Here is a 288358-nt window from a genome sequence, read left to right as displayed (position 1 = left end):
GCACCACAGCAGGTAACCCTCCCCAGCTCACTTCGGCCTGAGCGTGAAGCCGCCGCCTGCCTCGCTGCCTCCCCAGTTTCCTGCCGAACAGCTGATTCGCGGGAAGCCGGGGGAGTGGGCGGAGAAGCAGAGTGGGGCATTGCATTCAGGGGAGGAGGAGCAGCAGAGGTGAGCTGGGGCCGGGTGTGGGGCGGGGAGCTGCCGGTGGGTGCTCCAGCCCCAGAGCACCCAGGGAGTTGGTGCCTAAGGCGCCGCTTTTGATGTGATCAGTGGGGGAGCGGCCGCTCCTCCTGCTCCCCCCCAGCTACGCTCCCCCACCCCTAGGAGCCAGAGGGACCTGCTGGATGCTTCCTGGGAGCTGCCCCAGCTAAGCACCTCCGGGACTCCCCACCTCGCCCCCCGGCAGGTGCCTCTGGCTCTTAGGGGTGGGGTGGGCACCCACTACAGTGGCCCACAAGACCCTCCTGCCCGGTTATGGGGGCAGTCAGGGGACAAGGTGGGGGGGGCATCAAGGAACGCAGGGGGGTTGGATGGGGCAGGAGTCCCGGGGGGCGGGGGTGGGCAACGACCCCCTCGTGGGGTGAGGAGGGAACCCGTTGTTAAGATTTTGGCAGCTCATCACTGATCCCACCCCCGTCCCGATTTTTCACACTTGCTATCTGGTCACAATATCTATAAATTAAGAAATGTTTCAGGAGACAACTTAAAACTAGACCTCTGCTACGTAAGACACACTAGCATTTCACATACCTATATACCCAAGATCCTTCACAGATTTACTTGCACTCAGTGGCTCAGAAAAAATGTGTGTGGAGTTTCTAGCCTTTGCTAAGGTTGAATAAACAATAGCCAAGGACAAGACAAACAATACTGAGTTATTAATGTTTATTTAAAATGTGTTTTATTAGTTTTGGGCATTAAATTCATCCTTTTGCAAAGGGCTATCCCAGGGCATATGCACCACTTAAGTCACAATTAATCCCTATTTTGAGAGGTTAAATGGTACTTAAAGGAAGCAAAGTATTTATGTTGGCCCTTTGCAGAGAGAAGAATTTTATCCAAAAGGTGCTGAGACTTAAATACATAAAAATATCTGGGAACAGCTCTCTAATCATGTAAAACCTTAATTACCCAAGTAGTCCTCACTCACAATAGCATTGAGACAGAACAATAAACTTACTTATGTGAGTAAAGGTTTGCAGTATCAGACTCCAGTTTAAAACTATCCAGTAAATTAGAATACAGAAACATTGAAGTTTTAGATATAAAATAGCATCCAAGTATATATATTTTTTCCTACAGCAAAAGTTCCTCTACAAAAAAACAGTTTAAGTGATTTTTTGAAACTCCAACAGTAAGTCAGTGCTTTTTATGATAGGCCAGAGAATTGTGTGTGAGGATTTTGCCATAGTTGTCATTGAAGAATTATATGGCAAATGCACAAAAAAGGGAGTTTTTCCAAAAGAAAAACAAATTATGCAATCTGATGAAATATTAATGACAAATTTGGCATGGATGCAACTGAATTGTGATCACTTTGGTGGAAAAAAACCCCCCTGCAAATATTTTCATTCTGTTTTTCTTCAAATGCTCGTGGCCAGAAGATATGTGTGCTACAGAAACTGGAAATATTCACCCACGAAAGCTTATGCTCCAATATGTCTGTTAGTCTATAAGGGGCCGCAGGACTCTTTGCCGCTTTTGGAAATATTCAGAATTTTTTCAACCACTTAATAATTTTATACACACAGTTTTAAACAAAAGACAGATTTTTCAGGAATGTAATGGCTATGCCAGACACACACACAAATGGGGGAAAAAAATCCACCCTGACCCAGACAACTTTGGAAGTGTGTTGAGAGTGTGTGAGGAAAAGCTAAAGAAAACTAACAGGTATCAATAGCTGGGTATACCCAACCTCAGTGGGTGCAAATGGGGCTTGATCTTACCTCACTGAAGTCAATAAATGTTTTGTCATTGACTTCAGTGGAAGCTGGAGCAGACCATGAATGCCCTAATTACAGCCAGAGTATCTGAAGAAGAATCTCTCAGCTATAGCAGTCATATTCTCAGAGGCAACACTGGGGTCACATACACTTGTGCAGGTTGGACAGTTTCTTCTATCCAATATTTATAGATTTCAAGGCCTGAAGAAACTATTGTGATCATCTAATCTAGTGTGACCTCTTGTATAACACAGGCCATAGAACTCCTCGAAAATAATTCCTAGAGCAGACCTTTTAGAAAAATATCCAATCCTGATTTAAAATTTGCCAGTAATGGAGAATCCACCACAACCCGCACTATATTATTCCAATAGCTAATTACCTCCACTGTTAAAAATGTATGCCTTTTTCCAATCTGAATTTGTCTAGCTTCAGCTACCAGCCATTGGATCGTATTATACTTTTCTTTCCTAAACTGAAGAGCCAATTATTAATCAACAAATATTTGTTCCCCTTGTAGGTACTTATAGACTGTAATCAAGTCACCCCTTAACCTTCTCTTCATTAAACTAAATAGACTCAGGGAACTCAGTCTATCACTATAAGGCATGTTCTCTAATCCTTTAATCGTTCTCATGGCTCTTCTCTGAACCCTCTCCAACTTATCAACATCTTCCTTGAATTATGGACACCAGAATTGGACACAGTATTCTAGCAACTGTTGCACCAGTGCCAAATACAGAGGTAAAATAACCTCTTTACACCCTTAACAAGGGTATGTTTCACCTTAATCAGCATCTCATTATACTCTAGAATGGCTATTGGTCTCTCACTTTTTCTGGAACTAACATTTAATCAAATTCACTTATGGCTATCCAAAATAAACAAACAAATACTGATCAGCATTTTGCAAGTTCACTACATAACTCATTGTCCCTATTCCATCTTCTAAGGTTCTCTTACTTGCCTGACAATAATAAAAATTAAATCCTAATTATCTAGATATCTCAGGGAACATTGGAAATGTGTGGTTACCCAGAATTTTTCATATAATACATGAATTTTATTTATGAATTTTGGATTCCAGGAACATAGCCAAAACATGGACAATTGAGGTTCGGATCACTGAGGCTGACCTGTACTAGCAGAATTTGGAAAAAAAAAATGTTACTTTAACTTAAACTGTGTGGCCTATTTAGCACCAACTGCACTAAGTGCCTGATCTTGAAAGAAGCAGAATGCCTTAGAATTCAGCACCTTACTGTTTGAGCACTGAAAGAGCAAAAGATTACATTTGTCACATATGGAAGATGTGTATTGTATGACTGATAGCTTATGGGGGGCTCTGCACTATTTTTAAAAGACTCCATGGCTAAGCAGATAAAATTTCCTTTTCTGTCTATAAGAAAGGTTATCTTGCAACATGTGAAATGTGTATAGGCTGATGTGAATATGAACACTTGTATGGGATTATTTATTTTATAATATTACAAACACCATTTTCTTTTATCATTACAGAGTGAGAGTCATATTTCAGAGCAATACAAACTCCTCACTATATGTAGTGGTTAGGAGCCTGGATGAGCAATAAAGTGCAAATAAAAGTTTCAGATGGTCTTAAACTGTATCAGAACCAATTTATCTGAGCATGAGCTTTCGTGAGCTACAGCTCACTTCATCGGATGCATACCGTGGAAACTGCAGAAGACATTATATACACACAGAGACCATGAAACAATACCTCCTCCCACCCCACTGTCCTGCTGGTAATAGCTTATCTAAAGTGATCATCAAGTTGGGCCATTTCCAGCACAAATCCAGGTTTTCTCACCCTCCGCCCCCCCGCCCCCACCACACAAACTCACTCTCCTGCTGGTAATAGCCCATCCAAAGTGACCACTTTCTTCACAATGTGTATGATAATCAAGGTGGGCTTCCTGAAAAAGCACAAGAACAAATCCTCACAGACAGACCCCTGGAACCCCGACCTGGGATATTCTATCTACTACCCAAGATCCATAAACCTGGAAATCCTGGGCGCCCCATCATCTCAGGCATTGGCACCCTGACAGCAGGATTGTCTGGCTATGTAGACTCCCTCCTCAGGCCCTACGCTACCAGCATTCCCAGCTACCTTCGAGACACCACTGACTTCCTGAGGAAACTTCAATCCATCAGTGATCTTCCTGATAACACCATCCTGGGCACTATGGATGTAAAAGCCCTCTACAACAACATTCCACACAAAGATGGACTACAAGCCATCAAGAACACTATCCCCGATAATGTCACGGCTAACCTGGTGGCTGAACTTTGTGCCTTTGTCCTTACCCATAACTATTTTACATTTGGGGACAATGTATACCGTCAGATCAGCGGCACTGCTATGGGTACCCGCATGGCCCCACAGTATGCCAACATTTTTATGGCTGATTTAGAACAACGCTTCCTCAGCTCTCGTCCCCTAAAGCCCCTACTCTACTTGCGCTATACTGATGACATCTTCATCATCTGGACCCATGGAAAAGAAGCCCTTGAGGAATTCCACCATGATTTCAACAATTTCCATCCCACCATCAACCTCAGCCTGGTCCAGTCCACACAACAGATCCACTTCCTGGACACTACAGTGCTAATAAACAATGGTCACATAAACACCACCCTATACCGGAAACCTACTGACTGCTATTCCTATCTACATGCCTCCAGCTTTCACCCTGACCACACCACACGATCCATCGTCTACAGCCAAGCTCTGCGATACAACCGCATTTGCTCCAACCCCTCAGACAGAGACAAACACCTACAAGATCTCTGTCAAGCTTTCCTACAGCTACAATACCCTCCTGCGGAAGTGAAGAAACAGATTGATAGAGCCAGAAGAGTTCCCAGAAGTCACCTACTAAAGGACAGGCCTAACAAAGAAAATAACAGAACGCCACTAGCCGTCACCTTCAGCCCCCAACTAAAACCCCTCCAACGCATTATTAAGGATCTACAACCTATCCTGAAGGATGACCCAACACTCTCACAAATCTTGGGAGACAGGCCAGTCCTTGCCTACAGACAGCCCCGCAACCTGAAGCAAATACTCACCAACAACCACATACCACACAACAGAACCACTAACCCAGGAACCTATCCTTGCAACAAAGCCCGTTGCCAACTGTGCCCACATATCTATTCAGGGGACACCATCACAGGGCCTAATAACATCAGCCACACTATCAGAGGCTCGTTCACCTGCAAATCCACCAATGTGATATATGCCATCATGTGCCAGCAATGCCCCTCTGCCATTTACATTGGTCAAACTGGACAGTCTCTACGTAAAAGAATAAATGGAACAAATCAGATGTCAAGAATTATAATATTCATAAACCAGTCGGAGAACACTTCAACCTCTCTGGTCACGCAATTACAGACATGAAGGTCGCTATCTTAAAACAAAAAAACTTCAAATCCAGACTCCAGCGAGAAACTGCTGAATTGGAATTCATTTGCAAATTGGATACTATTAATTTAGGCTTAAATAGAGACTGGGAGTGGCTAAGTCATTATGCAAGGTAGCCTATTTCCCCTTGTTTTTTCCTACCCCCCAACAAATTTATTTTGTCTGACCCAAGGGATAATATGCTCAGATCTAAGCTGTTCTGACAATTGTCTTGTCCTTTCTACCATATCTACTGCTATGCTATTTTATTTATTTATGCTAACATTAATATGAATATGTAAGTAGCAAAAGGATTTTAATAGCATAAAAAAAGTTTCCTGGAAAGGTGTTAAAGGTTTCTACAATGGCAAAGAAACCTGGTTTGACTTTCGCAATGGTAAACTGGGCCATTAGAACAGAGAATAAGAAATTGCAGACCCATTAAATGCCTCAATCCTTATAAAACACAAAAAGAGCGAGAAGAAAAAAAGATTTTACTTAGTTCTTATTATAGATATCATCAAGCTGGTTTCCTTTCTATTTATTTATTTGTCTTAAAATGTCCTGCGACTTGCACATCATTATCTGCAGTGAACATCATTAGTAAATAGGAAATTTAAGGATGTTTGTGTTGTTCTGGCTTGTTGCAGATGCTGACCTGATTGGATCACATGGTCCTTTGATCATTTAGAAGCAAAAACATTGTTACTGCAAAATGTGCTGGACTGATTTGCAAAACAAAGAAACAGAAATAAGTACTTGTTCTGTTTTTCTTTCTAATTCATCATAGTTTTAAAGCATCTTAAAAAGAGGAAAGTCCCAGCACAAAATGTGAATTGTCTTTGAATGTTCATAGTTTAATCACTTCCCTCATATAAAGAAATGACCTTGATTCTTCCTTATCATGAAAAACCTTCTGAAGTCCCTTTAAAAGGGAGGCTGGTGCTGGGAGCTGCCACATAGTACTGGAAAACATATGAGGCCTGATCTTGAGCCATTCAGCTCAATGGGAGCTTTGCCACTGGGAAAGGGTGAGGCCCTTAATATGACTAGGACATACAGACAAGATTGATGCTCTTGATTACATAGCAGTGCCATAATCACTGGAACAGTTTAATCTGATGGTTGGAGTTCATCAGGTGCAGGCAAGTGGAACTGCTTAAGATGCCAGACTAGAATAAAGTGTCTCACAGGGAAATTGTGATTATGCTTACTGAGGGTGTCTTTTAAAAAAAAAATTGTATAATATTTGAGATGTTCATGTTCTTTGATCATCTCAGAAGCGTACTCAATAGGTCATTTCTTCATAATGCTATTTAATTATTACCCAATGAATTCTTATCCCCTGGTTCACATTTTCAGAGACTCCTGTAATATATTCTCAAAGTTTTCTATGTACACCTCTTGCACATACAAACACCCTCATTTGCATATGCAAATAGACACTTGTACTTCTGCTTGTTCAAATGCCCATTCTGAATATAAATTTATTCTTTTCCAGGCATACAGTGGATACAACTCAAGTGAGCATACTCCTTGAAAACAAGATATAATATATCATTTAAGAGTCTCTTTGGCTATATATATGTATTCAACATGAATTAGATTAGGCCCTAAGAGATGTGCCCAAAGTCAGTAGAGCACATCAGTGGAAGAATGAGGAAGAGAATGTCAGTCTGTTGACTCTCACTTCCCCATAATAATGATAATCATCATCATTATTATTGTATTGCATTAGTAGATCTCAAATTGCTTCACAATCTTTAATATATTTAGCTTCACAACACACCTGTGTGGGAACAAAGTACTATTATCCCTATTTTACAGATGGGAAACTTAGGCACAGAGAGGCTAAGTGACTTGCCCATGGTCACAAAGGACATCTGTGGCAGACCAGGAAATTAAACCTATGTCTCTCAAGTACTAGTCTAGTTCCCTAACCCTTAGAACATCCTTCTTCTCCTTTCCTACTCCTACTCCTAGATCTATCTATTACACAGCCTTACAGATTGTATGTTTTATCCAATACAGAATGAAGTCATGTCTTATAAACTTACAATAACTTATTAAATGACATGTTACACTTCAAACTCAAGCTTTTAATGGAAATTATATTGCTATTACTTTAGCAAAACTCTTTAAAATCCAGATTAACTACTACTGCTTAAGAACTGGAGGACTAAGCAGTGCATGCAAACAATGTGCATGCAATTGCACCTCTGCATGTGTGCCACACAATTGTGGCAAGTCAGGTGATTGAGCTTGCATATAGCTACTCAGTAAAGCTATTTTTGAATACAGTCACCAAGTTTGCCCTAGCAATTGCAGTAACTGCACACACAAATTTAGGTTGAAAATTGCACATGTATATTTACACACAGAATCTGGGCCTCAGTTGTATTAATTTAGATGGAATAAATGGGCCAAAGGTATTAACATACCCCAGTCACTGTCCAACTTTAAACAGTGTTACACAAAGTCTGGGGCTTCGTATATAGAGACCTCTCTGCTTAGTACTATGGCAACACACCATTAAAATACTTTTTACTTTTTAATTAATGACATGGAGACGAAGGAGAAACAGTTAAGGCACTTGTAATGGAAAGTATTAAGCAAGGCTTTCATTTTAAGATCATTTCTTGTTCCCCAACCCTTTAGCTGAAGAGAGTTTTTAAAAGGAGCTCCCCCTTCCCCCAGCACATTTGTTTGACAGTCTCTTTGATGGTATCAAAGAGGATAATAACTGTCCTTTTGGAGAAAAGAGAAATGAGATGGGCTGGAGCTGTTGTTGCTGCTGCTGAAGTACGATCCCATCTCATCTCAGGTTGGGTTTGGGATTCAGCTGGAGCTGGTAGGGATGGCTTTGTCATTGGGATCTCTCTGGCCTGATTTGATCAGGATATTTCTCAGGATCAGGATGACGAAGGCCCTGGGTCCCAGGAAATGGTGGGAGTGGCAGCCATGATGGTGAAGCTCGTTCCAGTAGCTGGTGTCTGTTTCTATTTCTTCCCCTCCTCCCCATCTCCTTCTTTAAGGACACACAAAGGGAATGGCGGGTGGAATAGCCCATCCTCTTATTAATTTGTCCCCCAATTAGGTCTAATTTACGACACACTGATTTTGGTTCATTAATTTCAGTTTCCACATTTTCTGTTTTTACCAAGCATGATTTCAGCATAGTCCTTGAATTATAGCAAGGTGGCCTTTTTTTATTTGGACTAATTTAGTCTGTTTGGTTCTCTTGCACCTGTTTGTATTCATTATGATCAGCAACTTGACCTACTTTCCATCAGCTTTTGTTGTAATAGGTTATTGTAACATTTTATAAAATTTCATATACTTTTTACCATGGAGATTACAATTAGGGTAAATCTGTAGGCCAAATTATTACAACACTTCCCATTTTTAAATTTTGGACATTAATAAAAGTCAGTAAAAACTACAAGCTTTGGTGACTGTATTTTGTGCAGGATGGTATGCAACTTTTATTAATAATTAATTTTCACTTTCTGGGTCTGACTCTCCACTGCCTGTTGGTGTAATCTTTTACACCTGTGCAAAGCGGGGTTAAATAACATTATCACATCAGAATTGTATCACTTTACACCCACTTTTGTTCAGGTGTGAATGACTGCACAACATGCAAATATGGAGAATCAAGCCCACAGTAGGACATGTCTTTTATTAGAGGATATCAAGGAGTTTTTCAGCATTAATTAATTCTTATCACCTTGCTGTGAGTTGGGCAAAAAAGTAGTTATACCCATTTCATAGGTGGATAAAATAAGTCAGAGAGAGGTTAAATTATTTGTGCAAGGTCACGTAGCAAGCCAGTAGTAGAGTTAGGTACAGAAACCAGAAATCATAACTCTCAGTTCCCTGCTCTTATCATTAGCTCACATGCATCCCTTGCCATGTTATGCTTTCATAAATGAGACTTTTCTCAGAGCAGATCTGATTCTCCAACAATTTCATTAAACTTTTTAATTTATTTGTATATGTTTCTTCTTCTGCTGTCTTGTTATATTTATAATGTCCCAGTTGCACATGCCATAAAAGTCACTTCAGAATAAACTGTGCCTGTGTTTTCCTTGGCCAGGCATGGGAGTAAGGCCTGCATCCCCATCCCCTTGCATGGCACACCTGAATCTTAGGTCTGGGGTAGAGCCCCTGCTCTCCGGACATTCATGCTTATGAGCAGGAAGAGGTTGGGTGTGAATCGTTGGCTCTACACTCTCTACTCACATGCAAAGTGAGAGAGGGGGAAGTAAATTCCACCCTTTCAAGGACTGCAGTAACTTTTATGGCCTGATCCAGATCCCACTCAAGTCAACAGAAAGCCTCCTGCTGACTTCAGTGGGCCCTATATCAGACACTTACTTCCTTCCTGGAGGTAGAGGGAAAGAAGAGATGAACTGTGATTTTCCAAATTAGTTCCTCTGCAGGTGGCTCCTGGGGTGGAGCTTTTGCACACCATCACTCACTCAACCCTGAGCTTAATTTAGCCCGATGTGTTTTGAACATTTCCATGTGCAAGAGCCTAGGAATGAGCAAATCAACTGGATTAGTAAAGTGAAAATAATTTTCCTAGGACTACCTGAACTGTATCTTCTTTAAATCCATGAGTGACCATGAATGTCCAATGGAAATGAACCCTGCAGGATCTGCATCAAGTGGCTTTCAGAGTCTCTCAAATCCTGTAAGGAGTCAAGGAAACCTTCCATTCCTGTAACACGTTGTTTCCTTCAGTTTCCAGCATTGAGTTCCCTTAGGCTTCTGGAGAAAACATGGTGTTCTTTGGCTGTGCCTCCCCCCTCCCCCCCGCTGTATAATTCAGCAGCATTTGTACAGCTTTGGGATATAGGTTATACTACTTGTTGCTCCTGCTGGTCACAGAATAAAAAATGGGCCTCTGCTCAGTGACATGGCCCTGACTGGGCTGGCAATTGCGGGGTGGGGAAAGCGTGACATTCAAGGCAGTCATTTATGAAGAAGAGAGATTATTTTTGTCACTTTCAGATAAAGCTTATTGTTTCAGCCTTGAGGACACAGACATGATACAGATCCCTAATAACTCAGCAGTTTAAAGTAAAACAAAAGCTAGGGCAGTAAAAGCAGGAGGGTTTTTTTCTTCCATGTATGGTATTTAAAATTAATCACATATGGAGCTGGTTGACTTACCCATTGTAGATAATAGCCAAATTGTACCATTCAGTTATTAATCAGAATTCAGTTATGATTTTTGTAGTTATTATTTGTATGGGGGTAGCACCCAAAGGGCCCAAACAAGATGGAGAGAGAGAAGGACCCATTATGCGAGGCACTATGACAACACGTAGGAAGAAACGTGTGCTGCCCTGAAGAGTTTACAGTCAAAAAAGGCAAAGAGGCCTAAGAAAAGGCCTAAGAAATGGGCACCACAGACAGGCAAAGTGATTGGGGTCATATGTTATTAGTTCCATTTCTTTTCTTAAATTCATTTGTTGTTTTTTAATTTATTTATATTAATGGAGGCAGGAATAGGGGATGGGGGAATGGCAATAGGTGGTGAGTGAATAGGAACATCAAAGTGGGGGGGGGAGAGAGAAGGAGAAATGAGGAGTGGAAAAAGGTGGAAAGGAAAGGCCAGAGAATAGCATGGAGGAGAGAGAGAGAGGAAGTTGGTGCTGGAGGGATGGTAAGGGAAGTGGTTGGGAGCAGATTGGGGTAAACCACAAATCAGTAGGCAGTAAATACTATCCAGAGTTAAAAGTGTAAAAAGCAATGTACTGGCTTCCCAGGGCTGAGAAGGTCTTGGGAGGCCTCATAGTTGCTTTGTTGCTGTTTTTCCTCCTAACCACTGCTGGAGAAAATCTTGCTGCTCTCCGTGGTGGATTCCTCCAGCCCACATGGCTTGGAGAATTGGAGTTGGAGATAGGACCTGGTGCCCTGGAGTCCTTCTGCTTGAGTCCACGGCTGAGCAGGCAGAGGACCCTGGCTAGGATTCTTCCTGATCAACAGGAAGTTAGTGTTGCTCCTATGGGCTTGGCTCTACCTGTTCAACTTTTTCCAGCCCATTTGGCTGGGGCGGGGGTGAGGGGAAGGGTGACGACACCGTGCCCTGCAGCCCCTGGACCAGGGTACACTGGGAAAAGGGTCTCCTATGCTAGGTTCTATGGAGGGCACGAGGACACTAGTCTACATTGAGTTAATTGGGAATTGGGATGCCTTGCATGAGTAAGGCAAGCAGGATTTGATCCATTAACTAATCAAACCTAATTTTAGCTTGTGAAGCCTGTGTTTTAGGGACATTGGGAAACAGTGGTAACATTGTGAAGTGAACATCACTACTGATAATGTTGTTCTGTAACCTCATAACAACTGTGACTTTTATATTACACTCCTGTGGTACGAGGCAAAAGCACTGCCCAAAATTGTATGTTTTCATTATTTTTAATGCGCACAAATATATCCTATTGTTGAGATGATTTCATTTTGTTAAGCGGATTTGGTCAAAAATGTGAGGATTTTTTGAGGGGGTGGGTAGGACGGGTGATATACATTTAATATGCTGGTTTGAGACCTGCTGGATCTGAGATAAAGCACTACCATTACCTTCTCCTGGAGGCTGCAACCTTTGCATTACTAGCCATTACTGAATGACATGGTGCAGAAAGGCTGTTAGAGAAGGCTAATGCCTATATACAGCTGGTGTAATGAAGAAATGGGAGGTTTAGGCAGGGGAAACCACAGCTCCAACAGAAGAAGCTGAAAAGATATAGATAAGATTAGTGACATATGTAAAGGCACAGATACTGTGTGACAAAGTCTGCCCAGCTGAATAGGCTGAAGCCAGCAGTAATAGGAAGCCCATGTTCTCCCTAATCCTCCCAGATAAGCTGTTCCATCCAGAATTATCAGCCAACAATCTTCAGGGTATCAGGCTGAAAATGAAGTTTCAGACTGCTTTGATTCCTCATCCATAAATGAGAAAGTGCCTGAAGGATCTTTATTTATTCTCACTCCCACTGAAACACTCTTCAAAAAGTGTCAATATACTAGCAACAGATGCATAAAGCCTCCCTTACTTTGATTGACAGAACATGATATGAAGCAGCCCTCACTTGACATTTCAGTTTCATAAGACTCCTAGCAAGGGGAAGAAAAAAAAAAACCTTAAAAAAACTTCACAACGAAATAAAGGAGGATTTATGCAAACTCACAGTGAGTGTTTTCAGAATGGAATTCATCTGTTTTCTTCTTTCAGGTTCTCATTTGACCCCTTGTGCTATGATGCATAATTTCAATAATTATAAATTCAGCCATATGCTTATTAAATACTTATTGTGTCTTCTTCTTTTAAAAAGTATTTTTAAATGTTACTTTTTGACAATTGACTTGTGGGGGGGGTTAAGTGTTCAGTTACAAAATAATTGGTACATCTGGGGAAAATGTGTTTTAATTTGTGGTGGGGGGGAAGCATTTAAAAAAATTAGCCTTCAAAACAAGAATATGAATATGAGAAAACAATGTTCATTGTCCCCGTCATATGAATTATAATTGTCTGAAAACTGTAGAGTAGGAAGTTTGTAGGTTTTTCTGTTTCTGATCATGACAGTTCAAGCAAAATGGAAAGGGAATACAACCTTCTAGAAACAGATATAGTGTGACTATCTTTCTGATATGATAACTAATTTAGTACAGTTCTTTTCAGAGAAGTTAGACTGAAAAAAAATCATCTGAACATTGAGAATTTACACTAACATTTTCTCATTAACTCTTGTGTTGTAATGAATTTTCTGTTGTCACATGTGGTTGGCATTGCTCTGGGTGTCCAGAAGGTTATTACGTGCTATGGACATGATAATACTTAGAGCATCAGCGAAGCTTGGGGATGAGAGAATAATTTTTCCTTGATAGCCACAAAAATGAACTTCTATATTCAGAGTCTGTTCTTGTGTACTCAAAAGGGCAAAATTCCAAATAGGAACTGTAGCGTTTTAAATAGTCATCTCTCTGTGTGTGTGTGCGCACGCGTGGGCGGAGGGGCTGTACAAATTGTGACGAGTACCAGATGAGAGTCTGTTTTCATTATGAACTGAATCTACTTATCACCAACCCTTCCTGGTCCTTTCCACCCTCTAACAATGCTGCCAATGTTGAGCCAAACAGGTGTTTTCTTTTGTCATCTCATTTGTCAGCCTTTTGAGTGGAGAGGCAGAGAGACCCACATAATGTAAGAAAACAGGAAAGCAGAATGGTGACTTGACTCTTAACATCAGTGCTTGTGTAGGCAGGCAGGCATACTCTTCAACAGCAGTGGGAGCTGCATTGTGGATCTGCTTTACATGGAATGAAAGAAGATTGTTGTTGTGAATCTGCAGACCTCAGCTACCTATGATGGGATGCAGCTGTCCTCTCTGATGAAGAACACTTTTCACCACAGAAGTAAAAAAAAAAAAAGTGATCTAAGTTCCTTTAGGAGGAAAGAACAGAAGCATGATCAAAGGAAACAAGCAAAACACATTAGCAAAACTGCTGGGACGTCTGTGAATATTCCATGGATACTTTTTTACTTTTTATTTACAAATTAACAATGTTTTACACAGGCAACCAAGTTTTACCAAAATAGGGTGAATTGACACTTGACTTATTAATATAAGAATAATAGAAAAGGAAAAGCATGCCCCAATACGAATGATCTTCGTACATCATATTTAAAATAGTGGGGGAGGGTTAAGGTTAGGGGGAAAAAAACCCCAAAGATCCCAATTATATGAATACTTTAAAAAATCTACAGAAAAAAATCCATTTAATTGCCAATCCTAACTATAAATCAATTGCCACAGTATTATGGCTTCTTTTTGGTCATAAAGAGTTATATAAACATCATAACGATTATTTCAGATCACTAACGCACTGATTATACAATAAATAGCCAGTTTATCTAACACATTTCTAATGTTTGTATTTTGGGGAAGGGATTGGTTTTGGTTTTTTGCTAAGAATGTAATATGGAGCAGAGGAAGTCATTCCATTAAGTCTTAAGCCAATTTCCCAATTTAAACTGTAGTTTCAACCTGTCCTCTTCCCTGCACCTTGCATAAACAAACAAACAAAAACAAAAAAACCAATAACAATCCCCTGCTCCTCCAAAAAATGGTTTTCCTGAAATCTCATGTGTTGCATCTTATTCCAGGGTAGAGTTTTTCTGGAAAGTTTGGTAAACGTTGAAAAAAGTCAGTCATAGTGTTTTGAGAAGTTACTTGAAATTCACATTTGAAAATTTCTCTCTCTTTTTTCACTCATAATATCTGCAAAATGACGTGTCATAGAGAGTCCCAGACGCATTGTTCTGTTGTCCTTTTTGAAGGATACATGGAGGGAGGGTTTGCCTTTTTTGGAGGGGAAAGCCTTAAGGGCCAGAGCCATTAATGGTGAAATTTACAAAAATATATAATAAAAACAGCTTGCAATACCCCACACTAATCTGAGCACAGATGGGATGAACTAGGAGCTCTCTAAAGCAGGGTCATAAAAGGGAGCTGGTGGAATGCTGAGGGAGGGGCCCTGAGGGGGTGTGGGAGTGTTTGTGCAAACTGCCATGCTAAGGGAAAAGAAACCAAAGAAGGAACTGTGAGTATGTGCAACTTAAGAGAGACATAAGCTAAGGTCGGTACATAAAATAAGGATGTTGAGGTGAAGAAATACTCTATACATAACAGGTGTGTGTGTGTGTGTAACTTAGTGTTAGGATGTGCTATTTTGTTAGACTTGTGCTCAGAGGCCTATCACAACACTTTTGGGAAAGAGAATAAAAGGTAGTTTTATTTTGTTAGTGGCCCCTTCATACACTTATTGTGTCTGACTATTATTTGACCAAAAAATGTGGTACTAACCAAACAAGGAATGTACACTGTGGTGTTTGGCATCACTGAATTGAACAGATCTAAAAGAAGCAATAGCCAGTTAGTAGCCTACCCTATGTTTTTATTTATGGGTCAAATTCTGTCCTTGAGATAAGAATGCAACTCCCTCTGAAGTCAATGGGAGCTCTGCTCCTCATTTACCTGAACATACAGTTTGCTCCACTCTGCGTGTCTTTAGCATTCTGACCACCACATCTGATACTTGACCAGAGAATGATCCTTGTAATCCACAGGCGACAGCAGACGAAAGGGAAGCCAGTAGCCATTGTTCAAAAGTTTTCTCAGCTGGAAGCAGATCCTATGTGCATCTCATACACATAATTTTTCTTTGAGTAGATGCAACAGTGTATTCCACTTAGGTGTGTGCACATCCAGCCCCCTGGAGCTCGAGAATTTTGGCCTAGGAGTACCCATAGAGGAGCAAAGCTTGCTACCTGTGGCCATAGCTCCTCCCCTGGTTATATGAGGTGCTGCTGCCTCATATAACCTGTCTGTTCATTCTTTCCGCCCAGCCCATGACAAGAGTCGGAGTTCTGTGCCGTCTTAACCGCACAACCTCTAGCTATTTCCAGTGTCTTTTTTTCCTAGTTGTATATCGTTAGTAGTACCCTGAGTGTTAGTTAAATTGTTAGTTGTGCTTATTTAGTATTCCCCTATCATGGGGTGTACTTCCCACACTGGCTCTGCAAGAACTGAATTAGGCCAGGTGGGCCCAATCAGCTAATTAGGCTGCAAATGCGGGGGGGAGAGCTTTAGGCTGTAGGCAGCTAATTAGAGAGAAGCTCACCTGTGAGGGACAGGTGGGGCTTCTAAAAAAGGCAGGAGGGGGCAGCTGGGAAAGGCTACAGTCACTCTCTGGGAAAAGGGAGGAGTGTTTTGGAGGCTGCAGAGTCATGAAGCCTGCCGTTGGTCCCTGAGAGTGCTGAGGCTGGCAGACCCAGAGAAAGAAGGGAGAGCCAGATAGTTAGGAAAGGGCTTGGCAAAATGCAGCAAGGTACAGGTTGGAACAGGCCTTGACTGCTGGCTAGAGGGTCCCTGAGCTGGCACTCAGAGTAGAGGGTGGGCCTGGATTCACCAACCAGCTACGGGGGAATTGGCACCGGTGGAGCACTGAGTAGGAGGATTGCCTGAGCTTGTTTGGGAGAAGAGACTTTCCTACCCCAGAAGGGGAAACCGCGATAGTGACCTAGCCGGGGGGTTGAGCTATGAAGAGGATGCTGTGGTTCCTGGAGCGAGAGAGGGGCTGAAGAGGAGAAGCTGACAGGGTGTAACCACTGGAAGAAGCATTGGCCTGACTGAGCTGATCCCAGAACCTCCAGGAGGTGTCATCATCCACCGGTGAGTAGAGCAACCTGTCACGTGCCCTCACTGGTGTTTAAACATTGTGCCCTGTGGGGGAGTGATTCCCCACAATGATCCCCAAATGCAGAGCTTGCTGTGTTGTGTGAGGCCCACATCAAGGAAAAACATTCGATCTGTAGATCATTCATGCAACAGACTCAGGTGGATAGGGATCTTTGCCTAAAGCGGAACCTGCTCAACCAGGCCATGCGGCCTACTTCGGAACTGAGGCCCTCATTGTATTGGAGGTTGCCCTCATGTTCTGAGACTGCTACTGTTTCATGCTCTGGAGAATAAAAGAGAAAAAAAGTACGTCCTTGGCACTGGGAAACTCCCTGGTCCTGCCAATGTTACCGTGGCAGCTCTCACCATCCTCCACTTCGGCACCATCAGCTGCTTTGGTACTGCCACTGACTTCAGGGTTGACACTACTTCCAGCACCTCCAAAGAGATGGAGGAGCTGTTCCCCATTGAGTGTGCCAAGGAAAAGGTTGCATAAGACCAATCAAGACTACTCTGATTCTTGTAGGGACACTTCTGTCAAGTGGGGAGCAGCACGGGGTTAGTGCAGGTGCATGGGATGGCATGGGTGCCTCTAACCATTCCCCAGTACTAGCTAGGGAGTTTAGAGACCCTGTATCATCAACTCTGATTCTGGCCTCTGGGCATCCATTGAGTCCAGTACTGATGAGGGTGATGCCGGCACTGACTGTTTCCACATCAGCGGCGTACCAGGCAGCTACAGACTTTCTGTCCTGACCTCTCCTTTGGTCCAGAACTTTGCCAGGGCTTCATCATTTGTAGTCCTGTTAGCTGGACAGACAACTGAACCCTTGCACCACACCCCAATGTGCCCCTTCCACAGTCTGTGGAAGCAGGACCGGTACTGGGCTCAGTGCAAGGGACCTCCTTGGCACTGGGAAACTCCCTGGTCCTGCCAATGTTACTGTGGCAGCTCTCACCATCCTCCACCTCGGCACCGTCAGCTGCTTTGGTACTGCCACTGACTTCAGGGTTGACACTACTTCCAGCACTGGCACAGGTCCCTGCCCCATGCTGGGTGACAGGTGAGTCTGACTGGTTACTCGCTCCTTCAGGAGTGGCTCCATCTTTATCCCCAGGAACCCAACGCTCCTCTGCATCAAGGTCAGGATCTTCCTCCTCTGCTCTCCATCACCCAACCCACATCGGGGACTGTTCATGGAGCACTGCGGGCATCAAGATGGGCACTCATTTTGCAGTAGGGACAGGGGTCTCTGGCCTGGCACCTACTGGCCACCAGTGGAATCTGTGGGACAGTCCTCAGTCACAGAGGTCGCACTCCTCAGCTCGCTGTAAAGTGAGGTTGCCAGGCAGATCGGTGGCGGGAACTGTGGACTCATGGCAGGTTCAGGCATCAGTGAGCCTTCCCCATGTGGAGCCCATGGAGCTGCTCCTTCCAGCTCCAGCAGCCCAGGAATGGGAGCCAGTCTTGGCACAGTTAACTGCCTCCTCTTCATCCCTGGACTATTCAGCAGTGCCTGGCTCTTCCTCTTTTGCAATACCAGAGGATTTCAAGGACTATTAGGACGTTTTACGATGCATGGCTGCTTCCCTGGACATTCAGTCAGAGTTCCTGCAAGAGAACACCCATAACTTAGTAGATATCCTGCAGCCATCTGCCCCTGGGAGAGTAGCTCTTCCTATGAACAATGCATTCCTAGAGCCTGCAAAGGTTCTCTGGAGCATTCCAGCTTCAGTACCATCTACTGCAAAGCACATGGAGAAAAGTTATTCCATCCTGGTGCAGGGATTTGAGGGCTTTTACTCCCGTCTGGCCCCAGACTCCCTACTCATAACCACAGTGAATGATGGAGCCTGGCAGGACAAGTTTAAGTCCATTCCTAAGGACAAGGACACAAAAAGGATTGATTTAATGAGCAGGAAGATTTACACCTCCTCTTCCCTGCGAATGTGGATTATGAACCAGTAGGCATTGTTGTCCTGACTTTGTAATTTGGATAGCTATGTCTAAATTTATGGATTTACTGCCTGAAACCTCCAAAGAGGAATTTCGGGCTTTTAGCAACAAAGGCTGTTTAGTGGCCAAGATTTCATTATAGTATGCATTATATGTCGCGGACACTTCAGCCAGAGTTATTGCCACTACGGTGACCATGAGAAGGGTGTCCTGGCTGCAGAATTCAGGCATTGCTCCTGATGTGCAGCAGGCAATACAGGATTTGCCTTTCAATGGCTAGGTTTTGGTTTTGGACAAGACAGACAAGACCCTGCACTCCTTCAAGGATTCTAAAGCTACCTTATGTTCTTTGCAAGTGTATACACCAGCAGTGCAAAGGCATCACTTCCGTGGCCAACAGTAGCAACAGTACCATCCTCAATGCACCTTTGAGCAACATTTTCCTCCCTCAGGACAGCAGGATTACCCCAGAAAAAGGCATAGATCCCAGAGGAAGAGGCAATTGGGTCCAGGGTTCAACCAGTTGACATGCCCTCCCCTGGTACTCCACAAGTGCCCATTTTGACTCCTTGGTCTAGACTAGTGGTCCGGTCATTGCTTCCTTTACTCCTCCTCCATTTGGGGACAGGCTAGCTTGCTTTTACAATGTTTGGACTTGATTACATCTGTCAGCTGGATCCTAAGCACCATCAGATTGAGCTATGTCATCCAGTTCCTCTCCACTCCTCCCCCCAACCATCCCTCCCCGTCTCTCTTCAGGGACTCCTCTTATGAGATACTGATCCTCAAGCAGGTCCACTCTTTGCTGGCCTTGGGACTGGAAGACAAAGTTCCTCTGGAACACCAGCATCAAGGCTTCTATTCCCAGAACTTTCTGGTTTCCAAAGCCAAGGGAGGGATAAGACCTATTCTTGACCTCCGCACCCTCAACAAATGTATCAGATACATGCAGTTCCATATAGTCATCCTATCAACTCTCCTCCCCACATTGATTCAGAACAACTGGTTTGCTGCTCTGGACCTTCAACTCCATATGGTGCTGGGATGCAGATGAGTATTCCATGACCCACTTTCCATTCCCTCTGCATCAGAGGCTAGTCTCTGGGTGTTCAATGTGAAGGAACTGAGTGGGTTGGGGAGGCACCACCTCATATAGCCAGGAGAGGGGTTATGGGCAAAAGGCTCAAGCATTGCCCCACTGTGGCCACTGCTAGGTAAAATTCTCTGGCTCCAGGATGCTGGGAGTGCACACACCTAAGTGGAATACTCATCTGCATCACGTCTCGAAGAATCACAGTTACAGTAAGTAACCATTTCTTTATTGGGATGGAAAAAAGCCATCATGTGCTGTCCAACTTTTAAGTGCTGTGGTTCCTCACTCATGCTGGTTCTAAAATGTGTACTGTGCAGAGAACAGTTAAAATATGCTTCCCCAAAAGGCAAGAAATCATTCCCTTTGCTTTTGCTTGAGTTCTCCTGTATTTGGAGGGGGATCATGAGGGGGACAAGGAGGAGAGAGAAAAAAGTTGAAATAAGGTATGTTTTTCGTTCAGTTACGCATAACAGTTAATTATATTATTCTTGTACTTTCAAAAGTGCTAATTGATTTAGCTGATGCCTCCTGGACTGTGCAAGTTGGTCAGAAACACAACTCCAAGGACATCCTGAAGATAAAGTACATCACTTCCGAAGTGCTGATATTTTGGCTGAACCTATATTCCAAAAACACAGAGAAGCTGCAGCAAGGAATGGCAAGCGAAGGGTTAAAATCACTTGAGATGCCACACAAAGTGCTCCCACAGTTTAAAAATGTTAATCCGTTTTGAAAGTCTAAGTCATCCCCTGCTGATAAAGAAAATGAACACAGGAACAGAGGAAAAACTGAAATTTCTGAATTGAGAATCTGTGTGGCTTTTCATCAACACTTGGTAGGCAGTCCAAATGCTCGATCCTGTCATCCAGCACACTGGTGCGCAACACTGCCTCGCTTATAAAACCAGCCATTATGCTTACGTGTATTTGTTAAGTAGCCAGTTTTAGAAGATGCCATATGCCATGCACCTGCACACAGGGGAGAGGACTGGGACACCAAAAGGTATTCTTGAAAGTTTCTGAACCTACTGATTCCTTTCACTGCCAATTATAGAGATCCCAAGATAGTCCCCATGGAATGTAGCAATTAACTTCTATCACCTCCCCACCCCCAGCTCTGGCTGATTTAACAAAAGCAGAAGAAGAGGGGGAGGAAAAGCGACATTGCCACTGCTCTGTGTAGGAAGTAGCAAGGAGAAATCCCTGGCTCCTAGTCCTGCTGCAGCTGTTCCCAGTGGGGAGCGAAGATATGACCTTTCATATGACATCTTACTCAAGAGATGCCAGTTCCCCTTTAAATACTGAGGGTGATGAGAGTCTCTGGTATTGCTTTAAGAGTAGGAATTTTTGTTTTTTTGCCAGATATGCCTTCTCCTGTTTATAGTTACTCTGTTTACAGGGTTTAATGATGCAAAGTGCTGCTGGGCATCAGGGGGAATGGAGGGTGTTCAGTACCTCACAAGACTGATTCCTGTTTTGGAGGGAAATCCTGACTAGAGGATGATCCTACTATAGCTTTTTCGCTTTGTTAGCCACAATAATATTTTAACAAATCGCAGAAACTACAGTATGTTCTTCCTATTATTGCAGGTACAAAGGTGCTTTCACCACCTTGCAGATACTATAACAGACAATATATAAGAAGCAGTCTTTTTCCTTTCATTATTTTAAGCAGGCACTTGCCTTCTGTTTGTTTGTTTGTTTTTAAATATATTACATTTTATAAATTCAGAACTTGTAGGCTCAGAGTAGGATGCTTCCCATGGCCCAAAGCAAACATCTCTGATTTTAGCATCCTATTATGCATGGATGAAAAGTTAAGCTAATAACTAATTTTCATCCCCACAACACACATACCCCTGACAAGATTAAAAATGATTGTCTTTAACGGATGTTTAAGTGGACAAATGGGCAAGTGAGGAAAGAAAGTATGATCCTGCATTAGAACTAGATAATTTTGCCAGCGCACATATGAAAATACAAGCAAAAGAGAAAAAAGACATAGGCAGAGAACACGTCACGTTTGTGCCATACATAATCAACCGGGAGTGATTGGAGGCTCCGACTGGAAAAACATCATAAAAAATCCCATGTGTTTGTGGGCAGAGCAAGCACAGTCTTTCTGTATCTTTTATGCACAGGAGTTGTATTTGTACAGTAGTCATAAGATATGTAGTGAATAAGCATATAATATAGAATATACATTGTCTCTCTCTTAATCTAATAATGGGTTAATTTGATCCAATGCTCAGGAGCTCACTATTTGTATTAAAAAAAATATATAACTTCCATCCTTTTGCTTTAAGCAGGTATCAGTAGAAACTTGCATGCCTAAATGCTGCAAGAAGTCATATGAGTGATCCTGTAGAGTGCTCTTTTCTCTCTCTGAGTCCTTATTAAATTGTTTGTCTTTTGCCTCAGGCAAAATCAACACCTTAAACACTTGTGGTCATTAAAGAAATAACAGCACTTTTCATAAGAGTTGGAGTGTTAAACTCCAGTGACAAGGCTAAATTTCAACTCAGATAATGATACTTTGGCCTGTCTAAATGTCCCCATGCAGTTTCAATCTGATGCAATTTTCCTATTCACATCCTGTGCTCACCAATTGTTTAGTGCAGTTGTGTATTGCCTAACAGTTGTCACATTCTGTGTTCCACCAGAGGTGGCTGAACTTCTGTGGTAAATGAAATTATTACTAACATCCTTAGGTCTTTCTCAGAGGTGTTGTACACTTTTTGCAAAGCACTTCAAAATCCTGGGGTGAAAGGTTGCTATATCAATTCAACTTCTTATTTTTTATTATTGCCAATCGAAAGTTGCCACTTGCCCAGTAAGCAAGGCCAAAGCTCTGACTGAGAAGGAGGAAGAGTCCAAGAAAGCCCTAGAAGAGTTAGTGATGACTACAACTAAGAGTTAAGAGTAGAAATTTCACACATTGTAACTGACATTATAGGCATTACCATGCATTGTGCAAGCCACAATATGCATTCTGGTGGCTGCATGGATGATAAAATCAATTGCTTATTTCAAGCAAAGTGACAGGAATGGTCTTGATAAAATAAAAAGCTGGCACTTGATACACAGTACAATATCTGTGCTGAGTGGTATTGAGGGTCAGACGTGAACTCTATTGCCTCATGGGTTGAAAAGATGACTCTGAGTATGATATTTCTGGCCCCACTCCTGTAGTACATAACAGCTGAAGAGCCAACCTAATTGGCTGCCTCAGAATTCCCCTTTTGTCAGGGAATCCCTAGGTAGCATAAGGTGAATGTAGCTGATCCCCCAGGTATGAATGGTCCCTTAAGGCCCTGGGCAGCTGGGTAGAAAATAGAACAGTTCTCAGGCTACTCTGATTTATGCCAGGGATCAACCTGGTCCCTGGCCAGCCCCAGGGTCAGAGGGAGGTAAATATGGTTTAAAGTCAAATTTGTCCCCACCACCAATTCTGTACCAAGTGCAGTTTGATTGGAACAGAGATATGTCAATAATATGTATAGCTGCAGGCTGAGGTAACGATTACCTAGTAAAGGTAACTTTTTAAAATGTTTAGATATTAAATTTGCTTTATAATTGTTAAATGAGGTGGTTGAGTCTTACAACATTATACTTCAAAACGTAAGTGTCATAAAGCCTGGAAATAGTTAAGGTTCAACATTAGCCTTAAATCTGCCCCTTTTCCCTTGTTTGTTTTTTATTTTCCTGTTACAAATGGAAGAATCATTTCTCAAGGAATAAGATTAACTCATTTATAACACAGTATGTAATCAATTCAGTATGTTCCCTACCCGTCACAACAGCAAACTTCTGCTCGGAGCATTGAATGGGAATAGATTAAAAACATGATATGAGCCTTCAGAGGTTTTCAGTGATTACTTTTCTTGCACATTACAAAGGTACAGGCTTTTATTGTAGAGTGGCTTTTAAATATTAAGGATATAAAATAGTTACGCTTTCTATATATTAGGGCTTTAAACATAACTATAAACCCCCTCATCGCTTTTACCTAAAGGATTCTTTAATATGCCACAAACCTCAGGGACGTGCTGGCAGACGCTTCCCACAGCTCTCATTGGCCAGGAACGGCGAGCCCTGTGCCACTGGGAGCTGCATGGCCGTGCCTGTGGATGGTCAATGTAAACAACTGTCTCATGGCCTGCCAGCGGATTACCCTGATGGGCCACAGGTTGCCCACCACTGTATTATACATATTCCAGTGCCACATCCTAAAATCTAGAGGGTATTGCTATTTCTACCAAAATTCACGGGGGAGGGAGCAGGCGGGTTAGCTGTAATGTTGGACATTCTGGGCCTGATCTTGAGAGTTGCTAGGTACCTCAGATTCCATCATTTCAGTAGGAATTGCTGGAGCTTAGCATCTCTTCACATCAGGTTGATTCATGGCTATAACCTAAATTCCACATTCTGAGGGGTTTAACTCATCAACTCTGTTATATGTATAAAGAGTATTTATATAACACACGTACAATTAGTAAGCCTTATAAATTACTGGCATTAATGACTTTGTAATTTAAGTTAATGTAATATCCATAAAAGGATACTTAAAGACCTAAGACCTTGTCTGTCCAAGGGGCATGACCCAAAGCCCATTGAAGTCCATGGAAGGACTTGGGCTTTGGATTAGGCCCAAGGAAAATAAATACCCATTTTCCAATAACAATGCTGTAGACCCATTTTAGAGGTCAGGTCTCCATTAGTACTATGCATCTATCAAGGTGATAATAGATCTTTACACATGTAAAAATAACAGTGGTTGCTGTAGTGCACGTGAGGCCCCTGTCAGTACTACAAAAGCTCCCATACCTGTTCAGGTGACAGTTTGTGTAGACAAGGAATTTTTTTTTTCTTAAAGGGCTTTTGAAAACTCTTTGAAATTGGTGTTGTGCAGTGAGGAAGGCTTTTGTCTGTAGGACCCAACCTCCTTTGTCACAAGTGTGTGAATGAAAGATATGTAATGAATGAGGCAGAGGATTGCAGGAAGAGAATGGATTGTCTCATGGTTATGTCAGTTGAACACCATCTTGAAGAATTGGATTGTATGTCTGCCTCTGTCATGGGGTTTTTATGGGTAGGTCTTCACTGCATTAATAGCTGGAGCTAGTACACTCGTGGTAGCCTGACCTGTGCAACAGTGACCACACCCAAAAGGCTAGCTTGAGCCTTCCTTGAGTTATTGCAAGTTAAAGTAAAGGAGGGGCCTATATGATGTTTGGCAAGTCACTGAACTAGGTAGTCTACAGGTGGTCACTAATTGTGTGTTCCTCATTTTCTTGGTGACCAACTTGAGGCCTCATTTCCAGAAGTGTTGTGCATTCACAGCTGCAACTGAAGTCAAAGGTAGCTGTGCTTGCAACATATAAAGTGCTATATGGTGCTACATGCTCTGAAATCTCAGGCCCTAAACATCTTTAATTGGGCACCCAACCTTTTACCTTAATCTCTCTCTTTGACTCAATAATCCATTTGTAAAATGGGGTCATAATAGCATTGTACCTCACAGAGGTATTGTGCAAATAAATTAATTAATGTTTGTGAAGCACTCACATACAAAGGTGATGAGTGACATAGAAAAGCCCGTGAGAAACTAGTAGCTCTGTATTCAAAGCAGGATTTGAATAGTGTGTAGTAAATAAGGTATTGGGACACACTCTGAATGATGAGGATAAAAAGAAATATTGAATAGCTAACTACTCAATGAGCACCATCCATCATGTGCACTGAATAAAATAGGGATCCTGTGGAAAAAATAGTATGTGATCATCTAATTAAAGACTGAATCATAATGCATACACACAAGGGGGTTGAATTAAGGTTGCAGAGGCAATCTTAATTCTGTCATTACCTAACTTTTGAGTGCCAGCCTTATTGTTGTTTTAATGTAGGGTAGTTTGTTGTTTGCTTGTGTTTCATATAATATATTATCGGTCAGGTCAGACTATGCCTGTTACCATAATGAGAATAGACCGTACTAACTGCAGCTCATCAAACCCCCTGCCTTGTGGGTAGCCTGGGAGGGCATACGGCTAAGGGAGCAACCCCTGTCAGAAAAGCCCCACTGCCTTGTGGGTGAATTCGAGAGAATGTAAGGCTATGACAATAAACTCAGAAAATCCAGAGTGGAGCCCCTAAGGCAGTCAGGTACTAACATTTTAGTATCCTTCTGGCAACTCTTGCAGTAGATTGGGTACCAGATGTATTGGCTTTTCCTCTCCTCGGATTTTACTGGTGATGCTGAGAGGGGGGTCCTGATGCACGGGCAACTTAGGGCCTCCATATCATCTGCCCAGGCTTGCGCCCTGGAGAGGTATTCCAGCTTTTCCTCAAGTGTCGACGCAACCCAGGAGGCAGCAGTCACCAGTTCTAAGCTCTTACTCAATTGCTGTAGAATTGAGCGCCAGGGGCTGTCTCTGACTGTGGGAGAGATCATCGTATCTCACTGGACAACCACCGCACACCATAAAACTGGGCAGCCCCCAGACAAGAGGGTGTTGTCCGGCCACAGACTACCTGCTTCAATGGGTGCTTGGAGTTTAGAGTTTTGTAACTTGACAGGTGGACTGTATCTAGCGAATCAAGCAAAAGAAAGGAAACATCCTTAAAGATAGGGTGATATAACATTCACACAGTGACAACCAGATTATCTGAGGACCTTCAACAAATCAACAATGCACATAAAACTGCCATGATCAATGATGAACTGAAACAACTCAGTGTGGATATTGCATCCCTCCAAGAAACAAGGCTAGCATCAAGAAGATCTTTCAGGGAAAAAGATTACACATTTTTCTGGCAAGAGTAAAGCACTGAAGAAATGCCAAAGCATAGGGATTTGCCATTAAGAACTCACTTCTGGGGATGATTGAGCCACCTACAGAGAGAATTTTGGCACTATGCTTGCTCACATCTGAGGGCCCAGGCAAACTTGTGAGTGTATATGCCCCAACACTCTCCTCGTCTTCTGACAGCAAGGACCAATTCTACAACTTGAACACCACCATCAGTAGGATTCCGAAGCATGACTGTTTTCTGGATAGGGGACTTCAACGCAAGGATGGGAACTATTCATGAAGCATGGACCATCTGTCTTGGTCAACACAGAACTGGTAAGATGAATGGATATGGTCAGAGACTAGTAGAATTTTGTTCCTATTATGACCTCTGTGTAACAAATTAATCTTCCAGACAAAGCCACAACACAGTGTCTTGGAAACATCCCAGATCTGGCCACTGGCACCAACTGAGTCTTATCATCACAAGGCGTACCAACCTTAATAGCCTCCTCATTACCCACAGTTATCAAAGTGCTGATTGAGACACAGACCACTCTCTGGTATGCAGCAAGGTTAGATTTAAACCACAGAAAATACACAGATCTGAAGCAAAAGGACATCCTCGTATTAACATCAGTACCATAGCAGACCAAGAAAAGTCACAGCAGTATAAGAACATACTACAGCAAGCCCTCGACTCCAGTGATTGTGCCACAAGTGCCCAGCTGAAGAGCAACTGAAGAACACAATCTATGACACAGCTCTGTCAGTCTTTGGGAAGAAGGAAAACAAAGACTAACGACTGGTTTGAAGCATATTCCAGTGAGATGATACCAGTCATAGAGGCCAAACTCACAGCCCAAAACAACTACAAGAGAGACCCAAATGAAAAAACCTTACAAGTATTGAAAGCAGCAAGAACCAAAGTACAACAAACTGCTCGATATTGTGCCAGTGACTATGGGCTGTACTTATGTGAAAGCATCCAAGTAGCAGCCAAAACAGGCAACATCAGAAACATGTATGACAGGATCAAGAAAGCCTTGGGTCCAACTTCAAAGACAGCTCCGTTGAAGCCAACAACAGGGGAAACAATCAACGAGCACACCAAGCAAATGGATCGCTGGGTAGAACACTACTCTGAGCTTTACTCTAGTGAAAATATTGTTACAGACACAGCCATCAACCCCATCAAAAGACTGCCTGTTATGAACCAACTCTCGAATGAGTCTCTTCAGTCACAGCCATTGCTGCCATAAAACCAACTGAGTAAATTATTTACCTCTCAGGTAAATTCTTTACCTCACATACCCATGGTCTTTCAAGACTGGAGAATGCCTACTACTATTTATAGAACACTGACCAAAACATGTAAAGGAACAAATCCAAGTATTTTAAGAAAAACAGTTTCAGATTCTGAAGTCATTTTACATATCAAACTGTCTCTTACTTCAGTGAGAATTCTATGTGCAGAAAGACTAAAGGAAAATGTGGAATAAAACTTTAAAGTTTAGGCTCTGATCCCACAAATGCTAACACATGTCCTTAACTTTAATATTAAGAGTAGTCCCACTGAATGCAAGTGGACTACTCACAGAAGTAAAGGTAAGGATGGGCGTACATGTTTGCTGGGTTTGGGCTTTACTTTGTTTTTTGTTCACACACAACTAGTATTAAAAATACACTCAAACGATATATCTCAAGACTCTGGCGACACATACACATTACTTGAGCTTCATTTTCATAGATACTAAGGTCAGAAGGGACCATTATGATCATCTAGTCTGACCTCCTGCACAACGCAGGCCACAGAATCTCACCCACCAACTCCTGCGAAAAACCTCACCTATGTCTGAGCTATTGAAGTCCTCAAATTGTGGTTTTAAAGACTTCAAAGAGCAGAGAATCCTCCAGCAAGTGACCCGTGCCCCATGCTACAGAGGAAGGCGAAAAACCTCCAGGGCCTCTTCCAATCTGCCCTGGAGGAAAATTCCTTCCCAACCCCAAATATGGCAATCAGCTAAACCCTGAGCATATGGGCAAGATTCACCAGCCAGATACTACAGAAAATTCTTTCCTGGGTAACTCAGATCCCACCCCATCTAATATCCCATCGCAGGCCATTAGGCCTATTTATCATGAATAGTTAAAGATCAATTAATTACCAAAATCATGTTATCCCATCATACCATCTCCTCCATAAATTTATCGAGTTTAATCTTAAAGCCAGATAGATCTTTTGCCCCCACTGCTTCCCTTGGAAGGCTATTCCAAAACTTCACTCCTCTGATGGTTAGAAACCTTCATCTAATTTCAATTCTAAACTTCCTGGTGGCCAGGTTATATCCATTTGTTCTTGTGTCCACATTGGTACTGAGCTTAAATAATTCCTCTCCCTCTCCGGTATTTATCCCTCTGATATATTTATAGAGAGCAATCATATCTCCCCTCAACCTTCTTTTAGTTAGGCTAAACAAGCCAAGCTCCTTGAGTCTCCTTTCATAAGACAAGTTTTCCATTCCTCGTGTCATCCTAGTAGCTCTTCTCTGTACCTGTTCCCATTTGAATTCATCCTTCTTGAACATGGGAGACCAGAAATGCACACAGTATTCCAGGTGAGGTCTCACCAGTGCCTTGTATAATGGTACTAACACCTCCTTATCCCTGCTGGAAATACCTCTCCTGATGCATCCCAAGACCGCATTAGCTTTTTTCACAGCCATATCACATTGGCGGCTCATACTCATCCTATGATCAACCAGTACTCCAAGGTCCTTCTCCTCCTCCGTTACTTCTAATTGATGCGTCCCCAGCTTACAACTAAAATTCTTGTTATTAATCCCTAAATGCATAACCTTACACTTCTCACTATTAAATTTCATCCTGTCACTATTACTCCAGTTTACAAGGTCATCCAGATCCTCCTGTATGATATCCCGGTCCTTCTCTAAATTGGCAACACCTCCCAGCTTTGTATCATCCGCAAACTTTATTAGCACACTCCCACTTTTTGTGCCGAGGTCAGTAATAAAAAGATTAAATCAGATTGGTCCCAAAACTGATCCTTGAGGAACTCCACTGGTAACCTCCCTCCAGCCTGACAGTGCACCTTTCAGTAGGACCTGTTGTAGTCTCCCCTTTAACCAATTCCTTATCCACCTTTCAATTTTCATATTGATCCTCATCTTTTCCAATTTAACTAATAATTCCCCATGTGGCACGGTATCAAATGCCTTACAGAAATCTAGGTGAATTAGATCCACTGCGTTTCCTTTGTCTAAAAAATCTGTTACTTTCTCAAAGAAGGAGATCAGGTTGGTTTGGCACAATCTACCTTTTGTAAAACCATGTTGTATTTTGTCCCATTTACCATTGACTTCAATGTCCTTAACTACTTTCATGGTTTATATTTGTTGTCAGAATATCTCAATAGAAGTATAGCCATATGTTACACGTTAGTATCTTGTTTTTTCTTTGCCTATAGGCAGATAGACTAGAGATTTAGTTAGATAATTTAGACACACAGAGAGAAGAATTATTGTCATTTTACAGACTAACACTAAGGTGGGGCTTAGATGTCTCCAGTTTTTGTGAGAACTAGATATATTTTATAGACGTGGAAATATAATTTCTTTCTTCACACATGGATGGGTAACTTAATTAACACATGGGGTTTCATTCAATACATATTAATTGTTTTCTCCAAAAACAACGTTCTAGAAAACTCAGGGGAAAATGTTCAAAAATAGCTGCAGAATGTACACCCTCATATGTGTATATGGAGAGTGCATACAGGTAATGCAAAATGCACATTTACTCTTTGTGCATGTGTGCATCTGGTTTGCAGGTATAATTTCAGCACCTAATTTTTAAAAACTGGCGGATATAATAAATCTCTTTCTTATACCAATCATTTGTTTCTCAACTGCAAGCTTCAACTCTTTTATGTTTTGGGGTTCCAAAAACGCTACATTAGTTTAATTTCAGAATAAACTAATCAAAGGTCTGGAAGTCATAATAGCAGTGATTAAGTAGTTTTATTTTAAGTATGGAGAAAATAAGACAGACTGCTGTAAAATTGTAAAGTACAAATGTTCGTACAAGGACAATCCTGCTCTTATTGAAATCAATGACAAAATTTTAAATGACTTCAGGGCAGGATCAGCCCCACAGGATGAGGTCCGATCCCGTACAAAGTGCAGAGTCCCTTCATTATCCATTCAGGCATTGAGGGCACCCTCAAGTGCCATTGATTGCCCATTAATGATGCATAGCTGGCAGAATCATGCCCTTGTTTCCTTAGGAAGGTGGGGCTTGATCCTGAAAGGTACCAAACATAAGAGCCTCATGCCTGTTCTGACCCCTTTACGCCACATACAAGAGTCCTACAAGCCATGGTTGCAGTAAGGGAGAATTCCCCCAGTTCTGGGAGTCTGAGAGACAGCACTTAGACTGCCTCCCCAGCACCCCCTTGCAAACCCCAGCATAGAGGCTGTGCTGAGGGTGGGGCTCAGCATGCAGCATTGTAATGATTCCAGGCAGCACTGCAGCCAATGTGGCATTCTGGGGAGGACTCTAGGCTTGTCTACACTACATCAGGAGCCCCAGGATAGCTCAGGATTGGGAGGGCACAAAGGTGGTTCAAAGTCTGCCTATGCTACACCAGAGGCCCCACAGCAGCTCAGGATTAGGAATGTGTAAAGGGGGGCTAAAACCACCTTAGCCCTCTTCCCAGGGCTGTACATTCTGCGCTGCACCACTTAGAGTATGTCCACGCTTAGAGCTGGAGGTGTAATTTCCAGTTCCAGTAGATGTACACATGCTAGCTTTGACGGAGCGGACAGTGTAACCCCTGCTGTGCAGGTGGTGTGACAGACTAGCAACCCGGAATACAATCCCACATAGGACCCATTGTACTTAGTTGGGTGGCTAGCCCATCTCGCCACTTGCACCACCATAACTACATTTCTGTTTAAGCACCCTGGCTCAGTCAGAGCTAGTGCACGTATGTCTGCCAGAACTGGAAATTATATCTCCAGCTCCAAATGTAGACATACAATCAGGGGAGCAGTTTAGAATCTGAGTGCTTCCATCAAACTGCTGAGCACTCTCAGCTCCCATTGACTTCCCTGGGAACCTTGTGAGAATGGGCCCATTGACTTCAGTGAGAAGCTCAACTCACATAATCAGGTTCTTATTCAGTGTCTCAGAAATACTTTATTCCATATAGTTACTTGGTGTCCATTTATTTGTTGAGTAGACAAAAGAAGAACATCACCATGTCTAAATTGCTGTGGTGATGCAGTAATTTATCCACTCTGTTTAAAAATGCTTTTGGTGTAGATTTATTCAATGTGTTATCTAATTTTAAAAAATCTACTCTACATATTTGTGCATATAATTTTGGAATTAATGCAAAAAAGCAAAAATGCAGAAAGTAGTTCACAGTCAGAAATGAAAATCAAGTACTGTAGTAACACAATGATATTTTTAATTATACAAATTTGTTCTTTCTCATGTTGGCATAATGGCAGTTGATTGATAAAATGGACAACCAGCATGTGTGATTTAAAAAGAGTCAGTGCCAGAATCTATTTTGTAAAATATTAACACATTGTTTTCAGGAAAATTCAGTGCAAATTGGTATAAAAACATAAACTACCATGAAGATATGCTTTCAGCCATATGTTGTTTTATATTTCAGCAAATGTGGTCAACAGTTTTTTCTTTTGAGATGATCAAACAAACAGACAAACATATTCACTCAAATAAGGTATAAAAGAAATCTGTGCTTATATTTTTCTTTAGACTTCAGTCTTACTTGGTCTAGTCGCTAAACAAAAATAACTGAATGTTTGTGATTAAAATTTCTATCATTTAAAAATGAGCCATCTACTGTAGGAAAGCCAAAAGACTTTATAACCTTTAGTATAATGCACATCAATGGTAGAAGTCTGATTGCACTCCATAGAGGTGCATGTAGATATCACAGAGGCACTCAGATTCTGTATTACATTGATAAATGCAGGACAAATTCCTAGACAAGGATCTGGATTAGATTGAGGAAACTGCTTTTGGCTTGGTGAACTGAGCAAGGGACAGCCATTAAATAATTTCTGTATTCTAGTCCATAGAATGGAAAGCTGTACTCAAGTCAATGGCAGATATATGGTATGGCTTTCTAATTCCACAGAAGTTTGGCAATGCTTTATTCTGTCACCTTCCTTGTTCTATATCAGCATTGATTGTGTGACGAGTAAGTCTGAAGAAGCGGTTGTCAGTGGAGTTTAACTGAACACCATTGTGAGCTAGATTCAGTTCTGTTGGTGTATGTAGGTGTTATTGGAATATCGCTGCATCCAAGATGGTGGATTTTTTTTATTTTTTCATATGAACCCCAATAGGAGAAGCTGCCCTGAGAATGTGCATTTTCTGGCCATGCCCCTATTCTGTTCAGCACCATCCACATGTTGGGCTGTGCTGCCTGCCTACAAGTTGCTCAAAGAGAAAATGGTTGCACCTTTCCCATTGCAGCCTCCCACATGGAGGACTTTACGCTGGGAGGAGTTCAACTGGCTTGATCAATGTTTGGTGCAGTAAAGATATCTTCCATGGTGAGTATAGCCCATCCACCTTCAGAAGGAAGACAAAACTGCAGTCCTGACCACGTGTCTTCCTTTAAGCCTGTCTACAGTGGCACTGAAAATCTTTCAGTGGAGCTGTGTTTAAACGAGTATCCCAGTTTAAATACAAGATGAAAGACCACTGTAGACTAGGCATGCCTGTTTTTAAAACATTTATGTTTGGCCCACACTAGCAGGCAGCCTGTTTAATCTGAGAGCGAAAGATATCTTTAAAGCATTCTAAAACAATAGTACTGCCTGTGTAGACAAGGAATAAAATCCATCAGACATTTTTAATAAGAGGAGGCCAGTTTCCTGGCCATATTTCAGTAAGAATAATTGCATTGTGCCTCTCTAAATTCCCTGTACAATTTCAATTATTCTTCACTTCCTGCCCAAATCTGTTTGGGTGGATTTACTGTGCATTAGTAAACAACTGCTTCCCCAGTGATGGGTTAAGTCATTGATATGTGTGTCAGAGACTGGGATGCAGGCAGTCAGGCCTAGTGGTTGAAGCCAGAGTCAGTCAGCCAGGAATCGGAGCCAAGAGTCAGAGCTGGGATTACTTGACGTGAGGCAAGGCAGGGACAAAGCTGAGAACCAGCAGGAGCTATCACAACCATGGGCAAATGCTTTAACCAGCCACCAAACTTCTGCTTCTGGTGGACTTGAGAGCTGGCCTGCGATTCTTCCCACCAATTAGGCAGTGTAGCAAGTCAGGCAGTCTGCTACAGGTCAGCTGAACTCGTTAGGTTTCCCAGAGACTGCCTCTGACTCAGGCCCTGATTCCTGACTCAGAGTGTCTGTGTGTATGAGATACAAGGTGGGTGATGTATCGTTTATTGGACTAACTTCTGTTAGTTAGAGACACAAGCTTTCAAGCTTAACAGAGCTCCTCTTCCGGTCTGGGAAACATAATCAGAGTGTCACAGCTAAGTACAAGGTGGAACAGATTATTTAGCAGACCTAACTTATTAGGGTATTATGAGAATAAATAATTAAAAGACAGATTGTGACACCTTTGTTCAAGTTTAGTAGTTCGTTACTCCTCAGAGAGTTTCATTGAAATCAGTTGATCTGATCAAGGAGTCAGTTATTCAGTGTGATCTTTAATTTAAGATCTCTAAGATATTACTATTTTAAGATAAGACGTTGATCTTTGCATGAAAGATTCTATATATGTGAATTATTGTATATCCTATTCAGATCCCCTCTTATAACATACACGTATAGATATATACACTCTAAAGTTCAGCAACATGCATCTCTTCAAAAGGAAAGCTTGAGCAGTTTCTTCTGAATTTTACTCTGTCATTTGACTACACTTTTTTTTCTGATGCTCAATTTTCACAGAGCACATTATGGACTTCTCCAGGGAGCAGAAAATGTGTTTTTTAAGTAAACATAAAATGTTTTGATAAATCAAAACATTCAAATGAACTTGCTATTGGAAAAAAAAAATTATTCTGTTTTTAAGTGAAGTTCTGTGTTTAAGGATAATAGTAATAAAAACTGGTTTCCCAAAAGGCTAAAACAAATTCTTATTCCTTGCTGCCATAGTGAACATATTTTCTAACAAACTAAATTGTCATATAAAGTGTAAATACAACATTCCTCAGAGCTAATCCAAAAGATGTAAAAATTGCCTACAGCAAACTGAGCTATCAATATTTTAATGTGGTTATTTAAAGGTGTGGCATCTTTCAGATACATATACTTCTGTATAACAGATGTTCATTGCTCTGCCTTTCTTTTCCCATTCCACAAGACACAAGTAAAGCCAACCATATCATAAATATATCACATTATTTAGAATGTCAAACTTTCATAGTCAATTTCAGACCACTATCTGTGTACTCTGTGTGGAATGGTGCAGGATAAAACGTTAGATGAGTGTATATCACATAATTTTAGGTACTTAAAATACGGCGTCATTGCTACACATTATCCTAACCTGTTCTTAACTATACCTTAGGAATCTTATGAGTGTTCAAAGATTTTTTGATTACCTGTATGGAAACCCTGTTTTAATAACATAGCCCTTTTTTCAATCCTAAAGTACAGATTGAGCCTGACACTGCAAGATAATAGTGCCTTTTACCTAAAGTAGTAGTCTTGCAATTCATTTGACGTGGTTAATCTGAATCCTGTCTGCAACTGGGAGATGTGGTGATCTTGTATATTTCTATGTACACTTCTTATATAATATGTATGAACTAGGGCTGTTGATTAATTGCAGTTAACTCACAGGATTAACTCAAAAAATTTAATCGCTATTACAAGAATTAATCGCTATTAATTGCAGTCTTAATCACACTGCTAAACAATAGAATACCAATTGAAATTTATAAAATATTTTGGATGTTTTTCTACATTTTCATACATATTGTATTATGTGTTGTAATTGAAATCAAAGTGTATATTTTTGATTATAAATATTTGCACTGTAAAAATGATAAACAAATGCAACTTACAAATGCAGATAGTTTTTGTTACATAACTGAACTCAAAAACAAAATAATGTAAAACTTCAGACCCTACCAGTCCACTCAGTCCTACTTCTTTTTCAGCCAATCACTAAGAGAGTAACAAGTTTCTTTACATTTACAGGAGATAATGCTGCCCTCTTTTTATTTATAATGTCACTAGTAAGTGAGAACAGGCATTTCCTTGGCTCTTTTGTAGATGGCATTACAAGTTATTTATGTACCAGATATGCTAAACAGAAGTCTTCAAAAAGCAACACTCTGATGCGGAAACTACAGAATCCAAACCACCATCTGACTCAGATAATGAAAATGAACATGCATGGGTCTGTACTTCTTTGGATTGTTATCGAGCAGAACCCATCATCAGCATGGACCCATGTCCCCTGGAATGGTGTTTGAAGCATGAAGGAACATATGAATCTTTTGTGCATCTGGAACATAAATATCTTGCAATGCCGGCTAAAACAGTGCCATGTGAATGCCTGTTCTCACTTTCAGGTGACATTGTAAACAAAAAGCAGGCAGCATTATCTCCCTGCAAATGTAAACAAACTTGTTCATCTGAGTGATTGGCTGAACAAGAAGTAGGACTGAGAGGATTTGCAGCCTCTAAAATTTTACATTGTTTTATTTTTGAATGCAGTTTTTTGTACATAATTCTACATTTGTAAGTTCAACTTTCATGAAAAAGTGATTGCACTACAGTACTTGTATTAGGTGAATTGAAAAATACTATTTCTTTTGTTTTTTACAGTGTAAATACTTGTAATTAAAAATAAATATAAAGTGAGCACTGTGCACTTTGTATTCTGTGTTTTAATTGAAATCAATATATTTGAAAATGTAGAAAACATCCAAAAATATTTAAAACTCTGTATTCTATTAATTTTTAACAGTGCGATTAATCGTGATTAATTTTTTTAGTCACTTGACAGCCCTAATATGAACATTACAATTGCTGACTATTACATTAAAAGTGATTATAGATTATGGACCAGATGGTGTAAATCAGCATTGCTCCACTGAAGTCAATTGAACCATGACAATTTACACCAATTTAGGATTTGGCCCTCTATCTTTGGAAAAGTCAAATGTTAAATATGATCTCTAATAATCTGTATGGTACATGTAAGTATTTGGAATGTTTAGATAACAAAATAAAATAATATGTAAATATTCAGATATGTAATAGTCCAAATCCCACTTCCATTGAAATCTGTGAAATTAATGTCAATGACTTCAGTGGGAGCAAAAATTCCTAAATCAGCTGATGATGTAAACGGGATTAAGACATAAATACCAAAATCAAGGTTTTAAAAGACAGGCTTTGCAGGCCAGATTTGTGAGCAGGTCTGTTGAAGTCAATGGGACTACGCATGAGTAATTACTTTGCTGAATCAAGGCCTACTTTTTACAATTATTATACAATTATTAGGTTGGGACCTTCTAGCTTCACAGAGACTGCCAAACCTGGTCTTAGAGTGGTAGCTGTATGAGGATTTCAGCTTAAGGGAAATCTCAAGCAATTTTGTAAAAGCTATCAGGCTGACTAATCTAAGTTATTTGCAGCAATTCCTGGATTTGTATGTGCTAATCTTCTTTATAAGATGTAATAAATAATGATTAAATAATTATGATTAATAGTTTCAAATATTAATTCACAAAGTTAGGGGAGGTGTCAGAGTAACAGCCGCATTAGTCTGTATTTGCAAAAAGAAAAGGAGTACTTGTGGCACCTTAGAGACTAACCAATTTATTTGACCATAAACGTTTGTGAGCTACAGCTCACTTCATCGGATGCATACTGTGGAAAGTACAGAAGATCTTTTTATACACACAAAGCATGAAAAAATGGGTATTTACCACTACAAAAGGTTTTCTCTCCCCCCACCCCACTCTCCTGCTGGTAATAGCTTATATAAAGTGATCAATCTCCTTACAATGCGTATGATAATCAAATTGGGCCATTTCCAGCACAAATCCAGGTTTTCTCCCCACTCCACCCCCAACACACACAGAAACCCACTCTCTTGTTGGTAATAGCTTACCAATAGTTAGGAGAGTCTTCTTACACTTACCTATGGGGAAATTGAATAATATTAAGTGAATTGCCCAAGGTCAGACAGTGAGTCGGTAGCAGAGTTGTCAATATAGTTTGAATTTCCATTATCTACCTGCTTTAAATCTTAAACAACACTCAGTCTCTGATTAAATGTTTACACCAAATGCTTACATGGATCAATCCTATGGTTACCTGAGGCTGCAAGTTTAACATCTTCTCTGAAGCAGTCCTAGAGTGGTTTCAGAGTAGCAGCCGTGTTAGTCTGTATTTGCAAAAAGAAAAGGAGTACTTGTGGCACCTTAGAAACTAACCAATTTATATGAGCATAAGCTTTCGTGACCTACAGCTCACTTCATCGGATGCATTTAGCGGAGGATTTTAAAAGGCTAAGAATCTTTCTTGGAGAGGGGCTGGGGCTGTTACTGTAATTTTCACCTGATAACTAACTAAATTTGAAAAGGAGTACCTGTGGCTCCTTAGAGACTAACCAATTTATTTGAGCATAAGCTTTTGTGAGCTACAGCTCACTTCATCGGATGAAGTGCATCGGATGAAGTCGCTAAGGTGCCACAAGTCCTCCTTTTCTTTTTGCGAATACAGGCTAACACAGCTGCTACTCTGAAACCTAACTAAATTTGAATGAAACCTATCAAATTAAATAAGTATAACTACAGAATCACCACACATGTAAAACAATGGGTTAGAATACCACACACACAGCCTTACTCTTTCCAGATCTTGAATTAGTGAGTGGTGAAACACCACATGCAGCGGGACCCTGGATGTCTCTAGGCCACACAGAAGCCCCATAGCTCTCCCAGAACCCTCCCATTGCAAGAGCAGCATTTGTGCACCCACATTACTTTCAGTTCAGGATGTAGTGTTCATTCTGGGTCACTAGTGGTATGTAGGATTTTCTCTGCACACAGTAGTAAGACCTAATATTTAATACTATAAAATACAGTATAAAGACATTAAAGTCCCAACCACTTCTTTGTGGATTAATTAGCTGCACAGAATTTGCTTTCTTAACAAGAGTAGTCTGTAATTTGAGGGTTATCATTAGCAGCCCCTGTAAAATTGGTCAAAAAATTGTGAACAAGGTCCTCTAATTCAGATTAATATAGATCTCGCTTTGCTTTTTTAAAAAATCTAATTGAGCAAAGGAAAAGTATCACAAATTAAATAACAATCTTATAACTTGACAGGTTTATTGAATGGTTTTCAGTATGTTAGCTTCCACTTTGCTATTTGGTATCAAGGAAATATAGAATATTCCTCAAATCTTTAGTCAGTAAAGACATAAATGTAAGGCTGATGTCAAAGATCAGTATGATGAACTTTAACAAAATGCCATCTGAAATGTAGATGTCTTGGTAGGTAAAGAGCTTTTTAGAAACTGCTTTCTCAACTGGTTTACTGTATTAGGAGTCTTAAAGCTTTCTCTAGTTAAGGTTAATTTATTGTTTGTAATAGCTCATATGCCTTACCAACCTAAAGAGCTTTTCCCACAGATCAGTTAATAAGATGCAGAATAGAGAAAGGGCCAATGAATCTGTTTGTTACAGTCTACTTAGTGAAGCTATGGCTACAATACTCCAGTGCTGAAGTCAGTGAAAAGACACCAGCACAACACAATCCAAGGAAAATGCAAGCTGATACAGCACAAAGATTCTTTGTTTAAGAACAGCAGAAATTTCCAGCATCTATCTGGACAAAAATGCAAGATAGAAGGGAATGTAATTAAATAACAAAACAAACCCAAACTAAAAGAGAATCATTATAAACCAGCACAAGGACACTTTGTTTTTAAGTGCACACAATGAATATTAAAGATCTTTGTTCAAAAGGGAAATAAAGTATTATGGAGGAGTGACACATTTGATGGATGGGTGGGTCCTGAAAAACTAGATTATCAATTACTTTTTCCTTGTTTGGCTTCAGACCAGTAATTTTCAGTGGAAGAAGCCAAATGCTAGCCTGGTTTTGACTGCAGGAAGTGACTGTTGTTAAAGGATTCTATTTCATTGATGATCTTATGTTTTCCTCTAGCACTCCCCTTTCTGATAGGGACTCTGATAGGGTAGGCACTCTTTCAGTTGTTACCAGCAGAAGGAAGGTTTGTTTAGTAAACTACCCCTTGTTTTGTTTTCAGCCCTCTCACATCCAATCCAATCCCTTTGACAAGGGTTTTGAAAACAAACACTTAGGTTTCCTCAGGTTTATTTCCCAACTACCCAGACAGTTTGGGCCACATTCTGCTCTTTATTTACACTAGTATAATTCCAAAGTAACACTACTAAAGTCAGTGGAGTTACTTCAGATTTACACTGGGAGTAAATTGAGAGCAAAATCATCTTGGCTTCATGTAAACTTTGATTTCTTTTTTCTTAAATAAACCTTTCAGATACTTATGCAGTTATGTCACCAAAAGGATTAGTTATCAGTAGCAACACTACATTGTTTACCTTGGAGAAGGGTGTGTGTCAGAGAGAGCTGTTGATAAAAGTATGTAGACTAGGGATCATTGCACACTATGCAACCTAAGTGTCAAGGATCTTTTCAGATAACAATGTATTCCTCTTCTTCCCTCTCTTTAAATTTAGTTGTTTGTAAATTTCCATACTCCAATCCCACAGAAGTCAATAGTACAGCTTACCATTGATTTCTGTGGGATCAGGATTTATCCCTCTCTGTAAATCATATCTAGAATTTGGGCCCAATCCTCAGCCTTTCATGAGTCCCCTTTGCTCAGCTCTGGTGCAAAGGGAACTAAAAACGTCCTTTAGGCAGTACCTGAGAATTCACAGAATCTACAGATAGCATACTGCTGGCATAGTCTAAGGGCTTGGCTACACTTACATTTTATAGCGCTCTAACTTCTGGCCCCCTCTTCAGCACAAGGGCTATTCTGGAGTGAGAGTAAGAGAATGTGTCAGAAAAAGAAAGGGCAGTTTTGGAGCACAACATTCTAACTTGTGCCAAGGACTGGTTCAATCTTCATCAGCCTCCAGAATCATGGGAACAGGGAGGACAGAAAGGGGCATAAAGCCACCAGTGCCCCCACAATCTCCCCACATATGCCAGGCACTGCTTTGGCATAGCTGGGGATCTAGCACTATTTGTTACACTTCAGTGGAATATGTGTATACAACTGCTTCAAGTTTAACATTTTCTGAAGGTCTGATTGTCACCTACCATGGATATTTCTATGTAGGCAGAGTCACTAACTGTTGTACGTGGACCTATTTTACCACCTTCAGATGTACAGCAAGCTGTAGCGTAAGACATATTTTAATGAAATTTGGTAGTCCCCAAACAATGGTTAGTGTTCTAAGACTTTGGGGGGCTATTTAGTGTTAAAATATAATAATAACTAAAATCTGTCCTGAAGCTATAAAGACAGCAGAAAGTTAATAAGATAGCTGAGATATTTATCTAGAAAGCTTTCCTCCTGTTTTAATGTATTGATAAATAATAACTAGATAGTGATTATTCTTCCTATTGTAGGGGAATTAAAAGTGTGTTTACAGAATAAGATGTTTGGTTGTTCATCAGACAAAAACAATGTCAAAGAATTAGAATCCCCTCCTGCTTACTAGAGTAAATATGTATTCAACAATGAGTCTCTGCTTTGTATATAAACTCTTTTAAAGAATATATTTCTCTCCATAAAAAAGAGGCATGTATATTTTCTTGTTCATGATTCTCATTCGTAAGACAAGAATAAGTAAAATAAAACTATTCCACATTGCAACTATATACAGTATCTGAACTTCTTATTCCTCTAACTACTATATTTGCTGACTCTGCAGTACAATTATAGCATGCAGGTCAACTTTAATATGTAATTGAAGATTAAAGAAAATTGATGCCTTTACCTTTTAAGAGAAACCAGGACATTTTCAGCATGCACCGTGTGAAAGAGAAGTTCAAACTTTTATTCATGCTCCCAAAATGATTTCCATGTTTTTTAATTTGTTGTCCTAGATAATACTTGTTGTTTTTCCTCATTTTATCCACTGGTGCCAATGTAAAGAGCCAATATTAAACTGAGGAAGTATTGTATTTATATATATTTTTTTAATTTACACCTCTTACCTTTGGTGTAGCTTTCCTTCTGCACACTTAAAGTATCTTGAATTTATAAACTTCAGTGACCTCTCATATGACAACAGAAATGGTTTTAATTTAAATAATTTTGATGGTATGAATTATCTAAATCATATTTAACAAAAATCTGTTTAATCAATATTTTCTTTTATCTCAATATGGGTTATGAAATGCTTACAGCCAATCACACCATAGATTATCTGAACCTCTCCTTCACTGACTTTTTTTTTTTTATGTCCCCAAAACATTTAGGAAAATGGTGGGAACTGTCCACAGAATCTGTGTAAGCATGTGATTAAATCAAAATTTCATTCGCAAAGTATTATATTCCTAGTTACATCTGTTAGGTTGAGACAGTAACTGATCAATATCAAGGGCTAAATAATGATTGTTTTCTTATGGGTGCAGTGGGGCCTGGAAAGGCATTCATTGACTTCAGGGGGAGTTGGATTGGGCCTTATATAGCAAGAAGGCACAGACAGCTCTTTTCCTTTATCCTGGGATGCTACTGCAAGCACTCACTAGCATTGTCAATGGTATTGAACACCTAGAGATTGGGTAAGAAACAAAGCTGTGGCAAGTACCAGGATGCCAGCGCTGGGTAAGAGTCCAAGTTACATATTTTCTACATCATTTCTCTTAGATGCATTGTCCTTCCCCCTCTTACGCTCAGGCAGAATTCGTGGGAAGCAGGACCATGTGAATGGGGCATTTATTCCATCTCAGTGTGACTCTGGCTTTCAGAGCCTTAACTATGCCCTAAATCTAGTTCTTGTAAAACAGTCATATTCCTGTGTGATCAGTTTCTTAGACAATGAAAATAAATTTGTCTCCAGCACTTCAACTGAATTGATAGACATAAGCTACTGAAGTTGAATTGTTCCTTAATATGCTTACATCATGGTTGCAATACGTAGTGTAGATTGATCCTAACAATAGTTTAACTAGGCTAAAGCCTTTGGTCATGTCCTGCCTTGCCTGGTCATGTAATGGGGTCAAAGTCCCATTTACACTACAGATTGAAACCATTCTATAACCAAGTCAGCGAGCAACAGCATGATAACTGGGTCCCCAGTACAATTGTAATACTGTAGGTTTCAGAGTAGCAGCTGTGTTAGTCTGTATTAACCAATTTATTTAAGCATAAACTCATTTCATTCATTCACATTCATCCACTGAATGCATCCAATGAAGTGAGCTGTAGCTCACGAAAGCTTATGCTCAAATAAATTGGTTAGCCTCTAAGGTGCCACAAGTACTCCTTTTCTTTTTGTAATACTGTAGGAGGGACCTAACGGTGAGATTCCCCTCTTCATCCCCTGGCCCATGGAAGGCCATGGCAAGGCCTATGCATCTTTCATATCTTAAGCCCTGTTTTGAAGCCTCAAGTGGGATTTAAGTGATGCACAGGCCTTGTGCTTGCCCTCTGCAGAGGAGTAAATTTCATCCTAAGAGAGCTTTGCCCTCCAAAAATATACAGTAGCTGCAGCCTCACTGTAGTGCATACATCTGAAGTAAAGAAGACATCATGTTTGTGGGGAAAAAATCACTTTAATAATTTCAAATATTTGTCAAAGGTATTCAACAAAGTATGTTTTTGCAAAATCTGTCTGGTTATACTAATGCAAAATTGGCCCTATACAGGATTCCCTCTGCAAGCAAAATTCCCATTGACTTCAATGGGAGTTTTCCTACTTAAGTAGGGAAATTTCAAGACCATGCAAGCAAATGACTTGTAGATATACTTTAAATGCAGAAGTGTATTGTTTGCAAAGACTGAAGCTTTACATCATACAGAATGAAGTGCCAGTGCATCTGGAGAATTCAACAGAATAAGACAATTGATCTAAAATGTTTACACATATGGGAGGCTCGAACAAAAATAGGAATGTAGCACGGTTAAAACTAAAGGAGAGTTTGAAAACTTATTTAGAATGAGTTTTATAACATTTAGACTCCCTTGCAAAGATTTGTGTTTTCCGGACTAGTAATCCTATAAATCGTTAACACATGAATCATCACATTATTCACAACAATATCAAGTACTGTAAATTCATATCTTCACAACCACTGACAATTAATTTCATGCTATAGGCATGAAGCTTTTAAAACCTTGTTGACACAGGGTCATTTCATAGTACCTGTAAAAAAAACAAGAACTGGGGTGTCATGCTGCTAAATTCTATTAGGAAGAAAACCCCTCACTTACCATAATTTAAAGTTTTTAACACTGTAGACCTGGTGCCAATTCAATTGCAAACCTCATTGAATTTATTTTTTATAACATTGTTACATTGTGTATTTAAATGTGTAGACTAATACAAGATTTACCACAAGGCCTTTGGCACTAATTGATTTATCAAACAATTTAGCAAGTGTGTGTGTGTGTGTGTGTTTCTGAGCTACATAGCCAAGAAGCCATGTTAATCTGGTAACTTGATCCCAAAATAAATGGTATTAAAGCAGTATGGAACATGATGCCACAAGATCTGAGCTGCAGCTATTACTCACATGAAGTCCATGGGTTTACTTATAAAATAGCTTCAGGATTGGGCCCATACTTAAGGGTCCTTTGGCACTGATAAACACATATTGTTAAATTTATAACTCATCTAGAAAAGTTCAACAAAGGCTAAAACTAGGCTACAAAATCCTAGCCTGAAAGTGATTTTTCATTTTAGCTACGATTTAAAAAATATACAAATTGTTTTGTTCATTTTAAAACGTAAGTGTAAATAAAGGTTGACTAGTTCAGAACTCATAGGACTCTCCAGTGACTGAAATCAAACGATCAGTTCATAATATGATCCAACTACTCTTGGAATTTTAAACAAAACAATGCAACAACAAATTATTAAACAACAAATGCTGATTCATGCATGGCAATTCATAAGGATTTTGCACTGGCAATCAAAACTCCTGGTACATATAAAACTACCTAAATAGTTTTTGCAATCTTTTGAAAAATCTTTCTCTAGCAATATATATAATACATTTAAAAACTACCTTCTCTACTCTCTGGAAAATAATACAAGTTATACCACATACCATAAAAGATTTTTCATAAAAGAAGAAAAAAACAAGGAATTATAAATTTTAAAAAAATCTATATTTAAAGACCCATCAGGGTTGTCAGAATTGACAAAAGCTGTAAAATCAAAGAGACGCTGCCATTCTGATCATAATTTACATCATTTTAAAATGGCAAGTTATGATGCAGTATCAGCTTCGAGTTTCATAGATTTTTGTCAATGTGTTGAAAAATTAGGCCCTGATCCTGCAAAAACTTATGCACATGCTTTACTTTATACATTGTCAGTGGTCCCATTAAATTAAGCATGCACATGAGCTTTTGTAGAATCAGGGCCTAGTACAATTTAAACACAACAAACTAAATTCTGCCCTATTTCCATTCATACAACCCCAATGAAAACTAACGGTGAATAGGTTATGTGAGCAGAAGCTGGCCAATCATCATTATCATTTTTGGTGAACGACTCTGACAAAAAGATATAGTGGCCTGTTTCCATCACAGGGACCTGTGCATCTGCCCTTCTAAGGAGTTTAATGTTTCAAATCACAGCACTACACCTGACATCAAACTAAATGGAGGATTTTTTAAAAAACAAAGCAAAACTGGTGTTCTTTTCAGATTTTAATGTCTTCTATTTGGTGTTCACTTTATAACATTTGTCGTAGCCCCTCTCCAGATTTAGTGTCTAATCCTAGAAATTGGAGGATGAGGACACTCATCACCTACCAGGTTCAGAATTTTGCTCAGTCAGGCCCATAAATCTCTCTGTGGTCTGTCTTAGCAATACTTATGTGCATATGTAATGTCTCATGTGATTAAAGGTAAGCACTTGTGTAAGTTTTTGTGGGATTGACATCCATGTATCTTTGTTTTAGAGTATTTGATCCTGCTACATGAGGATTGCCTCCTAATTTAAATGGGAACTGAGGTGCTGAGCAACTAGCAGGAGGCACCCAGGGCCAGATTTCTGAGGGTATATAGGCACCTATTAGGATTTTTAAAAGCACCTAGGGACCATTAGGTGCTTATCGGCATCTTTGGACACTTAAATACCTTTACAAATCAGGCCTTCAGTAAGTTGTAATCCTGCTCCCATTTGACGACAATGTAAAAATTCCTGACAAATTATTGTTAATGGGTCCTTAAAGTAGGCAGTTTAACAATCTGAACCTGTACCCCTTACTCATGTGAGTAGCCCAAAATAACTTCCTTTCAATGGAACTATTTTTATGAATAAGGATTACTCACATCAGGAAGTCTTGCAGAAAGAAATCCTTAATAATGTTGCACATATACGAGACTAACATATATGTCTCAGCCTACTAAAGCCCAGTTATGGGACACCATATAATTAGGTTCAGAAGAAAAGTAAGTGTAGGAAACTTTAAATGATGCGGGATTGCCTTCTTTGACATAAATAAGTTTTATAACCTGTTTCAGTGGCAGAGCATTCCTGATGTAAATAATTTACAGCAATAAAAGTATAGGACAAGAGTGTAAAATGAGGCTTCTCAAAGAGAACTTTGAACAATTGACACATTACTTCAATACTAAAGAAAGAGTGAGCTAAACCAACCCATATAAAAATACAAATGTATGCCATTGTTATGGTGCAAAATGCTGTAATAGAACTTTCCTAAGATGTAGTGTTTTGGATTGTTTCTTTAGAATACTTGTAAAAAAAAAAAAATCAAACTCAAATGCATACGGTTATGGTTGCTAATGGAAAGAATCAGCTTCCCAGTGGACTCCTGGCACCCTATTATGAACATCTGGAATCTTCCATCATATGTTAGTCGTCTACATCCATGGGTCTCTCTGTACCATCACATCACTCTTCCGGTCAAATGCAACAGGCATTCTACAGTACTGAGCCAGAACAATGTCTGCATCTGTAAAAGCAACACCAAATAAACTTTAATTTTGAAAATAAAACATAGACGCAAATGAGGCCTCATAGAAGTAACACATGGTCAGAACACATGTGTATTTATTTTTCCCAGGATAAAAGATGTTGCAACAGTTTATTTTACAGCTTAGTACATTTTTGGTAGCAAGATCCTTCCAACAGCTGAAGAAAAGTGATTGATTTCCTTGTAATGAGAGCGTAAATCTATAACTATGAAGCTGTGGAGTGTACGACTGATGACGAATAGGGCCCCCCATGAGCTGTACAGTGTGTGTATGGCTAGTACTTATCTAGAGAGACAAGAAGGGTGAGGTAGTATCTTTTATTGGACCAACTTCTGGTGCTGGGAGCTGAAAAAGAGCTCTGTGTAGCTCAAAAGTTCCTCTCTCTTACTAACAGAAGTTGATCCAATAAAAGATATTATGTCACCTACCTGGTCTCTGTAATATCCTGGAACTCACACGGCTAGGAGGACAACACTGCACACATGATGCATCCAATGAAGTGAGCTGTAGCTCACGAAAGCTTATACTCAAATAAATTGGTTAGTCGCTAAGGTGCCACAAGTACTCCTTTTCTTTTTGCAAATACAGACTAACACGGCTGCTACTCTGAAACCTGTCACTGCACACATGGTATCTATCTATGCAGTTCCTGCCACCCTCCTATCTGATGAAGTGAGCTGTAGCTCACGAAAGCTCATGCTCAAATAAACTGGTTAGTCTCTAAGGTGCCACAAGTACTCCTTTTCTTTTTGCGAATACAGACTAACACGGCTGTTACTCTGAAACCTCCTATTATCCTCTCTGCTGCAATGTTGTGTTGCGTGAAGCTAGTGCCTACTTCAGTCTCCACCCCCTGGGCTGAACAGTGTTAGGTTATTGCGCTGGACAGAGGAGCAACAGAGAGGCACAGATGTAACTGGAATCCAGCTGTGAAGTACTGTAGAACTCTGTACAGCCGATGGGAGATGCTTCTTTTTTCACAGGGTGATAGTGGATTTGGAGGCCTATGCCATTTTTCCCACTGGATGAGTAATCACTGCAGGGTCAGTGTCCCTAATAGCGACGTGGACCGTAGCAGCTAAAGCTAAAAAAATCTGCTATCAACTCTCTCCTATTTCCTCTGCACAAAGAAACTTAAGAAAACCCGAATCGTTTTAACATTGCTTCTCTCCGATGGCCGAGGAAGGATCAAGTCCCCCCTCCACAGTCTATTTGCCAGCGGCATCATTTCAAACCAGCCTTCACGATAGCGGGGGCTGCCTATTCCAACCATTTAGACGCGAGTCATTCGGGGGAGGGAATCTTGCTCGATCCATCGGAAGGGGGGATACCCCCTGGAACCCTGACATTAACAGATCGCCTCGCTGTCCCCGCTCCCCGAGCGCTCGCCTCTCTCGCTCCGAACAGGGCAGCGAGTCAGTCCCGTTCACATGAAAATTACGCCAGCTCCAGTGGCGCGTAAAATTGATGTGAGCTGAAAGAAGTGGGCTCAGCGCGATCCTCCCTCTCTTGTCTCACCAGGGGTCCCTGCACGTTACACAAGGCCGAGCTTGTCTCTTTAAGGAGACACTGGCCCCTAATTAGTCCGCATTCCTCCTGGTGCGAGTGATATAGCAGCAGTGAGTGGCACGGAGGGGGGAGCACAGAGGGCGACCACATCCCTTTCCCCCTCCAAACCTTCTCTCCTGCCACCACCCAGCGCACAAGATACAGCAGCAGCAGCCCCAGCCACCCCACGTTACTTTGATTGACAGCTGAACAAATGTTTCCCCTGTTCGAACGCCGGCGCTAGGAAACGTCAGCGATCTCAAAGCTCCACCTCGGGCAGGGAGAAGGAGCGAGGAAATGGAGGTGTGGCCCATCGGATAAAGCAGCATGATTGGCTGTCACGCGGAGAGACGTCTGGTCCCCACGTGGGAACTCGGCCCTGAGCCGCACACCCTCCTCAGACCCGCTCGCCCATTTGTCAGCCGGGAAATGATGGGCACTAATACAGAACGGCGATTAATGTGTAGCCGCTGCTGATTGGTCGCCGGCGACGCCCTTCATGGGAGGAGCAAGAGGAGGGGGTAGCTCCGGGGAGGGGGCGGGGAAGGAGGGCTCGCTTTGCCTGATGGTCGTTGCAGTCTTTTTGACTGCACTTTGCAAGCTAGGCGGGGGGGAGGAAGCTCCCAGCTGAAACGACAACTCCCAGGATGCCTCGCGGCCCCCTTGTCTTCCGATGGTTGTGAATATGTATCAGAATGTTAATGATTTGCTGCTGCTAAATTTGGTCAAAGAAGTCACCTCGCCAGAGCGCGTTGTTAGAGCTGCTCGGAGCGGCGTTGGGGAGGCGGCGGTGGCTGCTGGCTTTGGCGATCCTGTTCTGGGGCTGCGACTTGCAGGAGTTTGCGGGGCGAGGAGGGAAACAGCAAAGACCAGCGAAGAAGAGCGCGTTTCTTCCCCCCGGCCGCGCTGGGAAAAGCGGGAGGGAGGGCGGCGAGCTGGTGAATGGGAAAGAGGAGAAACATCACAACAAAAGGTTCCTGCACTTGAACCTTTGAAAAGCAGCGACTCCGTGCAAGGCGCAGAAAAAGCCAGGCGCAAACCCGACAACAGTTTTTTCCAACCAGGAGTTTTTCTCTTCCGACAAAGGAAAGGAGGGTTTTTTTTTTTCCTTTTTTTGGACGGGATAACGATTGAGACCCATAAAAGTTTGCAGCCGGGAGACGCTGCGAGAGGGGTGTTTTGGGGGGCGGAATTCGGAAGCCGGGGCGAGTGGAGTTTGTCTTCTTCCGTTCCTCCCCGTCTAAGGGGGCTGGCTCGGCTCGCGGGGGAGGAGAAACCCCCTTGGAGCGGTGGGGCGCTAGGAGAGGGACCCGCCGAGCGCGGAGACCTTGGGAGAGGGACCTGCCGGACGCTGGGGTAGCGGGTGAGGAAGCTCCAGGACACGGGGCTCTGCCGACCGGACAGGGGCCGCCGGGGCTGCCGTTCCAGCCGCCACCATGCCTGCCCGCGAGTGACAGCCCCTGTGGAATGTGGCAGCGGTCCCCTTCGGCCGGGGACAGAGCCGCCGCCGCCGCCGCGCGTCCCTCCTCTTGTGTGTTCGCGCGAGTCCCGCGGGCGGGGGAGTTCGGGGGCAGCCGGAGACGCTCCTCAGAGCGCTAGCGCCGGGCAGCCCTTTCCTCCTCCTCCTCCTCCTCCTTTGCATTGTTGCCATTAAAACCAATGAACCAAGCTGCTCTGGCCAAAAGCACCAACTAAATCGGTTTGGATGATTCGCGATCTGAGCAAGATGTATCCTCAAACCAGACACCCGGTGAGTAGACACGAGGCGGGGGGTGACACTTGTATGTGGCTCCTGGTTTGTTTCCCCCCCTGCCCTGAGCCTTGGTCCCCAAAGGAGAGGGGGGAGGGCTGCAACTGGGAACAATCAGCACAATACACCACGCCAGCCTTTCTCCCGCTGCCCGCTTGCCTCCTGCTTGGAGAAAGCAAACGAAAAAAGGGGGAGAGGGGGGAGAAACAATTGAGTTGTAGCCATTTTCTTATTGTTGTCTTTGGCTTTTCAGGCTCTCCAGTGTAACGATTTTGCCGCTTGTAGTTACGATCACTCCGGTCTTTTACAGAGTCAAAGGCAAACTAAAGCGAGAAGGAGGGACTGAGGGTTCCAGCTCTTAATCTGATTCTTATTATCCCCAAAGTGTATTCCTTCTCCAGCAGCTCCCGCGGAGGGACCTGCGATTTCCTCTCCTCTGCCTCATCTCTTCGCCCTCCCTCCACATTCACCCCAGTTTAGCAGTAGGGTCACAGACCCCCGCACCCGCTCCACAAGCCTGACAGTTTGATTACAGGGTTGGTGGGTGGGGAGGGGGACAGATGATCCAGACATGACTGCCTCCCTCTATTAGAGGTCCGTAAAGGTGCGGGCAAGGCTGGAGCGGGCTTGTGTATGTGCGTAAAGGGCGAGGGACTTTTATGTTTCAAAGAGGAAACACTGGTGTGTGCGTGCGTATGTAAAGTCGGTGAGTTTTAATACCCTTCGTCCTTACTGCTGTGTGAGTGACCCAGCTCCCTTAAACGCACCGGGCTGGGCATGTGTGTGTGCGTCTCTGGGACTGGCTTAGATGAGGCATAATTAAAACCTTTCATAATGATCATTATTTTTAGGCACCGCACCAGCCTGCTCAACCCTTTAAATTCACAATTTCCGAATCCTGCGATCGGATTAAGGAGGAGTTTCAGTTTTTACAGGCTCAGTACCACAGGTAATGATGTTTACTTTCCCTGATCCTCGTGTTTGCTTAGCTCTTGTCACTTTTTTTTTTGTTTTGTTTGCAAAGGTGTGAACATGTGTGGATTGCTTTTGGTGTCTTGGGGGTTGTTTTTTGTTGTTTTTGTTTTTTTGCCTCCTCCCAAGCGGAAAGACAGGTTCCCAGCCCTGCTAGACCTGTGTCAGGAAGCCAACATTTCCCCCTCTCCAATAGTCTGGAGCTGTGACTGTTTAGATGAGGGGGATTTCAAAATGCTGTGACTGTGATTTCAAATGTCTCATTGAAACATGTTGTTAAAATAGTTTGTCAGAGACTCTTAAGAACTGATGAAGAATTAATCTAAAATGTGGGAGTCTCCCTCCAAGTGAATGAAACTTGTCCTGTTGGACGCCCAGACATAAATAAAAGATCTGCAGTTGGGAGGATGAAGCGACTAGGAAAATGCTTTGAAGCTGGAGACTTAGAAGAATCAAATGTCAAATATTGGAAATAGTGTGGTTTTCTTTCTTTCTTTTTTTTTTTTTCCCCTTTCTATTTTTGGGGTGGATCAAGCCAAGGGAAGCCATTTGGTTGCTTCTGGTATTCTTCTCTTGACCTAGCTCCTTCATGCCTTCCCCTGAAATGTTGAGTGCTGATAACCTGGAAGCATAGCTGGTGAGCTAGTCAATTAGCTTTAGGGTAGAAGAGCATTTTATTCTTCAAGTGAGGAATGACTTATCACAAAATTGTTTTGTGCACTTTTGAAAACAAAACAGCCAAAGACGGTTTTGATGTCAATGGGACGATGTGCAAAATTTTCTTTACAATTTCATCAACAGAAAAACAAACAGTGTTTTTCCCTTGAAAAGACATCATTCCCTACAAAAATGATGGTAGTCAAAGTAACTAAATTATGTGTGTGTTTGTAGGTGATTTTTTTTTACATTTTTAATATTATAGATACTGACCTTCATAAGAAGCATTTTTCTATGAACCAATCTACTTTTTTCAGAGTAAGATACATTTTTGATGTATACTGTACCATGTATACTGTACCATATACATTTGGCTCATGATAGGAGGATTTTGCACAATACTTGTTGAAAGGGGAAACTAACAGGACTCCACCCACAAACAATAGCTTGGACTTACATTTTTATTTATATTTTGCAGAAGATGACTCGAAAGGAAAGTAAATGTGTGTTCAAAAGGATGTAAAACTAGCATTATGTAGTACTGTACTCATGTATTTTATTTATTTTATTTTTTAATGTCTTGAACAGTTTAAAGCTAGAATGTGAGAAGCTGGCCAGTGAGAAGACAGAGATGCAGCGACATTATGTTATGGTAAGCAAGCTGCATAACAAATTCAAAATGTGTCTTAGTTTTGTGGACCAAAACAAAAATACATTCAGATAGATTATGATGATAGCACTGCTACAGATGAGTTTACATCAGTGTTTCCATTATAAGCCCTTACTTTCAGGGGGTTTTATAACCTGCTTTTAGAAATTCGTTTCTGCTTCAGATTTGCCTTTCAGTGTTTAAGTATATGGGAGTACTAACAGGAAACCTGTTAGTCTGTTAAAGACATACCCGAATTAATAGGCATAGCTTTTGCTGCTTTTTTTTTGTTTTGTTACTTCCCACTCCTGTCATTTGTCCATAATGTGATTTAGGTCAATCCTTTTTATTTATTTACTTTATTTATCTTTTTATGAAGGGACAGAACCAGGAATTTTAGAAGCCTTAGATCTTTGAAAAAATATTGCTTGTGAGCTGTTGGTTCATACTGTCAGTGGTCTGAGCTGTAAAAAAAGGATTTCCCCCATAGTTGTGGTTTGTATGGTAAATAACTTGCATATAAAGAAGGCTTTAAATACATAATTGCACAATGGATCATGACTACAGCAAAGGAGCTGTTTCTGACTGCCCTCTTGTAAGTCTGAGGGAATAGTTTGTTTTCCATGTGTACATGACCTATAACACAAATATTTACAACAAAGGTAAATAACCTTAAACCCTACATTTACCAAAAGCACAAGTATTTAGTTAAGTCTCACATTTTGTCCTTCCCATGCCTGATGTGCCTAGGTACTGGAGCACATACGTTACTGACATTACATGCTGAACTGAGCTCCCAGCGATATTGAGACACAACAGGAGATATTAAAAATTGAATGTCTGCTTTAACTCTGAATTTCCTTTTTATTTTATTTTTTTGCAACCCTTTTATTACATTTTAGCATTTTGTGTTTTTAATTTAAAATATTGAATAAACTGTCTGCATGATGTTGCTGATTTATGTACATGTCTGGTTCCTAGCACTTCGGGCATTTTTTTTTTTTTTTTTTTTGCATCTTTAATGTGTACTAGGGTGCAAAATTTAGAGCATTTCCCATATATTTTCACCATTTCTCATCTTTGACTCCAATTGTCAGGTGTTTTTAGTGTTGTGTTGTTTGTGTCTGTTACTTATAAATTTGACATGGAGCAATGCAGAGCTAAAAGCAGAGGGAAAAATAAGATGTTGGGAAATTCCCCTTCTAATTTTGGGAGGTTGCAAATATTGGTAATTTTTTTTTTGTATATAATATGCTGTTATAGCTGCCATTCAAACTGAATATTGGAAGCACTTGTATGATTACAGGGTCTAACAGAATCAATCTTTCCTTTTTTCTTAGTATTACGAGATGTCCTATGGGTTGAATATAGAGATGCATAAACAGGTATGCAAACATTTCACTGTGTGAGAAAGTTACATATCAGTCTAATTTTAAAGTAGGAATCTATGTTCTGTGACCTTGTTCAATTGCACATTTAAGTGGTTGAATATTTTTTTTTGTGCACTGTGGCGCTCTGGTACCTCACTGATGGGTTCAGTATAAGAACTTAAAGAGGTTATTGTGTCTGTACCTCATCGTGCATTATTTCCACATGAATAAGAAGCCTGATTCTGTTACACTTACTCACATAGTCTCATTGTAGTAAATGGGACTACTTTTGTGAGCTGGGATTATGTCCATGAGTAAGGATTTGTAAGTAAGGTTTGTAGGATCAGCGCTATCTAAATTCTGAGCTTTGATTTTAGGCAATTTATACTTTTTGGAGCCAAATTTACCTTCTGAAAATTAGGCATCAAGGCAAAAGGCAGTATACTCTGTGTATGGAAAAGGGACTGTTATCTTTAAACAGTGAAACTGGAACGGGAGGAAATTAAAAAGTTCGACACAAGAAATGGATGCAAAACCACGTACTGGTCCCTTGAGACTACTTACTTGGACCTTTATACAGAAATTGTGTCCATTAGTTCTCAAAACTCTACAGGGTAAATAAGCTTGCTATGAGGATGTTATAAGGGGTCAATTCTGTGCCTTGAAATCTAGCAACTAGGCCAGGATTAGGATCATGGTGTAAATCAGATTTTTAAAATTCATTTAATTTTGGGCTTCAATCATGTATGGAAGAGAATGAAACAAAGATATGACTTCCTTTTTGTAGAGTGAAAACTGCTTACTTGGTGTTTACTCAGAAGTTTTCTAAAATGAATTGCTGCTTTTAATTTGCAAGTGTTGCTGGATAATGTAAACAACAGAATTGAATGGATGGGAGAAGAAACAGAAATTTGTACAAACCAGTTTAAAAATGTTCAAAGTGTGGGATTTTAAACTTTATTTTGAGTTGTGGAAATTAATTTTTTTTATCTTGTTGAAAGCTGTCAAATACTGGTGAAGTAGTCAAATACTGTTTGTTTTTGTTTTTGTTTTACATTAGCATCCCGAGGCACCAGTTATGGTTAGGGCCACAACATAGTAACACCATAGTAGGCACTATACATCACAAACACAAAGAAAGAGAGAGTCCTTGACTCAAGGGGTTCTCAGTCCAAGACTTCAGTCCTTCAAAGACACGTGTGTGTATATAACGTTACACATGTGAGTAGTCCTGTTAAATTTGGTGGTACTAGTCAGTGAGTGACGTTAAGCACATGTGTAATTCTGCAGGATCAGGACCTACTTTAATTTAAGATTCAACAAGTGGGTGCAACAAACACTTGAAAGGAATAGGGGGGCATATGGACCACTAGGGTAACAGTGATAAGTTTATATGGGCCTTATCCAAAGTTCATTTGAATCAGTGGAAAGACTCCCATTGACTTCCTCAGGTTTTGGATCTGCTCCTCAATGCACAGCTAGGTGGTTTTGAGTAAAATTTTTAAAAAGTAAATTGTTAGATATAAAAACAATAAACACAATAGGTGACCTACAGAGATTTTTGGATTCCTATCTAGCACTTGGCCATAGGCATTCCAAGATAACCATTGCAGCCAAACGTTAAGAAATCAGTGAAGTATCTAGAAATACAAAGGATTTAAATGTGTGTGCACTTAAACCTATATACACTTAGCAAAAACAGCCAAGATCTAAAGTCAGTAATTATATTGCTTAGAATTAAAAACAAAAATTTGATTTTTTTTTTTTTTTAAGTATTCAGTTTCAGAAATGAGATACTGTTATAATGCTGGGAACTTTCACAGTATTCTGAAGAAATTACACATTTAACATGGGGCTTACTAAGGGCTAAATTTAATTAAAATACAGTTTTTCCATTGTTTTTATTCAGATTAGTAATGAAGGCCCAGATTCATAAAGGTATTTAGGCTCCTCCAAAGGAAGCTAGGAGCATAAATACGTCTATGGATCTGGGCTGTAAACGCTGCACCCAAAACACTTTAATACTTTATCAAATGCTGGTGACTCAAATGAATTACAGCTAAGAAACTTACTCGCTATCGCGCTGAAATCTTATCTCTGTGTCTTACATGGCTCCTGTTCTGTCGTTGTGCTGGCTTTTTTGTTGTGTGTCCTCCAACATGAAATCTTATAACTAATGTCACAGCGTTTCTCTCCTTTTCTCTTGCTGGTGTAGCAACCACAAAATATTTCCTGTCTGTCCCTATAACTGTAATAGTAAGACCCAATTTCTCATCGTAATCCCTGATAGTCTTTCCTATAGTGTGTGTGTGTGAGAGAGAGAGAGAGGTACTTTCAGGCTTCCACCTTAAATTTTCCTTTCGTTTCCTCCTCCCCCAATCTTCAAATTCTACATAGTTGAAATAGAGCAATTCCCCTCTATTCGCCCCCCCCCCTTTTTTTTTCTTCCTAAATTGAATCATATCAAAAATCCTGAGGGCAGTTTATCACATTATGAAATACAGACAGCTTTGCAAACCACCTACTTATTATATTCCCCCCCCAGCACAGAGGCATATCTGTCTTTATTTGTTTTCCTAGGCAGACAGCCTTGATTCCTCTTAGCTTCTTTTCCAGATGTACTCACTGGATGCCCTTGTAATGGAAAGCAGGCAATAATGCAGTGAAGTTGCCCTGCGGCGTAATTGGGCCTAGTTCTCCAGATCAGGTTAGGCTTATTCACTTATTAGATTTGCGTCTCAGAGGGTTCAAGAGTAGGACTCCCTGGAGTCCTTGGAAGTACCCTAGTAATTGGTGGCCCTGATATTTGAAACCTTTGTGTATTTTTCTGTTAAAGCTTCTGTTCTTCTTGGCTGCTCCCAGCCGCAGTGTATTTATTTTTAGAGAAATTTTTCATTTGAACAGAAAATGATGGCTGTGATGGAGTCATGACTCTGACTTAGCAAATTGATAGAAGGATAAACACACACAGCAGTGACAGTGTGGGTGCATGTGTGATGGGGAGGGGGGAGTGATAGATTCTCCTCCCGCCCCTCCTGTGATGCTCATCATCAGTCATCCTGTGTTGATTTTGATAGAAGACTATTAAAGTGAAACCTATGGGGAATTTGTCATTCTGAAAGGAAAGCTAATGTAATTAGTACCAATTAAAGTACATTTAGTAAATTGGATTTAATCTTAATTAAGCCTGCATAATGTTGCCAATTTTTAACAATTATGTTTGAGAACATAATTAATTTAAATTTTGGTAACTGAGTAAATAGCATTAGACTGGTAGAATTTCATATATATATATATATATATATATATTTTTTTTTTTTTAAGAGAAGTATGGGGTAGGTTACGACATGTGGCATTAAAGCTTAAAATAGTAGCCTAATTTCTGGAAATCTCTGCTAGGATCAATAGAGCTGAGCAGACAAATTTAGAAGAAATAGCAGAAAAGTTACACGCGGTTTTGGATTGTAATGTGAAACAATGCTTCCCTACACCCTTAAGGCCTAGTAATAAAGGGGGAAAATGGAGTATAACTTGAAAATGGCTGTTTCTTGCTAAACTGTCTTATCATGGATTCTTTAAAAAAGTTAAGGAGGTGGTTGTGGGTATCCATTGATGTGCTGTTCCTGACTCTTAATTTTGTGCTGGTTTTTGCTGGTCATCTAATATTTAGAATTAGGGGTTTTTAATCACATGGTCGAGTTCATTTAAATTTCTGTGATCAGACATGAATTCTGACAGATGTAATCCAATATTAGTGATTATCATTTAAAATAAGTATCGGTATTTAGCTATAGACAGCAAACGTTTTAGTGGGATTGGTGGGGAAAATTAACTAGGGTAAAAATATCTCATCTCATTTTGAGTATGTTTTTAGAGATAGTAAATGTAAAAGGCGGTGCCTTCTTTCAGTTACATTTCTGCTGTTTAAAAGGAATTCTCAGGGGAAAAAATTGTGATATCACTTTTTTTTAAAAGAAATTTCAGCTCTCAAGAAGCTGGATATTAAAATATAAATGAAATATTATTTTTTTAAAATCACCGTAAGTCATCTCCCCTGTCCTCCCCCGTACCCCCTGAGCCCCAATTTCACTCCAATCCATGTAAATTTTATTATAAGACTTGAGCAACAACTGTTTGAGTGCTGCTAAAATATTAATTGAATAGAAATGAAAGGGCTCTACTAGCTGATGGGATATCATAATCATAGCTGCAGTAGTCGATGGTAAATGATGATAAATGACATTAGGAACCTTTTAGCAAACTGTAATAACTACGAGAAGGGAAGCAGTATGGATTTGCATTATATCTGATACCCTCTAGTACCAAGTGGATTGCCAATACTGCTTGTTTAGCATTTTCTAAGGGCAATAGGATATTGATTTCTGACTTACAAGGAACAGCTCTATTTTCACCATTGAAAAGTATTGCAGGTTGTTAAGAAGAAATTGACTTGAAGAGGCCTGACTGCTGCCCATCATGGAGCAAATAAAGCAAAACTGCCGAAGCATGGTGGAGCAGCGAGATGGGGCCCTCAGCAATTTGTTGCTATTAATTTACCATGCTTGACAGCAAATCAATCGGCATCTACTTCATCTGCTGGAGAAAATGCTGTCCAGGGCAGATAAAAGGCCCTGTGTGGTACAGGGAATAGACTGGATTGGCCAAACGGAGGCTGCAGTTAATGTGTAAATAAGTGAAATCAAGGCCACTGTTGCAGAGGAAGCTGTTTTTAATTAGGTTGGGGCTTTATAGTGAGCTATTTAAGAAAGTTTTATAGAGCTTGGAGAGTAAGAGGAGATTTATTGCCAGCTGAGCTAATATATGGCTTGTATGACATCCTAGCCTTGAGTGTGCTTGCTTCTTGCACCTTTAGTAAATTGTTTTGGTAAAAGGGTAAAGATGGGAATCAATTTCTTTAATTTAGGGCTAAGTTGTGACTATTTTTCATCTTCATGGCCATAAAATGCATATATCACTGAAAATTGTTTTGTGTATATATGCTACATATATAACAGGAAAGCGTTTGGTTTTTAAGGCAGGGGATTGGACTCTTTATATTTTTTTATATATATATATATATATATATATATATATAATAAAATCTTAGGAAAAAGTTAGCCTGTGATTGAATGTATACTATCTTTCATTCGAAGAATAGCTGGAGAACCAACTAAAATTACACTGGCTAAATTTGCTCTCCATTGTAAACAGTAGGAAAGATTTAATAGAGATACAAGCAGTGGGTAGTCAGAATTGAGCTGGAAAGCTTCAAAATAAGAGAGATTTAGAAGTGAAATGTTGAAGATTGCAGCATTGTACAATGCTGTTAAGGGAGAATAGCCTACTTGTGACTTTTTTCCATTAAAGTTTCAAAATATAAAAAGTGGATTGACCAATCAGTTTGACAACCAAACTTTATCTGTCCTAGTTTAAGTTTATTCAGCCTACTCAGTGAAGCCAGTGTAGTTAAATAGCTCACCCATCTATTTGGATAAGAAATTTAGAAATATGTAATACCTTGGAATTAAAACAAAAAACATCTCTCACCCTGACTGCCAAGTCATGAGTTTGGTGGGCCCCATGTCCTTTGACCAAATAGATGTTACACTACCCTCCTCTGGTGCGAACCTAGCAAAAAGTTTGCCCCTTGCCACGCCAGAAGAATGTGTGTTTTAAGGCAAGCCCTTGTGTTTCATCATGGTCTTTTCATTGACGAGGAAAGAAAAAAAACAACAACAAAGTTTTAAGTATCTTGGCTGTTCAGACAGATGCTTAAGACACAGGAAACAGCATAAAACATTCTGAGCAAACTTTTAAATTAAGACATACGTTTTGTTTTTACTGTCAGCAAGGCATTACTCTGTAGCGCTGAAACATAAAAGCGTTCTTTTCTCTTGGAAAGATGCTGATTTGCTTTAACGCTGCCTCATTTTTTGTGTCTGTGTGGGGGGGGGGGGGAAGAGGGGAAAATTGGTAGTGAGTCCTATCATTAGGTTGTCCAGCACTTTTATAATAGAAAGATTCTTACAATCTTTCTTTGAGAAGCTCTAACACCTCCATTGTTTGCAGCCGGCACTAGGAACCTGTCAGGGAGAAGAGGCCCTGTTTTACGCAAGGGCTTTCTTTGCTATATGCAATTCCATTCAGCTTTATATGAGTTATAAACTGTTAAAGATTGCCCTTTCACTTGTATTGCTTGTATTCTCTGGGAAAATATTGGCATCCAAACTAAGAACTAAACATGAACATTCTAAACAGCCAGATCCATTTTACTGCTGCCACTGCAGGTTGAAAATCACTGCTCTACAGGGAACACCTGGGAGCTTCCAGAGCAGGTGTAATAGTGAAGATGAGTGTGAGCTGGGTTGGGACAGGCTGTTCACTTCCCATGGGGGCACCACTCTGGGCAAGAACGTCCCTCTTCAGATCCTCATTCAGTGCACAGAGTAGATAAAGGGGGCATAATTAAGGTTGCACCAGCAACTTTAAATTTGACATTTTAAAACTTGTTGTATACTTGAGCTAAACTTTTCTGGTATGTGATGCTTTGTGTTGTGTTTGTGTAGTTGTAAATAAAATTGGAGATTTTATATATATTGTAAGCCCCTCAGGGCAGGGATTTTTGTTTTCCTTTTTCTTTTGTATAAAGAGGAGCACGTGTTTATTGCTCAGTATATACATGTGCTAGTTGACTAGGTTAAGTAAAACAAACAAACAAGTGACTTTTCTTCACTCAAATACCAAAGCATATATAATGCTCTGTTTCTGGATACAGAGGACACAGACTTGATTTAGTTTTTATTTTATGTTTTAGGCATGTCACTTGCTGGCGGGATATACTTAAATATTGTGTAAAATAATTGAGAATCACATAGATCGCCATTCTGGGCCAGTTTGTGAATGATCTGATTGTGATCATTACAGAAATCACTTCTTTACTATCCACAGATTGAGCACATCTACTACTGTCATTGGGTCCCAGAAAGTCCTCTCATCCATGAGATGATGGATGTGAAGGGATTAGGAGAAAGATAACTGATACTTGTGTTAACTAGCATAATTACCATTTTTTTTGTTTTTGTGACTGGAAAACTTAGTTGAGGCTCTATTTAATTTTAGAGATCGAATCATAGGAATGTAGGGTTGGAAGGGACCTAAAGAAGTCATCAAGTCTAGCCCCTGTTCTTAAATCCTCCAATAATGGGGATTCTACAGCCTCTTTTGGAAGCCTAATTTAGAGCTTAACTACCCTTATAGTTAGAAAAAATTTCCTAATATCTAAGCTAAATTTCCCTTGCTGTAGATTAAGCCCATTATTCCATGTCCTACCACCAGTGAACATGGACAACAGTTAATTCCCTGTCTGTTTTTTAACAGCCCTTAATGTATTTGAAGACTATTATCAGGTCGCACCCCCATCAGTCGTCTTTCTAAGGACTAAACACGACCAGTCTTTTAAACCTTTCCTCAGAGGTCAGGTTTTCTAAACCTTTTATCATTTTTGTAACTCTCCTTTGGACTCTATCCAATTCTGGGTGCCACCATCCTGGTTTACAAAGGATGTGGACAAATTGGAGAGAGTACTCTGGCTGAGGTGTTACAGTGAGAGAGAAGCAGTACAATTACTTCCTATGTCTTGTATATGACATTTCTATTAATACAGCCCAGAATATTAGCCTTTTTTTTTTTTTGCAACTGTATCATGTTGTTGACTCATTCCCTTTGTAACCCATTATAACCCCAAGTTCCTTTTCAGCAGTATTAGCACCAAGCTAGTTATTCCCTATTTTGTAGTTGTTCATTTGATTTTTCCTTTGTAAGTGTAGTACTTTGCACTTGTCTTTATTGAATTTCATCTTATGGATTTCAGACCATTTCTCCAATTTGTCAGGGTCATGTTTAATTCTAATCCTGTTTGCAACCCCTCCCATTTTGGTGTTATCTGCAGATTTTATAAGCATACTGTTCACTCCATTATCCAAGTCGTTAATGAAATACTGAATAGTACAGTACCCTGGACTGACCACTGTGGGACCCCTCCTCCCCTTTTGGCAGTGAACCATTGACTGTTTTTTGAGTATGGTCTTCCTTCCTTATAGTAATTTAATCTAGACCACGTTTCCCTAGTTTGCATATGAGGATATCATGTGGGACTGTGTCAAAAGCCTTACTAAAGCAAGATACATCGCGTCTTCTGCTTTCCCATATCCACTCGGCCAATAACCCCATTAGATTGGTTTGGCATGATTTTTTGTTGACAAATCAATGCTGGCTATTCCTTATAACCCTATTGATTGGAAAAATAATGGAACACATTATTAAACAGTTATTGAAATTAGGCTGACTGATCTATAATGAACTAAAAAGTAAACATTACAACTTAAATTTTGAAAGAATAAAGCATTTTGAAGGATAATTTTTTGTTTTTGCACTGATTCAAAGCCACTTTCATGGTAACCCTATTTCCTTGAACTTGAAATACAAATTATTTAAAATTAGTTGAGGCACACACACTGTGTGTTCTTCAATATTGTGTGAAGGATTCCAGTAAAATAGGAGCAGCTGTCTATAACTTTTATTAATAATTTTGTTTATTTAAAACGTGTATGTAGTTGGTTGAATATGTAAAAAATGGTAAGCAGAGCTTTACATAGCTTTTGTTTGTTCTGGGTGTGAGATTTAGACCTTGTGGAGTCTTCTTTCCAGGCTGAGGAAAAATGCATAATTTTTTATCTTGGAAGACTAATGGGGTGTTATTACTGAGAGGTTTAAATACACAAATGTGTCAGGCAAGTCAAAATTACAGTCCCCACAGTAAATTTGAATTGGTCCCTTTTGAGGCTATGCATTTGTATGGTATACACTATTGACCAATGTTAAAGAATCATGAGTCAGGTCCCAAAAAATCAAGATACTGTCTTTTAAAAATCTAATGATTTTAAAGCCAATCAAGTTTGACTTTGTTTTATTTGCCTCCTGGTTTTTGAGTCTTCAGGTTTCACTCAGCTCACATTTCAAGCTTTTCTCCAAGAATCTCATGTAATCTGCTTGTGTTTAGCAGGCAGAGGTTTTAATTAAAACATCAAATTTTGTAAGATTCACAATAAAATCATGAGAGTTGGCAACACTGGGTATGTGCTGTTAAAATGTAAGGAAATTGCTGTCTTGTCATTATTTCTTGCACTTTGAAAACATGTGAGGCTTTAGTCATTTAAGAAATAAAAACGTAAAAAATATATTTTCTACCCTTTCTTGTTCACTCCTGTATTGTAAGTGGTTTTATATCTTGTGCTGCCATGACATTCTCCGCAGTTCTGCTTTCAGTGGTAGAAAGAAGCATGCATAGCATGCATGGTAAGGTACTTGATCTTAGCTTCTTCCTGTTGCCTTGCCTAAATGGGCTCTCGGCAGGATTTCATCCAGCCAAAGATTTTTGACATTTGCTGGACTGTATTCAACTTCTTCAAAGGAGAAAAACCTGTTACTCTTGTGTTTTGGGATGTGGAACATTGGCAATGAAAATTTGTGTTTCTGTTTTCTTGTATTTGCTTAAAACCTCCACAGAGTATCTCACACTTGAGCAGAAGTCTGAGTATCTCATTCAGCCTATGCACAGTGTACTGTTTGCATACTAATGTCCTGCCACCAGATTCAGTTTTTGGCTTGCACAGTGTAGTGTTTATTCGCTGAAAGCATTTTTTTTTTAAATTCCTTTCATTCCTCTTAAAACAAACACAATAAACCTCTAACTTACTTACCATGTATCTCTGACCGGATTCCCCTAGTGTCTATATTGCCTCTTGCCCACTGTCTGTTTACGGAAGAATTTGAAAATGCCAAAAAAAACCCAGACCGGCACCTCCACCAACAGCATAAAACCTGGGAGCAATAAGTAGTCAATAGCACTCTAGTACTCCCTGGAATCACCAGACTAGCATATAAGGAATATGGTAATGCTGCTGTTAATCCATCACCTGTTTTTTCAGCTGCATCCATAGCTAGTGATGCAGATTTACTGTCTTGGAAAGGCACTTTTGAAAGCAGAGGGACCCCTTTCCCTTTCTCAGATTTGAACCCAGAATCAACAAATCAAAATACAAGAGGGCCAACATATGCTCTCTGCAAAGACTTAATAAAACATTTTGGCACTTGTAGTCAGTGACAGCCAAAGCTATTTAGAATTTAATACTGGAGAGGGCTGGAAAGGCGGAGTGGTGGGGGGAGGGAAGCAGCTCTAGTCTATATCTGCTGTGTAAATTGAGACAGAAGGCTTCCTGAAAAGTAATTTGTGGTGTGGCTGGGTGTGTGACAGCAGAGAAGGGGAAATAGGGACTGAATTCCAGGGCCGCAAAGCCTCCATAGCAGTGTGCTCTTTTGCATAGATAAACTGTAAGATAAGGGAGATCGTGGTGTATTAATTTCTCTACTCAGCAGGTCTGAGCCATTCTGAATGGTCTTTTTCCCCACAGCTACTTACTGGTTGTAACCATGATTGTTGTATTAATATAATTGTGTTTAAAATTAATCACAACTATTGTTGGAATGACTGCATAGCTTGGAAATTAGGGGGAGAAGAATTTTGATCTTTCATATCCCAGGGCCTCTTTGATTCACTGCAATAAAGATTTTACTTTTTAAAATATTGCTCAAGTTCTGAAACACAGGTAGCTTGGGAGTGGACTTTAGACTTAGAAGGGCTAATCACCAGGAATTATATCTCATTCATCTTAGTTTAGTGCTTGAGGAATTGCTCCTGCATCCTGTTTAACAATTGCTTTCCATTTTACCTTCCTCTGAGAAAGGGGAGGAACCAAAGCAATTCTCAAATCTCAGCCAGTGAGCAAAGATTAATCAAGGTACTCATGTTAATCACCCATCCCCTATTCATGTCCTTTCCTACATACTAGCATGGATTTTTTTTCAGTAGTCCTTCATGTTTAGCTTTGCTTTTAAAGCAAGGATAGTCATAGTTTCCCTTCCACTCATGCAAGCAGGGAGGCCAAAATCATTGCAGCACAGCTATGGGGTGGGGAAAACCTGGTCTGTCCTATGCTTATCTCCCAGAGATCTCAATGGAAACCACTCCATCAGAGCTTCAGTTTCAGACCTCTTCCAAGATTTGGAGCCAGAGCCCGGACAGAGGGGAAACACTGAATTCCTCCTCCATGGCATGCTTCCTTGCTGAACCTGGAGATTCTGGGTGGATTTCTGATGGTGAAATCTCAGGAAAGCCACTCTAGTACAGCTGCCCTGCAGCCAACGGATCTGTGGCAACGTGGGTTCTGAAGGATCTTTGTGGTGGCACTGTCCTTTATGCCAGATGTCCAAAGATGTGGGTCCCCCCCCTCATTTATGAGAGACTATGGGTTATACATTTTGGAACTGTTAACCTTAATTCTATTGGTATTTAACCTCCTTCCCCCTCCCCCCCCCACCCTCTTTTGAATCAAGTTAAAAAAAATCTTGTAATTGAAAGCACAGTTCTGGGACTGGGAAAATCTGGAATCCTTACCTGTGTCTTGTTATGAACTCTCGGTGTGTGACCTTGGCAAATCATTTAACTTCTTTGTGCATCTGTTTCAGAAAGGGGGAGTAATAATATTTATATGACAGGAGGCATGTGAGGCTTAGCTGGTTAACATTTAAAACTGCTTTGAAGTCCTCCAATGGAAGGTGCTCTAGAAGTGAAAAATATGAATTGAATATATATTTTTACAGGGGGAAGGGAGGACATATTTTAAAATGGCTTAAATTAGTGTTCACTTTAAAACACAGTCCTTGAGCACGTATACTGCTATCAAATTGTATTTAGTGTCATGGCCAACAATGTCACCCTATACTTTATATCAGTGATGTGTAACACTAAAAACACTTACTCTTCTGTCTTCTACCAAGTGGATTTTGGGGGGAGAGGAGAGTGTGGGGAAATGGGAGACGCTAATTTGAAGATTCATTCCCTGTCCAAATGTAAAAACAGACAAAGGTGTAAGTCGATCAAAAAGTCCATGCTAGATTCTTGGTCTTAGGAGAAGACACAGAACAAGGAACAACTGGAGGGAATTATTGATAAGTTTTCACCTCACGTCTCATATGTTCCTGCAGTACCATTCCCTCTGACAATTCTCCAGCTTTGAAAGAGGGCACTGTGTCACTGTGTGATACAACTGAATGTAAAGGGAACTAGGATGAGAGTCCACCACGACAGCACTACTGCCTGGTTTATTTAATTTCAAAAAGTATGTGACATGGTACAAAATACACCTACTTTTAAGATATCGGTCCACAACGTTTACCAAAAGACTGGATAGGCTTTATGTGCACCGTACACTACATATGTTTCAATCAGTGCATTAGGAGATTGTCTGTCTGGTTTAGTCTACATCCTCTCTTCGTCAGTTCCACCCAGTGGTTAATGGTTATACAAGGGAAGTAATGCTGCTGATGAATCTATAAACCAGACAGCATGTGGAAATGGGAATTCTTCACACATTTCATAGAATCATAGAATATCAGGGTTGGAAGGGACCTCAGGAGGTCATCTAGTCCAACCCCCTGCTCAAAGCAGGACCAATCCCCAGTTTTTGCCCCAGATCCCTAAATGGCCCCCTCAAGGATTGAACTCATAACCGTGGGTTTAGCAGGCCAATGCTCAAACCACTGAGCTATCCCTCCCCCAAATGGGAGAACCATATAGGTTCTGCATATCCTGCTGGATAATGTGCGTGGTGTTTATCGTGCTCATAATTGCCGCGGTAATCTGAGTGGGCACCATGTTCCCATTGCTATGGCGTCTGCGCTGAAAAAAGACACGAAACGATTGTCTGCCATTGCTCTGACGGAGGGAGGGGCGACTGACAACATGGCTTACAGGGTTGGCTTACAGGGAATTAAAATCAACCAAGGGGGAGGCTTTGCATCAAGGAGAAACAGAATGGCGCCCTCAAGAATAGAACTCAAAACCCTGGGTTTAGCAGGCGTTGATTTCACGGAGGGAGGGAGGGGGGAGAAAATGAATACAAAACAAATCTGGTCTATTTCAAGTTTTGATCCACTTCATCTATCTTTATACATCTTGCTGGTTCTAGAGTAAATTTTAACAGTTCTTTGTCTGACTAACCTATATCACCCTCATCGCTGTGGCATAGGATTGTGGTTTCAACTGCAAGAGTGGCAGCATAAGAGACCTCTTGTTACCTGCTGTTGTCCTGTCTGCCACATCCTTAAAATCTCTGAGACCATTCTGCTTGTGTCATTTTTGTCTAAAACCCTATTGTAACAGAAATTGCAGTTGCATTTTTGCTTAAGTTTTCTCACACTGAATGTAGATACAGAGGATGCTAGCACTGCAAGCTTCTCTCTCAGTGTGGCCAACCTGAGTCTGAGAAGGAGCCTGAATTTACCAATGTACATTGCCAAAGAGCCACAGTAATATGTCAGCTCTTCCCTTGCTCCCAGCACCTCCTGCCCACCAGCAGCCCTGCCAGTCGGCGCTTTCTGCTCCCTCCCCCCACCTCCCGATCAGCTGTTTTGTGGCGTGCAGCAGGCTTTTGGGGGGGGAGGAGCGAGGGCAGGCTCAGGGAAGGGGTGGAGTGGGGGCAGGGCCCATGGCAGAGTCAGGGGTTGAGCAGTGAGCACCCCCCAGCACGTTGGAAAGTTGGCGCCCATAGAAGGAGCCGCATGTGGCTCCGGAGCCACATGTTGCCTACCCCTGTTCTAGCTCATTCTCTGGAATGTGAATGGAGTCCAAATGAGAATATATAGGAGGTGGGATTTTCTGAGGTTGTGTGTCTCTGTTGTACTGGAAGAGAAGGAGCCACGTTTGAATATATCAATATGTTTTTTCAAACAGGCATTAGCAACCTCATTGTGCCCTCTCCCATACTCTTCGCCAACTCTAGGACATGTCTGCACTTACAGCACTGCAGCTGTAGAGCTTAGTGAAGATGCTACCTACGCCATCGGGAGAGCTTTAGTAGCTGTGTCGATGGGAGAAGCCCTCCCATCCACATAGCGCTGCCTACAAAAGGGGTGGAGGTAGGTCAATTTAACTGTGTCAGGGTGTGGAAAATCTATACCTTTGAGTGATGTAGTTATACCAACATAAGTCGGTAGAGTAGACCAAGCCTTAGTTACTTACTTTAAAGGTCTTTCATTTGCAAAATACAAACGTTTGAATTCTCCCTCTCTTTAAGAAGGTCTTTTCAAAAGCAAATCTACAATGGAATGGATTTGTGTGCCCTACCTACAAACAAAATAGTATACTCCTAGTGTAGGTGCAATCGACCCAGCTCTGTTTTATGTCTGCAATTCAGTTGCTATTTTTTTGTGGGGGGTTTTCTTTCTACATTGATTCTGATAGATCATTGTGGACTAGTGAGAAGACTCGTGGGATACTCTTAGCCTACATACTTGTAAAGGAAAATAACCCCTAAAGCAGGGATGGGCAAACTTTTTGGCCCGAGGTCCGCATCAGGGTTGTGAAACTGTATGGAGGGCCGGGTAGGGAAGTCTGTGCCTCCCCAAACAGCCTGGCCCCAGCTCCCTATCTGTCCTGTCCCATTTCCTCCCCCCGACTGCCCACTTCAGAACTCCCGACCCATCCAACCACACCTGCTCCTTGTCTCCTGACTGCCCCCCGCCTGCTTTACCATGCTTCTCAGAGTGGCAGGAGCCCGCAGCCCGGCAGGAGCGGCAGGCCAGAGGGCTGGCGGCATGGCAGCGTCACTGAGGGGGAGGGGCCGGGGGCTAGCCTTCCCGGCCAGGAGCTCAAGGGCTGGGCAGAATGGTCCCGCGGGCCGGATGTGGCCCACTTCTGCCCTAAAGTGTACATTATATTGGGCATCATAAGGTTGATCTAAATCTGTGGTGGAAGGCTGGTGACTTAAAGCTATAGATGCAAGAAATGACTCTTGAAATTAGTATGGGGTACGTGAGAAAGCTTCTGTGGTTTTCTTAGGAAAACGGAGTACTGTCACTTGCTTATCATTGCAAGTTCTAATTTTGTGGCACAAATGAGTAACTTTCATTATGAAATAGTGCTTATGTCTTTCCTCTAAAGATCTTGATGCATCGTGCATCTGTAATGTTAATGTTTGCTAACTGCTGGATCATTGTGGACTGGGAACTTGGGAGACCCAGATTCAATTCCTTGCACCACCATAGACTTCCTATGTGACCTTGGGCAAATCACTTGGTTTCTCTGTATCAGGTTTGAAAGGTATGTAGGTGCCTACATTTGCAGATAGGTACCTGGTGGGATTTTCAGAAGCACCAAAGCGGATTAGGCACCTAACTCCCATTGATTTCAACAAGAGTTTGGCGCTTACTTGCTTAGGCATACAGATTTTCAAAAGCACCTACCTGCATTTGTAGGCACCTAAACACCTTTTCAAATCTGGGCTTCTGTGCCTCATTTCCCCATCTGTAAAATGGGGATAATAGCATTTTCCTACCTCAGTGGGGTTTTCAGGACTGATACATGAAGGAGATAGATATTACTGTAATGGGAGCCATATAAGTGCCGTATGTAGAATCAAGCCTCTCAACACCACTGAGTAGTGATATATTTATATGTAGATTGTAACTTAATTAAGGTAGGGGCTTGTTGGTGAATGTCTACACAGTGCATTGCACAATGGGGCCTTGATTTGTGACTGGTAGATGGTAGTACAGTACAAATAATTGAGATGGGAAAAGTAGGCTTTTTCATTTAACTTTTCTGTGCCTCCGTATATTTAGCCACAGTTAGCCCATGGCAGTTTATAGTGTATGTTGCCGGTGTCCAGATACCCAGTTCCTTGCTTTAACCGATAGTTAACATTCCTCTCATTCATTTAAAAACCATGGAGCTGTAACTGACTCTTGCTCTATTTCTTATCTTTGCAGGGGTTAATGTGGAGAATAATTAAAACTGTAAATAAATCTCCTTTGTTGTAGGGCAACAGGGAAGACCACAAATCTTAGTCGAATACATGTGACTTCAGTTTGAGTCTTTCAGAAGTATTTTATGATCCCAAAATGCATAAAAAATTTCAACGTGGTACTGCAAAGAGTTATACTTAAAAAGTTAGTCTTGGGACTGCTTTGCCTGTGGCGTGGGAGGAGGGAGATTTGATATTATAGTGATTTCATTGTGTATTGCGTGAGTGTTATACTATGAGGTCTTCATAGATAAGCACTGATGATGCATTTTTGCTTTTGAAATTAACAGGTAGTGAAAGATGTTGGCTTGATAGATCTGAAGCTCTCTCTTTAACCACCACTGTGAGCTTTCCCACACTGGTGATACTGTGTCTTAAAGTTGTCAGGGGCCTACTTCTAGGCATAAGAAGATCAGTCTTTGTATCTGGTCATCACTTGGCTACTCTGCTGTGAAGGGTGCTAAATTAGGATGTGAAACAGTTATGCGTTTGGTACTGTCCTCTCCCTAGTATCTGCTAATTTGCATTATGGCCCTGTCTATGTGGTCACAAAAAAAAGCTTAATCTATGACCAGATATTCTTAAAGATGTTAAAGGGGGGTTTCAATAAAGTTGAGTGACTCAGTTGAGAATCACACCTTTTTGTCAGTGTAAACAGGGCCTATGTCTAGATGGTGAGTTTAGAGCTTCTACCTTACCTGGCTCTGTGTGTGTGTGTAAAAGTGGGCATTTTTTTATTTGTTTCCTCTGCCTCTACATATGGAACTTTGTGCAGTTAGAATAGTGAAAACTGACTTCCTGCAAAAGCATTCTATAATTTTTAAATTGGATTATTTTATATTTAAGGTTAATATTTTCCACCTTATTTTCATATCCCTTACTGAAACACACACAAACAAAACATACTCTGAACTATCTACAAGTTATCAAACCCACTTTCCTTCACATCACTCTTCCCTTTTTTCTTTGAGTAACAGGTAGTGAATGTTCATAAATAGGTCTGCAAACAATTTATAGGTAGTTCAGTGGTTTCACATTTCCACATCATATGGTCCACCTTTTTTAACATAATCGGACTAAGTCTCTAGTTGTAGTAGGAAGGTGGCATTTATGAAAAGGAATAATTATAGATGTACAAAACAATCTGAAAAACAATAGACATAGCCTTCATGGATTTGTGTGTGAATAAAATATATTAATGTTGAGGTGTAGTTTTCTATAAACACTTGACTGAAACCTTTTCAGTTTGTGACTAAGAGGGTGGCAAGATTATAGACCTAGCTAAATAAAGATGAAATTAACAAGACCATAGGCTACATTTTGGTAAACCATAGTATTACTCAGTGGCAAAAAGCCACAGAAGCATTTTAAAAAAAAAAAAAGTGCGGAAATGTGGTTTTGCTGTCTGTCACGCAGTCTGCTGTAACTGACAAAACATATGTTGTCTTATGGTGTGTTTTCAAAGTCTGACCACAGTATTCAGTTTTCTTCATCCTCCTCTCCCTTCTTTTCCCCTGGCAGTATAGCCACAGTTAATTTTTGGCAGACTGAGTTTATTTTTTTAAGTTACTTTAAGTTTATTATGGAGTAACAGCATATCATAGTTTATCAAACTGTCTTTGGCTGAAAGTATTACTCAGAAACTTACAACTAATACAGATCTTGATGCTAACTTGAGAGGTGAAAAGTTTATTATGTGATTGATAGCAGTACACATTTGTTGCAGTGTGGTGCAAGAAGTGAAACAGAGTGCCTTCCTAGCCTGAGAAAAGTATCGGTATGTGTCACAAGATGCGCAGTTTGCAGAGAGTAGTATTGTGTGGTTTGCTCTTTTAACTGTGCTTTGTTTTACCCTTTATCTTAAAATGAGGAAAGGGAGTGAGGGTTATTTCACTGTTCACGAAAGGTCTCAGTTCAGCAGATGTGGGCACTGCAGCACTCTAGCCACAGAACTGATATAGTATAATTAGTGGGAGTGCAAGTACCCACCATCAGTGTTTCTCAGTTCTGAACTAAAGAGGCCACTGGAATGGTGGTAGAGCCAGAGAGAAAGAGCCGTAAAGGCTGAATTAGACTGAGACTGTTTTGAGAATCCCTTTTTACAGTGATTGCTTTTGTGACAGTGACACGCATCCATTGGGACTTAAGCTGAGACCACCCACTTCACTACCCGTAGGCCAAGTATCTTGTTTTTTAAACCAATTTTATTCTGAGATATTTAACCAATTTGCATAAAATTGATTTATTAACCATTAGCAGCTGTTTACAATTGACCTTACTCTTCCTGTTCTGGACATGTTTGCTATAGTCTACCTGCAGGGGGTTTAGTGAAGAGTATATGTAGTATGGATCTCATTTTCTGAGACAAAAATATTCATCTGAAGTGTAGTATAGCTCATGATGTTGCTTGAAACAAGTTGTGATCCAGTAGTGAGTAGGTCATGGCTCCATAAAACTTTAATGGATTGTACATGATACAGTTTATCCACTTCTTACATGGCCAACTCCATCTGCCTCCTACTTCTGCTCTGTTTGTTTTAAAGCATTTTCTTTTCGGTGTAGGTTTATTTATTTATTTTATTTTTAATTTAAGTTGAAATCTATCTGAAAACTACAGTCATATCATTTAAAGAAAAGGTCATTTAGTGTTGCTGGACTCCGAGTGTGTTTTGGCAGGAGTTTTACTGGGAAGGGCTATTCAGAGGAATTGAACATCAAGATGTACTGGATGTAGCCAAGTGTGCTGGACAGTACGTTTCCCGAATGTATTTCAACATTCATCACATACAACTGTCTTCAATTTTCTTTTTGCAAGCTTGCCTTTGTCAGAAGGTTAAAAATCTGTTATCTACAAAACAGGTTATGCTTCACACTTTGATAAACTGATTGAAAGTAAAAATTCCTGGCTTTTCCCTCTCCCCAATTTAGGCAAAAATAGTGAAAATTATAGAAAGCTGCAGCCACACAAATGTTGAAATCCAAAGCAGAAACAATTTAACAGAAGTAATTCTGATCTATGGTGATTATGATATTTTGAACCATGACCACTTTGAGGGGCAAGATTTTCAGCCAGTGCTTATACTGGATTTTTAAACACTTTTTTAAAAACAAACAAAAAAAGCCCTCAGAAATGCAGCATTCTACTATGAGCTAATAGTCTCAGGACACATTATTATGTTTACATTTTAGCTGGAAAATGAGAGTCAGGCCTGGTCTTCACTAGAAAATTATGTCATTTTTCAGTCAGAGGTGTGAAAAATCCTCACCCCGAGTGACTTTGTTAAAATGACCTAGACAGTGCAAGGTTGACAGAAGAATTCATCCATCGACTTAGCTATCGTTTGTCAAGGAGGAGGATTACCTATGCCGATGGGAGAACCCCTCCTTTAAGCATAGGAGGTGTCTACACTGAAGCACTGCTGTATTGTTTTAAGTTTAGACAAGCCTTTAATCAGTTTCATTTTCATGGCCCATTTCAACAGGGTGAGGATATTTTTAGATGTTGGAACTTTCAGTATTTTATTACTGTGTAAATCTGTTCAACGCCTAGGCCCTAGGATATCTTCCGAATTACTCCGGATAGTAACCTGAATCAGAGGGGAAGAAATCTATGGAATATGATAGAATCTATTATTGTACATCATATAGTGGAATCCTAGTATTTTAGAGTGATGTGGCCTATTAGAGCTTCCCCCACCCTCGGCCTTTCTTGCTGTAACAGTAGATTAGGATCTAGTTCCTCAGAGATGCAGTATTGTCAGCTCCAAGCATTCAGAAATCATGGGTTGTGCCCTACAGAATTGTGATTTTCAAAAAAATTGGGTTATTTTGATTGACTTTTTTTTTAAAGCGTGCAGGGATTGTATTTGAAAGCTTTTATCTACAACTGTGAGGGCTAGAAACTTTTTTTACGTGGAAGCTCAGATTCTCACATAATCACTTGTCTCCAAAAGCTGGGGCTTTCTTCCACTCACCCTGCAAAAATAGAAAGGGGCCTTAAACTGGCTCGACATGAGGGAACCCCTGCATAGCATTCCATTGACTTCAGTAGGGTTCTGTACAGCCTCAGGGGTCTGCTTACATGGAGCCAATTTCAGGATCAGCCTTAAGATTTGTAACAGAGTTGAGCAAAGATTTGCCCAATATTTGGCCATGTTTATGACCTCACATTGCGTATTTTCCCTGCCCCAGTGATGTGCCTCATTGAAACATGGGTGCACGGTTGCACGTCAAAATCTTACTCAGCAGGGAGAGGGTGAAAGAGAATCAAAGCTTAAGATCATGACTCGTGTGTGTGTGTGTTCAACTCTGTTGCACAGTTTTATAAGGTAGGATTAAAAAGGGGAAATGCAGGTATAAATATAAATTGTGGCACTAAGTCAGTCAGAATCTGAGTTTGATAAAAAAGCTGACCCAGTTTGGTACTGTAACTACATATGCTTAAAAGGGACTAATTTTAAAAACATCAAGGCAGATTCCCAGAAGCTGGCTGAGGGAAGTGGAAATCCCTACACCAGTAAACCACATTGCACCAAAGGGAGAATTTGGTCCAAGGGCAGGTGATGAATGCACTCAGAATTTCCCCTGGGGAAGAAAGAGGGGAAACTCTTCAGAGCTTGCAAGAGCTCTGCTGATTGCTGTGCTTCCTTCTCACTTGCATACTTTTTTGGTCTGGGCTACTGTCTTCTAAGCTTCTCCTTCCACCATAGTGAAAGGAAAATTGCAGCCATTTTCTGCCATCATGACCTCCAACTGCAGCCTTTTTTCTGTCAGAGTCAACAACAACAGTATAAATCCACCTTGGATTTATACTATCAGGTTTGGGCCTGAGTGAATTGAATGGCCATATTGATTCCTTGTCTATGCCTTTCTTTGTCCACATACTCTATTAGATGTAGATATTAACCAAACCCCTCCCCCAGCCAAAAAAAGTTGACTTTCTTCAAGTGACAGGCCTGAAAAGTCCTGGTGTCCACTCCGTTGACCTGTTTTTTATCTCTTAATTATGAGAGAGTCCATGTATATTTTTAATACTAAATTGCATTCCACATAGTTTGAGACATTAAATATATAAAAGCCTTGTCTTTCAGTTTGCTTCAGCAGCCCAGAGAGCTGTAGGTACATTAGTAAATTGATTCTGAAAATTCTGGCACTTCAATTCATTGCGTATGTCACTGTATGCAGTATTTTGTGCAAAATAAGCATCTAAACTAACTTATAAAGTGTAAGTATCCAGTTTACAGCATCTTATGAGCTCAGTTGAGATGTTTGTAAAGAAAGCTGATAAGAAAGCGAGATGGATATTATACCCATGTTCGTTTGGCAGAATCTGATGGGTCACACTTATATTCAACCCATGCGGGCATTGCTGATTGTAGAGACACAAAAACTAAGCCCCCTAAACTTAAGCAGTTGTCACAGTGAAGAAGCAGTTGCCTCTATAATATCTTCCCCACTGGAGAACTTTTTTTTTCTGTGGCGTTTGACTCTTAAGTCTAGATTCTCTGTGGCTTAGTTTCCAAACAGCATGAATCTATGGCTGAGGATAAACTTGATATTCAAGATTTCAATATTTTCTACAGCTCTGTAGAAAGTGTTACAAGATAGCTCAGTCTTTGATTAAAACAAAATATGCTCCTCTCTATGAAAGAAGAGTTAATTTTGTGTGAAATACTAAGATTAGCTTTTGTGTGTGTTTTATTCAGAATCATGTAGTATGTCTCATAATGTAATAAACTTTTGTTTTTTGCCACTAATTCATGAAATGTTTGTTTAGATATTATGGGGGCATATGCATATAGCCCCCATAATATGGTAAGCACTTAATAAACTAGATTGATCTTTTTGGCAAAGGCTGCACTGTGTAAAACAAATTAAATCTGAAATAACTGGTCTTGATCATTTTCTACTGATTGCTAAAATGGGTTTCCCAATAGTGTTTTATTTTTCTGTTTTATTTCAACAATACATATGTAGTAGTTTTTGTTCTCATTCCAATAACAGACCTATAGCCTTCAGTAGTAATTCTTTACCAACTGTTGTTTGTAACTGTAATAACTATGAAACGTCATGAAACATAAACTTTAGGAAAAATATTTCCCTCATGTACTATAAATAAAATCCCAATTTTGTTTTTCCCCGCTAAAGGAATACAAATGCCAATATTTTAAACAACAAATTAATTCTGAATTTCCTATATATTAGGTAGGTTAGGTATTTGTTTTTTATCTCTTAATTATGAGAGAGTCCATGTATATTTTTAATACTAAATTGCATTCCACATAGTTTGAGACATTAAATATATAAAAGCCTTGTCTTTCAGTTTGCTTCAGCAGCCCAGATAAAATATATCTAAACTTTATAGAGCTGTTTTTTTCTGTTTTAGGCCCCACTTCAGCAAAACATTTAAGCACATGGTTAAATTCATCCCTGTTTAGCAAAGCACTTAAGCATGTTCCTAAGTTTAATCATGTGCTTAAGCCCTATTAATGTATAGTGCAAGGGGCTCAAATTCAGTTTACCTTAGTGCCAGTGCCAGTCCTCAAATCCTCCCAGCGGGCAAATAATGTCCCTCATGCCGCCCAGATCCCGCCCTCCAAAACTCTGTCGCCCCCCCCCCCCCCAAAAAAAAAAAACAAACAAAACTCCACCCCCCCACCTGCCTAAGGCTCTGGTAGGGAGTTTGGGTGGGGGAGGAGGTCTGGGGTGCAGGCTCTGGGATGGAGTTTTGGTGCTGGGTGCAGGCTCTGGGCTGGGGCAGGGGGTGGGGGTTCAGGCTCTGGGAGGGAGTTTGGCGGGGTGTGGGGAGGGGGACAGGGTGCAGGCTCTGGGAGGGAGTTTGGGGGGTGAGAGGGTGGGGAGGGAGTGCAGGCTCTGGGAGGGGGTTGGGGGGTGCAGTGCTTACCTGGGGCTCCAAGGCAGGGCGGACTGGGAGGCCTCCACGTGCCCCCTCACTCAGACACTGCCCCTGCAGCTTCCCATTGGCCGCAGGGGCACTCGGGACAGGGCAGCGCGTGAAGGCAAAGCCCCGCTCCGGGGCCGCAGGAAGGGGCCGGCAGACACATGGAGCGAGCAGGCAGACGCCGCTCAGCTCAGCTCCGCTTGGGGCCCTGGGCCATTTTAAATCACCTGGCGGAAGGGAGTGCCCGGGGGCGGCAGGTGGGGCCAAGGGAGAGACTCGGTGCCAAAACTGCTGGAGCACTGCAGGCCACATTGGGGAGGTTTGCGGGCCGCCAGTTTGAGACGCCTGGTCTAGTGTTTAAGGGTAAAACTTTCAATAGCACCAAAGTCCCATTTTCAAAAGGGACTTAGGAAGCGCTGAGGAGCCTACGTCTCCCAGAATCCCAAGTTCCATTGACTTTCAAGGAGCCTGTGGGTAAGCCTACACTGCAGTTAGAGGGTTCCAGAGCTTGGGTTCCAGCCAAAGCCCGCACGTCTACATCACAATTAAACAAGCGCTTAGCCCCATGAGTCCAGCTGACGTGGGCCAGCTGTGGGTGTCTAATTACAGTGTAGACATACCCTATAGACTCCTGATTGCCTCCAAAGTCCCTTTTGAATATGGGACTTAGGCTCATAAGTCCCTCTGGTGCTTTTGGAAATTTTACCCTACGGGCCCAATTTTAAAGGTATTAGAGCATCTAAAGATGCTGGTAGGTGCTTTTGAAACTTCCACTAAGCTCCTATCTGCATCTTTAGGTGCCTAAATACTTTTAAAAATCTGCCCCAAGTGCAGATTGAAAGGATGGTTTGCCAACTCAGGGCCTTAAGCAGTTACACTTATAATGATGAAGAAATATTGACTGACTTAAGTGTTGGTTCTTTTTCTTGGGTCATAATTTGGCCTGGTCAGTTATAGTGCCTTCAAATAAGTGACTAAACGTTACAGAAAATTGTATTATAGTTTGTAAATGTTTGTTTGTTTCGCTATTTGCCGTTTTAAAAAAAATGTTGTTAAAGGGCACAGATGTGGAAACATTAAGGTATTTTAAACAGGTGGGTTTTTTGGGTTTTTTTTTGTAGTTATATCAACAAAATAATCTAACACCAAACTAGTTACAAAAAACCCATAAACAAAAACACCACGGCCACCACCACTAACCCTTTTTTCAGTTTCAATGTTGGTGTGTTTTTAGGCAAAAACAAACATCCTTTTGTCTCGGGAAAGAAGTAATAGACGTGTCAGTGTGTGTTAACATATTTGACAAACTATGGCAGCAAAAACTATCCTTTTTTATATTTTGGCATGAACAATTGCCCTTTTATTGGGCCATTAATGCTATATCGGAGCATCCACAGACAATAATTTAGCAGCTGTTTATCAGGAGCTTTCATAAAGCATTGAATAGTATTCCAGCATTCAGTAACCTTAACAACAGCATTTCAGAATCTGTGCCTGTTTAAATGGGATATCTGTAAATGTAGTTGTTCAGGGATGCATGACCCACATACCCTATAAATTTGATTGGAAGTTACAGTGCTGGCATAGGCTGATGGATAGCAGATTAGAACCCTGATTAACCATGTGATTCGCAGGCTGGGAATATATTGTCCTAAGCAAGATTCATCAGATGCAATCAGAATGTCAAGTGGTCAGATGAAATTCAAATGTGCTGTGTGGCTTTTTTCTTGTGCTTTTCTTCTTAGGTTCCATCCTCCTTCCCCCCCCCCCCCTTTTTATTTCCAAAGCTGAAAAATACCACTTTGATGAATTTGCTCCTCACCCTAAAGCTGTCTGTCTGTTATTCATCAGAAAGCAGGTCGCAGTTCAGTGAGCAGAAGAAAAGATTTTAATAGAAGCTGTGCCAAGGGCTGTAATGCATCATTTTAGGGCCCTAATTACATTACAATGACAAATATCAATGGTGACAACAGCAATAACCTACATCCTTTAATGGCTATGCTGGAAAAGGAGTTTGGGCTCTGCGCCATTAGATTAGACTTGGTTTCAAAACATAGGCCATTAGAAGTGTGTGTCCACAGTATTATTGGCCGATAACTGAAGCCCAGTGGAAAGGCCTGTAAATAAATGATGCCTCTCTAAAGCTTGGTCCTGTGAGACAAAAGAGGCAAAATTAGATGGCCGTGGAAGCAGCAGTGTTTCCGAGGCAACTTTAGTTTCAAAGTGAGGAAATGGCTGCTTACGTTTATGAAATCATACTTTTCCCCCCTCCTGCCAATTAGGATGGTCATGAAAAATCCAATGGCAAAGCATCTCAAAACAAAAAGATACTCGTAGACAAAGCGGCTAATTTTAAAATGAAGGAGGTTTTTAAATATCATCGATGTATCTCTATATTTAAAACTTTTCTTTTCTTTTTCTTTCTCTCTCTTTTTGCCTGTTAGGCAGCAAAGACTGGTGTAGGAGGTATTGTACGGGCTTCATAACCACTTCAGGCCCACTGATATACTAACCCACGTTATTGGTGCCTCTCTCTGCAGATAATGGAACGGCACAGCAAGAAATCAGACTATCTGGCTTCCAGGGGTTAACTCTCTTTATTATGTTTGATAATAAATAGTTAAGCACACTAAAAACTAAACCTGCTGTCATACTACTCTGCAGACTTCAGTGTGTGAAACACTGCATATTCCTAGGTTTCAGAGTAGCATCCGTGTTAGTCTGTATCCGCAAAAGGAATAGGAGTACTTGTGGTACCTTAGAGACTAACCAATTTATTTGAGCATAAGCTTTCGTGAGCTACAGCTCACTAAAGCTTATGCTCAAATAAATGTGTTAGTCTCTAAGGTGCCACAAGTACTCCTTTTTCTTTTTGCATATTCCTCATACTTGTATTCCATGAATCCATGCCAGTTCTTTAGATTTTGATGCATTTCTTCATTTGCTTTATTCCTGCAAAAGATACACAAAAGTGTTTGGTTTTGGGGGTGTTTTTTTGGGGCATTTTACATTATCCTTCATAACAGGACATGTGGCAACACAGGCTGTAGATGTGCTTACTGTGAACATACATTTGCTTTGGTTAAATGGGAAAGAAGGAAATGGAAGAATAATGGTTTGAACAAACCTAAGACTAACTTGTGTACTACTAATAATTTTAGTACAGGCAGTGTACTCAATGCAAAGACAGTCCCTGCCCCTGAAGACTTTTTCTAATCTACAAGAATGCCTAAAATAATAAAATTTTCCAATTTCACCTAAGTATTTGACTAATAAAGAATATGTCAAGGTGCTTCAGTTTCAAGGCTTTATTTTTGGACAAGATTCCTCCTTCCTTTCGCTCCCCCCCCCCCATTTTGTCCCCCCTGCAGGGAAGAAAGACATTTTGATTCTCAAACTGAGCTAGTCTCTTCCTCCTGTAATTACCTGGTCTAGTAGGTGGTAATTTGATGCATGTTTTGGGTGAACACATAGAGCAACTTATTTACTGTAAATTCTTATTTGATGTTAAAGGTGAAAATCTCTTACTCCTGAGATGATGATTTAGATAGCTTCTCTCTTTTTGGTTTTGATACCAAAAGAAAAAAAAAAAACAGTCTAAGACTAGAACCTTGAATGTGAGCCCCTTCAAACTCTGAAGGCAGTAGTGGACCGAGCATTTGAGACAACCTGGCCTCCACTGTCTTATTTTTGGAGCAGATCCAAAATTTCTTTTAAGTTTTGGTGTTGTTAAAAACGATGAGACTGGCTCACCTTGCAAGATTACTGATATTTATGATAACCGCTCATGAGAATTTGCTGTTGTCTAATCTAAAACCCAGGCCTTAAACTAGCTCTAGTCAGGATCCAAAACCATTCTGTTCATCCATTTGTAAAATGAGCCTTTCTTTGCCTTTCTTGGTCTAAGCGGAGTAAAGATCTTGCCAAAATAATTTGGTGGCACTTGAGTATTAATGCCAACGGTCCAATCCTGTGTGGAATATTCCTGGGATCATGGTCTTTAAGTTCAGAAGTTCACAATAGTCTAGGTATAAGAAAGTAGTGGATAAACTGTGGATATTTATCAGTGTACACTATATATATATATATATATATATATATATATATATATATATATATATATATATATTTATAGTAATAACCAAACAGCAATGAGCAGCCTGATTTTTGTTAACCAAGGATGTATTAGCTGTAATTTTTTCCTAATCGTTTTGATATTTACTCTTATTCTAAACCATGAAACTAAAGCCTTTTCTTTGAAAACATATGTGACAGCCCAAAACTCAAATACATAAGCATCCTTTAATGCAAAGATGTCCGTCCTAGTTCAGGTAACAAACTTGATATGTCTTTCTCTTCTCTTCCACGCCCTTCAAGTCCAAAATGGAAACAGTGCTTATCACCACTATGTACCTTTGCCCTGGTAGCTCAGTGACTTGACAGAGGCTTTCAGAATGTATCCAAAGAACATCAAGGGCCACCTTAAATAACTTTCTGAAGATTAGTTCAGCATGGCTGCCTGGCATCATTGCAAGGCCACACAGAAATGTGGTGGATTAATCCATGGAAAGTAATGGTTCAGTATATTTTTTTCTCTCTGAAAGAGAGACACAGATTGAATACCTGGTGGATCCAGAATGCAGAAATTTGAATGTCCTTTTTGGCTTTGCTACAACTCCACAATGCTTTATAACTGTGCCCACCTCCTTCCTGTCTTGTAGCCTTCAGCAATAACGCAGACCATGTTTCAGTCACATCTTGCCTCCACTGTCAGGCCTTCATGAATGAAGAATACTATCATTAAGCAAGCCTGTCTTGTTGCAGATCATTTGTTGGAGGCAGCTAAAAGTTCTAAGCAACATAACTTCAGAGAGAAGGACCCGTCTAGTAACCTGCCTAGTGGAACGCCATACTCAAAGCACCAGTACTTCTGCTTTGTTCTTTATCAGAGGATCCTCTCACCTCTTCACACACCAATGTCTTGGAAAGCTTTGTAGTATTTATTACTGCTTATGTTCTACTTATACTCTACAATGTGCAATCACCTGCCTCCCTAAGATGACTGTAATTCCTAATGTCATTGGAACTTTTCAGTGAAGAACAGTACTGATGGGGTTGACTAGACCTAAAAGTGCATATGCATCATGTATATTAACAAGGAACTTCTGTGTTGTTCATGTAAATAAACTACAAAAATAAAAAATAGTGTTAGCCTGTGGCTAGAAATCTGAATCTTAAGTGCGGGCTTTTTCTTTCATTTTCTTCCACGTCTTGTTGTTCCCTCCCAAGAGTTGAATACTGTTGAGATGTCTTGCCATCATTAAAAATTCTTCGCTTCTCCCATACAACTCTTTCATACTTTATCCAGGAGCAGACTGCTGTCTCCACAGGTCCAGGTAGCCTGACTTTTCTGTATGAAGCAACCGTTAAAGTGCTGCAGTTTCATAGTATTCTGGGACCACTAATATTTAAGGCCTGCATAATGGTTTACCTTCTAACCTCCTGTTTACAATTGCTCAGACCTTCCAGAAACACTTTTCTGGCTGATGCGTCTCAAGCTCAGACTCTGCTTGTCAGGGTGTGTGTGTGTGTGTGTAAATTCTTTTTCTCATGGGGGGGAAAACCTCTTGCAACTGTTTTTAAACAGTTCCATAGCTGAAACAGCTGTACTTCAATGTTGAAATTTAGCGTGGACATAACTGTAACTGGGGAGAAGTGCCTTTATGTAGGCTAGGTAAAATGGTCTTTGATGTGGCTAAATTTATGCGGCAGTTCAGCAAAAAGTTCGAGACACGATGCAGGAATCACTTGGTGAAATTCTATGGCCTATGTTAGGTAGGTCAGACTCGATGATCATAATGATCATTTCTTGGCTTAAAAATCTGTGACTGTGAGCCTTTCCACTGCAGTTTATGTACGTTTATGCTCACTCTTAAAGAGTGCAGTTAAGGAAGAATATTCAATGCACATGTGACTATTAGGGTTGCCAATTTTCAGAAAACCAAACACCCTTTTACCCCACCTGCTGCCCTGCACCCTCTCTGAGGTGCCCTGCTCACTCCATCCCCCTCCCTCCATTACTTGCTCATTTTACCAGTCTGGGAAGAGGGTTGGGATGTGGGAGGGGGTGTGGCGTGCAGGAGGGGGCTCGGGCTGGGGCAGGGGGTTAGAGTGCGGGAGGGGGAGTGGGCTCCAGGTGTGGGCTCTGAGGTGGAGATGGGGATGAGGGTTTTGGGTGCACGAGGGGGCTCAGGGCTGGGGCAGGAGTTTGAGGGGCTGAGGGGTGCAGGTTCTGGGCGGCGCTTACCTCAGGCAGGTCCCAGAAGTGGCAACTTGTCCCTCAGGCTCCGAGGGCAAGGGGCAGCCACGGGGGCTCTGTGTGCTGCCCCCGTCCACAGGCTCCACCCCGCAGCTCACATTGGTTACGGTTCCTGGCCAGTGGGAGCTGCGGAGCCAGCACTTGGGGCTGGGGCAGTGTGTGGATCTCCCATTGGTTGCCCCACCCCTTAGGAGCCAGAGGGACACGTCACCGCTTCCGGGAGCCAGGTTAGGAGCCTGCCTGCGCTGCCAGCCAGACTTTTATTGGCCCGGTCAACAGTGCTGACCGGAGCCACCAGGGTCCCTTTTCGACTGGGTGTTCTGGTCGAAAACCAGACACCTGGCAGCCCTACTGACCAACTTATCTGTGGGGTACGAAGGGGACTGAAAGCATATATGGGCTGAGTAGGGTTGCCAACTTCCTAACTGCACAAAACTAAACACCCTTGCCATGCCCCATCCCTTCCTTGAGGCCCCGTCCCTGCCCTGCCCCTTCTACGAGGCCCTGCCCCCCACTCACTCCATCCATTCTCCCACCATCACTTGCTCTCCCCAACCCTCACTCGGGTGAGGGCTCTGGTTGGGGGTGTGGGCTCTGGGGTGGGGCTAGGGATGAGGGAGGGGCTCAGAGCTAAAGGACAGGATGGGGGCTCCAGCTGGGGGTGTGGGCTCCGGGGTGGGGTTTGGGGTGGAGTAGGGGGCTCGGCTGGGGCAGGGGGTTGGGGTGCAGGAGGGGGTGAGGGATGCAGGCTATGGCTGGGTGGCACTTACCTCAGGCGGCTCCCGGAAGCGGCCATCGTGTCCGGCTCCTAGGCACAGGGGCGACAGACGCCTCTGCGTGCTGCCTGCGCCTGCAGGCGCCACCCCTACCAATCCTATTGGCCACAGTTCCTAGCCAGTGGGAGCTGCAGAGCCGGCGCTTGGGGTGGAGGCAGCGCATGGAGCCCCCATGGCTGCCCGTGCACCTAGGAGCTGGACATGCCGGCTACTTCTGGGAGCTGTGCGGAGCCAGGGCAGGCAGGGAGCTTGCCTTAGCCATGCTGTGCTGCCGACTGGACTTTTAATGGTGCTGACCAGAGCCGCTAGAGTCCCGTTTTGACTGGGTGTTCCGGTCGAAAATCAGATGCCTGGCAACCCTACGCCTGAGTTTTTGTCCTCAGAACCTGTAAATCTCAAGTTGTAAAGGAGTTAGTTGGGTAAGGCTTCTGCATACATTTCAGGTGCACCAGAGGAAGCTTTGCAGCTGAGGAAGGTATATTCTGCGTTTATTCAGTGGATGACCTAAAATGCATGGATTTTTTTCAACTGTTACAATTACTGATATTTTACAAGTTGGGAGAATTTATGAAATAGTGAAGATTAAGGTCTGAGTTCTGCAAGTTGCTTTGTGAGGGACCCAGGGGAGCCTTGTTGAAGTCAGTAGGGCCCCTCGTGGATGCAGGGGTCTGCCTAATGCAGAACAGAAGGATCAGTGCCGATAGCTTTTTCTTGTTGCTTTTTTAATAAACCTAGAAAATTCTGTATAAAAATAGTTGCATTGTTGCTAAATCTTCAAGTTAGGAAATGCTCCAGCAACATTAATTTTAGCAACTACAACTCAATCTCCTTTTTCCTAGATGAAAAGAACATAGTCTACTATATTTTCTTAAGAGATGTACTGTAGACTACTGTGAAAAATTGCAGGCGTATATAGGTCAGTTAAATTTGGAGGTAAATTAGCTTTGTAGTTAACTGTATAAGCTCCTGAACTGCATTTAAGGAAGGCTGTATTGCTAGATAACCAGAAAATGTGTTGTATGTGAGTGTTGAAAAGTGTCATCATATGCACAAGGGACCAAAGTTAAAATTTCACATGAACCCGTGGCTGTAGCATATCACGACTTCTGATGACCTAGCTTTATAACCATAATGTTTCATTAACCGAGATTTTTATATGGAATGCTAGATACTTTACTAGTAATGATCATCTGTTGGTTAGATAATTTTTTTTAAGGTTTTTGTCATTTAAAAGATTGCATAGTGAGAAGGTTGAAAGGGTTGCTGATGAAAGAAGGAAACCAAAATTGCACAAGTATGAGTGTTTCTGTCATTCTGGTAATGACTTTACAAGAAAAAGAGCATTTTGCCCTCCTATGTAATGAGGAACTAACCCTGTGTAGAATTTATTTTAAGAAAGTCCCTGTAATTGTAACTGCTGTGATAATTTCCCCTACCTACGTTAAGATGTGCGGATTAAATATATATAATAATCCATCTCTATGGAACTATCATATAGAATCAGATTCTGATCACAGTTATACTGGTCTAAATCCAGAGTAATTCCAGTGAATCAGTTGACTTCAGTGAAATGACTCTAGTTTTAATCCAGGAAAAGTGCTCTCAAAGATCTAAGTATTACTTAATTACTTTTCTAACTTCAGAATCTCAAATTGCAATGTCTAGGCTGTATTTTAACATGATCTTCAGTGAAGTTGCATATGATGATTGTAGTGTTCTGACAGTATGTCTTTGGTTCAGAAATTTTCTTTATATGTATTTACCCCCATCTTACAACTGAGTTATTGTCATATTCTTTGAATGAAATTGTCCTTTTTTCTGTGAGGGAATGAAATGTATCGTCAATAGTCAATAATTTTGAAGTTTTTTTTAAGGTTTGAAAATAGTGCTGGAAAAAAGTATGGTTGGTTTGTGTGCTGCTCCTCCTGGAGACTTCATGAAACACCTTCCGATTTTATAATGGAAATGAAATTCTCTTTGGACCATATGGAAGCTCAAAAAAGCTTGTTTTGTGAGGAAACTCTTAAAAATGTGAGCTGTAAATGACTAACAATAGCCATTACCTGTTGTTGCATTGCGTCACTGAATTATTTTTTTATTCTTATTGACTTGTCCAGTTAGAACATGGTTAGACAAAACCATTGATAGATGCTGTTTGATATGTTAGCTGTTCATGCGATAACATTAACATTTGAGAAATATAGAATACACTAACTTCCTTCTTCTTATGTGCAGGCAGAAATTGTCAAGAGGCTGAATGCTATATGTGCGCAAGTCATCCCCTTCTTATCCCAAGAGGTAAGGTAGTTGTTTGCAGGTACTGGCCTAAAAAGATGCTCTGCAGTTGTTGTTGTTGTTACAAAAGTGGAGCTTTGTATTGACCTTTCTGGCTTTGTAAAACTCATGGTGCCTGTATTTCATTTTCCAAGGTGCTGTTCCAACATCAATGTCTTATTAAAAATTCAGTAGAATATAATTTAAGTGCATTAATGTAATAGATCACGTTCTAATGTGCTAAGCAAAATGTAGTTACTTAAAATATTTTGCTGTCATGTACAATGCAGTGTTGCTCAGAATAATGACTTTGTCAAACTCGCATCTAATAGGATAGATTGAAAAATTGCTAGGAATACATGATTTGTGCTACATACTTGACAATGGGCATTAAAAGTAGGCAGAAATATATGTAGGTCTATCAAATGATGATGCTCTAGATAGTAAACATACTAATGAAGCTTTTGTCTGTTGTATTCTTCCTCTCTTATGTCTTCTGTGTGTTTGAGGAAAATACACAGAAGATTAACTCTCTGTAAGCACTGCTTTCAAAATTATGATTCATTTTCATGAGCTTGAGTGCATTGTGGATGCCTTCTGAGAGACACATGGAACTTGAGGGAAGGGTCTGGTGCTGGCTGGGGGAACCTTGCTACCATTGGCTTGTGTGGGATAAAATGAAAGTGTGGTTCATGAAAGGAGAATTCAAGTGTACAGAGGTTTTTAAAAAAAACAAACGTTTTTTGTTGTTTGTTTTTGTGTGTGTGTGCAGGGGCAGGATTTGGACGTGGGGGGCTGTTGGAAGTAGGCTGGCTTGATGCTGTATAATTTAGGGATTCATTTCAGTAAAATCAGTGGTTGGAAGTCAAAGCTTACAGCAGTGTTTCTTTGTAGTGCAGCTGCAAAGCATTGTATTGCAGTCTGAGAATGTACTACGATTCTTTCTCCCACCCTTTCAATTGTTCCACAAAGTGTCATTGCTTTTCAAGAGAGCTGTTCATTCTTCTGCTTGCTGGAGGTCGTGCGTTTGATTCATGCAGCCGTGTGTGTGTGTGTGTGAGTGAGTGAGTGAGAGAGAGAGAAAATAGACCAAAAGCTGCCACTATCTCCTTTGGCCTATAAAGTTGTGTGTGAGGACTAAATGTTGTAGTGAGTTAGTGCACAAACCTTTCTCTGCTGCCACTGGGGGCCAGAATTCAAGTCCTGCCTTGAGTCACAAATGAAAATTAGTTTAATCCTTGTACTCATTTATTAATGCTACAGAAACACTGCACATTTGGAAATTGCTCTGTTCAGGAGTTACACAGGGTTGCAGTAGTGAGATAGGATTAAGGTGTATTGGTTTTTATTTTGGAAAGCAGTCACTGTACCTATTCCTGATTCAAGCCAGTGCTATTGGTCCCTTCGCTCTATGAATACTAAACTGACAAGAGTTTAAAAGACATGTGGGGGAGAGTATTTGGCAAGCATAACTGTGATCTGGGCAAAAAATCAGGTCTAAATGCAGAAGTGACATTTTGCCTGAGATAGGAATAGTGTGGTCCTACATTCAGAGATCTTGATTTTTTATTATTTATTATTTTATTACTTTATTTTCTATGGTTGCAGTTTTAGAACTTTCCACTGAAGTCCTAAAGAAATCCTTGTTTTAATATATAAATTAGCCGAATTGTTCAGCTGTACCTTTCTCTGTTCTCCCTTTCCACACACAGAAAATGAAAACTTGGACAATGGACTTATTAATTAGAAAAAAATATGGTTTGTTGGTGATTGAGTTTTTACATCCTTTTGTTCATCTCAGGCTTGGTCCTTTCTATGTGTTCATGTGAAAAAAGGGGGTAAGGTTTTGGGGTTTGTGTGTAAGTGGTGGTGACCCAGTCAGTTCAACACAGAGATTTCTTCTCTCCCACTGCTCCACATATATCATGCTCACCTTACTCCACAGTCAATCTGCTGAAAGCTTGCACTGCTGCATTTTAAGTGATGCACTGGAGGGAGGCGGAATCATGAAGGATGCATTGTTGCCCCTTTCTGTAGGAAGGGAGAATAATCTGTGTGGGATGCATAAGAAGAAATTGGGGAGTTGTGCTATGACTTTTACCTTTAACCATAGTCCTCTACACTATCTACCAACTTTCTAGGCCATGTCTGCACCACAAACTTTGGTCAACACAAATTAAGTCAGCACAAAGCCACCAAAGTTAGTTGTGCTCATGCATACCTGGCTCTTTCTGTTGATGCTGAGGTTGCTCACCAAGAGTGCATAGTGTGGTGTACCATAGTAGATATCCCAGTGTGCAACCCACCACCCTCCAGTGCACTGTGGAAACTTTGGCAGAGCATGGTGAGGGAGAAATGAGTCCTGCAGGAGTGACTGGGAGCAAGGGGTCAACTTCCCAGCGTACAACTGTCTCGATCCCATAATGTTGTCTTTTGTGCCTTTTTTAAAAAATCCCACAAACCCACACAGCCCTCCTCCACACAGCCCTCACCATCTCTGACAGAAGCATGGAGCATGCACAAGACTGCATGACTGTCATAAGTGTTGCAAGCACAGGACACACATTGCTCTGGTATTTGCAGAGCCATAAGGGGAACCAAATCAGCAAGGAACATGATTTCTTGGAGGACAGATTGCTGTGGGACATAGAGAGAACCAATTCAAGGTTGTTAGTGGAATTCACAGAGCAGCTGCAGATGGTGGAGCACCGCTTTGGGCACTGAGAAATAAGCACTGACTGGAGGGATTGCTTTGTAATACAGGCATGAGATATATGAGCCATGGCCGAAGAATTTTCAGATGCACAAGGCCACGTTCTTGGATCTGTGGGCCGAACTCACCAAATTCCTCCAGCGCAGGGACACCAAAATGAGAGCTTCATTGACAGCGGAGAATCAAGTGGTGATTGAGCTTTGGAAATTTGCATTGCTAGAATGCTACCAGTCGCTGGAGTTGGAAAATCGACTGTGGAGTTGGAAAATCGACTGTGGAGACCTTTGTCATACAAGTGTGCAGAGCATTAATCATGTATGCAGGAATGTGACTCTTGGTAATGTGCAGGACATAATGGATGGATTTGCAGCAATGGGGTTCCCAAATTGTGGTGGGGTAAGAGATGGCTCACATATTCTATGTTGGCACCAGAGCACCTTGCCACAGACTACATGACCAGAAAGGGCTTTTTTATGGTGATGAAAGCATTGGTGCATCATTGGGGACACTTCACCGACTTTGATGTTGGCTGGTCAGGAACATGCATGATGCTTACATCTTTAAAAATACAGGACTGTTGAGAGAGCTCCAAGCAAGGACTATTTTCCCCCCGAGCAGTGGGTTACCATTGGTGATGTTGAAATTCCAATAGTGATTCTGGGGGACTGTTGGTGGGTGGGGTTCAGGGCCAGTCCTGGCTGCACTGCCTTGCGGTGAACATCAAGCATCTGGGGCTAGGGGAACTTGGGCCCTCCCTGCTCCCAGCAGGCCACCACCTGCTCCACCCCAGAGCCCATTGAGGCAGTAATTCAGAAACGTGCAACCTAAGGGGGGTGGGTGCCCCTACGCCTGCTCCCTGGGCCACTTTCTACTCTGTTACTCTGTTGGTGTCACTGGTTCACCTCTGGGTCCATTCTGCTCTGCTCCGAAGAGTCTTCCTCTCACAGCCATGGCTCATTGTTGCCAATCTCCATGATTGAAAGGCCTGTGGCAGCTTAGCATTGAGGACCAGGACCAACCACGTGAGGCCTCGGTGGCTTCTTGACAGGAACTTGCAAAACAGAACTTCCCTCCTGCTCCAATTACTCAGACCAAACTAAACTGCTCTCTTTTGAGCTCAGTCTCCGCTGTGAGCATGCCCAGCAGGGGCAGCTGGGCAGGATTTTCTGGGCCTAGAGCTGCTCCTTAACCTTTACTTCCCCAGTGTTGGGTTCATGCACCCCATCACAAGTATCCAGCCTATCTCTTGCTCCCCTGGCTCATGAAGCTTTCACTGGCCACCTTGGCAGTACCAAAGAAAGATTCAACTGCTGGCTCAGCCGATGCAGAATGACAGTGGAATGCACTTTTGGTAGATTGAAGGGGACTGGCGCTGTTTGCTAACAAGATTGGATCTGAGTGGAAAAAAAACATCCCAGTGGTTATATAGCTGTCTGCTGCATCCTGTATAATATCAGTGAAGCAAAGCTGGGGAAGTTGCCACCCGGGTGGAAGGCAGAGGTGGAGTGGCTGTCTGCTGCGTTTGAACAGCCAGCCACGAGCGGTATTAGAAGCGCTCGTCGTGAAGTTGTATGGCTCAGGGCGGCTTTGAATAAGCACTTCAACAGTGAGCCAAGTAATGCATTATGGAATACTGTGCTTTAGTTGGCCCTGGTGTTTTGGGGCCTGTTAGGAATTGTATGGTGCTTGGTATATATTTATGAATATAACTTTATCAATTCACCTATTAATTTTGCAGTGCTTGCTTTACCTTGTCCTTTACACTGTCATTGATCCTATGAGTTGTCGCACTGTAACAGTGGGTGCTTTCAAAACTGCTAAGCACTCTGCAGCTAATGTTGTGAAGCAATAAAGATGAATTATTTTTCAAATAGAATTTTATTCTGTAACAAAATCAGTGCAAAGAAAAGTATATGCAATTTATAAGCAAATACATTAAAAATTTAATAAATTAATGGACTAGAACTTAACAAAGGGAAGGAACATTCATGTCCATTTTACCTACATATACATTGGCCTGTGGAAGCCATGGTCGCTCTATGTGAAGCTGTGATTGTTCTTAATATCTCTCAGGGTAGAGCGGCCGGGGTGGGGTGTGGCCCTTGATGCCATGTGAAATGTTCGGGGGAGCGTGGGGAGGTGCTGTAATGAAGTTCTCCATGGACTGCAAATGGAGGCAAGCCCATGATTGTTGAACCTGTAGGTCCATAAGCGTCTGTAGCATCTGTCTTTGCTGCCAGAAAAGCTCCATTATGTCCTTCTGTTCCTGCTGGGAGGTGCATCTCCTTCTCTTCCTGCTGGGACTCCTCGGCCTGCCTCTTGTCTGCTCTTTCCTTCTCCAGGCTGTCTGCAGGGTTCACCCTCCAGCCCCTTTGCTCATAGTCTGATACAGCACTGGCTTTCAGGATCTCACTGAACATGTCATTCTAAGTCCTCTTCTTCTTTCTTCTCCTTATCTGGCTCAGGCATTCCAAGGGTGTAGAGGGGGAACCCATTAAGGCCGTAATGGCAGCAGCTGCAGGTAAACCACACAGAGGTATAGTCTGTATAGTCACAACAGAAAGTGGAAAGTTAAGACTCAGAACTCCCTTCCCTTGGTCCCCTGAGGTTTTAAACAAGACATGCCTCTTGATACTTCTGCTTCAGAGTGCTTGTGCATGGTGCCATTCACAGCAGCAGTTGTGGGGAGTATGGCCTGCCAGAGATGAAGGAAATAGGGAGGGAGTTTCTTGCATGAAACTGAGTATAGGGCAATGGCTCTGAATACTGGCACCGTTTTCCTCAGATGGTGGCAATCTTAGCTGATATCTCACTCTTGAGCGTGACCAAAGGCACAGTGCATAACTGCTGCTGGTGTCCCAAAGCCAGCCGGGCCTGAACGTGCTAGCTTGTGTTCTGTAGAGGTGCCTGCCAAAATTATTGCTGAATGGTGTGGGAAAGCATCCTACTTTGGAGGAAGAAATAAGTCTGCCATTCCTAGAAACCTTTAGGAGAGGATTGCAGAGTACCTCCATTAAAGTTTCGTGGAGATCTCTGAGGAGGAGTCAAAGGATGTTTCTGTGTACATAAACAAACCGATCCCCGTGGCTCCCCTTGCCGCAGGGGAATGAAAAGGAGATAATGCTACCTCACTTTTTTTGTACCGCTACCCCTTGAAGTACAAGTAAATTTAATGAAAAGTTAATACCTGTATCCTGTTGAGTGGGGGGTGCCATCAGTACATCATTGTAATGGGAAATATAATTATATACTTTCCTGAGTTTCTTTCCTTGTATCACGCTCGACTGCCAGGACTGACTGGACTGTGGTGGAGTCTCAAACAGGTCCTGGCTCGCAGCATCGCTGGACCTTCTGGTCACATATTCCCCCATCTTCCTCCTCCATCTCTTCCTGAGTCTCACTGTTCATGCCACGGGACTGGGGCTTAGGTTCCTCAGAGGAACCTGTGATTGTCTGTGGGGTGGTGATGGCATCTGTCATGTATGGTATGCAGCTCTTTGTAAAAACGGCAGGTCTGCACCTCAACACGTGATTGACTGTTGGTCTCCCTGGACTTCTGATATGCCTGGTACAGTTTCTTTGCTTTCATGTGGCACTGTTGATGGTCCCTGTCATACCCCTTCTCCTGCTTGCACAGTCTCTTCTCTTCGGCCCAGGAGATCCAATATCTCCTGTTTACTCCAAGCCAGATCTCTTCTGGAGCATGTAGTTTGCATGGTCAGCTGGGCAGTTGCACACAACAAGGGAGAGCTACTAGGTTTGCTTACCAAGGTGGACAACCAGGAAAAGGCAGGCAAAAAATTTGTGGGGTTTTGAAGGGCAGGGAGACCTTCTGGTCTCCATGACTCCTGGTCCATGGAGGTCACAGTTGTGACCAAAGCAGTCAGTATAGGGCACTGTGGGACAGCAGCTGGAGGACTGTGAGTGTCCATGTTCGTAACACAGCATCTACATCCATGCTGCACTGACCTCAGTATGTCGACCATGGCTCAGCACTGCGTGGGGATATGGTGTTACTGTGTCGCTGTAAACAGGATGCTTATATCAATGGAAAACCAATGAAGTATAGACGCGTTGTAACTAGATCTATGCCCGGTGGCTAACATGGACCTAACTTTGTAGTGTAGACCAGGCCCTGGGTGTGGGGAACAATTTTTCAATGCGTGATGAAGGCTGTCTTCACAAGCAACTTATATCGGTATAACTCTGTCACTTGGGGATGTGGAAAATTCACAACTCTGAACGGGGCAGTTATACTGACCTGATTACCAGTGTAGACAGTGCTATGTTGACGGGAGGGATTCTTGCTATGGTGGATTGTCCATCGGTGTAGGTAGCATCTTTACTGAAGCACTGCCACTGCACCTTTTGAGTGTAGACGAGCCTTTAGAGAAATAATCACCCACTTGAACTGCAGTAGCACAATCATGCTCATTACAAGGAACGTCGATGATAGTCAGCTGAATTGATCCAAAGGATATAGTTACAAAAGAACGTTGCCCCACTTCTTTTATGGATACAGTATTATCTATTAAGTACCTAAGCCCATTGACATCAATGGAAAGACTTCATTGGGCTTCAGATTGGGCCCTAAAATTAAGCATTTTCAGGTCTGCAAATAGAATCTTTTATGGTTTCTATATTTGTCTGTGCTAATTGCCTCTGCTTTATAAAATCTTGGCCCATAATGGTTTCTTCACCTGTTCACATCTCATCCTCTCACATTTATCAAGTGGTATACCTTCTTATGTGTGCATGTTCCATAGTGTCAAAGCTCTACAGGCTTAAAAGGAAATGAAGAGGTTCAAAAAAAATTCAGAACTTCACCTTTTTTACATGCATTTACAAAGAGCAAAGGGAACATTTCCAAAAAGTCTCTGTGCCAATTTGTCTTGCTTGAGGGCAGGTGTAAGCATATGTAATTTTAATGCGTCTAATAGGAGTGTAAAAATCTGCCTTAAAAGTAAAGGAGTACTTGTGGCACCTTAGAGACTAACAAATTTATTTGAGCATAAGCTTTCGTGAGCTACAGCTCACTTCATCGGATGCATTCCTTTTCTGTACGAGTTTTTTCATGAAGTTGATAGATTTCAACTCCATACAGCTAAATTCAGTGCCTTGCATAATGACGGGTTTCAGAGTAGCAGCCGTGTTAGTGTGTATTCGCAAAAAGAAAAGGAGTACTTGTGGCACCTTAGAGACTAACAAATGTATATGAGCATAGCTGTAGCTCACGAAAGCTTATGCTCAAATACATTTGTTAGTCTCTAAGGTGCCACAAGTACTCCTTTTCTTTTTGAGAATACAGACTAACACGGCTGCTACTCTGAAACCTGTCTTAAAAGTGCCACTGACGGAACAAAATAAGGCCTTTATGCTGAAGTGGTGAAATTCTAGAAACTGCATAGCCCCTACCTAATACTAATATCTGTTAAAATCATGTTATATCGGCACACACAGATGTAGTGGTTTTGAGTGTTTTACTAATTTGGTTTATAATCTCAGTCTTTTTTTTTATTTAAAGTGTTTTAATGAAATCCTGTTTTTCATGATCTAGATCAAGGGTTCTCAAACTTCATTGCACCGTGACCCCCTTCTGACAACAACAGTTACTACAGGATCCCAGGAGGGAGGACTGAAACCTGAGCCTGCCCAAGCCCTGCCACCCCAGGGCAGGGGGTGCAAAGCCAAAGCCCCACCTCCCCAGGCTGGGGAGCCAAGGCCAAAGCCTACGGGCTTCAGCCCCAGACAGGGGCCTGTAACCTTAGCCCCACTGCCCAGGACTGAAGCCCTTGGGTTTGGGCTTTGGCCCTGGGCCCCAGCAAGTCTAAGCCAGCCCTGGCGACCCTGTTAAAATAGGGTTGCGACCCACAGTTTGGGAACCGCTGGTCTAGATTAATATAGAATTGAAATACATTGTGCTTATGCTGTTTATGCACTTTGCTTACAGTATAATTGTGGAATAGTAGCTTAAAAATGTGACCAGTCACTTTAGTATTGTGCCTGTGGGAGGAAATTAACAAAATACAGTGGTTATATGCACTGATGACAACATTATTGCCTCACAATAGCGCCAGGTTAATTTACCTTATTTCATGCAAGCTTCATAAGGAATCAGTGGTTTTCAGTAACTCAGTTTGATGCAAGAGATTCTGGCAAAAATCGCCAGATTTCTTGATAAGGATGCATTGTAGAAGTATAGAATGATTTAAATCAAAGCGACTGAAATAATTGATTTTAATTATGATTTAAATGAGCAAGCAAGAAACCTTGATTTAAAGAATCAATTTTAATTGTTTTGCATTTGTACTTTTTAATGATTTTTTTTTTCCCCCTAAAGAGAGGTTGATTTTTGTTAATTAAAATTGTTGTTAAATGGTTAATTTAATGGTTGATTTAAAAATATTGGTTTGAAACTAAATATAGCCTTTACACTAAATTTGATATGCTTTTCCTGACCAGGAGGCTATGCTGTATCTATACATATTTATTTATTTAAGGACTTATGTAGCTTAATTTATATTTATTTAATTTTAATTTTTACATTTTGTGTGTTAGAAAATGGTGAATGTTGCATTTCTTATTTACTAGATGGCTCTCTTTTTTTTACTTGTGATTTTTTTTCAAGCTCTATTTGGATGGAACTTCAGATTCAATGACAAATGCACAACAACAGTATTTTAAATTTATTTTTGTTAAATAAAACTACTTTCAAACTACTGTATGCACAAGGAAATAAGTTTATCAAAAGGTTTATCAAAACCTGTTTTACATTTAAAACTGATTAACAAAGCTGTATTATCTATAGTTAGTGAATTGAACAGATTGTTTCTGGTCCCCATGCCTATAATATTTTAGAACTAGTAGATCTCATCCTCTCACACCTAGATTTTATTCATAGATTGGAAGAGGAAAACAAGCTTCCCTGCTTTTTCAGCTCCCAATTGGTTTCTTAACTTTGAATATACTAGCCATTGAACTGAACTGAGGAGAATATTCTCTCTGTACTTGCAAAAGAGCCCACTGCTGTCAAAAGCTGGTTTAGCAAATCAACAAATTCTGGTGTGAGGTGCTTAGACCACTGAACTGGTGGAAGTCACTGGCTAACTTTCTTTAAAACTTGGCAACAAACCTGTATTGCTTAATATTTTTTTCTACTTAATTTAAATTAATAGGTTATAACATGACTTAATTTTAACTAGGGCTTTCAAACGATTAAACATTTATTGTTAGTAATCACAGTTTTAATCACACTGTTAAACAATATTAGAATACTATATAAATATAATATATATAAATATTTTCAAATATAGGCTCTGGGCTTCACTCCTGCTTCTGCCACCTTGGTATTAGGCGTTTATATTAGCAAATTTTGCATGGATTGCTAGTAGTTTGTCTACCCGTTCTGTAGAGTGTGTGCTGTACCTTCCTTGTAAATCCGTCTCTGCCCTTTGGCTCAGGATTACTATCTCTTGCACTGTTCTCTTCCATTGTACATTTTGTACAGCTGACATGGATAGTGAAACTACCTAAATTCTGACATTCTGGTCTGCAACTCCTTTGAACACATAGCGCACAAGAACAGAACAAAGCAGCTGGGTTCTGCAGAGTGAAGAGTTCAGCGAGTTTTGCTCTAGATTCATTAAATGCATCTGTTTACCAATGCTGAAGTGGAGGATGGAATGGAATTAGGCCTTGTATACACTAGTCTGTTCTGGAGGATCTCTCACTCTTTCTTTACCACTAGTGTAGCTCCCATGGTGGTGGGAGTGAGACATAGTAGATAGAGCACAGGCATTTTTACCACTACGCCATGTTGGACTTTCTCTGTTCAGGGTTAATTAACATGGTAGTAGAAATGCTTGTACCCTTTTTATGGTATGGTCTCTGTTGTTACTACTGGTGGTGGTGTGATGGTGGGTAGTGTAGACACAGCTCAGTAGAAGCAACAAGAGAGGGTGATGAGAAGACACAGGGATAAATAGAAAAAGGAAAAATGATACTTGTCTGAGTTACAGGCGCGGTAGGAGAATGGATTCCTTGGCCTGGCCTGTTAATCCAATATGAAACACACACAGGATAGGGTAGAGAGAACTCTTTTTGAAGAAAAGAACTGGTTATTATAATTGAAAGAAAATCCGTTCTTTATTTGCTTGTGTACAAGAAGGAATGTTGGTTTAAAGAAGTATATTGGGAGTTACACCTCCTGCTCTGTGCACTCTTACTTCCTTGTTCTCTCCTACCCTTCTGTTGGATATAAGCCCTGTCCTCATTAGTTGGTGGGCAGGATATTGTATGTGGTTTGGTTTTGGCATCATGCTGCTTGCTATTACAGCAAACGTAGGATAACTCATTTAAACACAAAAAGAAAAGGAGTACTTGTGGCACCTTAGAGACTAACCAATTTATTTGAGCATGAGCTTTCGTGAGCTGTAGCTACAGCTGTAGCTCACAAAAGCTCATGCTCAAATAAATTGGTTAGTCTCTAAGGTGCCACAAGCACTCCTTTTCTTTTTGCGAATACAGACTAACACGGCTGTTACTCTGAAACCTATCATTTAAACATAACTGCCAAACAATGGGAAATTGAATAAATCAATCCTGAAATACATATGAAGTTCAGGTTAGCCAGCTGCCATCCTATTCAGCGTGTGCCTTTCCTTGCATTAGTGTTATCTTCAGATTGCACTGGATATTTGGTGATCAGTCCTGTTCCTTCTTTTTTCCCGGATGCTATGCATGGCATCCATGTTTCTTCACAATAGTGACCAAATAAAGCAGAGCGTCTGTATACAGGCATTATGCTTTAAAATAGAGTAAAACAAGCAAGCTGCCACACTCAAGGCAAAAGGTATGTGTGTACAATGAACTCACTTGGAGGTCTTTATTTTCTCCAGATTCTGTAATTTTAGGGGTGGGTGGGTTTGTGTGGATGTGGATGTTTTGGTGGAGAAGTGGCTCCTTTCGGTCTGAATCCTGACAGGAGTGCCAGTGCAGGGAAACTCTTAGTGAGGCTCTGTGCAGGGGTCTCTGTCCAGATCCACTTGTAGAATTGGGGCATTAGTGGCTGAGTCCATTGTGCATTTTGGTTTGTTTGCATAGTATGTCAGTGAAATTTAAATAAATGTCTAAGAAGCTAGCAATAGGATAATTGTGATTGTCCTTCCTATATCTAATGAAGGGCTCCGGTTTACTAGGCTCACGTCTTCTCTCCTCTCTATGGGCCTGATCAAAAACCCACTGAAGTCAACGGAAAGACTCGCATGGACTCAAATGGGATTTGGGTCAGGTCCTAATAGAGCAGAATTACCATGTAGCTGTTCTGGAAATTTACTCCTTTGTTAAATCCATACAGAATATACTTACTTTAAATTTTCTTTAATTTTGCTAAGATTTTGGAGAGTGGACAAAACAAGAGATTTTTCTCCTCTTTGCTCTTGTTATTTGAGATTTGTCCTAGGGAACAGAGCAGTATTTGTCCCCAGTCCTTCATGGAGACATAGTTCTTATGCACGGTGCGGGAGATCATTTTTACCATAAATTGTAGGATTGACTTGTTTTTGCAAAATTTAGCTGAAAACTGGAGCTCTTATTCTAGCAACTTCAGTGCCTCTTAGGCAACTCTTGATAGCTATTTAAAAAGCTTCTTTTTAACTGTTAAGTTTTCCCCGCCCTAAAACTAGTACTTAAATGTCCTTTACTGTAGTATTGGTGAGGAGGATTTTGCTCTGCTAGCCTCTTGCCAGAGTTGTTTGGAAATCTTGTGGGTTTTTTCATATTTTTTCAATGCTTTAGAAATAATTGTTACCTCAAAATTATTGGACTATAATGAAAAGAAATACAGCATCACGTCGAGCAAGAGAATATTCACATACCAAAAACCTTTAAATTAGGGTTAAAATGAACGTTATACTTCAAAAAACCAAAATGCTCAAAAGTAAAAAAATTAAAATCCAAGGGTCAGAGTCTGTTCTCTGCCTCAGTGTGAAAAGAACAGCCTAGGGGAGGAAAAGGGAAGCCAAAATGGCATTAAACCACCTTTGTGCCTTTCAAATTCTGGGCTCCTCTGCAGGGCAACATGTGGGTTGCCAGCTTTCTAGTAGCACAAAACTGAACACCCTAGCCCCGCCCCTGCTCTGAGGCCCTGCTCCCGCTCACTACATTCCCCCTCCCTTGGTGGCTCGCTCTCCTCCACCTTTGTTTCACTGGGCTAGGGCAAAGGGGTTGGGGTGTAGGAGTGGGGGGGAAGGCTCCATCTGGGGGTGCAGGCTTTGGGGTGGGGCTGGGGATGAGGGGTTCAGGGTGCGGCAGGGTGCTGCGGGTTGAGGCAGGGGGTTGGGACGTGAGCTTACCTCTGGTGGCTCCTGGTCAGCTGCACAGTGGTGGGGCTAAGGCAGGTTTCCTGCCTGTCCTGACTCCGCACTGTGACCTGGAAAGGGCTAGCAGATCCGTCTCCTAGGTAGAGGCATGCAGGAGGCTCTGCACGCTGCTCTTGCCCACACGCACCACCCCCAGAGCTTCCATTGGCTGCAGTTCCCGTCCAATGGGAGTGCGGAGCCAGTGGCCCCTCCGCCTAGGAGCCCGACCTTCTGGCCACTTCCAGGGCGGAGTGTAGAGCCAGGACAGGTAGGGACTAGCCTGCCTTAGCTCTGCAGCACCGCCGACCGAACTTTTAATGGCCCAGTTGGTGGTGCTCACCGGAGCCACCAGGGTCCCTTTTTGACCGGGTGTTGCATTTGAAAACTGGACACCCAGTCACCCTAGCAACATGGCCCCTAGCACAAGTTAGGGAAGCCACTAAGGGCTGCTGTAACTGACTGTGTCTTCCCGCAATTGCCAGAGCTCCCCCTTGTAGCTCTCGCTCTCTTTCTCCTACATGGTGGGATAGCATAATGTTGCTTATGCTGCCATTTTGCTACCCCTGTGTGGAGGGAGCTCTCTGGGGGGGCTTGAGAGGGGGCTGTTTTTCTGCCCCATTTAAGTCCCCGTTATGTCATCAAAGCTGTTTAAAGGGGACTTGCACAGGATCTACCCCAAGATTCCTACATCAATCTTAATTCTTCGCCACATCCCTACTGTAATGTAAACATCCTTTCTACCATTGTCCATGGTATTCTCTCTCAATACAGATGAAACTCTATCTCTTCCTACAAAACTCTTCATTAACAGTTGCATTTGGGATTGACATGTGACTCTGCTAGAAACTATATCTGGATGAGAGCTGGTTGGGATGGGGGAGAGGTGAATTTGAAAAAAAAATAGGAATATTTTTCCTGTATGTATAATATATACACATTTAATTTTTTAACTTAAATTCATTGAAATTTTTCAGAATTTCAGACAGCTGTGCCTAGAGTCCTAGGGCCAGATTTTCTTGCATTCCAGCCTCTGTGCACAGCTGTTGTGGCACAAAGGGGTAGGAAAACATCTGGATTGGGCCAGCTGAGACTTGCTGCTGATAATGGGGCACTCTTAGCTGGTCTAAAACCAGTATATTTGGTTCCTGAACCAAATGTTTCTCCCAGTACAGGAACATGTTGTTGTTTGGAGGGGGAGAGGTATGGTGGGAAGTAGCTGGAGTATCTGGCTATCTGCAGCCTGCATACGCTTGGTGTGCAAATTGGTCCTAAAAATCATGACAACTAATAGGATCTTGACACACCCCAACTCCTGCACTGTGCTAAGCCAAACAGCTGAGCCAAACTGCACAGCAGAAAATCTGGGTCTTAGTTTTGAAATATAGTTCAGAGCTGACCTCTCAAAGTCTCCTGTTCCACTATAGCATAAAGACACCATTATACCTGGTGGATCCTTGTGATGTGAGGTCTTGCCTATACTATACTCAATTCAGCTTCTGGCTATAGATCAGAGAACAATACACTCCCCATAAAGGCCTCAGATCTGGCTGAACCCTCTTCTGCACAAATGCAGTGACGTCAACAATTAGCCTATACTGTGGAAACCATAATCTCCAAAGCGTGTGCGTGTTTTTTTTTTTTTTTCTAGTATGGCATTCATTTCTGTAGTCTCATCAGCACAGTGCAGCTCCAGCTAGGCTCAGCTACTCAAGTATGGATCTGATTGTAGGATTGGGACTGATTCTGTTTTAAATCAATGTTTTCAAATAAATATCCCTTAAAACTTTCAGGATGTAGCCATCCTAACTGATAACAGAAGTAAAGCATCACTCAAAGCAAGATAATATAACGGCTGAAGCTTGTAAACTGTGTTTGATGGAACTGTTTAAACTATTAAAATTTACATTTTTAGGGATTGAAATAATTAACTTTCACATTTTTGACAGACGTGAGAATGGAATTTTGAATTTCCTTCCCATGGTTGAATTGCTCTGAAATGTATCAAGAAGGGGAATCTTCGTTTCCTGTGATGAGGAAGCAGTGTGACTACTGAAATGCATTCCTTTCCTTTTCAGTACATATCTTTTATTTAACAAGATTCTGTTGTAAGGAAAAGGTCCTGGGTTTTAGGATGGAGCATATTTTCAACAGAAGAACACACTGCCCTGATGAATTAAAGAAAGGCAGGTCTTGGAGCAGTTCACTTTGGGGAAGGAGGGACTATGGTATGCATCTAGGAAGGTAGTTACTTAGATAAAATGCTCCCCTCTACCTCCTTTCACACATCCACACAGCAGTTTACTGTCTACTCAGAGATACATTATTTCAAGCCCTGCATGTGGTTGAAGGGTTAGAAAAAAGAAAGGGGAAAAAAAAAGAAAATCTGTGCTTAATTGACTAGAAAACAAATAATTTTATTTTGTTTCTGATCTTCATTTATAGCACCAGCAACAAGTGGTGCAGGCTGTGGAACGTGCCAAGCAAGTGACCATGGCAGAACTGAACGCAATCATTGGGGTATGTGGTCTTTCCATTTTAGCTCTAAGTGTTTGTAATTAGCTCTTTTTCTTTATTTAAAAAATAAAAGTTAAAAATTTGTTCCATCAACTGAACAAAAGTTGTGGACGGCAGTAAAGTTAAGTAGTCTGACTTAATCTGCATAAAAACTGATTGCTACATAAAAACTTTATTGAACCGTGGCCATAAGGTGAATAGTGTAACTGTTTTATCCATCCCTCTGGGAATCACCTTTTTTTTTTCGTAGTTTTCTTTTTTATTTATTATTTTTTTTAAGGAAAACTTTTTTCATTTGCTTAGTGCTGTTCAGTCTGCCTCTGTAACTACCTTTTAGGTAGCATTTGATTTGCACTGCTACTGAATGAGGGTTTTTACCTCCCTCCTCCCTCCAGTCCATGTGCGTGATGGCCAAAAATAGCGAGTATCCACTTTGTAGATCACTTTATTAAAATAAAAAATCCCCTCCCCCCCAATCTACAATTAAATGACAGTTCTCAAAGGAAGTGATAGGTGCCATGCTCCCAACTGTCTGAAAAATACAGGGCCCCTCGTCTGAAAACATTTCTGGCAACAGTATAGCATAGTGTAGAAGTCCTGCAAGGTTTTAGGGGTTTGGGCAGCCATAATGTTTATGTCTTATGACTCAAGAGGAAAGGAAAAACAATTAAATATTGGCTGTTCACATTGCATAAAATAAAGGTGAGAAATCATAGCTTAATAGCACATTATTCACATCTATAATTATGCAGCTGGTGCAAGCAGTTGTTTAAGCTATTCTTATGAAGATACTACAACTGTACTTTCCTTTTTCTATCCCCTCCAAAATGCTTTTTCTTTTGTGTATAGATTATACACAGATCTTTCCTTTTTTTATTCAGTGTATCAAACACACTTTGAAATGCTAATTATTCCATTTACTTTCATTAAAATTCAAATTGCTGAGTGAAGATGTGGATAAGGGTCGCCAAATAATCAATCTGAAGTGAAGATATTGCTTCAATTATGCCTCTGTCTTTTAACAAGGAAATCGGGACTCTCTGATCATTGCTGACGGTAGCGTAGAGCAGTTGTCTGATTGTAGCTTGTTTTTAATAGTCTGTTTCTAACTCTATTTTGTATCCCTCTGACCACAAGAATATACTGGTAGTCAATTAGAAGATATAAATGGAAAAGAGTAACCTTTATTTCCTGTGAAGTGCCCCTTGGAAAGAAGGGGATGAATCAGAGCGAGTCATGTAGAATCATGAATAACATTTGTTGTATGTCTTTTACGCTCCAGTGGGGAGAGTGGGAGATGAATAATTTCCCAATTAATTTTCATTACCTAACCAAAATACTGCCTACTATTAACATTCTTTGCATAAAGTAAGTTGCGAAAGATTGGATTTTTTTTTTTAAAGGTATATGTGTATGTGCTGCATGTCTCTGTGCATTGCATTGTGTGTGTGCCCGCATGTATAAAGCGTACTTTATAAAATTGTATATATAAAGTTGTGTGTGTGTGTGACTCAACATTACATTTCTTGAAGAGTCTATAATATGTTTACTTTCTACCAACTAGAGAATCAGGTATTAATGTAAAATGTGTGGCATTATTACAAATGTTGCAGATTTTACTTGTTGGTTTAAAGTTCTATCCTACTTTCCATGAACCACTAAAACACACACACACACACACACACACTAAATATAAACAAATAGAGTGGATGCTTATTCAAGAGTTTGGTGATCATCTTCTTTTCTAAAGGACAGAACTAAAGTTCCTATTTTGTCCAAGACTCTCTGAGCCTACTTTTTCAGATTGATTGAAATTCTACCTGGCCCAGATTTCCTAAAGGCTGTAATTTGTGCCTTGAAGAAGATAACTCCCCTTTTACCTTCCCCACAAAAAATACTTTGTACTTACTGTATTTCTTTTGTACACTCTTTTGATTTGGAAAGGTGGGGATATTTTATGTGGATCTCTCGTAGTTTTTGATAGAACTGCAATATTCCTGACCGAAAAATTCTTGTTTTGTGATTTAAATTATTATATAAAAGGAGTAATCTGATAGAATCTTTAGGAGATTTATTAGGAAAACTGATTGAATAGGATAGCAAGTTATCAAATCAGCATACGTTTTAGTTGTATGGATACCCCTGAATAAAGCTATATGGGTATACCTGCACAGAAAATAGAAGCAAAATTATGACTGTAGCACTAGCACTAGAAAAACTCTGACACACTTAAAATGCATACCAATAAAAAAGCAAAGAACATAATTAGAACATACAACTTCTTTTTAAAAAACTCTAATTATGCTCTGTCTTGTGTTAGTTTGCAGTTTGCTATATCTGCCAGAGTTCCTGCTGTTGTAACATTGTGGTGTTTTTAAAAGGATCCACTACTCAGTGGCTGTTTACAATTTTTTAAAAAAAATAGTCTTTATAATAACCATTTAGTTCTGAGCTGGAGTTGTACTGGACTTAGAGTTTTTAAAATATAATTGTGGATAACAAGTTTCTGTATACTGAGGGCCCTGTATAATGCTTAATGTATACTGAGATCCCAGGGCAAAAGCCCTTTTTGGTTTGAATGGTGGACTGCGGCTTAGGATTTCAGAATTAGATTCTATGAGAGTTAAAGAGATGGCACAAGAAAAAAATGAATGGGCACGAATTATATGAGTTTTTCTCTTTGAGGCTCATGTATATATTTTTACACGAATGTACTCGGATTTAATGAAATCTGATGAAGCATCTTCTTTTTAACTTTGCAGTATTATTCTATCTTCATTGGTAAATGAACCAAATCACTGATCCATGCAGTTTAAATGCAAAATACTGAAGTGAGCCTGGAACCTGGAGAGACTGCTTGTTCTCTTGACAATAAGCTAGTTGTGTTTAATGGAATGAAACATGGTTATAATGACTTCTTTCACAGGTCATGTTCAGTTTAAAACTGTTGACAGATTGAAACAAGTTAAATTTTTTTTTTAAGAAATGGTGAAGGGTGGGGGGAGGACAAAGTACCTAGATATCCTAAATACACCAGAGAAGTATTTTAAACTTAAATGAATGCAGACTTTTTAACTGATGTTTGCAGTAGTCTATATTGTTGATTAGAGATCTTATTCTGAGTCAGTTCTCTTGAACAATTTGAACCCTTCCAAGTTCACGCTGTTGGGATAAGGAATCTTATGTTTCAGTTGATCTTGTCATGTGCCACTGTGTTTGTTTTTAAATTAGAAACAGCAAGATCATACTGTTGGAGCAACACACATTGTAGTCTTAAATCAGTAATATGATCTAATTAGGAATGATGTTTTAATTTCCTGCATTATTAAACAGTCATCTAACTTCCTTAAAATATTTTTAATCCATTATTCTGTATAATCAGAACATGCTGTGTGAATGTGGTTGCGTTTTAATAAAGGGAAAAGGCACTAATGTGTAATCAGAGTAATTATTTTTTTTCTGTTTGTGTATCTTCAGTATGCATATTTAAAACTGTATATATGTTCAACTGCACTTAGGTAGTAAGACCGAAATGGAGGCTACCATTCATATGCGTGTTTATCACAGAGAGAGAGAGAAATGTACTAAAATCCAAAAAAGAACAGGTATGTGATAGTGTTCAAAGAAAAAGCAGTTTAGCACAAGATATGCTGAACCTCCATTTTTAGCAGTGACATTTTAATGATAGGAAGTCTGCAAAATTATTTGCCATCAATTGTGAAGGCAATAACAAGCCTTGGTGGTTTTTCACACTCTCTGTGTTAAGTGCTTTCAGAATGACAGCGTAAACTGTGTTAGAGAACTCCAAGGAAGTAAAACTGATTAAAATGTTCATGCTTGAATGGTGCTGATGGAATAGTTCATTTGGACTTTCTCTACCTCCTGCAGCTCAAGCTGAAATATTAAAATTCAGTGGATTTAAATCTCTCTCCCCTCAGCTCAGGAAAAAAACATTACATTTTAATAGGTTTTAAACTCATAATTCATTGGCTTGGAGCAGCACTATTAAATCTATTTAAATATTACTTGTATTACTAAGGATATGATTTAAATGATTTTGCCTTTACCGATCTATATGTTTGAGTTTAAAAAAAAAAGCTTTGGTTTAATTTGTAAGCATTTTGTTTTACTATGTCAGTTTTTTAAAAATAAGATTCTGTTTTTAAAGTTACTGGCAGTTGCTGGAAAAAAGACCCTTTTTATATTGTGACATATAATTATCAAGCTATCAAGTTCCCTCTTCAATACACCAGTTATCAAAATTTCCATTCCGTGTTTTAGACTGAAACACTTGTTTGCTTGAGCTCGGAAGCTGCGTGGTTTTTTTTTCTTTTTTCTTTTTTAGGTGAGTAGTCCATCAGCCAAACCGCTCATACTTTCACAGCAGAAGTGTGGAACAATGACTCTTAAGAAAACAATATGTCATCTTTTATACATTCACAGATATGAGGATCTTAGAAAGCGGTGTGGTGTAGATAAGTGCACACAAGTTCTAATAAAAACTTAGCATCAATGCATGCTATTATTCCCTTGGCGCCAGTGGTCCAGAGCTCCTGCTGCTAAATGCTAATGCATTTTTGCACTGGTGCTTAACATATAGAGCAATTTCTGACTCCTTGTGCAAAGAGTCTTCTCTCTGCCTTTCAAATGAGATTACAGTGTAGGTAAGAGTAAGGGCCTCTGGTCTCAACCAGATCCTCAGATGATGTAATCTGGTATAGTTTTGCTGAAGATGCACTGAGAATCTGGCCCTGGATCTTTAGAAGGGAAGAGGAGCTAGCTTTTCCTCCAGATCTAAACATCTAGACATTGTATCTATTTGTGGGAGGGGCAAGCGAAGCTTTTTCTCTATAGATTGTGGATGTTTTAATTTCAGTTTGTTCAATAAAGCCATTCTTGCCAATTGTGTACATTCGAAGATGGGAACTTCTGAGAGGAAGGAGGGTGCAGTATGAATTAGTAAATGCACTCTGACCCGTGTGCAACAATGATTTCTCTCTCTGTCTTTTTTGTTGTTTGATCAAAGGCTCTGCCCATATTATGCAGTGCTTGGAGTTTAAAGGCTGTAAAAACAAATTGGCCACCTGCTGTATACTGTACACAGATTGTTATGGTGAGAAGGCAGAAGAGGAGGTTGGCTCAATGGTGTATCTGTTTTGTGTTGTATTTATTTGCATCGTGTGCCCAAGGAAATATTGAAATGCTCTGTGTCGTATTTAATTACTGTATTCAGTGTTTGTGTATTGAAAGTGCAAGATGCGTTGGATCAAATGGCTTGCAATTTGTGACGGTATCTAGTGCTTTCAAGTGTATTCTTTATCCTTTTGAGTTTTGATGATTTAACCGGGTGCAGAAGGCTGTAACATTGGTAACTTTTGAATTATTCATCTAAAATCTGGATAGGTCGCAGGTAGGGTTGCCAATCCTCAAGGATTGGCCTGGAGTCTCCAGGAATTAAAGATTAATCCTTTAATTAAAGATTGTCATGTGATGAAGTCTCCAGGAATACATCCAAAATCGGCAACCCTAGTCCTGGTTGATGCTGTTCTTGGGGTGGTTGGGTTTCCCGCCACGTCCAGGTGCCAGCTACAGAACCTTATAGCAGTTGAAGCATGATATAAACAAGTCTCCTGCTCTCCTCAGCGCTTGCTGTAATTCAGAAGGCCTGAAAAAATAAGAGAACCTGAGTCCTCTTTAGGATTTTTTAGGCAGTTAATTTTAATGCAGATGTTGATTGTTTAGTATTTCCTTTCAGGGGTGCGCAAACAATTTGTATAGTGGGGGTGCTGAAAGCCATTGAACCAAACTGTAAACCTTGTGTATGGTGGAAACCACTTGAAGCCAGGGGGTGCAGGAGCACCCCTAGTTCCAGCACCTATGTTTCCTTGACAACTGTTCCTAGTGTATATATTTTAAAAGAGCCTTGTTATGTTTGGAACAGAACCTAGCCATTTCTCTGCTCATGCTGGGTGTCCTAATTGTTGAATTATATTGAACTGTCTTCACCAGAGTACCCCGTGACATGCTGCAGTACAGGTTGCAAATCACTTACTACCTCCCACTCACCAATGAGTGGAGTCCGAGGTCTTACTCATTGCGATTTAAATAAGTGCATATGGCATGATCAGTGTCATATTTGATCAGGGGAAGCTATGGCTTCTGACTCCACGTTTCTCAAGGTCTTCAAAATCATTACAACTAAGTTGTGTGACCACCATATCTTTTTGAATTGTAGTCTTTACAGGTATGTGAAGCCCTGTGGAGAATTTGCTTCAAGTTCTGTGGCAACAGCGTGTGTTGTTGCAGACAACCACATGCAATATTTTCCCTCTAACTGTTTTTTGTAAGCTAGCACTTCATGCAAAGGAGAAAAGAGGGAGAAAAAAATTGCTTAGGAGGTCTGTAATCTAACACGCACAAGTTGCTGACATACCAAACCTAGGATTTGTCATTCCACATCAGACCATTGGTCTATCAAGCACAGTATGTTGCCTTCAGCAGTGGCCTACACTGATGCATCAGAGGGAGAATGTATTTTGTAATACACCTATGTGATTGTGCAGTATGGTGTGGGTGGAGATTTCCTAATGATCATATCCTGGATAATACTCAGCTGGAAACATAAGGATGCAAAGATACCAGGGGGAAATGCAGTTGTCTTTACATGAGCCTGCCTGGGGAATAATGTGAAGTCATTATCAAGAGAGTCATGGTTTCTTTAAAACTAGTGTTCTAAAATAATCTCTAAGTACACTGTACACCCATGATATAAACTTTTTTTTCAGTTGTATTTTGTAGGCTGGAGCACTCAAGAATTAACAGGGCCCTGATCCAACAGAGCACTTAAGCACATATTTATCTTTAAGCACAAATAGGTCTGTTGACTTTGATGTGCCTAAAGTTAAGCGTGGGCTAGCCTGAGGTCTAAATTATTGGAGAAAGAATAATATAGAAAAAGAAAATATTTAGGGGCATTAGTGTGTGGCAGAAGGAATAAAACAGACCTTATTTGAAGTTCAGATTGTTTGTAATTATTTTGTTAGTGGGTGATGCATTAGCTAAGACCATTCCTTGCATACTGTTTACAATTTTGCAGGGTCTTATTTCCCGTGTACCTGTGCAGCCCACATCACTAACATGTTTAAACACCTCACTAATGTTAATTAATTTATCCTAAAAACCCCATTGTGAAGTAAGAAGGTACTACTTTCTCCATTTTAAAGATGTGGAAACTGAGGCACGGAGATTAAGTGGGTCACCCAGGATCTCTCACGCAGTCTGACAGATCTGTAAATTTAACCCATCTCTTCATAGTCCAAGTCAAGTGCTTTAGCAACAGGAGCTTTCTTTACCCAAGTTGTTGTATGCGGAAACTGCCCTAGAGGGCAACAAAAATTATTCTGGATTTTGGTTATTTGAATAATGGAGACGAGAGTAGAGAGACTGGAGTGCTGAAATTTTAGAAATAAAAGGACATAGGTCCTAATTACAGCCCTATGTGAAGAACTGGCAGTGTATCCACTTACGTCAGTACTGAATTGTGGTCTGTGGGTTCAACCCTTCTCTCCCTGAGATCAATGGGAATTTTTTAATTGGCCTAAATATGAGCAGAAGTGTAACACAAGTGGAGATCTCCTGAGGAACAGAATATATTGAAAAGAATGGATTGATGCCAAGAAGTTGCCTACTAACAAATTTCTGTCCCAAGTAAAAGATGTGCTGAAGTTGAAGGTAGAGTGTGTGTGTCTGTCTGTCTAAAAATAGGCATATAATATAAACATTTAAATACTTAAAAATGTTGCACAGTATAAGAATTAGTCACTGTGGATATTAGAAATAGCCATCAAGCAGTTCTATGCCTAGCAGTTAAAAACAGGAGGATGAAGAATCATTTTAGATGTAAAACACGATAAACAAATACAAACCTATGTGTTTTTAATGTCGACCCTTGTGTTCTTACGTAACTCAGACTAACTCAGTGTGGCTCTTTGCCCTCCTCTAGTGGCTAGACCTCATAGAGGTTTGAGTATATTGCTGACTCCATGCTAATGGCTCAAGCAATACAGGCTCACTTTTTAGATCCAAAGGCCGTAAGTTCAAACTTGTACATCATGAGGGGCGTTGCTAAACTCTTCTTCTACCCCCTAAAGGTTCTGTAGTATGTGACTCATGAATCTCATGTGGCATTCCTTCAATTTTCCGTAGATCAGTGGTTCCATACTTTTGCATACCAGGAACCCATTTTACAACAGAAGTTTTAGGACCGCCTATTTTGTAGTTTATGAACCCCCTCCAATCCAGCCATAAAGAAAGGGGTGTGGTTGCAAACTTCCCTCCCTTTCTCCCACCAGACCTTTCTGCAGCCTCTAAGTTACAAGTGCATGACACAGACCCTCCACAGTCTCTTAGGCAACAGGCATTGTGCAAGGCAACACACACAGAGGAGGTATGGAGATTAAATCCATTTCCCTCAATGGGTGGATAAGGTGTGGATAGAGCATCTAGCTGAAATAGGTGTTGCTACTTCTATGCACCCCATGTGTGGGCAGTGAATGTGTGTCATTATAGTCCCATTGTCACCATTCCTAGCCCTCACCAGACCACCCTCATCCTTCTGTTCTCCATGCTGATCTGTGCTTAGTTGTTGTTGGTCCCAGTGCCCCTGCCAATATCCTGCACAGTGGAACCTTGGAGGTTCTTCTGCATTTGGAGACTTCTGCCTTTTCTGTTGCAATAGGTGAATTTCATCCATGAAGAATGAAAGTTCCCTTTCATTAGTTAACAGTTGACAGTGGTGACATTTTTTTAAAAAGGGCTTAAGTGGAATAATTTATTCAGGAATTTCTGCCCTTTATCAAGAAGCTGATGCCAAATAGTGTTGTTCTCTTCTCTTCCCTGCCATTCAGGCCCTAGTCTACACTAGAAAATTAGGTCGGCATCACAGGTGTTGGCTTCCAACTTTCCCCAGGGGTGCTCAACCCCTTCTTGGCCCGCAAACCCCCTCCCCTGCTCCACTCCACCCCTTCCCCCAAGACCCCACCCCCACCCCGCCTCTTCCCACTCAGTTCCGCCCCTCCCCCAAGCATACCCCATCCCCTGATCCTCCCCCTTCCTCCCAGCACCTCCTACATGCCACAGAACAGCTGATCCACAGGAGGGAGGGGGAGAAGTTGATTGGCTGGGCCACTGGTGGGCGGGAGGCACTGCGGGGGGTGGGAGGGCAGCTTGGCTGCCGGTGGGTGCTAAACACCCGCTGATTTTTTTCCATGGGTGCTCCAGGGCTGGAGTCGGTGGCTCTGGTCAGCATAATGACGTCGCATAGGGGTGCAAAAATTCCACATCCCTGAGTGGTGTGGTTAAGGTGATCTACATCCCCATGTAGTCAGCACCAGGTTGTTGAGAGAATTCTTCCATCAACGTAGCTACAGCCTCTGGGGGAGGTGGGATTACCTATGCCAATGGGAGAATGCCTTCCGTCCGCTGCAGCATTTAAAACATAGACATGACCTTAGTTATAATTCAAAAATGTGTGGGTGGGAACTCCTGTAATTTTACATAAGATCCTGATTCCAGATGCTCTGCAAAAATGTGCACACCGAGTTTTGCAAGTGACTAAACATGTTCTTTTATAAAGTGTTTGCTGCATTTCTTTGGCTGAATCTTTCTTTTTGTTGTTTGTTTGTTTGTTTGTTTTGTTTTCCTTTTATAACCCTAAGCTATTTTGTTGATTAAGAAATTGCTGTACAAAATGGATTAATGGTGATACATAGTATCTGTATTCAAGATCAAGAATGGAAATGTACTCCTATTTTGTCTTTCATCCCACTTGGTGTTTCTGAGTTTATTTTCTTTCTAGACCATCCAAAGAATCCTGGAGGCACTTGGGTAATATGTGCTTCCAAGAGTTTCTTCAGTATTGTGTGTGTGTGTATATATATATATAGTTGTTTTAAATAGCCTTTATTATTATATTATGACAGTCACGATCACCCCCCGCCCTCATAGTTGTCCACGTCTGCCTCCCTTTCCTTCCTTCACGTTGTCCAGTGTTCTAGGATTTAAATCCATGACTGTGAATTAATAAGAAATTTGCTACTTGTTTTTTTTCTGTGGTCTTTAGTCCCTCTGTCCCCTTTTTGCCTCTTTTACTTTCTCTACCCGGTCTTTCCCTACTACAGGCATTCATTGAAAGCACTCTTGTTCCTCTTTGTGGTCAGAAATAAAATCCATCAGCTTTTTCCAGTAAATTAGCTCTGTGTGTGAGAAGGAACTGTTCTGAGAGCTCACCTGTGTCTGATACCCTTCCTTCCACTCCCCATACCAAGCATTCCAATTTTCAAAGTGATGGCTCTCTGTGTAGTGAGACTTTGAAGAAATCAGGTCATCTTCTGTGTTACATGCATGCTGCTACTTCAGTTACAGCAAACCAATCTTATATATTGCATGCATTTGGCAATATTTTTCATCTTAATGGAGGGGCTGTTGCATGGATCTCTTTTGCAGCTGATTTTACCATGTCTTTTCTCACTGTTAGATGATTCATTACGTAATCAGAAAAATCTGGGGGTGGGGGAGTTGTGTGGCATTACCTCAGAAGGGAGACCTGTGTGACTGTTGGAGGAAATATACAACTAGTGATAATTGTGGCAGGTGATATTAAGAGGTCTGTGCATGTCATGTTAAACACAAGACTTCTAAGACAGTGTCTTTCTAATTCAGAGTCATGGGTGCCAAAGTATTCTAATCTCTTATATTTAATTGCTTTACTTGCTAATCTTTGAACCAGATATTGACATTAACCACTTCCGCCTCCATGGTTTTTGTCTTTTTCTTTTTCCTTCCTTTCCCTTTCACCTGCTTCAGTTTTTTGTAGCTGTTTTGTATGTGATGCTGTCTTAATTATGATTTCACCTGAGCAATCATTTAATCTATGAAATCTAATAAGAATTTTTTTTTTCTGGATACTTCCTTGATGTTTTCCCCCTCCCCTGCTCTGTTGCAAGGTGTGTGTGTGTGTGTGTGTGTGTGTGTTTTCACAAGCAGAGAATATAAAGTAGGTCTTCGAGAGATTCATTTGTTCACATCAAAAATGTCTCCAGGTTAGAGGAGGATGTTTGGATAATAGCAGTGAGTTTTCAGGGTCTATAAAGGGAAAAGCGATAGATTACTCTGACACAGAGCTGCTTGGAAAGTATCCAGTAGACACTTGAATCCTTTCCAGGAAAATAGGCTTTGATTGTGCTGACTATAACAAGAGAACATTAGAAGCTAATTTGTTAGTGGGTTTATTATTGCATTTTACTATACATTTGATTTCTTTTTTTTTTTTAAGATGGGGAGGGGGGAGGAAAGAGAGTTAACTTAGCATCAATGTTTAGAATCTCCTTGGTAGAAATCAGTGATATTCAGTCTCCAGATAGAGAAACTTTTTGTAAAATACTTTAAACTTTCCATTTAGAAGGGACAAGAGTAGTTTCACAATTGTAAACAAGGATGTCACTGTAGAGTATCTGTAAGAAAAATCCTACTGAGAGAATCTCTTAAAATACTGATTAATAATAAACAGATGTTATCTTTTATTTGATATGTTTTTGAATGTTTGATCTCAATTTCAAATACGTAGGTTGTTTCAACAAACATTTTGCTTAATGTACTTTTAAAAAATATTATTTACGTTTTTGGGTTACCTCTTAGTTATTTGATTCCTCTCCACCTTTGTAACAGCACTTGATGAAATAACAAATACATGCAGCACTATTCTATACTGTACTTCTCAGCCAGTTTTAGATGATAAAAGCTTCTTCAATTGAGTTAACTGTTGTCATGATTAAGCACCCAAAATTATTCTGAGCAGTTTACAGTACAAATAGAAAGAAGTATGTCCTGCCTTAGAGTTTACACTCTTTTATGCCCTAATCCTGCAGACACTTAAGCACATGCTTAACTTTATGTATGTGGATAGTCCCATTGTAGTCCACAGGACTAGGTGTGTGTAAAGCAAACCACATGTACAAGTGTTTCAAAGTGTTATAATTAGGGGGTAACAAATAAAAGGGGGAAAAGGGTAAAGCCACATTTTCTGGTCTTCTGTGTTCAGTTGTGTGACAAAAAGTAAATTTTAAACTGGCTGGAGGTTCCCCTTGGAGAATGCTCTCTGCACAGAAGAATGTCCAGCAGTCCTGTACCAGCTGCCCTGCCCTGCGCAACCCAACCCCAGCGTGAGTGAGAGGAGGGGGAGCGCTGGGTGGGAAGGGCATCCATTACACCTGATCCCCTGCTGACTTACAGTGCTTGCACCGGGGCAGAGGCTAGAGTAGGCCCTGTGCTGCTCTAGCTTCCACTGGGGTCAGGAGGCTTGAGACCAATAAGCCCAGTTGGACACAGCGGAGAATTGGTGTCAGTATGTGTATTATTGTCTTGAGTATAGTTATTCATTCCAAAGGTCACAAAATGACAGTTAAAGATGCACAGAGAACTTCTAGCTCTCACCCCTTGTGCAAATGCTTTACCACACAGCCTTTTAATTTTATGATCATACTACTTTTCCTGCCTCCTTTGTACCCAGGATTAATGGTGTTCTGTGAATGAGGTAGCTGAGCGGCGTTTCATTTTTATCATTTCAGCTTTTGGACCAATGTCTGATTGGTTAACCCTCCCTATAATATGGCAGGGTGCAGGACTTCTCAGAGCCCTTCCTCTTTCTGTGTGCATGAGTACAAATCATAACCACAACTCATAACCTCTTAAACCTGCAGTTCCACTCCAATAAAAGCAGATGTGCACATCCAGTGGGATCCTGAGATATTGTTCCATGAAAATTTCCACTCAGTTTATAAAGTACACATATTCGGTATCCATGGAATGTTGGGAGTTCTATAGTTTGAATCATTTAATACAACCCAGTGTATGTACTCAAACTGTTTTCTTCAAACCATTGCAACTCGGCCAAATCAAATCTCACTTTCCCTTGGCCAGTGGAAGGCATCTTTGGGCTATGGCGAATTTCAAGTTTCTAGCCCCTTCTGCTGAGGTGCATGAGCCGTTCAAAGAACGGTTGCAGATGGGTTATTTTTTTTCCCCTAGCAGAGAAGCTGCCATTTTGTCCTCCCGCTCCTTTCATGCTTGAAGACAGCTCAACTGTTTTTAATTAAACTGGCAGAGAAAACAGATCACTTCTTGACCAAGAGCAAGTGAGCCAAATTTCATCTGAGAAGGTACAGCTTCGAGAAAGTTAGAAGCCACTGAGGAGGAGCCTTTGTAAAGGAAATATGTAGGCAACATCTACCAGAGGTGTCATTATGCATATTGCTTATAACATCTAATTTATTTATAGAAAATGCTAATGCTGTTTGCTGCATCAGCGATACAGAGCATGTTACCACTATAATACTGATGAAAGCAGATGCTTACTTTAGAAATGTCAGTGGAAAAATGGATGGAAATTGGGGGTGGGGAGGAAAATGATAGTCTCCAAGCTTTGTTTACAAATCAAGGTACATCCACCAGACACACGGTACATTGTTGATTTTTGTAGTACTGTACTTCATGAGTGTCCTTTTTCTTGTGTAATTTGGTCCTCAGGGGAATAGTTAATGTTGACATTATTTTCTGTCAGTGTTAACACCCCACTGAGAAGGACAGAGGCTTCTGACTCCTCTGAATTATCATTTGAGGCTCTCTGCAGACCCAGGCAGACAGTGCTGCATCAGTTTATGCGCAGTTCTCTGTTTGGCATCTTTCTCCCCAACACTCTTTTTTAAAAAACAAAACAAAAATACTTAGATGCTTGAGTACTAGGTGTCATTCTCCTAAATAAATCCATCTTGCTGAGTAGCTACAAAGCAGCCACACTCAACCCCTGCAGCTAAACAATGCATCGTTATCTTCTTAAATTCTGAGCAATAAAGCATCCTTCCATAAGAGCATTAAACAAACACACACATTTGATGCTTTCCACAAATAGTGGAACCTTACGAGAATGGTGTTGGCTGATGAGCAGGGATAGAGGGCTGGCTACTCCTTCCTTCTTCCTGGGAGAATTCTACCTTTTTTGTTTTATTGATAAAGGTGGGGTAGGGTAGGATTGGCTCTACCCATCTTGATTCTAAAACCAGTGCTATATTTCAAAAACTATGAAAGGTGTCTGTTTTAAGAGTAGCGTCTTTAGAAAATGCAAACACTTACAGGTAATATTTCAGACAAACTATTCATCATTTTTTATATTTATGCTATTTTAAACCAAACCCACTCTTGATTCAGGTTTACAGCCAGGGAGGGAGGGAGAACTAATTAATGGATCAAGGTTCTTATGAACTATTCAAGTCAGGAGACAGAATGGTGGGTTGTGGGGGTAAATTTTCTATTAAATCAAAGATTTAAAAAAAAGCAGGACCAGATGCCTCACAATTAGAAATTTGATGTGATTTACCATTAGTCCTGAGAAGTGGCAGCTCTAAAAGTAAAAGCAAATTTTAAAGCTAATCTAGTAACTGTAAGAACAAAAATTTGGTTGACTGCCTATTATTGGGTAAGTCTTGAGCTGAGCAGATCCCTGATGGGATATATTTAACGTAACATTCCTCCCCCCCCCCCACACACACACAGACACTTTTTTTTTCTCTTCCCATTCAATAGCTACAACAAACCATCTACCCCACAATGGTTAGTAAAGCACAGAGCTTGATGCAGCCTTGGCTGAGGTCAAGCACTCCAATTCTAACCTCTCAAGGGTTTTTCTCTGTGTTGCCAGTGTACTGGTAAAAATGACTTTAAACTCTTGTCAGCGCAGTTACTGGTGCATGCATCACAGTCCCACTCAAATAAACCTGTCACAACACAGAGTCAGCAGCTAGAGAAGAGTACAAGGGCAGGCCTCTAGCTTTTCATTCGAGCATCACTAAACGTGCACAGAGTGCCCAATTATTTCAGCATTATTGAGCAAGCCTACAGGAGGACCCAAGCCTTGCTACATTAGATTTTCTTTAGTAATTTGCTGAAGTACCGCTGAGGACACTTAAAGGGCTTAAAACGGTGGCTGCAACCAGTTTCCTTTTCTGGATTGTTAATTCAGGTTTTCTCTTTCAAATTAACTCTCACTGCATGCTGTGCAGTAGCGCTGGGAGAACTGTTTAACACTAATTTTCTCAATTTTCAGCTTTTTTCCCCTGCTATAACTGCTGGTATAGTTATTCACATATGTTTTGATTAGACATGTATGTGGTGTGTCTCTCCCTGTAAGAAAAAAATCCATGACTTTTTTCAGAGTAAATCGAGTTTGACCAGAACTGGCGAATCTGTTTACTTGACTCTCAATAATTTTTTTTTCTTGGTTAATTCAAACTCCAATCTAAATGAAATTTAAAGTCAGTATTATGCCCAAATATGTGGTCATCTTTGAAAACACAAAATGTGTGTGTTTATCGACACACATATCTATACGTATTGCTAGGTTAACCCCCCTTTCTTAGAACAAGTTCAATATCTGTGTTTAATTTCTCACAGCAGCAACAACTCCAGGCCCAGCATTTATCACATGGACATGGTCTCCCAGTGCCTCTCACTCCGCACCCCTCAGGCTTGCAGCCTCCAGCCATCCCACCAATTGGCAGTAGTGCTGGCCTCCTAGCCCTATCCAGCGCGCTGGGCGGACAGTCCCACCTACCAATTAAAGATGAAAAGAAGCATCATGAAAATGATCATCAAAGAGGTAGGAGCTGCTAGATGACCACAAGGCTTAGTTTTTTGGTGCTTTTTGCTTTGTCTCTTCTCTAAGAAAACAGTTTTCACAAGAACTCCTATATATTTGCTCCAGTATTTATTACCTAATTGTAGACTGTAAGAAAATGTGTTCAAATGGTGGAAATCAGTGTTTATAAATCTGGTTGTACAATATTAATAATTAACTGTACAGAAAAGTTAATATCTGTGCAATTTATTCTTTAAGACATCATGATTTATTTTCGTCCAAGTATGATAAATGTGTAATTTAATGTAAACTAACTAGTAGTTTTCTCTTTGTATTTTCCCCATGCCGCCGCCTCCTCTTCCTGCTTGTGTTGCTGCTGTTCTGTATGCAGATAGAGACTCCATAAAGGTAGGACTCTATTTCATAGGTGGAAGGAGCAACTTAAAAGAAGTGTGTGGTACATTTTATTGCAGTTTGAACTAGAAATGTACAAAATGTCATGAATTGAGACTGGATTGTGATGTTTGTACTGATGGGCAGAGTCTCACATAGATACAGTATTTCATTAAGAAAGCGTCTACAGTATTTCATTAAGAAAGTGTCTAATAATATACACGTCGAGGATTGCAGGATAATCTTTTAGCCAATGAGTTTAATTATCCCATCTTTTCTCATTGGCTGAGTCTTCAGAATTGCCTCCTGTTCCTACATTTGGAAGAGCAGAGCAGTTCTTAAGTCCCACTTGAGAGCAAAGGGTTGGGAAAATGGGCTAGCAGTTGGTATTAACTAGCCGGTGGAGACTGCCGACCTATGCTCCTGAGTATATTCAAAATATGAACTTGTCTGCAAATGTGGAAAGAAAGAAGTTGAACAAGATGTGGAAATAAAATTTGGTTTTTACCTCCTAACCACTCGGGTTATCCCTGTTAGAAACGGTTTATTCTTTAGCCTTATCTGAAGTGGCATAGGAGACCTGTTGTTTTTTTTCCAAGCCCATGAAAGATGACCATCACATTAACCCCCTCACACTCTTCCCCCTTTCTCCACATCCCCTGAATAATTTCCTGAATTAATCTCTATAGGTAGATAGCATGAGTGTTTGCATAGCCATATAAATCCCAATATTTATAAAGGGTCACATGTACAGAGTGACTTGCATAGTTATGAATGTACTAGTCTATTTTTTGTTTGTATAAGCAAACATACCAGGATGCTTATCCAGACCTGGAACACAATCAAATTGTGTGTGTGAATTTCCTGAATTTTCAAATCAGGGCTTAAAAAATGTACCCATCTTCTACTAGCGTAAGAATAAGCCTAAACAGGCACTATCAAGTATGAAATGGGGGTGGGAGGGGGATGTATTTCTGGCCATGCCTCCCAAAGGAATAAACATTTGTGTACATATAACAGTTGTAACAAATTGTCAGTCAACTTTCTAATAATTTTTATAAAAAATATGTAATTTACTACTAGGGCTGGTTAAATAGCAGAAAAATATTAATTGAATAAATCTGACATAGGTGTGTGGTAATATTGCCAAGTCTAATAGCCAGACGACCATATTTACTGCCCAGGTAGTTACAAAATATTGGTTGTCCAGAGGGATGACACAGGTGATAACTCACTGTCATCACCTATTACTCACTTGAGAAAAAGCTTCTGGGGAAGGGGAAAGTGTCAGGATTCTTACCTGAGTTCTCTGCTTGGGGTTTTGTCTGTCCTATTACCTTCTGGCTAGTAGGTCTCTGATAAATTTTAATCCTTCCTCCCCAAGCTCTTCCCTGGCAACTCTCGATTCCCCCTTCTCACCTCCCAAGTCCCTTGGATGCGACGATGAAAGGGGGTGTTTCTTTGGTCTTGCTGCTGCAAGTCGGGTGTGTCCTCTACTCTACTCTTCCCCAGCCTGCCTTAACTGCCACTGACAACTTCGCCAAGTCACAGCACAATGAAATTGATCTGATTGTCAGTTTTGTTGTTGGCCGCAAAGGGGTCTGAATATTGGCCAGGAACTGTCAGTTTTCAGTGTGAGCAGCAGAGGCACTGCAGCTGTCTGTCTGCAGACTTACAAAGACAACACTGCATTAGTTTTGCTGTCTAATTAAATTCTCTACCACAAGGGTTAGAAACGGGATTTTTGTTATTAAACATAAAGCTTAGGTGGTACAGGAGTTAATGACGCTGCATCTCCTACTCACCCTGGACAAATAGTTCAGTGAATTTTTCAAGCTCTGATTAAAAATCTATAAGTAAATCTGTACACGTTAGACTAAAATTAACCAGGTATTCTCCTCCATCTGTATCATCTAATTAATCTGAAGCCATAATGAAACTTCACTGTTTTCTCATTATGAGTTCTGTGTGCACATTTGCAAAATGCACATACATACACAAAACTGAATGAAGTTCTATTAACATATATAATACACTAATCACTGAACTAAAATAGCATAGTGCTAATAGTACAGGATTAATCCTGCTTCCTATTCTTCCCCCTCATCCAGCCCCCCTCCCCAAAAAAGAGGTGGGGGCTATAGAGCTATACACTATATTTTGTTTTCATGCTGGAAAGGTAGATTTTGTTCCTTTTTGTTTTGCAATTATGTGTAGTGATTCAATGAATGATCATACATACGGCTAGAGAGACTGAGAGAAAGGTGTGACTATTTTGTACTGATTTATTATGGAATGATAGCTATAAATAGATGTTTGTCTTGTATAGTGTTCAAATTATGAGTTGTACTGTGTCAGCTTTTAGGGCTTGCTGCCAGCTTTGCAAGGTGAAATAGTTTGCTAATTTCCTTAAATGTTTTCAGTGATGCCCAGAGTAGCAGTTAGTCGCTTGTTCTATTGATCTGTCCTCCCTTAAGTGGCTCCTGGTTAAGAGAGGCTTTTATGATTGTCTGCTGTGTGACTTGAGATGGTTTTTATCAGCCAGAACATGCCAGTTGCCAGCAGCTGGAGACTGTGTGCTTGTATGAAATAATTTATTCATGCAGGATAATGCTCCTTAACATTTAACAGGTAATGAACGTGACATAAATTTCCTTCTTGCTTTTAATTTTTCCCTTTCCTCTTCTAATGTGCAAACAGGCAGCTCTGATACTCTAAATAATAAGTAATTTTTGGCCATCTGTCAAAAGGAAATTTCAATACAAATTTAAATTAATGGTGCCTGAAATTTTTTATAGCTCCTCTAAAAGCTTCTAATGTGCAGAAAATCCTGAATCTGCTGGTAGTAATTAGTGTAGCATGTAATGAGGATATGGGCAACATTATACAGCCCCAGTGTAACGTTTTGATATGGTAGCAAAATTTTGATTTATACAAGGTTGTGTGGCTGGGTTTAATTGTGAGAGACACTTTAAAGTGTTTTCTTGACGATATAGATTATTAAGCAGGGCAGATTTTAGAATAGCTCATAAAATATAAATTTAGGCTTTACTGTAAGATTCAGGTAATTAGGGTACTTTACCTATTGGTATAAAAAAAGAAGAAGAAAGGAATTTGGTCGTATGCTTCTCTCTCCCCCTTCAAAAAAAAAAAAAAAAATTCTGTTGCCACCAATTCCAGGGCTCTTGACCTGTCAGCCAGTTGTCTTCATTGAACTTGCCCTCCATAATTACACTGGCCTTTACCATACATTTAATTCTGACTGGGGATGAAGGTAACAGTTGATTCACTAATACTGGAGAGTTTAAACTTGAATCCATATAGAGGGATCCACTGTATAAAATTACTCCTTACAGGCAAGAAGGAGGGTGTGGGTCACGAGAGGGGAAGAGAAGGGATAGGTAATACTTCTTATACACAAAATTTTACAGAATCTTCAGGGAACGTGATAAAAAATCCCTCACTCATGTCCTTGCTGAACATTAAAGCCAAAATCAATGGTTGGAACCATGAAGTAAGGCAGGCTGACTTCAAAAGCCAGTTCTTGAGGCAGTGGTGCAAACAAGAAAGACACAATCATATTCCACTTTATATCACCCTTCTAAATGGAACATTTTCTGCCTGATAAACGAAACCAGACTTGGATCCTTCCAGACTCATCTCTGGAGTAAGCAGATGACTGCTGAAACTAATTAAGAACCTTCTAGAAAACATGAGATTGTCCAGCATCAACACAATAGGGTCCAGGAAGGAAGAAAGCTTTTGGAGCATTCTGATTTTTTGTTGGATTTAGTCTTCAGAATCTTTTACAATACAAAGTTAAAGTATGGAAAAACTCAGTACCCAGTAAAATGGGTCTTGGGAACTCTGTGTACAGATACAAAGCCAGCAGGGCAAACAAAAGGGAGAGGTGAATCACAAGGGCACTTCTAGAAGTGCTGATGTCTCAACGGCTGTGATGGAGCATAGACCTTTCTTTTAAAATTTAAATTTACCTTTTACAGAATATTCTTTCTGACTCCTTCTAGCAAGCATTGCAACTCAATGGGGGTTATTTTTAAAGGCTATTCCTAGGCATTTTGCAATGGAAAAACTTGATTCTTGCTGGCAAATTGTTCCAGGATTTTTCCATGTCTATACAAATTGCTCAAAGAGGAGACCTGGCTCTTCTCCTAATTTCCCGCCACCATCCAGCCAGATTTTCCCCTAACAAGAGGTAGCAAGTTCGCCTTGTTCCCTAACAAAGTTCCTTGTGGCAAAATTATCCTGTAAGGAAACCGAGGAAGTATTTGTGAAGAAAAGCACCATCTGAGAGTAAATGATATAAGTTTTAATTGTCTCTCCCTCCTGTGTAGCTTTCTCTATGCTCTGACACCTACAAGAAATGGGCCAACTAATGTCAGCTATTTTGCGGGGCAGTCAGAGATAGCTGATTGTATTGGTTGTCTTCGTAAATTTTTATAAAAGCATTTTGAACCATCATTTTGGGCATATAGCTAAACTATGTAACTGTGCAGTCCTGCTACTGTTAGCCTCATACTCATTACATTCGCTTGTTTCAAATTGGATTGTAAGCTTTTTGGAACAGAGCTCATGTCTGTATTCATACAGTGTCTAGTACAATGGGATCCCAATTCTGCCTGGGGCTTGTGGACTCTGCTGCAGTTAGAAATAAGCAATAATAATAAATTAAAAGTTGCAATCATATTGTTGGAATAAAAGTCTGTTTGAGTTCAGTAGAATACACTTTGTGTAATACGACTGTCAGTTTTTGATGTGATGTATTAAGGCTTCATGCATGTTTTGGCTACATTTTGCCCAATTTGGTGGTAAACTAGTAGAAATCAGTACAAACTCGAGTGGGATGGATAATTGAGTTTTCCATGTGATAAGGTTGCTTTTGTTACCATTTTGAGGCCACAGTCTGTATGAAGGCCTTGATCCAAACAAATCACCAATTACTTCTGAATATATAGGCCTCTCTTCATTATAGTATATAAGTAAGAGTAAGCATGTTGCTCCCCACAATTCTAATTAGGTCTTTTAAAACATTTTTGTGTGAATTTAGTGATCCTGTAAGGAGCAGAGGAGTTAACTATAAACAGGCATCATCAGAATGAAAAAATTCCTATGCATATTGTTGTATTCTTGTGTATTATCTAACTTCATTATGTTTATCTGCTTCCTCATTTTTATGCTGGTAGATGATCTAGTGGGGATACACAAATAGTCTTTTTGTCTAGGTTAGTGACTTTAATGTGAGGCTGAGATGAGTGGTGCTAATATGTCAACCTATGAAGAAGATATGTGTATATGTAAACATTTCTTGAGTATAAATAATTTAAAGGTACCCCAAAATATGTCTAAAGAAACTTAGAGAATTTATTTTCTCTGTTATATTTTCTTTTTATCACACGAACTCCACTCACTTGAAAAGTACTGCAGATATGGGTTAAATTTAAAATATCCCCATTTGAGCTGATGTAGAAGTGTTTTTCACTTGTCTCCTCATCACTGTTTCTTCGTGTGTGTCATACACAAAATGTTCATTTTTATCAAAAAATGCAATGATCCGCATGTGTTTTGTTTTTTTACATTAGTGATGTGCTTATTTTATGTTGAGTATATTTGAGCTACACTTCTCTCCACATAAGGCTAGTTGAATTTTCACTAGGCACACTGATATTTTTGAGTATACATATCAAAGTGTAATTAGTAACTTTTTGTTCTGTTGGCTTGTGATCAAGTAATTTGTTCAGTATTAATTGATATCTGCCTCTGGACATGGAGACAGTGCAGAATGTAACAGGTGCCCTAATTCCTGAAAATGTGTTGTAATTGTTTGTTTGTGGAACAGATGAATAAATATCTTTGGGGCATAGCTGGTCCTCAGGTGGTGAACATAAACGGATTAATGATGTGTTTGGGTGAGACATGTTTGTGTTTTGCAGTCTCGTCCAGTAACTGTCTGCTGAAGCAGAACAAATATTAATTAGCAGGGCCCTGTTTGTTTTCTTGGTCTATCTTACATAGCTGATTTTTGGCACTGCTTTTTAAAAAAATAAAATTTCTGTTATTTGATTAGTAACACGTCACTACATTTTGTAATTTTTAAACAAATTATTTAAAACAGAAAACTTTATCTCCAGGTCAATAGCTCCCTTACAGATTTTTTTAAAAGTTCACTTTTGCATTTTTCTTTCGTTTGGTGTCCTATAACTTGCCTTTTTAAATGAAGCCATTGGAGTATATTTGTTCAGTGTGGAGCATTCATTTAAGAGTAACAGCATGCAATCTGGTTTCAAAAAGTTAGCTTCTCAGGCTATTTTTGATGATTTTATCTCCTGTATATCATACATACATCTCTTGAACTCCTTTTCCCTAGACTGTATACAAACTATACACCACCCTTTTACTCCATCATATTCTATCAGAAGAATTGCCTGCAGTGACAATTTCTGGTGGCTGCATTGTGCATGTATTGGGTGAACTCTTACAATGCTTATCACTTATCAAACTTTATTTTGCCACTTGGTGATTTAAAGTAACTCTCAAATATTCTCTCTCCAGATGCTCACATCACCCAGGAAGCAAACATGTACATGGGTTGTAATTTCTAACCTGAGCAATCATGTCTAATTATTTCCATGGCAACAGACTGTGACGTTAGTAATATAAAATTATGACCTCACATGATAGAGTAGGAAAAGGAAGCTTTCTGGAGTGAAGAGGTGTTGAGGTAGCTGGAGAGGTCTTCTTGAACACAGTATCTTCAATAATGCACTATTTTGAAGAAGAGAGGGAACGTTTTTCTGTACTGTATTCCTTGAAGTTGAAATATAAATGTACAGTCATAATTAGTGTTTAGATGTTGGCATTCACGATTTGCCACAATTTATTCATAGTGAACAAAACCAGAATGAAGGGCATACTTTTTTTCTTCATGTTTAAATGGCTTTTAGTCTAAGTGAAGGGGGAAAATAGGTAGTTTGATCAAAGCAATATCCAGAAGCGGGTCAATTGCTTTCTATTTTAGAGATTTCCCTCAGCTTCATGATCTTTTTTTTCTACACTGAGCAGTTAGTGTTTAATTTTAAATTCTTTTAAAATACTCCATGAATCTCAGTTATTTTGAAATGTCCTTTATTTTAATGCAAATTAATTGATCCATCAGAAACTCTAAACACTTCTTAAAAGGAAAGGAAAAAATAAAAAGAAGGAAGGGGAGAGAAATCACCTTCTGCTACTAAGTAAGTGGTAGAAGAAAAATCAAAACTTCCTAACTTTTCATCTGACCATAAGTCACTGAGCACTAATAGCAGGTTAATATTTGCATTAAATTATACTTACTGCATTGTCTCCCACAATGAAGCAGAAGTATGTTCCCAGTAGAACTCCTGTCTTCTGTTGTCGGCTTCTTAGATTGACTTCGGAAGACATTAGAAGAAATGGTCTAAGTATTTTCATGAGCCATTATGAAGAATTCATAAGTACATCATGAATTACAAAGTGTTAATTTTTGGGGAGGATGGGAGGGACAAAGAAGGGGGGGAAATAAGTATCCCAGTCAGTAAGTACCAGCCAATGAGAGGAATTTCCAAGAAGGTTACACCACCTGTCCCCATCTTCTCTTCCCAATACTGTTCTAATTAAGCTAAATAATTTAAAGTTTGTGTGACTTATTTTATATAGCAATTTTAAAAGTTCTGTGTTTTCTTGAGTGACATTTGGCCTTTTGAAGAACAAAATAAAATTGGAAATGCTAATGTTTTTCAGCCAACTAAGGGAAGAAAATAAAAATGTCACCATGGCAACAAAGCTGCTTTCTAGATGGCGTCCTAAGATATGCCTGAACTAGAAGCAGATGTCTGATTTGAGAATCTTGCCTCCTTCAATGTAAACAAATAACTTCTAGGCAGGTGTTGGAAATAATATGGAAATCCTATTAAGGGGCCCTGGGTTCCTGTCACTCAGGAAGCCCCTGCCACAAAAGGGCTGGTTGTCTGAATAAAAGAGACAGAGTAAATTCTCATTAGGCTTTAGCTTTTCCCAGGAAATGATTGTCTCTGCGTGTTCCTTCTGTGAATCTGAATGTAAGCAATTTCTTCTATTGATCTATTCTGCCAGCATTCTCTTTCCCCTCTATTTTTTGGATTAACACTTGATATGTGCTGCTGCTCTAAGAGTTGTGACATTTATGATTTTAACCCCCAACCCTCCACACACATACACCATCTCCCTATTTCCCTCATGCCCCTTCCCCCAAAAAAACAACCAACCAAACAAACAAAAACAGATTGCAGGCCTCTTCAGGGCAAATAAACTCAGATTAAGCCAAGGATTGAAAATAAGGTATTGGGGAGGCAGAGTAGCCAAATCATAGATAGCTTATTGCTCTAGATTTTCTGCGACTGTATAGATTGTGTTGTAGTCCCTGAGACTGTAACACTGAACATTGCATGAACAAAGGATTCTTTTTTCTTTTTACAAGGGCCACAAAGTTTTGAGGGGTTTTGTCAAAGGTTCTGCCTTTGTTTGATTATTGATGGTACATGGTGGCAGTCAACAGTACACTTTGTGTGTGTGTGTGTGTGTGTGAGAGAGATGGAGTTGAAAAACTATGTGCTTTTTTCCATCTAAAATTGCCAAGAAAGTGTGTGGTATCCAGAGTCTGTCTATAGGTTTTATTATTTATTTTATTTATAATGCAGTAGGACCGTGAAGCCGCAGTCATGGATGGGGCACCATCATGTTAGATACTGTACAAAGACAAGAGTTCATTTACTTGCAGCCCATAGGTCAGAATTTTAACCTGGGCCTTTCTGAACGCGAAGCTCAGGAAGTGCTTTTGAGCCTTTCTAGGTTGAAAACTGAGACAATTTTTCCCACCTCTTCTCCTCCTTTTTTTTTTCCTTTCTTTTTTTGGTGCATAAGATGTGCATAGTGTTGTTCTTAATAATACTCAGAGGGTTAAATGTGGATAAACACAAAACAAGGCTTCTGAAAAGCCTCACTATTATCATGCAGCATTTCTTGGACTATAGTCCCTGAGACACACTTCATAAAGCCAATAAAGTGCACACTGGTGGTCTCCAGTTGCCCTAGCAACGGACCATAGGGCACAGTGTATGTGAAATGCATGAACATCTGTGAATTAATCTTTTTTAGTTTGTTCTTTTCTTGGCACTGATTGGGCCACTCTGGCTTGTGCTTGTGACATTGCGTGAGGAGGGATAAGCTGAAGAGTTCCCCTGGGCCCTGCCCTAAGTGGTTGGCAGAATGGAAAGTGAAGTGAGATTTATCCAGGCAGTGCTTTCAGTAGTTGAGGGATTTAGCCTGACAGCACTCTCGGTGGGACATTATTAGCTTACTTTCTGCTGCGCGGGGAAATGAATAAAAAATTTTCTAGTAAATCTAGGCATTATTGGGTTTATTGGTCTGCCGTGAAAAAATAATCTGACAAGAAAATTGAAATAATCACTTGTGTTTATATCACAATTTACTGGACCTTACCATTCTTCTGTTTTGTTCTTATTGGATTATAGCAAAAAAATAAATAAATATTGGGCTGGTTTGAAGGAAACCATTGAACGGAAAATAAAACAAAAATTTGTGTTGATAACAGAATGGAGAGGAGGTTTCTCATGACTTCATGTTAAGGATTCAAATCTAGGCGAGTAAGGGATTTTTGGGGGTGGGGTGAGTGGACGTTTTCAGATGCAATATACAGAAATTACTTAACAGAATAGCATCAAGGTAGTTAGCGTCTAGAAGTCTTATGAGTTCCTCTTTCACTTCCTCCTCCTCCTCTCCACCACCCTTTGGGCACACTACACTGCAAATTTTGTGTTCAGCTCCTAATGTCAATACCAGATGCTCACTTGTAAACTGCTTGGCTTACCCTTGTCGTTTTCCACTGTGTCTCTGAGAGGACTGTAGGGGGAACACTGTGTACGTCATATAATCAGCTAATGCTGGATACAATCAGTATTTTAATGAAGTATTGAAAGTGAAATGCTGCTTTAATCTGCTAATTGCATTAAGAGGACAACAGATTGTTCTGTATCGCTCTTTCCTTTGGAGCTACAGGCTTTCAAAGAACACTGAGGTGCTTTTAAGTGAGGCATTACAGCCATTTGGACTCTATATGTTTGCATACGAATATTAACAAGCACAGCTGTACCTTGGGTTTTCTGTCTCTTGAGAGGCAATGAATGCAGCTGTGGGGGGTTTGTTAATATGTACTTATGAGCAAAAGAGGGGGAAAGCAATTTCAGCAAGCTTTGTTCACTTTACTACATAGCTGCCTGTCGTAGGTGAACTTAAAGGTAAACAGTGCAATGAAACGGAAGTACGTCAAGACCTTTTTATTTCAAAAGATAATATTGCCTTTGCTATATTAATCTTTGAATATAAATAGTACAGGAAACTACCTTTTGAAATTTCCCTATTTCATAAGCTCTGCTTCTGGGGCTAAGATGGAATCTGTTCATTTATCACAATAGCACAGGTGTGTGAAGGACGGGTGCGGAGGGGTCACTCTTGATTCCAATCTTTTCAGTCAGAAAGGGGTGTCTGTGTAAGTGTGGCTGTGTGTTTAGCATAGACTGCACGTAATGCAAATCTTTGTCATTGCAGCCACATCCTGTTTAGTTCTTTGCTCTTTTTATTGCAAAATCAAATGGCCGGACTGTGTAGAGGTTGACCAGTCTTTTTACACTAATCATTGCAAAATTTCAGCTAACTAAGCAAATTTTAACCTAAAAGGCATGTAGCTATGTCCTGTGATGCTCCAATCCCAGTGTTTTCGAAATCGTTATGGATGGATTGCAATAAATATCATGCATAATTTTTTTTGCCTATGCTTGCAGGAGGTATGTTGAATCCTTACCTGTAGATGCTGTATTTCTATTAACTGCCTCCCTCACTGTTTTTCAGGGTTTATTTATTTAAAATATCAAACCAGAGTTATTTTTTGCTTCAAGTAAGTGTCTGGTTTGGATGTCTTTTTCCTCTCCTGGTCTGAAATTTTTTTTTTCCATAAAATAACCTGCAAATATATTTTTTTAAAGTGTGAGCTATTGATCAGCTTGTGGGCTTTGTGTAGCAAGGTAAGAGAGGCATTCAGCACTCTTAATTATCAATCAGCCCTTTAGAAGAAAGAAAACTTTTGGGCTGCCTTTCCCATGAAGTAAGGAACCATTCCAAATATCCCAGCAGTATACATAAGCTGCATTGGCACCAGCATGAAGGCAGCCTATACAAGGTCAGCTCAGTGACTTTGTGAGAAGCATTCTCTGGTATAAGCCTTATCGTAGAGGTAATTTCAAAGCTTTATATCCCACCATAGAGTGTTGGAAAGGGGGGGGGGGGGGGAAGAACTTTTCAATGGGCTTTCTGTAGGACAGCTCTCTGCTCCATCAAGGGTTCTGTGGTAGCTGTGCTATCTCCAGCAATGGTGTATGCTGAATGTAGCACTCAGGTGTTCAACCCTTTAGCCCATCAGTTGATGGGACCAGCAGTGGGGAGAAAATGTAAGTTTTAAAAAAGCATACTCTTCTTCCCTGTTCTATTCAGGGCATTTAGCACCAATATTTGCAGTTTATTCAGCTTACAAACATCTTTGCGTTTCCCCTCTCAACATTGCTTGATTTCACATTATTTTCAGGCTATGAAATGATAACCTAGTATCTATAAACTGCCTTTCATTTAAATGGCCCCTGAAACATTCTACAAATATTACTGACAGACTGCACAAACAAAGGCACCGATCCTGCAAACACCAAGGTGTGTATTTAACTTTGTGAACATCTGGATTCCCATTGACTTCAGTAAGGCTCCAAAGGTGGGGTGAGAGTCCACCCAAGCAGCTCACTTTGAAGGATCAGGGCCTAAATATCTAGGAATTGTTGTAGCCACCTCTAGGCTAGAATGCTGAAGCTGCTGAACAGACCTATGTACTTTAGCCAGCTGGAATTGAAAGGGTTGTTACAGATTCAAAGTAATTGCACCTGTATTTTCCCTCAAAGGCACCCACTTAAAGGTTTCCAGCTCCCAGCCCTCCCCAGTTCTGGGCAGAGACCCGCATCTTACACTCTTCTGGGTGGAGTTTTTAAGGTTACGCAGCTCCCAGCCCTCCCCAGTTCTGGGCAGAGACCCGCATCTTACACTCTTCTGGGTGGAGTTTTTAAGGTTACGCAGCTCCCTGATCAACCCTTCAATATCCCCAGCAAGCCAGTCTGCTTAAAAGGCCAGCACTTGTGTTTTGCTTTTTCCCCGAGGGCTAAGCCAGCATATTGCTGGCAGTTACAAGTTACCACACAGGTTCTTCCAAGCAAGCACATTTATTCGTAAGGTAAAAACATTACAGAGAAAGCGTATAAAAACAATAAAAGAACCTAAACACAGCTTACAAAACTTACCAGAGGTCACCCCCAACTCCAGCACAGGCCTCTGGTACGTGCCAGTCCTTTAAATCCCACAACTGGGTTTTCCCTGTAGTTACAAGTTCATATCAGCCTTTGGCTCAGGAAACAGAATGAAGGCTGAAAATCTGTTTAAGTTTGGTTTGTTTATCCAAAAGTTATTTCTTTGTCTGTTTGATCTTTGGAGAATCCAGTTTGAAACAGAATTTGTGAGCCTTCGTGGGAGGTGGTACCTCTCTGGAGGTGTTTATAATCTGAGTGATTTGTCTTAAGCATCCTGTAGTGTTTTCATTTCCGGAAGGAGCTGTGGTAACCCTCCCCCCAGTGAAGTACATACAGTCCCTGGCCCACAATGATATATAAACCATTCATACACTTAATAAAATATGGTCTCCCAAGGATATTGCAGGAAGTTTCCCTACCTGCTACCGGGTAACTGAGATAGGCAGAAAAGAGTAAATGGGATGACCCAGGTAATATACACCTCTCAGTCTGACATTGATCCCAGGTAAGATAATGAAGCGGCTGATATGGAACTCGATTTAATAAAAATTAAAGGACGGTAATGTAAATAATGCAAATCAACATAGGTTTATAAAAAATAAATTTTGTCGAACTAATTTGATATATATTTTTTTTTTTAAAAAAAGATTACAAGTTTGGTTGATAATGGTAGTAGTGTTGACATAATATATTTAGACTTCACTACATTTTGATTTTTAAAAAAACCTAGAACAATATAAAATTAACATGACACATAGCCAGCTTTTAATCCGTTTGATAACTGTCAGGTGTCAAAATGTAATTGTAAATGGGAAATCATCATCAAGTGGATGTGTTTCCAGCGGGGTCCCTAACAGATTTGTCTCGGCCCTGTGCTATTTAACGTTTGTATCAATGTCCTGGAAGAAAATATAAAATCATCACTGATAAAATTTGCAGATGACACAAAAATTGGGGGGCGTGGTAAGTAGTGAAGAGGACAGGTCACTGATTCAGAGCAATCTGGATCTCTTTTTGAATAGGATCCAGCAAATAATGTACTTTTTAATAGGGCTAAATGTAAATGTATACATCTGGGAACAAAGAATGTAGGCCATACCTACAGAATGGGGGACTTTATCCTGGGAAGCAGTGACTTTGAAAAAAATTGGGGGTCATCCCAATGTGACACTGTAGCCAAAAGGGAATGCATAAACAGATGAATCTCGAGTAGCAGTAGAGAGGTTATTTTATCTCTCTGTTATTTGGCACAAGCGTGACTTCTGCTGAAATACTGTGTTCTGTTCTTGTCCCCACAATTGAAGAAGGATGTTCACAAATTGGAGAAGGTTCAGAAAAGAACCACAAGAATGATTAAAGGATTACAAAACATGCCTTATAGTGGTAGACTCAGAGCTCAATCTAGTTAGCTTAAAAAGAGAAAGTTAAGTGGTGACTTGATTAGAGTCTGTAAGTATCTACGTGGGAAACAGAGATCTAATAATGGGCATTTCTAAGCAGACAAAGGTATAGCATGATTTGGTGGCTGGAAGTTGAAGCTAGACAAATTCAGGCTGGAAGTTTACCAAGGGGTGTGGTGGATTCTCCACCACAGACAATTTTTAAATCAAGATTGGATGTTTTTCTAAATGATCTGCTCTGGGAATTAGTGTGTGGCAATTCTATGGCCTGTGTTATACAGAAGATCAGATTGGATCCCAGTAGGGTCTTAAAATCTATGAAATATCTATGAACAGAAATATGTTGGTTAGAATTTGGCCAATTCAGTGAGATTAATACCTCACTAAGCAAATTGTGATGTGATCCTTAATTATAAAGACAAAAATGTGCAGTTTTATGTGAAATATGGTCAGAATTGCTGTTATCATTTTGCTAAAATTTCAAACAACCGGATAGTCTCTTTGGGAAAACTAGCTACTTAGCTTGCACCACTACTACTGTAGATGTCAAAAATAAAATATTCAGAAGTGTTTTTGATACTGTGCTCTAGCTCAAAATATGTCTCTCTCCAACTCTAAACTGAGATGTCTGTGTAAACTGTTCTTAGAAAAAAACACTGTTGTATATGCATAGTATTACTCCTACCAATAATGTGATTAAAGCAAAACAAGCACAAACTTTTGTTAAGTACCTGATCCTGTTCAAAAAAATAACGTATTTTTTAAAAATATTGTATTGACATAGTAGTGAAGTTGTGGCCACGGCCAACGAAAACAAGGAAAATAACATTTGAAGCTGGCTGCTGCTTCCTGTGCACAAAGTGGAGAGAGAATTATGATGGAAAATGTAATATTTAGCACTTACCTATCACCTAGTTTTTGACTAGGGTTTACATGTTCAAAATGCTGTACAAACATTAATCTTCATTAAAACCCCGTGAGACAAGTACATTAATACCCATCTTACAGATGGAGGAAACTGAAATACACAGGTGACTTGCCAGAGAAAACGCACTAAGTCAGAGGCAGAGCTGGGAATAAACTCATGTATGCCTGCTTTGTGCTTATGTTCTTAATGACTTGTACCTAGTTTTAAATAATCCCTGGAGATCAGTCTCTACAATTTGCACTTGTGTTACAACTTCAATATTATGTGTGTGTTTGTGTGTAAATGAATAATACATTGGGATTAATAAATTCACAGGCATGAGTAGTCAGAACTCTGTTTTACACAGTGTAAAGCCCCTCACCCTCTGTACAGTAATTGTGCCAGGAGCACTGGGCACAGAAGCACCAAAATCTACTGAACATTAAGCTTTTTAAGGTCATAGGTTACCAATGTCCTCTGCTATGTCAGAGCTTATCTGTTTCCTCCTCCACAATGAGACAGCCAGTAGTTCCTCAGAAATATTTGAAGAGATCTCATTTAGTAGTTTACGGGGAAAGCCTTGAATAATTCACACAACAAATGATTAGACAAGTACTTATCTATCTGACTGAATTATTCTGCATGTTTGCTGAAGCAGTAAAGCAGGAGAACAGCATTTCCTTCTCCAGAGGGTTTACAGTGGTAGTATTGACCCACCTAGTTTATTGGGTTTCAGCCTTTTGTTGACATTGTTGTAAATGAAAGCAGCCTGGACAGGCACTGAGCAGCTGGGTTGGATAATTGTGAAGGATTCATGCTTGTTGCTGTTACCTTCAGTGTTTGTAGTGGGTTGTTTGCTTTGACTTTTGTTGAACTGTTGACAAAAGCATTTGATACAAATGGGAACAAATAAAGTGGTGAGATGCCAGGAGGGCTTGGCAGTAATGTTGGTTTTCATGCTGACTTAAATGGGGAATGTGGACACTTATCTGAATAGGAAATGGAAGGTGTATTTAGTGTTTGTGGCCCCCCCCCACCCCATTCCAATTTCAATTTCTGTCAGACATGTTTTGGCAAATAAAGGTGAATAAAGCGTAGTGGAGGCACTATCACCAGTGCCTTAACTCTTTGGCAGTAGGTAATTTTTGGAGCATCTATTTCTGGCTGGGGTTGCTCTACTGGGCAAATCCAGTTCCTTGCATGAAAGGATTAAATGTAAAAAGGGGATGGGGGGGGAAATTGGGGAGGTTGGAGGATAAATAGAACAGTATACACTGAAATAGTATAGCCAGCAAAATTGAAGTCATTTACTGGAACGCTTTTAATTTGGTTTAAACAAAATACTCTTTTGTATATTCAAATACAGAGTAGCTCAGCTGTTGTGAAGCCAGGAAATTAGTGGTATTTTTAGAGAAATACCAAAAGCATGTCAACAACATAGCTTTGGATGATAATGTGGGCATTTTATTCATGGGGAATTATCAATGCAGGTTACTGGACAACATGGTGTGACTGAGAATGATTGAGCACAGGGGGAAGTGGCTGTCCTTCTGTAAGATGATTTCATTTTGCATTTAGTCGTTCAGGAAGAGAGCAAGGAGACAGAAAGGAAGCATTTTTAAACATTGAAGATGCCTATTGTGGTACCTGATGGCGGGGGGGGGGGGGGGGGTCGGGTCTTACCTTTCCACCTCTCCCTGTCCCAGAACTTTCACTACTACTACTTCTTTTCCCTCTCTCTCTCATTTGACATTCATTATTTTTATCTTGACAGTGCCGAAGGACCAACCAAGAATGGGACTCCATTGTGGTAGGTACTGTACTGCCACAGAGTAGTAGTCATTCCCTGCCTGGAATCTAAATAGACAAGACAGACACAGGCTGTGTCTACACAGCGCTACAGGGGCACAGCCGCAGTGTTGCAGTTCCCTGGCTGTCGTGTAGACACTTGCTATAGCGACAGAAGGGGTTTTCTGTTGCTGTAATAAATCTTCCCCTTCTGGAGGTGGTAGCTAGGTCAAGAGAAGAATTCTTCTATCCGCCTAGTGGTGTCTATGCCAGGGCTTAAATCTGTCTCTGGGGGTGTGAGGTTTTTCACACCCATGAGCAACAAAGCTAGGTCAACCTTAGTTTTAGGTGTAGATCAGGCCACGGGGTGGAGGGAATGGTTATAACACTCAAGCAGAGTAAGCAATGTGATGGCAGAAAATAGTATGTAAGTGTCACAAATTTTTTTGAGGGGGAAGGAGGCAATTAGTTAGGAGAGTATATGCTAAATGGGAATGGAAGGAGGTCGGGGGGGGGGGGGTGAAGGTATGTAAGAGGAGCGGGAGTGGGGAGAAGAGGGCTGGAGCAGATAGCCAGTCAGTGGCAGGACAGAGCAAGTCGGAGAACATTCTATTGCCAAGGGTCCTTGGCTTTGGCTGATTTTTTTCCCCCTCCTGGCTGGAGTCTCTGGCTGGCTCCTCTGCAGTTTTCCCACAAGGGCCATATGGGAGGCCCCTCTGGTACCCCCAGAGTTTGGGTATATGGGGAGTTTCCCTGCATAATTCTGGGACCAGGGATGCTGGGGAGAGGGTGGCCTTGGCTGTGCCCATTTCATCCCTTCCCCACCAGTGTAGCAGTCCCTGCTCTTCTTTCTGTCATCTTAATTCTATCTTGTAGCTCGGCTGTGGGGGAAGATAGTGTCCTTTGGGAAAACTTTATTGAAGAGAGAGCTATGTCTTGCATTCCTAGACACGGCCTCAGGCTCAGTTTTTCTGATCTCCTCTGTTTAGGAGCATGTCTGAGCATACTTTGTCTTGTACCTGAGACTCTTAATGCATTGTCCCCCTGTCTTGAAAGTCATGGGCGGAGGGAAGCTGTCTTGAAGGACTGGGACTTTCGAATTTGATCCTGAAACATGCAGGGAGCCAGTAGCATTAGAGTGACCAGACAGCAAGCGTGAAAAATCGGGACGGGGGTGGGGGGTAATAGGAGCCTGTATAAGAAAAAGACCCAAAAATCAGAACTGTCCCTATAAAATTGGGACATCTGGTCACCCTAAGTGGCATGCGTGTGCTGCAGCACTGATAGTATATGAGCTTGAAGGTCTTTAGTCACTCAGCCAGAGAGTTGCTACATATTGCTTGAGCTGAAGCTTTCACATAGGACTCAACCCCACGCAGAGTGAGAGACAGTTCAACATGGGAGTGTCAAAGATGTAGATCACAGTGGCAGGGGCATCACTTGAGTTGAAAGGGCAGCAGGGTCTCCTGGCCGTCTGAAGATGGTTGAAGGCATTCCTTGCCACTGCTCTATGTCCAGTGTGAGCTGATGTTCCATCATGAGCTGAACGTTGCAAGGTTTTCTGTCAAAAGTATTTTTGTCTCCTGCCTTCACACAGCTGTAACGAAATCCCAGTGTGGTGAGAAAATTGCATGCACTTATAGGGCACCTGGATTGTTTGATAGTCACTTTTTTTTCAGTGCCACCATCGTAATGTTATTCCTGCCCATATTTTTGTGGCTACAAAGGAAGAGAAGATATGGGAGGATGGGAATAAAATTGCCTTTTACAACTGCCACAGCTGAGACTCCAGTTCTGCTACATCTGGTATGCCTGGGGACTGCTGCATCCCCACAGAGCCTCTCTAACTTCAAGGGGTATAGCAGTCTGCCCCACTAGCTAAACACTGCGGGATCAGGGGCTGAATTGCTGATTAATCCTACTAATATAAAAAGAAAGTGAAGAAATATCAAGCCATTTCCTGTGCTTCAGGGTTTAGAAGAATTGGTGGTGATGTTACTGTAAATAGATTATGCACAGTGCATCCCAATAGAGCTTCTTCTGCAAAAGTATTTTCTCTGGGTCTCCAGGGAATATCCTGAACAAGTCCTAGGTGGCTCTAAGAAGTTCTCGTAGCAAATTTAAAACTTGAATGAGGAAAAAGTGAGAAGAAATCTGTGAAAGGTGAACAATCAAACCAAACAAAAATAAATATCATACCCAGAATTCTTTCTTGAGAGCATTTGGGAAATCCATTTTTGGATAAACTAGGTAATGAGAGAAGGTAGGGAAACAATTTGTAAATATTCTAGGGCTGTGTCTGTTTCTTAACACAGATGGATCAGTCTCTGATTTCATATGAAATCCATTCCTCCTGTGGCTGCTGCACGGAGTCAAGAGAGTGGCACTAGAAAAAACTTTTAGATTAATCAGCTTTCCCCCAAAGACCTGTAGGTTGCGCCCAAAGCAGTCGTCTACTAGGAAGAACAATAGGCTTGGAAAGTCTGAAACTGAAAAAAGGGGGAAGTCGTGTTTGTTTGTGTGGGAGTACTGGTGAATGGTCACAGGACCAAACAGGAGAGAGAGAGAGAGACGCGGTATGCTGCTTAGGTCTAGTTTGGTCTTGGCTTCCTTCACATCATAAAGGGCTGCATCAAGGTGTAAGATGTCCTGGTGTCAGTTAGGTGGGGAATAGAATCCTAAAGTGACCAAGTAAAAATGAGAGCATACGTGTGAAAGTGTTCTAAGTAATTAAACATGGAAAAGTGTAAAGTAATGTGATTAGGGTTGGTACACAACCTTATAGCAAAAAAGGCCTTCATTGGCAATTTGCCATGAGCCTCTGGGCTGCTCCGAATTTGCATATGATTTACATTGGATTTTAATCAGAAAAATGCACGTGCTACATTTGTTTTTATGTATAGTGCGCTATAAGTGCAAACAGGACTTTACACAAAACACAGTGAAAAACAACATATACTTTAAAGGCTGTAGTAAAAAGAATGTCAGTGGGAAGACTAGCCCTGTATCTGTGAAATCAGCATATTTGTACATCTGTTTCTATCTTTGAGGTGGCCACGTGCATTTATGGAATACAGGTTTGAATTTATTAGGCAACTTCAGGGTTTTGTTTTGTTCACATGCCTGATAGGAAGGGTTTGTTTAAAAAATAAGTATTTCCAAAGAGATTTGCATAAATAGCCACCGCCGCCTTGCGTAACTGACTGTCTGGCACTCAGTTGCCACTTCTAGAAAATCTGGACGTTTCTTTCATGAAACTTTGTTTGGAGTCTTATATGGCAGTCACATTTTAGATGCATTGTGGCTTCAGCTACTTTAAGTCCAACTGAAGATAACTTTGTGTCCATTGCAAAAATGTTTGGTCTTTTCAGTTCACAAGACTATCTACTTAATTTAGATGTAGGCAAACTAAAACATGGGCCAAAGGTACTAAACCTGTAGGTTTGTAGCATGGCCAGAAGATAACATATCTGGGCACTAGCAGACCAAGTAGGAATCAAACTCTATAGTTAAGGACCCCTATACAGAAGAAGGACTCATCTTGTTGATATTGTTGGGCAGTAGCTTGATAACTACCCCTGAGAATAACCAAGATGATATTTCATGGGACACGAGACAGTCTCTAAAGTAAATAGGTCCCAAATTGCTGTAAGGTTTTATAACTTTAAACCAAGCACTGAAATTCAACCTAGAAACTCACAGCAGTGTTTTGTATTTTCAGTGTAAAAGTCCCTCTGAATAGCAGAGAATGTTGCTACCTGCTTAACTTCACTGTCCTGTTAGTATATGTGGAGAACATATACCAGTGTTGGCTGGAAGTGACAAAAACATGGCTAATTGTAGCAAGATCTCTGAAAAGTAAAGGGCACACTCCTCTTACCAACCGTAGGAGGAAAAAGTGCATTTGACATGAATGGCTACCAAAGCAGCACATGATCTAAGAAGACCCCTTACTTGTCAACCTGTGTTACAAATTATAGCCATTCTCCCTTACTGTCATTGTAGTCATTATAACCTTCACCAGTTCTTCTGCCTGTTTACCCCAACTAGCAGCATGATGTCAGTCTTGTCTGGATTGAACCATCATAGCCAAACCCTAAAGTTAAACAATAAAATGCATATTTGGTCACCTAAATTATTGGGCACTCAGGATTTCTTAAAATCAAGTCGCTTACATAAATGTCTGCATATGGGCTTAGACACCTAACTTTAGGCAGCCAATTTTGAGCATGTTGGCCATAGACTTTCCAATTAGCTGGTCAGAGTGGTGGGTTGAGAAGGTGGAGAGCACATTGCAATATAAAGGTACCTTTTGGGTGCTTTCTCATAAGTCAGTAATCAATGTATCTTGGGTTGATTATATTTCTTGGGCCTTTGACCTCCACCTGTTTGTTTAATCCAGTGTACAGTATTACCTTGTAAATAGGAAATGCACTGAAATTGTCATTTAAGTAAATTTATTAGAGCCAGCTTCTCAGGGTTCATCCCAAACTGGAATGAATACCTTTCATTTTTATAAATAAATGAAACATTATGGTTTCCAAGACAACCCAGATGAAATATCTGGCTTTGCTATAGGAGCTAAACCCACACCCGAGGCATTGTTATCTTTATCCCCGCTGGGTAATTTGTACACTGCAATAGTTTGTTTGGAAACATGCCTGTTGTTGTTTAAAATGTACTTAATGCTAGATTAGAGTACAGAAGCTCTTTTTGATTTTGTTTTGTTTATACAAGCTTGTTTCTAAACCGTTTAAAATAAAGAGTTTGAGTATGAATGATATTTAAAAAATCTTTCACATGGTGTTTTTAAAACAGATCAATTTCAGCATTAAAATGTTAGAAATTCAGCCAAGGAAAATTCAACTCAGGATTGTATAACTATAATGATAATATATTATACCCGTCTTCCTTCAAGTGTTTGTAACAGCAGAGTTGAACCTGGTGACTTACATAATTTAGGAGTGTTTGCCAGAACACTGTTTTAGGCAGATTACTGCAGTCTTTTCTTAACAAAAGCAAAAGGAAAGATGGATCATATTATGAAGTACTTAAATAAGAGAATAGTCTTCTCAAAGCATCTAAAGATAACTCATTTGAGTAGAACAGAAGGGCATGTGTATGAATGCCAGTTATCACACTTAACTACTTGGCAGGGTACAGGGGAGTACGAGACATGGAGTTCTGTTTTTCAGTTGTTCTAGTCTAAATTAAAATTTTATTGGCTGCTCATTGCTGACATCAAAACATTTTTAGCTAGACTAAAGTGAGTAATTGATCATGCTTTTAACATTTAAAAAATTGAGTGACCTGTCTAATATAAAAAATGAAAGGCACAGCAAAATAAGCTACTGCTGCCTCTTGCATAATTCTTAGATGTTAAAGAGTCTGTTGCACATCAAAAAGTTGGCACAAGCACTGTTTTATATATTATTTACCTGCTGTTTTGAAGTAGGTGTGGTATGTATAGTGGATTCACTTTGGGTTCTGACTCGCATGGTAATGCTTCAAGACGGCTGGAAGAGCTCTTCTCCCATAACTCTATCCGCAAGAATCCTTGGCTTAAAGAGCTATTGTTGGGAAAATTCGTTGTGTGACAAGTTGGGCTTTCAGGCCCCAATTCAGGAAAGCACTTAAGCACATGCTTAAATCCCACAGACTTTTTAGCTATTTTTTGATTTAAGTGAAGTTAAACACATGCCTAAAGTTTAACACATGCTTGAGGGCTTCACTGAATAAGGATAGTTTCCTGAACTAGGGCCTCTTCTGACACAGCTGTTTTATATTCCTAAGCAAATGCAAAATAGATGAAGTCAGGCACTGGTAATGTGCTTGAATGTTGTTTGGGCTGGAAAGCAGAGCAGTAGTGATCAAAGCTTAGTTTCTTGGCAATATTTCATTGGGATTTCATATAGTATGTTGCATACAAATAAGAGACATGAATTTCAGCAAAAAGAACAGGAGTACTTGTGGCACCTTAGAGACTAACAAATGTATTAGAGCATAAGCTTTCGTGGGCTACAGCCCACTTCATCGGATGCATAGAATGGAACATATAGTAAGATATATGTATACATACACAGATAAGTTGGAAGTTACCATACACACTGTGAGAGGCTAATTAATTAAGATGAGCTATTATCAGCAGGAGAAAAAAACTTCTGTAGTGATAATCAAGATGGCCCGTTTAGACAGTTGACAAGAAGGTGTGAGGATACTTAACATGGGGAAATAGATTCAATATGTGTAATGACCCTGCCACTCCCAGTCTCTATTCAAACCCAAGTTAATGGTATCTAGTTTGCATATTAATTCAAGCTCAGCAGTTTCTCATTGGAGTCTGTTTTTGAAGTTTTTCTGTTGCAAAATTGCCACCTTTAAGTCTTTTACTGAGTAGCCAGAGAGGTTGAAGTGTTCTTCTATTGGTTTTTGAATGTTATGATTTCAGCCTTGCTCAGTACCCCATGTTCATATTTTTAGCACCCAGTTAATGCAATAATTAGTTAATGAATTCATTGAGTGTTCAGCTTTAGAAGATGGCTGCCCAAATAGTATAACGACAGGTCTATACTACAAATTTGCATCAGCACAACTGCGCTGGTAAAACTATTAATATAATTTTGATTGTCCCAAATCATTTCTTCAGCAGGTCACATTAATTATTGTTTTTTATTATTAATGTCACAGTAAAGATGCTTTACAGACAGAAAATCAAGGTTTTTGCCACCAAGCAGCTTAGCTGCACCAGGGGTGTAAAGGATGAGAGCAACAAATTTGAAACCTGAGACCAGATGCCTTCCCACCCCCACCCCCATGAATGTAACCTGAGTTAAAAAGAAAAAGTCAGTATTAGGGAACTGAAAAGGGGAGGGGAGCAAAGTTTTATTGTTCAGAATGCATGCTGAAAGAAATCAAAAGCAATGCCTCATGAGTCTGCCTTCAGAAATGAGCTGTGTGGTTTTGAAATAGAAGAAAGCTAATTAGTGCTTGGTTATCTCCTGATCAAATCCAGGAGTCAAATAGGGAGTTCTCATCCCTGGAGGATATTGCTAATACCAATCTACAGGAAAAAGAGAATCCACTTAACTGTCCCCGAGAGAGTGTACAGCTTGGTCATTTTTGTTTTGAAACCGTTGGCACAGACTTTGTTTTTTGTCTAATAATCTCTATTACTAGTTCTGTTGTGATTTCTGCAACCCATAGTTGTTTGAGACCTTATATTGCAGGAAAGTATTCACATTCCACTTATTTTTTTGCTGTATAATATACAATCCAAAATTAAATTGTAAGTATTTTACTGTGCTTAGGGTTTTTTTTAAAGAGCGGTATAACCAAAAGATTATTTATTTTTCAAATGGATTCCTCAATACTTCTTATACTCTTTTTGATAGTATAAAACACTCTTTTTAGCATTTTCCTACTATTCTAAATGTATTATTTTGTCCAAATTCAGTTGCCATAAAAATGCATTTATCACTAGAGTCCTTGAACCATCCTGGGCTTTGAAATTATTTTGTCAGTTTTCACTTTTTTTGAAGACTGCCTAAAGATAGTAAGTGCTTTGCTCCTGAATTGCAGAATTCAGAGCCAGTAAGACAAGCTGATGGCTATCATTCTTTCTGTCTTTCATGGTGGTGAGTCCACAATTAAATTGCTGTATTGAATGCTCTGGCTAGTTCAGCTGCTTCTCTTATCCTGTGGTTGCTCTCCCTCTTACTAGCTTACTCCCCTTTCTTAGTTTTCATTTTGGTGGTGCTGCTCTACATGTCTCAGGACTCTGCCTTAGGAAATTGCCTAAAAGTTCATTAACTGGAACCCCTAAACGTTTGAGAACAGAACAGAGGATCTGATGGTTCCTTGGCTTTTGTGTTGTTCTTCGGATTCCCAGAGATGGTTATGTTTACCCTCAATTTTTTGAATCTATATAACTTTGTGACCTTTGGCCTGTCTGTTTTAGGTCAGAGTAACTGCTGATATTTTATATGTTAGGGCTACTCTCATACAGACTAATTCTTGATATTGGAATGTGTTTTTTGTTTTTGTTTTTTTTCTTTCTAAAACACCAGAAATGTGATTTGTGGTTGAGTTCTGTCTGTCTTCCTTTGCTCTCACACACCTTTATTACTCTAGAATGTTTATTGTTTCAGACATTGTTAGGGCTAGAAATCCTTTGCAGCTCATGTACACCCTTGGGCTCTCTCTCACTGTGTCATGTTCTCTGTTGCACATATTACCTATAATTGTGTGTGCTAACATGTCCTTGAAACTCTTCATTCTATTCAGATTTATTTTGGAGTATGTGGTCTAGTCTAGGGTGTGTTGAAGCTTTCTTAAAAATGGAAGAAATTGAAACGGGTTGGGTGATATAGAAAGGACCCTGTGGATTGCTTTATGGATCAGAATGGAAGCTGTTTGACTAGGGCTTGGCTGTTGCCATCAGTTAACTTCAATATTTAAAAGCTGGCAGATGTGGACAAGAGCAGACTTGATGGAAATGCTGCACAAATTTGTGTGCCATCCTTGCACAGGGGCCATTGTAGTTTCTGTGTTGTACCAATTTTAAAATATACGTTATTGAGCTGTAATCGCTGAACCTTGCAGCTCCTATAAACTGATCAGAAGAGGTTTTTATTTTCCACAACTTTTTTTCTAATATTCTATCTCCCATCCATTTCTTTATTCAAACTGGCTTGCTTACCAAAAGATGCCTGTTATCCTTGCTACAGTCCTCCTTGTATCTGTGCTTAGATATCCTTTCCCCCAACCTGTCTTTTGTCTTTGCTTCACAGCTGTGCTCCTTAACTACTTCATTGCTTGTAGTTATGTGCATTGGTTCTTTTTGTCTATCTTTTGACCCTCAAAGTGTAAGTAAGGGATTAGGCCTTACCCGTGTTGTATCTCTCAGTCAGTGACTACAGAGGAAGCTGTATTTTAAGGGATTTATTTTAAAGATCCACCTGTGGAAGCCTAGCTATCAGCCACTGCTATTGCTTTAAACACCTGTTTTCCTTGCCACTCTGCACTTGCATACCAGGAGAGGCCAGAGAAGCAACAGCCCATGCTGATAGAAGTATGCTTCAAAATTGCCTGGTATCTCTGACCTCCACTGTGTAGCGTAGTTTCATAGCAAAACTGAGATGATACAGGTCTTCAAATATTTGACTGGAGTTAGCACGCAGCCAGTTTATGAATGCAGCATTCAGACTCTGGAGTTAATACGTTAATTTTGAATTTATCACCATTATTGTAACTATGATTAAAGATCTAGACTTCGATGCCTTCAGATCATTCCTTCTCATTTAATTAGATTACGTGAAATGTTATAGTGGCGCTGCCAGAGCAACTAGATCATCAATGTAAAAAGCATCTTTTGATATTTTATATATTTTTAATTTTGAAACTATTTGAGTTTGGAAAGTTAACTGCTGCATGTACACATTTTCTTTTTATTCCAGATTTCTTTGACTGATTAGTTGTTCTGGCAGAGACACTAAACATCTAGACTTTGATGTTTTATGTGACAGTCTTATCCACTAATTAACTTCATTAATTTTGCAATTAGTGAAGTAAATTAGTGGGTAAAAATGCCATATAAAACATCAAAGTTTGCATTTTTAATTATAGATTGTATAAAAAATAATCATCACAATCTTGGCTTACTTAACCCAATCCAAGTAGCTCAGACAGGCCATGTGATATGCAATAGCTTTGTATTGTGGCTTTCCTAGCTTTTTACACTAAAAACTACTGAGACTGTCCATCTGAGTTCGGAGAATCTAGCCATAGCGAAAAGGCAGCAAACGCTGATTCAGTCCAGGTGGGACTGAGTGGGAGTTAAGGTGCTGACTGTGTAAACAGAGCGAGTGACTAGAGTTGTGGGAAATGGAAGGTGAAAATACTCAATAAGTTTACTTAAGCCTTGTCTGTGCTAGAAAGAAAGTACCTGGATAGATATAGCAATTCCAGCAAATCCTCTTCGTGTAGACACATTTTGATTTCCCCCCACTCCTACCCAACATAGCTATGCTAGCAAAAGCCTGGTGTAGACACTGTTATACCAGCAAACGCAGTCCTTTCCAGTATGGCTTAATTCGTTCAGGGAACTAGTATAAATACCCTGTCAAAAGAATTCTCCTGCGGTATAAGCTCTGTCTAAATTAGGAGGAATACAGGTATAGCTATACTGGCAAACACTTTTTTGTCTAGACAAGGCCATAGACCTCGATGAATTAAGAGACCTCTTTCATATAAGAAGCACAAGCTAAACTATAGAATGGCCACTGAAAATATAAAGGCAGTTTGATGTGGAACAGTTCTGCCTAAAGTCTATAAGGATAACATATACATGAAAGGCAGGTTGGTTTGAATTTTGAAGAAGGTAGGAGGGCTCAACTCAAATCAAACATCAGACCGAGTCCTTGAGGGAAATCATTGAAGCAAGATTCAATAGAATGAGTAGAAAATGCACTGGACTGAGACCTGGGGTGTGTTAATGGTGGAGAGGATAAAACAATTTTACATCAGAGGGAACGAAGTAACAGGAAGGCAGAAGGAAAAAATGTTCAGATACTACTGAAGGGATCTCTCTTTTTAACAAGACTCCGTCCATGTCTACACAGCAAACTTTGGTCAATGCAAGTTACGGTGGCATAAAACTGCCACGGTATGTTGCTTGTGCGAGTGCATACTTTGCTCCTTGCATCAGCACTGTGTGCATTCACCAGGAGTGCTTGTGTCGATGCAAAGTGTGGTGCACCACGGTAGGTATCCCAACCAGCATGCTACCTGCCACTGTTCAGCACACTTTGGGGATGTTTTGGCAATGCACAGTGGGGCAGAAATGAGTTGCTCAGGGGTGACTGGGAGCAAGGAATCAAGTTCCCAGCATGCAAATGTATCCATCCCATAATGTCATCTTTATCCCATAATTTTCATGCCTTTTTTTAAAACATACCACAAACCCCCATAGCCCTCCTCACGGTCTGCCATCTCTGACAGAAGCCTGGAGCCTGCACAGCTTTGCACTGTTGTCCTAGGCATTGCAAACACAGGATGCATGATCCTCCAGTATGTGCAGAGCCATGAGAGGAACTGAATCAGCAGGAATACAACAGTAATGGAGCGTAGCAAGAACCAATTTATGGTTGTTGGTGGCACTGATGAAGCAACTGCAGATGGGGGCACTGTTTCTGGGCCGAGGAATGAAGCATTGACTGGTGGGATTGCACTGTAATGTTTGGGATGATGAGCCGTGGCTGCAGAACTTTTGATGCGCAAGGCCACATTCGTGGATCTGTCTGTCAAGCTTGCCCCAGCCCTTCAGCGCAGACTCACCAAAATATGAGCTGCACTGACAGTGGGGAAGTGAGTGGTAATATCATCGTGGAAACTTGCAAACACAGGAATGCTACTCGTCAATGGGAAATCATTTTGGAGTTGGTAAATCCACTGTGGGGGCTGTTGTCATGCAAGTGTGCAGGGCCATTAATTGTCTCCTCTTACGCAGGATTGTGACTGTTGGCAATGTGCAGCACAAAGTGGAAGGATTTGCAGCAGTGAGGTTCCTGAACTGGGGTGGGGTTTTAGAAAGCATGCATACCCCTTTTTTGGCAACAGAGTACCTTGCCACAGAGTACATCAACTGCAAGGGCTACATTCATGTCCATTTTACCTACACATACAGCAACCGTGGCTCTCTCAGGTCAGTATATGCAAAACTCTGATTGTCCTTAATGTCCCCCGGGGTGGAGTGGCAGGGGTAGGGATGCGGCCTCTGATGCCACATGGAATGTTCCACAGAGTGTAGGGAGGTGCTATAATAGAGTTCTCCATTGTCTGAAAAGAGAGGCAAGACTGTGTTTGTTAAACCAGTAGGTCCACAAGAGTCTGCAGTATCTGTTTTTGCTGCCAGAGAAGCCCCGTTATGTCTTAATGAACCTCCCTCTCCTCTTTCTGCTGGGACTCCTGGCCTGCCTCCTGTCCATTCTTTCCTTCTCCAGGCTGTCTGCAGTGCTCACCCTTCAGGCCCTTTGCTCACAGTCTGATGCAGCACTGGCTTGCAGGATCGCCTTGAACATGTCAGTCTGAGTCCTCATCTTTCTCTTCCTTATCTTGGTCGGGCATTCCACAGATGTAGAGCGGAAACCCCACAAGGCCATAACAACAGCAGCTGCAGGTAAAACACACAAAGGCATCATTGGCCGTATAGTCACAACAGAAAGTGAAAGTTAAGACTCAAAACTCCCTTCCTGTGCTCCGCTGCGGTTTTAAACAAGACGTGCCTCTTGACACTTCTGCTGCAGAGTGCGTGGTGCCATTCACAGCACCAGCCGTGGGGTGTATGGCCTGCCAGAGATGAAGGAAATGGTGAGGGAATTTCTTGGTTGCATGAAACTGGGGATAGGGCAATGGAACTGAATACTGGCACCATTTTCCACAGGCGGGGTGATTTTAACTGATATCTCCTCCTGAGGGTAACAAAGGCGCAGAGAGCACAGCTGCTGCTGGCCTTCCAAAGCCGCCCAGCCCGTATGCTGTTAGCCTGTTAACTCTAGTAGGCACTATTGGAGTAATCGCCAAGTCGTGTGGGAAGGTGTCCTACCGTGAAGAGGAAATAAGGCGGCCATTCCTAGAAACTTTGGGAGAGGATTACAGAGTACTTCCATGAAAGTTTCATGGAGATTTCTCAGGAGGGTTCAAGCGACGCCCTTGTATACATAAACTGCTCCTCGTGCCCCTCCCTTGCCACAGGGGAATGAAAAAAAGAGAACCCTATCTCTCTCTTTTTTGGTACCACTACCTCGTGTAGTACAATTAAATTAATGAAACAGTCGATAGCTGTATCCTGTTAACTTGGGAGTGCTATCAGTACATCACTGTAATGGGAAATATAAACTACCCAAAGTTCCTTCCCCTGCATCAGACTCACCTGTGCTCAACTGCTGGGACTGACTGGACTGCGGTGGAGTCTGAGACAGGTCCTGGCTTGTGGCATAGCAAGACCCCACCACTTGCATGTCCCCCATCCTCCTCCTCGTCATGGCTGTTCATGCCAGGAGTCTTTGGCTTGGGCTCCTCGGAAGTAGTCATGGTTGTCTGTAGGTCAGTGGTGGGGTTTCCACCAAGTATGGCATGCAGCTCTTTGTAAAAGCAGTAAGTCTGCAGCTCATCACCTTGGCCTTCTGGTATGCCTGACGCAGTTCCTTTGCTTTCATGTTGCACTGCTACTGGTCCCTGTAGTACCTTCTCCTGCATCTCCTGTGTAACCTGCTTGTAGATGTCCATGTCTCTATGGCTGGTCCATAGCTGTGCTTGAACAGCCTCTTCTCACAGGCCTAGGAGATCCAAAATCTCCGGTCTGCTTCAAGCTGGAACACGTCTGGAGTGTGTAGCTGGCTTGTTCTCCGGGAACCCTGGGCAATGGTATTCACAATTGTGACTACATTGGTCAGTGTAGGGCATTGTGGGACAGCTGCTGGAGGACTGTTAGGGTCAACATAAGTAACTCAGTGTCTGCACTTGTGCTGCGTCGCCCTCAGCACATCGACCATAGCGCAATGCCGCTCAGGGCAGTGGTGTTACTGTGTCGCTGTAATGGGGCATTTACATCGGTAGGAGACACATTTAATGGCAGAGCATGTGCGACTAGGTTGATGCAAGCTTATGCTGACCGAACTTTGTAGTGTATACCGGGCCTGAAAAGGCTCAATGGAGAAATGATCTTGGGAGGTCAAAATGTGAGCTCTGAAAGGGAGAGAGAAAGGCAAGTAATCTTGACTGATAGCTTGATAGTTCAGAACCTGGCCCCAAGCATCTGTCTTAGATAAAGAGAACAAAGTGTAATGCTGCCTTTCAGGTGCCACAGCAGGGAATGTCACAATATAAGAATCAAGAATAAGCTGAGAAAGGTTGGACTTTCCACTAGTTTAGACCACTTGGCAATATGGTGGGAGTTTTGATTGAGCTATGGATTACTTTGGTGATGTGACTGGTAGATGTAAACATGCTACACGGTATCTTGGGGCAGCCCAGAAAATTTCACAACCGCTGCTCTCAGTTTACTAAAAGTGTGAGTGAGTGTGAGTGTGTGTGTGTGTGTGTGTGTGAGAATATGTGTGCATTCTGGTAAATGGAAAGGAATTCTTGTGGAATTTTGTGAACCACTCAGAAACTATATTGCGTGGGAGAACTCTAATAATATTGTGATGGAATTTTCCCTTAATAATCAGGATAACTGACTATTCTTTTTTTTGTTTGTTTTTTCTTCTTTACCTTCCTCAATTTTGTTTTCCTTTTTCTGCTGTGTATCTTGGTGTTTCTTTATATACATCTTTATCAGTGGCTGTTTTTCTCCCAGTTTTATTCCCTATTTCTTTCCTTTACATTGTTGTGGCTCTGTGCTAATAACTGAGACAGGAAACCGAGGGGAGGGGATGAATGTGACATTGCAGTCTGAGTGAAGTGAGACATCTTTGGGTATGTCTACACTCGAGCTGGAAAGTGTAAATTCCAGCCCTAGGAGACATACCCATCTTAACTCTGATCGAATCAGTGTGCTAAAAATAGATCAAAATAGTGTGCTATTTCCCCCCCCCCCCACGCAAAATAGGTGAAGGGCCATGTTGTACAATACTGGTTTTTTCTATCCCTCTCATTGGCAAGGAGCCGTGTTAGAGAGTTTGGCCTTGGGACTTCTGAGGAAAGTTAAGCCCAGGAGCTCAAAGGCTTAGCTGCTAAGTTTTCAGGTAGAGAGAATATTCTTGTGATTGTTACTCCATTCTGTCTGGCATAAGGTTAGAACTAGTGCAGCACTGTACTGCATTTCGTACCCGTAAAGTGGACTGGAAGCTGGTCCACCTTTTGGCCCAAGTCAGTAAGCAGCCAAGTCTAGGTATGGACAGTCTTAACTCAGACTTATGTAGGAGTTATAATACTTCAGTTGCTCCATGTTGCTGATTTCACATCTCCCTTAAATAATTAAAAGGACCATACCAAACGCTGGAGTGAGTCAGATTGCTAACGTTGGCTTTTGTATTTCACCGCCCTAAATGTGAGTGCCAGTCAATGAGTGAGCATTCCTGTGAAGTCATTTTCCTGTGATGTGTGTTGTATCCATTTTTATTGTTTCTCGTATACTTTGAATGGACTTTATAACAGCAATAATGTCATTCAGATAATTATATCATAATTGACCTTAGCAATGAACATCCTTGGCTTTTACTGCAGTTTGTGTAATACTTCAGGATGATCAATTATCTCATAATTCCCACTTTGTTGGAATTATTGTTTTAATTATTTCACTTAAAATACATCCTTTTTTTAGTGTTATAGAGTTACACCAGGTAATGGTCACAGTCACAAATGCTTCAAGAGTTACCAGCTTTGTGTGGGAGGGTTTTTGGGTCTTATCATCTCGTCATTATTTCTAACACTGGTTTCATTTAATTATCGCTTAATTTTTATCCAAGCAAGATTAGCAGTCCAAGAGAGCTATCTGATGGTAGTCCAAGCTACAGGGCTTGAGAAAGGATGGATAGCCCGTGTGCTTGATTTTACTATATTGTTTTTCTTCCTTTGTGCTATGTGAGCCATTTATGGTAATGCATGTAATTTTCAGTGGAAGTTGAGGTTTAAAAGGTTATAGTAATTCTTGGATTTTTCAAGTAATTTGAAGTATTAATTATTACAAGTAGACAGCACATTGATGTTTGCACTGCTACTTGTGTGATATTTATGGCTTTATAAGAGGTTTATATAGCATTCTTTATGATCAATTAATTTGTGCATGGTCAGGGGAGATATTTCAGGCTGTGTCTGGCACCTACATTCCACTGTGACGGTCACCATATAAATATCAGAGAGGGAATATGCCACCTCATGAAATTCCTGGAGAGTGTTGGTCTCGTTTGTTGTGTAGTGTTGCTCAGCACTGTACAAAACATAGTGGGATATGTAGTGTCTAGTATTTTACAGTCTTGTGCTGAAGATCCAACGCTGTATTTGATGTAGTGCTTCTTAAATGAACTAAATGTATATGTCAAAGTGCTGAGCCTTGCTGTTCTTATATCTGTTCAGTCGGTTTGGGTCACCATTTTGTATGTATTTACCAGGAATTAACCTTTTCTACACAAACAGAAAATGAAAATACAGTGCCTTTTTGCTAAAAGAGAAATTAAAACAGCCACTATCCCCAAATAATGTATTTCCACATGTCTTGTTCAATTATTAGATGTGAACAAACTCAATACTGCTTAGCAGGGAAATGCTTGGTTTTCTAGTAGATTAAAAGTTCATTGAAGAAAACTGCAGTGTGAAAAGATTTTCTTTCTCTATAAATTTTAATAGTTATTAGAAGGAGGATTCTGGCCCATTAAGTTACAGCCTGCCAAGACATAATGCTAAATCACTTAATTTCTCTAAGCAGCAACCCTGTTCCATCTTCTTTCAAGGAAGCTGTTAGAAGAGCCTTGATGTTTTAATCGAAAAACAGAGCAAAGTGTGACAGCTAAACTGTGCTTTGATGGAGGTTTTTTGTGTTCAGCCCTTTAGTCATGGGATCTCCCACAGATCCCTAGGTGTAGACTCAGGGAAAAGGTTTGTACAGATGCCAGTGTCAGTTGTAGACATCTGATACACAACCACAGTTACATGTAGATAGTTGTCACTTAGTGCTTTGGCTAAACAGGCCATGGCAGTTGTGCTATTTTGTATAAGGGGCAATTTTAGGTCTATCAACACCAGTCATGGAGTTCCTGCAGAATTGCAGTTTTTTATATAGCAGATACAGTTTGTAATGGATAGACCAGATGTGGCCATTACAAAATCTCTGCTTAAAAATCTGAACTGAGGCTTCATGCAGGAGACCAGAGTTAGGCTGCTATTTCTTGCATCTCACTCTTGAAGTCTAGCCTTGTAGTCCTCTCAGCAACTGGCCCAAAGCCAAGCCTTCATTCCTCTCTAAAACCTGAGGGGCAGGAATTAAAATGAAGGTTTGGGGGATGGGGGAAAGTGAACTGTACCAGCTCAGAAGCTTTTTTATCTCTAGGTTGTCAGTTCAAATCCAGCCCAGGTCCTAACAGCTTGTTGTAACTGAAGATCCAGTTACTCTTTCTGCAGAAGTAATATTAGCCCCAGTGTATTCTAGTTGTGGAATTGCATTCTGCCTACCTAATCCCTTTCGTCCCTCTTAGTTTCAGTTGGAAAGTTCTTCATTTTCTCTCCTAAAAAGTGTCAAGCTACATGCTAGACCCAAGAATGTGATTTGAAACCTTAACTTGTAACCTCATACTCCTGAGCTTCAGCCCAACACCCAAAGCTGGAACAGTTAATTAGCCTTAAAGCAGCCTTACAAAATTATACTCACCCAGTCACATAGGCAAATTGCAGGGATTTTGTTTGGGATTGATGGGAAAGTAAAATATTCAATTTCTTGTTTCCCTTCTCTTGTCGTGATGTGAAGGGCAGATGAAACTCTTTGTATCTTGGCTGGAAAATGTTTGTGGCAGTTTTAAGACATAAGGCTATGTCTATACTGTGTACCCTGTGCCAGCATAGCTCCCTAGTGTAGATGCAGCCTAAGCTGACAGAAGATGTTCTTCTATAGGAATGCCACATCCCCAAATGACATAAGCTACATCAACAGAGGCACTCTTCCACTCACATAGTTGTCTACACGTGCGGGTTTGTCAGCATAGCTACATCGGTCACAGTTGAGGGTTTTTTTTTCCACGCCCCTATTGAAGTAGCTATGCTGATATAACTTTTAAGTGTAGACAAGGGTACCTAAGGGTATTGTAATGCTTAAAAGGCATATAGGCTACTCATAATCTTGTTTTAATATGCAGAAAAGCCTGAATTAGGATAAAAACATAAGGACAATAATGGCTGTTTGTAGACAAGTCACCTTATACTAATTCAGAAAATTCACTAACTGCACAGGCATTCCTGTTCACAGAACTTTGATCACCACGTTTGTGAAGATTTTAATATGAAGAAAGTGTGTGGGCTGGGGGAGGATGTGAGTTCACATTTTTAAGCATATAATCCAATAACGAAACTTGCATTGTATGATCTCTAGTAGTATCTAGATATACAGCTGGATTTTTCACGAAGAAACAAAACTAAACCTTCTTTTGTTGACCATATAAGTTTGTGTCGATCAGTACTATTGCTTACATCTTGTTAGTGCTTCTCTGCGTACTGCCAGCCAAAAAAGTTCCATTGCATGGGGCTGCCTAGGATTTTTCCACTTTATTACCAAGTCTGATTGGACTTTAAAGCAATTACGCCATTAAACAGTATGCATTGCCCCAGTGCCCAATATGGTGATCATCCTTTAAGTGCTGGTGATAATTAACTACTTTATCATTCTAATAGGGAGCTCTGAATTATAATTTTATTGAGCAGCAAAATCAAGGATTAAAATGATATCTGCAGTGCCAAGGTTAACTATACTGAGAAAAATGAAACCACGTGGTTTCTAATTCATGAAAATAAATATTTCTGTTTAAATAAGTGCAGTAGTTTACTCTGATTCTTTAGACATAATTCTAATTGCAGCTTAGCGATGATGATTTTCTCCTTTTAAAACAAATTGCTTTCTATACAGTGAAGTTAAGTTATAATGAATTGAAATCAAATTATAAACTGCCTCCTCCCAATCTGTGAAATGAATATGAATGTAAAGGAGTACTCTTAATGCTCATATAAAATCTTTTGCAAAGGGCATTCTCTGTAATAAATAATACTAAGATTTATCTACACAGTGGAGTAATGCACACTACGGCGGTCTGATTTCTAAAGCGCACTAACATTTTGCACATGACTTGGTCCATGTAGACCCTACTGGTGCTCACTAAATGTTCCCTAAATGTTTCAAACCAGTTGTCATGAGCAATGCTAGCTTTGTTTTCAAATTTCCATTTTCATCCAGTATTGTGAATGTGTAAATAACTAGAATCGGTCAAAAATAAAGGGAAAATTTTTGCTAACACCCCATAAAAAAAAACTTGCAAAATTTCAACCAGTCTATACATAATTTGCTAATTAAGGCTCCAATTCAAAAAGGCATTCTTGTTCCGGAAATAACTTAATTAAGCACATGCTTAACTTTTAGCATAGATTTAAGTCCCACTGAAGTCAGTGGGATTTCAGCATTTGTTAACGTGCTTTCCCGAGTAGGGAGAAACTTTAGCACATGCTTAAGTGCTGTTCAGAATCAGAGCCTCAATGTTTTAATAAGAACACTGAAATATGAAACATGCCAGTGGTGTCAGAATGCATTGAAGTCTACACTGGACATGTGTTTGTCCTGATGTTGCCTCATTCGTACATTCAAAACCCTTACTGAAGTGTATGGGGAAGAGCTGAACAAAATATTGTAAATTCCGTCCCATGAGAAATTTTGACATTTCCGCATTTGTTTTATTCTCAGATTGGGACAAAATGTCAAAATTTCAGAACTTTGCATGCTACAGAAATTACGAAAAATTTAAAGTCAGAATGAATTGAAACATTTTGACACTCCTGAAATCAAAGTGTTACACGTTTTGGTTTATTGAAATGACCTGAAACGCATCACTTTGAGGCAGTTCAAAATTAAACTGTATTTTTCCATAGCAGCGGATTGGTTTATGGGAGCTTAGTTCAGGAGCCTGATGCCCCTGTTCTCCCTTATGAAGTTAGCTCCCTGGTTGGACTACATATTTCATGATGCACCCAGAGTCATATGACTCCTGTGATGCACCACTGAGAGGCTGGTCAGGGATAGCCACGTTGTGTTATGGGAAATGCAGTCCTGTAGAGACCTTTGCAGAAAAGAGATAATAAGGCAATGCACTGACTGGGGGAATGCAGCTTATTAATGTTTTATTAAACTGATTTAACACTAAACATTTTGGGTTAGTTGAACAACATGATTTTATTCAGATTTGGGTCAGACCAACCTGAAATTAAATATTTCATAGACATTTTTCCATGGAAAATTTCAAATTTGCATTTTCCATTGAAAAACCATTCTGACAGAAAATTTATGGCCAACTCTAATACGGGGGATTTTGGTCAAGCATGGCAAGAAGACTTAAACCCTTTTAACAATGACTACGGGTATGTCTTCACTACCTGCTGGATCAGCGGGCAGCAATCGATCCAGTGGGGAATGATTTATCGCGTCTAGTCTTTCCCTGTTAGTCTATAAGGTGCCATAGGACTCTTTGCTGCTTTTACAGATCCAGACTAACACAGCTACGCCTCTGATACCTGTCTCAGCTTGGTTTCCCCAAACAACTATCCCCTCTCTCTTGAGAAAGAGTCCCTTTTAAACCTTGCAATAGTTCCTTTGTTCTTCTGTGTTTGAGCTTTGACTCTTCTGGTCAAAACCAGTCCTGTATGTTGGCTAGAGCTAGAGGTAAAATCATCAAAGCCAATATAGCTCTGCATTGTTCCTTAACTCTCAAATATTTGCTGAGGGGTGGCTTATCTTGAACCATTCTTTTCCTTCCTCGTTTTTCCTGGTAGCCTTCTGTATATTTGTAAAGTAAACATCCCAATAACCATGGTAAAAAATAGTATTCTTAAATTAATACATAGCAGTTCTGTGGCATTTTGGACCTCAACTATTTGGTGCTCCAGTAATTGATATTTGTACAGAAGTATCTACCAATTATTTCATTCAAAGTGTCAATATAAATCTTATTAGTTAGCTATCATTGATTAAAGTGCTGTTATCCACTAGAAGACCTCAAAACCACCTCCACCACCACCTTCAGGTTGTCTGTTGAAAGTAATCAGAAATGAGATTGTGCAAATGTGTGGTCACATTTCCCTCTCTCCCCTCTAATTTCAGAGCTCTTCTGTGTCTCCATCAGCTAGTTTCAGAACAGCAGAGAAGCATAGGAACTCGACGGATTACTCTTCAGATAGCAAAAAGCAGAAAACAGAAGAGAAAGAAATAGCAACTCGTTATGTGAGTGAAACATTTACATGGTGTATTACCAACCTAAGAATTTTTTAGGAATCAGAAGACCTGAGCTCTATCTGGGTTCCTTCTGGGTGACCTTGGGCAAGTCACTTCATCTCTCTGTGCCTCAATTTCCCCATCTGTAAAACAGGGATAATGAAATGTAAAGCACTTCTTATATATAAAGTAAGACCTACATAGTATTTATTATTAACAGCTTAAATGAGACCAAAGAAATAGGAAATATTGAAGAATAGTATGATGCTTTATAGTAATAGATATTTTTGCTTTTTAAAGAGACCATAGATCTTTGGATATTTTTTAAGAATTTGATTTGTCATTGCAGGACAGTGATGGTGAAAAGAGTGATGATAACTTGGTGGTTGATGTTTCCAATGAGGTATGTGTTATACTGCTTCCTATACCATACAGTAATTGAGGTTTGTCTCTCAAATCTCAGTGTAGGTCAGATGCATGCCTTCACAAAGGGGCTTGTAATTGCTAAAGAAATCCAGCTTCATCTTTTTATCTTTTCAGTTCTAAAATATTATTTATAGCAGTAACACTTCTTCAGAAGAGCTTTTCTCAGCTGTTTGTATAGTTAAACAAATAAAATCTTACCTCACCCATCTTAAAGCAAATAGGGCACTGATATTTATGGTACCTATGTTCTGTTCCTGCTCTGCCACTGATTTTCTGTGTGACCTTGCACAAGACAATTAGCCTTTTGTGTGCCTTCAGTTTCTCCACCTGTTAACATGAGAAATGTAATTCTTATTTACTTTGTTGTCCTAAGCATTATCGTTATTTTTATATGGCACTTAGTTAACAACATACAATATTAACTAATACTTATGTTTGTTTTGTTATACATCTAGATTTTAAACCAAATCATATTAACCAAATCAGTTATGAAGTCAAGTGTTGCTTCATGTTTTATTTAGAGATCTTCCCCAAAAGTCTGAATTACTGGAGATAGGTGTTTATGCTGCTAGGAAGATGTTATACTAACGCATGTTGTTCTTTTATAGGATCCTTCTTCCCCTCGAGGGAGCCCAGCACATTCTCCAAGAGAGAATGGCTTGGACAAGACCCGACTGCTTAAGAAAGATGCACCGATTAGCCCGGCCTCTATTGCATCTTCTAGCAGTACTCCTTCCTCAAAATCCAAAGAACTTAGCCTTGTAAGTGATTTTGAACACTCCTGATCTGAGAGAGTACACAGATGTGCATGTCCACCAGATCATATCTGAATTTCTAATGGGATCTGTAAAACGCTACGAGACATGATACAACTTCACGTTGAATATAAAGTTCCCTTAATTTCTACTTTAAAGACATACAGCAAAGTGGTGGTTAAAAAGCCCAGAGGCCTTTTTGGGATGAGACGCGTTTATTAAACTACCAGTGTAAAAAGATGATGGATGTGCCTGTGTTGTGGTAATTTTTCATGTGGGGGAGGAGAGAATCATGTCCTTCTGAGGATAAAAAAAAAAAAAGCAGTACACCTAGGTTCCTTGATACATTTTTTATGCTATGGTTCTATAGTAAATTCAGCTTCCAACTTGGATGTGATTTGATTGTTAGTTTTGTTTAAATGACCAGGTAGTTTTAATTTTCTGTCTGTCATTTACAAGAGTCTTCCTCGACTTGCATCACAGATCACAATGCAAAAAAAAGGCTGCTTGCAAGTGTGTGTGTGGGGGTCTTCTTTCCCTTCCTTTTGGTGACGGTAGTTTATCACATTGCTAAGCTGCACTGTAACTCTTCCTGCAATTCTCAACATTTCAGTACACTTTCACTTCTCACATTGTTATATAAATCAGTTCTGTAGTGAATGTAGTGCTCAGGAGAGGTGCTGGAGTGACAGGGTTAAACACAGAAGTTTGCTGTTTGTCCACCAAACAGGCATACCACAACAGTGCCAGTGCAAGATTCCTCACACTACCCCCATCATTGTGCCTCAACCCTGTTTTATAGGGATCACGGCTAGGGGTGAGTCCATTATTTCAGTCTGCTTGTCTGTCCGATTTTGGGCCTCACACTGCCAACAAAGGTGCTCATCGTGATGTGGACACATGTCCACCAGGAGCAGATTGAGACCACCAACAGGTTTCACATACGCTGCCAATACGATTGTCAGATGGTAATGATTTTCAGTCATTGACTGTATCCTGAATCACATCAGTGACCTAAAGGAGAAAAAGCTGTGAATCCTAGAGTTAATTCCTACGGTCACCCTTCCCTTTTAAGTCACTCTGCATGCTTCTTTCCATTGCCAGTGCTGAGCATTAAAAATTGAAAACTAGGTTTCACTAATCAAACCACATTTTAATTGTCATCTACAATATCTTATATATGAAGCCAAAAAGTAAAATAACTGTCTTTCATTGCCTCTCTTGATATTAGAATGAGAAATCTACCACTCCTGTGTCTAAATCAAATACTCCAACTCCACGGACTGACGCTCCAACTCCAGGCAGCAATTCTACTCCTGGTTTGAGGCCCGTGCCTGGCAAGCCACCAGGAGTCGATCCTTTAGGTTAGTAACAATTAGGCCTCTAGAAAAGCATCTAACTTTTCAGTCCTTTACAACACTGCATTCTGTGTCTGTGTCTTCTGTTTGTTGTTCTCTTCTTTGAAGTTCTGAGCATCCCTTATACCTGTTTAAATTGAGCACTATTCCCCCAACAGCTTCCGGTCTAAGGACCCCGATGGCGGTGCCATGTCCCTATCCTGCTCCGTTTGGAATTGTGCCACATGCTGGAATGAATGGAGAGCTGACCAGTCCAGGAGCTGCGTATGCGGGGCTGCATAATATTTCCCCCCAAATGAGTGCGGCAGCGGCAGCGGCAGCAGCTGCAGCAGCTTATGGGAGGTCTCCAGTGGTAAGTGTTTGCCCCAGAAGATGTGAACATGTTTGGAGTTGGGGGTGGGGGGTCTGTTAAATTAAAGACATGCAGGGTTAAATCTAGTTCAACCTATCTCTAATTTGGAGAATATGTTGTGGAAGAGGTAAATGAAACTCATGTTCGCTTAATTCCCCACTTAATACATCTTTTTGTTCTGCTTGGGGAAAACTGCAGGTTGGTTTTGATCCACATCATCACATGCGAGTCCCAGGCATCCCTCCCAATCTGACAGGCATCCCAGGAGGAAAACCGTGAGTTTTAAACACTAAATTTATGAAGTTAATCATTTACTGAAGTAGTGTTCCCTTGCTGGCTAGATTTCCCCTGGGCTACTGAATATTATTGCATGACTAGAAGTAAGTTTAGGGTTGAAGGGATAGGGAGGGTGGTTTAATCGTTGTTTTTATTTTAAAAGCTTGTTTGGAGATTTCTTTTAAAATCTACTACCAGCCAGGAGGTATCAGATGGCATAGAGCAATGAGAGTCTGTGGTGGGCAGAGAGATCTCCTTTTCTAAATGTGAAGTAGGGGACCCATCTCTGTATAGAAATACAAACTGTAAAGGAATCTCTGGTATACATGTCTGCTGTACTGTGTGTCTCAGCTTAAAAATAATTCCATTGGGCATAAAAGCCTTGCAATCACTTGCAAGCTTATTAGATGCTATAAATAGCAGTGTGCAGAGAAAGAAATGCTGAAATGTTTTGTTTGATTGAAAATACTGAGAAGAATTATGGTTTCATAATGTTCAAATTCATCCTTGATGGAACTTGCCAGAAAAGGTGACCTACTCTAACAGCTTTGTTTGCTGTGTAATTCTTTTTCCAGGCTCACAAACTCCCCAATCACATCCCCCTTGAGTTAGAGGGAGGGGAAAAAATAGTAATGCAAATCATATTGATCTGGGTTTTATTTGAAGGGCCTCAACTTCCACTTCCTTTGTAACACTTAAAGAAAAATAGACTAGCTAATAATGGAGAGGTTGAGGGATATTTGGGTATAGTTGATGTAACTTGATTTTAAATATATAAACGTTGTACATACTATGATTGTATCCCTCTCCCCCAGTGTTACTTGTCATCTTAGGCTGTCTTCTGTCAGTTGCTCTGTGTTGATGAACCTGCACCTACATAGAGCCAGGATAACTTCATTGAGGATCTATGCAGGCTCAGGAGTTGGCACTAAGCAGTTTACAGGATCAGAGCCTTAGACTGTAAGCTCTGTGGAGCAGGAACCTTCTTCCTGTCTGTGTGGAGAGCATCCAGCAAGTTCCTTTACAGTCACTACAGTAATATAATAACTAAAAAAGTGAAAGGTTTTGTTGCATCTCAAATGTTTGTTAATGCATTGGCATAATAGTCACTATTTACAAGGTCAATAATAGCTAATTATTATTAGCTAGATTTGAAGACTGCAAAGATGGAGACCTAAGTTGTATTCAACTATTTTCACTGAGCGTTCTCTGAAATGGAATGTGCTGCATTGGCTATCTTGTTACCTGTACTTCGCCTTGGTTTTTTAATTATTGCCTGATTTTCCTAGGGAACAGTACAGTCTGACTCAAAAATAGGAGCTGCAGATATCTGTACAGATCTTTATAATTGAGGAGTTTTGTAATATATTTACAGTGCTTTAATCATGCGAAATTCTATGTTAGTGGTAAATATTCCTATTACTGATGACCTGCACAGTGGTATAAGGGGACTTGTAATAAATGGTACATGGAGAGAGGGGGGAAAAGTAATATGACACCCGATCTTTTTCAAGATTAAATGTATTTGAATAATTATACATAGCACTTACTATTTGCTTTAAGAGCCAGATTCTCAACTGGTGTAAATCAGCATAGCTCCATTGACAACATCTTGACCTACAGCGTCAAAGCCATTTTGACTAAAACGTTGCTTTAAAAAAAGAAAAAAGAAAAAAAAGCTATAATAAAGATTCACTTTTGGTATCAATGTAAATTCTCAGAGCAGGGCAGGTGCTTGCCTCTTGGTACTGTGCAGCAGCAAACACACTGTTGGCATGCAACAAATGATGAATAATAAGATCTTCTAGCTAGTGCCTATAGAAATCTGCTAGTGGAGACCAAATCCACTTAAATTAGGAAGTTTGTATCTTTTAACTGCAACAACGAAAAAAAATTGCCTGAGCCTGGCTTGAATGTGTTTCGTGTCATAAAGCAAAGTGTCAACTTGCCACTCAGGCCTGCCAGAACGAGAAAAGAGCAAAAATAGGGTGCAGAAATAGTGAAATTTCTGCGGCTATGAGTATAAAAAAAGGGGAAAACTGGAGATTATGTAAATATAGTTGCATTTTTATACTGCTGAAAAAAACGCTGTAATATTAGCACATTTCAGAGTAACAGCCGTGTTAGTCTGTATTTGCAAAAAGAAAAGGAGTACTTGTGGCACCTTAGAGACTAACCAATTTATTTGCGCATAAGCTTTCGTGAGCTACAGCTCACTTCATCGGATGCTGTAACTCACGAAAACTTATACTCAAATAAATTGGTTAGTCTCTAAGGTGCCACAAGTACTCCTTTTCTATTAGCACATTGTGTAACTTAAATAACAAATAAAATGGTTGGTTTTTTAAAGGCTGCCTTTTTAAACTCTCAATTTCAGTGCAACAATTAAAGCAATAGTCTCCTCCAAAATAATATTTCTGTGAGCTATTTTCATATCTCTACTATTACAACCATGTGTGTTTTTTCATCAGTACTACCATGAATTAGCTAGTCTTTGGAAATTAAGAACCCTCTATTAACCATATATTTATGTGTACAGAGGAGTCGTCTAATAAAGTTTGTGTTCAGTAATATATACTCTTTAATATGTCACATCTTAAAACAAAACAATTTCACAACCTAACTGTTCTCCCTAGAAAATATTTGGAGATGAAGTTGTTGATAGCTTATTCACAGGTGGCATAACTGGCAGTCACACAACACATTCTTTCTCGGTGAGAGTCCTGATTCCAGCAAAAGAACTGGGATTTGTGCTTGTCATATCAGTGCAACAACAACAAGAACAAATTACTTGCACGTTTTTGCTGGACTGCCATTTCAGGAATTGTGCCTAAAAACCTTAACTCCATGGTGTCATTGATTTCAATCCTTCTATTGACAGAGTGCTGTAAAATACAATATAAGCTTAAGATATGTGCACCCCACTGTTCAGTTCAGTGAAAGCCAGGCAATGAACTAATCTCCTTCATACTCTCTTGAACGTTCATGTTCATAAATGAAAGCCTCTAAGGGAAATAGTCACCTATCTATCCCCTTGGATCCAACCATTCCTTAAAGCTTGAAGAGATGCTCCCTACTATTTCTGTCTTCAGGGAGGCTCTGATGTGGGCTTCCCTGCTTCTGCTACGTATGTATATCAAATCACATATCAAATCTCAGACCCAGTCACGGGCAAACTTAAGGTTGGAAACTATAGCTTCACATATGCCTACACACTCCAGAAATCAGAAGCACATGGCTTGAGTCCTAAAAAGCTATTTAGTCTGTGTCTGGATAACTTGCCTTGTGGAGACCACTAAGGCCAACATTTTCAAAACTGGATGCCTAAAGATAGGTGACTAAATCCATATGTAGACAGCTAATAACTTCAAGTCTTCAGAAGTACTGAGTTCCCCTGGCTACTGTTAAAGTAAATGGAAGTTGAGGGTGTGCAGTACCTCTGAAAATCTGGCCATTGCATTTGGTACCTAACTATGTTGTTAGATGCCAAAATGTAAGCAGCCAAGTTTGAAAATGGTTTATGTATCTTGTTCTCTTTTCTTAAATAGATGCAAGGGGTAATTCATTAAATCACTTTCCCCTTATCCTTTCCTCAGAGCTTATTCATTTCATGTAAGTGCAGATGGTCAGATGCAACCTGTACCTTTTCCTCCTGATGCCCTCATTGGACCAGGAATCCCTCGCCATGCTCGTCAGATCAACACTCTGAATCACGGGGAAGTAGTGTGTGCAGTTACCATAAGCAACCCCACAAGACACGTGTATACTGGTGGAAAGGGATGTGTCAAAGTCTGGGACATCAGCCACCCTGGGAACAAGAGCCCTGTCTCTCAGCTAGACTGCCTGGTAAGTGAACATCTAGGAATGAAAGTGAAGCTTGATCAGATGGGGAGGGGATAGAAGAAAGCAGTTTAGAAAATACTCAGATTGTGCACGAGTGATATGATAGTGTTAAGATATGGGTTATGATGATCAATTAGTACCAACAGCATTGAGAACCAGCTCCTCAGCTTGGTGAGCTTAATTCAGGTTCTTTTTATTATTCTGTGTATTGCTGAGTTGTTCAGTTTCTGGTGTGTGTGTGTTATAATACACATGCTTTTTCCCCTGACAAACCAAAATCCCCATAAACTATATAGGCAAGAGACAAGATCAGAAATAGTGCTGTAGATGCTGTCTATAAACTTTTGACATTATGGGTGTGTGTTTAAGCCCTATATCCTCTCATGTGCTAAAAATTACTTGTAGGCTCGTATTCTAATATATGGTCCATGCATGTGCATGTATGTGTGTATTCTGACCGTTTAAAAATCTCCCTAAATTATTACTGGGAACAACAAATTATTGGCATGTGCTTACAAGATGCACCATTATTGGCAACTTTTCTCTTGTCATTTACTGTTCTTGATGAGATGTTGCCTCTTGTTGTAATTGCTGCTTCATCAGAACTGTGCAAAACGTGTGACCCTAGTATCTCCTTGGTGGGGCAGCAGGGCTCACTAAAATGGGAGGCGGAGGTATGTCAGAAATTGGTACACCCAGTTATCAAGGGGTTAATGTACTGAAATGAGCAGAGTATAAAAATGAAACCTTGTATAAAAGCTGTCAAATGCAGGAACATTGAAGTGTTTGGAGTTGGGTGCTGGTCTTTGCATTTTGATGCTAATTAAGATTAAATAGCTCTCACTACTGAATTTTGTAGATCAAGTTTAAGTACTTCCCTGATGTCGTGTAATTTTCTGGCATTAATACACTTTATCATTGTCATAAGTGTAACTGGCTCATTAAAACCAGGAGGGAATACAATACTTTTATGGATTTCTGCTCTCATGTTAATGCTGTTTTCCTTTCCTCATGAGTAATCTCGTGATGGCTTCTGTCTCCACAGAACAGAGATAACTACATCCGTTCCTGCAGATTGCTTCCAGACGGCCGCACCCTGATTGTCGGTGGGGAAGCCAGCACGTTATCCATTTGGGACCTGGCAGCTCCTACCCCACGTATAAAAGCAGAGCTGACATCTTCTGCTCCAGCTTGCTATGCTCTAGCTATCAGCCCCGATTCCAAGGTCTGCTTCTCCTGCTGTAGCGATGGGAACATTGCCGTTTGGGATCTTCACAACCAGACATTAGTCAGGTAGGTCAACAGAACTGGATTGTCAGGTTGTGAAGAATGAATTAACGATAGCATGTACTTTCTCCCTTATTTTTTTTTAATGTGCTCTTATCTTAATTGTCAGCATAACTGTTTCAGTATTTTATTGTTAAGGAGCCAGAATAATAAAAGCTTGATAAAAATTACATCCTTATTTATAGGATTAGAGGGTTTTATAATGGCAGACTTTAAAGTTCTGTTCTAATTCTGCTAGATTGGGGTCTGATGGCTGCTTAGAGTAAAATCAGCTGGTGTTGATGTTGCTAAGATTCTTCTAGATCCCTTTAAAACATGGAGTAGTTTGGTCTTGTGTAATACGTTGCACACAACCACACCTCTTTGATCTGTGCTTAGTGTTTGTATTCTAAGTAAGGATGGGCCTGAATCACCACATTCAGATCTGATTTTGGAAAGCACAAAGTTTGGGGGGTTTCAGATACACATGTTTGGGTATTTCTCATCCCCAGTGTAAAGCATTTTAAGTGGGACCCAATAATACAGCTCTACATTATACAGTATTGTAGTAATGTATGTAAAAGATGGGCTTTTATCAGTTGATCTGATGATCCCATTGAGACTACTCTGTATTAAAGCCTGTGTAAGTAAGTGATTGCAGATGCTTTTTAGAGCCAGTAAATTTAGAATGTTACGCTGAATTCCTCCCAGGAAGATGTGACATTCCCAGTACCTGATGTGATGTCACAGTCTCAGTCTGAACCTTAAAACATACCGTGTATACACGTTCATCAGCCCATTCATTTATAAGCTGTCCCCCCAAGATGGATAGGTAAACACGGCAAAAACTGTATGACCCTTTCTTAAGCCGACCCTATATTTCAGGGGTTGGCAAACTTTGGCTTCCGGCCCGTCAGGCTAAGCTGCTGGCGGGCCAGAACGTTTTGTTTACCAGGAGCGTCCGCAAGCATGGAGCCCCTCAGCTCCAAGTAGCCATGGTTTGCCGTTCCCAGCCAATGGGAGCTGCAGGAAGCAGTGCAGGCTGAGGAACGTGCTGGCCGCCACTTCCCACAGCTCCCATTGGCTGGGAATGGCAAACCACAGCCACTGAGAGCTGAGGGGCTCCGTGCCTGCAAACGCTCCAGGTAAACAAAACGTCCTAGCCCACTTTGGCTCCCGGCCCATCAGGGTAAAGTTTGCCGACCCCGATCTACAACGACAATGTATTAGATATTCAGTAGTTCAATAGAGCTTAAAATGGTCAACTTTTGGTATAGACCCATTGGTAAGCTGACCCCCGCTCTTCGATACTTCACGGTTTTTACAGTCAAAAAAATTTGGCTTGTGAACAAGTATATAGGGTGCTTCGAAAAAAAATGTGCTAGGCTGATTATTTGAGGCATTCCACACACAGTTCATTTGATGATCTACAAATTCGGAATTCAAGTCACTCTACTAAAATATGCTTTTGCTACATTTTAATAGCTAGAGTTATTAAAGGAAATAAACCAAAACTAGCATGATCTGCATGGAAAAATGAACACGGATCAAAACCAAATCTTTTTACCATTAGCGTGTGCATGTGTTTTCTCTTTGAAATTTTCAGACAATTCCAGGGCCACACAGATGGAGCCAGCTGTATTGACATTTCTAATGATGGCACCAAGCTCTGGACGGGAGGTTTGGACAATACAGTCAGATCCTGGGACCTCAGAGAAGGAAGACAGCTACAACAACATGATTTCACATCACAGGTTCACTCTCAGAAGCTTTGACATGTTAGAGAAATCCATAGTGATTTTATAAAATTAGCACCTTTTTAAAAAAGCAAACTTGAAGAGCTCCTAGAATTTTTTCACTTAGTCTCTGGCACTGTTTTTAATATGGCAGCTAAACATTTTTTCTAGATTATGGCTCTCAGTTTGACAGATCAGTATTTTTCCCACAAGAACAGCAGAGAGCCCTATTTATAAAGGGGAATTGCCAGATTAAAGTGTTCCTATGTAACCAGTTTTCAGTTCTGTAGATCTTAGTTCAAAAGATATATTACAGAAATATTTCTAGTGCTGTTGGATGGGCTAGGAAAGTAACTTTTATAGTTTGTTTCAATGCTTTACTATTGCAGTTCAAAATGAGTTGCATTTACATTAACTAATTGTCTTGATTACTATAGTAAACTATTAGCATCTTTTATAACCTGTGTAGCAGCCCAAAATGTAGCTCACATTTTGTGAACAGTGATAACAATGAAGCAGGAATTAGCTCTGACTATTTCAAGCTCCTCCTTTACTGACTGAAGCATGTGCTCTGTTAATTCCAGATCTTCTCACTGGGTTATTGTCCAACTGGTGAATGGTTGGCAGTAGGAATGGAGAACAGTAATGTTGAGGTGTTGCATGTTACTAAACCAGACAAGTATCAACTGCATCTTCACGAGAGCTGTGTGTTGTCACTCAAATTTGCTCACTGTGGTAAGCTACAACATCTATGCCAGTATTTTCTCTCCTAACAAATTTCTTTTGAATAAAAACAAGGAAATGTAAAACCAGATGTTCAATATAATACTAAAATTAAACTTTTTTCTGTATGATTTCTTTTTAATACAAAATACTTACAGTGAAATACCTTAATCTAGCCCAGAGGTTCTCAAACTGGGGGTCAGGACCCCTCAGGGGGTCATGAGGTTATTACATGGGGGTCACGAGCTGTCAACCTCCACCCCAAACCCTGCTTTGCTTCCAGCATTTATATTGGTGTTAAATATATAAAAAAGTGCTTTTAATTTATAAGGGGGGGTCGCAGTCAGAGGCTTGCTGTGTGAAAAGGGTCACCAGTAAAAAAGTTTGAGAACCACTGATCTAGCCACATGTAACTTTGACCGTTCTCTGGATAATTTTTTCATTAAGTGTAAATTGATCATTTTTCTTCGTAATCTAGGGGTTTTGTGCATGAGTTCATTGAAAATGTAACATAATTATAAAAAAAAATTAAAAATCTGATTTCAGGAAAATGGTTTGTAAGCACTGGAAAAGATAATCTTCTTAATGCCTGGAGAACACCTTATGGAGCCAGCATATTCCAGGTAATAATCTCCTAAAAGCTGTTTTCCACATTATAGTACAATAGAGGTGCACTTTTCAGGGTCCATCGTTAGCTTAAGAAGTTTTTAAATGGGTTTTCTTGGCTAATTATGTTTCTTTTAAGACTTTGTCTGTTATAATGAGATGTACAAGATTTTGTCCTCAATAATATTTTAATAATTTTAACATTACAATAAAATGGACCCTTATCTTGAAGTTGGGCTTTAATGCCCATTTTTTAATCCTCTTTGTCTCGAATTTCTTATGCCTATTTCCTCTCCTTTGTATATCATGCTGTGGGCAGTGGAATATAGTGCAGGTGCCACGTGGCTAATCTACCATTCATTGAATATCCAGAATCCTGCTGAAAATAGTGAAAACCAGACTCAACACTTGTGTATTTTTTTCAGTTCACAGACAAGAGAAATAAAGCCTCGTGAGCACTTTTTCCCCTAATTTATAACTGTGACCTGGCATTTTTTAAAAATGTTCCTCTTTATTTCATGAAATAGCTGAACAGGTTTGGACTAGATAAGCACCATTAAGATGTCATAATGTGTATTGAGATTTAAAAGTCATTACATTAAGCAGGAAAACTCTTGAATTCAAGAGCCGACACTTATGGAAGGTTCTTGTGGAATGCAATAGGAAATGATAACCTTTCTATACGTTTTTTTTCTTTAAACATCCTATAAATATTAACTGTGCCCCTTTCTAATGAACTTAACGATGCCTCCTTCAGAAAAACGAACCTGTTCAAACTCTTTATAGTCTGGCTAATCTACAAGAAATCAGCACTTGATTAGGAGAACCTTTCCCACTCTAATCCCATCTCCAAACTCTCATTCCTATAGAATATCATTGAGAAAGTAGTGCCAACCAGCCTCCAACAACTTTTACCAAAATCCTGGATGCTTCGTTTTTGGGTTCCAGATATTAAATATAAATATATATCATATACTATATCTAGGTAGATATAGATGTAAATTAATTCTCTCTCTCTCTCATTTTGATGCTGTATCCATTGCATGATCTGTTTGTCTATTGTATTCTGTTCCATTGAAGTGCTTCTGCTATGCCAGTCACTCTGGTGTCTTCTCACCTGTTTGTTTGTTTATTCCTGAGATTGTAAGTTCCTTGGTGCAGGGATGGTCTTTCTTTTCCATTTGGAAAGTGCTTAGAAGGGGGTACTAAAAACAGTAATGATTCTCATTCTCTATTATATCCTGTAGGTTTTTAGAGTGATTTCTATAAAAACCTCTCAAATTTCTCTAGAACCCTGTTGGTTTTATCCCAGTTAAACTCTATAGGAGTTCTCCATAAGGATAATGTATTTTTTCAAGATGGCTTTTGGCTTGTTTTTAAGCAGGCGAAAACTAATTGAGTTATATAAACGTTTAATAAATACTCACTGTTTGTAAAGTGTGGGGGAGGGGACGGAGGATTGGAGGGATTAGTTTGTTTTATAGGTTGTCTTCAGTTCTGTAATATTGAATAAAACATTCCCTTTCCTTTTATGTTGCTCTGTGTGTTGTCTTAAATACTTTACGTGAGGGAAATTTGCGGAATTATTTTTGTAGTTGCATCTGCCAGCCCTTCCTCTCTGCTTTGAGTCAGTATATTTTGGTATTTAGATAAGCTCTCCCGTGCACTCCCCCTTAGTAAACTCTCTACTGATTTAATCGTCTAATCTGGTGCCATTTGTGTTCACCTGATTTTATTAAAACAGAAAAATAGTTAATTTCTTTATGCTTATGTATTTTTCTTTTGTTTCTCGTAGTCCAAAGAGTCCTCATCTGTGCTTAGCTGTGATATCTCTGTGGATGACAAATACATTGTCACTGGCTCTGGGGACAAGAAGGCTACAGTCTATGAAGTTATTTATTAGAGACAAAGCTGAATGCAAACAGGACTCCTCCTCCTAGCACTTTGCTGTATATTCCTTTTTTTTTTCTTTTCCAAACTGAGGACTTACAATGCTCATCACAGTTGTGGAGTTCATTTTTTCCCCCATCTAACTTGCTATTGAATTGTGAATGCTCATTAAGAACTTGTGATACCAAACTTAAGATATCTACTTGGAAGAAGAGGGGATAAGCATACTTAACACTGAACTGATTCTCTAATTATGTATTATAGCTGTAATGTATTTATTTTGTTTAAAGAAGGCTTTCTAACAATGAACTGACTAAATAAAGCTGTCTGCCCCTGCCTTGGTTTGAAAGGTGCGTTGTATATTTTGTGTTTTTTGCTGGTGGGTGGAAAGGAGGAAGGGTGGGAAGTCACAAGTGACAAGTGCACTAAATAGAATGATAGCTTATATTAAATTTTTGACTGTTTATCTTGCTCTTGGTTGAGACCTCCTCAGTGCTACTGTAATATAAATAATTATTGTGGGAGGAAGATGATGTAATTTGATGTATCTTAGACCAGCTTGGAAATCTAGAAGAGTAATTACGAACTATAACCGGTTGTGTATATATGCCTGTAATTTTTCGCTAGTTAAATTCAGAGCTGAATTAAATAAATTGTAAGGAAACGTGCCAAAAATAAGTTTCTTTTTAATGTATGTAACAATCTGCTGTCATGTAGTGTTTTGTAAATAGATTTGTTTTCAATGCTTCCGGGGATGATAAAATCCTCTGTGTTGATCCTGGCTTTTTAATATAACATCTCTTTGTTGTATTGCAGAGAGAAGTACAGTAACTTGCCTCAGAGAGCCACCTTTATCTCTTCTGGATGTTTTTGCCACATCCCTTTGAGAAGGGAGATGTGCGTCTTTCAGCAATTTTGCAGTTACAAGAGATTACAGAAATATTTGCTATATTCATTGGAAACTGCACTGAAATGAGAATGGATTCCTACCAATGTACAGACTACAAAATCAAGGACTTCAGCGGTAGGATTTACAAGAGCACTCATTCTGAAGTTCAGAAAAGAATGGATTCTCTCTTGGGAAAAGGACTTGCTTTATTTGCCACCAGTTCTATCCAAGTCTTAGTTGGATGTCCCTGAAATGGACACAGGCTGTGCCATTGTGCCAGAGACATTGTGTTATCTTTTTATGTTGTTGTTGCTGTTAAACTATGATCTGTGACCTTTTTTTTTTTTTTTTTTTGAATGCTTTAAAAAAAATCTTTAAGTCTGTGGATCTGCTGATGTACAGTGCCTTTGCTGCTATGGATCAAAATCAAAAGAACGATGTAGATAAATCTTATTGTATAAGTAGAAAGTTACTTAATTTCATACTAGAAATGGATTGATGCTGCAAGTTGAAATGGACTGTTCATGGAAGTTCCAAATGTGGTAGCAAAAAATAGTGTCTTAAGTGCTTAGTGTTTGATGTCATTAACAGTTTCGTAATACTCTACAGTGTAGAAAGATTTTGATACTAAACTGTGTCATTGTACATAGTTCTAATGCATTGTATTGACCACCAGTACTTCTATAATGGTAGATTATTGTTTGTGCATTCAGACTTTTAAGCATTAAACATAAGTAACTTCTATGATGTATTATTTTTCTAATTTTTTTCCCCTTGTGGATTTGCACACCTCACTATTGTGGGCAGATTTCAGTTTGGTCAGCAGAGAGCAGGCAGCTGAATAAAAAGTTCTAAATTGCACAGCATACCACTATAGATTTTGGAAAAAGAACAATGTGTTTTGTAAAAGACACTTCCCGCCAATTGTCTGGTCTCACAGCAAACTTTCTTAACTGAAAATTTCTATAGTTGGTGTGACAGGGTTGGGCCAGATGGCTACAGGAGAGTAACAGAAGGCAGTATATTAGTCCCAGGTTAAGTAGGTCCCTTTCCCCTGGGTAAGGTAACAGGGAAGATTCCAGAACAATCAGGAACCTTCTGGAGACCATTAAGACAGGCTGATTAGAACACCTACAGCCAATCAAGAAGCTGCTAGAATCAATTAAGGCAGGCTAATCAGGGCACCTGGGTTTTAATAAGGAGTTCAGTTTGTGGTGTGTGTCTGAGGAGCTGGGAGCAACAGGCACTAGGAGCTGAGAGTGAGAAAGCATACTGTTGGAGGACAGAGGAGTACGAGTATTATCAGACACCAGGGAGTATTATCAGACTCCTATGGTGAGGACAAAGAAGGTGTTGGGAGGAGGCCATGGGGAAGTAGCCCAGGGAGTTGTAGCTGTCGCACAGCTGTTCCAGGAGGCACTCTAGACGGTGCATTCCACAGGGCCCTGGGCTGGAACGCAGAGTAGAAGTCAGGCCCGGGTTCCCCTCCCAACTCCTGGTCAGACACAGGAGGAGTTGACCTGGGCTGTGGGTTCACAAAAACGGCCAAACTGAGGGCTGCTGTGAAGCTCCAAGGCGAGCAAATCCGCCAATAAGCGCAAGACCCACCAAGGTAGAGGAGGAACTTTGTCATATTAGTTATACTATTGGAATGGTTTTAGAGATTGATACCATACTAAGAGCTTAGCCATATGACTCAGAGTATAGTACCTCCTGTTTTGTGCATTTTCTAATCTGTTATGGAGTTGGGATTCCTCCACACCTCAGTTAGAGTTAAGTTTGGAACAGCCCATGTTCCACAGCTTGCTAAAGCATGCACAGCTCAATGGGAGGTGGGAAGAATGGTGCACTGGAATTTAGCACATGGGCTCCGTTACAGAGGAACTGATTCAAAATCCATTGACTTCCCTGGACTTTGGATCAAGCCCTAAGATCTCAAACCAACTTTTATTTAATCAACAGAAAGACTATCATTGATTTCAGTGGGCCTTAAGGTAGGGAAAGGAAATCTAGCCCACCAGGCACAAATATAAAGGGTACTGATTTGGGAGCCCATTCCTTTAGTATTTTTTTTTTAAACCTACTCTTTTAAATCAGTTACTAGTATTGTGAGTGACTTTGTAATATTTATTGGTGAGGAGGAATGGAGAGTGATATACTAACTTCTTCTTCAAGTGATGGTCCCTATTATATTCTGCTGAGGGTTTATGCATGCGCACAATGCGTCCAGAGCCGGAGAATTTAAAAGTACCAGTGTCTGTTGGTCCACACATGTGCACTAGCCTCACCTCATGGTTTCGTCTGAGGTAATAAAGAGCAGAGCGGACTGACTGCGTCTCCAGTTCCTTCTCACTGCCACATGGTCTGAGTCAGAGCTACTAGTGTCCTCTTGTGTTTGATGCACTTTTTAAAGTTTCAAATTGTAGATAGATATTTTTTCTTGTAACGTTTGCTGTTTTTACTGCTTTAACATAGTTTTAGCTTTTAGTAATATTTTTAATAGAACTGAGACTTTGGGGGAATCGGTTTACTGGTTACCCCCTCATCCCCACCCCAGTACCCACGTGCAGGCGCTGGACTATGCTGAAGGTGCCAGGATTTAAAATCTGTGCCTCCTGCTTGCACTCCTTCTCAATCATCAACAAACATCAACACTGCCTGTACTGCTTGGGAGAAGCCAGTATCTGCCAGTTACTGGGAAGAAGGATAAAGGAGTTTGAGGCGCAAGTGGTGTTCTCGTCCATCCTCCCCGTGGAAGGAAAAGGCCTGGGTAGGGACCGTCGAATCGTGGAAGTCAACGAATGGCTACGCAGGTGGTGTCGGAGAGAAGGCTTTGGATTCTTTGACCATGGGATGGTGTTCCATGAAGGAGGAGTGCTGGGCAGAGACGGGCTCCATCTTACGAAGAGAGGGAAGAGCATCTTTGCCAGCAGGCTGGCTAACCTAGTGAGGAGGGCTTTAAACTAGGTTCACCGGGGGAAGGAGACCAAAGCCATGAGGTAAGTGGGAAAGCGGGATACCGGGAGGAAGCACAGGCAGAAATGTCTGTGAGGGGAGGGCTCCTGCCTCATACTGGGAATGAGGGGCGATCAACAGGTTATCTCAAGTGCTTATATACGAATGCACAAAGCCTTGGAAACAAGCAGGGAGAACTGGAGGTCCTGGTGATGTCAAGGAACTATGATGTGATTGGAATCACAGAGACTTGGTGGGATAACTCACATGACTGGAGTACTGTCATGGATGGTTATAAACTGTTCAGGAAGGACAGGCAGGGCAGAAAAGGTGGGGGAGTAGCACTGTATGTAAGGGAGAAGTATGACTGCTCAGAGCTCCGGTACGAAACTGTAGAAAAACCTGAGAGTCTCTGGATTAAGTTTAGAAGTGTGTGCAACAAGAGTGATGTAGTGGTGGGAGTCTGCTATAGACCACCGGACCAGGGGGATGAGGTAGATGAGGCTTTCTTCCGGCAGCTCACGGAAGCTACTAGATCGCATGCCCTGATTCTCATGGGTGACTTTAATTTTCCTGATATCTGCTGGGAGAGCAATACTGCGGTGCATAGACAATCCAGGAAGTTTTTGGAAAGCGTAGGGGACAATTTCCTGGCGCAAGTGCTAGAGGAGCCAACTGGGGGGGCGCTTTTCTTGACCTGCTGCTCACAAACCGGGTAGAATTAGTGGGGGAAGCAAAAGTGGATGGGAATCTGGGAGACAGTGACCATGAGTTGGTTGAGTTCAGGATCCTGACGCAGGGAAGAAAGGTAAGCAGCAGGATACGGACCCTGGACTTCAGGAAAGCAGACTTCGACTCCCTCAGGGAACGGATGGCCAGGATCCCCTGGGGGACTAACTTGAAGGGGAAAGGAGTCCAGGAGAGCTGGCTGTATTTCAAGGAATCCCTGTTGAGGTTACAGGGACAAACCATCCCAATGAGTCGAAAGAATAGTAAATATGGCAGGCGACCAGCTTGGCTTAACGGTGAAATCCTAGCGGATCTTAAACATAAAAAAGAAGCTTACAAGAAGTGGAAGGTTGGACATATGACCAGGGAAGAGTATAAAAATATTGCTCGGGCATGTAGGAATGAAATCAGGAGGGCCAAATCGCACCTGGAGCTGCAGCTAGCGAGAGATGTCAAGAGTAACAAGAAGGGTTTCTTCAGGTATGTTGGCAACAAGAAGAAAGCCAAGGAAAGTGTGGGCCCCTTACTGAATGAGGGAGGCAACCTAGTGACAGAGGATGTGGAAAAAGCTAATGTACTCAATGCTTTTTTTTGCCTCTGTTTTCACTAACAAGGTCAGCTCCCAGACTGCTACGCTGGGCATCACAAAATGGGGAAGAGATGGCCAGCCCTCTGTGGAGATAGAGGTGGTTAGGGACTATTTAGAAAAGCTGGACGTGCACAAGTCCATGGGGCCGGACCAGTTGCATCCGAGAGTGCTGAAGGAATTGGCGGCTGTGATTGCAGAGCCATTGGCCATTATCTTTGAAAACTCGTGGCGAACCGGGGAAGTCCCGGATGACTGGAAAAAGGCTAATGTAGTGCCAATCTTTAAAAAAGGGAAGAAGGAGGATCCTGGGAACTACAGGCCAGTCAGCCTCACCTCAGTCCCTGGAAAAATCATGGAGCAGGTCCTCAAAGAATCAATCTTGAAGTACTTGCATGAGAGGAAAGTGATCAGGAACAGCCAGCATGGATTCACCAAGGGAAGGTCATGCCTGACTAATCTAATCGCCTTTTATCATGAGATTACTGGTTCTGTGGATGAAGGGAAAGCAGTGGATGTATTGTTTCTTGACTTTAGCAAAGCTTTTGACACGGTCTCCCACAGTATTCTTGTCAGCAAGTTAAGGAAGTATGGGCTGGATGAATGCACTATAGGGTGGGTAGAAAGCTGGCTAGATTGTCGGGCTCAACGGGTAGTGATCAATGGCTCCATGTCTAGTTGGCAGCCGGTGTCAAGTGGAGTGCCCCAGGGGTCAGTCCTGGGGCCGGTTTTGTTCAATATCTTCATAAATGATCTGGAGGATGGTGTGGATTGCACTCTCAACAAATTTGCGGACGATACTAAACTGGGAGGAGTGGTAGATACGCTGGAGGGGAGGGATAGGATACAGAAGGACCTAGACAAATTGGAGGATTGGGCCAAAAGAAATCTGATGAGGTTCAATAAGGATAAGTGCAGGGTCCTGCACTTAGGACGGAAGAATCCAATGCACCGCTACAGACTAGGGACCGAATGGCTAGGCAGCAGTTCTGCGGAAAAGGACCTAGGGGTGACAGTGGACGAGAAGCTGGATATGAGTCAGCAGTGTGCCCTTGTTGCCAAGAAGGCCAATGGCATTTTGGGATGTATAAGTAGGGGCATAGCGAGCAGATCGAGGGACGTGATCGTCCCCCTCTATTCGACATTGGTGAGGCCTCATCTGGAGTACTGTGTCCAGTTTTGGGCCCCACACTACAAGAAGGATGTGGATAAATTGGAGAGAGTCCAGCGAAGGGCAACAAAAATGATTAGGGGTCTAGAACACATGACTTATGAGGAGAGACTGAGGGAGCTGGGATTGTTTAGCCTGCAGAAGAGAAGAATGAGGGGGGATTTGATAGCTGCTTTCAACTACCTGAAAGGGGGTTCCAAAGAGGATGGCTCTAGACTGTTCTCAATGGTAGCAGATGACAGAACGAGGAGTAATGGTCTCAAGTTGCAGTGGGGGAGGTTTAGATTGGATATTAGGAAAAACTTTTTCACTAAGAGGGTGGTGAAACACTGGAATGCGTTGCCTAGGGAGGTGGTGGAATCTCCTTCCTTGGAAGTTTTTAAGGTCAGGCTTGACAAAGCCCTGGCTGGGATGATTTAACTGGGAATTGTTCCTGCTTCGAGCAGGGGGTTGGACTAGATGACCTTCAGGGGTCCCTTCCAACCCTGATATTCTATGATTCTATGATAAGCCGTACCCAAGAAGGTCAGGCTCTCTGCCTTAAGAAGTACCTCATGGAAGTCACCTCGAGGCCTCCATTATACCCAGGAGTAAACCTGATCCCCTGCCCACCCCCACCCCTTACATCATCCTGAGACAGGCAGGAGTGCACCTCTGACTTTGGAGATGCAGATTGGTTCTGGCGTTACTACTTCTATGGATCATGTGCTGGGTCCCAGATGATGGACCTTCCACGAGTTCCAGCCATGGAGAGGCAGTGCACTCCAAGATGCACAAGCATGAAAAATAAACCCTGCACAAACTGATGGATCTGCCAGTACCGAGCCCCACACACAGTCAACATTGGCCTCCCTTAAGAGAAGGGATTCATCATTCCTCCTCTTTGGCCCTGGTTCCGTTAACGAGTACCATTAACCCTGGAGAGATTGGAGAAAACACCAGAGCCACATGAACTATTTGCCCTAGAAGAACTGAGCTCTCCATGCCTTCCACATCTACAGAGGCCAGATCTCCCACCTAGGACATACCACAGTCAAGGCATGCTTCAATACATCCTCCTATGGTTTACATGCTTCTGCCAGCTCTGACAGTACTGCCATTGGAACAGGATCTGAGTTTTTGCCCTTAGAGGATTCAGAGGGAGCACAAGGACCACCCATTCCCTATCGCTACTTTCCCCAAAAGACCACTGACATCATGGCAGTACCTCCAACAGCAGAGAAGCCACTCACTGGTTTCCCCCAGTATGGGGCCCTGTACAGCACCCACCAGATCCGTCCTGCTGGCCCTATTGGAGATTCTGGCCCCAGTACCCCCCCTCGAAACCCACCTCATTCCATGAGGGAAGCTTCGCTTCTATCCCCACCAAGGGCACCCATGAGCAGATGCTCCGAATCAGTTTGGAGGAAGAATCACTCAGTCCAGTTCAGACCACCAGAGCAAGAGCACTTTCCATCATCCTTTCCAAATGCTGTGGTAACTTCAGCTTCCCCTTTGCCTTCAGAAGACACTTGGCGATTTCAAGGTCTCCTGCAAAGAATGGCAAACCATCTTCATAGGAGGAAGTACAAGGCAAACAGAATTAGCTCCAGGACATCCTTCATTCCTTGGTACCAAGTAGGGTTTCTTTATCGATCAGTGAGACCTTTCTCCAACCGGCTCGAACAGTTTGGCATTCCCCAGTCACATGCGCACCTATACTATGTACCAGCTAAGAGGTTGGAGTTTAATTTCTCACCCGCCTCCCCCAGCTAATTCCTTTGTGGTGCAAGCAGCAACTGAACAGTCAAAACAGCAAAACTCATGCTCCACTCCAGCTGATAAAGAGGGCAAACGATTGAATCTTCTTGGACACATGATCTTCTAGTCAGCTAGCCTCCAATTCCTAATTTCGAGTTACCAAGCCTTGTTGGCCAATTCTGACTTCCTCAATTATGGCAAACCAGAAGTCTTTACTGAAAAGCTGCCTCAGCAAGATCGAGTCCAGTTCCAGTCTGGGAAACTGGTGGTGAGGACAGTGCTTCAACCTGCTCTAGATGCAGCAGATACCTCGATGGCTATGGGCATTGTCATTTGGAGGGAATTGTGGCTTCATTTGTCTGGCTTCATGTGGCTTCATTTTCCCAAGGAGGTGCAAAATACCATCAAGGACCTCTTTTGATTAACCTCATCTTTTTAACTAGAAAACCAATGATTCCCTCTACACCCTAAATGATTTACGGCCACACTTAGATCATTGGGTATCTGTACACCTGTACCCAAGCAGAATTTCTACCGATTCAGGAACAACGATTCAGAAATCCCCAGTTCTTCAATCGAAGACCATACAAATCACCATGCAAGCACCAAAAGACCCAACAATTCCACCTTCACAGCTTTCATCATCACACATGCAGGCCTCTCAGAAAAGAGATACAGGTACCACTAGAGAGCCATCAACCACTATTCCTACTGCCCTACAGCCAGTCCACCTCCTTCAGGGGTCATCTAGCACTCTTTCTACTAGCTTGGAGTGCAATAAAAACGGACAAGTGGGTGCTAGATGTCATCCTCTGTGGCTATACGATCGAGTTCATCATGCTACCTCATCCACAACCCATGCCCTGATCCCTTTTCAGGGACCACTCTCATGACCTCATCCTTGCACTAGAGGTAGACTCCTTACTACAAAGAAGAATGATTAGAGCAGGTTCCTCCAAACTATCAAGGGATAGGGTTCTCTTCAACTTGCTTCCTGGTACCCAAAATGAAGACCTGGATCTCCATTGCCTCAATCGCTTCATCCACAAACCCAAATTTTTTATGGTCACTTTAGCAGCCATCATACCGTCACTAGAAAAAGGTATGTGGTTTACGGCTCTCAGTATGCAGGATGCCTGTTTTCACATAGACATCCATCCAATGCACACATGATTCCTTTGGTTCACAGTAGGCCCTCAATACAGTGTCCTACAATTTGGACTCACCACTGCTCCCAGGTTCTTCAAAATTTTCTTTGTCATAATGGCCCACGTCCAGGCTTTATGGGATCCATGTATTCCCATATCTCGACAACTGGCTTCTAGCAGCATGATCCAGAGATGAAGCTCAGATCTCGACCTCCATGTTAATGAGACTTCTTTCCTCCCTAGGAGTCCACATCAATGTCAAAAAATTAACTTTGGTTCCTACACAGTCTCTAGGTTTCATAGGGGCCTCCATCAACTCAGTTACAGCACGAGCTTACCTACCAAAGGACAGATTCCAGACTCTGCAAGAACTCGTCACCCGAATAATCAATAGTCCATCTGTCCAGGCCAGGACTTGCCTTTTCCCTGGCAGCCTGCATGTATGTCACCACCTTCGCTCACCTCCACCTTTGTTGCCTACAGGTGTGGCTCCAGAGAGTTTCCTCACCCACACAGCATGCCATGGACCTTATGCTGACAGTCCCTCCCAAGCTCTCTTCCTTACAGGGATGGACAGACCTAACACCTGTCTGTGTAGGAATCCCCTTTCTCCCATCCTCCCCGGACAGCACGATCATCACAAAACTCTGTAATGGATACCTCCTTCGGCACGGTTGTCCTCCACTCAACCATTCCATCCTCATCCTCGCACCACTTGTTAATTACCCTCAGTGGAATACAATAGACCATCACTTGAAGAGGAGGAGGATACTTACCTGTAGCTGGAGGCTCTTAGAGATGTGTGGTCCCTGTCTGTATTCCACTTCCCACTCTCTTTCCCTTTGCTGTGGATCTGTTTGATTTGCAGTGGATAAGGAACTGGAGACATGGTGGGTCTGCCCCACCCTTTATCGTCTCAGAGGAAACCATTAGGCAAGGCAAGGATGCATACATGGACCAATGGATACCACTACTTTCAAATTATCTGGCTCTGTACACATGCCATGCATGCATAAACCCTCAGTGGAATACAGACAGGGACTATGTATCTCAAAGAACCTCTGGTTATAGGTAAGTAACAGCCTCATTTTCCCCTCCTCTACTCCCCCGAGCAATCTGTTTCTTTAGGACTGCATTGAAGAGGAATTTCCAAAATGTCTTCCAAGCTGATGTAAATTTGTTGCTCCAGTACAATCACATCTTCGAAAGGAAGTTCTCAACTACTTATTACAGCAGGGCTTCAAAGAGATAAACATGATGTAGAAGTTTTCTGTTTATTATTACTGTAATCTAAACATACATAATAGGAATAGGAGAGACCTGTTGTTTTCAGAACCATCCAGTAATTTGAAAGGCTGTGTATTTTACCTTTACTTAAGGAAGGGAAACCTTTGACTTACTGTTCCCAAGAGTACCCCAAAAGCATATTTTTGTATATTATTAGAATCATGAGAGGCTGCTTGCACCCCACCCCTAACACAAGCCTTTCATTCTTTAATAAATAACTGTTTCAGTGCACCCTCCTGAATTTCAAAATGTAGTTTTAACTGTGTTGTGATATACTTCAAAACAGCATGCAATAGCTCTGTATATTGTTGTTTGTATTAATGCTCTTTGAATATTTTACAGAATCAAATGCCTGAATGCCAGGATTATTGCAATTAAACGTACAGTCATCCTGATTTCCCCCCCTCCCCCACCCCAGTATTCAATGCAAATGAAAAGTAACCTGGATCAAACTTTTTTAGGTAAAGCATCCATTAGGTTCACACTCCTTTTTCAACCTTTAATTCTTTAAGTTACTGCTTGGTTGCTGCTTTTCTTCTGTAAGAATCTGTTGCTGCCAGTTGTCTGTGGTACCATAGGTTACGAACTTATGCTTTTGTTTTTTCATAATTAATAACCTTTGGTTTCCTCTTTATTAATTTCCCCCTCTACTAAAACTTGTCAGTCATTTGATGCGGTGACACATTAGACAAGCCTTTAACATTTATTATAGTATATGAACACGCTAGCGAAGTTTAGGAGTCACGTTAAGTCTTCTAACCCATATGCAAGTATTTATGATGCTTCAAAAAGTGAAATGCAAAAAACTGTGAAATGAAACATGGTTGAGATTTTACATGCACAGGAGTCAGAAAATTCAAAATAATGGCTTGGTCTGCTACTGGTCTCATCCATATGGTCTCATCCATATTGAATATATTATATATTTAAGCCATTAAAATTAACGCTATATGCAATGATACAAAATATAAGAAGGCTGTGAAAACAGTCACTTTGAATTTTCCAATTTGTGTGCATTGAAAGTCTTGGCAATAGAATTGCATTGACACAGGATTTATGGGAGAAGGGATTGCATTTAAAATTAAGAAATTTGCTAATATGAGTGTTTCTAGTGGCCAATATGGTATTGGAATGGAGTGAGGGGGACTGACCTGCGACATAGCTGATAGTTCCACATCTTTAAAAGATAAGCCCCTTCACATGCACGGCAAGAGATGAAGCCTGAAGTAGTGTGCTGTAGAAGATCATCTTTGACAAACTCTTAAATAATGCACCTGCAGTGTCTGCTTTTGAATCAAGAGTTACTGAACATAACCCTTGAGATTTCATGTTTCTCCCGGTATTTGGAGTGAAGCATTTCCACCTCACAGCAAGAAATTTTTATGTCAAAACCAATAAATGTTCTTATTCTTACCAAATGATTTTCTGTCCTGGTTACAAGGAAACAGTATTAGTGTCTTTTTTATTATTATTATTAAAAAAGCGTTGTCTGACATTTACAACATGTCCATAAACCTGCCAGCAAGTACAAGAAGCACTTCTATGGGTCATTTGGACTCACGTGGATCTATTCTAAAATGTTGGTTAAATACAGCTTTTTTGGTTTCTCTGTAATCCTATGATATTGTAATGTATAATATACAAATCTGAGGAGGAATTTTCTAGCAGTTACTCCGTATATCAGTAGTTAAGAATTACCCTGTTGTCCTAACTTCTGAAGATGCATGTGAAGGGTAAATTCAGTCACATACAAAAATACATAATAGATGATGATTTTTAGTCTTTCTTTATTATATTAACCCCAAATGTCTCTTAATGACAGATCAAGCCAAGCACTAATAGTATTACTTTCCACATTCAAATAAAGGAAGAGGTGGAGGAATTTAAAGTTTTTAAAATGGAACTTTCCATCAAAATACAATCTTTGGTTTTTTTTAAAAAAAGAATAAATAGAATGTTGAGTGCCCTGAGTTGCTTTGTTTGTACAATCATCAGTCAAGAAGAATTTTTGGTAACCAGTACATTGTGGCTCAGTGGCTTCTAAAGAAAACAACTATAATGATTTTAAAAGTGAGGGTTTATGTTTGTGTGGAAAAAAATAGGGGCTTAGCACAGAGTCCTATTCTCAGAGAAAACGAATGTGAGTCAAAAATCACAGGTGTTGACATAAGGCTTGAGTAACTGCAGTTGAGATTTTCTGATGATAAGCCTTAATCCTTTTCGATATTCCTCTAATGAAAATTAGAAACTCTGCTACATTAATTCTCAGTTCCAGAAATGAGGATCTTTACCCAGCAAGATAAGGAAAGTGACCAAATACAGAGAGATATGTACAGTTCTAGCCATGGTCTTTTAATATACATTAAGTTTGCACCTTGTTGGTCATACAATTAATTTGTCAATGTCAATAGGGAATCAGTACACCATTGTGATATTGGAAAGGGGGCACTATGCTGTAGGGGAGTTTCCTTCCTTTAGAGGAAGGATAAATTCAGACATCTGACCACTGATATAGAGCTATTAAAGATTCCATGGCTCTTTCTGGAGAACTAGTATAGGGCATAGGCACAGGTCTGTTGGCTAAACTGGTATTTTAAAATCTCCCATTTCCACCCCAGAGGCATCTGCATTTAGTGGGTTATGAAATGATCCTTATTTAGACTGTAAAGTGTTCTTATAGTCTTCTGCATGAAATGTTGTCTCCAAATCTCAGGTCTTCTTCATTTAGCCAGGCCTTAGTCACAACTAAATTGAAATGTGTTTAGGGGGGAAAAACCTCTTGAGGATCAAGCATCTTAACCCCTTATCAAACAGCCTAAGTGTGTGAATAAAACCATTTCAAAACTGCCATATAAACTACCAAAGCAGGTCTACCCATCGGCCACACGCTGCTGATAGAAAAAATCTCTTCCACAGCTTGGTCTCAAAATACAATCCTTGGGTGTTAAATGTGGTTTTTAGATCTGGATGTGAGGTGCAAATGATATGCTAGTTTTAAGCCAGTAATAATTCAAACAGGAATGCTGCTGCAGTTTTAACTATGGTGTGGTTATGCAGTTGGTGAATTTGAAATCAGTGCAGAAATTTGACAGGCACCCTGTAAATGAAGTGATCATGCACACTTTGTGTAAACTTACATGGTATAAAATATTAAGTCACTGTTTTGTTGCACATTCAGATGAACAATGAAAAAAGTTATTTCAAAGCTATATTTGAAGTAACACTCAATTGCACTTTCGCTCTCAACTGTCCCTTTTAATTAAAAAAAAAAGGGGGGGGGCCATGTTTCCTGTTACCACAGATCTTTAATAAATGAGCAGAACTGTTTGTGCATATTACAACATGTAAAGGATTTTCTGTGACAGTGTTGCTGCCCCTTATTGAGGAACTTATTTAAGTAGATGTTAAGGTGTAGCATCTCTGGAGTGCTGAAGCGCTGCAGGCCTGATCTCATGAGTTGCTCACAAATCAGAGTTGAAGATGTTCACAGGATCAGGATGTCTACAACAATTGTAGCGACAGCTGTTACAGACAAGCCTATATCTGTTTCTTCCTCTGAGCAGTCTTAAATAAAGAAATATGATATGAGCAACTCTCCTTCTATTTGATTCTTCTGCTTTACTGAGTTGTACATGTTTGAGATGCTTAACTAAAACTTTTTTTAATGGTGATGAAATGAAGGGGAAAAGTTTGGGGGGGAAAGAGGAAAGAAAACTTCCCCAAAAATTTTCTTGTACAGCTAAGAGATTTATTGAATGGTGTGCTGCTTAGATCTAACACTTTCGTGTATAGATCTTATCTAAAAACTATAGCTAAAAGAGAACTAAGTGTTATCCAAGCACTAATATAACTTGTTCTAGCATTTAAATTTAAATTCCATTAGTCCAGACTGGTGACCTGGTTGCTTTTATAAGCTATACTGCAAGGATATTTTGTGCCCTGAGATTCCACAAATTCTTCTACCCAATGACTATCATTAGCCATATATGTACAACCTGGGCTTCAGAGGAGTACCAGCAGACCACAGTTTTGCCAACTGATAATGATAAGCAGCTCGGAGCAAGAGCAAAGGAAGAGGGGGAAGATACATAGTTATAGCCCTTGGGAGGTTAGAATTGGTTTCTAACATGCCCTGTTGTCGGATTTGGCTTGAAGACAGGGATTGTTGAGGTTCTCTTCACTTACTGTTTCAGGAGAAATGGGGAATATGGTATTGCCAGCCAAATCCCTATGTGTGGAACACAGGCAGGCAGTACTAAAGGCTATGTCCTAAACCAAGTTAAGTCTTGCCAGCCTCACTCCTAGGCTCTGAGTTTTCCAAAGGCATAGTATAAGGAAGATTTCTGACTCACTTCCAGATCTATTTACATGTCATGGGCAGGGCTTTCACTGGATTTGGTTAAATATTAACTTGCCTATATGGGCTTTATGCTTCACCTTGTGGGATGTTTCATAATTTCTAACATTTCCTTCTTTCCCAATATAGTGCAGTTTTTTAGCTGCTGATCTGTTCTCGGGAGAAATGTTGACCCTTAGTACTCCCCAGAGAATATTTTGCATGTGTAAATAAACACAAAAAACAGGAGAATGTCATTTGCTAGATCTCAAATGGTTCCAGACCATTCCTGTGGACAGTACAAGTCATGCACCCCATATGATTTTATATTCAAATAGAATGGCTAGGTAAGGGATCACATTCAGGGGATTGGAAACTGAAGTGAAAAATTCTTCACTATGCTGATGGACACTTGGAGGGACAGAAAGGAGGTACAGATGTGTCAGTTTCCCTCTGGAGGAAGCAGAAAAGTAATGCTGATTACAGCAGGTACAGTAAAATACATTCCCTTTGAATCTTCTATTACATTGTAAGTGAGCTCAAGAGCAACAGGCTCATACTTACTAGCGCCTGTGTGACTCAGGAAGGTGTGGTTTGTAACTTTGTCTGCATGCTAGTGACCTTCCAGCATTTTAATACCTGTTTGACCTAGGGCCAGAATTGGCAATACAGCCTAAATCATCATTCTGCTGTTGTGGCTTCTGAGACCACTGAAGATATGTCTAAAAGGGTATTGTGAATACTGACAGATATGTAGTAACACTTAGTCTACAGCAGCTTCCCCTGAGGGAACCACCTAAAATAACTATTGACATTTATATGTCATCTTTTGTCCAGAGAGCTTGGCAAACTACAGGTACAGTACAGGTATTACTTTGTTCATTGCTGAATTCCAGCCATCTCTGGGTTGGAAGGAAGCAACCATTTAACAGTACTTGGTAATCCTACAGGACAGAAAGTAAAGAATATCATCCATTTGAAAATACAGGAGAATTTTAGCAGCGAGGTGAGGCATAGCAGTCTTGCTCTTGTGAAATGGGATTTCTTTTTTTGTCTTCCTGTAGATGACACCTCTAGCTGTCCCTAACTCCAAACTTTGGCATTGCTTCCGAACTGATGCAGAGGGAAGAGTGCCCGCCAGAGGGTTCTGAATTGCTAGTATCGCTTCAGGGTGCACGTCTGTGTTTTCTTTGAGGGTCTCCTATTCAAATCTTGACCAGGCCTGACTGTGCTAATGACATTGAGAGGGCATCTTCCCCCTCTAAAGTCCACGGAGCCTTTCTTATGTACACAGCTCTTCACTGAAACGATGGCTTGTCTGCAACGGTCTTCCATGTCGCCACCTATGTGGCGTTCATTTCCACTGAAAAGCTCTCCTCTCTGGGCAGACATAGAGGGGTGTCCAAGCCTTTTCATCACTTCCCATAGACCCAGTCAGAAAGCCCTGGAAATTTTAGCTTATCCCCCCCCAAATTATTTCTGACTTCTATGATTCAACCTTTTGATAACATCGGAGTGGCTGCTAGATAAACCGTTATCTCCATAGGAGCCAGAGGTGCATGGCTGAAATGGTGGAATACTGAAGTCAGCACTAAGGGCAAGGTAGCTAGCTAGCCTAGTTTGGAGTGGATTTAGAGTGATTAGGGAGTATGCTGGGCTCTTGTAAGAGGTCCCCTTCTGAACTTCCCCCACCCCAGCCATATCAGGCCTTTCCTAGAATCCAGTCTCCTTTTGTGTCTCTCAGTGAGAGATTTTGCCCATCCTCCCTTGCCTCCAGCAGACCATCCTTTTTCATTCAGAGATTCAACGGGCTCCTCCTACACAGATCTTCCCAGAGACAGGGCTCCTTTTTTATGTCCCTTCAAAACTTCTTGGCAATTTCTCAGATGGGCCTACCCCCACTTTTCTTTCTGCCATCTACTTCAGTTAGAAGTTGTCATCAGTTCTTTGAAAGTGCCTGGGTCACCACCTCCTGGGAGATCTTGGTGAAAGGGAGGTGATCTCCAGAAGGTATGCCATTTGAATTTCTTGCATGACCAGTTAGTCTTCCTGCCATCACAGATCAAGAATTTCCTTCATAAAGCTGCCATTTTACATTCAATAGTTTTAATTCTCAAGTATATATATGGAACACTAGACCAATTCTGGATTTTGGTGCCTCAAATTTCTGGCACAGAAGAAAATTTGTTGGGAAACATCCCAGCATATTCTTCAGGACATTCTGCGGCATGATTTCCTCTGTCTGATGGGCTTGAATGATGCATACCTTCATATTATCATTCATCCATCACAACAGTGTTATCTACCCTTTTTACTGGGAAAATTTTGCACATTCCACTTACTATCTTTACCAAGATCCGGGTCATTCGTGGACTTAGCACTCTCTGGGATGGATACACTTGCACATATACATGAATGACTGCCCTTTTCCATTTAGGGATAGAGTCCTAACAGCATCTTATGGTGCATGGCAACCATATAAACTGAGAGAATTCCCACTTATTCTCGCACCTGATAATCCATCCAGGCTAGCCTAGTTCCTGCAATGAGTAAGCAGTTTTCTCTGGACAGGCATCCAAGCTCTTTTATCTCTTCTTTCCAAGATTCTGACCAGAATTCTCATTCCAAACACACCTTTCAGCATCTATGCCACTTTGCAGTGTGTGCATGTGGACTTGATCCTGTGAACCTCCTTTCATTTAATCCCACTCTAGTCTTTGCCACTCCACCACTGGCATGCTTTCCCCTGGACTGGTCACTCTTCTTTCCTACTCTGAGTCAATAATTCTTCCCCTAGTCAGAGTAGGACTCAGTTTTGCCCTATCTCTAATAACTTTTGTGTCTTCATTTACGCTAACCTATTGGGCCGAAGTTCTCACCTGGACAACAGTGCAAATACTCTGCTCTTATCTTCCCCCAACCCTGTCCCCTCCCCTCCCCACCTCTTCATGTTTTAGGAACTCCAGCATCAATATGCTTGATTTCCAAGCTGTATCTGGTCCTGCCTGCCTGAGAGCTGCCCTTAGTCACATCGTAGGCTAATGTAACAGCTGGGTAGTGGTAGTATATGTAAGCAACAAGGGGAAAAGTCAAAACCTTTGCCTCAGAATGAAAACCCACCTTGCTTATTTTCTAAGGGCAAGAATAATGGCACTTGCCAGTTGTTGAGGAAAATCAGACTTAGGCAGCGGTAATTTATAAAGTCGTGAATATGTCAGTCTTGTAACTGTGGTTCTGTGTTTGTCTGTTTTTCTTTGTTTGTAACCTCTTTGGGGCAGGGATTGTCTCTTGCACATACAGTTTCTAACTCATCAGGGTCCTAACCCTGCTTTGGGTCTTTAAGCACTACCAGCAAACAAATAAGAAATAACAATGTGGCTGCTGCTCCTCAAATAGAATCTCTTGGTCCCTGGTCCAATTCAGGCCTCTAACCAGAGCATCTAGCATCGGTAATCTGGAGTTTGAGTAGCTCTGGTGTTGTTGACTGATCATCCGCACATCATAAATACTGTAGGGTCTGAGATACCATCTTTCATTATATTAAGGATCAGATAATTGGTATCACAGCTCTTCACGCCAGCATGACCTTGAATGCTAGTTAGCAGGTTTTAAAAGAATCCTGAAGGTAAGCTCTCTCTTCAGGTATGTGTGTTTGCAGTTGTGGTCAGGATAGGGACACTGGATCCCTCTCTAAAACAGCTATTCTGCTTTCTTCTTCCACAAGGTCCAAAACGTTGTCACTTATTCCACAGTGGGAACTGACCACATGTTCTTACAGATCCCCTCCATTTAAACCTACAGGAGCCTTTCCGTGGAAGCTGCTTTCTCTCAGTGTAGTTTTCCAGTCACAAGTTTAGCTCTGTGTGCCCTTTTCTCTCTCTCCATATCTTTGCAGACAGAGTAGTGCTTCCCCTTCTTGCCAGACTTTATTCCAAAGGTCAACACAGAATTTCTTATTAATGACACCATTGTTTCCCAAATCTTGTTTCAGAGCCATCTTCTGCCTCACAAAGGAAGCTCTGTTCCCTCCAACTGAAATGGGCACTGAAGTGCTGTCAAACATTTCTGAAGTCTAAGCACTTGTTTGTGAATTTTGGGTTGTGATGAAGGCAAGGTAGCTTGCAAGGCTGTGATAGCACAGTGGGCTTAAAACTGCGTTCTGACAGCATATGATCGGGCCAGAAAACCACAACCACAAACACCTCAGCCCTCCCATACCACTGGACTAGACATGTTCTGGGAGGAATCTGCTTGCAAGTGGTCACCTCCAGATACATTCATCTACTATTAACTCTATCTGTCTGCCATCAACACTGCATTCAACAGACCGGTACTGCTACAGGTAAGTCTTCCTCTGTTTCCCACATCTGTGGATTGTTAAGTCTGTTGCTGGGTAGGATGGGAGAAGGAGGACATGGGACAAGGGAATCTTACTTCATGATAATCATGTTTTAGTACCTCCCATCCTGCATCCCCGCAGGCACACTTCAGAGTTGCTTGATGGAGTTTTTTTCTGCGCTCACCTACTTTTCTCTATTCGTACTTTGAGAAGCCTCTCCAGTGATTTCCAAAGTTGTCTCCTGCTCCACTATAGGTATATCTGTGTCCCTGCGCTGCTGATCGGAGAACGTTAGTAGCAGTGTTCATGCAGCCTGCACATGCATTGTGACCCCCACCCTGGGCTCTGCCACAAATCTAACCAGCATTGCAGGGCAAATCCTCCTCAGTTCCTTCTCAACTACCCCTGGCTAGAGACAGACCTTTAGTGGATCATAAACTTTTTCAGAATTGTTAATTTTAGCTACCTTTTTGGAGCTCCCCTTTTCTTTACTCCTTTATCTCTTATTATAAAAAAAAAAGTACACCTAGACAGGTGTGTCCAGTTCACTAGGCTTCAAGAAGTGCCAGTTGCAAGGAATCTATCCCGGTGACTGACTGACACTCTCAGTGCCTCAGCTCTCTGGGAGAGAACCATGTACCACAGAAGTGTGTTTTATGCCAGCAACGAAAGCCCAGAACCAGCAAGGATAGAGAACTGAGACATAAGCTTCTTCTAATGGAGGCAGCCCTTCAACCACCCTCTGAGACACACCAAGACCCCAGACAGCAGGAAGCCTCACCACAACCCTCAACTTCTAAGGGAGATGAGCCCAAGAAGATGTCCACGTGCCACTCGTGAAAGGCCTCTAAAATAAGCCCTGTGAGTCCCCACAGAAAGCCCCAACCAAGCCAAAAACGATCTCCAGCTCACTCGGTAACTTCAATACCGACAGCACAAAGGCCGTCTAAGTCCGATACTTAGGGCTTGTGCAGTATCGCCCCGCAGAGCATGTTGTGCTGCCTAAGGACCCAGTCCTAACAGGCAAGGAATCATCAGTACTGGCTGAGTCGTGAGAAATCCAGAGACTCTGCCCTGGGAAAGGCTCCTTCGGAATGGAAACTGACATCAGTACGGTCTTTGGCACGCCAGCACCGGTGGACTGTATTATCAGGTCCACAGCACCGACTCCTTCAGTGCAGACCTCTCTGCACTGATGACCAGAACAAGTACCAATGTCTTCGGCACCACCAGACTTCTAGTGACAGACCTTTCGATGTCTGACGAACCAGATTCCCTCTAGTCAGTACCAGGCCCCAGTACCGAGTTCACCCAGAGCTCCAGGCTCGCTGGCAACATAATGCTGTGGAACCCTATTTTCATCTACTGAGTCAGATAGTGAGCAAGAGGATGCGGTCTCTTGCCACTCTTCTCACACCCCCTATGGCATCCAATTCCAGTATGAGCCTCAACTGTACTGTCCCTCTGACCCCAGCCTCTCTGGTATGGGCAGCAGCAGTACCAGTCACCGGGTCCCTTCCCACCCTCTCAGTGGCCCTACTGGGACCCTTGGCAGACACACAGACACCATGCCTCTCATAGCTCTAGCGTGGCCTATCAAGAGCCAAGGAGGCATCCTCCTTCAGCTACTGCATCCAGGGCATCCAAGCCCCCGAACAATTAAAGAGAGGAACAAGAGGCTGAAGTGGAGGAGGTAGCTATTTATTCCTTTATTAAGCAGCTCCCAGATTCCCATGAGGAACAATTTAAACCCATTGTTAATGCAGGCCAAGTGGTGGCAAAGACACACTCCAGTTGGCACTCTAAACAGCTGACACAGCGGTGTGCTTCATATCTACTGCCATTGTGATGAGATGAGCCTCTTGGCTGCACTTATCCACTTTCCCCAAAGAGGTGCAAACAACTGTGGAGGACCTTCCTTTTCAAGGCACAAAACTGTTCGCTGAGAAGATGGGTGTTTCCCTCCACACTTTAATAGACTCCAGGGCTACTTTTCAAACACTTGGAATCTACATGCCTGGGCGGAAGAGAAAATATAGTCCTCAGCCTTCATTCAGACCCCATTCGTCACAATATTAAACTCAAGGATCATATGAACCCCAGAGAAAGATGTCCAGGTTCCCCAAACAGAAACTGTCAGGCTCTCAACCTACTTCTTCACAGACATCCACCTCAAAATGACAGTTTTGATGGGTTGGTCGAGGTGCCTGCAGACCACTTTCCTCAATGCCATATGACACTGGAAAGCCTCTCTCATCCCTATGGGTACCATCTCACCCAGTTCCCGCAGCACCTGGGAATGGATACCCTCTGACCAATGGGTGCTGGAGATTATTCGAGATGGCTATTCCATTCACTTCACCTTCCCTCCCCACCCCCGACCAAATGCCTTTCCCCATTCTTCTTCAGGGACCCTTCTCACAACAGTGTGCTACAACAAGAGTAGAACATCTCCTCAGTGTAGGAGTCTTAGGCCCAGTGCCCATATATCTAAGAGGCAAAGGCTTTTACTTTTGCTATTTCCTGATACCCAAGAAAAAGGGAGGTTGGAGACCCATACCAGACCTCCAAGCACTCAACAAATTTGTCAAGGCTCAGAAGTTTGAGATGGTCACATTGGCAACATTTCTTCCAGTGTTAGAAAAAGGAGACTGGTTCTCAGCCCTCGACCTTCAAGATGCTTACTTCCACATTTCGTTCATACCAGTTACAGAGTTATGACTGGTCAGAGAAGTCACAAGGGATTGTTTCTGTTCCCTTACTGGATGCAAGCATTTCTAGAACACATGATAGCATATGTGAATTTAAAATTCGATTTTCATCAATACTTGTGCTAGTGACTTTCAAATTAGCTTTCCGTGAACACTTGTGCTAGTAACACTTGATTGTTTAAATGTTTGCAGAATGTAAGCGCTGAAAAAGGGGGTCAAAGCGGAATAAATTAAAAATGTGAACAGAGAGAAATTTTACATTATGCTCTGAGTGCCACAAGGAAATACTGTAGATTCTGTCTTGCTTTCCAATGACCTTGTATGTGAAGATCTATTCTAGAGAATTTTGCTAAGTTTTGTGGACTAGAAAGGAGGGATGTCTGAAGAAATTAGTGACTTATTCCAGTGTTGGGTACTTCCCTTAACATTTCCCCATCTGTAAAATGTGGATAATAAATATGCTCCTTTATAAGGTGCATTGAGATCTGTGGATGAAAAGTGCGAGGTGTTGTTACTGTCTATTAATAAGAGTTCATTCGGACTTTCACAAAACAATAGAGAATAGATTTTCTGTGGATGCTTGTAAAGAATGAGGAAAACACAGTTTTTAACAGAAACTCCTCTCTGCTTCAGGAAACTTATCGGACCAAAAGACAGACCAGTATGAAAACCTGATACACCTATAAATATGCCAGAATGCTGGGCATGTTATGTCACATCATAAAGCATCACTTCCACACGGAGGTACCTCCCTTAGGGATATCATAATGTCTCAGTTGTCATTTGCCCAACTCCATGATGTTATGGTCAGAAGTAGGAATGACTTTAGGAATGACTTAATACACTATGGCAGCATGCAGTAAGCTTCCCAAGTAGACCAAACCTTTAAGATGCCTAACATGCCTGTGGGTCTCCAAAAATCCTTCCAAGAAACAGCTGTTTAGATCTGGAATCTATCTTACCCTGCTCAGAACTTACTGATCTGTTCTCTGGTCCTGGAATCCAATGGAATAAATCTTTGATGAGAATTTTTCATTGTGTGTGACTTGATTCTTTCTGTTAAGTAAAAGTTTGATTTGTATTACATGATTTGTTAAAAATGGCCAAGAAAAATATTTTTGTATTCCTATTGTTTTTGTAGTAATAATTCTTATCTGTACACTGAATGGAAAAGAACAAGATCTGGAGTGCAGAGCAATACAACCCCCCAAATTATTTATCATCATTTGCTTTCTTGGAATGCGCAGTCAGGGGAAAATGGTTAATGGAAACTTAATTTGTCTAGGTGCATTGTTAATATAGTCAAAGAAAATATTTTCAAAGTAAAAATGGTCCTCTTCGATTTGAAAAGATATTATAAAATTTAAGTCCTGGATGGACTGTCATTTGTTTTGAACTAAATTGGTGCATTACAAAGATTTTCTGTTGATGTATTTTTGCTCTGGTTCGATGAAGTTCACATTTGCCATAAATACATGGGTAATGGATGCAAAGCAAATCTATAATTGTGTCCTCTACAACTAGGTCTGTGTTCAACACCCAAGCTAATAAGTTTCATTAGTTCCAGAAATCTGGTGGTCATATGACATTTGGAGTCCATTAAAATTCCAGTTCAGTGCATTAATGTAAAAGCAGCATTTTTATTGGGGGAGATAATTAAAATGCATTATTGCTCTGATAGGAGGTATAGAAGTTAGATACTTCCCTTAATATAATCCACAGTAGGGTGACCAGACAGCAAGTGTGAAAAATCAGGACTGGGGTGGGGGGTAATAGGAGCCTATATAAGAAAGACCTAAAAATCGGACCATCCCTATAAAATTGGGACATCTAGTCACCCTAATCCACGGGTATTCTGGACTGCATTCCTACTCCAACCCCTGCTTTATATGAGGCTGGTTAAAATACATTAGGATTTATTACAGACTTTGTTTACATAAGAACTTGAGTCAGTCCTTGGTGGTGTCAATTAAGTAAATATTATGTAAAAGTTAAGGCTTCAAAGATGAAAACAATGTATTATGGAACAGGTTTTCCAGTGGGGAAGCAAGCTCTGATATTAAACAGGAACGGTGCTCATTCTGAGATTCTCTGCCATTTACAAAGAGCGTCAAACAGCCTTTTAGCAACCACAAGAAAATCTGATTGTTTACATGAAAGCATTTCAAACTCTTCATCTGCTATAAATTGTGTATGGCAAGTAGGTACATTAATGTTTACAATAAATCTCTTTATATTGGTACAATAAAAGGAACGTTTATAATTTTCTTGAAATACATTTTTTTGTGCATATACATGTAGATTAGATTATGGCTCTCCAAAGAGAGCCATATTTCTTGCAGTAGTTAAACTTGCACTGCTGGCAACAGTATAAAAATCCTTGGTATATTTTAGATTTTACCTATCTAATAGTTCCTTCAGTCACATGAAAACAGACAGAAAATGAATAGCATTTGTAAACCAGACGTTGAATGAAAAATCTAGAGCTTTTTGTCTGGAGTACTTCTGTCCTCATTGAAACTTGCCTAAGGTGTATTTGTAGTTGGATTCTTTATTCTGATAAATTAACTTTCAAGTTTCTTGTGTATTTAATTTGCAAAGAGATGCTGAATGCAGGTTAAGTTGAACAAGTTGAACTTTATTAAACTATGTGCATTGCTCTGTCCAGGTGGCTGAGTTGCTTCAACCCTAACTCCATATGTTCTCTGTTTCCCTGGTGTCCCGTCAATAACAGTCCTTCATCTCATCTTTATCACAGACTCAGCTGGTTACATAGTCTTTGAGATAGTTTGGTCTGCTCAACAGGTGACCACACCAGGAGTGACCTCTCTCTGTCTCCCTGTCTGAGTATAGCAAACTATCTCTGTGGCATCTCCTCCCTGTGAGGTTGGCCTCTGAATGGTTCTCCATCCCTCTGATCTGTGTTGGTCTCTGTCTGCTGGCTCATGCCTCCTACTCCTTTGGATCACTTGTTCCTCTTGTGTAATCACCTCATGCTCCTGGGTGTCACTGCACTCTTCATGACTTCTTTAGTCCACTCTTTCCAGTGTCCCTCTAATGGTTGAATCCTCACCGGTGTGCCTGGTTCCAGGGCTGACCAGTCTTGGCCGACCTGTCACATCCTAGTACATGTTCTCTCTAATTGTTAGCCCTCTCCCCTCAGTGGCGTTTCCATCCTTGTAGCTGCAATAAATTTCCACTAACTTGTAACAGGGTTTTGGTCCTTTGCCCATCAGTGTCTGTGCTGGACTGTTTTAGCACCCTCGTGATGAGGTATTCCTGGATGTCAAAAATGCTCCCTAGAGGTTTGAGCCAGAAGAAAAAGCCTTCCATAACAGCCTGTTCTCCATTTTCACAGCTGATTTCACTTTACCATTACTTGTGGGGGTGCCAGGGATGAGGTCTGGTGGTCAAACTCCCATTTGAGTGCAAATTTCTTGAATTCTTCCAAGGCAAATCGGGGTCCATTGTTGGTGAATACAGTGTCCAGAATGCCATATGTCTCAAAATGTGTCTTCAGTTTGCCAATCGCTGACGAGCTTCTTGTATCTGGCAGGGAACTGATTCTGTCCCCCTCTCCAACCCCAACCCCCATATTTGAAGAGTAATCCACAGTAGCCAAATACTGCGTTTTTCCAGAAGGCAAATAAATCTGTTTCCACCATTTTCAGTGGTTGGATGTTTAGATCATGTAGTAAGAGTCTCTTTCTGCTAGCGGCTATCACTCAGATGGCAGGTGTCACGCCCTTCCATCAAGCAACAGAGCTGTGTATTCATTCCTAGCTAATAAATACGCTTGCAAGCTCCTCTAGGGCTATGCCTACACTTCAAGCTAGGAGTACAACTAGGTCTGTGTTCAACACCCAAGCTAACAGGTTTTGTTAGTTCCAGAAATCTGGTGGTCATATGACATTTGATTCCCCTGCTTGTGTGCACATAGTCAAGATAGTACAAGTATAAATAGCTGTGTAACCACAGTAGCATTGGTAGGGGCAACAGAGGGATAGCTGAGCCATGCCACTCTCCCTGAAACTGGTGGGATTGTACTTGGTATGGCTCAGCCATGCCTCCATTGGTGTGACCTGTGCTACCATGGCTACCTGGCTATTTATACTCAGAGTAGATTAAGTATGCATACCCAAGCAGGAGAATCACACCCCTAGCTCACAGTGTAGATGTAGTCTAAGACAGCTGTCAATGTCTATGTGTGAGGCAATGCCAAAAATACACAAATTCTTTTGTAATGAGGTGGGGATAGCAGCTTTCTGTCCTCAAAATATGATTCCTTCCTGCACACTCAGCACACATTTAATTTGACAATATGGTTCTGTTCCTACGGGTACTTGGCTTTTGTCCTCTGATCACCCTGCTAGTATCACTCTCTTGAATGTCTGAAGTTGGATGTCCTTTTCCATAGCTCCTTTGTTTTCCATCAGTTTCACTGTTGACACTGAAAGAGAGTGCAGTGTGCTAATGGATTCAATGTCCTGGTCCCCTCCCTCCAACTTGCTGATACTGGGTTTATATGCCCTGCTCAAGGTGTCAGCTACCACCAGTAGTTGTCCTGGACAATATATGACTTTTACCTGGTTGCGCTGGAGTCCCATCAACATGTGCTGCACGTTGCCTTGATGTTCTCTACTGGTTTGGGGTCTGATTGTACTATTACTGGGTGGCCACACATGTAATGATGGAATAGTTCCACTCCAATACCACAGCCAAAATCTTTTTCTATTTGGGCGTATTCCTGTTCAGTTTCTGCCAAAGCTCTGCTGGCATAAGTGACTGGCTGCTCCTGCAAAAAAGCTGCATCCAATCCTTTCTCCAATGCATCACACAGGAGTATTATTGATTCTCCTGGTTGGTAGTGCTTTGGGGTACGGGTGTCTGTCATAATTTGCTTTAGGAAGTCAAATGCTTACCGTTGGGAATCTGCCCAGGCCCCCTCAACATCCTGCCTCGTGAGCTGATGTATGGGTCCATTACTGCAGCCACGTGTGGACAGAACTTGAACAAAAAAATTGATCGTTCCCATGAAGTGCTGTACCCCTTTCCCATCTGAAGTATCCCTTTCCCATCTTGTTGGGATCTGCTTTCAGTGCCTCTGCTGTGAGCAGATGTCCAGTGTGTGCCACCTCATGTTGCTTGAGTCACAATTTTTCTGGGCCGAGTTTTATGTTTTTGTTCCTGCATCACTGTAGAGAAGCTTTTAGTTTTCTGTTGTGGGCTCATTCATTGCTCCCTTCACATACAATGAAGATATCATCTGCAATTATTTTCACTCAGACAGTCCTTCCGGTGCTTGGGTGAGTCTTCTCTGGAACATCTGTGGTGCTAGGCCTATGCCTACCAGTATGTGCAGCCATCTGTAGCGATTACATGGTGTTTCAAAGGTTGTTAGCATGCTGGACCCAAACCTATTCCTCACATCACAGACCACAAAAATTTTGCCTTTAGAAAGTTCTGGCAAGATGTCATCAATTGTGGGCATTGGACAGTGGCGTCTTTTCCATGCCCAGTTCAGTGGCTTTGAGTCTGTGCAGATATATTACTTCCCTGATGGCTTCTTGACCACCAACATACTGCTTATCCAGGCCGTACTGGCCTGTGCATGTGCTATGATACACCTCCTATGCAGAATTTTGAGCTCCTTGAGTTCTGCATTATGTAGTGCCACTGGACTTTTCCTTCGTGGTAAGCACCCAGGATCCACTGTGGAGTCTACTGCCAATCACAACTTTCCTTGGAGGCACCTGTCATCTTTCAAAACATCCCCATATGCTTTTATAATGATCTCTATTCCCCCTTTTGCTTTTGCACTTATAAAAGGTTGATGTTGCACCCTGATCAGATCTGTGGCTTGTACGGCTGTATTCACCATGGGGTCTGTGGTGTTTGCCATCTACCACTCAAACAACAGTTAGTACCATCTGTTGTTTTCCAGGTTAACTATTATGAGGTATATTTTCTTAGGGGCTGCATTATACTCTCATTGTACATTATTAGATTGTGCCTGTTCTTGGTAATGCATGTGTTTGTGTCTAATTCACCCTGAGGAATTGCAGTGCAGGAGGCCCCCCAGTCCAGCTGAAATTGCAAAGGGGTTTCCATATTAACTTTGCATGCATGGAGTTTGGTATTATGCCTTGTTGCTTTCTTGTCCTGAAGGCTGGACCCTGATATGTTCTCCAACTCAAAGAGAAAGTGATGATATCATCACTGCTTGCTGTCTGATGAACCCTCCCTCTCTTGTACAAATCAGATGGAATTTTTGACACCTTCCTCTGCGCTGCTAAAATAGTTCAACTTTCCACATTCCTTGCAATGCTCTCCTTGTGCGGGGCACATCTCCTCCTTTACCCAATCATGCTGTTTCCCACGGTAAATGCATCTCTCTATGGATATGGAACCCTGGCCACCTGCTCTCCTTTGCTGTTGTCTCACTGCATGTACTTCTGTTGGGCCTTCTTGGCCTTTCACCTTTCTCTTGAGGCTTCCATTGCGTGACCCATGTCTAAGCATCTATCTAAGATGACATCACCTTCCCAGAGCAGCCGTTCCTGCAGATGGTGATCCTCAGTGCTGCAGCCTATCCTGTCCTGAATCAGGGAGTCTAAGTCCCCCAAACTGCATGTAGCAGCTAGTGTGCCTAAGGCAGCATCACAGGGGTCAGACTGGTCTCTAGTGAAAAACGTGCATCACTCCAGAGTTTTGTTTTGTTTTGCTGTGAGGAGCAAATAGGTCCCCAGGGCTCCTAGGACTGCAGTAAGGCTAGCAGCAGTGGTGAGTTTCAGAGGGGTGGTGAAGATCTCTCTGCCTTGTTCCCCAATAAGGGAAAATAATAGTTTTATTTCCCTGATGCTGTTGCCCTCCTGCACAGCCAGGTCAGTGTACAGCTTACACTCCTCCTTCCAGCAGGTCCACAGTCGAGTTAGGTTTATGTCTGCAAAATCCAGGGCTCTGTGGTGGGGGCTTTAGACCAGATTCCATGGTTCAGTCTGCCACCATGTTTAGTTCACAAAGAGATATGCTGAATGAAGATTAAGCTGAACAAGTGGAACTTTATTAAACCCTTTGCACTGCTTTGTCCATGTGGCTGAGTTGCTTCTATCCTAAATCTCCGCTTTCCCTGTTCCCCTGGTGTTCCCTCAATAACAGTCCTTTCAGGGAATGTGGGCCCTCTGACTCCAGTTCCAGTGATCATGATATACTGTGAAGTATGAACTGTTCTTATCCTGGCATGTCAATATGAGCCAGGCTTATCCAGTGTGGTGATCCTATACAATGCACCTTAAAGCTTAAGGGAGCCTTCTGCAAAGTAGCCCATGGTTGGCCTGTAAACTCCATGGCTATTACTTCCATGTTAAAATTGATTGTGGCTGCAATCTTTCTCACTTTTATGATGCAATCTGCTTCATTTTATATATAGTCCTGGCTGTTTAAAATTACTCTTGTCCTGTTGGAAGGACAAATTTAGTTGTTCTTGTTTTTTCAACAGGAACTCAGTCCTATTCAATGGAAATATCCAGCAAGGCAGGCAGCCCTCTGCAAGATTGAACCACAGTAGTCAAGCTTTTTCCAACATAGAGAGGAGCCTCCATTCAATGTGTCACATTTTGGGTGCTTGTGGTTTGGATAAGTGCTGCCAGAGAATATCCATATTCTGCAGGAAAAAAAGAAGTGTTAAGATACTTTTATTTCTACACCATCATCCACGCTTTCCTGACTATTGGTGATGTATTCACCTCTGTTTGACCCTCCTTCACTTTTGCCCCTTCAAAAAATTTGCCATATGAACTTAGTTGAATAGTAGTCATGGTGTATGTTCTTTATAAGAAAAGCATTTTTTAAAATTAACAACAAACTGGATCTCTCAAGTTATGTTGTTTTTATAGTAGCTATATGTATAATTTATCCTGAGAAAGATTGCAGAAGACATGTCAACCCATCATGCCATAATTCACTTCTTGTGATACTGTGATGTGCCATTCCATTTAACTTTGTACTTCTTATGGGAAGTAATGTGTTTCAGATGTTAACGGTGTTGGGAAACCATTCTGAACTATATTGATTTATTTATTCATTTATTTATTTTTATTTTATTTGACAGGCCAAATCCTGAGGTTGTTACCAAATTCTTGCTCAGGCAAAATTCAAATGACCTCCATTATATTTTTGCCTGAAGGAGGAAAAATGGGTCCCAAGATTTGACCCAATGATTAGGTATTTAATTAGGTTTTACTGAAGAACTGTAAACAACTTTTTTGCTTCAAGTATGCGATCAATACATGTGGTATATAAATGGCTTTTGAAAAGCTTTCTGTTGGGATTCAGATATGAATGCTCCAAAAAATTGTCACCTCCTCCCCATAAAAAAAAAAGCTAGAAGACTGACACTGAGCTAGGGTATATTTGCTCCAAAATGAATCAAACTTTATATATCAACCAGGTGAAAAAATGTTTTGGAGATATTTCCTGCAATTCATTCCACAGGTGCAAAAACGCATAGACTGATTTGGTGTGCAAATTGCACCTGCATACCAAAGGCTGGGCCTGAACCCAGCAGAAAATATACGTCTTAATTTCAAGCAGCAGCAAAGACTGATTTATTATGTTAAAAATACTTGTTATTGGATCATTTGAAATGAGACCTACAACCTTCAAAAGACATCAGTCTTTAAAACTTATAAGGCTTCAGCTACCTCATAGGATGAGCTTGAAATAGAGAATATAAAGTTTCAGAGTAGCAGCCGTGTTAGTCTATATTCGCAAAAAGAAAAGGAGTACTTGTGGCACCTTAGAGACTAACAAATTTATTTGAGCATAAGGTTTCGTGAGCTACAGCTCACTTCATCGGATGCATTCAGTGGAAAATACTGTGGGGAGATTTATACACATAGAGAACATGAAACAATGGGTGTTACCATACACACTGTAACGAGAGTGATCACTTAAGGTGAGCTATTACCTGCAGGAAAGCGGGGGGGGGGGAGGGTTCTAGGGTTAGGGTTAGGCCACAAGGGGCAACAACAGTGGTTCCCTTAACCCACCCAGCAATATTGTTAATCTATCCAACTATACTCTTAGCCCAGCAGAAGAATCTGTCCTTCCTCGGGGCCTCTCCTTCTGCCCCTCCACCCCCACGAACATGATACAGTTCTGTGGTGACCTAGAATCCTATTTTTGATGTCTCCGACTCAAGGAATATTTCCAACACACCTCTGAACAACATACTAACCCACAGAGACCTTCCTACCAAGACTACAAAAAGAAGGATTCTGGGTGGACTCCTCCTGAAGGTCGAAACAACAGACTGGACTTCTACATAGAGTGCTTCCGCCGATGTGCACGGGCTGAAATTGTGGAAAAGCAGCATCACTTGACCCATAACCTCAGCCATGCAGAACACAATGCCATCCACAGCCTCAGAAACAACTCTGACATCATAATCAAAAACGCTGACAAAGGAGGTGCTGTCATCATCATGAATAGGTCGGAATATGAACAAGAGGCTGCTAGGCAGCTCTCCAACACCACTTTCTACAAGCCATTACCCTCTGACCCCACTGAGGGTTACCAAAAGAAACTACAGCATTTGCTCAAGAAACTCCCTGAAAAAGCACAAGAACAAATCCACACAGACATACTCCTGGAACCCTGACCTGGGATATTCTATTTGCTACCCAAGATCCATAAACCTGGAAATCCTGGACGCCCCATCACCTCAGGCATTGGCACCCTGACAGCAGGATTGTCTGGCTACATAGACTCCCTCCTAAGGCCCTACGCTACCAGCACTCCCAGCTATCTTCGAGACATCACTGACTTCCTGAGGAAACTACAATCCATCGGTGATCTTTCTGAAAACACCATCCTGGCCACTATGGATGTAGAAGCCCTCTACACCAACATTCCTCACAAAGATGGACCACAAGTCGTCAGTAACAGTATCCCTGATAATGTCACGACAAACCTGGTGGCTGAACTTTGTCCTCACCCATAACTATTTCACATTTGGGGACAATGTATACCTTCAAATCAGCGGCACTGCCATGGGTACCCGCATGGCCCCACAGTACGCCAACATTTTTATGGCTGACTTAGAACAACGCTTTCTCAGCTTTCGTCCTCTAATGCCCCTATTCTACTTGCGCTACATTGATGACATCTTCATCATCTGGACCCATGGAAAAGAAGCCCTTGAGGAATTCCACCATGATTTCAACAATTTCCATCCCGCCATCAACCTCAGCCTGGACCAGTCCACACAAGAGATCCAGTTCCTGGACACTACGGTGCTAATAAGCGATGGTCACATAAACACCACCCTATACCGGAAACCTACTGACTGCTATTCCTACCTACATGCCTCCAGCTTTCATCCAGACCACACCACACGATCATTGTCTGCAGCCTACAAGTCTACGATACAACCGCATTTGCTCCAACCCCCAGACAGAGACAAACACCTACAAGATCTCAATCAAGCATTCTTACAACTACAATACCCACCTGCTGAAGTGAAGAAAGAGATTGACAGAGCCAGAAGAGTACCCAGAAGTCACCTACTACAGGACAAGCCCAACAAAGAAAATAACAGAACGCCACTAGCCATCACCTTCAGCTCCCAACTAAAACCTCTCCAATGCATCATCAAGGATCTACAATCTATCCTGAAGGACAACCCATCACTCTCACAGATCTTGGGAGACAGGCCAGTCCTTGCTTACAGACAGCCCCCCAACCTGAAGCAAATACTCACCAACAACCACACACCACACAACAGAACCACTAACCCAGGAACCTATCCTTGCAACAAAGCCCGTTGCCAGTTGTGCCCACATATCTATTCAGGGGACACCATCATAGGGCCTAATCACATCAGCCACACTATCAGGGGCTCGTTCACCTGCACATCTACCAATGTGATATATGCCATCATGTGCCAGCAATGCCCGTCTGCCATGTACATTGGTCAAACTGGAGAGTCTCTACGTAAAAGAATAAATGGACACAAATCAGACATCAAGAATTATAACATTCAAAAACCAGTCGGAGAACACTTCAATCTCTCTGGTCACTCGATTAGAGACCTAAAAGTGGCAATTCTTCAACAAAAAAACTTCAAAAACAGACTCCAATGAGAGACTGCTGAATTGGAATCAATTTGCAAATTGGATACAATTAACTTAGGCTTGAATAGAGACTGGGAGTGGATGGGTCATTACACAAAGTAAAACTATTTCCCCTTGTTTATTCCCATCCCCCACCCCCTACTGTTCCTCAGATGTTCTTGTCAACTGCTGGAAATGGCCCACCTTGATTATCACTACAAAAGGTTCCCACCTCCCTCCCCCCCACTCTCCTGCTGGTAATAGCTCACTTTAAGTGATCACTCTCGTTACAGTGTGTATGGTAACACCCATTGTTTCATTTTCTCTATGTATATAAATCTCCCCACTGTATTTTCCACTGAATACATCCGATGAAGTGAGCTGTAGCTCACAAAAGCTTATGCTCAAATAAATTTGTTCGTCTCTAAGGTGCAACAAGTACTCCTTTTCTTTTCGAGAATATAAAGTGAAACTCAACTTTTCATCTCAGATATCCTTATTTGAGCTTCTCAGAATAGAGCATGGTTACTTTATCTTCTCCACTCTTCTTATAGTCTGAAGAAAACTATCTGTACAGGATACGGTTTCCATTTGAATGTAATGTTATTTTTTTGAAGAGAGGGGAAAAAAAAAAAGAAAGACATTGCAGCCAATCCCATATAAGTGCGGCTTTGGTATTGTTTGCAGATGAAATTGGTTTTGCCCCTTGCAGTATTGTAAACAGTTTCTTTTGTTTGTTTGTTTTTTGTGCTGATGGGAGAAAGCAGAGAAACAAAGCAACCATGAACAGCTTTTCTATAGCAGGTTTAGCAGATGTGTTTTTTCTTAGGCAGAAAAGCAAAGGATAAAATGCCACTTATCTGCTCTTATTCTAAGTACCACCAAAGGTCTTAAAGAGGGCTGGTTTGAGGTTTTTCCAACATTCAAACATTTACTTATTGATTATGTTCTGGTGTTTTGTAGCATAAGCTCACCAAGAAACTTAACGTGAAATGATTTTAGATCAAATAAAGTGATGCACTAAAATGGCAGAAGATTAAGAGGAAAGCCATGCAAAACCACACTTGTGGTGGAAGTGGATTGTACTCAGGAGTATGGAATTTGAGTACAAGGCTAAAGCTATGCTTGTTAACAGACAAGTATTTAACTGAAATTCTCATCTTTTTCTTGGCTGAGGAGAGCCTGTCGTTTAGTGACTAGCTTTGGTACCTGGTGATATCAGCTTTGGTGCGTTATGGAGAAGTGATGAGCAATCCTCAGAAGGTTGGAAGTTTGAATAGTGCTGTAGAATCACAAATGTTAGAGATTGAAGTGACCAAAGCAAACTGTCCACAATCAGTCCAGAGGCTTAAAAATATTACAAAAAACATTTGTCAAGTAAATGTGAATAATATATATATATAAGGAAACTGTGATCTGGTTTTATGCATTCCACAACAAGAAGCAGAGACTAAATCATTCTAGTAAATTTATTTCCTCATCTTGATTTAAAAGTCACTTTGGGGGTTCGTAGAACTGACACTCTGGAATGCACATCAAAATAGTAAAAGCTGTGAGCATACAAGGGTCTCTCCAACTGCTAACAAAACACTGGAGAATATACTGCAGGGAACAATCCAGTACTGGCAGGCTGGTAGACTAGAAAACTTAAAAGGTGTTTTTCTGTCTCTAACTGCAATGATTTAATGTGGAGGGTTCTCATCTGCTCTTTCCTTTCCTGCCTCTTATTTTTTACTGTATTACTTTTACTATCCCTCTGACTAGCCCACTGTGGGTGCATATGTTGTGCTGACTGCATATTGATTTTCAGTGGTGATATTGCTGAGCAAGGGAGATTTTAGCTGGGAATCAGCTGAGCTGGGACTTGGAAAAGGAGTAGACATTGCTCTGAAGAAGTCTTGGGTGATGGCTTGGGGGAGCAGAGTGCCCTTTGAAGATTTTCAAACCTTCAAAACCTTCAAAAGTTTTGCCTAGATGGATGGGTGAAGTTTCAAGCTATTTCTTATAGCATCCCACATCCCTAATTTTATCGCTGTCCGGAGCATTTTTTCAAGTGTGTTTCTTCTGTAGCAATAGCCACCACAGCTGTGATGAGAAAGCTCCTTTCAATTTTTCCTTTCACTGTGAAGGCAACCACATTAGAGAGCAACTCCTAAAATGGGCCTAATATCTCTGCTGTCTGCTTGCCAGGGGGCAAACATTCTTGGCTGTTCTGAAAAAGCATCCACAAAAGAAATTGTGTTACCACAAGATAGAGTAACACTTGCTATGGGAAGCCTATCCTGCTTTGTGGAAAACCAATTTAACCCAATAGTTGATCTTTTTTTTATTTGCATTAATTACATTTACATTTCCAAGTGAAAAAAAATGTATCTTTGCCAGTGTGAATGAATGCTATTCTACTGATTTTACCATTGGTCCCAAGTGAAATATTGTCATGTTTTTGGCAGAGTGTATGTCGGGGGTAAATATACACACCCTCACAAACTCTGAAAGTGGAACTAAAGAACACAATCTGATGGATCAACATCAATTCTTATTAGTTTTTATAACCCATGTTCACCAGTTTAGGATTTTAATTAAAAGCAAACAATTAGGGGGAATTGTCAAAGGCACACAAGACAGTTAGTTGCTCAGTTTCCATTGTAAGTCAATGGGAAGTAGGCACCCAACTCCCATTTGCACCTTTGAAAAGCTCCCTGTATATCACTGTAAGGCAGAGGTGTGGGGGTGGCTGGCAGGGAATCCTCTGTCAGAGCTCTGGACCTTTGGAACTTGCTTCCTCCGACATCTGTAACAGTCTGGTATGTGAGTCTTGCGGCATGCCCTGAATGCTAGCCTTTTCCACCTTTCCTGTGAAGATTTGGCTATTGATTTTACTTGACGCAATTGACAGGTCTCTTTAGTTATTAGCATGTTTTTAAAAGATTGTCAAGGGCACCCAGAGTGTTGGATGGGGGCTCTTTTATTGTAGTTTAGTTTAAAAAAAAAAAAAAGGACAAAAGAATAAATAAATGTGCCTGATGTCCAAAGATGCTGTTGTACTCCCACCAGTCCTGCCTTTGGGGAGCTTCATGTGCCTGAGGCCAAATGTGCAATTGGGAGCCACGTTTCCGTTAAAAATAAGTGGGTAGGCTGTCAGATAAGATATATTAAAAATACAGAATGTCTATACATAACGAAGTGGAGAGAATGGCTTGCAGGTGGCAGTGATATGCATTCTGTCTGCCATATGAAAACAGAATGGACTCTTCATGTCATCCTACGGTAATGTCACTTCTTGTTGTTCCATGATCTACACAGGCTACCGGTTGGATTCTGGAATGAATTTACTGTGTTGGTTTTAACCTATAAAGCCCAAAGTGGCTTGGGGCCTTCCTAATTGTGAGCCTCCCAGTCCCCGTTTCCTCAGGCCATACTGCCACAGTTGTGATTGGGGAAGTGCTTGAGTTGGAACCTTTTGATTTAAAAGAGGGGGTGGCTGTAGAGGATTCTGCCCCACCAATATGAAATAGTCCTGGTTTGTTGACCTGCAGGGCACACTGCAAAATTGCTTCTATTCCTGGGGATTGTTGAGGAGGGTGGGATATGGCTGGGGCTAGATTTGTGCAGGGAGGAGTTTTTTGTATTCTGCTGGATTTTTAATTTTCTTTTTTGATTTTTTTTTTGTAATTTACAGATCACCTTTATTTTTCTGTAAAAATCTAAGTAAATAAAATAAATGTCATCGTTATACCAGATTAGCATCTTCTCTCATATGCAGATGTCAGAGCTTAGTGTCCAGATTCTGTAACCAGAAGTTAGCCTCTATAACAAGGGAAAGTAATCATTGTAAACTGCCCTCCAGATGTTGGGTTGTGCACTCTTCCACCATGTCAGTAATGGTCTGCAACACTGCCTCACAGACAGTGTGGGGAAGAAATCCATCCAAACCGGTGTATAGTTATGGAAACTCTGGATAAGCCCGAGAGTAGCCTGTTGAGCTTGGTCCTGGATCTGCAATCAAGTGGACGAGGAAGCAGGTGCATGCCCGCCTCATCAGGAGCAAAAAGCAAAGCTAAAGTAGACAAAACACAAAATTGGAATTGTACCAGGTGAACTGCAGTGGAGCAACAGTAACGGTGCTGCTCATTGTGAATTCTGACAGTTAAACTTTCAAATGCATGAAATATACCTCCCCGGTCACAAACAAGAAATTGTGTGTACAGTGTGTCTCATCTAGGCAAAAGGGGTAATTTCTCAAACGACTATATTTTGCACTCTGTTAGCCATTTGCATCCAGACATTAAAATTTTAAGAATACAGGTTAGGTACTCGTATGAAAATTGTCTGGGCTTTTTGTATTGGTTTGTGTCGCACAAGTTCATTGGTGCATTTATCCACCGCAAAAGAAGATGGAAAAAGTGGAGAAGGGGGTTTCTTTCATTAAAACACTTCCTCCCATTCCTCTTTCTATTTCATCTGACAAATGCTACCTCCAACATATTAAATGCATATTTGTGTGTTTGTGTGATGCTGATGGACCAGCTCAGGCTAACGCCAGAGGTCATTTCACTTCTGTATGAATACCAAAGGAGTTTAAATATATTTAGCATATATTCACGCCAATTCACTTGTGTGTTAATAGAGATCAAAGGAGATGTTGTATTGTTACCTATCTATATCCTGTTGTTTACTATTACATTAAATTTACATTATGTGTGCCTGGTAATTAAAAACCCTAGATCAAAAGTGTGTGTTAATGTAAGAGTGTATTCAGGTGTTAGAACTTCATGACAACTAAACTAACACTGTTACTTGTATTGTTTTCACTTATCTATTCTCATTATAATGTAATGGCAGTTATGTTATGTATATCCTTCTAACTTAATTACCCATCAAAGAAATCTTGTGAATTGCTAATGAAGGAGTTAAGGGTTTTAACAGAAAATGCTTATTTCAAGCCAGCAGCCATCATGTTATAGTCGGAGGTCAAAAGTCTACATCCATTCCTCACCCACCGTCATCAAAGGAAAGGCACATAGATTAGAGAGACTGTCAGCTTGTCTTGTGTGAGAAGAATACATAAATATGGATTCAAAGAAAGATCCTTTATCTCTGGACTGTTTGGATTCCAACAGGGTAGAATAACTGAAAAAGAAGATGGAGATCCCCAGTGTTATTCTGGGTAGCCCAGAAAAGACTTGGGAAATGGGCAGATTATTATATCTCAACTATCATTTTGGACTTACAAACTTTGACTCACATGTTTTCATATTTTACCTGCTTCAAACTCTCAATAACTCTCACTCTTTTTTCTTAGCTAATAAACCTATAGTGAGTTTACTACAGAATTGGCTGCCCGTGTTGTCGCTAGCGTGAGATCTGTAGTATCAATTGATCTGGGGTAAGTGACTGGTGTCTTGGGACTGGGAGAAACTTGATGTAGTGTGATTTTTGCTTTTAATAACCTTTTATCACAAGGTTCAGTTTGTCTGGGTGACAAGATAGACTGGAAAGGCTAAGGGGACTGTCTGACTTCATGGTAAAACTGGTATAGTGATCCAAGAATGCACATTTGTTACTGGTTTGGTGAAATCTAATTATAGAATATACCACCAGTTTGGGGTGTGTGCCCTGTTTTCTGGAAGTCTGACTTGAGATTGCCATTCACAGTGGTGAGCCACTCTCGACCATGTGACATGCTGATGAGTGAATCGGAGCTGGCTAGCACCATCCAACTTTCAATGGGGAAACTATCTAGGCTAAACTATTAAGCCAGGAGACAAGAAATTGGGATACAGTAATTTTGTTCTGCATTGCAATTAACGTTGTAATATATGTACTGAATTGAGGAATTAAAAGGCTAACATTAGACATTTCATAAGAGGAGGGAAAAACCGCTTAAGAAAGCAATGAAACAGATGCTGCGAGGAAATGACCAGGGGGCAATAAGCCTACTTTGATCAGCTTTCCTTGCATCATGTAGATATAATACCTTAAGGCTTGAGGTCATGAACTCCATCCTATCTATCCCAGCTGGCTTCCTCTTAGTGACTAGAGTTATTAACAGTTGTCTGCTAATATTCATCAGTATCCGCTAGTAAACATGCACCCAGGCCATTTCTGCAATTAAGAGGTTGTCACGTTTTGAAAGATTCATATTATGTTAATGATTTTCTATGTTTAGTACCAGTGGTTCTCAAGCTTTTCCTTACCTAAATTCCCCTCCCATTACGCTAGGATCCAACCAGGACCGTCCTCCCATTTGGCAATATGGAAGGAGTGGGTTTGTCATGCCCCCCCGCCACCATTTTGTAAGGCTTCTGAGAGCTCATGTACTAAGTATCTCAAGCTAATTTGTCAGAAAGAAATACAGAACATATTTCTGAACTACGTGTGATCCAATTACTTCATTTGCATTAAACTAAGGTTTCTTGTCTTCTTTTAATCCATCCCTGTAACTTCAACCACATCAGGGCATCCAGACCCAGTTACAATGAGTTGGACTGAAAATATGGTCCATTTTTTTTTAAAGTTAGGTGGAAGCTGAACATGTGGATTGTCCAAAGCTTTAGCATGGTTGTCTGACCTAATAAAGGTGTCTTGTGCCTTGCTATATGGAAACCTGCTGTAAGCATGCACGTCAGTGGACAATAATTTTGTAATTGAGTCCCCTGACATGGCTGTATTTGAAGTGCAGATGGGCCTGAAGTGACTACAACTATTCTTAAAAAAAGCCCAGCACAACACAAATACTTAGAAATTACTGGGCAGGTGTGTTTGAGTAGATGGGTCAAGGAAGGGAAGGGGAGAGAGTCTGTGGGAGTGGAAGCATTTTTGAAGTCTCATTTTTAATATTATTGTAAACATGCTTTCTTCAAATGGTTTTCCTTTTTATTATTTAGTCCTCATCTATTTGAATTCTACAAAATTGTAAACATGTTTTATTACAGACCAGTTGAGTTGGTGTGGGATGCCACACAGTTGTAATACCAAAGAGCCAAATTTGTGAAGAAAGATTAAAAGTTTATTTAGGAGTCTGGTATACACATGAGGAAATTTGACTGGAATAACTATTGAGGAATAATCTATTCAGCAGGGGCATGCTATCTATGTATGCAACACATGCATTGCATGCTCCAGAATTAAAGCATGGTCCAACTGACAGCCGGTGGGCGAACAATTCCGTATAGCCTCCAACTATGCATGGAGGATGGCATTTTGTAAGACAAAATGGTGTCATTAGCACAGTGTGATCTCTCATGCACCACATATGCAAGGTCTTGCTGCCTGGAGGACACCATTTTGGAAACATCTCTAAAAAGGCATGGATGTATAGAATTGAATATACAAGTTTTTATTGTGGACTTGCTATTATGTGAGTAAAGGAGGGAATATCTGTCTTTGCACGACTCAGCTTCAATAATATTAATGAGACATCATGCCTTTTTCCATTTCTGGCAGGTGATTACGTTAAGTGCACTACAGATGTTTAGCACAGTTCGTTGAGGTTTTCATTCTGATACCATGCATCTACCAAATCTTCATACATGAAGATAAAATCAGTTAGATTAGAGTAACATGGAAATATTGGTGAGTTCTTAAGGTGAAAGCTTATGCTCAAATAAATTGGTTAGTCTCTAAGGTGCCACAAGTACTCCTTTTCTTTTTGTAAAAAGGCATGCAATGTAGAACTGAATCATCCATGGGTAGAACAGAGTTAGTGGCATGAAAACGAATGTGTTTTGTTATATTAATGGTTTATGAATGTATTGTATTGTTTATATATTATTTGGTTTATTAATCTATGTATAAATTAGAAAAAAACATCATCTGTCAACTAAAAAGTTGTTGCTTGCCTTACCAAAAGTATCACTTCATGCCATATGACTAATTCCACAACAGCCATCCAGATTAACTCCCTTTGTGGACAATTTATTCTGGAATAAAAGCTGCCTTGTCCGGGACCATAGGGGGAGCTATTCCAGAATATTTTATTCCACAATAAGAATATCTTATTTCCCCATGTTGACAAGCCCTTAGTGCAAAAATGCAAAGGAAGTATCAGCTTACAAGCATTTCCAAGGAGGGTAAAGTATAAACTTTCTATGGGTAGTTGCTGAAGAAAACTTGAATATAGATAACTAAGGTGATTACAGGAATCTTGCAGCCCCAGATGTGTTTGAGTATTTGTAGAGTATTCTGGTATTCTTCAAAGAAAAACTAGCCTTTTAGTTAAGGCACGGGACTGGAACTAGAAATCTGAGCTCAGTTCCTAGCTTCGCCACAGCCTTCATGTGTGACCTTGGGCCCTGATTCAGCAAAGCACTTAAGCATGTGCTTAAGTGCCACTGACTTCAAAGTACATACTAAAAAGCTTTGCTGAACTGAGGCATTAATCTCTTTGTGGAACAGTTCCTCATTTGTAAAATGGGAAAAATAAAGCTAATTTTCTCCCACCTTTTGTCTACGTTGTTTACTTATGCTCTAAGCTCTTCAGGGCAAGGATTTTCTTTAACTGCAGGTACAGTACAGCACATCTCCGCTTAACAGAAGCCTCTAGTTTCTACTGTAAAAACAAATAGCAATGTTTATCTTTATTGGCCTATACGTTGACCTGTGGGGTACTTTTAACCTTATTCATTGCAACTATGACATGTTTGAATTTTCCTTACCCTGCATGCTTTTTTTTTCCTGTGGGTTTTAGATTTGAAGACAGAAGATCGTGAAACCGAGTTGCACAATTTTTATTCTCGAATGATTACCCAGAACATTTTATAATCCAAGAGCATACACATAATTTTCTGCTTTAAAGTAATAAGAAGTTATTTGTCACTCAAATCAAAATAAAAGTGTCATGTCAGTATGAATGTACAGAAATGCTAGGATTTTATATTCCTAAGTGAAACAGCAAATCCCACTTCCTAGCTCAAAAACCATTTTCAATTTAATCTTACTAACTTTCTACTTTCTTTGTAAAGTAAAGGCAATTTTATTAAAAAAAAAGATTTAAGAACATTTAAGGTGGCATGGTTAAGTGCTCAAAAGTTAGGAAATGACAAAGGTGACATGGAAAAGACCAAGACCTTCAATACTGTGTTCACAAAATGTTAGCATAAAGGACGTTTATTCTGATCTGCTCATTTCATGGTCTACATTTGATTGTCATTTAAATTCTTTGTTGTAACTTCAGTCTGAACTGCGAAGTGGGTTGGATCAGCAAATGACTTTATTTCTGTGGAGGGTGGAGTAGAGACAAAGAGTTCATGTTCGTTTGAGTGAGGTTGTCCAATGGCTGGAAGTTGAAGCTGGACAAATTGAGACTGGAAATAAGACGTGCATTTGTAATGGTGGTGGTAACTAACCACTGGAATAATTTATTCTCCATCAATGGCAATTTTTAAATAAAGATTGGCTTTTTTTTCCTAAAAAGATCTGCTCTAGGAATTTTTGGGGGAAAATTCTATGGCTTACGTTTTATGGGAGGTCTGACTGGATTAACAAAATAGTTCCTTCTGACCTTGGAATCTATGAATCTAGAATCCGAACAATGTTTTTGTCTCTCCCTCTCCCAGCCCTCCCCGCCGAGCTCATTTACTAGCTGATATTACATGCAATCTTATTCTTTAAGACTGCTGCAATCTTTGATGTTCAGTACAGTTGTGGTCAGTAACAGTCCCACTTGGTGCCTAGGGGGGTCAAGCAAGGTCATGATGTAACAACCTGTTTAGAGATTTCTTCAGACAATCTAGTTTCCAGCAGCCTTAGCATTGCAGAGGGTGTTTGAAACGTAAACTTGGTTGGCCACAGTAGAATCTTTTTGATGTTGCCAGCTGAGAATCTTCTGCAGGCAAGAGGGGTTGAAAAACCGCTACTTATCTCAATGCATTTTGCTCTATATTCTGTGTGTGTGTTGACAAGGCATTTCTGTTCCATTTTCAATTTCATTTTTAGGTTGATCATGCAGCAGCATCAGGTCTTTCACACCTGTTGCAATGCATATTTTGTTTGCTGGCCTTTTTTTGACAGTCATCTCATTCTTAACGTATTCCCTTTACAAGGTTTGGCTGTCCAGCAAAGTGAAATTATCCACGTCTTTATTTGCGTGCACATATGCACATGCACTCTTTTTCTTATTTTTGAGGTAACATTTTCTTGCAAGCGCTTCAACCCTGCACTATTTTTTACATCATCTGTCACGCTTTGGAACATGTCCAGCCTTTCACAAGATTTGGCATATGCAAACTTCAGGTCCATTAACTGTTCAACTTCATAGAATCATAGAATATCAGGGTTGGAAGGGACCTCAAGAGGTCATCTAGTCCAACCCCCTGCTCAAAGCAGGACCAATCCCCAATTTTTGCCCCAGATCCCTAAATGGCCCCCTCAAGGATTGAACTCACAACCCTGGGTTTTGCAGGCCAATGCTCAAACCACCAATTGATTCCAAATTATTTTGCACCTCCACTTCACAGCAGCTAATCAATGGAGATGTGCCCACACAAAAGGACATGAATGGCAGACGTCAACACAGATCCAGTCTGAGCCATACTTCTTACATTACTCCTAATGTGCCATCTGAAGTGATCATGAAGACCACATACTATGCAGATTCACAGTAGAATCTAAAACACCATGAACTGATGCAAGTCATTTTTTTCATTAATGTTACATCATTCCCACCAAATAAAATGAATCAGAGTTGTCTCTTTTTTCATTACTTACTCTGATTATTTAAAGAATAAGTTACTTACTTCACTAGCATGAAATAGATTGCTCTTTCATACTTCTGAGAGGCTGGATTCAGTGCAGTATGCCAGAATTTGACAAATCCAACTCAGAAACTGATTTTACCTGTTATGAATGATTATCTGGACACCAGTCTCCTTGTGGCTTTCATTGTCATTTATCACATTTCTTCTTAAAAAGAACACAGTTATCACCTTACTCCTTTACTACTGGATTGTGTTTGTCCTTTCTACAAATATTTATACTTTTATACTTTTCATTTTTTAAAAGTTGTATAAAGATTTAACATACCAGTCCAATATTGGTATTCTCAAGCATTCAAAAAAACCCAACAACATGAGTCAGGGCCCAAAAACTCATGCAATTGCAGTTAAATGATTAATGTTAGGTTCTTTGTATTTGCCTTCTGTTTTCCTTTCTTTAGGGTGCACTTAGCTCATATGTTCAAGCTTTTCTTAGGCCAGAAATTTACTTTTATTTTAATGAAAGCTGAGTTACTCCCCAAATCACACAGCTGAAGGAGCTGGGGCTATAAGAAAATAGATATCACAGAAGTTGGGATAAAATCACTAGATATTCTATTGCATAGGAAAATTGAGACGGTGGCAAAACAACTCTCACAGCATCTTGACGATTAAGTTCTCTAGGACCTCTGTACAGATACGGATATGGTATAGAAATGGCAGTTGCTACCTTGGTCCATGATCTTTTCCTAATGATGGATAATGAGCAGGTGTCCTTGTTGATATTAGATTTATGAGTAGAGCTAGTCAGGTATTTATCAAGTAAACATGTTTTCATCTGAAAATGCAGATCTGTGTAGACTGTTGGTCCTTCATCAGTTGAGACTGAGCCAATCACAACATGTCTTCCAATCTTCTCTCGCTATGGCCATCCTTCACCATGCTTGTCCATATCTCCTTGTTAGGAAGTCATCCCACCTCTTTGGAGGCCGAACGTGTGGCCATTTCTGCTCTCGTGGATACCACTCTGATATAGCTGCGGTCCATCTGTTGTCGCTGAGTCGGGCAACATGTCCCGCCCACAGCATTTTGCTGAGCCTGCTTTCAACAACAACGTCTCGCACTCCAGACTGCTGCCTAATTATTTAACTGGGGATGTGATCGCGGAGCGAAATGCCCAGAAATATTCGTTCCATCACTCTCTGTGTGACAGACAGTTGATGTTCTTCAGTCTTTGTCAGCGACCATGTTTCGCTGCCATATAACATTGCTGGAGACACGGTCGAGTTAAAAAGATTTGCACAAGTTGTTTAGCTGATCTTTCCTTGGAGGATGTCCTTGATGTCCTTGAATGCGCACCATCCAGCTTTTTTTCTGCTCGACAGTTTGCCTTTCTGATCATGGTGCATGTTAACTTACTGGCCCAAATAAATGTATTTATCAACCTCTTGGATCTGCTCTCCTCCAAGAGTTATTTGGGTCCTTGGCAGAACATCTGATCTCATGTATTTCATTTTTGACCGGTTCATTTTTAATCCGACTTGACTACTTTTCGCGTTCAGTTCTTTAAGCATTCACTCAAGCTGGGCTGTATTTTTGGCTATCAGCATTACATCATCTGCAAACCTGAGATGGTTTAGCCATTCGCCGTTGATATTAATCCTGCCTTTCAGGTCTGCTCATTGAAAAACCAGTTCTAGACAGTCTGTGAATAGTTTGGTGAAACTGTATCTTTGTTTCACACCTTTCTTGATGGGAATTCGGAGGGGAGTATCAAACAGCGATATGTCCGTGCTGCAGCCAGAGTTCGCTTCCCTTAGTAATGTGCTATACTTCATGCTGATGCCCTGTTCTGAAAGAGCTTCAAGAATGGCATTAGTCTCTACACTGTCAAACGCCTTCTCGTAGTCCATGAAGGCAATGCACAAAGGGAACTTGTATTCCCTTGAACGTTCTAATAGTTGCTTTAGAGTGAAGATGTGGTCTATCATGCTGTAATTCCTTCAAAAGCTGGCCTGCCCCCTAGGTTGCTATTCATCCAGGTTTTGAGACAGTTGATTTGTTATTATTTTAGTGAACAACTTATAGATATGCAACAGCAGGCAGATCAAAAAAATCTAAAGAACTATCGCCCGATCAACTTTCTTATGCAGCAAGATGGTATTGGACTCTTTCCAATTGGATGGTATCTTCTGGATTTCTAGGTAGTGGCTGAACCTTTGGGTGAGAGCTTTCAAAGTTCCTGACCTCCCTCCTTAAGCACTTCTGCTGTCAGATCATCCTTGCCTGGAGCCTTTCCCTCTTCCATTTGATGGACTGCGGGATGGACTTAGCTGATGAGAACCAGGATTATGTGTTGATCGGTTTGTTGAAGTGATGGCATTGGGACGTCTATATGGGATGCAAACTTCTGGGTATAGAAATCCCTGCAGATTGCCTCCATCTCTGTTCAATCAGTTACTGATTTTCCGTCCCTGTTCTTCAAAGCTGATAATGACGATCTGTACAACGCCAGTTCCCGTTTGCATTTTTTGAGACTTTTACAATCTTCAGCAGCCTTTAGGAGCTTTTCGGTTCAAAATTTCTCGAAGTCTTCCTTCAACTTCATTCATATGAGCTTGTAGAGAAGGGAGTATTCAAGCCTGTTGCTGCCATTTCTTTACATTTTCCTCCTCTTCTCCAATAAAGTCTTTGTATTCTCTAAGATTCTTCCACTAGCTCTTCTTGATCTTTCACGCTCAGCTGATTTCACACACTGTTTCAGTTTCTTACTGAGGTTCTCATAATTGTCATCACAGTCATCCACAATCTTCCCTAGAAATGTTTTCCTTCAGGATTGCCTCATCAAAAGCTACTGGTTGGTGCTTTCAGTTTGCCATACACAGCGCCTTTTCCCCCACCTTCACAGTGAACTTGAGTCTGGCTCTCAGTAGGCGATGATCACTACTGATATTGAATTGTGGCACTACTGAAATATCCTGCACAGTGTGTCGTCGATCTATCAGAAAGTAATCAATTTCATTTTTTGTCTTCGTGTTTGGTGTGATCCAGGTCAATCTTCTGTTGGCCTTCTTTTGGAACCAGGTTTTACCAATGAACATTCTCCTCAATATAGCTAGTCGTTCTCCTCGTGCTTTTCGTTCTCCGATACTGTACTTTCCTATGAACTTTTTGCTCTCTCTCCCTCTTCCAACCTTGGCGTTAAAATCTCCCATCACAGTCTTATATGTGGAACTCTGGGGGAAGGTTTCCTCCAGTTCCTAATAGAATCCTTCCACATCATCATCTTCGCATGCACTTGTGGGAGCATAGATCTGGATGATTTTGAGGGTACTATTTTGGTTCAATTGGAGGTAAAGCACCCCGATACACGATGACTTCAAATGGCATGAAACAATTTTTGAAGATCATTCCTTGTTTATGATGAATCCAACTCCTCCAACTGTCCTCATGCCTTCTCCTTTTCCTAGAATGGCTATGATTCCATCCCTCCAGCTGACCTTCATCTCCTTCTTTCGTCGTGTTTCGCAAACACCCAGCACCTCGCAAGCTGTTCTTGCCTTTTCCTCCATGAGATGGTTTATCGATTTCTCCCTCGTCAGTGTTCTGCAGTTATAAATGCACACACAGAGAGTTGTCTGATTTCCTTTTGGCAACCTGGCATCTGAAATTCTTTGCAGCCTCTCATCGTTTGAATGCCTCACTGCCTCCGGAGTGGGGATCAAGGAACGTGCAGAGAACTGAGACTTGGTTTTCCATGTTATTTTAGCCATTGTTTTCAGCCACCCGCTGGCTAGGATGTCAGTGGTGCATTTACCTCCTCAACTTAGCTGGTTTATAGCCTAAGAAAGAGGGATTATATGCCCCTTCACAGAGAAAGCAGCCCCCTCACTGGGCTGACAGTCTGACACCTTGATAGCATGGTTAGACCTGCTGGAGAATACACTCCGCTACCATCCCTGTCAAACAGCCAGGGTCACCGCTGTGCCACATTGAGGTGTCGAGGTAGGATTTGCACCAAAACTTTGGTGCAAGTTTCATCAGGATAGCTTCTCAGGTCCAGGAAGGAATTTCTGGTCAAAATGATTCTCATTTATATATAATATGAAATATTCCCCCCCACATCCTGCTTGATTGTCAAATGGGTTCTGCATTCACCAGGGACATAGGAGAACCAGGTTGAAGTTCCTTCTCTCTGTTTTTTGTGAGAAATTCTGAACCATTTAAGTCCAAGGCAGAAGGAAACCAAAATGTGAAACCTCAAATTTTCAGGCAATTGAATTCTGGTTTCCTGGCCAGCCCTATGCATTCGCTGTCTCTAAGTCCATCAATCATGAGGTAGTGTTGACTATCCTGTGGTCGTATGCACAGTAGTGCTCTTGAGTGCCTCTATGCTTTCGTGATTGAAAGGTCTCAGAAGGTTGAAACTGCTCATTCTGGTCCTATCGTAGTTGATGTGAGTTTTACCATTGACTTTTTTGAGATCTAGATGACAAAACAATATCACTAGAAAACTATAAATGATTTCTAAAGGAAAAAAATGACAAATATCAAAGGAAAGCTGACAGTGGTAAACAATCATCAATTATTTAAAATAATTTGATGAAAAACTGCAATACTTTATCAGTTTCAAACAGGAATGGTGAGAAAATTAATTATTTTCAAATTGCCATCACCTGAAATTGAACTCTGAACAATACATTTTCTGTTTAAAATGAATCTTCATTGTTCTTGCTCGTTCCATACCAATTTCACTTTATTCTCTGTTTCCACTGGCTCTGTAGAAATATGAGGGTTGCATATCTACTCTCTGCATTTCTTGTTGTGCTCTTCATATTTCTCCTATTTGTATTCTTTGCAAATTTTATAACAACGTTATGGGCTTATCCCTGAAACTCTTACTCATGCAAGTTGTCCTTAATAAAGGAGTGGTCTCATGAGCTCTACTAAAACTAGCTATATGAGTAAGGGTAAAGGATCAGACTGTGGGATATATCCTTAGTGTGTAAATTACCTTAACTAGCTGAGAATCTGCCCCTATATTTTGGGTCCCAATTCAGCAAGATACTTACGCAGGTGCCTAGTGTTAAGCATGTGAGTAGTCCCATAGAATTCAATGGGATTACTCCCATGCTTAAAGTTAGAAACCTACTTAAGTACCTTGCTTGCCCCAGTACTGGGGCCTGATCCTTCAAACTCTTACTCTCATGAGTGGTCCTTATGCATGGGATGTCTTATTCCTTTCAAAGGTGAAAGAACTGCTCATAGGAGTACGAGTAGCTCATAGGAGTACGAGTATCTACAGGGCTGTCCCTGGGGGGTGCAGGGCCTGGGGTGGAAGTGATGGATTCATCTCTTCAGGGACCAACTGTGCCAGCCAATCGCACTGGCTTGCGGGGGGCCCCCAATCCACAGGGCCTGGAGTGATCTCCTAGATTTGCCCTACCCAAGGGATGGCTCTGACTATCTAGGACTGTCCTCATAGGTAGAACTTGTAAATGGTGTAACTTCACTTCAGTCATATTCACTCTACATGGCACCCTTTTAATTGAAAATTAGTCATGTAGCTAATGTGACAGTTTGTTAGCAAAGTGACTTTAGGAAATAAACAAATGTATTTAATTCTATTACCCCTTTATCTTCTCAACTGTATTGTCAGACCAGCAAATATTCTGGTGAAACAATTATATATATTGAATATTTTCAGGCCTCAACTGTGGAACACAGCCAGATACTGGATTATTTTTGCATGTCTGAAGAAGCAAGAATGAGGGTGGGGGTGGGGGAGTTGGGTAGGAATAAAGTAATGTATTAGCATTGCTTTTCTTTTGGAGAAACTGTTTCTTAATGTAAAAAAAATTTTTGGCTTAATTTTTAAAATATCTGTTTGATTTTATTGCTAACGCCCAATAAAAGAGGAAATGAGAGGGATTTTAAAATGCATAAAATGCACTGTTCTTTATTCATGATCTTAATGTTTTTATATACTAGATAGTTTGGTGTAGTAGTTTAAGGGATGACATTAATGCTATAAGCCATTATATCTAAATACAATGGATAACTGCAGCCCTTTAACAAGGCTGCTGTTTGCATCCAGTAGCTCTGAGGAAAAAAAGGTCGGGGATGCTGGATGGATGGAAAAAACTTGAAGTGCTCAGAGATAGATGATGATGATGATATTTAGCTCTTATTTATGGGTTTTCATCTGTACATCCTAGAGCACCTTACAACGCAGAGTAAGTCCTTCACCAAGCACAGCTCTGTGTCTGTGTGCAGAGAAGTGATGTATCTGATGCAGTACAACATGAACCTCTGATGAAGTGAGCTGTAGCTCACAAAAGCTTATGCTCAAATAAATTTGTTAGTCTCTAAGCTGCCACAAGTCCTCCTTTTCTTTTTGCGGATACAGACTAACACGGCTGCTACTCTGAAATCTGATACTAAAAACACTTACACACGTGCTTAACTTTACTCACATGAGGAGCCACAGTGACGTCAATTTGAGCACGTGCATGAAGGATCAAGGCCTTATGCATAAAGCAAATGTGAATTGTATCACAAAAATCTTCTATGCAGTTAAATATATTTTAAAGAGAAATAATAGCACTGGGAGAAAGAAATGGAAAGAGAAGCAGGAGCATAAACAGAGTTGATGATGAGTCAGAGAGAAGCAAGAAGGCTTTTTCCAGGATACAGTTGCTGGCTGTCACACCAGTAGCTTCCAGGTGGTGTGAAGGACAGAGAAAGGAGATGCTACTATTTAAAGATACTTATTCAAATGTTGCCCTTCATGGTTAACAGGTTAAATCTGCCAACTAAGACTTTTTAATATTTACTACTTGCTTTTAAGGCAATCATTTCTAACAAGCTAGGAACTAGCATTAAAGCATGATGGAAAATGGTTTATAATCCTCTTACATTTGTCACCCATATTGCTGGGGTCAAAGATGATGTCATTTTTTAATGCTTGTCACCAGCAATATGTTCTGAAATCACAAATATTATTAGCAGAAACCTTTCTTTTGCAAAAATTTTCCACAGTTTATGCGTAAGTGATTTCTCTATGTGAACTTCCAGAAGTTCAGTGTGTACCAAGTAAAATAAATACTAGCGTTAATCCGTTTAGCCATACTAACCATTGTCAATCTCTATAGTGCTAATATTACAATCCTCATTCAATAGTTTTCTAAACTGTAGGTCATGCTGCTTTTTAGAAATACAAGCTCCCAATGTTTTGTCTAACGCTAAGGATGTTTTCTTTGTAATTGCAGAAGTGAACCCACGAGATTTGAAAGAGAAGTAGATTTCAGGGTAAAACAATAGTAAGCTATTCTTGTTTTTCATAATGAATGGCACAGGCCATGAACTGGCAAAACTTTTAAATATTGCTTGATTTAAAGCAGGAGAATAATCCCATCTCTGTTCAGCAAAGCATCTAAGCATGTGCGTAGTCCCATTGAAGTTAATGCTTAAATTTAAATGTGCTTAAATGCTTTGCGGAATTGGAGTTCTGTTGCACATACATTTGTATTTTTAGTTGATGTTTCATCTTGTGTAATATGTTTTCCCTTTCTTTATCTAACCGTGCCTCTCACATCTTTCAGGTATTTTGCGTGTCCCTATACCACATTGACCTTCATACCTAAGGCATTGTTTTGGGAAGGAGAACCCTTGTTCTTAGGCCATTATCTTATGACTGCTGTCCTGACTCCATCCCAGCGTCAGAGTTCATTTTCTCTCTCTGGGTCTCACTGAATGTTTCCAATGTTGTCATGTTTCCAATAATATTTCAGGCTGGCTCAAATAAAAGCTGTTTTCATTGGCAAATCATCAAAATAGAAAGAAGTTAATGCGTATCTATGGTGCACTGGTATATAAAAAGTGATTTACACTGAGATGGCTAACTCCAATTTGATACTAGTAAGTTGCACTACTGCAAGTCTGTGAAGGACATCTCAACTAGAGGTTTGCACTTCAGCATCACCAGTGTAACTACCCTGGTGCAAAAATCCCCAGTATAGACAAATCCTCGCTCTCCCACAGCCTAAAAATGCCTGCTAACTCATAATTCGATCACATGCCCCAAGAAAATATGTGCTGTTTCTTTCTTTGACAAAGAGCTCCTCCCATTGTTATCCATAAAGTTCTCACAGCCTTCAAAGCTGATGTGACAGGCTACACAGTAAATCCACCTTTTGAACAGAATGGATCAAATATTTTAGAGTTTTGAAATTTTCCAATACTAAAATTGTTGTGAGAAAAAAATCAATTATTTCAGTCAGCTCTATGTTAAATACCAGATCAGAATATTAAAACTTGTTTGAATCCAGTTCTTTTAAATAAGCCTTACCACCTCCCACTAGTGTTCTTTCATGTCTTTGAAAGAGGCCTTTTGTTAGCAAGTTACTATGTGGTCTCTTCCAGACTAACAAATATGAATGGAAATTATATAAACGGTTGAGAAAAAGGTAGGTTTAGTACAAACATCAATACAACTCAATAATATAATATCATCAGGCTGTTTAAAATTCTAAAACAGATGCACGTACAATTACTGTTCATATAAATAATTATTTGGACTTACAGTATTTTTTTTTTCAACAAGCTAAATTTAAGGTCTAGACAGTGTCCCCTTATGTCCTTTGTTTTAATTTTCATAAACATTACTATAAGAATTATCAGTTTAAGCAGCAAAACTATTTTGAGTTATGAGTGCAAACAAAATCTTGAAGCTGTGTGTGTGTGAGAGAGAAGTATATACAAAGTTAATCTTTTACTCGGTATCTATCTAGTAATTTTATTTTCAGCAGTGGGGAAAAATCATGATTAAACTAAGTCCTTGCATGTTAAGTTTCTATTTGAAACACACTTCTGTGTCTGAGTTATAAATTTCTGGAAACTAGGTTTCGATGAGAAATGTTTACTAACCCATAGGGTGAGTCCAGTGAGTACTTCTCTAATATGTGTCCTATACCCTGCAGTATTTTTAACAGTTAGTTTATACTTATACTTGTTTATACCAGATCAATACTAGAGTTAATCTAATATGGGTTGAAAAAGCTCCCATTATGAAGCTTTCTGGTGAAGTGCTAATTGCTAGAGATTTTAAGTACTGTATTGCAGCAGTGCATGTTAACAACAACATAGTTAAGGGACTGGTCAGTATTTCCATTTATATTTACTATTTTCATGGGTATAAGAGTTGATATTAAAAAATTTATTTGCTCCAGACTGAAACTTGGCCCACCCCTTTGGGCCTAGGATTGATGGAAATATTTAATATGAAGTTGTATCTCATACCAAGTAAATCTAGTAGCATGATGAACAAATATCATTATAAGATTTGGGATGTTAGACATAGCTCTGGAGTACAGAAGAGTGAAAACTAGAGCTGGATGAATAACTGGGTTTTTTTGATTCACTGGCAATTAAAAAAAATCTGAAACAAAAATTAGCTTCTGCTTGAGCCAGAAAAGAATTTTTTAGAAATGTATGGTTAATTCAACAGTGTAAAAAAATTCATTTTGTGTAGAATGAAATGTTTCGTTAGATTTCAAGCTTTCTAACATTGAAAATTTTGAAATAAAATGTAAAGGAAATTTCAAAACAAAAAGTTGTTTTCAACTGAAAAATTGAAAAGTTTCATTTGGAAAATGCCAAAGTGAAACATTTAGAAGTTTTTTTGAATTAAACAATTTGGCAAAATTGACATGAATTTGCTCAATGTTTCAGTATCACTGAACCTGCATTTTTCATGGAAAAAAACTTTGCCCAGCTCTACTTAAAAAAAAAAAAAAAAATTCTCTGGATGTGCTGGAATAAAGAATCCATTCCACTGCTTCCTACTACTTTCTTATTTAAGTCTAAATACAACTTATTTGGCAATGAGGATCTCCTCTTTCTTTGTCACTTTGGGAGTCATTATACTAAAATATGACCTAGCTATCATCAATCATTTTTCCTGCTACGTTTCTGGTGTGCCACCTCTACCATTGCACCAATGAAAATCATGCGTTCTGGATTACTTCCATGCTATTGACAGAGCTGATTTTTCTGCAGGATGAAAGAAAACACTTCTTCATTGCTTGGGACCCAAAGGAGGAAAGATATTTATAACTTACCTGTCAGAAGTGGATTCTGATTCTACAGACCAAGAAATTTTTGCATTTGATGAATACATCGATCTGATGACAAATGTTGTGGCAGAACATTACCATCTCCATCAGAGCCCGCAAAGCTCCGGAGAACTGATTGACAGGTGTGTAACCCTGTTATGCGGATTAATCTCTACCTGTAATTTTGGTAACATAGCAGATTAAATGAGCCATGATCAAACAGCAGAAAAGACAAATAATTCTAAGAATTGAGAACTGCTTCTAAAAGAGAAATATTTAACCCTCAAGAAGATTACTGAGAAAGGTAAAAGAAGTGGAGAAGAAATTAAGGATGTGAAATCATGATCTATTATATAATTCAGTGACAAAACCACAGAGTCAATACAGTGAAATAGAAATACATTTAAACCAAAAAAAGACAAATTTCCCATTATACGTATATAGAAGCCTCATTGCAAAAGACATTTGTTTCAGATGTCGTGTCAATACCAGTTGTAAAGTTGCCTATCCAAAATGCATGGAAAAAAATGTAGAGTGCAACCCTCCACCACGAAACAACTAAAATAGCCCCTTCTCAGGAAATCAAACAAGCATAGACCAGAGTAATACCAAAAAGAAAGGAATAATTTAATAATTCCTTTTTTGCTATATCCAGTATGAGTAGGACAAAGCCTCTATTATTATTCTTTCTGGAATAGAGCAGGTTGAATACTGGAAAAAAGATTGGAGAATATTTTGCAAATACTAGGACTTCCGGTTGGTCTTATATTTGTGAAGTCTGGTCTGTATTACTTACTTAACCTTTACCTCCATGAGAATGTTGCACTGATTTTAACTAACCATATTTGGAAACTGATTTAGTTAAATGGTGGGGGTTCCTTATGTGGACATTGTTAATTCAATCTGAGTGCCTTACATCAGTCTTAGCTTAAATCAAATCCTTACAGACTTTTTTATTTTAACCGAATCTGTTTTGATTTAGTTAAATCAGAGTGAGCTGTAGCTCACGAAAGCTTATGCTCAAATACATTTGTTAGTCTCTAAGGTGCCACAAGTACTCCTTTTCTTTTTGCATTCTCATATAGTGCAAGGCCTTCATTAACTACACACATCTGATACCGAATGTGTGTATTTGACTGACTGGTGATTTGGGTGATCAGTGTCAAGGCTTGAAAACCAGCATCAGATACTTCATGAATAATAGACAGACTATCATTTTTTCAGTTGTGTTATTCATCTGATATTTTCAGACACCAAACAGATGTGTAAAAATGGTTTGCAAATACCTGAAATAAAAAAAGCTAAATATGCTGGCTTTTGTATTCAATGAATGCCATTTGATATAGTCATTTATGCCCATTCAAGAGGTATTTTTAAATGCATATGCTTCTTAAATGAAAATGAGCAAATGAATTATTATTTAATGTAAAACTAAAGTTTATTTTTATACTATCACTGTGATCTCATATTTTTTTCTGTGCAGTAAAAACCTAACAAAACAAACAAAATCAAAACCCTTGAAAATAATAGTTATAGCTAGTTTAGGAGTCTCATTCTGTAAACCAAATACTTAGAAAACTCACACGGGCATGCAAAATTAAAATATTGTAATCCCAGAGGATGCATTTTAAATTTCTCTAACAAAAAGTGGGCACAGCTGTTTAAAGCAGTTAAGTCAGTTTTTTAGGTCAAGTTGACTTCACAGCTGTCATGTAGGGCCAAATTATGATCTGTGAGTCATTGCTCGCTGTTAGATATAATTCAAAATAGTTTTTTAGCTGGAATCCTGGCCTTTTGTTCCTCTGTAACTGGAATGTTACGCTGATGGGTACGTTACTCTATTATATAAGTATTACTAACATATCTCAAGATATGCTTCCAGTAAATTAAGAAGAACCACCTGTGTTTTGTTAATGGGTCTAACATATTGAGAGCTCTTTATTTCAGCTTGATAGTAAACAAATGAGACAAATACTTTAAGCCATTCTCAACATCTGTGCCAAATGTTCAACACAGTTATTAAAACATCATCACCAGTGCTCCCTCTTCAAATAGAGAAAACATTCCTTGTGTATTTTAGTTGGTTGTGCAAAATGAAATTGATAAACACTTGTATTAGACTTTCTAGTCATGCCATGGAGTCTGCTGTTTTAATTGGCAGATGGAAGGGAATCCCTGTAAATGAGAGAATCATCCCATGTGGTGCAAGTTGATAGGATACCCATGATTAGCAATGCAAGTTTTACTCTGAACTGAAAGAACTTTCTCTATAAGTTGATTGGTTTTTGTCTCCCAAAGAGCAGACAATCTAGTTACCTGGATTCAGACAGCCCTGACATTGAGAGGCGGTCTTGCTAATCTGAGTCACTACAGGAGGCAAGTGAGCAGGATTTGGCACCTTATTTTATTGTGGTAGTTAGTTTGTAAAACAACTACCTTGATCATTAATTAAACTTACCTAAATTAGCTGAATTATTAATTAATTAATCTCTGTTATCTCAGCATGAGTAGAGTTCTTGGGAGTTGGTTCTGCTGAGTTTACTACAAAAAATGGAAACTCGGTCAAATTACAAAGAATGAATATAAACAAATAACACAACTATGTAGGGACAAAATTAGAAAAGCCACAAAAGGAGATCAAACTAGCTAGGGACATAAAAGGAAACAAGAAAACATTCTACAAATACATTAGAAGCAAGAGGAAGACCAAGGATAGAGTAGGCCCGTTACTCAATGAGGGGGAAAGATGACAACAGAAAATGTGGAAATGGCAGAGGTGCTTAATGACTTCTTTGTTTCGGTTTTCACCAAGAAGGTTGGTGTCTATCGAACATCTAACATAGTGAATGTTAGTGAAAATGAAGTAGGATCAGAGTCTAAAATAGTGAAAGACCAAGTCAAAAATTACTTAGACAAGGTAGATGTCTTCAATTCACCAGGGTCTGATGAAATGCATCCTAGAATACTTAAGGAGCTGACTGAGGAGATATCTGAGCCATTAGCAATTATCTTTGAAAGTCGTCGGGAGACATTCCAGAAGACTGGAAAAGGGCAAATATAGTGTCCATCTATAAAAAGTGAAATAAGGACAACCCAGGGAATTACAGACCAGTCAGCTTAACTTCTGTACCCGGAAAGATAATGAAACAAATAATTAAGCAATCAATTTGCAAACACCTAGAAGATAATAAGGTGATAAATAACAGTCAGCATGGATTTGTCCAGAACAAATTGTGTCAAACCAACCTGATCGCTTTCTTTGACAGGGTAACAAGCCTTGTGGATGGGGGGAAGAAGTAGATGTGGTATATCTTGACTTTAGTAAGGCTTTTGATACTTCTCATATGACCTTCTCATAAACAAACTAGGGAAATACAACCTAGATGGAGCTCCTATAAGGTGGGTGCATAACTGGTTGGAAAATCATTCCCAGAGAGTAGTTATCAGTGGATCACAGTCAGCTGGAAGGGCATAATGAGTGGGGTCCCGCAAGGATTGGTTCTGGGTCTGGTTCTGTTCAATATCTTCATCAATGATTTAGATAATGACAGAGAGAACACTTATAAAGCTTGCTGATGATACCAAGCTCGGAGGGATTACAAGTGCTTTGGAGGATAGGATTAAAATTCAAAATGATCTGGACAAACTGGAGAAATGGTCTGAAGTAAATAGGATGAAATTCAATAAGGACAAATGCAAAGTACTCCACTTAGGGAGGAACAATCAGCTGCACACATACAAAATGGGAAATGACTGCCTAGGAAGGAGTACTGCGGAAAGGGATCTGGGGGTCATAATGGACCATAGGCTAAATATGAGTCAACAGTGTAACACTGTTGCAAAAATCATTCTGGGATGTATTAGCAGGAGTATTGTAAGCAAGACACGAGAAGTAATTCTTCTGCTCTACTCTGCACTGATTAGGCCTCAACTGGAGTATTGTGTCCAGTTCTGGGCTCCACATTTCAGGAAAGATGTGGACAAACTGGAGAAAGTCCAGAGAAGAGCAACAAACATGATTAAAGGTCTAGAAAACATGACCTCTGAGGGAAGATTGAAAAAATTGGGTTTGTTTAGTCTGGAGAAGAGAAGACTGAGAGGGAACATGATAACAGTTTTCATGTACATAAAAGGTTGTTACAAGGAAGAGGGAGAAAAATTGTTCTTCTTAACCTCTGAGGATAGGACAAGAAGCAATGGGCTTAAATTGCAGCAAGGATGGTTTAGGTTGGACGTTAGAAAAAACTTCCTACCTGCCAGAGTGGTTAAGCACTCGAATAAATTGCTTAGGGAGGTTATGGAATCTCCATCACTGGGGATTTTTAAGAGCAGGTTGCACAAACACCTGTCAGGGATGGTCTAGATAATACTTAGTCCTGCCTTGAGTGCAAGGGACTAGACTAGATGACCTCTCAAGGTCCCTTCCACTTCTATGCTTCTACTGCTTATTTGGGGTTGTTTGATCATATTTTGACTCAGACCTATATTTTGTGTATTTTATTCTTTATGGATGGGGTCATTTCCTCCTTGGCTAGATTTGTGCAAAGGGTGGGACTCCTTTGTGGCACCATACCCTTTCCTTTGTATCCCCCAGAGGGTGCTCTGCATTTCCAAGGTCTGCTTGGGGAAGGGGAATGGAAACACAATGGGCTGGGACAAGAGTGGGTATGCTAGGATTGTATTATATTTTCTATGTAGCCCCTCCTCCCCCTCTTCCAACACTAAAAGATATTGAAGTTGCTGTGGCCATAGTTGTCTTTAGTAGCACGGGTTCATTAGAGGTATGCTATGAGGAAGCTGAGGTTTTTTTGTGGGGGGACAGAGGGTGGTGCCCAATCAGAGGCCAGAGCAGCTGGGGATTCCCCTGGCTTCTGGAGGCTTCCCTAGGATTTGCAGGGTTTGGGGGTGTCTTTGGCCTGTTCCCTGTATATGTGTGTGTGTGGGGGGGGGGAGGGGACAGACTTTGCACCTTTAGGGAGGATTAAAGGATGAAGTCCTTTATGGGATTCTCAGTGGTCAAAGTAGATTGAAACAGGAGATGGAGCTCTTACTGAATCAGCCAAAGAGTGGGGGAGCTGTAAGGAGTGCTGATTAGACAGTGAGAGATGGGAGATCTGTGCTCTCCCTCTACTCTCTTTTACAGCTAACACTCTTCTTTACTTTCACCTCTGGAGATTTCCTCCCATAAACTTTCTGCCCTGGGTTTTCTGTTGGCATCATTTGACACTCTATTTCCACGGTCACCTGAATAGAGGGGTATTTGCGGACTATTGTTATATGCAATATCTGGCTAATTGAAAAGGAAAGAGGTGAATTACATATTCTCTGTGACAGTAATTGTCAGGACTCTGGTCTTGAGCCCTGGTCTGAAACCTAGGCCCACTGGGTTTTCAGAAAGCAGCCTTAGCTGTTGCATCAAGCTCATACATTGAATTACTAGGGAATTCATAGATGTGAGTGGGCCAACTTCCAGATTAGCCACATGGTCTTGATCCTGATTGGCTGGTGTGGCTGTATATAAACTTCCGGCTTCCTTTCTGGCCTTGTCTGAGCAACAAGCCACTGCCAGCTACTTGGTATTTTGACATGCTTGACCCTGCCTTGCTGTCTTGTCTAACAGAGCCAAGCTGTGTCTCTTGACCCTGCCTTTCTTCATCATCTGACACTTCCCTGCTGTCTTGTTTCCCCTTGGATTGAATCTCCTGGCAATCAGACTCCTTGTTGGAACTCTGACCACTGATCTGGGATGTCCTTCCACATGTTTCCCTTGTGAGTGTTTTGTACAATTCTGCTTAGAATCTTTAGATACTGTTTGCTGAATTCTTTTCAATTTGACCTTACTCTCCAGAAAACACCTGTTGTTAAAGCCAAGCATGATAAACCTTGGAGGTTAAGGTAGTGTATCTTTCTACTTATGAGGGCTATTCATTTCTGAAATGGGTATGAAAGCTGTAAAGTCAGTGAACCAGGCTATCTAAATGGGTTATTACACAGAGACCACAATGTGGCTGCAGATGCCCAGTGGAGAAGTCCCCTGGCATAGGGGAATTCTCATCCAGAATATCAGTGCCACAGTCCCCAACTCCTGGAATGGAGGGTAGGTAGGGGCCATGCCATAGCTATGCTGCTGTATATACTCACGCTAGCTTAATGAGAGCGAGTGCAGGTATGCGCACGTGAGCAGGGGAATTACATCCCTAGCTCATAGAGTAGATGTAGGCTATCTTAGAGTTACCTGAGTTATCTGACATAGCATCCCCCAGCGGCAAAGGAAACTTCTCCAGAGATTTGAAGCCACTCTTTGACATGCTAGATGGACCTTCTGGCCTCATGGCTGTTCTGTAATTAGAGGTAGTTTAGCCTTTGGCTTCAGTGGGGCCAGGATTTTATCGTTGGTGTATGTGGAACTACTGAGGAAATGTCACACAAAAATCCCTGCAATTTCTTTCATTCAAATTGTACAAAAGCGTTGTGCATATCAGTATGTCTCTCCTCAAGCTGCACCTACAAAAGAAAATCTAGTGGCAGTGTATTGACAAACAAATAGATAATACAATTTGAAATTACCTTCTTCATTAGATGTAAAAGCTTTTTTTTTTTTTTTTTTTTTTAAAGGACCTGCATCATTTAACCTGGTAGGATTTCCATTTTGAGTGAAAAGGTGATTTTTGACATAATGGGGCCATCAGTCAGTCAGCCTCTAAAAGATATGTGCTAATTTTGGTGGATTGGTATTCTAAGATACTCATGACAATGGTTTCCTCTTCTGCTAGCATAGAAATTGTCTTAAAATGTGCTGCATAGACAGTGTATGCTGTCAAAAGGATTGTCTAAACACTGGTAACAGGTAATAAAGTACTACTGACCACCATGGAGTTGGAGAACTACTGGACTATGAGTGGTGTAGCCCATAAGAGAACCTCTCTTTATTACTCAAACGCAAGTGGACAAGTAGAATGTGTGAATAGACCAATCAAAGAGTCTCTAAGTAGCTAGCCTTGAATTCAAACCCTGGAAAAAAGCTATATTGGACAGATTGTCTACAGAACACCACCACACTAATCAACCAGTTAAACTCTGTTTGAGCTGATGAGGGGTAGAAGGGCTAGTACACTTCAACAGTCAAAGTCAAGAACAGTACAATTGGCCATAATCAAATGTGGAACTGAACTGAATTTAATCTACAGAGGTTACAAACAATATATAAATAAACAAAAATGGAACCAAAGCTCATTCCTTTAAAGGAGGAGGAAGTATCTGAAAAAAAAAAATCTCATTCCATGTATGCCAGAGACCTGTGATCATAAAGGAACTAAAAAGAAACTGTGCCACACCACATATGGGAGAAAATGGAATTTGTGGTAAGCCAAACTTTCGGACTAGAAGTGTAATAATCAAAGCTGTTGGATATGATTTAGTAATAAAAAAGCAACAGCTCTTTTTCATGCTAACTCTGATCAGGATGCTAAAGATTCCTACAGTCCATAGCAAGTAATAATATAAAGCAGAAGACAGATGTGATAGCTCATAATATTAAATGGTGGTTTGACTTACTGAGATTTTACTCAAGTATTGTGATATTCAAGCTCTCTGCGCTGTACCAGGTTATATTTAGGATTTCTTCTTGATGTCATATTCTGTAATCAATTTATTATGTTTTCTTAATTAGAATTTGACAATAAGCTTTAGATAAATTGCTTTTATTTTTCTGAAGGTGTATTGACTTTGTATTGAATGACTGCTACAATGTAAGTTCTCCAGGGGAAGAGACTGTCTGTCTGGTTATCTGTATTTTGCCTCGCACCAGGCACATTGTTGGCACTTAAGCAATATTCATTTATTTTTGGTTAGGTAATTTAAAGCCGGTGTATAATTTAAGACACTAGTTAGAGCTCTCGGGAACAGAGTGTTTTCAGAAGGAAATCAGATGGGCTAACACTACTAGAATTCTGTGATATTTGCAAAATAAAGGAATCCATTCCAATCCTCCTTACTGCTTACTATTTGCATCTTCAGTTTTTACTTTTCTCTTCAGTACTTTACAATACTACTGTTTTTTAGCCTGGTTTCAGAGTAGCAGCCGTGTTAGTCTGTATTCGCAAAAAGAAAAGGAGTACTTGTGGCACCTTAGAGATTAACAAATTTATTTGAGCATAAGCTTTCGTGAGCTACAGCTCACTTCATCGGATGCATTCAGTGGAAAATACAGTGGGGAGATTTATATACACAGAGAACATGAAACAGTGGGTGTTACCATACACACTGTAACAAGAGTGATCACTTAAGGTGAGCTATTACCAGCAGGAGAGCGGGGGGGGGGGGGGGAGGGAAACCTTTTGTAGTGATAATCAAGGTGGGCCATTTCCAGCAGTTGACAAGAACGTCTGAGGAACAGTGGGGGGTGGGGGAGTGGGGAAAATAAACATGGGGAAATAGTTTTACTTTGTGTAATGACCCATCCACTCCCAGTCTCTATTCAAGCCTAAGTTAATTGTATCCGGTTTGCAAATTAATTCCAATTCAGCAGTCTCTCGTTGGAGAGCTTTGAAGTTTTTTTTGTTGAAGTATTGCCACTTTTAGGTCTGTAATCAAGCGACCAAAGAGATTGAAGTGTTCTCCGACTGGTTTTTGAATGTTATAATTCTTGACGTCTGATTTCTGTCCATTTATTCTTTTACATAGAGACTGTCCAGTTTGACCAATGTACATGGCAGAGGGGCATTGCTGGCACATGATGGCATATATCACATTGGTAGATGTGCAGGTGAACGAGCCTCTGATATTGTGGCTGATGTGATTAGGCTCTATGATGGTGTCCCCTGAATAGATATGTGGACACAGTTGGCAACGGTTTTTTAGACTGTTCCTCATCTTTATGACTGATGAAATATGCTTAAAAGAGACTAGGCCAAAACCATCCCAATCCTGATAAGACTGGAGTCTTTAAGGGCATGAATGCATATCACCTCCGTATAAAGGGTATTATGTGAGAGTGTTTACATACATACTGTTAAGATTATTTTCAGCATTCCTACTGAATAAAGTCTTGTATTTTGACAGAAAATAGCAACAGTTATTGCCCAACCAATGTGTCTGTTCTATAGCATGCATATGGAGGGAAACAGATATTATTGGATGTGACTGGATGGCTGAGGACAAGTGTTCTCCACTTCTAGAGTGTGGAGAATGTAGACTTCTGCTACAGAAGTTGTTTGAATGAGAATCCACATTACACCCAGAGGGCTGCCTGTAGAAGACTATATAAGTAAAACAACCCAAAAGGTTTAATGAAATCAACACTAATACCAATTAGGGGCCCAACCTGTAACATTTATTACCAACCTAGGCCCAGATTCAGCATAGTACTCAAGCATTCATATAATGTTCAGCATGTAATTTTAAGCCCACCTAAAACTACTCACAGACTTAGGTACCATGCTGAATCAGAGCCCAAGTGCTGGTCACACTGAGCAACCCCACTGAAGCCAATAAGAGGACTCACAACAGTAAGGATATGCTTGGTAATTCTGCATGACTGAGCCCCCTTTTTTGGAAAAGCAATAAGCAGTAAAAATCTTGACTTTGAAATAAAATAATTCCTGAGGTATTTCCCTCAGCGTTTGTGACTGCGCACTAAGGAGGGAACCTCTTCAGCAATATTCTACGGTCGATGACTGGAAAACGAGTCAAAGTTTGTGCTAAGTGTAGTATAAATTTACCAATAGCTTATTAACTGAAATTCTCAGTTTACTGTAGTCAGTCAGGTGCCAAAACATTGAGTTCCACCGGGGTGTATGTCTGTGTGTGTTTGTGTGTATACATGCCTATACAAAGACAGATCTAGATTATTAAATGTGGCCTCATTAAAATCTCTCCAGAAGGGTAATTAACAGCATGAAGTAAATTAAGCAGGGACATGCCGTCTCTAATCTGAGTTACTGTACAGCAGTTCCTCAGCACGTACCTCCAGAAATAGGTGTGCTGGAATGGAAAAGTAATTTTTCTTAATAAGAAAAATTAGTGGCAATGTCACAGAACCATTGGAAACTCAGACCATGAAATTGCTGTAGTCATTTGACACATTAGCAAGCATTCATGTACCTGCATTGATTTTTAAAAATAACTTTTAATTTTGTTTAGGGGATGAAGCTTATATTAAGTCTCTATCCACTTTATGGCATGATTCTACTATAAAAAGTGACATTGAGAAAAAGAGAAAATGATGATTAATTCTGGCTTTTCTGTGCATGATTCGTTAACCTCCTTCCTGCCTGATCACCCTGTGAGGTGTGCCACAATATCAGTTGAAGGCTGTGAGGCACTTTTTTTAGTGTATGTGTGTTAGAGCTGGGCAAATATCTCAAAGGTTGCTCTTTGGAAGAAACATAGAGATCCACTGTGGGCCAGATTCACCCTAGCCAACATCACAGTGCAGGGGCATAAGGGGGAGCACTGTGTCCCTTTATGCCTTCATGCCAGCTACCCACATCACAGAAAGCAGCATGGGAGAGGAAGCAAACTCTGCAGTCATTATGTCCCCTCCCCATGCCTTGGCTCCCCTACAATGGCCCTGGTGATATAGTTATGCTTATGCATTGGGCAGGATACAGATCTGTCGCAGTTTACTCCTTTCCCAGAGCAGCAGGGATACAGGGAGGGTAATTGCCTGAGTCACAATCTCCCTCCCCACCCCGACTACTCCAAAGAGAACATGCTTCCTTTTACTCAGAGTGAATGATAAAATCATGATCTATCCCTATATTAGTGCCTTTCTACTCAGAGACTTAATGTGCGGCAAGCTGCTAAATCTATAGTGCAGTAGTCTGTTGCACGCTAACTGGCTGTGTGGACCCTCCTGTCACACACTAAAAATTCTGTTGTGTGCTTTGACATACTACTGATCTACCTCATGGGCAACATGACAAGTGCCTGGTCTGCATTTGGGATTTTGCAGACACAACTATCCCGCTTTAATTATCTTGCTGTAAAAATACCACCTTTGTGCCAGTGAAGACAAAGCCCAAGAATTTGCCTCTGCAAATGTTCTATCAGAGGAATTTACTGGCCAAAATGTTTGCATTGTTCAAAGAATTGGTAAATTCAGTAAATACTTTTGAATGCTGAATAAACTTAAGAAAATCATAAGCTGAGCAGAGAAAGAGGCTAAAATTTTCAAGTAAATGACGAACTATGAATTATTTACTCAGCTCTAGTGTGTGTACAATGAAAGAGAGCTTTAAAAAAAAGAATTGCTGCAGAATCCTCCAGGGAAGACTTGCATTTTTGCCGAATCCTGTTGAAATCTTTATTTACAAAGCATTAGCTGTGCTGCCAGTAACATTGAAAATCCCGTTATCAAGTTTTAAGCCACCTCCACAGTGTCAGTATACCAGCAGGAACAAAAAAAATGATCAATAAATAACCGTTCTACAGCTCTACTGACAACCCAAACAGTTATACTAACCTATAGTTATTCATTAGCTAACTGTTTCCTCTGTTGATATCAAAATAATGTGGGATACCTGATTTTCACTCTTTATGAATGAACATGCATAACCCATTTGTGACTTTGCTTTACTCTGCTCCATATATTTTTTTGGTATTGCGGTAGAGCCTAGGAGTCCTGGTCAGGAACCAGGTTGCCATTGTACCAGAAGCTGTACAAACACAGACTGAGTAATGTACTCATATTGTATATGTCTTTTCTTAGCACAGCTTAGTTCTGTTACTGGAGTGATTTTTAAAAGAGGAACAGGAGTACTTGTGGCACCTGATAGACTAACAAATTAATTAGAGCATAAGCTTTCGTGGTCTACAGCGCACTTCATCAGATGCATAGAATGGAACATACAGTATATATACATACAGATAAGTTGGAAGTTACCATACAAACTGTGAGAAGCTAATTAATTAAGATGAGCTATTATCAGCAGCAGGAAAAATAAAACTTTTGTAGTGATAATCAAGATGGCCCATTTAGACAGTTGACAAGAAGGTGTGAGGATACTTAACTTAAGGAAATAGATTCAATATGTGTAACGACCCAGCCACTCCCACTCTCTATTCAAACCCAAGTTAATGGTATCTCATTTGCATATTAATTCAAGTTCAGCAGTTTCTCATTGGAGTCTGTTTTTGAAGCTTTTCTGTTGCAAAATTGCCACCCTTAAATCTTTTACTGAGTGGCCAGAGAGGTTGAAGTGTTCTCCTACCGGTTTTTGAATGTTACGATTCCTGATGTCAGATTTGTGTCCATTTATTGTTTTGCATAGAGACTGTCCGGTTTGGCCAATGTACATGGCAGAGGGGCATTGCTGGCACATGATGGCATATATCACATTGGTAGATGTGCAGGTGAACGAGCCCCTGATGGCGTGGCTAATGTGATTAGGTCCTATGATGGTGTCACTGACAAAGGAGGTGCTGTCGTCATCATTAATAGGTCGGAATATGAACAAGAGGCTCCTAGGCAGCTCTCCAACACCACTTTCTACAAGCCATTACCCTCTGATCCCACTGAGGGTTACCAAAAGAAACTACACCATTTGCTCAAGAAACTCCCTGAAACAGCACAAGAACAAATCCGCACAGACACACCCCTAGAACCCTGACCAGGGATATTCTATCTGCTACCCAAGATCCATAAACCTGGAAATCCTGGAAGCCCCATCATCTCAGGCATTGGCACCCTGACAGCAGGATTGTCTGGCTATGTAAACTCCCTCCTCAGGCCCTACGCTACCAGCACTCCCAGCTATCTTCGAGACACCACTGACTTCCTGAGGAAACTGCAATCCATCGGTGATCTTCCTGAAAACACCATCCTGGCCACTATGGATGTAAAAGCCCTCTACGCCAACATTCCACACAAAGATGGACTACAAGTCGTCAGGAACAGTATCCCTGATAATGTTACAGCAAACCTGGTGGCTGAACTTTGTGACTTTGTCCTCACCCATAACTATTGCACGTTTGGGGACAAACTATACCTTCAAATCAGCAGCATTGCCATGGGTACCCGCATGGCCCCAGAGCATGCCAACATTTTTATGGCTGACTTGGAACAACGCTTCCTCAGCTCTCGTCCCCTAATGTCCCTACTCTACTTGCACCACATTGATGACATCTTCATCATCTGGACTCATGGAAAAGAAGCCCTTGGGGAATTCCACGATGATTTTAACAATTTCCTTCCCACCATCAACATGGACACTACGGTGCTAATAAGCGATGGTCACATAAACACCACCCTATACCGGAAACCTACTGATTGCTATTCCTACCTACATGCCTCCAGCTTTCATCCAGACCACACCACAAGATCTATTGTGTACAGCCAAGCTCTACGATACAACCGCATTTGCTCCAACCCTTCAGACAGAGACAAACACCTACAAGATCTCTATCAAGCATTCTTACAACTACAATACTCACCTGCTGAAGTGAAGAAACAGACTGACAGAGCCAGAAGAGTACCCAGAAGTCACCTACTATGGGACAGGCCCAAAAAAGAAAATAACAGAACGCCACTAGCCATCACCTTCAGCCCCCAACTAAAACCTCTCCAATGCATCATCAAGGATCTACAACCTATCCTGAAATATGACCCATCACTCTCACAGATCTTGGGAGACAGGCCAGTCCTTGCTTACAGACAGCCCCCCAACCTGAAGCAAATACTCACCACACAACAGAACCACTAACCCAGGAACCTATCCTTGCAACAAAGCCCGTTGCCAACTGTGTCCACATATCTACTCAGGGGACACCATCATCAGACCTAATCACATCAGCCACACTATCAGAGCCTCGTTCACCAGCACATCTACCAATGTGATATATGCCATCATGTGCCAGCAATGCCCCTCTGCCATGTACATTGGTCAAACTGGACAGTCTCTATGTAAAAGAATAAATGAACAGAAATCAGACGTCAAGAATTATAACATTCAAAAACCAGTCGGAGAACACTTCAATCTCTTTGGTCACTCAATTACAGACCTAAAAGTGGCAATACTTCAACAAAAAAAACTTCAGAAACAGACTCCAATGAGAGACTGCTGAATTGGAATTAATTTGCAAACTGGATACAATTAACTTAGGCTTGAATAAAGACTGGGAGTGGATGGGTCATTACACAAAGTAAAACTATTTCCCCATGCTTATTCCCCCCCGCTGTTCCTCAGACGTTCTTATCAACTGCTGGAAATGGCCCACCTTGATTATCACTACAAAAGGTTTTTTTCACCCCCGCTCTCCTGCTAGTAATAGCTCACTTTAAGTGATCACTCTCGTTACAGTGTGTATGGTAACACCCATTGTTTCATTTTTTCTGTGTATATAAATCTCCCCACTGTATTTTTCCACTGAATGCATCTGATGAAGTGAGCTGTAGCTCACGAAAGCTTATGCTCAAATAAATGTGTTAGTCTCTAAGGTGCCACAAGTCCTCCTTTTCTTTTTGCGGATACAGACTAACTCGGCTGCTACTCTGAAACTTGAATAAATATGTGGACAGAGTTGGCATCGGGCTTTGTTGCAAGGATAGGTTCCTGGGTTAGTGTTTTTGTTGTGTGGTGTGTGGTTGCTGGTAAGTATTTGTTTCAGGTTGGGGGGCTGTCTGTAAGCGAGGACTGGTCTGTCTCCCAAGATCTGTGAGAATGAGGGATCATTTTTCAGGATAGGTTGTAAAAGATTTAAGGGTGGCAATTTTGCAACAGAAAAGCTTCAAAAACAGACTGCTGATCTTGAATTAATATACAAACGAGATACCACTAACTTGGGTTTGAATAGAGACTGGGAGTGGCTGGGTCATTACACATATTGAATCTATTTCCTTAAGTTAAGTATCCTCACACCTTCTTGTCAACTGTCTAAATGGGCCATCTTGATTATCACTACAAAAGTTTTTTTTTCTCCTGCTGATAATAGGTCATCTTAACTAATTACAGGTTTCAGAGTAACAGCCGTGTTAGTCTGTATTCGCAAAAAGAAAAGGAGTACTTGTGGCACCTTAGAGACTAACCAATTTATTTGAGCATGAGCTTTCGTGAGCTACAGCTCACTTCACTTCATGAAGTGAGCTGTAGCTCACGAAAGCTCATGCTCCAATAAATTGTTTAGTCTCTAAGGTGCCACAAGTACTCCTTTTCTTTTTGCTTAACTAATTAGCCTCTCATAGTTTGTATGGTAACTTCCAACTTATCTGTGTATATATATCTATTTATATCTTACTTTATGTTCCATTCTATGCATCCAATGAAGTTGGCTGTAGCTCACGAAAGCTTATGCTCTAATAAATTTGTTAGTCTCTAAGGTGCCACAAGTACTCCTGTTCTTTTTGCGGATACAGACTAACACGGCTGCTACTCTGAAACCTTTTAAAAGAGGGATGTCAATAGTTAAGGTGCCAATAGATGGTGTTCAAGAATATGCAGCATTATTACTGGGATGAACAGAACTTCTGGTTGTTGTGCACTGCAAATGGCTTCTTGTGTGTATCTCTGTATGTAGCTTGTAATAGCATCCTATTAAATCTGTCCTGCACAACTACTGTGTAGTCTAAACACTGGTAACAGATAATACAGTACTACTGACCTCCATGAAGTTGGAGAACTACTTGACTATGAATGGTGTAACCCCTAAGATAACCTCTCTTTATCGCTCAAATGCAAGTGGACAAGTAGAATGTGTGAATAGACGTTAGAGAGACAAGGTGGGTGAGGTAATATCTTTTATTGGACCAACTTCTGTTGGTGAGAGAGTTAACAGGCCACTCTACCTTGAATGGTTCCTTACCATATGTGCTAACTTCTTATGCTAAACAATTTGTTCCACCTTGCATTTTGCTGTGACGGGTACCTTTCCCAGTACTGAAGAAGAGCTCTGTGTGGCTTGAAAGCTTGTCTCTGTCACCAACAGAAGTAGGTCTAATAAAAGATATTACCTCACCCACCTTGTCTCTCTGCACAGCTACAGGAATTTCTGTCTTTGAATAAACCTTACACATTCACAGTCTTTGCCCTCAGCGAGTACAATGGCTGTATAAGTCTAGTGCTGCCAGTGGACCTAGACTCTCAGAATAAGTGGGGAGGGAGAAAGGGAAGAGCCATAGCTCTTCATTTTGCCCCCTGCAGGAACTGGCACATAAGCACGAGTCTGTCAAAGGCACAATGTCTTACATATTTCTTTCTGAGATAGTTTGGTTCTGCACCATCCCCATGTGGTTAGTAGCTGAATAGCCATAATCTTGTCATACTTACACATGCTTTATCCTGAGCAATGTATATAACTGCAACAGGGCTTATTTGGTGCTGGCCTAATTCAGTGTAGTTTATTTCTAAAGAAAAGCATTCAGGGCTTTGACTGAGCCTGGTAAGGCTTCCTTGATGGCCTTCTCCGTGACCAGCCTGGTCTGATCAATGTGGAGATGGAAGCCAAAACCAAGGCTAATATAATGCCCTCTAAGCTCCCCAGTCACAAGAGCAGAAGTCTCCTTGTCACACTAGACAAAATCTGGTTCCAAATTCTCATTACAGGTGACTTCTGGTTCTGCCATGACACATACAACTGTGTGTAGTTCTATAGCTTGTTTCTTCAAGGTGTTAATTGATGTTAAGCTGCTCCCTGAAGTTACCTGGTAGCTTAGTGCATTGTTACATCTGGCTTCTGGCTGCCCATATGTGGTTAGTAAGAGGGTAACAGGTAGCAATAGGGAAAAACTTAATAATAAAATTTAAAGGCAAACCCCCTCCCAAATTACTTTTTTATTTAATTGAAAGCTGAGAGTCTTATGTTATCACATGACTCCAGAAGCTGGGTCTTTAAGAAAAAAAGCACCAGATATCACAAGTTCTATGATACAATTACAAAAGTTGGCAACACCAGCTGACACCTCTGACAGCTGTGGAGTTAACCTCTCTTATATGCTTGCATTGATCAAGAATGAAAATGTATTCTCAGTCTGGATGACTTATTTTAGATTAAAGGAAATAAAGAAAACACTAACAAATATAAGGTCTCTACCATGTGTATGACTAGGGCTCTACAACATTCTCGACCATGAAAAATGCATCACGGACTGTGAAATGTGGTCTCCCACCATGAAATCTGGTCATTTGTATGTTTTTATCCTATCCTATACAGATTTCGCAGGAGAGACCAGCATTTCTCAAAGTGGGGGTCCTGACCCAAAAGGGAGCTACAGGGCGATCTCAAGGTTATTTTAGGGGGGTCATGGTATTGCTATCCTTACATCTGTGCTGACTTCAGAGCTGGGCGGCGGAAGAACAGCGGCTGTTGGCCGGGCGCCCAGCTCTGAAGGCAGTACCCCACCAGCAACAGCGCAGAAGTAAGGGTGGCAAAACCATACCATGCCACCCTTACTTCTGCGCTGCTGCCTTCAGAGCTGGGTGGCCGGACAGTGGCAGTTGCTGACTGAGGGCCCGGCTCTGCAGGCAGCAGTGCAGAATACCATACCAGGCCATCCTTACTTCTGCGGTGCTGGTGGTCGTGGCTCTGCCTTCAGAAATGGGATCTCAGCCAGCAGTCACTACTCTCCAGCTGCTAAGCTCTGAAGTCAGCGCCGCTGCCTGCAGCTGTGCAGAAGTAAGAGCAGCAGTGCTGCAGTCCCGGCTTTGCACCTCCCTCCCAACTCCTTTTTGGGTCAGGGCCCCTACCTACAATTACAACACTGTGAAATTTGAGATTTAAATAGCTGCAGTCATGAAATTTACAATTTATAAAATCCTAGGACTCTGAAATTGACCAAAATGGACTGTGAATTTGGTAGGGCCCTATATGACTCAGTCTGAAACATCTTGAAACTGCCTGTGAGGCATTGCCCCTGCAGAAAGGCTAGTGAAGCCCACTTTTTACTCTTAAAGGAACAGTAGATAGAAAACAGCCTTATAGTGACACAAATTGCACGCTGTGAGATCAGAATCAGGCTCTCTAACTCCACCAGGTGAGAGGAGGACAGAGTTGGAAAGCCATGATAAAGATTCTGATTTATGTAAGAAAAACGAGAACCCCCCCTACATGAATGAGTTTTGGGAGGTAAGCACTCTAGAGTTGCCAACTGTCCATGATTGTCCCAGAGTCTCCAGGCATTAAAGATTAATCTTTAAAGATTATGTCATGTGATGAATCCTCCAGGAATACATCCAACCAAAATTGGCAACCCTAAAGCACACAGACCCTGAATCCCCTTTTAAGGGGGGCAAGTAGGCTTTATAACAGGCAGGGGTGTAGATAAGGATGTGTTCCTCTTTAGAAATTGGCATGCTTCACACATATTGTTTGCCCAGTCTGAGAGTCCTGAACTTTATTTCACCTGATACTTTATATCTGTGCTTAGAATGTATTTCTTCTAAGTAGTTCATTGGCTTCACTTCTCATATCATTAGGGCTCTTTGTTTTCTTAAACCTGAAACATGTCTCCTTGTTTCTCAAACTATTAGAGCCTAATATGTGCCCAACATTCAAATTAAAGTATTTTATTCCCCTTAACAAAAATGTGTGTAAAGCTAGTTAGAAGGAATGGGGAAGCCTGAATGATAACAGAAAATGTACAAGCAACGTAGCTAAATAAAATCATAAATGTCAATCAACCTCTACAGGCTGATATCTATGCTTTTCAGAACTCAAAGCAGTAGTAACTTAACTGTTTTTCTCCAGGTGGTGTCAGGAATAAATCAATGGGGACACAGCTCCTCCATCTGATAAATGATTGCTACAGACAAGAGTGCTTTTATCTAAACTACTTTTTTATTAGGTCTCAAGCATGTGCACACACACTTATACATATTTGGTAGCAGTAGGTTCAGAGCATGCCAAACATTTCTATTTACCCAAAGTCTGGAATGGTTTTGAGTAATTCCGGGGCCCTCCTTCTGTCCAGCTTCTGTGGAGTTTAGGTGCCAGCTCCTTGCCCAAAGAAAAGCTTCCTCCGTCTTCTCCAAAGTATATCCTTTTGCCTAATTGTTTATATCTAACTTAAACAAAGCACATAACTCATAGTGACTCCTAGAGGGTTGCCACAATAACCCCTAATGGGTCACCAATTCTCCTAATTTCAGCAAACTACTCATCTCTTATCATCAAAGCATTCCTAGTATCTCTAGTCATAACAATAAAACTTATATGTCAGGGGCACTTAAAACCAAGGTTGACTGTCTAAATATTCCTTCCATTCTAATGGTACATTAACTCTCTGTCTCATCCTCTCATTCTGATTAGCAGAACTGCAAACATGCAGCTCTTTGGCCTTCCCTGAGAGTATAAGATTATTTCTAGCTCTGGTATGTGGTTTTCAGCTAGCAGTAGCTGGACACACAAAATGGCTGACTGAAGTAATGTCAAGTTCTAGGATTACAAGGCTACAGGCTTCCCATTCTTCATGTGAAATGGCCTATTCAGGTGTACCTTTGTCTTTTGAGTTTGTTGAAATGTAATTCACAGAGTAGTAATTCACAGAGTCACAGAGTTGGAAGGGACCTGAGGAGGTCATCTAGTCCAAACCCCTGCTCAAAGCAGGACCAATCCCCAATTTTTCCCCAGATCCCTAAATGGCCCCCTCAAGGATTGAACTCACAACCTTGGGTTTAGCAGGAAGGCTGTAGAGAAATTAGTTCCGTAATATCTTTTAGTTTCAAAAATATGCCAGTAAAATTGTTCCTTGGAAAGCTAGAAATTGGTGGTAAATGATCCTCTCCCATCTGGTTATTTATCGATTTTTGAATCTTTCAATTAACAAGAGCAGTTAATGTGAAAACAAAGGCTAGTATTCTATGGAGTTTCTTCCTTAACATTTACCTTTGCAATGCACCAGTATTTCCAAACTGAACTATTTCAGTTTTGGGCTGAAATATTTTGGTTTTGGGGTGTTAGTTTTTCAATGAAAAACTGAAGATTTCTATGGAAATACAACATTTTTTGTAATAATAATAATAATAATAATGATTTCTTCAAATCTAGTGAGGGTGGAGTATTTCTCTGCCCTAACTCTAACAGCAGGCCAAGAGTTCTCTTCCTCTACTACTTCACATCCCCTACTCATACAATACAAAGAGTTTGCCATAATTTTGTTTTACACAACATTTCGCTCAGTCTGTTGAAACAGACAAACAAAAAGGAGGCAGCTAGGTAAGATTTTCCAAGACTGGATTTGCAGGTAGGGGTACATGCTACAAAGATATGCACTTTCTTGGAGGTATTTTATCTTTTAGTTTTCACTGAGAGTCGAGCTATGGACTTGTTGAAAACGCCCGTATATAAGATGTAGCTGATTTCCCAGTGTTTAGTAGATGATGATGCTGGAGCTGCATACTATATGGTATGTGCACTTCCCTGCACCTTTGACAGAGGATATGAACTGTAATTTGGAATGAGTAATGTAAACCCTGAAATAGTAACTTTTTAACTGACTTAAATCAAGCATAAGCAATAGAGCAATTTGAAAGGTTTGGTCTACAAAAAATGTCACATTCCATGGAAGAATGCTTCCTCTATTTGATCTGTCACTAAAATTCTCAAAACATGACACTCCTTGAACATAATACACTTTGATGATAAACTAGATTAACTTTCCCAGTACAAGTGAAAGGCCACCTGTTGCCAGAATGCCCATATTCTCGTTGGCTGTCTTGTAGCTGTCATCACTTCCATGCAATCTGCGCCCAACATGCTGGAATATAATGAATATGTCAGGAGTTGGAGGTCAGCCATCAAAGTACATGAAAACTTGGCTCGCATACAGTGTCAGCATGGAAGACTCGCCTATCATCTTGTGCAAAGGATTTCTGCACCACTTGATTTGTTTGCACAGGGTTTGTTTCTGTTGGATGGAACACATTTACTGAGAGGCTTTTTGACAGCACATTCAAACATTTTCAATTTGGAAAATGGTGCTTCCTGTTTCAGGCTGCTTAACTGATGGGTCGTGTGAAATGCCACTGGAGATGATTGTTATTGTTGTTATTTTAGCAAGAAAAGATCGACGAGTGTTGAAGTGTTTTGATGAGGGAGAAAGCTATGAGGGATATAGGATACCTACCAGTTTGTAACCCTTTCACATAAAACTGTAACAATTCTCCTTATTTACTTTTTATTCAGTCCTGACTGAGGCTAACTCTCACTGGCTTTAACTCCTTGTGGTGGGAGTTTGTCTTAGTTAAAGACCTCAGAATTTTGCCCATCAAGAATACTGCACTTTAAAATGCAGCAGAAAATTCTCAGATTCTTTTAAGACCTATCACATAATAATTCCTGTCATCTTAGCGTTTCTCTCTGCTTCCCCCCAGTAATGAAGGACATAGTCCATATATTTTAGGGATCTAACATATATATAAATACACATATCCCTAAGGTATGTGGGACATTGGCCCCTAAAATTTGGGATATTTACCTCTTGCCTATTTATACCATTCCTCCCAGGTTCCTCCTATTGCTCTCCATTCTTTCTTTAAACCATAGGTTGAACAGGGAATGGACTCAGTCAGAGGAAATGGATTGAACCTGCTATTGTTGAGAGCCCACCTCTGGCTGACGTGAGAAAAAGGCCAAGAGGCTGCGGCATACCTCAGTGTAGGATTTCATGGCAGGATGATACAAAGACAATTGCCAAAATGCAGGCTCTCCAACATAATGTAGGACTTTAGACAGCTATTCAGTGCCAAGGACTGCATGGATTTGTTTGTGCGTGCATATAGTGGTGATAGCAGGTAAAAATGAATTTTAAACACAAAAAATGGGCGAGGTTATTAGAAATATTCTGACCACGTGCCTTTTTAGGCATAAATTCAAATCCCAGCCCCCTGCCATCTACATTTAACAGAGCACCATCGAATCATTTGGATGAGGATGAGGATCACTTGGTCTATCCACATACATTGTGGACAGATTGAATTAATCATTTGTAAGATGTCACTGGTAGAATAATATCTAGTCCAGCCATGAATATAGCGCCAATAGAAGCTGCTCCACAATCTCCCTGGATCCACTGCTTTAACTACTGTTAGAGCTAAAATTATAACCCTAACACTAGGTAATCTATGTTTTCTTTCCTGGCATTTAAATTAGTTAATACTTGGGCTTATAGAATATTCTTTCACAAACAATCCCCTTCCCAAATATTGTTAATGCAGAGTTAAGGTTGCAGGTGATATCTTGTACCTTTCCAGAATGTCAAGTTCAGCAAAAACTCTCACATCTGAAAACTACAAAAATGGAGTTAAGGTTTCATGGACATGTACTTGAACTCTGCCCCACAGCAGCTAGCAAGTGCTGGGAACTATCTTCATGCACTCTTCCTGCATACACTGTGTTAGGTGTAGCGGTGTCACTAATGGGGACACAGGCAGTCAGGCCTAGTGGTTAGAGTAGGAGCCGGTAACTAGAGCCAATGGGTCAGAGCTGGAATCAGGAAGCCAGAAACCAGCACCAAAGCGTCAAAGCCAGTAGGAAAACAGAGCTGGAGCAGGTTAGTAGGACAGGTGTAAGGGTAGAAGAAAGGCAGGATCAGGCCTGGTACTTGGGTAATGAAGACACAGATAAGACTTCCTCTATAAGCATGCACACTGGGTAGCCTGAGATCACTGGTTGTTGGGCTTAAGAGCAGGCTCGCTGACTTCCTTGGCCAATCAGGGAGAGCGGTCAACCGGGTGGCCTTACTGTGGCTCAGCTGTGCTCATGGGCTGCCAGGATCCTGGGCAGACACAGCTGCAAATTATCATTCCTGACAAACTGTATTGAATAGTGGAGGGATTAGTGGAAGAAACTTGACAAAGCTGTGATAGTGATGTAAGATGATCTGGGGAGCCCTCTTGGGGTCTGAAAAATATCTGCTTGCTCCTCCACCCATGTGTGTGATGAATGGAAACAGCTGGTTGTGTACCGTGAGAGATTTAGTTTACCTCCTTTCAGGCCTGAATTGTGTGTGGAGTGTCAGTAGTGGTCCCTACGGGTCTTCTTGCCTTGGAGATTGTCAGCAGTGGGGTGGGAGATGAGCACAGTGTTGTTATGATGGGTAAGTAAAAGTGTTGTGTTAAATGGAATCCTGGCTGAAGGGGTTGTGAAGTGTAGTAAGGGGGTGGCTGCCTTTGTGGAGTAGGTTTCGTGTTTGACTGTATGACAGGTGAAAGTAGCGGCTGTTCAGTACACCGCCTCTGAACACCAGTTCTGCTTTAGCAAAAAGAAGGTGTTAAACTGTTATATGGCAGTCATGTGCCCTATTCCCTGAGTGTTCTGTGCTATCTGTAAAGACAGAGTGTGAGTATTTGTGCTACAAGCCTGCTGGGGGTATTGCTCAAAAAGGACAGAGTTAAGGTTGATTTTGTCATGTACCTAATTCTGTATTTCCTGGTTTGTGTTTTGCTGAACTGAAAATATATGAGATACCACTGAGTATTCTTATGTCTGTGCTAAGTCTTTTTTTTTTTAAGATGAATTTACAATTTCTTTTTTAAACAGAAAGAGAACTGTTTTTTGTTGGAGTTAGTGTTTATTTAGGCAGTTACGTTATCATACATGTTTGCAATTAAGGCACTGATGTGGCTAGCTAAATGATATGTGATTCCTTAGGAATTCTCCCCCTCCTCTTCCTGGCTGTATAACTTGTTGTAGTGGAATTGTGATAACGGTCATGCTTTGAAGTGTTCTGTTCTGAGGTTATAAGAATGTATTGATTTTTGTTAAATGCTTCCCCATCACCACCCAAAGTGTCAGTATCACAGGAACCCCTTGATCAAATGATCCCAAGTCAGGGCCATGAATGTTGCACAGCAAAATTAAAGACAATCCAAGTAAGCGTACAGATTTTAAAATACCTAGAATCTTTTACACAGAAAGTGCTCCCCTATCGTTATTAGGAGTGTTTGGTATTTATACTGTAATCTACTGTGGCAAGAAGATAATGGAACTGTGTCTCCTTTATGGTGATGTACATGGTGAATACTACACCAGATTTCAGGCATTTTACTACTGTTTAGATGTCAGAATAGCTAGATTTTTTTTTTAACACAATCAAAGAACGTTCAGCCTATATCCTTTGGAGAAGGGAGTACATACCTACACTGAGATCACAGAGACTTGTGTGTAGATGTGCTGGAACGTAGTAGGAAAAGGAAAGCGCATAGGCACATCTGGTAAAAATAGAATTAAGTTTAGGTAACATACAGTGGCAGGAATTTTCTTTCTCAGTAACTCTTTCCATTGAGCTGTATGGACAGAATTCACCTCAAGAGAATTTAAGGAAAAAAAAATGGGGAAACAGCATCTCTCAGCCACAGCCAAATCTTCAAAGTGTATGTGAACATTCAAACAGTGAACTGCATGCGTGCTTTAGGACGCGTCTGTTTATCTGCTTAGTTCAATAGTGCATGTGTATATCACCCAATATCACAGATGCTTGACAATGGTGATTCCTCCTCATTTAGGTAATTGCTAAATTTAGGTCTAGGCTGTAATTTCCCCCCCTCATATATTAGCATGAATCATGTGTGGTGGGGAAGGTTGTGGTGATTTGTTTTGTCTACCTTTGAAACACGGAGCAGTGGAACACCTATTAGTAAAGGGGAGAGTACCCCACAGGATCTAGTTCAGAGGAACGGGGTTTGTCTGCAGGTAGGCCCTCCCCATTGTCTTCTGCAGTGAGAGAAATCTCTGCCACAAATGAATGCTGTTGACATTTCACATATGTACTGAATTGCTGTAACCCTAGCTAAATATTTAACACAACGAAGCTAGGATTTTTGCAGCTATTCAGTGTGTATGGGAAAATGTCAGCCTCTACAAAAGCACTTTCATTTACATTACGTACAGGAAATAATAATGTGTTGCACTTCTCTAGTATCTTTCATTAAATGTTCTCGAAGTGCTTTACAAACATTAATTAATCCACCTAACCTCTGGCAGGTAGGTACGTTTTGCTATACCCATTTAACCAGTGAGAAACTGCAGAACAGGGACCTTGTTGAAAGTCACAGAGCAAGTCAGCGGCTGAGCTGGGAACAGTCTAGTTAGGAAGGATGCCCTTGTGGTTGAAGCCCAGTCCTGTGCTGTAGAATTTTGTCCAGTTCCTGGCTTTGCCACAGACTCTCTGTAATCTTGGGCAAGTGACTTAGTGTTTTTTCTTGGTGAAATCCTGGCTTTACTGAAGTCAGAGACAAAATTCCTATTAATTTCTGTGGGGCCAGGATTTCACTCTTGGTCTCAAATCCCCATATATAAAATGGGGATAATATTTTTCTACTAAACGGGGGTGGTGTGGTGAAGATAATTCCATGAATCCTTAGGGGGCTTTATAGTGGTGGGAGCCATGTTATTAAGTACCTAGATAGATTTCTGACTCCTCCCTGCTCTAATCACTAGGCAACACTGACTTAGAAATGGAAGATTTTGGTCCTTTACCTACGACTTCACCCAGAAAAATAACTGTTTAAATAAGCGCACCAGCCCAGAATCTTTGCTCCATCTAGCCCAGCATCCTGTATCTGACAATGACCAAGACCAGATCCTTCAGAGGAAGTACAAAAATTTCCACAGTGAACAATTATGAAAATAACCATTTTGCTAGGGCAGTCAGACCCCTGACCCATGTCCAAATGCCTTTGTTCGATGCAAATTGCTTCTGTGTCTTTGCTAATCAATTTAGCACAAGGCAAAAATGTATCCTGGAAATCTGTAGCTTGATTCTTGCATTGTTTAAAATGCATCAGCACCTTTCTGATTAGAGGTCTGGGAGCTGATTTGTCATTCCTTTCTCCATACTTTGACATTTCCCAGCTCTTGCAGTTGCTAAGTCATCTAACATCAACCTGACTTAATATACTATATTCCACTGGCCTGACAACAGTAATACAATGGTGTTATGATTTAAATGGTATGGGGAACAGTTGCCAATTTTGCCTGTCTGATTCTTTCTTTGCAAACAGTAGTACTGACCCTGAAATATCCTAGATGCCTCTTGCATAGTCCTTAGCACCCTTAACTTCAATTGGTATATTATCTAAGGTAGATGGATATTGACCTTTTATTAGCTTGGACATTGAGGTCACTGAATATCTTGTAGAAGGTGTTCGATACCTTGCAAGATCAAGCCCACTATTTCTGAGGGATGTGAAAAAATTCAGTGTATGAGTCATATTATGACTGGCATGTGCATAGGGGGCAGGTGGGACGGAAGCAGTGGGAATGGATGAGTCACAAGGAGTCTTCCCTAATTAGTATCATGTTCCAATCCCATATACTGCTCAGCCTCAGTTGCTGTGTTCCTGTGTTCTCCTGCTCCCCTTTAGGAAGCCCAGTGGTACAGGCTAAAGTTGGCAGGACTGAGGAATATCTATGGTCTTGCTCCCCATCTGTCCCATTCAGCGAAGCTAGTGTATGCGGGGACGAGAGGGTAGTATGTTGCACCCATAAGGCATGGTGCAGGATGCAGGCTTCCTGTGTATTTCTGGGAGTTCAGGGTGGGGGGAGAGAAATTGTTTCTGCACTGCTGCCAAAGCTGGTAAGTGGGTAAAAGTCACAATGGAGCCCTATTCACATAACACTGCTATTAAATACACAGTAAATAGGTATTCAGAATTATATACCCAAAAAAGCATTAATATAGCTACTGTGTGTTAAGTTTAATACCTTTTAATGGATATTAGAATTAGAAACAGGGAAATGGACATTAAAACCCCTATTAAACATATTTTAATTATCTTCTGTAGTTAGTCTCTTGCCCTGTAGAAATGCATAATGCTCCTTTGTGTGTGTGTGTGTGTGTGTATGTATATATATACACATACACACACAAACACACACCCTTATGAATATCTAAATGGTTTATTTGGGGACCTTAACCTAAAGCATTGCAGAGGAAAGGTTGTTATTGATTTCATACTGAAAACCTGCGGCCTCATTCATTAATATGTAATTTAAATTCATTATTTATGGAATTAGTTAGCCAAAAAGTAGTGTCTATGCAACTGTATGTGTTTCTATGAAACATGCCTTCAATGCCCAAATGAATGAATTTTTCACTGGCCCTTATGCTGTAAGGTCCTTTAAGGAAGGTTTTAGTTGCATTATTCAAGATTTTTGGCTTATTAATAGTTCTCGGAGGAAATGCAGTACAAACCTCTCCCTATTCCAAGTGTCATTGTTATCACTGAATTACTAATCAGGGATTGCAGACCAAACCAGGATTTGCATATGCCAGTTATAACATCCACAGCACAGACAAGAGAAATATTGCAACTTCAAGCTTAAGCAGAGCACTGAAAAAATCAAAGTTTATATAAATTACTTAGGTTTGTTTCAACAACAACAAAATAACCCTGACCCATAGTATCTACACATGAGGTCTTCTCTGATGCTTCTGTCTAAACTCATTACTGTTAGCTGTCACACCCCTCTTGCTCTTAGGTACAATCTCAAGTAAATAGAGATTGTTGCTTTGCCTCCTTTTCATCCACTGCTTATATTTTCCTTTATGTTGCTTTTGGATAAATGGCACTCAGACGATTATCGGGACACTCTCCATGAGCTGCTATTGCCTTCCATCCACTTTCTAATAATAACAGCACTGTTTCCTCTCTCTGACTTCCTCCTCCTCTCTCAAAGCACAATCATTTCAAAAATATCCTCCTCTTCACCCCCTCACCTTCCCTCCCCCCAACCCCCGCCACTGCACACATAATTATTACACTTTACATTGAAAACTGAAATTTGCTGTTAAATTCTCAGTCCAGCAAATGGGCGAAATTGATACATTATCTATCTGGAACTTGAAACATGCTATGAGTCATCTTTAGAAATGGGAAATAAGGTACTTTCCTTCAAGTGAAAAGTCGCTAAGGAATCTTCTGGAAGTGACTGTGTGGGGAGTTGGGACTCCCCTGAGTCCTCACTAGACCCTGATTCAAGTTCTTTATAATGTCCTTCCCTTATTTGTAACACACAGGGGGCTCTCCAAACAAAAAAGTCCTCCCCCCCTCCCTTGAGAGAGAGGGGAGTCGGAGTAAAAGCAAAGAAAGGCAATGGTGATCTGTCTTAGACAGTCTGTAGGGGCTTGGCTTGTCACCTGGTACAGCATCTTTAGTTGGGGCTCTACCTCCAGCCCCTCTTCTTAGGGCATATGGTGACCAGACAGCAAGTGTGAAAAATTGGGGGTGGGCGGTATAGGTGCCTATATAAGAAAAAAGCCCCAAAAATCAGGACTATCCTGATTTTATAGGGACAGTCCTGATTTTATCTGGTCAACCTACAGGGCACATTGCTTTATAGCTGCTCTATGCAGTTTCAGGGACAGAGGCCGGAGAGTCTCTCCCTCTTGGCTGATTTGTGTCTCTGAGGTACAGCAGTCTTTCTACCGCAGTTTTTCCTTCCAAAGTGTTCTCCTCCCCGCCCTCCCCCCCGATCCTCAACAAGCATTACAGGTGCACCTGATTAGTGCTGAATGAGCCCAGAAGAGCTTGTTAGCCTCCTCTGTACTGGAGTGAGGGTGTGCCCCTTCATAGGCACTAAGTAGGCTTTTTATATTCTCTTGCCATGTGGTCTTTCTTTCTTTGTCCCAAAGACAAGCTGTCCATCAGAAGGCATGGAAAAACCTCAGAGTTCTGTCCATAGGCATGTCCCTACATACCTTGCTGAGTCACAAGATGTAACTGCCTTCTCTCAATGGGTCAGTTGTATAGCTGATGGTCCTTAATGGACCATCCAGCAGGCTAGGCAGAGCTGACACCAACTAGTCTGAGGTGTCACCCAGAAGCACAGCGTAAGTTTGAAATACAGACAGTATAGAGCCAATACTTATAACTTTAAATACAAAAATGATACATGCACCCAGATACAATCATCATAACCAGCAAACCATAATCTTGTCTTAGACACCTTGTATGACCCCCTTTATACAAGATTTGGTGCCACTACAGGACCTTGGTTGCAACAATGATCTATATGGTCCCAGTTCATGTCAATAATGTCACAATGGCTGTGAGCTGAAGGGGCCATTACAGTTGGTGAAGCAGTAATGGGAGGGGTTTACACCTTCTCCAGGACCTAACATTCTGGACTTTGTAAACAGCCTACAAAACATCCTCCAAAACTCTTTAGCCTTTTCTAGAGAAAACCTAAAACATGCTCAGAAAGAGCAAAAGGCCTGGTATGATAAACATGCCAGAGAGCCTTCCTTCAAGGTAGGGGACCAGGTCATGCTCCTGAAGGCGCTCCAGGCCCATAAGATGGAAGCATCGTGGGATGGGCCATTTACAGTCCTAGAGCACCTGGGAACTGTTAACTATCTCATAGCATCCCCCACCTCAGACCTAAAGCCTAAGGTGTATCATGTTAATTCTCTAAAGCCCTTTTATTCCAGAGAATTGAAGGTTTGTCAGTTTACAGCCCAGGGAGGAGATGATGCTGAGTGGCCTGAAGGTGTCTACTATGAAGGAAAAGTGATGGTGGCATGGAAGAAGTGAACATCTCCATGACCCTTGGGCGTATGCAGCGACAGCAGATCAAGGAGCTGTGCACTAGCTTTGTGCCGATGTTCTCAGCCACCCCAGGATGGACCGAACGGGCATACCACTCCATTGACACAGGTAATGCTCACCCAATTAGAGACCAACCTTACTGAGCGTCTCCTCAAGCCAAAACTGCTGTAGGACAGGAGATCCAGGACATGCTACAGATGGGGGTAATCCACCTCTCTAAAAGTGCATGGGCATCTCCAGTGATTCTAGTTCCCAAACCAGATTGGGAGATACGCTTTTGCGTGGACTACTGTAAGCTAAATGCTGTAACTCGCCCAGACAACTATCTAATGCCACATACAGATGAGCTATTGGAGAAACTGGGATGTGGCCAGTTCATCTCTACCTTAGACTTAACCAAGGGGTACTGGCAGGTACCACTAGATGAATCTGCCAAGGAAAGGTCAGCCTTCGTCACCCATCTAGGTCTGTATGAATTTAATATGCTCCCTTTTGGGCTGCGAAATGCACCCTCCACCTTCCAGAAACTTGTAGGTAGTCTCCTAGCAGGATTGGGAGAAACTGCAGTTGCCTACCTTGACGATGTGGCCATATTTTCGGATTCCTGGGCAGAACACCTGGAGCATCTACAAAAAGTCTTTGAGTGCATAAGGGAGGCAGGACTAACTGTTAAAGCTACACCCATACATTTGGGGACAGAGTTTCCACCTGCAAACTGACCATGCTGCACTGAAGTGGCTTCATACTATGAAGGACAACAAAAAACTTCTTTGGTGGAGTTTAGCTCTCCAAGATTTTGAAATACAACACATTTCAGGAGCTTCTAACAAAGTGGCTGATGAACTCTCCCGTGAAAGTTTCCTAGAATCAATGGGTTAAAATCATCCTTGAAATGTGGGAAATAGTTATTTTTTATATAATCAGTAGCATATCTAGAGGTGCATGTGTCTTATTAACTCTTTTCTCCTAGAGCTCCAGGAAGAAATCACAGCCAGTGTGGAGCAGGCTGTCCAGCACTGTCTGTGATTTGGGGGGCATTGTAACAATTCGATGACTCACCAGCATGGTGCCTCCTGCTGGTCGTCTCGGGAATTAGCTCTTCCAGTTCAGAGCACCCTCTGCAGGCTGGTGACTCACCTGCTGCTGGCCCCCCATGTCCCTCCCAGACACCAGTGTCCCTTTACCTTGGGGTGCTGCCCCTTGGCAGTGCCCCCAGACTCTGGGTCTCCCTTCCCAGGGATCCTCCAACCCTCTATCCCCACCTTGCCTCAGTGGCTACTGCCAGTCATCATCCAACCCCTGCTCACTGGGGCAGACTGTAGTCTGTAAAACACTCATCACTGGCAAGGGGGTTGGACCTGCTGCCTCCGCCTAACCCTAGGCTGCACCTTTGCAAACCCAGTACCTATTTTGGCCTTTGACCAGGCCCACAGCCTGGGGATTTGCCAGGCTAGAGCTCCCCAGCTCCTCCTCCCTTTTCCCAGCACTGCTCTGTCCCAAATACTCTTCTCAGCCAGGTCCTTCTCTCTCAAGAGCTAGAGAGAGCCTGCCTCAGCTCCTGGCTCACAGCTCTTTTATAGGGCCAGCTGTGGCCTAATCCTAATTCCCCAGTCAGCCTAGCCTTTTCCCTCAGCCCCAGCCCTCTCCAAGGGCTGGCTTTTAACCCCTTCTAAGCCAGAGCAGGGTGACCGCCCCGCTACACACACACCCTCAAGATCACCACCCCTGGGCATAGGGCGGGGGTCTCCTGGCTTGGACCACGCACCCATGCATGTTGTGTTCTCTGCAGAAGCCATTGGGTCATCTATTTCTATGGTGAAAGCGGGCAAACTATTTCCTCCTGTCTGCTAGTGGGATGATAAGGGTGAGCTTAAGTGGGATGTATTAGTGGTGTTTTCTTCCCTTTTTATCCACCTGTGGTTGGCTTTTCCACAGGAAGACCTAAAGTCATAGATGATGGATAACATCAAATGGCTCTTAAGTAGATTAAAAGATTCTTCCACGTAGCACAATTTAAAAACAATGTGATGGACTGATTGTCAGGAGGTTCTCTTCTGCACTATAGGGGTAATGAAGAAGTTAGATTTTGAGGAAAAGTTTGTATGTCTCCCAGGTGCAATATGACCTGGTCAAGGCCCCTCTCCAGCCACTCCCCATAATTGAGGTTCCATTTCAGCATGTAGCTGTGGATATTTTGGGTCCTTTCCCTAAGAAGACACCCAGAGGAAAGCTGTACATACTGACTTGCTTGGCCACAAGTTTCCTAAAGATGTGTTCAGCTATTGAGGATCTAATCCTCCCAGAAGAAATTTAACATTTTCATGGACTTTCATTGTGCCAGAGCCAACTCTGGCCACTGGGCCAGGGCCTCAGCTGACTCTGGCCGACAGTTTCATAAAGATGTGTTCAGCTATTGAGGGTCTAATCCTTCCGGAAGAAATGTAACATTTTCATGGTGTGATATTCTGTACCTCCACACTCAGGCAGTGCAGCGCCCCCTCCCACTCTTAGAGCCATGACTGAGTCCCACATGTATGTATTTGTTATAACATTGCATCACTTTATATTGTACATGCTACATTGTGACTATGAAATCATATTTTCTTTAGTACACATGTAACCACGTTATGTAAAATTGAGCAAAATGCTTAAAACAGTTCAAACACATTATGTGAGGAAAATTACACACTGAAAATGTGTTTCAGAGTAACAGCCGTGTTAGTCTGTATTCACAAAAAGAAAAGGAGTACTTGTGGCACCTTAGAGACTAACCAATTTATTTGAGCATGAGCTTTCGTGAGCTACAGCACTGAAGCATTTCCCAGGCCTATCTTCTTCAGTCCTGCATCTCAGGATATAAGATACTCTAGACCGGCTATAAGCTGTACAAAGGGAGACTACAAGAAAATAGGTGAAGTGGTCTAAGACATACTTGCTTTTCTTGGGCAAGACCTCATAAGATCAGATGACATGTCCTTCAATTTTGCTCAATTTTGCTGTGTAAAAGAATGAAAGCCGGCACCTCCTAGAGTAGAAAACCTCCCAAACGTTTTAGAAATGAATCAACCACTATATTAAGTCACACATGCTGCCCTACCCTCTGTTTATATACCAAACCAGAATACAAGCAGAATAGCTGTACTGTGCTGAGAGCCAGGTGTGTGCTGGGAAGTCTCTATACCCCTTTTCATGCCTTTCTTTGCAACAGAATGGAGGGCTGCGGGTGTAGCCACTAAACAGGTCTGTGCTGCAGTAGGTGACAGCCAATGTATGAGGTGTATAGGAACCCCATTTCTCTCTACCACTAGAGTACCAGTGCAGCTATTCCATGCCAACCCAGCAGGCTAAGGGGCAAAATATTCCACCCAAAGCCAGATTTTAGAGCTTTGATGAGAGGTGGCACCATTTGGCCCCACTTGTTCTATGTTTCTTGCCTCATTTTCTTGCTAAGGATGTTTGCATACCATAATCTTCCCTTTTCTGTGATCTCATAACTTCCATAGCAAGTTGTTTCTAATGTCGTAAGTAGTGGTGATATGTGGTAGATAAGCAGCAGTAGATGAACTTAAGATGTCTAGTGACTAATAGCAATGGAAACCAAGTGCTCCACCTCAGAAAAACCAATAACTTGGGAGTTCTCAGGATTAGGCAGATACAGGGTCAGAACAAGGTGATCCTTTCCCCAAGTATAGGGTCTCTATCTAGTCATAGAATCATAGAATATCAGGGTTGGAAGGGACCTCAGGAGGTCATCTAGTCCAACCTCCTGCTCAAAGCAGGACCAATCCCCAACTAAATCATCCGAGCCAGGGCTTTGTCAAGTCTGACCTCAAAAACCTCTAAGGAAGGCGATTCCACCACCTCTCTCGGTAACCCATTCCAGTACTTCACCACCCTCCTAGTGAAAAAGTTTTTCAAAATATCCAACCTAAACCTCCCCCACTGCAACTTGAGACCATTACTCCTTGTTCTTCTTCGAGTGCTGTCCCTGTGGGTGCTCCACTCTAGGTGACGGTGCGTCCTGGCACCGTTGATCAGAGATCTTTGGTAGCAGTGCCTAGTCGGGACGCACATGCTCAGCTGCTGTCTCGCGGAGGCGTTAGGGTCTACCGAAGCGTGCATGTCCCACACTCCCCTCAGTTCCTTCTCAACCATCCTTGGCTGGAGACAGGACTTGGGGCAGTGCTGATCCTCTTCCCTGGTTTCTGAAGGAAACAATTACAAAGAACATAGAAATAGTTAGTAACATCCCAGTTGTTTCCCTTCCTTTAGAATAGTTACTTAGTTAAAAAAAAAAACAACTTTTTTCTTCAACAATGCCAGGGGCTTCAGGATTCATGAAATGTGCTTCCTATTAGGACTTTATGCCAAGGTCCGATGGACACTCGCGTTGTGTGAAGTGCCTCGACAAGACACACGTCCCTGCCAAGTATGTCCACTGCACGAGCCTCAAAACCGGGGCTCGTCGTGACAGGGACCTGCGGCTGAAAATGCTTCTTATGCAGAAATCCCTGCAGCCGCCTCTGGAGATGGGCAATGGCAAACCCCCTCTCTCACACTCCCCGACCAGGTCCGAACCAATTGTGGCGCGCACTTAGGCGACCACAAGGCTGCTGGTGTCTATCAGAGAGGCATCTGCACATCAATCTCCTAGAACTCAGAGCCCTCAGGAACAGAGGAGCACGATCTCACTCCCTATGCACAGCAACCATTAAACTATGGAATTGGTGCATACAACATCACGTAAAAGTGACCACTTCCTACCTGCCCACGTGTCACAACACTATCTCTGACACACTCAGCAGACACTTCTCCAAGGAATACGAATGGGAGTTACATCCCACAATACTCGGACAGCTCTCCTCCCACTGGGATACTCTGTTGATAGACCTGTTTGCCACTCCTCAAAACTACAAATGCCATCTATTTTGCTCCAGAGCAGGACCTGGAAACGCATCTCTAGGGGACGCATTCCTCATCCCATGGAACAACTCCCTGATGTATGTTTTTCCACCGATTCCACTGATACTCAGGGTTCTACGCAAGATCACAGAGGACAAGACCCGGGTCATACTGATTGCCCCAGCTTGTCCCAAGCAGACATGGTATCCTTAGCTGTTACACATGTCCATCCATCCTCCCTGGACTCTATCTGACAGACCAGATCTCCTCTCCCAGAACTGTGGTTGGCTTCTTCATCCACAGCTCTGGAAACTCCATCTCACGGTGTGGTTCCTTCATGGTTTCAATTCCCCGAATTAGCCTGCTCGGAACAGGTCCAACACATCCTCTCCTCGCAGTAGAAGAGACTCCACTCCTTAGACTTCCCTGCAAAAGTGGACATGCTTCTCCATCTGGTGCTTCCACAGATGCCTGACACCCCAGACTGCAACCCTCCCTGACATCTTAGACTGTCTTTTCGAACTAAAACAGGACGGGCTTTTGCTCAGTTCCATCAGAGTACACCTCGTGGCCCTTACCACCTTCCATGACACTCTGGACCGCTATGCACTTTTCGCCCACCCTACCATGAAACACTTCCTTACAGTCCTGCAAAATCTCTACCCAGAGATTCATTCACCGGTAACCTCCTGAAGTCTCAACCTAGTTCTCCACATGCTTATGAAAACCCCCTTTCAAGCCCCTGGCCACCTCATCCCTGCTCTACATGTCCATGAAAGTGGCTCTCTTGGTTGCAATAACGTCAACAAGAAGGGTTGGTGAAATAAGTGCCCTGATGGCCTACCCTCCTTACACCATTTTCTCTAAAGATCAGGTTACTATATGAACCCGCCCCAAATTCCTCCCCAAGATGGTGTCTACCTTCCACCTTAACCAGTCAATACACTTACCTGTATTCCATCCCAAGCCTCACATGACTCCACAGGAAGCTGTGTTACATACCCTTGACATCCAACGGGCTCTTGCATTCTATCTTGACAGAACTAAACCATTTTGTGAATCCCCTAGGCGATTTGTTTCTACTACCGAGAGATCAAAGGGTGACGCTATCTCTAAGCAAAGACTCTCCAAGTGGAGCTCAGCCTGCATCAGATCCTATCAGACCCAGAATGTTCAACCACCAGACTCATTTTACTAGAACAATGTCAACATCTATTGCCTTCCTCCACAATGTACCTGTTACAGACATATGAAAGGTGGCCATGTGGACATCTGACCACACATTTGCCAAACATTACACTATCACACGGGATACCATGGCAGATACCATAGTTGGCCATACGGTACTGTCTACCATTGTGCCTCACACAACCCCAAAATCGCACCAACCATAGTGGATACTCCTTCACATTCACCAAGAGTGGAGCACCCACAGGGACAGCACTCGAAGAAGAAGAGAAAGTTACTCACCTTGCAGTAACTGTGGTTCTTTGAGATGTGTGTCCCTGTGGGTGCTCCACTACCCACCCTCCTCCCCTCTACTTTAGAGTACTAATCAGGCAACTCTATGGTAGAGAAGGAACTGAGGGGGTGCGGGACATGTGCACTTAGGCAGACCCTAACAATGCCGTGAGACAGCATCTAAACACGTGCTTCCCGACCAGGCACTGCTACCAAAGATCTCTGATCAATGGCACCAGGACGCACCATCACCTAGAATGGAGCACCCACAGGGACACACATCTCAAAGAACCTCAGTTACTGCAAGGTGAGTAACTTTCTCTTCTGTCATCTGCTACCACTGGGAACAGTCTAGATCCATCCTCTTTGGAACGCCCTTTCAGGTAGTTGACAGCAGCTATCAAATCTCCCCTCATTCTTCTCTTCTGAAGACTAAATAATCCCAGTTCCCTCAGCCTCTCCCCATAAGTCATGTGCTCCAGCCCCCTAATCATTTTTGTTGCCCTCTGCTGGACTCTTTCCAATTTTGCCACATCCTTCTTGTATTGTGTGGCCCCAAACTGGACAAAGTACTCCAGATATGGCCTCACTAATGCTGAATAGAGGGGAATGATCACGTCCCTTGATCTGCTGGCAATGCCCTTACTTATACATCCCAAAATGCCATTGGCCTTCTTGGCAACAAGGGCACACTGTTGACTCATATCCAGCTTCTCGTCCACTGTAACCCCTAGGTCTTTTTCTGCAGAACTTCTGCCTAGCCACTTGGTCCCAGTTCTGTAGCAGTGCATGGGATTCTTCTGTCCTAAGTGCAGGACTCTGCACTTGTCCTTGTTGAACCTCATCAGATTTCTTTTGGCCCAATCCTCTAATTTGTCTAGGTCCCTCTGAATCCTATCCCTACCCTCCAGCATATCTACCACTTCTCCCAGTTTAGTGTCATCTGCAAACTTGCTGAGGGACAGCAATCTACGCCATCCTCCAGATCATTAATGAAGATATTGAACAAAACCAGCCCCAGGACTGACTGATACTGGCTGCCAACTAGACATGGAACCATTGATCACTACCAATTGAGCCTGATGATCTAGCCAGCTTTCTATCCACCTTATAGTTCATTCATGCAGCCCATACTTCTTTAACTTGCTGGCAAGCGTACTGTGGGAGACCATTTCAAAAGCTTTGCTAAAGGCAAGGAATAACACATCCACTGCTTTCCCCTTATCCACAGAGCCAGTTATTTCATCATAGAAGGCAATTAGGTTAGTCAGGCATGACTTGCCCTTGGTGAATCCATGCTGACTGTTCCTGATCACTTTCCTCCCCTCTAAGTGCTTCAAAATTGATTCCTTGATGACCTGCTCCATGATTTTTCCAGGGATTGAGGTGAGGCTAACTGGCCTGTAGTTCCCAGGATCCTCCTTCTTCCCTTTTTTAAAGATGGGCAGTACATTAGCCTTTTTCCAGTCATCCGGGACCTCCGCTGATCACCATGAGTTTTCAAAGATAATGGCCAATGGCTCTGCAATCACATCCGCCAACTCCTTTAGCACTCTCAGATGCAGTGCATCTGGCCCCATGGACTTGTGCTCATCTAGCTTTTCTAAATAGTCCTGAACCACTTCTTTCTCCACAGAGGGCTGGCCACCTCCTCCCCATACTGTGCTGCCCAGTGCAGTAGTCTGGGAGCTGACCTTGTTTGTGAAGACAGAGGCAAAAAAAAACCATTGAATATATTAGCTTTTTCCACATCTTCTGTCACTAGGTTGCCTCCCCCATTCAGTAAGGGGCCCACACTTTCCTTGACCACCTTCTTGTTGCTAACATACCTGAAGAAACCCTTCTTGTTACTCTTAACATCCCTGGCTAGCTGCAACTCCAATTGTGATTTGCCCTTCCTGATTTCACTCCTGCATGCCTGAGCAATATTTTTATACGTCTCCCTGGTCATTTGTCCAATCTTGTAAGCTTCTTTTTTGTATTTAAAATAATAGAATATCAGGGTTGGAAGGAACCTCAGGAGGTTAACTAGTCCAACCCCCTGCTCAAAGCAGGACCAATCCCCAATCCCACTGTTAAGCCAAGCTGGTCACCTGCCATATTTACTATTCTTTCTATACATCGGGATGGTTTGTTCCTGCAACCTCAATAAGAATTCTTATTCTTTAAATACAATGAATTTAAAGAATAAATACAATGAATGCTGGCTTTCATTCTTTGGAGAGAACATGAAAATGGTTGCTCAGCTGTGTCTGCAGTGCTGGTACATGGATGCTCCTCTTTCTTCTTCTGGAGGTCACATGCTGCTAATTTTCCTCACCGTCCTTCTGTCCCCGCTGTGCAGCCTGCTCTGATTCTTCAGAAGGTTATGCCTGCAGAAGCATATCCAAATGTCTGTCCAGGAAATCTTCATTTTCTCTTATGCAACGCAGTGTTGACGCTTGTTTCTCCAGTCCTTGAACCTTCTCTTCCAATATGGAGACCAGCTTGGACTTTGTACAGACAGAAAGGAAAGGAGTACTTGTGGCACCTTAGAGACTCAAATTTATTTGAGCATAAGCTTTTGTGAGTTATAGCTCAATTCATCGGATGCATTGAGTGGAAAATACAGTGGGGAGATTTATATACATAGAGAACATGAAACAATGGGTGAGCTATTACCAGCAGGAGAGCAGGGTGGAGGGGCGGACCTTTTGTAGTGATAATCAAGGTGGGCCATTTCCAGCAGTTGACAAGAACGTCTGAGGAACAGTGGGGGAGGATAAACATGAGGAAATAGTTTTACTTTGTGTAATGACCCATCCACTCCCAGTCTCTATTCAAGCCTAAGTTAATTGTATCCAGTTTGCGAATTAATTCCAATTCAGCAGTCTCTCATTGGAGTCTGTTTTTGAAGTTTTTTTGTTGAAGTATTGCCACTTTTAGGTCTGTAATCAAGTGACCAAAGAGATTGAAGGGTTCTCCAACTGGTTTTTGAATGTTATAATTCTTGACGTCTGATTTGTGTCCATTTATTCTTTTACATAGAGACTGTCCAGTTTGGGAAATGGCAGAGGGGCAGTACATGGCAGAGGGGCATTGCTGGCACATGATGGCATATATCACGTTGGTAGATGTGCAGGTGAACGAGCCTCTGATAGTGTGACTGATGTGATTAGGCCCTATGATGGTGTCCCCTGAATAGATATGTGGACACAGTTGGCAACGGGCTTTGTTGCAAGGATAGGTTCCTGGGTTAGTGGTTCTGTTGTTTGGTGAGTATTCGCTTCAGGTTGGGGGGCTGTCTGTAAGCAAGGACTGGCCTGTCTCCCAATATCTGTGAGAGTGATGGGTCGTCCTTCAGGATAGGTTGTAGATCCTTGATGATGCATTGGAGAGATTTTAGTTGGGGGCTGAAGGTGATGGGTAGTGGCGTTCTGTTATTTTCTTTGTTGGGCCTGTCCTGTAGTAGGTAACTTCTGGTTACTCTTCTGGCTCTGTCAATCTGTTTCTTCACTTCAGCAGGTGGTATTGTAGTTGTAAGAACGCTTGATAGAGATCTTGTAGGTGTTTGTCTCTGTCTGAGGGATTGGAGCAAATGCGGTTGTATCGTAGAGCTTGGCTGTAGACAATGGATCATGTGGTGTGGTCTGGATGAAAGCTGGAGGCATGTAGGTAGGAATAGCAGTCAGTAGGTTTCCGGTATAGGGTGGTGTTTATGTGACCATCGCTTATTAGCACCGTAGTGTCCAGGAACTGGATCTCTTGTGTGGACTGGTCCAGGCTGAGGTTGATGGTGGGATGGAAATTGTTGAAATCATGGTGGAATTCCTCAAGGGCTTCTTTTCCATGGGTCCAGATGATGAAGATGTCATCAATGTAGCACAAGTAGAGTAGGGACATTAGGGGACGAGAGCTGAGGAAGTGTTGTTCTAAGTCAGCCATAAAAATGTTGGCATATTGTGGGGTCATGAGGGTACCCATAGCAGTGCTGCTGATTTGAAGGTATACGTTGTCCTCAAATGTGAAATAGTTATGGGTGAGGACAAAGTCACAAAGTTCAGCCACCAGGTTTGCCGTGACATTATCGGGGATAGTGTTCCTGACGGCTTGTAGCCCATCTTTGTGTGGAATGTTGGTGTAGAGGGCTTCTACATCCATAGTGGCCAGGATGGTGTTTTCAGGAAGATCACCTGGATCTTGGATTGTAGTTTCCTCAGGAAGTCAGTGGTGTCTCGAAGATAGCTGGGAGTGCTGGTAGCATAGGGCCTAAGGAGGGAGTCTACATAGCCAGACAATCCTGCTGTCAGGGTGCCAATGCCTGAGATGATGGGGCGTCCAGGATTTCCAGGTTTATGGATCTTGGGTAGCAGACAGAATGCTCCAGGTCGGGGTTCCAGGGGTGTGTCTGTGCGGATTTGTTCTTGTGCTTTTTCAGGGAGTTTCTTGAGCAAATGCTGTAGTTTCTTTTGATAACCCTCAGTGGGATCAGAGGGTAATGGCTTGTAGAAAGTGGTGTTGGAGAGCTGCCTAGCAGCCTCTTGTTCATATTCCGACCTATTCATGATGACGACAGCACCTCCTTTGTCAGCCTTTTTGATTATGATGCCAGAGTTGTTTCTGAGGCTGTGGATAGCATTGTGTTCTGCACGGCTGAGGTTATGGGTCAAGTGATGCTGCTTTTCCACAATTTCAGCCCGTGCACGTCGGCGGAAGCACTCTATGTAGAAGTCCAGTCTGTTGTTTCGACCTTCAGGAGGAGTCCACCCAGAATCCTTCTTTTTGTAGTCTTGGTAGGAAGCTCTCTGTGGGTTAGTATCTTGTTCAGAGGTGTGTTGGAAATATTCCTTGAGTCGGAGGCATTGAAAATAGGATTCTAGGTCACCACAGAACTGTATCATGTTCGTCGGGGTGGAGGGACACAAGGAGAGGCCCCGAGATAGGACAGACAAAGTCGCTTCTGTCCTGTTGAAGAAAGACAAACATGGCACATCCTGGTCAAAACAGCTGATCACTCACCACTTATTTGAAAAATGTATGAGAAAATGTAAGTGCACTGATATGACACATAGGATCGCAACACAGACTGATGTACAAGCAGAAGTACATAAATAGACAAGACAGAGGTGCTACAGTTGTTACCTAAACACAAGGGGGGCCGGCCTACCGACGGCCGCAAGGCTTTCATAAAGCTATTGTGATTCAATGAAGCAGGGGAGGTAGCTCTCTTTTCTGGACACCCAGCCAGTTAGCTATAACATCCCTCTTAATAGCTGTTCTCTACTTGATTTACCTGTAAAGGGATAAAAAGTCTCACTGTGATGCACAGGTAAAAGGAAGTGAGTGCTCACCTATCTAGAACCTTGTAAAATGAGGGAAAAACTCTCCCTTTGTTTGTCTGTCTATCTGTCTGTTCTCCTAACTGGAGAGGGAAACCCCAGATATGTAAGGAAATGTCTAGGAAGACGCAATTCGATTTTTCTCTTTTTATTTCTTTTTGGCTTGTTGACTCCTCTGTGCGAACCCCAGGTGCTTTTGTTTTGCTTGTAACCTTAAAGCTAGACCTCTAGGAAGTTATTCTTGATGCTTAATCCTTGAAGTTGCTCTTTTAAAATCTAGCAATGGCCTGAATTTTCAGATGTAAATTTTATTTAAAAAAATACCTTTTTAAAGAACAGGATTGTATTTTTGTGTCTTAAGAGGTTTGTGCACATGTTTTTTAGTTATCTGGTGGCAACAGCTAATTCCTCCCCCCCGCCCACCCCCAGCTCTTCCTTGGAGGGAGAGTCAAAGGGCTTGAGGGTTCTGGACTTGGGTGGTGGCAGCATTTACCAGTTCAAGGTTAGGAGTTTAATACAAGCCTGGAGTGGCAAGTGTTAATTTTTAAAGTCCTTGCGGGCCCCCACCTTCTGCACTCAAACTGCCAGAGTGGGGAATCAGCCTTGACATGGTGGCAGAGCGGTGGGATCATTTTGAACCAGAAGCATTGGCCTCAGGATTTTAAAAGGACACGTTTTTCCTTTTGACTGGATGCAAATCCAGGGAGGTTTCTTTTTCTTTGCTGCCTGAGGGGGAACAGGCACGCAAAGGATTCAGCCTGCAAAACCAGGGAGTCCAACAAGCAGTTTATTTTTTTTCTTGCTTCATGGCAACAAAATAGCTAGGCTAGAGTAGGGCAGCCCTGTGCATGAGGTTGCGGTCGGGCACTGAAACCCTAGAGCAACTGGTCTTCCCAAAGCGACACGCCAAGCCACAGGGAAGACAGACCCAGACATGCAGCTCCATGACGGAAATGCAGGAAGGGGATGGGGGACCAGATATTTCCCCGGAGGGAATGGTCAGGCCTCCCCAACCCGAGATCCAGGTGCCAAGATGGACCCATACCAAGTTCTAACTGCAGAAGTCAGAAATTTCTTCCTACAGATGGAGTGCTTGGAGACGAAGGCAGAGTGCTTGGAGCTGGAAAGGGCTAAACTGGGTCAACCAGGTAGCCCTTGCAGTCCTCCAGGTACCGTTCCCCATTCCAAGAAATTCCCTACCTACAAGGTAGGCAATGATACAGAGGCCTTCTTAGAAAATTTTGAAAGAGCCTGCCTTGAGTACAACATCCCTACAGACCAGTATATGGTGGAGCTGAGGCCACAACTCAGTGGACCCCTAGCAGAGGTGGCAGTTGAAATGCCTAAAGAACACATGAACGAGTCCGAACGTTTTAAACAAAAGGCCAGTATTAGGATAGGGCTAACCCCCGAGCATGCCTGTCAGTGTTTCACAGCCCTAAGGTGGAAACCAGACGTGGCATTTCCCCAACACGCCGACCAGATTGTAAAAAATTGGGATGCCTGGATATCGGGAGCAAATGTTAAGTCTCTGGAAGGTCTGTCTCTCCTTGTCCAAATGGAGCAGGTCTTAGAGGGTGTTCCTGAGGAAATAGAAAGGTACATCCTAAGTGGGAAGCCCAAAACTGTAATGGAGGCTGGGCAGATTGGAACCAAATGCATGGAAGTGGCGGAGAAGAAGAAAGCTAGTAGCAGTCAGTGCGGATACCAGAAGGGGCAACCCGAGATGACACCCCACCATCAGCCCCACCTCTCAAGGAGGAGCCCTCCACACAGCCAGTGAGACCCCCAGATGCCCTCTTGTCCCACCACCCTACTCTCCAACCACCCACCTCACCCCAGTCCACAGTCAGCTGGGTGATGCTTTAAATGTAATGAACTGGGGCATGTAAAGGCCAACTGCCACAAGAGCACCAGCCAACTGCAATTCATCCCCCTGGGGTCCCACCGAGAGCCTTCAGGCCCAGATGCCTCACAAATACCCCCAGAGCAAAGGGAAACTGTGAGTGTGGGTGGCAGGAAGATTACTGCGTGGAGAGACACTGGAGCACAGGTGTCAGCTATCCACCAATCCCTGATGGACCCCAAATTCATTGACCCATAGGCTCAAGTGATGGTGCAACCCTTTAAGGCCAACTCTTTTAACTTGCCTACAGCCAGGTTGCCTGTCCAGTACAAGGACTGGTCAGGAATATGGACTTTTGCAGTCTATGAGATTATCCTGTTCCCATGCTGCTGGGAGAAGACTTAGCCAACCATGTGAGGGGAACAAAAGGGGTGGGGGTGGTCACCCACAGCCAGGCTAAACAGGCCTCCACACCTAACTCCATTCCTGAGCCTCCTACACGGGTCCAGTCTCTGTCCCCAGATACCACAGGCCCGGGGACGCAGCCAGAGGTGGTTGAACCAGACCCCGGACCAAAGTCTATGACGGATCCAATTCCTGGGACCCAGCTGGAACCAGTCCAAGGATCAGAACTGGTGGAGCAGTCAGCACCAGCACCTGTGCTTACAACCCCACCAAAGTCGGAGGAGCCAACACCAAGGGGCGCTACGGAGCCTGCACCTGCAGCAGCTAAAACGGTGCAAGAGGCTGAATCGGATCCTGAAATACCACCTAGTGCACCAGCGGAGAGTGGTTCACAGTTGACGGAGACACCCCCATCACCTGCATCGCTTCCAGTGGGACCAAGCACAAGTCCACAACCCAATGAGGAACTAATGTCTCCAGCATCAAGGGAGCAGTTCCAGGCAGAGCAGCAAGCGGATGAGAGCCTCAAGGGAGCTTGGATGGCAGCACGGAGTGACCCACCACCTCTCAGCTCTTCCAGTAGGTCCAGGTTTGTTATAGAAGGAGGACTTTTACACGAGGAGACCCTTTCTGGTGGGCACAAGGAGGACTGGAATCCTCAGAGACAGTTGGTAGTTCCAACTAAGTATAGGGAAAAGCTCTTGAGCTTAGCCCACGATCACCCTACTGGCCATGCTGGGATGAGCAGGACCAAAGACCGTTTGGGGAAGCCATTCCACTGGGAAGTAATTGGCAAGGACGTTTCCACCCAGGTCTGATATTGTCAGGTGTGCCAGAGGGTGGGAAAGCCCAAGACTAGGTCAAAGCCCCTCTCCAGCCACTCCCCATAATTGAGGTTCCATTTCAGCATGTAGCTGTGGATATTCTGGGTCCGTTCTCTAAGAAGACACCCAGAGGAAAGGTGTACATACTGATTTTCATGGTTGCAAGGCCAGGGCTGGTGTCTGAACCATTTAGAGATTGAGGATTCTGCTACAACCTTGGCTTAAGAGGCATGTGGCTTTCAGCTCATACAATCAAGGCTCATATACTAAGATTCAAATGTCCAAGGTTCAATCCTGCCTGCTGACAACTAGGGACTGTCGGCATTATAAGTGGGCTTAGCCGAGATATCAGCTGGAAAGTCTTTGAAACTCAGAATGTGCTTTAACACATTTAACATGTCCTCTCCCATAAGTACAGCCATAGGTGTTTACCTCTTCCAAGGACCATGTAGTAAGTGTAGATTATAACACCCAGACACTTTGCCCAGGAATCTAACACACTATTGCTATTTACTTAATCACACAGAAAATACACCAATTGGAACAAAAATTGTAAACCCTATACGCAATTCCCTGCCTCAGTTTCCTCAACACACCAGGCCATTCTATGCGCTTGGATCAGGGTCACTTAGGATCATCGAGCATCCTTCTGTTGCAATGTATCACTTATATGCACAAAAACAGAGCCTTCTCCCCAGCTCAGATAAACTGACCTTAGCCAGTTTATCCCCTTCCTTCCTCTTGCCCAAATGTCCTGGGAGCTGCATTTTAGAGGTGGCAAAGTGAAACTTTGATAATCCTAATACAAAATGGCCTCCTCCCGCTCTCCTTATTCACTTGAAATTTTGTTTGTGGTGTACACCCAAGAATGAATTTGGTCTGGAAACACACAGAGGTAATGGGATCAGGTGGTAGGGACACAGACCTGTTAAGATTTCAGAGTAGCAGCCGTGTTAGTCTGTATCCGCAAAAAGAACAGGAGTCCTTGTGGCACCTTAGACACTAACAAATTTATTTGAGCATAAGCTTTCGTGAGCTACAGCTCACTTCATCGGATGCATGTGAGCTGTAACCGACGAAAGTTTATGCTCAAATGAATTTGTTAGTGTCTAAGGTGCCACAAGGACTCCTGTTCTTTAGACTTGATAAGAGTGCATGTGAGCACAGACTTAATATTAGGATCAGTGCTTGTAAATGTGTTGTGGGTTGGTGCTGGAAATACAGAAACCTGATATGATTTTGGTGGGGGAAGAGGGTATGTGAATGCACACAAACCTGATTGATGGGGTATGAGCAGGCTAATTACAAACTCTCTTAATTGGTGTGGAGGGATTCCACTGCATGGTGCAGTATCCTCTAGCTGTTTTAACCTCAGCAGTGGCAGTACCTTGAGCTGGAAGCAAATAGGAATTGGTTGACACACAAAGGTAAAAAATAAATTTGCCATTGTATTATTGTTAATAAATTAAATGAAAATATCTTTTCTACACCTAATAATCTCACAAGTCTTATGGTATGTTCATATTTTTTATAAATCTCTCTAGGAAACTGCTCAAGCCTTGGAATACAAGACATAGTTCTGATGAGGACAGATTAATAAATAGCAACCATGATCATTGTTACCCGATCATTGTAAGCTTAGGGAGGACTAATGACCCAACAGAGTTTGGCAGAAAGCAGCACGTTTATTATACTGATAGCTAAACCCAAAAGAAGGGGCGGGGTCACACTCACGCTTGCATACTCACGCTCCCAGGACAGGCACAGCACTGGAGATGTCAGGATCCTTCAAGGTAAGTGTCCCACAGCGCAGCAATGGATGGTGCAACGAAGGTAAGTCTTCCCGAGGCACAATGGAATGCAACATGGCGAACCACTTGCCAGGCGGTCCAGGCGAAGGGCCTTCACAGGAGGTACAAGCTTGTGAGTGCACTCCTGAGCACATGGTCCCTTTCAATTTTAAAGACCTGCTCCTCATGGCCCGAGACTAGAGATGACTTGGCTGTGTCTGGTTGGTCACACTCCACCTCGGCCAGTGTCTGTGCAGTGTCCATGCATTGGGGGTCTGAGCACTGCCTAACACCTGGTCTACCTGGGACCTCTTCTGATCTTCCAGCTGTTCAAGCAGCCCATTCATTCCACAAGCATTCCAGGCGGGAGTGGGATGGGGAAAGCCACTTCACAGGTATTCAAAGAGGGAGAGGAGGCAATGGGGGGGAAGTGTAACAGAACTTTTGAGCATACAGGTTATATATAGCATACAGATCGCTGCTGCTCCTATGACAATCGTAATAGAACACTACATACATAGAAGTCAGAGTACTTTGGAGGTAGGTGGAGGGGTGGGGGAGGAAGTATAATTCTTTGATGACCAAAGTGCTGGTGAGGTGACCAAGGATTCCAGATATGTGTACTTTGTTGCATGGTCTGCCAATTACTTACTGCATAACAGCACCTGATAGGTAGGAGATTGTGAAGATGTGCAAAAATAAATAATAGCAGAAACACAGAAAAATAAATCCATATAACTGAAAATCCATTTCCAGCAGAGGACAGGAAGAGCCTGAAGCTGCTGCCATGGAAATCAGTAGCTACTTGGCCACTGATCCTATAGAAGAAGGATCCAGCCCTATATAAGCAGAGTTATAAAATATCCACTATCTCTGTTCAGCTCTATAACTGACATTAATGTTAATTCATTTACTCCAGGAAAAAGTTTTGTACTGTACCTTAGTTACTCAGGCTTCTTGTGAGTTTCTCAATCAGTACAAAACATCTGGCTATTTCCATGTGAATGATCTCCCAGGCACACAGGCTGTATTGCTTTTCTTTCAGGAAAGCATCTATCCCCTGAAAGTATTGTTTCACTCTCTGACTGGTGAGCTGGAGGTCCTCACTTTCTGTGGTGGTTAAGTCCTTTTCCATCTCTGCTCTCAAACATGCCTCCAGCTGCTGAATTTGCTGGTAAAGTCCACTTTGAAACCTGACTATGGAAGTCCCATCCCAGGCACTTTGGGTGAGGTTTTTGCTAAAGACCGTGAAGATCTCTTGAAGGATCTCTTGGATTTCCACCTTGGAATTCTCCTTCTAGGACACTGGAAGCTGGACAACATCCTGAGTGAAAGCTGCCCTTTCATTTATGCATTCTGAGGGGGTGTCACGACTACGCCACTGTAACAATGCTCATTCTGGCGGGACCCAACTGAGAGTGCCAATTCAGGACAAATAGCTTAAAGCAGGGCAATTACAGCCCAAGGCTGGGCTTTCTGTACACACCAAGGCAAACCAAACCAGCCAAACAGAGAAGACTTTGGTTTTACCCCACTGGCTAACCACAAGTCACACAAGCAATTCCCTTAGACACTCCAGTTTCCCAGTATCACCACCAGTGCCACTCATTATGGGGACAAATGGTTATGAAAATCAATACCCCAGTAAAAGAAAAAAGTTTCTCTCAATCCCAAAAGGCCAAGCCCCAGACCCAGGTCAATATAGAAATCAGATCTTACCCACAAATCACGCTGTTGCCAATCCTTTAGAATCTAAAATCTAACGGTTTATTCATAAAAGGGAAAGATATAGAGCTAGAATTGGTTAAATGGAATCAATTACATACAGTAATGGCAAAGTTCTTGGTTCAGGCTTGCAGCAGTGATAGAATAAACTGCAGGTTCAAATCAAGTCTCTGGAGTACATCCACAGCTGGGATGGGTCATCAGTCCTTTGTTCAATGCTTCAGTGTAGCAAAGTTCCTCCAGTGTAGCAAAGAGGTAAGAAGCAAAATTGAAGACAAGATGGAGGAGCTGCAGCAGCTTTTTATATTTTCTTGCCATGTGGTCTTTCTTTCTTTGTTCCAAAGACAAGCTGTCCATCACATGGCCTGGAAAAACCACAGAGTTCTGTCCATAGGCATGTCCCTGCATACCTTGCTGAGTCACAAGGCGTCAGTCTTCTCTCAGTGGGTCCCTTGTATAGCTGATGGTCCTTAATGGGCCATCAAGCAGGCTAGGCAGAGCTGACACCAACTTGTCTGTGGTGTTTCCCAGAAGCATAGCACAAGTTCAAAATACAGACCGTATAGAGCCAATATTCATAACTTTAACTACAAAATGATACACACATATAGACAACATAATCATAACCAGCAAACCATAACCTTGTCTGAGACACCTTATTTGACCCCCTTTATACAAGATTTGGTGCCACTACGGGACCTTGGTTGCAACCATGTTCTATATGGTCCTAGTTCATGTCAATAATGTGACAGAGCGGAAATTTCCTCTCATTTTCTTCAGAAGCTCTAAGCTCTTTGTTCATTTTGTTCTGCTGGAAGTTACGTATGGTACAGAGCCGAGATGAGATTTCAGTGGACAAGAGCAACATGAGGCAAATGTGCAGCAAACACCTGGTGGTTATGACAATGTCTTCTGCTCCTTTACTTTGTCTGGAACCTTGAGCCTGGAGTTTGTTGAGGGTCCTACGTAGACTGCTGTATCTTTCCTTTGTGTCTCTGAATTTAAGTATTTGGTTGGAGGATGTTTCTATCATCATTTTCTATTTACAAGATTTTCCTTCTTGGACACTTCAGACTTTTTCTTTCTGTTGAATTCACTGTTTTCTAGTTCTTTTACAACGTTTCCTCCTTTTTGTATTTTTGTGAAAGTGACCACAAATGACAATACACAACCCCGTTAACTCATGGTGGATCCACATACATACAGGCTTTTCATGATACATTAATTTAAAGATATAATTTAGTAAGATCATCCACGCTTCAGAAGTGGTAGAGAGAAGATCCAAATCAGTGTTCACCATTTTTGCTGGAGATAGAGAGTACGCTCTGAGAGAATGGAACCTTTTTTTCATTTTTTGTTTACTTCCAGATCTGAATATACATACTGTAGCTGAGGAATAGATGCAGTTAGACAGTGTGAACATCATGTCCTGTTGGTCACTCTGAGTAGCTGACAGTGGTGAAAAATGGAGGGTAAGTCGTAAAACAGGATGAGCAATTAGTTACACAGACTAGAGAGGTACCCACATGGATGATTGTGATTTACAGTGTGGCCAGAAGGAGGTTATGAAGAGAAGTCATGCTGTGTATTTTTAACAGGCATGTCCCTAGGTTGTAATAATTCAAAGAATGTTTTAAGAATCAAAATCAGTGTTCGCCATTTTTACTGGTTCCTCCTCCTTTGACTTTTGCTTTCCCCTTGGCATGGGCAGGGAAATTCTTCTGCTTTGTTTAAGCCTCTTTGTTTCCTGTTGTAATGATGCTAATTCTGATGGGACCCAGCTGAGAGTGCCAATTCAGGACAAATTGCTTAAAGCAGGGCAGTTACAGCCAAGGCTGGGGTATGCACACCAAGACAAACCAAACCAGCCAAATGTAGAGGACTTTGGTTTTACCCCACTGGCTAACCACAAGTCACACAAGCAATTCCCTTAGACACTCCAGTTTCCCAGCATCACCACCAGTGCCACTTGTTAAGGGGACAAATGGTTATGAAAACCAATGGCCCAGTAAAAGAAAAAGGGTTCTCTTGATCCCAAAGGACCAAGCCCCAGACCCAGGTCAATATACAAATCAGATCTTACCCACAAATCACACTGTTGCTGTCAAGGTTCCTCCCCCCACTCTGAACTCTAGGGTACAGATGTGGGGACCTGCATGAAAAACCTCCTAAGCTTATCTTTACCAGCTTAGGTCAAAACTTCCCCAAGGTACAAAATATTCCACCCTTTGTCCTTGGATTGGCCGCTACCACCACCAAACAAATACTGGTTACTGGGGAAGAGCTGTTTGGAAACGTCTTTCCCCCCAAAATACTTCCCAAAACCTGGCACCCCACTTCCTGGACAAGGTTTGGTAAAAAGCCTCACCAATTTGCCTAGGTGACTACAGACCCAGACCCTTGGATCTTAAGAACAATGAACAATCCTCCCAACACTTGCACCCCCCCTTTCCTGGGAAATGTTGGATAAAAAGCCTCACCAATTTGCATAGGTGACTACAGATCCAAACCCTTGGATCTGAGAACAATGAAAAAGCATTCAGTTTTCTTACAAGAAAACTTTTAATAGAAATAGAAGTAAAGAAATCACCTCTGTAAAATCAGGATAGTAGATACCTTACAGGGTAATTAGATTCAAAACATAGAGAATCCCTCTAGGCAAAACCTTAAGTTACAAAAAAGATACACAGACAGAAATAGTTATTCTATTCAGCACAATTCTTTTCTCAGCCATTTAAAGAAATCATAATCTAACACATACCTAGCTAGATTACTTACTAAAAGTTCTAAGACTCCATTCCTGGTCTATCCCCGGCAAAGGCAGCATAAAGACAGACACAGACCCTTTGTTTCTCTCCCTCCTCCCAGCTTTTGAAAGTATCTTGTCTCCTCATTGGTCATTTTGGTCAGGTGCCAGTGAGGTTACCTTTAGCTTCTTAACCCTTTACAGGTGAGAGGAGTTTTCCCCTGGCCAGGAGGGATTTCAAAGGGGTTTACCCTTCCCTTTATATTTATGAAATGCCCCCCAAATCTCAGCTAGGGTAAAACACTGGCTGGGATTTCTTCCTGGAGCTCTAGGAAAAACAGAGTTAATAAGACACATGCATCTCTAAATATACTACCAAGTACATAAAGACTAACAATATTTTCCACATCTCAAGGACGATTTTAACCAGTTGATTCTGGGAAACTTTCATGGGAGAGTGCATCAGCCACTTTGTTAGAAGCTCCTGAGATGTGTTGGATGTCGAAATCAAAATCTTGGAGAGCTAAACTCCACTGAAGAAGTTTTTTGTTAGTTTCTTTGACGGTGTGAAGCCACTTCAGTGCAGCATGGTCGGTTTGCAGGTGGAAACGCCGTCCCCAAACATATGAGCGTAACTTTTCCAGAGCGTAGACAATGGCGTAACATTCTTTTTCAGTGACTGACCAGTTGCTTTCCCTCTCAGACAGTTTTTCACTGAGAAACACTACAGGGTGGAATTCTTGATCAGGTCCTTTCGAGTTTCCTTGTATAAAAGTCCTCTTTCTACAACAAACCTGGATCGATTAGAAGAGCTGAGAGGCGGTGGGTTGCTCCATGCTGCCGTCCAAGCTCTCTGGAGGCTTTCATCTGCTTCCTGTTTGGTCTGGAACTGTTCCCTTGATGTTGGAGACATCAGTTCCTCATGGGATTGTGGACCTATGCTTGGTACCTCTGGAAGCGATGTAGGGGATGGGGCTGTTTCTGTTGACTGTGAACCACTCTCCACGGGTGCACTATGTTGGGATTCAGGCTCTGGCTGAGCCTCTTGTGTAGGGTTATCGGCTGCTGCCAGTTCAGGTTCGGTGGGGCCCTCTGGTGTTAAGGTTGCAAGTACTGGATTCAGTGCTGGCAATGGGTCTGGTGTTGGTTGTTCGGCTGGTTCCGGTTCTGGGATTGGTTCTGTCTGGGTCTCTGGGACTGGATCCACTACTGCTGTTGCAGACATTGGCCTGGGGTCCAGGTCCATCACCTCTGACCGGGTCCTGATAGAAGTTTCCGGAACAGAGCTAGGCCTCACGGCTTGTTTAGCCTGGCTGCGGGTGACCGTTCCCACCCTCTTGGCCTGCTTCACATGATTGGCCAAGTCTTCCCCCAACAGCATGGGGATGGGATAATCATCATAGACTGCAAAAGTCCACGTTCCTGACCAGGACAGGCAACTTGGCTGTAGGCAAATCGAAAGAGTTGGACTTGAAGGATTGAATCGTCACTTGGATCTCTGGGTTGATTAAATTGGGGTCCACTAAGGAAGCATGGATAGCTGACACTTGTGCTCCGGTGTCCCTTCACGCGGTGACCTTCTTCCCGCCCACACTCACAGTTTCCCTCCGCTCCAAGGGTATCTGGGAGGTATCTGGGCCTGTGGACCTCTGGTGTGATTCCGGTGCAATGAACTGTAATCTGTTGGGGTTCTTGGGGCAGTTGGCCTTTACATGCCCCAGCTCGTTACATTTAAAACATCGTCCAGCTGACGGGTCACTGGGGCGAGGAGAGTTGCTGGAGAACAGGGTGGTGGGACGATAAGGGGTCTGGAGGGTTCTTTGGGAGGTAGGTGGGGCTTTTGGCGGCCCCGGTAATAGGGTGTGGTCTGCGGTTGTCCCTTCTGGTCTCCGCTCCAACTGCGACCAGTTTTCTTCTTCTCTGCCACCTCCACCCATCTGGCTCCAATTTCTCCTGCCTCGATTACAGTTTTGGGCTTCCCATCTAGGATGTATCTTTCTATTTCCTCAGGAACCCCCTCTAAGAATTGTTCCATTTGCATTAGGAAGGGCAAACTTACTGGAGATTCAACACTTGCTTCTGATATCCAGGCATCCCAATGTTTCACAATGTGGTAGGCATGTCAGGTAAATGACACGTCTGGTTTCCACCTTAGGGCTCTGAACCTCCGACGAGAATGCTCAGGTGTTATCCCCATTCTGACTCTCGCCTTGGATTTAAACAGTTCATACTTGTTCATGTGTTCTTTAGGCATTTCAGCTGCCACCTCAGCTAAGGGTCCACTGAGCTGCGGCCTCAGCTCTACCATGCATTGGTCGGTAGAGATGCTGTACCCAAGGCAGGCCCTTTCGAAGTTTTCTAAGAAGGCCTCAGTATCATCACCTGCCTTGTAGGTGGGGAACTTTCTGGGATAGGAAATGGTACCTGGAGAAGGATTGCTAGGGTTTGTTGGGATATTCTGCTGAGCCTTTATCTTCTCCATCTCCTCCACATGTTTCCTCTCTTTTTCCTTCTCTTCCAGTTCTTTGTCCCTTGCTTCCATAGCTCTCCTGTGAGCAGCCGCTTGGTGTTGTTCTGCCTCTCTCGCTGCCTCCCTTTCTTTCTCCTTTGCCTCCATTGCTCTCCTGTGAGCAGCTTCTAGAGCTTTTATGGTTTCTTTCAATGTCTCCAGTTTGGCTAACTCCAATTTGTGTAGTGCCTTGGTGCCTGACATCTTTACCTCTCTGTTTTTAACTAACTTTACACCCGAGGTTTAGAAATAAACAAACAAAACTTGGCTGTAAAATTTTGCTTTCAAAGGGGTTTACCCTTCCCTTTATATTTATGACAGTTGCCAATCCTTTAGAATCTAAAATCTAAGTCTGTGCCCTCCCCAGGTGGTAATGGATTTTTTTTTAAATAATTATTCACAACCACACTGGATTAAAAAGTGACCAGTCTGGGGAGGAAATGGTTCTAGTGTTGCTTATGATTAAAGTGATCCAGAAGAACAGTGCAGAAAACAGTCTCCAGCCAAACAAGAGCAGCAACAGCAAAGGTGGGACCTCTCCTCTGCTCTTCACCTTGGCGAGATATGAGTGAATCCATGAAGACCATTTCAAGGCTAACATTAAACACAGACAAGGCAAGTACTCTCTTCCTTTTTTTTTTAAAGGGGTATGGAGAGCCTAGATTTGTAGCCATATGGACCAGAGACCAAATAGGACAAAAATTTCTTCCCCCCATAGGCATGAAATCAGTGAGCCACAAGCACAGCTCCACAGGAGTTACCCGAAGCCCTCCATCTGAAATGGGAGTTGTTCTTTCTCATCTCCATTCTCTCCCCTACCTAAGACGTAGGGGAGTTAGTGTATCACCAGGGCTTCAGTAACTCTCCCAGATCAGCTGTGGGGGCAAGACTCCAGCAAGAATTATATAGCTCTCTACCCTCCTATACATCTGGTTGGAGTAGCCTCTGTGGTGCTTGTGGCATGTTCCTCAGTGGTTATCCTGGTACCAGATCGTCCCTGTCTTCAATCCCTGCAGGGAAGAGTATAAAAATATTGCTCAGGCATGTAGGAATGAAATCAGGAGGGCCAAATCGCACCTGGAGCTACAGCTAGCAAGAGATGTCAAGAGTAACAAGAAGGGTTTCTTCAGGTATGTTGGCAACAAGAAGAAAGCCAAGGAAAGTGTGGGCCCCTTACTGAATGAGGGAGGCAACCTAGTGACAGAGGATGTGGAAAAAGCTAATGTACTCAATGCTTTTTTTGCCTCTGTCTTCACTAACAAGGTCACCTCCCAGACTGCTGCGCTGGGCATCACAACATGGGGAGTAGATGGCCAGCCCTCTGTGGAGATAGAGGTGGTTAGGGACTATTTAGAAAAGCTGGATGTGCACAAGTCCATGGGGCCGGACGAGTTGCATCCGAGAGTGCTAAAGGAATTGGCGGCTGTGATTGCAGAGCCATTGGCCATTATCTTTGAAAACTCATGGCGAACGGGGGAAGTCCCAGATGACTGGAAAAAGGCTAATGTAGTGCCAATCTTTAAAAAGGGGAAGAAGGAGGATCCTGGGAACTACAGGCCAGTCAGCCTCACCTCAGTCCCCAGAAAAATCATGGAGCAGGTCCTCAAAGAATCAATCCTGAAGCACTTACATGAGAGGAAAGTGATCAGGAACAGTCAGCATGGATTCACCAAGGGAAGGTCATGCCTGACTAATCTAATCGCCTTTTATCATGAGATTACTGGTTCTGTGGATGAAGGGAAAGCAGTGGATGTATTGTTTCTTGACTTTAGCAAAGCTTTTGACACGGTCTCCCACAGTATTCTTGCCAGCAAGTTAAAGAAGTATGGGCTGGATGAATGCACTATAAGGTGGGTAGAAAGTTGGCTAGATTGTCGGGCTCAACGGGTAGTGATCAATGGCTCCATGTCTAGTTGGCAGCCGGTGTCAAGTGGAGTGCCCCAGGGGTCGGTCCTGGGGCCGATTTTGTTCAATATCTTCATAAATGATCTGGAGGATGGTGTGGATTGCACTCTCAGCAAATTTGCGGATGATACTAAACTGGGAGGAGTGGTAGATACGCTGGAGGGCAGGGACAAATTGGAGGATTGGGCCAAAAGAAATCTGATGAGGTTCGATGAGGATAAGTGCAGGGTCCTGCACTTAGGAAGGAAGAACCCAATGCGCCGCTACAGACTAGGGACCGAATGGCTAGGCAGCAGTTCTGCGGAAAAGGACCTAAGGGTGACAGTGGACGAGAAGCTGGATACAAGTCAGCAGTGTGCCCTTGTTGCCAAGAAGGCCAATGGCATTTTGGGATGTATAAGTAGGGGCATAGCGAGCAGATCGAGGGACGTGATTGTTCCCCTCTATTCGACATTGGTGAGGCTTCATCTGGAGTACTGTGTCCAGTTTTGGGCCCCACACTACAAGAAGGATGTGGATAAATTGGAGAGAGTCCAGCGAAGGGCAACAAAAATGATTAGGGGTCTGGAACACATGACTTATGAGGAGAGGCTGAGGGAACTGGGATTGTTTAGTCTGCAGAAGAGAAGAATGAGGGGGGATTTGATAGCTGCTTTCAAATACCTGAGAGGTGGTTCCAGAGAGGATGGTTCTAGACTATTCTCAGTGGTGGAAGAGGACAGGACAAGGAGTAATGGTCTCAAGTTGCAGTGGGGGAGGTTTAGGTTGGATATTAGGAAAAACTTTTTCACTAGGAGGGTGGTGAAACACTGGAATGCGTTACCTAGGGAGGTGGTAGAATCTCCTTAGAAGTTTTTAAGGTCAGGCTTGACAAAGCCCTGGCTGGGATGATTTAATTGGGGATTGGTCCTGCTTTGAGCAGGGGGTTGAACTAGATGACCTCCTGAGGTCCCTTCCAACCCTGATATTCTATGATTCTATGATTCTATGAATGAATCATCTGTGTAGGATTAACAAATCTTGCATAATAAGGAAGCCCTCCATATCTGTGAAGCATGGTTCAGGATTTGCACTTTGGTGTGTAAAGCTACATTAATCCAACATTAGGGCTGCACAGCTAAACTAACCTACAATGTAAAGAAATGCAAAAGTTAAAGTTCTTATTTGCATCTTTAACTTGGTCACATGTATGCCCTGTCCATTTTATGGCAAACACTGAACAATATAAGTACTATAATGCAACTGTAGCAAGACAGGTAAGTTAATGCTGCTGTTAGAACTGTAGCTTTTGCATTTTGTCTTTATCTCCTTTTTAAGTGTTAATCTTGATGTTACATTGATGAAAAATCCCCCTTTCAAAGAAAGTCTTAATACAATACAGTATTATGGAAATGATTTTAAATACTCAAAAGTTGGGAAGTGAAGAAGTTAATGTTGCTATGGTAATATAAACAAGGCTACAATACATACCTTGTATGAGGTTCATGTGTGCATATTATATGTATGTGATTAAATATACTAGAGCTTAGAAAATGTCTGTTTTCTTTCTTATACATATGAATGTATTCTCTACATTTAACTACACCCAGACATGTACAGGGAATGCTCTATATAGTGAATTTGATTTTTGCCTAGGATGGAATACCAGACTCACTAATTGTGTCATTCCTTTATTTTCTTGTGTTGCTTTGTTTATGATGCCCTTTGCTATTGTGTTGAGAGTCAAGACTGCTCCTTTTTCTTTAAGTGCTTTTCTACTCTAAAGTAATACTGCAGGAAAAATAGCAAGCATAAATCAGAGCATCAAAGTAAGTCCCACCATGCCCACAGTGTACAAATAGCTGTTGATGAGTTTGCCATGCTTACTGAACTGAATAAATATAAAAGCTTTTCGTGTGCATTCCTATTTTCAGTCCCAATACAGTGCGTTAACCTCAGAATATCAAATTGAATCAGGAGTTCTGAGAAGAGCAGCCTGCAAAGCAGTTAGAATGACACTCTTCATTACACTATCTAGATTCAGGTTTCAGACAACCATAACTGGTGCTTTCACAACCTCTCACCTAAAGTCAGATAATGTACAGCCACCCAAATAAGTGACTGAATTCCCTGCAAGTGCTTCTGAACCTCTTGAAATGTGAAGTCCACAGAGGCCCTGAAAACTGAGACTGAAATTGTTATGAGGAGACTTTACTGGATGAAATTTTTCCTTGCCAGGCACAAATAAACAGCTCTCAATAGGGTGCTCACCACACAGTGTGTCAGCGCCTATTATGCAGTCTGGTGCTGAGTGGATGTGTCAGCTGCCCATTAGACCACACTAAAATAGAATTGCTGGGAGCCTGAAGCATGAAGCATGATATTAGATAAAGTGATGAAATTTCACTCGATTAAAGAGCCAGGTCAAGGACAGTTACCTCAGGAAATTCCTTTTTTCCTAGAATATTCTCACAACTTTGATGAATTTATCCCCTTTTCTGCTTATTTTTGATTATCATTTGAATGATATGAATGCTTAAATTTACACTCACTGGCTTCTGTCACATTTGGAATGATTAGAATCATAGATTTTATTTTTTGGGGAAGAGAGGAGCAAGCCGGAAAGAATTGACTTTGTTCCAGGTTGAAAGTTCTAGGGAACGTTGGATTGATTTATTTAGAGGTGTTTGAATTTTTCTTCTTCTTGCAAGATGAAAAGGAGTAGGGTAGACTGAAATTTTTGTAGGCTTGTTGAAAGGTAGGTACGAGCATCATCTGGGAGAAGTAGAAAGTTGCTCCTCTTATTCACAGGGCATGTATGCTGTAAGCAGAAGTAGCTGGATCTGTTTTTGTTTCCCTGGCAGGAGTGGAAGGCTCACCTAGGCAGACTAACATGCTGCAGATTTGTTGTAGTATCTGTATCAGTTCACTGAAGGGCTGTCTGAAAAGAAATTAGTACTCACTGCTAAATCTGTTGGACTGGCTTACAGTTTGGTGATATCAGGCTCTCCCCATCTCCCTCAATTTAATTTCAACTGACATCACAAGCTTATCTCAGACCTAAAAGGATTTCAAAAGGTTAATTATCAGCACTCCATCCTTGGAACCAATTTTTGATCCCTAGACTCATTACTTTATCATTTCTAAACAATATATGTCATCCTGTGAATTGTTTTAATGCTTGATAGTCAATGTATTCAAGCACCTCTAATCTGGTGGATGTATTTACGCTTTGCAAATTCTGCTTTGTATCTAGCAACAAATTCTAAGAACTGAAGGCCATTTGTGCTGTTTGCATAAGGGTACGCTTATCCTAATGTACTATAGTTGCTGGGACTGGTCAGCCACTGTGCACTAGTCAATACCAAGCTGCAGTCAGGAGACATGTAGTGGAGTGGCAGTTGATCTGGGTCAGGTTTCTTGGGTTATATTCCACCATAGGCCAATCAGTGAGCTGCAGGGGAGGCTGCCACTTAGCCCGTGCTGGATGGTACTTCCTGGAGTGTCTAGCTTCACAGGGGTCTCCCAGTGGAAACACAGCTCCCTGTGGTGATGTGGAAACCTCAAGGCCCAGAACCTCCATCATTCTGCGTTCTAGTCCTGCAGATGCTTATGTCAGAGGTCCAAAACACTGTACCTTTCAATTGAATTATGGGGTAGTACAGTATTCTGGACCATTAAGATAATGATGGGTACAAAACATCTATCAGATTATAACATTTGATCAATACCAACTTGGACTGAATCATGTACTATTGTTTTATCGGTTCAGTAAATAAAATCTTCTATGCTGTGCAAAATTATCCAGAAATTTTACCAACCTGGGCACAGAGGTGATTTGCCCATCCTTTTCCCTGATCGATGATATTAAAAAAAAATTTATTCACCTTCCAAAAAATACTTACCCATGTCAAATAAAATATGCAAGGATGCACTTACCAGTGTCAATACCTGCCCAGCAAATAGGTGTATGAAAAATGTCCAGATTACTGTTACATAGAGGTCATAGTAAAATAGAGACCTTAATTCAAGTCTAGGGAAAACTGCCTTTCAGGTGACAAATAACAGGAGCTGAATGTCATGTTAAGAATAATCTAGAAGTCTCAATAGATGTAATCATTCTGCCCAAGCATAAAGTAAATTTTGAACATTGTGAATATGTGTACTATTTTGCTTATATTGATAGTAAAAAGACAAGCTATAGGATGGGAAACAGAAGTGAGGAGAGGCAATTGTAATTGGTATTGATGTCTAATTGTTTCCAGTTCTGTTAATACTATTTTTCTGCATGCAGATGATTGAATTTTTTTCTGCCTTTTTGAAATATTTTTTTTTGAAAAAGCCATTACATCAACTTTTATCTAGAGTATTTATTTTTACCAGAAAATTAAGTCAACTTCGCTGAAATTTTATGCGATAAACCACAAATGCATACACCAGCCCTTTATAAAGCTGATGAATTTGTTACTATTCATCTGCTTGCAGTTAGAATTAAAGTAACATAATCCTTAGACAGACAAAAGAGAGCAACATTTTGAGATGGAAAAAGAAAAGGAGTACTTGTGGCACCTTAGAGACTAACCAATTTATTTGAGCATAAGCTTTCGTGAGCTACAGCTCACTTCATCGGATGCATACTGTGGAAACTGCAGAAGACATTATATACACAGAGACCATGAAACAATACCTCCTCCCACTCTCTTGCTGGTAATAGCTTATCTAAAGTGATCACTCTCCTTACAATGTGTATGATAATCAAGTTGGGCCATTTCCAGCACAAATCCAGGTTTTCTCACCCCCCGCCCCCCCGCCACACATACAAACTCACTCTCCTGCTGGTAATAGCCCATCCAAAGTGACCACTCTCTTTACAATGTGTATGATAATCAAGGTGGGCCATTTCCAGCACAAATCCAGGTTTTCTCACCCCCCACCCCCATACACACACAAACTCACTCGCCTGCTGGTAATAGTTCATCCAAAGTGACCACTCTCCCTACAATGTGCATGATAATTAAGGTGGGCCATTTCCAGCACAAATCCAGGTTTTCTCACCCCCCCCCAAACACAAACAAACTCACTCTCGTGATGGTAATAGCTCATCCAAACTGACCACTCTCCTTACAATGTGTATGATAATCAAGGTGGGCCATTTCCAATATAAATCCAAGTTTAACCAGAACGTGGGGGGGAGGGGTAGGAAAAAACAAGGGGAAATAGGCTACCTTGCATAATGACTTAGCCACTCCCAGTCTCTATTTAAGCCTAAATTAATAGTATCCAATTTGCAAATGAATTCTAATTCAGCAGTTTCTCGCTGGAGTCTGGATTTGAAGTTTTTTTTGTTTTAAGATAGCGACCTTCATGTCTGTAATTGCGTGACCAGAGAGATTGAAGTGTTCTCCGACTGGTTTATGAATGTTGTTATTCTTGACATCTGATTTGTGTCCATTTATTCTTTTACGTAGAGACTGTCCAGTTTTACCAATGTACATGGGAGAGGGGCATTGCTGGCACATGATGGCATATATCACATTGGTGGATGTGCAGGTGAACGAGCCTCTGATAGTGTGGCTGATGTTATTAGGCCCTGTGATGGTGTCCCCTGAATAGATATGTGGGCACAGTTGGCAATGGGCTTTGTTGCAAGGATAGGTTCCTGGGTGAGTGCTTCTGTTGTGTGGTATGTGGTTGTTGGTGAGTATATGCTTCAGGCTGGGGGGCTGTCTGTAGGCAAGGACTGGCCTGTCTCCCAAGATTTGTGAGAGTGTTGGGTCATCCTTCAGGATAGGTTGTAGATCCTTAATAATGCGTTGGAGGGGTTTTAGTTGGGGGCTGAAAAAAAAAGAGGGGGGGTGAGAAAACCTGGATTTGTGCTGGAAATGGCCCACCTTGATTATCATACACATTGTAAAGAGAGTGGTCACTTTGCACTTTGGATGGGCTATTACCAGCAGGAGAGTGAGTTTGGGGGGGGGGGGGAGGGCGGAGGGTGAGAAAACCTGGATTTGTGCTGGAAATGGCCCAACTTGATTATCATACACATTGTAAGGAGAGTGATCACTTTAGATAAGCTATTACCAGCAAGAGAGTGGGGTGGGAGGAGGTATTGTTTCATGGTCTCTGTGTATATAATGTCTTCTGCAGTTTCCACAGTATGCATCCGATGAAGTGAGCTGTAGCTCACGAAAGCTTATGCTCAGATAAATTGGTTAGTCTCTAAGGTGCCACAAGTACTCCTTTTCTTTTTGCGAATACAGACTAACACGGCTGCTACTCTGAAACCTGTCATTTTGAGATGGGTGGATCGTAAAACCTCCTTTTCAAACACTCATTGAACTGGATTCCCGAAACCCGTCTGTCACCAGTACAGACAGAGCAACCTAAGGGAGGCTTTGTTGATATTCTCTGTGTTTTGCAGTGCTCAGGGTGCATGTATGTCTTCCTTTTTTTTCTTCTCTTGTTTAGCTTCTTTCCTTATCCAGGTTAGAAATCCTGGGAACAGATATTTAATCTTTTTTTCTTTCTCGGATATTTCCTTTGAGAAGGTTTGAAATGACTCTGAACATATGAGCTAGGCACTGATGTTTTTGCTATTTAACACTGCAGAGTAATACCTTGTCTTAGCCTTTACCCTCTAATAGCCCTAAAATTCAGTTTGTGCAATGTGGGCTTTAAAGTCTCCTTCAGCTTCTATACAGTTCAGCTGCCATGCAACTTGTCAGATTGGAGTCCAGGTACTAATAGTTTCTTGACACCATCCTCAGTGGACCTAAGTCATGGGGAAGGCTGTAGTTAAGCTGACACAAAATCATGTTTGCAATTTGCATTACAATACATTTATGGCTTCATTTCAAGGATCAAGAGGCAAATCCTCTTCTCCCACAGAATCCCATGGGAGAAAGTACAACTGAAATTTGCTTTCTCTGAGTATTGGGACCAGAGAACTATAAGACTAAGGTGGTTGGGTGTGTGTGGCATGAAAAAATGGCACAGAAGTGCAGTTGATGCCTCTGGTAGTCTGTGTAAGAGAGCTGTTCATTTAAATATATCTTACTTTGATTTTTTCCCCAAGAAACTTTTGAAAGCTGAGTTCCCTTTGTTTTGGCATTGCCTACGCTCTCTGTGTTTTGGAGATTTTCTTTGTAACCCATATAGCTAGAGACTTTCTTTTTTTCTTTTTTAAAGTTGAGACAATGGGGGGACAGTTCAGAGGTCTGTTCAAGCTTCCCCATCCCTGCTAGCTTTTCATGACCTCTTGGGGGAACGTGGCCCATACATTACAAAACACCCCCTCCCATGTATGGTAGCTAGTGTTGAATATAATGACTCTTTCAAAACATTTTAAAAAAATCAAAATACTAAACAGTATTTACTTCACTTCAAAGGCTAATTGTCTGTGAAAAGTTTTTTGTCAGGGTGATCCGTTCTGGCCTAGAGGCCGGCAAAAAAGTATCCAAAACCATCAGAATGTTTTTGTTTTTTACCAATAATCTGCATATCTGAAATGTCTGAGTAGACTTATGTAGGGTTTTTTTTAAATATGTGTAATTGAGTTTCTGTATAATAGGCTATCCTATGAAAAAATAAATTAGTTCATCAGTGGAGGTTCAATGTTGGTGAAATACTTCCCAGCCTGCTCAAAGGCTAAGTGCTTGTCTACAATCAATTTTGTCTTGCTTTAACTGTATCAGTTTGAAACCAGTACAGCTCAATACAGTAATATTGCCCTAGGATAAGTTATACATGTACAAGTTCTTGCTATACTGGTATAACTGCATCTACACCAGGGGCTGTACTGATTTAACTATTTTGGCTTTTAAAAAAATCACTGAACCAAACCAGTTACATTGGTACAAAAATGGTACACCTGAACTAAATGGGGGTCTGTGCCAAGGAACTGCACAGTAGGTAGAGTGGGGGAATCTTTAATTCCTGGACAGGGTTGAAGGCAGCATCTGGCCTGTGACCCTATGACACATAGTTTAGTGGTCATCATTGGATCCACATAGCCATGGACTCACTGGCCACAAGGTTCCTACAATCTGTTGCCAGTACCAGCCCTCCTTCTTGCTGAACTGTCCAGGTCTGGTATGGTGCCCACGTCTCATGAATAATGGGTGGGAGTGCCCACGTGTAGCTGCCTTCTCTTGGTACAGTGGAACCACAGCAATTCCACTTGTTGGGGTTAGTCTGAGGACCCAGTATTGCTGCATGAATTTTACCCTGCTTATGGAGTTATGCTCTTTATGTTGCAAGGCACTGGAATAATTCAAGTCTTTCATTGTACTTTACATTAAACAGAGCTTCAGTCTATCAAAGTTCATTGTAAGGAGTCCACTGAATCTTCAGTGAAACAACTTTTGGCTGAGTGGGATGTGATATGGGTAAGGCATTAAATACAGAGGAAGTGGAAACACTGATGAACTCGGAATAATAATAATGATAGCAGATGCAGCTATAATACCTCATTTGGTGGTGGTTTACTTCTGAGTATTGCAGCTGTTTTTAAATATGGCTCCCAGATAAATGTGACCCTTCAAATGTTGCACGTGATGGACAGACTGGTCCTGTGACCTCCTGGCTCAGCTATTGCATCTTGGCAAGGTGGTGTTCCTCCAAGACAAGACAATCACTGCATGATGTCATGCTTTGCAAAACTAATTCAAAGTTTCTAACTACTCATGAGCTCTTCTCCATGGAATAAACCATGTTCCCTTCCCCCAGTATTAGCGTTTTATTCCATTGTTAATATTGTACCCATTTTGATTCCACCTGACCCACTTTTTACTTACATTTAAAGAAGTAATTTAGTCCTCTCAACAGAATGAATCCAGACCTCTGTATTTAGATGAGGCTATGCTAATATAGGTCTACTAGCCTTTTCTTCAGGTTGTTTGACATGTGAAGCTTGGTGGGCAGGGATTCTTTGGAGAGCTGAAATTAGAGGCGTTCAATCTCACTAATTTATTAAACACACTGTAAAGTGGGGCTGACAGGAAAAATAAGTGATAGACACTGCTTCTCAGACATGTAGTAGACAATTCATATATTTCTAGTTTGGATGCTGTTTTCTTCCACTGTGATGAGCTATTTGGGAAATCATTCAAAAAGTTATTTGCAATTTCTAAAATTCCAAGAGCATTTGCCTCTTCTGACTATAAATCACTATACATTCAGATCAGGCATCTGCTCTCTGATCCGCAAAGAGGCCCTTGTTTTAAATTTTATCAGACCTGTATTTTATCCTACTTCTAAGCAATATTATCACTGAAAAGCAACACTATTCTATGGTTTTGTTTGCAAAACTGAGCTATCCTATCCCAAGTCTGAACATAAAAGCAAATCCGAGCAGGTGGTTCGATGGGAGAATATAGCACTGAGTAACCATGTCTTATTTTTCATTAGAGTACAGTGCATACAGTGCAGACAAGATATTTAAAAAAGGAGGGAAAGGCAAAAATCATAATATATAGTCCATGTGGTGGTAGGAAGAATTTCATGCCATGGTGGGGCTAAGATACCAAGGTGATAGCCACCTTAAAAACACACACTACTTTTAAAAAAATAAATAAATGAGGGACTTAAATACAAGACAAATTTTTCAACAGTTGGTAAACATTGTTTTAAAACAAATGGTTCTAATAGCTAATTGTGCTTTAGTGATAGAACTCAAGTAGATCAGAGAATATATTCCTGTGCTACATATCCGATATTAAATGATTTTATTGAGATGATGTTGAAGTAAAAAGAAAGTGATACAGAGTTTAAGCATAGAAGTTTCTGATTATCAGGGAATAAGGTACAGATTATCAAGGGGTGCAAAATTCCGTTTAGGAACAGATGGCGTAAGGAATACATAATCTGCAATCTCCCGGATTGGGGGTAAAAGTTTAACTGGTCAAAGTACAGACACTGAGATATGGGGGTATGTTGTTCATATATTGGCTATGTTCAGGTGTGGAATATAATGAGTGGATATGATGATGAGGATGGATTTACCCTCATTTGGTGGGATTTAATGTTCAGTGACTTTAAGGTTCCAGTTCATATGATCCAATGGAAAAAGTCTCTCAGTCCCTTTCCCATAGTTGATGCACGATGTCATACTGGCTCACACCTCCTGGTACTGTCAGTGGCCGGTGATGTGTTCGATGTACATGTCCCTGGACCATCATATGGTGTCCGAGACCATGAGGCGCCCCATGAGCCGTGCGTAGCGTCGACCGATCCCACAGGTCCACAGCACATGCTCGTTGCAGGGGTCCCAAGCGCCCAGGGCTCTGATGATCAGGGCATCCATCTGCACCTCGTAGCCCTTTGCTCTCAGGGTGTTGGCCAGGGGGGCGTATTTTTCCAGCTTATGAGCTCGGGCTTCACAGAAGGCCGGGATCCTGTTCTCAAAGGAGACCATGACATCGATGAGGATGATCTTTTTCTGGACCTCGTCGGTGACTACCACGTCAGGTCACAACTGGCTCTCAGTACTGGGGATGGCACAGATCACGGCGACCTCCGCCAGGCACGGTGTGATGGCTTTCACCAGGTGGTTCTGGATGGTGTTGTGGCACAGCTTCCAGGCTCTGGAGTGGGGCTTGCAGCTGCACAGGAAGTGGGGCAGAGTCTCATTGGAGTAGCTGCACTTCCTGCAACCCTTGTCTTGGTTCCCGTGGTGGACGGCTCAGTTGAGCGGGAAGCAGTTGAGCTGGGCATGGTGGATGAACCGCCAGTCGGCGAAACGGGTGAAGTCACCCCCGGCGAGGAAGTGGTTGCTGGCGTCCCACTTGCTGGTCAGTTCGAAGGCTTTACCCTGGTCCAGTTTACGCTTAATGTTACCCAACCAAGAAGCTTTTAAAAGTACAGAAAGGTCCTGTCCTTTTTGTTTTCTTTGCCAATTCTCAGACACCTCTCTCAAACTTGCTAAGGTCTCTCCATTGTGAACTCAAAGGATCATGTGAGTAGCAGATGGATTGAAACTAAGTACTGAAGAAAGCTACATATCAACTTTGACCCTCTACTGCAGATCCACCCTCTGCTGCAAGGCACACAAGATGATTTAGAGAAATAAAAAAGCATTTTCCTGTTGACCAGAAAGTTGCTTCTCACCGATGAGTAAGCTGCTGAAATTGTTTAAGGGGAAAGAAATTCTGTTGTAGTCATTATTCTATTTGCAGTTACTTCTTCATTCACACTTGCAACTGTTTATCAGACTGGTTTCACTTCATATCTCAACTGGTAAAATAAAATAAGAATAATCCAAACCAAAAGACTTAAAGAAATAAAATCTTTGCCAATTTGCTGCAGAGCTAGGTAAGATACCCTCAGGAGTACATGGTATCTTTTCTGAAGTCCAGGGTCTGTATTTTGCTACTCTCCTTTCTTCCTTTTGTCAGGATCCTGAACACAATCATCTCATAGTCACTCATGGGAAATGACTGC

The 288358-nt window shown here is 41.3% G+C and overlaps 2 protein-coding genes across 5 annotated transcripts; one reads left to right on the top strand and one right to left on the bottom strand.

The window, feature by feature from the left end:
• The first annotated feature begins 49015 nt into the window (after positions 1–49015).
• LOC144265185 (transducin-like enhancer protein 4) lies at positions 49016–169848 on the top strand. 4 transcript variants are annotated; one of them, XM_077817544.1, is made up of 21 exons: positions 49016–50007; positions 50859–50956; positions 52225–52288; positions 53626–53670; positions 85807–85869; positions 101359–101433; positions 116935–117136; positions 117507–117523; positions 154874–154993; positions 155334–155387; positions 156019–156171; positions 157397–157529; positions 157682–157875; positions 158074–158150; positions 161748–161997; positions 163040–163287; positions 164867–165014; positions 165581–165731; positions 166266–166342; positions 168121–168565; positions 169032–169848. In XM_077817544.1, the coding sequence occupies exons 1-20, from the start codon at positions 49963–49965 to the stop codon at positions 168226–168228; spliced, it is 2322 nt and encodes a 773-aa protein (XP_077673670.1). In that variant the 5' UTR covers positions 49016–49962; the 3' UTR covers positions 168229–168565; positions 169032–169848. The 4 variants fall into 4 exon arrangements, with proteins under 4 accessions (XP_077673670.1, XP_077673669.1, XP_077673672.1 ...); XM_077817543.1 differs by having other exon boundaries at positions 116932–117136; XM_077817546.1 differs by lacking the exon at positions 101359–101433.
• A 99147-nt stretch (positions 169849–268995) lies between these two features.
• LOC144265380 (interferon beta-like) lies at positions 268996–270816 on the bottom strand. The gene is given in 2 exon segments (XM_077818025.1): positions 268996–269447; positions 270531–270816. Coding segments are annotated over 2 exon segments (738 nt in total).
• Positions 270817–288358: the final 17542 nt, after the last annotated feature.

This window comes from Eretmochelys imbricata, chromosome 5 (genome assembly GCF_965152235.1).
Source record: "Eretmochelys imbricata isolate rEreImb1 chromosome 5, rEreImb1.hap1, whole genome shotgun sequence".
NCBI classification, from domain to species: domain Eukaryota; kingdom Metazoa; phylum Chordata; order Testudines; family Cheloniidae; genus Eretmochelys; species Eretmochelys imbricata.
The sequence above is the reverse complement of the archived record's forward strand: the minus strand, read 5'-3'. Positions and strand labels throughout refer to the sequence as shown.

Bases quoted from the DNA above. Each gene is read 5' to 3' on its own strand.
- LOC144265185 (XM_077817543.1), top strand. From the start codon at position 49,963: ATGATTCGCGATCTGAGCAAGATGTATCCTCAAACCAGACACCCG. The intron at 50,008-50,858 runs GTGAGTAGACAC...CATTATTTTTAG, and splicing joins ATCCTCAAACCAGACACCCG to GCACCGCACCAGCCTGCTCA. The intron at 157,530-157,681 runs GTTAGTAACAAT...TTCCCCCAACAG, and splicing joins ACCAGGAGTCGATCCTTTAG to CTTCCGGTCTAAGGACCCCG.